Source organism: Lissotriton helveticus, chromosome 5_1 (genome assembly GCF_964261635.1).
Source record: "Lissotriton helveticus chromosome 5_1, aLisHel1.1, whole genome shotgun sequence".
In the NCBI taxonomy this organism is placed as follows: domain Eukaryota; kingdom Metazoa; phylum Chordata; class Amphibia; order Caudata; family Salamandridae; genus Lissotriton; species Lissotriton helveticus.
This window is the reverse complement of record NC_136065.1, coordinates 1,536,978,936-1,537,267,293: the sequence shown is the minus strand read 5'-3', so window position 1 is coordinate 1,537,267,293 and position 288,358 is coordinate 1,536,978,936. Positions and strand designations below refer to the sequence as shown.

The window sequence follows — 288,358 nt, the reverse complement described above, 5'->3', positions numbered from 1 at the left end:
TCCTCGACCTCTCAGCAGCCTTCGACACCGTATCCCACAACACACTGATCGAAAGACTCCACCACATTGGCATCCAAGGGGACACCCTCAGATGGATCACCTTCTTCCTAAACGGAAGAAGCCAAAGGATCCACTGCCCACCTTTCACCTCTGAACCCAAGGAGATCACCTGTGGTGTCCCCCAGAGCTCATCCCTCTGCCCCACACTCTTCAATGCATATATGACCCCGATGGCCAGCATAGTCAGATCCCACTGTCCCAACATCATTTCCTAGACAGACGACCCCCAACTCTTCCTCTAACCGACGACCCCACCACCACCAGAACCACCTTCTATAGATGCATGACAAACATCGCCGGCTGGATGTAGAACAACTGCCTGCAGCTGAACACAGACAAGACAGAAGTACTGATCTTTGGCAACAGCAGCAACACATGAAACTACTCCTGGTGGCCATCAGACCTAGGACCTGCACCCACTCCCTCAGACAACGCCAGAAACCTTGGAATCATCATTGACAACAAGCTCACCATGAACTCATGAATCAACATCATCTCCTCCGCCTGCTTTCTCACTCTGCAAATGATACGTTAGGTCTTCAAGTGGCTACCCCTACACACATGATGCCTGGAAATCTGCTTTTATTCTCCCACTGCTTAAGAAAGCTAACTTGAACACTCTTGACCCAAATAGCTTTAGACCAATATCCAGGCTGCCCTTCCCAGATCAGATATTGGAGAAAGAAATTAATCTTCAATTATCAGCCTTCCTGGATAGCAATCAGCTGCTGGATGATTCTCAATTTGGGTTTTGCAGGGGGCACTCTACGGAATCAGCTCTTATTGTAGCTACAGATATGGTCAGGGCCACAGTTGATAGTGGGGGCAATGTTGCCCTCATCCTCCTTGATTTGATCGCAGCCATCGACACTGTCAATCATGATCTATTGATACACCGGCTGCTAGAATTGAGTTTAGAAGGGGCAGAGCTGACCCTCTTCAGATCCCTGCTGTCAGAACGAACCCAAACAGTAGCCATGGGTGATTTCACCTCTAAACCATTTCCTTGCCATGTGGTGTACCGCCAGCCCATCATTGAGTCCAACTCATTTTAATATTTATGTAACACCGCTGGCTGCCCTGGTGAAAATATTTGGTCTCTGGATTGTTATATATTCGGACGACACTCAAATTGCCATGTCATTTCCAGAAATGGTCCTGACATGGTCGTTCAGGGTGTGCATGCGAGAGGTTGGTGCCTGGATGGATGTGAACTCTCTAAAAATGGAGGTCATCCTTTTTGGGAATAACACTTCCTTTTGGAATTCTTACTGGTGGCCAGATGAATTGGGTTCTCTTCCGGTTCCTTCGAAAAGGATGAACAACTTGGGAATCCTGGTAGATGATAAACGTACATACAAAGAACCAGTTAATAAGGTAATTTCTACATCCTTCTTTGTGCTACGCACAATTAGGTGAATAGTACCATTTCTTCCAGCTAATTTACTGAAAACAGTGGTCCTTTGCCTTGTAATTGTCAGGGTGGATTATTGTAATTGCTACCCAAATGCTGTTCTGAAACAATTGCAGATTAAAAAAAAATACAGCAGCAAGATTGCTGATGAAAATCCAGACGTTCCAGTCGGCCTCACAGGCTATGGTGAGGCTTCCCTCGCTCCCTGTCCATCAATGGGTTTTCTTTAAAGCGCTCTGCATCACCTATAAAGCACTTCAGGGACAAGGTCCAGCCTTCTTAAGAGAAAAACGTAGAAGGTACGGTGCTAACAGGACCCTTAGGTCAAGTTCCCCTATGAATTTGGCGGGGACCTCTCCAAGCTCTCCTCTTGGGGAGGTAGGAGCCTTTTGGCCTGTACTACTCAAAACTGTAACAGTCTACTTTTGGAAATTAAATCAGCCCCCTCTCCCTGAAGTTTCCGCAAGCTTTTAAAAAGTTGGCTTTTCACAAAATCCTAACTCTGTTTTCTATGTTTCTTCATCTCTTAGTGCCAAGAAACCTCCTGGTATTTATTCATGCTCTGCAAATTCAAATCAAATCAAATCAACATGACACAGATTCACATCACAGGCCAACTGGACCATGGCAACACCCTCTACATAGGATTCGCCGCACACCACCTACAGAGATTTCTGACTATACAGAACGCCGCAGCCAGACTCACCTTCTGCCTTCCCTGACGAACCCACAGCACACCACACCTCAGGCAACTCCAAAGGCTCCCTGTACAGAAGAGATACCAATTCAAGCTGCTGACCAACGTACACAAGGCTCATCGCAAGCAAGGACCCGCCTACATTAACTAACACCTGAACTTCCGCCAACTATCGAGAAGACTACAATCTGCCTCCCTTTCACTTGCCTATACTCCCCGCATCTACCGAAGCAGAAGTGGAGGACGCTCCTTCTCCCACATCGTAGCAGAGACCTGGAACAGCCTCCCCACGCACCTCCAGACCATCACCTTACTTCCTGTAAGAAACTTCCCCCGACCCAGAGGAACCCCCCCAAATTACCTTATATTCCTTTGACGTCTTCTCCGTCCTCCTCCCATCTTCAACACTTGACCTAAAACCATAACAAAGAGACTCAGTGGGGAAAAGGAAAATCAATGTTAAGGAAGGACTACTATTATCCCCAACAAAAGGGAGGAGTCCAAAACCCACCCAACCAATCCTAGGCCGTCCTTGATGTAGAAAACAACCACATCACCGGGAAATGGACCATTGGAAGATGCAGCACGAGGAGAGAGGAGCTAGAGACTAGAAAGCAGCCCGCTGGGAGGCCACACTACGCAAACAAGAAGAGAAGGAGGAAGACCCCAATTCGGACAAAGCTCCAGAGGTTTGGAGTGAAGTGTGATGGTCCCCGACGGAGGAAACTAACAAGCGGCTGCAACTCATGAGAGTTGCGTCAGACGCTGGTACGTAAACCTAGAAGGGGTTGGAGAAGTAGTATACCAGTATTCAGGTAGCTAGGGAACGCAGGAGGTTGCTCACAGCTGGGTGTGGATATTGGGAGTATTTTTTGGTTTCAATAACCATGGACCTTTATTTTCCCTAAAAATTTCACTAAGAACTCTGGGCCAGAAAAGATCCGTTTCCCTCTACCATTAATGGACTCCGAGAGTTAGAGGAACCCTTTTCCCTTCTCCTTAATCTGCATATCGATGTTGCCTTTATTATGAGGATAGCATTATTAGGATAAAAGAATCTCCCTCATAAAGAGAATCAAAGAAGAACACACCCTTACCTGTATTTTCTCAGCTTTCCCTATACCTAAGAATACCCCAGTAAGACTCCCTGGGGAACTGAATTATATATCCCATTTTATTTATGTTTTCACTATGTGTGAAACCTTTGGCCCACTAGATCACTAACATTGGGTGTGGTGATGGTTTAAGGATAAGCCATGCTTCAAGAATTTTTAATGGCCCTTAAGACCTGGATGGTCGAATAAACCTCTTGAATCTGCAAGTGACTGGACACCCTATCGGGTGATTAGCCTCACTTTATACATTCAGGTTGGTTGACTACCTCTTTAGGCCCTCATTATAAGTGGCACAGGAGGGGCGGAGCTTGCCGGCAACCAAGATGGCCGAATAAGCCCTGAGCTCCGTCCGGTGGTTATACACAATCCTTAAATAATCCTGCATACAGCGCCAAAAATCTGGTCCTCTGTTTGGAAGGGAGTTGCGACGTGCTGTGGGCGATTTCTGGCATCGTACCGACACTGGGACCCGGCGAACGCTAGCGAGGCGGTGTGGAGTCGCGGTAGGCCAGAAAGCCGCGACCTCGAGTGGAGAATTGGCCCGCGTGACTTAACAGCGCGTGCGGCCAGGGCGAGACGCACCTCCGGGAGAGATACAGGCAGGCCCGAGCTGACCCGAATAGGTACTGGCCATCAGCCTGGGACTGCCGGCGGGACTACTTCTCACAGCCACCCCTCCACTGCGGCCCCCTGAGCCCGGGGGTACGATCCAGCCCACGCAACCTCGCTGCGGCAGAGAGACGGTCGCCACACAAGGCGGCCACCACCATTGAAGACACGAAAGGTCCCTGGATGTGAGGGGCGTGCTTGGAGGGGCTTGTCACTGGATAGTGGGTGCCGGACTGGTCGCGTGGTGTCGCCTTAAGAGGTGCGTGTCTGCGGGAGCAAAGCGGCGACATAGGCGTCCAGCTAAGGTGCGATACGCGCGCACATTGGATCAACTGCCGGCGCTGGGGGCCCATTTGTTTCTCAATCACGGACGGGAGGAGGCAGTGTAATGGTCCTGCCGGGGCAGCACAGCGGGGGACTGCGTGGGAGTCCACGCTGGCGCGCTTTGGCACACATTGGAGGGAGCGCGACTGCTAAGGGCGCCATAGCGGAGGCCCACGCACAATGAAGCCGGTAGGGAATACCCGGAGTGTAGTGCCAACAGAGACATAAGCTCCCCTGTTGTGGGCCAGTGAGGACAGACTCGCTCCACTCCCCGCACAACCACAAGCATAGCTGGAGTGCAAGCCCCCACTGAGAGTGCGATCCAAACTACACCCTGGAGCAATAGTCGAAACTGGATAACGCAGGTCATTTAGCTGGCGCGATCGCTGCAGCCTCAGGGAGTTCTGCAGAGGAGTGAACCACCCTGGAGTTACTTGGACGAATTAAGCACTACTGTGATTGCGCAGAGGCACTGCCCAACTAACAACCGGTGATAAAGGAGATCTGCACGGCTTGGGGCTTGCCTGGACTCCGAGTACATTGTGCGCCGTGGAGTTGGGAGCTCCCGCCAACACTTCACACGATGGGCCGAGGTGAAAAGACGCAAACTAAACTTTCATTTGAGCAAAGGCGCTCCAAGTCGCAGGACGCCGCGCACTCTGACAAGAGCGCCACGCAAGAAGACGAAGGCGCCGCAGACGACACCGATATAAAAACCATGCTACTAGCGATGGATAAGGGCCTTCAGAACAGCATGGCGACCTTGGGTTCGAAAATAGACGCCCTCACCTACAGAATGGACAGGATGGCTGAGAGGATCGATAAGCACGCCGAAAGACTGGATATGTCCGAGAGGAGGTTGACGGAGGTGGAGGAGGCACAAACGGAACTTGACACTGGTCACAAAAAACTTGAGAAATTGATGCAGGCCCTGCAGGACAAGACTGAGGACTTGGAGGCACGGTCTCGTCGCTGTAACCTGAGGATTACGGGCCTCCCGGAGACGACTCAGACGGGAAACATGGAGAGATTCATAGAAAAATTGCTGGTCTCCCTACTAGGTGAAGAAACTTTTTCCCCGATGTTTGTGGTTGAGCGAGCTCACCGCTCCCTGGGACCGCGTCCGAGACCGGGTGCCCCCCGCGCCCATTCATAGCCAAATTGCTCAACTACAGGGACAGAGACGCAGCTCTACACCAAGCCAGAGACAAGAAACGCTACACTATGAGGGTTCGGAGATCTCCCTATACCCTGATTTCACCGCCAGAGTGCAGGAGGCTCGCAAGCACTTTGCCCCATTCAAGAGACAGCTTAGAGATCTAGGCTTGGACTACGCGATGCTGTACCCGGCAAAAATGAGAGTTAATCGACAGGGACAATCTCACCTATTTACGGACCCTCGAGCCTTGCAGCAGGCCCTGAAAGGCTGGTCGAGGGACAGTCACAGAAATGCAGGTGGACCAACAAACGAAGCAGGTGGGAGCAGCCACCTCGACGAACATGAGTGACCGAATATTCGTTGCTGCCTCCAGATTGTGGTGAGGTACAAGGGCTGGGACACATAGAGAGACTTATTCTGACTGTCAGTGATGGGGTGGTTTTCCTGGTGGGATGTGAGGTCCCACGCGAACAGTAAAGATAACAATGCTAGACGTGGGATTGCTTCAGGAGCTGCCTGTGACAAATGGTCTCAAGGGCACTCCATACTCACTGGCGCAGAGCTATTGCAATGGGGACTAGATTTCAGTATAGCGCTGTAGAATAGTTATATCATTCATGTGCTAAGGGGATATTTAGATTTACACGCTGTTCTTTGCAATAATTAACTTGCAGTATAGGTGGTTCACATCCCCAGGCTTGCTGATGCATACTATAAACCACAACGGGTAGTAAGTGGCACGGCTCCGGCATAGTGCGTATAGGCACTGTTTGCTGACGGCATGGCAACCTCGGCCCCACGCACAATGCTCCAGTTTGACTGGAGTTCATGAAGTTAGGGGAGGGTAAGAGAGGGAGGGGGGGCGGGATTGGGTTCGGCAAGGCCAGGTTGGGGGAGGTCTGCTGTGGGAGGGGGTGGGAACATTTTTGTTGTTGTTATCATAAGACAGGAGGGGGGATTGTTGACTCTTTGTTCGCACACACTGCCCACCCTGGGCCTACGAGATACCCTGGCACCCAAGCTACAAAAATTTTGCAAAGATGGTGAGCACAGCTGACACCACCACACAAGATATGTCAGTGCAGATGCATGCCCTCACATGGAATGTACGTAGTCTTAATGACTACCGCAAACCTAAGAGGGTGCTGAATTACCTGCAACGACAAAGGGTTGATTTGGCCCTCATACAAGAGACCCATCTCCCACTCCCAAGCAAGATACTGCATAGTAGGGGTCCGGAAGGCAACGTCACAGCGGCAGGCTTTACAAACCACTCCAGGGGAGTGCTGACCTGGGTTAACCCTAAGTCGAAACTAACTCAGACACTTTTACAGGCAGACCCTGGAGGCAGGTTTGTGACATCGAATTGTAAAGGTCTAGGGCTGGACCTGATAGTCATTTATGTTTACGGTCCGAACTACGACTCATCAGACTTCTATCACAACCTGGCGAATGTAGTTCGATCCTATCCCACTTCGCAGATACTGTGGGGGGGACTTCAATTTAGTCTTGAACCCGGCTCTGGATAGATCAGCAGGCCCTCCGCGTAGACCCTCAACAGCTGCACAAGCACTACTAGCGGTGCTCACTAGTTTAGATCTGGAGGATGTGTGGAGATACAGACATACTGAACAGGGTGGTTACACACACTATTCGGCATACCATTATATTCACACCAGAATTGATTATTGGCTGGCGTCCTCGTCCATGATGGCTCGCATTAAGGCCTGCACAGTCCTGACACGCACCCTTTCAGACCACTCTTCCCTATTGATGGAACTGGAGGCTCCCGCGAGATCGATCCCTCCGTTCACATGGCGCTTTCCCCCATATTCTTTGCTCGACCTGCTGTTTAGGGGAGAGTTGGCGGAAGAGATTGATTTCTTTTTTTAAGCCAACATAGGCTCTGTAGACGATTTTCAAACGGTGTGGGAGGCCTTTAAAGTTTATATACGGGGCATAGCTATCTCCAAGCACTCGAGTGTTCTCAAAGACATTCGACAGAGGCTGTCGTTGTTAGAAAAGCAGTTGGCGTCACTTGAGAGGCGGCAACAGAGCGCCCCAGATCCTGCTGTGGTGGAAGAAATAAAATCCCTGATCACTGAATATAATGAGGAAGCGGACAGGGAAGTCCAGCATATGAGGAAATACGCGACTGCGAGAACATATGGTGAGGGGGAGCGACCTAGCTCACTCCTTGCTAGAATACTGAAAGGTAGTCTGCCGATGGCCAGGTGCTCTCTAATGAAATTGAGATAGCGAACAGATTTAGGAGCTAAAAAAAAAAAAAGTGGCACAGAAAATTGGCTTGATTTACCCCACCAACCTAAGTTTCTGATATGGGTACCAGTAACTTTGGGGATAGTGAAAATGCAGCCTTTTACAAGTTGAATCCTAATGTACGAGTAGAGTCAGTAATTCTGGGTCTGATTCCTCTGGTAATTCCTTATTTTCCTCTGTACTACCACACATAGAATTTGACTGAATTTAGCAGCCAAAATCTCTGGATAAAAGTAGTATTTAATTTGAGCCCGTGGTTCCCGATGGTTGGCACCAGCACTTAATCATCAACACCTGCACTTATGACAGTCTGCTACATGGCGGCGCTGTTGTCTAGTATAGAGACGAGCACAAAAACAGTTGGTTATTTATTCAGTATACCTTAAAATGGCTATTACCTGCCTTCCAAGCCATTCCTACATCTCTGTAGGACTGAAATAGTCGGAATTGTCACACTTGTAGGGTTTCATGGTTAGTTGTTGTGTTGGTTCTGTCAAAGGTGGCGCTGACAGGAGCAGTGGTCTGGTGCAAGCTGCAGTGGACTGCTGACGAGAGACCCGGCACTTATGTTTTCACAAATTAACCACTGGGTATAAGTAAAGTGATGCAGGGTATTCCCACAGACCTCATAATTCCAATGGACCCGGAAATGTGGGTTATCATGCCCACTGGTATTAAGAGGCCCCTCATAATGAGGGCCTAGTGTGTTAGTTGCCTGTGTTGTACCAGTTTTGTAAGTGTGAGAGAATTGTGTGATGTTCCTCCTGCTACTGCCACTTAACTTTATTACTTAAATGAAGGAGGACCTTGCAAGCCCCACGACCATAACCAGTCACAAACAGAAAACAACCTGATACAAAGCACTACTTTTCTGTTAATGAAAAAATGTTTCAGGACATTTTTATTAAAAAAACTTTACATTGGGGCAAACTAGGCAAACATATTTGTTGAAGGCACCATTACAAATCTGTACATCTCCTTTGAACCAAATACAAAGTATCCAAGGCAAGGAAATTCCTGACCATCCATCCCTCCTATGCATATTTACATTTTTGTGAGCTTGAGGTCTGACTCCTCCTATGGTTCCTCCTGTATTTTCCAAACCCTTCGGTGGTCCCAACACAGTTCTGAAAGAAGGCCCAGCTAAAGTTTGGGTTTCTGTAAAAGCCCCCCAACATTGGGAGCAAAGACCCGCTCAGATTAAGCCTGGTTATTTCCATGCAAGAGCCAATCCCACCAAACCATCCCTGAGAGGCCTGAGCCCTGATGGAAAGCTGGACTGGGCAACTGGGCCATAACGTTATACCCCACAGCAGGCCTCAGCTCACACCACCCCAAGGAGCCACCAAAGAGGAGCAACCAGGTAAATGGAAGGCCAGTAACAGGCGCTGCAGGGCCTATTCCCAAGCCCTTATAAACACCTTAAAGCTCCAAACGTCCCCCCTTTGTGGTCCAAATGAAACAGTCAATTATGTTCCTTGTTATATAAAAGATGCAGAGGTGACCATAATTATCAATGTCAACAATGAGCCCACCCTGCATCATGCAGGTATGCGTTACCAACTTTGCGGCCTCCCCCCACTCTGAGCAATGTATTTTAAAGCAAATAAGTGTTAAGTGCACAAAAAGATCCTTACTCTCGGGTAAAAGTGTATCCCATCTGAGGAAAAAAATGACATCCCTGAGATACCCTTGTTGGACAGATTTAAGGTGAGATGTTTTCAGTAACGTCAGCATTTTTCGGCTCAGGCGAATGACAGATTCATTAAGCATTAAACCCCTGGAACCAGGGATCAGGAACCTAGCTGTTAAGTGACCAGTATTCACAACGCTCACTGGGGTTGGAATAGTTGTGTTGGATGTCCAGAAAAGAGGCTGATTTCCTCGAGAACAAAGATCCCACCATCCCCTTCTTTTATACGATCCCGAAGATCCACAAGACCATGGAAAATCCACCGGGCAGACCAATTGTCTCGGGGATAGGTTCTATCCTAGAACCATTGTCTAAATTTGCAGATGCATTTTTAAGACCATTAATACAACAAACAGACACATACCTTCAGGATACAAAAGCTGACCTCTGTCTCATTAAAGATCTACAATTCAACCCTATGACCCACGTACTTGTGGGGCTAGATGTTGAAGGTCTTTCTACCAGTCTCCCCATAAAGAGACTCTAGAGATCTTAGAGGAGGTCCTGTTCCATGAAGCATGGCAATACCATACCCCTAGACACGTGGTACTAGAATGCTGCCATCTAGCACTGGCAGAGAATTGCTTCCAATTTAACCACACCCTGTACCGTGTGAAGCATGGCACGAGCATGGGTAGTACCTTCGCGCCGAGTGTGGCAGGACTGTACGTCCACCACCTAGAGAAGCAGAAAATCTTACACCCTAACAACCCCCATCTGAGCCACATCCACCTATGGAAAAGATACATAGAGGGGAACGTCCATGACAACGCAGTCAAAACACCGCGCTGCCATTACCACGCGTCTTTTACAACGAAAGTCGTTACCACGACTTGCTCTGGAGGGCGCTCTAGACTAAGGAATAGTAGATTTACTATTCCAACACCTTCCCTACTGTACGTAGGCTGGAGTTGGAATAGTAAATCTTACTTTTCCTAAGTCCAGCACCCTACAGCGCATGCGTTGTGATGTAGTTGTAACATCATACAACCTACATAGATGACGTGTTACTCATTTGGGAAGGAGATGAAAATGGAGTCACTCATTTCTTACATTAGCTAAACTTACAAGACCCCTTTCTAAACTTTACATCAACAATGAGCAGATCAAACCTCATGTTTCTGGACCTCAACATACAAGCTCATGATGGTAAACTAATTACAACTACTCACTTTAAGCCCACAGCTAGGAACTGTCTTCTGAGATTCGACAGTTTTCATCCCAGACAATTGAGGGAGAACCTTCCCTTTGGGCAGTTTTTACGTCTCAGACGGAATTGTTCAGAGAAAAGGGATTTCAACATACAAGCGAAGGATTTGAGTACCAAACTCCTTCAGAGAAACTACCCTCAACATGTTGTATCACAAGCCAGAAAAAGGGCTTCAAATAACAACAGAGAAGCCCTTCTTGAACACAAAACAACTGACCAGACTACTAAAAGCAAAAGACCCATTTGCATAACTACTTACAACGTAGCCTCAGACAAAGTAGTAAAAAACGTAAAAAAAACACTGGAGAACACTGAATAGTGGAGGTTTGAACTTTGAACAGCTAATGTTCAGCCACCAAAAAGGCAAAAATCCCAGGAACTTTTTGGTCCACCCACGACCCAAAGACGTACACAGCGCTGAAGGCACAGTACGCCTATTACACCCCCTGCCAGAAGGGCACTACCCGTGCACAAACTGTAGAGTCTGCCATTTGACCACAGCTACGAAACAAGTCATTTGTAACAATGGGGTAGTTTGGGACCTGAGATCATTTTCCAACTGTAATACGACAGGAGTGGTGTACCTGATCACCTGTACGTGTAATTTGCACTATATGGGAATGACCACCAGGAAGGTCAGCACACGCATAGTAGAGCACCGTAGCAGCATCAGGTACAAACAATCCAATGCAAAAATGACTACACATTTCTTGGAGAAACAGCATACCCCGAATGACATGAGGTGGGTGGTCCTTGAAACCATGCAGAATCACACACACATGGACAAAAAATTGTTTGAAAAGGAACAACGCTGGGTTTTCACATTACATTCTGACACCCATGGTCTGAATGATGTCATACCATGGGGACAATTCACATAATGATCAGAATTTTAGAATATCTTTGACTCCCTGCCGCTAGTAATCCAGCATTTATGATTTTGTGTCCACTACATCGACCCAGGAAGTTATGAATAAGCCTGTGGTCTTTTTCCAACATTAATGGCCTTGAATTTAGCCTTTCTCTTACCCTAGTGGAATTCCCCTACGTGAATCTCTGCTTTCCAAATATTTTGGCAAAATATTCTAAATTCACTTTTAAGAAAGCTTGTACTCCAGACATCTCTTAAAAATAATTCTTTTGAAAAAACGAGCACTTTTTACTAAGTTAACGCTATTAGAAGTGGGCAACATACTGCCAAGATGGCCGCCACTAATTCTCTATTTCTAATGGAATTTCCCCGCGTGAATCGCTGTTTTCCAAATGCTTTGACTAAAAATTCTAAATTCACTGTTTAGGAAGTTTTTACTACAGCCACCTCCCTAAAATATTGTTTTTTGAAAAATCGAGCATTTTTTACTGAGTTAGCGCTAATAGAAGGGGGCGACATACCCCCAAGATGGCCGGCGCTATTTCCATTTGAAGAAATCCACCGCGAGCGCTCTACACCTTCCGCAATGACAATGCGGAAATGCGAGCACAAAAGCAGCAACCGGACACACACTCTCTAATATGCGGTCCGGAAGTTGCAGAGTAGGTGATTCAGCCAGTGTATCTCTATACTAAGTTGGTGCCCGTTTTTAACTCCCACAGGTGCCGAGAAACGGCGGACTGCAGGCAGAACCAACCATTACCGCTTGCTTTTTTGTAGCATAACCGGCCTTTAACACAGCATTATTTTCCTTCATTTTCTTTCCTAATTACTAGATTGAAGGGATACCATCAACTCTCCGCATCCATGGGGCAAAGCTAGGTCCCCAATTATGTATGTAACTGTCTGTCGTTTTACATATAATGTGTGTGTGTTATATCACTGAGTGCTATGTTTCACGGTTCTCAACCATTGACACCTGTTTTAAATACACGCCAGTTGCCTCTTTTTTTTCCCAGCATGGACAAAGGCGCAGACAACCTCACATTCTGTGTCTTGTGTGTGTAGAAACATTGTAAATACTTTGAGGGCCATGTAACCCCTTTACCATATTACGTGTGTTTTCTTTCCTACAGATACTACGTGACTATCAATTTACGTATGCACTAATGCATGCCTTATTATTGCAGCATTTAACTAATTTTTAAACCTCACTTGAGCACAACTAGGAGTGGCGAACACAGGGCTGGTCCTGTGTAGTCCTGACGAAGAGCTTGGGGAATGTTCGAAACATGTTGACTCGAATTACTAGGTACACCTAACTCATTGCAACCAGGACCCCTAGTATTCTACCCCGTTTTTAATTTACCTCCTAGGAGCAAGAATAAATTATTGTAGCCCACTAGGTAGGTCGTTTTAACCTACTTAAAATAATTCCACTCCACTTCACGACACTGATTGCACTACACATAGTCCATCACTTAAGTGCTCCTGCGTAGTTCGCAAGTCGCAGCACGCCTCAGTCCGTAGAGGACTGGGATGGTCCCAATTATGAAACATGTCACAGTGGAGAAACCCTGGTGAGTGAAGGGACTCAAGAAACGAAAATGTTTTTCTTTCTACAAAACATAGCTATTCCAACCCCAGTGAGCGTTGTGAATACTGGTTACTTAACAGCTAGGTTCCTGATCCCTGGTTCCAGGGGTTTAATGTCTACGTTAATTTTGGAGGGTGAGCCTAGCCTTTTTCCCCTCTTTCTCCCCCTTACTTTGAATAGATTCATTAAGCACCCTGACAGAAATCATCCCCCCACCCCCACCAAACCTACCTGGGAACCATATGTGACCACACTACCACCACCTCAGGGAAATGCTTTGTTAACCAAGACAATGCAGCCACCAACATATCAAGCAAATCATGTTGGCCACGCAGAGCCGAATCGTTGCCCCTAATATGCAGACTACCAAAGCCAGGCAGCGGAACCTCCTTGCCTGGATCCTTTCTCCGATTATTGACACACAGACCCCCTACACGAACAATCCCATCCTGAACACAGCCTTTCTCGCTTGGCTCACAAAACCACTGCCAGTGTCTGACAGACGTCAATACTTACCTGGGAGCAGAATGTGATTTATCGGCGCCCTTACCTTCAAGTGGTAGCCACGAGTTACACACATAGGCCACCATGGGAAGATGTAGGGGAGGGGATCAGGAACGTGACTTTGGGGAATAGATCCTGTGACAAGGAGGTTTTCGCTTACTAAGACTCAACAGAATGCAATGTCTGCAATCCACAATATTTCGCAAAAAGAATTGTAAATTATCCTTCCTGCCTTGGTAGATGGATGAAAAGGAATACAAACTATTAAAGGGAGGAAACATCAATGATAATAAACCAAGAAGACAGTAATTCATCCCAAACTGTGGTTTAAGATTTCTGATCTAGAAACATTGGATTGTTTCTGCAAGCTGATGCAAACCTGATGTGCACAGCGTATTTTAAACATTGTTTGGAGAGAGGTCAGTGTGAAGAATCCCTTGTTCAGTGAGGGCTTTTTAATTGTCTGTTTTTTCATCTTAAGCTCAAATGATGTTAATCAGTTGAATAATGGATACTATTTTTGCAGCCAAGACAATGTTTGCAGTTGGTTTTCAATTGTTCCCTTTTTTGGCTCAATGAAAATCAATGTTTCAATTCTTGCCTTCCACTCTACTGTTGCATCAAATTCAGCTTGATGTTTAAAAGGTAACATTTTTACTCACAAGTTTTTATCAGTGCTTAATTTGCAAAATGTTAAGTGCCAGGGCTCTGACCAGGAGGCCACTGCGACTTGCACCACCCATCACCCTTGTCATTGCTGCCAAAACAACTACTAACCATCTCTCTTGCATGTAAATTCAACAGTTCAGATTATTCCAGGTCCCCAAAGCTAAGGGAATGGCTGAGAAGCCAGGTATTAGCAATTGTTTAATGTATATTGTTTTCCTAAACAACTGTTAAACTGCTCATCTCTAAATTACATGAGCAGCGCCACCTAGTGGCAGACTGCCCTATGGGTGGTGTTGACAATTAGGTGCCTGTGGCCAGCACCGGAAACCAATTCAGTGGCGATGCCCAGCACCAGAAAGCACCGGCTCAAGTTAAGCACTGGTTTTTATACTTCTGAAAGTCAAAATGTCCTCTACATCGCAGCCGGGAGGGTTTTGCTGAAAAAGGAGACTTGCCCTCCATCGCTTCTCCTGCTTGTTTGATTTCTCAGGAAGACCCTTCTGAAAGGTTCCAAAAGGATAATTACAACACACGACTACCGCGAGTGACGATCCTCATTGATTGGCAGTTGGTCTTGAGTACAGTCTCTTTTTTAAGTCAGGGTCCACCCCAAAATGGCAGCTATGCAAGAAGTCTAATGTATTTTCACAAGACTTCGGCCTCATAGGCCTCCTTGATAACAATAAAAAGGAGTCAGTAAATCTCTCCTTTGTTTAGTGCAATTGTCTCTTCTGGTAAATATTACCATATGTTGTTGGGCACTTCTTCGTATTACTAAATGACCATGTTTAAGGCCACATGAATTCAAGAAGACGTGCACCCTAAATATCGAATCCACAATATCTGTGGGAAAAACTATCGAGAAAAAAATATTTAAAAAAATCTTGGCAGGTAAGGCTAGATTTTCTATACCTAACTTCACATATACGTACCTACTTGGTACATATATTTTCAAGGTACGTAGATACGGTGGTAAGAATAGGAAATCTATACTTATTACGATATTGTTGGTGTTGGTATTCAGTAGTACAATCGTTCGAATACCATGAAGCTGCAAATGTTGCTCCCAATCAGTACCCAAAATCCATCACGCACACCCTTGTCACAAGCAAGATTGACTTTGGGAACACCACCCATGCCAGGATCAACAAAAAACTCATCAGAAGGCTGTGGACCTTTCAGAACTCGCTGTCCAGAGTCACTCTCAACCTCCAACGACGCACTCACATCACACCACACCTGAAGAAGCTCTACTGAATCCCCATACCAAATGAGCACAATTGTAACTCCTTACACACACTTTTAAGGCATTGCATAACACTGGCCAAGCAAAAATCAAAATTTGCACCTGCTTTCACAAACATTCAAGACACCCTCGCTCATCTGGACTCCAGCTTACACACATCCCTTGCATACGGAAAACCAGATCCAGTGATCGAAACTGCTTCTACATTGTGCCTAAGCATGGGGCGACATTCTGCTACACATATTTATTTTAAGAGTTTTCTATAGCGCTAGCTGGACCCGAGGGTATCAGAGCGCTTCACACATGTACATTTAAGAGCAGAGAGCGGTACATATAATTGGAATAACAAGAGGGTTGGGGATGAATAACAAACGCACATAGAAGGGAGAGGGAGAATAAATCGAACGAGTCTCTGAGCGGATTCACTGTTCAGAAGGGTTACTTGGTTCGGGGCAGTGACGTCTGCTATCTGTTCCTTTGATATTGTTCGAGGAAGAGGGCTTAGAGTAAGATCTTGGATTTTGGAAACAAAGGGGTCGTCCGGATGTGAGGGGGAATGGAGTTCCAGATTTTTGGGGCGTTCCAGCGAATGATTTGGATGAGGTTTTTTTCTTCCGTGATTTCAGCGGGATGAGTAGCATGGTGTTGGAGCTCCTGAGGCTTCTGGACTGGCCGGCCCTTTTGAGTTTGGTGGCTAAGTATTCAGGTTTGCCTGTGTGCAGGGCTTTGTGTGTGAGGCAGGCTGTTCTGAAGCTGGCTCTTAGCTCAATAGGGAGCATTTAAGTTCTTTGGTGGCGGGAGTGATGTGTTCGAATTTCCTGGTTCCGATGACCATCCTCACTGCTGCGTTGAAGGTTGTCTTCAGGGGGGCAAGGTGTATTGCTGCTGTCCCGGTCAGGGTTGCAATCCCATAGTCAATTCTAGAGAGTACCAGCGCTTGGGTTGCTTGTTGCAGGTCCTTGGGGGTAAGGAAGGGTTTGATTTTGTAAAGTAGTTTCAAGTTGAGAAAGGCGCTTTTGGCAGATCATGAACTATGATTTTTCATGTCCAGTTTCGGATCTAGGGTGATGCCAAGGGATTTTACTGATTCCGCCAGGGCGAGGTTGGCGTTGAGGGCATCAATTGCTTTGAGCCATTCTTCAATTTGGGGGTTGTCGTTTTTGTTGGAGATGAGGAGCACTTCCGTTTTCTCTTGGTTGATTTTCAGGTGATTGTTTGTGAGCCAGAGTTGCACCTCTTTGAGCATATTATTAAGTCTTTGGATGTCATCAATGGAAGAGGTTTCCAGATAAAGTTGCGTATCATCAGCATATATGTGAAAGGGTATGTTGGATTTCCTGAGTAGAGAGTTGAGGGGTTCCATGTAAATGTTGAAAAGCTGCGGGGAAAGTACAGCTCCTAGGGGGACACCTCTGATGACAGGGTGGAGATCGGACTCAAAGTTTTTAATTTTGATTTTTTGTGAACGGTTGTGGAGAAAGGAGGAGAACCTGTGTAGGACCGTCTCCTGAAGGCCAGCCCTCTCTTGCAGAGCTTTGATGAGCAATTTATGGTCAACTGTTTCAAACGCGGCCGATAGGTCTAGAAGGATGAGAAGACAGCAGTTGTCCCAGTCCAATGATTTGAGGATGTTATCAATGACATTGAGGATTGCCGTTTCGGTGCTACAGCCTTTTCTGAAGCCGGATTGATGAGGGTCAAGGAGATTGATATTATCGAGGTGTTGGGTCAGCTGAGGGAGTACACATCTTTCCAAGATTTTGGAAAGGAGGGGTAGATTGGAGACGGGTCTGAAGTTATTCAAGTCCTCGGTGTCTAACCCCTGCTTTTTCAACAGAGGAGTGACTTGGCCTACTTTGAGGCAATCTGGAACGCATCCAGAGCTCAGAGAACTGTTAATACTCTTGCACCATACTGGCGCTAGGACAAGCTTCAGGTCTTTGATCAGGTGCATGGGAAGCTGATCGAGGGCGTGTGAAGAGGGTTTAGCATTGGAGATTAATTTAACTATCTCTTCTTCCTGGATGGGGATGAAGGAGGACCAGTATTTAGTGGGCATCAAGGCTTCGCTCTCATGATTTTTAGACACTGAGTTCACCGTGGGGGTGGAGAGCTTTGAACCAAGCGAGAGATCTATCCTGGCAATTTTCTCATTGAAAAAGTTGGCAAAGTTGTCGCAGCGTTCTTTGGATGCTAGTGTTGAGGATGTCATAGGTTTTGAGGTTTGGTTCCTGATGATGTTGAAAAGCTCTTTGGGTCGATTTTTCCCATTGTCTAGAGCTGCGCGGAAGAAAGCTGATTTTTTATTTTTAATGTGGATTTTGTAAGACCTGCGGGCTTCAAGGAGTTGCTCACGATGGAGGGTGGAAGGGTTATACCTCCATGTTCTTTCTGCCATTCTTAGAAGTCTTCTTTCTTCATTGATGTCGGAAGTGAACCAGGATCTGGAAGGAGTCACCCTGTTTTTTTTTAGTTTCAATGGGGCAAGCTGGTCCAAGGTTAGTGTCAGATTGGAGTGGTAAAGAGAGGTGAGTTCAGTGGTTGATAGGTGATCGGTGGGGATTGAGAGTAGTGAGCTGAATTGATCTTTAAGGTCAGCTCGGGGAATTTGTGCTGTGTTTCTGATCCATTTGGGGGCTCACACTTGGGGTGTTGGGATAGACCCACTTGATTGATATGAAATAGAATTAGGTGGTGGTCGGACCAATCTAAAGGGAGGATGTGTTCGACGGAGATAGCATTAGTTTCGGCGATAATTGCGTCAAGGATTGCTCCCCTTTGGTGAGTTTCTTCTAGGCAGTGTTGGGTTAGATTATTTTCTGTAAGGAAGGTTGTTTAGGGATTGTATGAGCGGGTTTTGTGTTTCGTTCCATCTGAGATTGAGGTCATCCAGGATTATGTTGTACGAGTTGCCTAGAGCGCAATGGGCAATTAGGTCGGAAAGGTGCATCACAAATTCCGCGGAGTTGCCTGGGGGGTGATACAGAAGATGGGCCAGGGTGGGCCTATATCGTGGGTTTTAATGGTGACTGACAGACATTCAAAGGATCTGTAAGAGCATGAGGAATTTTCCGAGATAGTGAAGTTGCTCTTGTGGATGATTGCTATACCCCGCCTCTGTCCCCTATTCTGTCTTTATTGATCAATGAGAAACCAGGAGGCACCAACATGTCGAAACTGGGGTGAGAGAGATTGTTAAGCCAGGTCTCTGTGATGAAGGCAATGTCAATATCGTGGGAGAGGAAGGTTTCTGCGAGTTCTGTTGCATGTTTGATGGCAGATCTGCAATTAGGTCACATCTTGGACCAAATTTTTTCAACGATTCCCATCATTTCTTCTCCCCCTCTACCTCTGGTGTGGTCTGATCACTATTTATTAAATTTTTATTTCCTGCGTGTGACCAAAGCGGCCATTACTGGCTCTGGCTCGCAGTCAACTGCCACTCGCTCTTATCATCGCGTTTCTTCCGACATGCTAGCCCATTCTCTTGCCATGCACCCATGCCAGCTAACAGGTGATCTGGCCAGCGACTTAGCTCTCTTTCAGTCCTGGCTCACGCAACGTCTTGATGAGCTAGCGCCTCTTTCTATCCGCTCCAAAAGAAATTCTCGTGCCTCTGCGCCTTGGTTTACCCTGCGCTGCATGATAGTAGAAGGCTGTGTAGGAAAGCAGAGAGAGCCTGGCGTATAAAGATGCTTCATCAAAAGCGTATATAGGGAACTTATCAAAACTTACCACAAAGACATTGTTACCGAGAAAAAAATCTCATTTTTCTAAAAGAGTTGAATCAGCGGCTAATATTAGCAAGGACATTTTCACAATAGTCAAGGAATTCACTTCCCCCACTACTCTAATATCTAAATTTTCACCCTCGGAACTCTGGATTAAACAACTGGCCAGTTTTTTTGCTAACAAAATTAAATGCATTCAGGCCTCATTCACGCCAATCTGTTCAATACGTGATTCTGACTTAAACCTTCCCGCACCTCCTTCTCTCCCTGAGAGCCATATGCTCTCGACTTTTCCTCCCCTTTCCTCACAAGCATCATTGGAGCTATTATTAAAATTAAAGTCCGCCTTCCCGTCTGATCCGTGTCCTGCGAAGTTCCTTGTCAAGATAGCACATATTATCAATCCTATCATTAATCCTGTCCTCAATTCCTCTCTTAAAACTGGTACTGTCCCCAGTACTTGGAAAAAGGCTCATATCCTTCCCTTCCTTAAAAAACCTAATTTGGATCCCCTCGCCCATTCTAATTATAGACCTATCTCGTTACTCCCTGCTTTTGCTAAGATTGTGGAAAAACATGTCCATACTTCCCTCTCGAATTTTCTTGAAACCCATGATATCCTCCATAACACTCAATCCGGGTTTCGCTCTAACTTGAGCACTGAGACGACTGTGCTGTAGGTTACTGAGTCTATTAAGGAGGTTTTGGACAACTGAGGGAAGGCGATGCTGGTTTTACTCTACCTCTCAGCGGCATTTGATACCGTCCCTCACAACCGTCTTCTTTTAAGATTCCAGGAGATTGGTTTGAGAGGGATGGTATTCAGTTGGTTCGAGTCCTTTTTATCTGGCCGCCAACAATCAATCTGGGCTCCCCCATTCACAGCTTCAGTTCCACCGCTGGAGGTCCCACAGGGATCGATTTTGAGTCCTACTCTTTTTACTATATATACGTCCCCCTGGTTGCTTTGGTCGAGTCTTATGGAGCCCAGATTGTCTCCTACGCCGATGAAACGCAGCTTTTATTTACTTGCAATAAGAACACAGACTTCACCGGCGACAACATTATGAGCTGCCTCGTGGCTTTTTTTTCGTGGTTCCAACTGAATCAACTTAGGTGCAACTCTGATAAATCAGAGGTCCTCTTTTTCGGCTGCCCCCCGACGCCAACTGGAAATCTTGGTGGCCCTCTGATATGTATCCTCCATCGTCTGCTACTTCTATGGCGAAAAATCTGGGTGTTAAAATTGACAATGGTCTGACCTTCAAACCCCAGATTCTCAGTGTAGTTGGCCAATGCTTTGGCCTTCTTAAAACTCTTAGGAAATGTCTTCCCTTTTTGTCACATGCCCACAGGAGGATCACTGTACAGGCCTTGATTGGCTCACGGCTGGACTATGCCAACATACTCTATCTAGGCCTCCCAGAATATCTTCTCACCCGTCTACAATCCGTTCAAAATTCGGCAGCAGGGCCATCTTTGGCCTTAGCCGAAGGTCCAATACCTCTGCTCTTCTAACCTCGCTCCATTGGCTCCCGGTGCGTAAACGCATTTACTTTAAGACTCTCATCACTGCGTTTAAATCTCTTCACGGCACCGGGGCCTTCTATTTAACGAGAAGAGTGCGTTTCTATTTTCCTTCTCGATTCTTGTGTTCCGCTTCTCAAGCGTTGGCTATGGTCCCTGCAACCAAACGAGCTCGCATTGGGGGATGTTCATACAGACTTTTGGCGCCTCAATTGTGGAACAAACTGCCACTATCCCTCAGGAAGCTAGACAACCTGCTCTCCTTTAGGAAGGAGCTCAAGACCTGGCTGTTTGGACAGTAGTTTTTTGTGTTCTCCTTGCCCAGCCCCAGCAGGTGTGTTTAGCGCCGGGACACTCTGCCCGAGTAGCTGAGCACTTTATAAGACCACTCATAACATAACATAACATAACAAGGAGCATGCAGTTGATGGGGGGCCCTTCTTTGATCCTGATCTCCGTGGGATGTGCTCTCGGAAAGCTGGCTAGGTGAGCTGGGGGTCTGGGTATATTCGGGGGAGGGTGGTTAATTTTAAATCCCGTGATTACTGCTATCTTGGATTTGGGGGAGGGATTTGCACCGTGGTTGTAGGATGTGACTAGGTGTGTCACTTCCTGAGCGGAAAGTGGGGATGTTGATCTTCTGGGTCTTTCGGAGTGCTTGTTAATCACCTTCGTGATGGACCGAGGTTCTGGGAACTGGGATCTGGGAGGGATGAGAGGTTCGAAGGTGAGTGGAACCTTTTCATGCATGTACTGGGAGGTAGAAAATTGCGCGATGGGGGTCATGGAGGGCTTTTGCGTCCTGGTCAGGATTGCTAGGGTTTCATTCAGGCCTCGGATCAGGGATTCCAGCTGCGTAACTAGGAGGTGGAGGCTTTGTGACGTGTAATCCGGGGAGGGTGGGATAGTATCTGAGGCAACATTACCCTTGGGGGAGGGGGCGAGTCGCAAAGGAGAGGGAGGGAGTTAGGGGCAGTATTGCTCTTGGGGGATGAGGGTGGGGCTAGGACAGTGTTGCCCAGGGGTGCTAGGGGGGGGGTTCCCAGTCTTTGACCATTATTGTGTGCGGGGAGGGAGACCCTGTCCTGATGTTTAATGAGGGAGGAATTGTCAATAATGATAGAGGGGGGGCTTGCAGGCCGGCTTAGTACCTGCTCCTGTCGGGCGCTGTCTCTCATGTGGTGGGGGGGCGCCGCCTGGTTGGGTGGAGGCTAATCTTGCGGGCCGTGTTCTGACCCAGATTTCAGGGAGTGGTGTGGGATAAGGGGGGTGCGTTGACTCCATGAGTGAGTATGAACGTTGTTCACTGTTGGAGAAGTGTAATGGGTGTCGCTATGTGGTGAAGAGGCGGGTATCGATGCGGAGGAGATAGGGGACCCGAGCCTCCTTGACTAGGAAGGCTCATCGGGGGAGGGAGGGTGTCTCTCCAGTTAGCGTGGAGTTCTTGGGGGCATTTTTAAGGTAGAGGAAGAGGGAGTCGAAGCCCTCAAGGTTAACGCTCTTGGCCTGAATCAAGACAGTGCCATTGGCGTAGATGGTTATGGAGATGTGGCTGCTCCTCGTCACTAGGTTCGAGAGAGAAGTCGTCAGTTTGCGACTATAGGGGGTGATGGTAGTTTTGGAGATGGAGAGATGTGTGTTAAGGATGCTGAACCAATTGTCCGGTCTATCAGTGTGGAAGATGAGGTCCATTTCTATCTGTCCTCTAGAGGTGCAGTGGTAAGTGTCTATGAAGAGTGTCTCCTGGTGTTGTCTAATCAGTCTATGTTTGAAGTTTTTCTTCGCTTTGCTTGAGAGGTAGGGGGGAAAGCTATTGCATAAGAGTTCGGTCCAAGGGGAGTCAAGTAATTAGTTGATTGCGGGGCGGCAATTAGTTGCTTGACCGATGTCATTATGTCGCTGGGTGAGCGGGAGGTGGGGACTCTCCGCGCGGTAGTAGGGAGGGATGTCATGCGGTGGCGAGAGTGTTGACAGGTCAGGAGGGAGCGAGGTGGGGGAGAGAGGAAAGGTGGCTCTAGGAGGGGTAGAGAGGGAGCCGTGAGAGGGGGGATGTGTGAGGGAGAGTTCCTTAGGGCTAGGGTATTAGGGTCGATGCCATTCTGATCTCCTCATGCTAGGGTCTATAACGTCAAATCACCTGAAGATGTTGAGGGCAGTGAGGGTGGCAAGGGCTCCTCTGGCTGGGTATATGAGTCGGGAGGTTAAATCTCAGGTGGTGGGAGGGTACGCCTTAAGGACGCGAGGAAGGGGTAGTAACTCAGGCCTTCCTTTTACTGACCCTGCCTCTGCTGAAGGGATCCAGTCTGGCTTAAGGAGATCCAGAAAGCTGCACCCTATGCACTCTTGTTTACAGCGGCCATTGCTGCGACAGGCAACCGGGGCTGATCTTGTTGCTTCGACTCCCCGGGTCCTATCGTCAGTCACTGGGTTACTGGGGGTGTTACAGGACGAGGATGTTGTGGTCAGAGACAATGGTGTGGGCCACCAGAAAGCAGAAGTCAGAGAGTAAGCCCTTTCAGTCTCTGCATATTGTGCTGCTTATTCAGGCTGACTGCTTTAGGACTCATTTAGGGAGGCCATTTTGGGTAGGGCAAAGGGGGCAGCGCTCGAAATGCCTATTAATATATGAGGGATCTGGGCCTCAGACTTGGGCTTAGCATGTAAGGGCTAGAAGTCCCTCGTTACTGGGGTGTGCATTCCTTATCAGGCAGGGTTGGGAAATCACAGAGTGCTGACCTGTGCTGGAAACTCAGTAGTTTTCCTCTTCTGGAAAGCACTCTGTGATTTCCCAACCCTGCCTGATAAGGAATGCACACCCCCTCTTTAAATATTCCTCCACTCCACAGTTTGTAGGGAAAGAGTATATGGAAAGTTTGTTGTAAACAGGGTTCATCACCGGAGACAGACAGCTCTGAAGGCCATTCTTTACTTTCTTTTCCTTTCCATTCGATTAAATGCTAGATTTGTCCATTCCACAACCAAGAAGCTACAATTGTCTTCATTTTTGGACTTGCACACCCCTCAATAATAAATAATGAGGTTGAGTGCAATGGAACAAGTAAAGTAGAAGCCTTCTTGAGAAGGGAAACATGAAAGACTGGATGTAATTGATTTGTTGGTATGAGTTTCAATGTAAATTCTGAGGATCCAATTGGGCTTGAGCCAAATGTTGGGGTACACAACATAACTAAGTCAGCTTTTCTAAAGACTGGAGCTTCTTGACTGTGTTTATCTGCTTGTTTCTTGTAAGCATTTTGGACTTTTGTAAGTTATGATGTAGTTGTACCAAAGTATGCCTTTCATGTACCACAGGATAGAAAGGCTCAGAAGGTAAGATTTCAGGGCAAACTCTCAGGTGAACGCCAGTTAGTGCAAAAAAGGAAAAATTCCTGTGGATGAATGTTGGGCATTATTATATATGAATTCAATGACATAACTACAATCTAACCAGTTTCCACCGTGTTGCAGAGTAGGACATCGAATATATTGCTGTATTGATTTATTAATTCGTTCTGACTGAGCAACTGTTTGAGGATACCAACTGGTGGATAGTTGGATTTTAATTCCCTTTATTTCACAAAAGGCTTTCCAAAACTGGCAGGTGAATTGGGAAACTCTGTCAGAGATCACACGAAGGGAAAAAACACGAAGGACCACAATGTGAGTGAGTAAAAGATTTGAGAAAAAGGGATGAGTTGTGCCATCTTGTATAGATAATCTGTGATTACCAATATGGTATTATAACACTGAACAGCATGTTGCTCAACTACAAAATCCAGTGACAAATGTTCCCATGGCTTCTATGGAATTGGCTTAGGTTTTAATAACCAGTGATTCTGATGTTTGAATTTCCTTGGACTCAAACAATGTATAGGACTATGTGATCAAAACTGTCAGAGTTCTTGGAATCTCACCAAAAATTCATGCCTAATAGCCTTTATAGTCTTAGTGAGCCCGGGATGCCTTGCTAGAATATAATTGGGGTACCAAAACAGAATCTAATCTTATAACAATTTTTTCAGAATAAAAATTAAGTCTCCGTCTCAGGGAATTCCCTGTTTTATGCTTCTGTTCTCTTTCTTGAATACCCAATGTTCTAGATCTACTTTGTTTATCTGCTGGGCTAGGAAATTATCAGATTCTTCCTTGATTGCCAGGCCTGCAAAGTGCCTCACACTTGCTTCGGATCTTCCTTTGTAATATTCTGACTTCCTAATCGAGACAAATAGTCTGCCTTTGGATTGCTTCTTCCAGGTCTAAACGCGATAGGAAAAGGATACTCAGCAAAAGCTAGTGACCATCATAACTGTCTTGGTGCAAGTCTTAGCAGATTTCAATTATTTCAATCAATCAAAATATTTATAAAGCGCACTACATACCCGCTAGGGTTTCAAGGTGCTGAGGGGAGGGTGTGGGGGGTGCTGCTACTGGTCAAAGAGCCAGGTCTTGAGGAGTCTTCTGAAGGTGAGTAGGTCTTGGGTCTGTCGTAGGTTAGTGGGGAGAGTGTTCCAGGTGTTGGCGGCGAGGCAGGAGAAGGATCTGCCGCCGGATGTCTTTCGTTGGATGCGGGAGACGACAGAGAGGGCGAGGCTTGCGGAGCGGAGCTGTCGGGTGGGGGTGTAGAAGCTGAGTCTGTTGTTCAGGTAGGCAGGTCCGGTGTTGTGGAGTGCTTTGTGTGCGTAGGTGAGGAGCTTGAATGTGATCCTCTTGTCTACGGGGAGCCAGTGAAGGTCTCTCAGGTGGGGGGAGATGTGGCTGCGGCGGGGTACGTTGAGGATCAGTCCGGCGGAGGTGTTTTGGATGCGTTAGAGGCGTCGTAGGTGTTTGGCCAGGATACCTGTGTAGATTGCCTTGCCGTAGTCTAGCCTGCTGCTGACGAGGGCCTGTGTAACTTTTTGTCTTGTTTCTGTCGGGATACACTTGTAGATCCTGCGGAGCATGCGGAGGGTGTTGTAGCAGGAGGAGGAGATTGCGTTGACCTGTTTTGACATGGAGAGGGAGGAGTCGAGGATGAAGCCCAGATTGCGGGCGTGGTCGGTCGGTGTTGGCGGGGTACCCAGTGAGGTTGGCCACCATGAGTCGCCCCAGGCGGAGGGGGTGGGTCCGAGGATGAGGACCTCCGTCTTGTCCGAGTTCAGTTTCAGACGGCTGCTTCTCATACATTTGGCGACGGCTTTCATTCCGAGCTGGGTGTCGTCGGCGTAGGAGATGAGGTTGAGGTCGTGTTGGCGGGCCACTTGTGCGAGTGGGGCCATGTAAATATTGAATAGCGTTGGGCTCAGGGATGAGCCCTGGGGTACGCCGCAGATGATGTTGGTGGCTTCAGATCGGAAGGGAGGGAGGCGGACTCTCTGGGTTCTGCCAGAGAGGAAGGATGTGGTCCATTCGAGGGCCTTTTCTTGTATTCCGGCTTCGAGGAGGCATGCTCTTAGAGTGCGATGGCAGACCGTGTCGAAGGGGGCTGACAGGTCCATGAGGATGAGGGCTGATGTTTCGCCGTTGTCCAGTTGGCGTCTGATGTCGTCTGTGGCGGCGAGGAGGGCGGTCTCTGTGCTTTGGTTTCGTCTGAAACCAGACTGGGAGGGGTCCAGGATGTCATTGTCTTCAAGGTGGCAGTTCAGTTGTGTGTTGACGATTTTCTCGATGACCTTCGCCGGGAACGGGAGTAAGGAGATGGGTCGGAAATTCTTGAGGTCCTGTGGGTCTCGCTTGGGCTTCTTGAGGAGGGCGTTGATTTCGGCACGCTTCCAGCTTTCCGGGAATGTTGCTGTTTCGAAGGAGATGACCTTCCGTAATTGGGGGGGATGGCTGCGTCTGCTTTGTTGTACACGTGGTGAGGGCACGGGTCTGACGGTGATCCTGAGTGGATGGAGTTCATGATCTTGCGTGTCTCGGTGTCGTTAACGTTGGTCCAGGAGGTCAGGTGGTTGGCGCGAGTGGTGTTTGCGGGGGTGGGGTCTGGCGTGGTCGGGCGGTCGTGGTGTTTCAGGTTCTGATGGTCCTTGTATACTTTAGTGCTGTGTGGCGTTCCCGTTAAGTATTGCCTCCATTTTGTAAAAACGTTCAATAACCAATAATTCTTTTAAGGTAAGAGTGTACTTCTTTTCATAAGATCTTAATTTACAAGAATGGTAAGCCATGGGATGTAATTCTCCTGATGGAGGGTCCCTTTGTGATAAGCTGGCCCCATTGGCAGAGTTAGAAGCATCAGCCCCTACCACGAATGGTAAATGCATTTGTGGATGTCGTAGGATTGGTGAAGTAATGAAGGTCTCTTAAAGTCTTGAAGGTGTCAGCTGCCTTTTTGGTCTAATGATGAAATCCACTGGATCCTACTGTCACAAAAATAAAACCTGTTTTACAATGATGGAATTATAGACCATGACATAGGAGGTCATATGAGGATGATCACCTCCTGGCCTGATAACCATTTACTAGAGCTGCCTGCTGTATTCTTTCCCCACATGGGTCACATTAGGTTATGAAAGGTCATTTTCACAGTTCAGGATTTAAGGTCAGAAGAACCACATAAACAAATGCCATGAAAGAAATTTTACTTATTTAGAAAGTCTGCCAACTATGAAACAAAACAGTTTCCCTTGGTAGAGCTACTGAGAAAATACACCCAAATGCTGGTCTTGGACACAAAGCTTAATTAAGCATAAACATAAACAAAAACAATTTTATATATAAAATATATGAAATTTATTAAAACAAAGCCTTTAAAACATATAAAAATACATTTTCATTTCATGAAAAGATTTTTCAAACAGGAAAACACAGTCACAGTTCATATAAGCATCAACAAATTCTCATACTGTAATCACTAATCCAAATTAAAAAAGTCACCTAATTTAAAACAGGTTATGCAATTTAGAAAGGGGGAGAGAGACAAACATAGACATCAACGATTTGTCATAGAAATTTGCACATCAGATCCCTCATTTAGGCTCAATCCTAGACCTGTCTCGTTTTGTTGTTCCTAGGGTGAGCTAGATTGTTTGATTGTGAGATAATGGGCGCCGACGCGTTTCGATGGACTCTTTCAGTATATGCCATCTTTTTCAAGACTAGTAAATATGTCTCCTATTATATGGCACTGTATGGTTGCCTCATACAGGGAAATCCTGTTGATAAACACATTGAAATCAGTGTATTGCATCAAACCACAGGTAATCATTTCTACGTTACATCTTAATGATAATTAGAGCTTTACAAATTTCATACTTTGTACTTGCGGCTAAGAGTACTACTGCTTTTTGCCACCTGCCAACTTCTACTTGTTTTACATCTATTGACATTTTTCAAATTTGCATGCATTGATTGCAACATTGCTCTTATTTTCATCATAGTCCTACCAGTATGTGGGCTTCTGTTGGGGAACAAGCCTCCCACCCAAGATACTCAATTTCGGCATCTCTACCCATGAGTAGCAACAAGATACTATAGTGGGGAATTCTATTAAAGAAACCAGACACCCCCACGTTCAATAACCAATAATTCTGTAAGAGTGTACTTCTTTTCATAAGATCTTAATTTACAAGAATGGTAAGCCATGGGATGTAATTCTCCTGACGGAGGGTCCCTTTGTGATAAGCTGGCCCCATTGGCAGAGTTAGAAGCATCAGCCCCTACCACGAATGGTAAATGCATTTGTGGATGTCGTAGGATTGGTGAAGTAATGAAGGTCTCTTAAAGTCTTGAAGGTGTCAGCTGCCTTTTTAGTCTAATGATGAAATCCACTGGATCCTATTGTCACAAAAATAAAACCTGTTTTACAATGATGGAATTATAGACCATGACATAGGAGGTCATATGAGGATGATCACCTCCTGGCCTGATGACCATTTACTAGAGCTGCCTGCTGTATTCTTTCCCCACATGGGTCACATTAGGTTATGAAAGGTCATTTTCACAGTTCAGGATTTAAGGTCAGAAGAACCACATAAACAAATACCATGAAAGAAATTTGACTTATTTAGAAAGTCTGCCAACTATGCCACTAGAAAAACTGTAAATAGTTAGCTTTTGGTTTGATTCCTTAATTTAAGATGGCAGCTGAACAAACCATGTATAACTTTACAGCATTTTTTTAAACAAAAAAAGTCTTCCACAAATACAGCACCTGTGTCTATCTTACTTTTCACTTACAACAAGGTGCCTGCATACATCGATTGATGTGATAGCAGTCCACCCCACTGCATGGAGTCAGACACACATGCAATGATGCAACATGTCACATTCACCGTCTTGATCCACTGATTTAATACTGACGGCTCCACAGAAACCCACTTTTGGGATCGTGGATGCTGGTAGGCTTATAGCAGAATTGCCAGAACCAATAGGTAAGTGAGAATGGGTCTTTGTTGAGGTTTGCTTTCTTGAATGCCACAAGAATATTGTCTCTATTCGGATACCTATATGAATATCGCAATTTATTCCCAGACAGCCAACGTGGATTCTCTCCTGCATGATTACCCAAGGAGTCAGACCAACAAGGGATTTGGAAAGTGAAATAATCTGTAAAGTCATGCCAGCACGCTCTACAAGCAGGAGGTCACATTAATCACTGTATGTTGTGTTATGTTGTGCACACATTGACACTAAGTATGTGCATGCATGTTGTTTTTACTGGTGTACTTCATTTGTTTATTATCAATGGATACAAAAAGAAAAAATGCTTTTTGTTTTTATTTGTATTTGTCAATTTTCTCTTGCAGGTCACAAACATATAAAGAAGTAAACACTAATAAGATAATTTACTTCACATATAATATTTCATGAATAGGACACCTAAGGTTTTTGGCATATATTGCCAAGGGAGAGCTCATGAAAGTAGGTTAGGAGTATTGTTGCTTGCCCCTGATAAACTGCCACAGACTCTTGGGTGGGGCATCAAGGCAAGAAACATGTTGACCTCAAAGTACACCCAAGGACCATTTGTTCCCTAAGAATTCCATCAATTTGATTGTTTTTAAATCTGACTAGGACATGCACCCAGAATAATATTAATGTAGATGTTTTTAGTTAATTTAAAACGAGTAAAACGTCCTTACAATCTTTCCTGTTTTGCCCACATAGGATGTTTGGGCAAACATCTTGTGTCTCAGGATTATCAGATTAGAGATAAGAAAATATCTCCGGTATAAAGCTCCCTCGTGGGGACCATTGGGCACTACACTGCCCGGCCAACAAGGAGCACAACCCGATGATGAAGCATGTTTGTTGTTGAGGGTCTGTGCATTGTAAAAAGGATGCTCCGTCTGATCTGTAGGGATCAGATGACCAGAATGTGGTTTTTCGGAGCAGCTTCACGGAACAGCACACATTTTTGAAAAAAAACTATTAAATGGAGCAGCCTTTCACATCATTCTCGTAATATGAGTAAAAGTCTCATAGAAGGAACGGATAAGTCTCCTGTAGAAATTAACAAAATCTACAAAGTCTTGTATATCCTTGATTCATTTTGGAGTGAGACAATTTATTACTGCATCAACCTTTTTCATGTCCATAGTAATGCCTTGAAGTGATCCAAGGAACTCCGCTAAGAAAACATGAAAGGCCTATTTGATTAATTTGACATATAAACAGTCATACAATTGATGTCTTTTACTCATCCTCCACTAATGAGAATCAAGATATAAGCCCCATGTAAATCTAGTTCGCTTGATTTTTTTTATGGTTGCTGTGTTCATGGTCCTGTACTCAGTATAGTGCCTTAGCTCACCACTGGATTTGGGTACATGAAATGGTGGGTACGCAGCAGAGGAAAGCAATGGCTAAATTAAATTATTTGCAAGATTTTCTTTAAGGAATCTTTTAACATAAACCCTGCTACAGGGAATTTGCACCCCTTCTACCAAATCTATTCGACAGTCTAATGGCCTATGAGGCAGAAATGTTTCAGCTTTTTTTTAAATCAAAGACATCCTTGGACGTGACATTGCACAATGGTAATTCAGTCAATGTGTCTTCAATACTGAAGTGTTCCACGATGACAACTACGTTTCTGCCTGGAGGTACCACAGTTTTCTCAGATCCAGTAAGTTGATGTTTTGGAAAGCAATGTTCTGCACAAAACTCAGATCGGAAAGATAAAGCTCGAGAACTCTAATGAATGTAGTGATCATGAAGGTTCAATCAAGGAATTCCTACCAGAATCCAAATTTGGGAAGCATCGATAATAGTGAACACTATAATCACTTCATGAGGATAGTCTAAATAACTCTATATTAATTCTAGAGTCTGGAACATGGTGGGGCCTGAAGATAGTTCTGTCCCATCAAAGGCCTAAACCATGTCAGGTCGCTCTTTGGGACTAATAGGACAACCTATGGAATGCACAAACTGTACATCTTTGAAATTTTTGGTTGCTACAGAGTCCACCAATATTTCAACCTTGACTTCTTTCTGTAAAAATTTTAACAACCCAGATAGTATGACATGGGGCATGACGGACTGTAATGTATTAGCTAAGCTATGATTTTAGCAGAGGGTAATATCTGATATTTCTCAACCTGACTCTCCTTCTATGGCTGGGAGTTGGGGTTTCCCACATGTCCACACATGTGGGAAACCCCAACTCCCAGCCATAGAAGGAGAGTCGGCTTGGATGGACATTTTTGGGCAAAATGGCCCCATTTTCTACAGTATAGAAAGAGCTTTTCTTTTCTCTGCCTTTCACTTCAGCTGTAATTTGCATTGGTTCCTCCTTGTTTTTTCACTCAGCCTTAGGATTGGGAAAGGAGAAATCGTCACACCCAAGTTCCCCTTTTCTCTCTGAAATCCTGTGATCCAGTCTTAACATAAGATCTGTTAATTCAGAACAAGTTTGTGTGCGGGGTTTCACATGTGAAAAGAGCATGATTCAAATCATTATGTAGACCTTTAGAGAACACTGAAGCTCTCTTCTGTTCCAGTCAACTGGATTCAACTACTTATAGGTTTAAGTATGTCAAGTAGGATAAATATCCTGGTTTCTCTGTTTCAGGTTCATACATTCAATATCAACTGATTGCATAACCAAATGAGGATCAACCATGAGGCTAAATCCCACAAAGAAATTGGGTCAACTATAGTTAGATTTGCTCATAAGTGTGTACGAAGGGTATGACCCAGGATGAGGAATCCCCTGAAAGGTAGTATATCAAAAAGGCCACTTGGGTATGGTCATCTGGGAAAGATAGAGGATGACAGAGGAAAAGTAATTGGATTTGCATAATAAACTGTTGAAATGTTTTAGCATCCCCTGACTAGTGTTCCAGAGTAGCCAGTGGTAAAGTAGACATACCCACTACCAACAGTCTATTTGGGACCAAGGTTCCGGCACCCCTGTAGTTGTTGCAGATATCTTCGATGAGGCACCAAATCATAAATTACTTGGAAGAAATGGTCCGGCAGGAACCTCAGAGGGTAAAGGGGTAAGCTTGGACTGGAGCAAATCAAATCTGTTTTGTAAGGCTGCATTATCTGAACTTGAGACGGCTAGATCAGCCTGAAATTCATCTAGGGTTTGGGTAATGGCGGTTAAGGATGCAACAAGTCTTTCCATTGGGTTTAGGTACAATATTTGTAATAGGTCTGTCAATCTGTCAGACTTTGATATTTATGCAAGAGCAGAATGGTATCCATTGCTGCCCTTACCTTGATGTGGTAGCCATAAGTTACAAATGTAGGCAACCACTTCAAGATGAAGGGGGCGGGTTAAGGGAGGGGACCTAGAGGGATAGATTCTATAAAAAGTGGTTCTTCCTTCACTCACACTTCATAAAATGCAATATCTGCCATCCACATATTTTGCAAAAGGAATTGTAAATTATGCTACCTGCCTTGGTAGATGGATGAAGAGGAATGCAGAATATTACTGGCAATATGCTTTCCTTGAAGTAGGAAGCTGAGCTGTTATGCCAGAGGTTGGAAATTAGACTATTGGCTGAGTTGGCACTGTTTAAGGAATTTACAATGTTACAAAACCAAGAGGAAATGAATTCATCCCAAACTGTGTTTCAAGATTTCTCATATAGTAAAATTGAATGGTTTCTGAAAGCTAATGCATATCTGATGTGTTCAGATCATTTTGCAATTTAGAAAGAGGTCTGTATGATGAATACCTAGTTGAGGCTGAGCTCTTTATTTGGCTGATGTTTACTCTTAAGCTCAAATGATGTTCATCAGTTGAAAATAAATGGAAACTGAAATATCCTTCCAGCCACACCATTGTTTCAGCTTGTTTGAAATTGTACCCTTTTTGGCTCAAAGAAAAGGAAAGGTTAAAGTTCTCGCCTTGCACGCAGTTGTTCTGTCAATTTGCGCTCGGCTAAATGGTAAAGTTTTAATTCACCGGTAACTTCACTCCTGAAAGTCGAAATTTCCTCTCCACCCCAACCTGAATGACTTTGCTGAAAGAGCAGATTTGCTCTCCACCACATGTATTGCTTGTTTGATTCCCCGGGATGATGATTCCGGACGTTCCAACAATTTAGCTAAAATCACATTACATTTTAAAACCCCATTCCAGGAAGGTACTGAAATTCTCAAAATAGGAACATGGCACAACGCAACCCACAGGCATGCATTAGTCAAAATGGTATGTGCCATCAAACTGGAAACACAACAAGTGGAAATAGTCAGGATGGACTGGCAAAAGCCTGAGCGCAGATTCAATGTTCACCATCGCAAGGATGGCTTGGGGCACCAAAATTCAAAGCATAGTAATTGCCTCGTCCAAGGTTGTGTATTGCTTCACCAATCACATCCTGTGCCGGGATCCTGAAATCAAAGCCATTGGCCAGCTTGAAAATCGGAATAAATATTCAACCACAGGACCATAGCCTGTAATTCTACTGAGGAAGGTGCTTTTACAGACAATTGGTCGGTTTCACCTTAAGGGGATCTTATCCCTTGGCTTTCTTGAAGCACTTGAACTCAGGGTTCTCTTGCATTCTGCAAAAAGAGCTGCAATTATGCTTAACTTTACAGAGTCCTGCTTGGTAGGTGCAGAATTTCTTATTATGGGCCCAAAATCCTCATTGTCCTCTTTGTGTGACTGAAAGGACTTGTTGAAGATCCTTCAGCCTTCTTCAGCATCATGTGTCTCAATCAGGCAATAACCCCAGTCTGTTTCGAAGGCAAGCCAGAGCCATTAGCCTTCTTTCTCCTATCATATTCCTTCCAGCAGTTCACACCAAACTGCTTTTATGCACACACTATTTGGATAGCAAGCTAACTGAGGACATAGCTAAGAGTATTTTCTACAGGATGCCTGGTAGACAGTGAAACCATTTATCCTGTTTGTAAGGATTTCTTCAAACTTGGGCGTACGTAGCTAATATGAGAACTCTTTACTACGTTTGGATACATTAACTGCCGGTGTCTCAATAAGCAAGTCAAACATTTCTACAAACACACTCTTATGAATTTTCCCTTCAATGTCCTCTGATAAATGCGCAAGCGATTGATCTCTTGGAGACATGACAGAGCCCAGGCTCATCCCCATCAAGGGTCTGTCCACGCTTTTGGCCATTACTTTCTTTGTCCCTGGGTTCTTGCTCCACAGATGGCACAGTTGACACCTGCATTGGTGGTCAGCAGCCCCATTAACCAAGGGGGCCTGTACACCAGACTGTTTTCCTATTAGGTGAGCCTGTTGGTTTTCCTAATAGGGCAGCCTGCAGGCCACCCCCAGAGGTCACCATGGGCAATGAGCTAGTACCCTGTGCTACCACCCTCTGAGTTGCTGCCGTCCCCTGGGGTGTACCTTGAAAAAGGAGCTGCTGTGATGTACTGTGAACTTGCTCACCAACCCCAGGAATAGTTACCAACCACCTGTCATTTGCTCAGCTATCCTTCTCAGACCCTGCAGCTGATAAACTGCTAGAACATGAAGCAGACAATCTCCCGACTTTAAACAACCATGACACATACAATTACTAAGCTTGCAAACAAGTCACGCTTGTTTGCCTACAACCGTACTCCTGATTGGGACCCCACTAATGAGTGAACCACTACTACCCCCAAATGCTGTTGACAAAATTGTTGCACAACCATTAACAGTCATGCAATTGGTACTGTGCTGCATGATACTGTGATTCAGGACCAGCCTGCGTGCCTTATCACCAGCAGTAGAAATAGTGGCAGACAGCGTTTCCACACTAGAAGGATGTCCATTGGGCACGATTGAGAAGCCATCCACCTTCCACCCAGATGGGCAGTACCAAAGTCCTGCGCAGCCGCTGCTTTCCTTGGTCTTTTAGAGAGGGTCGCAAAAGCGGGCCGGGGGGTAGGGGTGGTGGTCAGACTATGTAAGCCATTCCTTGTCCACTTCTGGAGAAACCATCCGATTACCCCACCTCCCATCACTACCAAGAATTGATAAGCAGTAATACCAGCAGAAGCTCCTCACTAAAATCTAACCTACTGTAACGGGGCGCCCGTGGCATGGGACCCCGTTCAGAGGTCAAAACTGATGCGAGTACGAGAGCCTCTACAAAATGCTTGCAGTAACCTCTCTTCTATCCCTCAGCAGACGGACTATCAAGGGTCAGGGGAAGACTTTGCTGTTATACAGGAGGAAGAACGGGACTGGCCCTTTAACCATCAAGCAGCCGATGAGTGGGCGGAGTCACGGAGCGACGGTGCAACGTCAAAAGAGGAAGACCGGAACAACGAGGTGTGCTTGTACACCTGGAGCGAGGCAGAGGAGAGAGGACGGAGAGAGGGAGAATCGGAGGAGACGGAAGACGCGCTAGGAGGAGGACGAGGAGCCAGGACGGGAGGAAAGACGCCAGGAGGCCAACGACCCCACGTGTCGCCCAGCCACTCACCCAGGGGAGGTGCGTGGCTCGTGCAGGTGCGTAATCGTCTCAGGGGCTGGGTGGGACGAAGGGGAGGTTCTACTGTAACCTAAGAGACTTCCCTGGGTCCCGGTTATCCCTGTCCCGAGCACACAAACCCCCATCACGCCCCTTCACTGGATCAGAAGAGTGGGAGCACGCGTGGTTTGAATCCTCACTCCCTTTCCCTGTTACGCCTGGCTTTGCCGGACATCGCTCTCACGAGTGCCTTTGTCTTTTGTTTTCCTACTGGTCCCTGGGAGGAGGCGAGGTCAAGACGGACCCCGGAGACACCACAGCCCGACGTAGCCTGATCGGCTATCGGAGGACGTCTCGGCTCGACACCCGTCGAAGAAGAAGGTCCCGAAGTAGATCCCCCAGGCGAACACCAATACTGAGAAAGACTTGTTCGGACCATTTACTAAGTACAATAAAACCCGTTATCACCAAGACTCGCCTCTTGCCCTTCACTGTTAACCCCGCAAACACCGAAAAGCTCACACCTACCCATTAACCTTTCAAAGTCCTGGTCCCTGCTGCAAAGGCGAGCTGCACTTTCTGGTGCTTAAGGAGGCATGCATATATCTGAACAAGCACCCGCTCACCTGGACTATGGTATGGTGGAAATCACCATCATATACAAAGGTAACTCCCTACACAAATACTTCTAGGTCTGGGGAAAAGGGGGAGAAAAATCCACTATATTGGAGAAAGTTCCCACTTGACCTGTATTTCTTCTCATGTATCTTACAAATGCCGTTGGTTCTGATCCCCAGATACATGTATACTACTTATGCAGTATCTTTTATCAGACCATGTTCATTCATTTTTCTTATATTTTATCATATTCATTGGTCTCAGTAAACATGTCTCATAAAAAAGGCGCATGTACATTTGAACATTTCCTTCCATGTACTGAGACAGACATCTGTATTTCACAATAAAGAAAATAATGTTATATTTTACATAAAACCAGAATAGCCCCCCAAAACACTCCACTCACTCATACATGAATACATCCAAAGGCACTCCCTATCATACACTACATTCATAGTATGACCCAGCATTCCACACATACCCTGGACAAACAACGGAAAAGCAGTTTTGATTTTAACTGTTGCAGCATTATGGGCTGGAATCAATTTTTCAAAAATGGTCAAAGCCCGTTTCAGTGTGGGCATTGATTACATCCAACCACCTTGTTCAGGACCACATAACAATACAGATACTTTAGAGGGTGGTCAGTTGGGGGGAACTGATCTTTACAGCGCACTGCTGCTTATAGCCGACGGCCGGTCACACCTATATCTTGTAGTATGACACCTCCACACTACTCCTTAGGAGATGATCTAATCATTACCAACTCCTGACAGAATTCCTCAGGCCAAGGTCCTTCTAATTCTTCTTCTGGATGCGCTTATGTTGCATGTGATCTCCCGTGTTGCAGCTGTAGACAATTGTCACCTTCACCATACAACCTATGGGTCACACAGGCCATTTGAGGTAACCAACCAAGTCCTCAACAAAATGGCACTAAACAACACCAGCTTCTATCACAGTCAGGCAACAAGGCAACACAATCAAATTAAGAGTAGACAAAGGCCTTGACCATCAAATTGACTTTAACGCAAAGTGACTTATAAAAAAATCACCTACACAGCGGACTCTTGCTCCCGCACCAACAGACCAAACATACCAGGAAAGACGAAACAGTTAAACTATTTCTAAAGCAGGCCCAAATCAATTTAATAACCCCGGTGCCAGCCAAAACACAAGCACCAAAACATGACAAAATCTATCTCACACCGTCTGGGAAATCCTCCTTAGCTCACATTCGCTTGGGCAGCACTTGAAGGTCAACACCAAAAAGATGCCAAACTGAGGCCTCCTCCAGAGTGAGCAGAGAAAAACAGAACAACAGGCAGGCATACACAGACACCAGCTCCCAGCACTACCCAAGCTGTGGAGGCGAATGGTAGGAGATTGCCAAAGCTACAGCAGCAAGCATTGGCAAAGCCAATAGGTCTTGCCTATGTAAGAGCTATTGGCTTTGCCAATATGTTTTTGTCATGTTGCACACCAGCGTGGCTGCTGTTCAGCATGGCTAAAGGTTAGTGGGGTAAAGTAGACTGGCATGTTGTGCCGTTAATTGGAGTAGAGTGGAATGTTATGGAGTGGTCTGGAGTGGAGTAGTGTTGAGTGGTGTGGACTGAAGTGAAGTGTCATGGAGGGAGTAGAGCATCGTACAGTGGAAGGGCGTAAAGTGGGGTAGACTTGATTGGCGCAGAGTGTCAGAGTGGAGTAGTGTTGTGGAGTGGCATTGAGTTTCATGGAGGGGTGTAAAGTGGAGTGGCGTAGAGGGTGTTGCATAGAGTGGAGAAGAGAGTTGTAAAGTAGAGTGGCGTAGAGGAAAGTAGATCGTCGTAGAGTGGAATAGAGTAAAGTAGTGTAGGAGAGTGGAATTGCATAGAGTGGAGTAGAGTGTTGTAGAGTCGAGTGACGTAGAGAGGAGTGTCAGAGTGAAGTGGCGTAGAGTGGGTTTGTGTGTCGTACAACAGCGTTGAGTAAAGTGGCAGGGCGTGGCATGGAGGGAATTGCATAAAGCATCATAGAGTGGAGTCATGATGTAGAGTGGCATAGAGTGGAGTAGAGTAGAGCGGAGTAGAAGGCATGGAGTGGATTAGAGTTCGATGGAGTAGATCATTATAGACTGGAGTGTGATAGAGTGAAATAGAGACACCTAGTGTGACGTGTCGTAAAGTACTGTGGTGCAGAGTAGATTGGCGTACAGTGCATTGGTTTTGAGTATAGTGGTATAGAGTGGATTGATGTAGAGTGCAGTAGCATAGAGTAGAGTTGTGCAGAGTAGAGTGCAGTGGCATAAAGTAGAGTGGTGCAGAGAGAAGTGGTGTAGATTGTTTCAGAGTAGAGTGAATATATTATAGAGAGGAGTGATGCACGGTAGAGTGCAGAGGTGTACAGTAAAGTGGCGTAGAGAACAGTGACTTGGAGTCCTGAATAGAGTGGTGTGGAACGATGCAGAGTGTAGTGGCGTAGAGTGCAGTAAAGTGACAAAGAGTTGAGTGGTGCAGAGTAGAGTGCAGATGCATAAAGTAGAGTGGCGCAGAGTAGTGTAGAGTACAGTGATGTAGTGTAGAATAGAGTGGCATAAAGTGCAGTGACTTACAACGTAATGGTGTAGAGTGGCAGACTATGCAGCGGCGCAGAGTAGAGTGGTGTTGAGCTCAGTGGCAGAGACCGCAGTGGTACGGTGTAGGAGGGGGCAGAGTAGAGTGACGCAGATAGCAGTGGCGCAAAGTAGAACAGTGCAGTGACCGAGAGCGCAACAGTGCAGAGTGGCGTAGGTTACAGTGGTATAACTTGCAGAGTTCAATGGTGCAGATTAGAGTGGTGTTGAGTTTAGTGGCCGAGAGTGCAGTCTTGCAGACTACAGTGGTGTAGAGTAGAGTAAGAGAGATGTAAAGAAGTGCAGAGTAGATTGGCGTAGAGTAGAGTGGCATAGAAGGGTGCACAGTAATGTAGAGCAGAGTACAGTGGTGCAGAGTAGAATAGAGTGGCATCGTGTGCAGTGGTGTAGAGTGTTACAGAGTAGAATATAGTGGTATATTCTGCAGTGAAGTTGGTGTAGAGTGCATTGTTTTTGAGTAAGGGGATTCTGAGTGCATTGGCTACAGTGCATTAGTTGAAAGTAGAGTGGCGCAGAGGGCAGCGGTGAAGATTAGAGTGGAACAGAGCAGAGAGCAGTGGCATAGAGTAGATTGTTTCAGTGTAAAGTGACATGGTGTAGAGTGGAGTGGTGCAGTATAGAGTGAAGTGTAGAGTGAAGTAGTATAGAGTTGTGGCATAGAGTAAAGCGGCATTAAGAGAAGGGGCGCAGAGTGGAGTAGAGTGGCATAGAGGGCGATGGCATAGAGTAGATTGTAGAGTGAAGTGGCATGGAATGGAGTGGTGCAGGATAGAGTTCAATGGCATAGAGTAGTGGCATAGAGTGCACTGGCGTAGAGTGCAGTGTTGCAGAGTGTACTGCCATAGAATAAAGCAGAGTAGAGAGGCACAGAGTAGAGTGGAATAGAGTGTCGCACCAGATGCCAGCAGTGCTAGAGCCTGCCCTGATGGCCGTTGTTTCAGTGGAACATGTTCACCCGTTTCATTGTTGACAACACATGCATCCACCAAATAGTATAAAAAGCTATGTTGAGCTATTAGTAAAAGGGTTTGGTACTCAGACTCACTGACTGTAAAGAGAAGGATCATTAGATATTCACCAGAGGGTCACATTAAGCAAAGGCTAACAGTGCTTTGATAGAAGAACCTCAACATGAATATTTGTTTAGTGCGTGCACCTCCTCCCTGCAGGCCTGTTAAAAGGTTTGTTAAAGCCTCGTAAACTGCAGCATAGGAGGGGCACGAGCGGGCTCCATGGGAGAATAATCTGCATTTCTATAAACGTTCTCAGTATTAACTCACAGAAAGAAAAGTAAAGTCCAAGCTCCCTCGAAGACGGACCTGACATTTGACCTTGCACAGCAAATGTGACAAGATAAGAACAAGATTTAAAAGTCTTTTTTATAGAAAAAGAGATCTAGGAAGTATAAAGTAAACAAGGTTTGGGCACGGGAAGGGACAAGTTAAGCTGGACAGCCTACAAACAAATAGAGCCAGCAAATGGAAAGCTAGGAAATCGGAGATTCAAAACACAAAGCCAATGGTGAGTAACGTGCTGAAGCACTCCTAGGGATGCTTTCTGAACGTTCTCAAGATGTCTTCAGCAAACCGGCCTAAAAGGATCCGCAGCTTGCAGATACCACAGCAGGCAGAGCCAAAAGGAAAGACAGTTGCACCAGAACCAGGAATGTTGGCTGTTGTCCTGGTGGGCTATTCAGTGGATGAGTTGGTGGCAGCAGTGAGGGCCAGAAGCGATAGAGGCAGCAAAACTCTACGCCCATACTTTTAAAGTGGATGGGCTATGTCCTGCTACTGCCACTGCCGCTAGGACACGCTAAGCACACTTTGACATACTTTTCTAGTATCAAAGGAGTCCGACACCCCCAGGCTGGCCATTTTGTAGACTCAGTATATTTAGGTGACGTCAGGACCCTGCTAAAATGCCTGTACGCCCCATAGCATTTTGTGTGTTAAGGAAGATTTCACTACTGTTGTCCTCTTTGTACCTTTGTTGTGTTGTGAAGCTTGTTCTAAAACCTTCCACTACACAAAATACAAAACATTTCACATTGGCAATGCTTGTTTTAATGCACGATGTGAATAAAAGACTGAACCCTCACAAAATATGTGAGCAGAGTTTACTTTTGGCTTTCGGTGTGAGACAAGCACGTTTTAAATGGACTAGACAACTTTGTAAAATGTTTGGAGCATAACTGACAAACGGCTCTATATCATGTAGAACACTTTCGGCCAATTCTGTAATTTTAGCCAACAGTAGTTTGCGTGCTTGCGTATTAAGCCCACAATGACAGCGTTAAAAGTGAAACTACAAGCCCCACAATGTAACAATGTTCGCTCTGAAGGCAGGAATGGCTGTCGGAGTCATATGTGGGACTTGTGAAATGAAAAATAAAATGAATTTCTTGACTTTATGCATTTTTTTATTGTAAGCAATCAAGGGTTAACCAGCCCATAGCATCTTTTCCTTTCTATTACGCCTAAGCGAACACATGATATCCATGTACATCTATTCACTTCCTCAGGACGGCCCACACTTGCCCGAGCGACCTGTTCGATGTTACATTGTTGTCACTCCTCCTTGGCCACGGTTGTGCACTTCATTTTAACACAAAAATGTATCTGGAAAATGCAGGCAAAGTCGTGTCCACATGACTTGGAAACTTATCTCTCATCCCTTGCCACCCACAGGTCCAGCCAGCGACTTACCTGCCAGCACCAGTTCATCCACTCAAACTCTTTCAGAAAATAGACAAGGGAATAAAAAGCACATCTGAATCTACCCACGTCTTCTTGAACCTCTTCAGTGAGAATAGACACATGTATGAAATGACAAAGGTTCTTGTAGGGTCTTTGGATACAGATACTATGGGGGCATTAGTGTGTGCTTCTAAATGTTTTGAAGACCATTTTGAAGCCAGGCGTGCATGTTGATTTTATGGCACAGTGTTTGAGGTGGTGCTGTCTAGTGTAGGGCCTGAGAGTCAACTGGTTTGGAGCAGTGGTTGCTGCTGGTATTGGTTAGCTCTTAGATTTTTGAGGTGGTGGGGCTGATGGACAGTCAGAGGTGCAATCTGAAGTCAATCATCTTCCTTGGTTGCTTGGTCACTTAAGGCCAATGAGTGTCTGGGTGAGCCCTCCAAACAGGGTCTCTACGCTCCACTGGGCTGCTTGGTATAAGCGTCACTGCTTTCTTGCACATGACCCCCCGAAATGGACCTGATGGACCCTCTATGAATAGCTGTATTTGTAACAAGCTGGTGGTAGGAAGGCAGGTGAAGATTCCTTCAGGAATTGTCTTTTTAATGCTGGCTGACATTTGATGCAGGACTCTTTTGACATGGTTAGCTCCCACTTTTTTCCTGGTATTCAATGTGGTTTTGGTTGTAGTTGCTAACCAGGTCCCCTGTGTCAGTGCTTCTTCCCTAAAGCATAAACACAATTGGTACTTCTGCCCCCTGTCAGTCCCTAGTAAGTAGTGCCATGGGCACTTAGGGCCTGGAAGCTGAAGAGGGTCCCCCTAAGGCTCCCCTCACTAGGACCATGCAACTGCCCTTGCAGCTTACATTCCCTTGTGAGGTGAAAAGGACAAAGTAGACATGGCACCCTGCCTGGGTGCCGTGACAGCCAGAACTGCCTGTAGGTATAGGTTAGCCACCCCTCTTGCAGACCTTACAGCCCTAAGGCAGTGTGCACTATACCACAGCTGAGGGCATATCTGCATGAGTAGATATGTCCCACAATACTTAAGTCAATTAATAAATATTGTAAGTGCCAGGGAAGCCATAAGGAGTACATGGGCTGGAAACCAGAGATCCCCAGCACCGTGATGGCATCACCGAAACCAGGAGTGTTCAGTACCAAACAGCTCCTTGTAAGACATCCACACTGATGTCAATGTGAGATTTATTGTAACATGTACTCAGAGGGCACCTCAGAGGTGCTCCCTGAAAACCCACCGACCCTGGTGTGGGCACTGACTGGCTTTAGGCTCCTTGAGTGGATAGACTCTGCCCTCTGGGATCAGAAACAACGCACATCCTGGGCTGAAGTGTCACACCTCCTCCCCCAGAATGACCCAGTGCTCTAAAGGGAAGCTTCAACGGCCTGCCACCTTTGTAATGATTCAGTAAAGGGGGTGGTGATGGACAGAGCATCTGAATTAAACAGAACACTCATACCCAGTCAAAAGATCAGGGCTTGATCCATCACCGTTTTTTAGCTCACTGCACCATCCCAGTTCAGAACCTGGCTGTATGCAAATTAGTCTGACCCTGGCCCAGTACATCATGGGAACAGGGCAGACCAAACTACCAAGCCAATTCTTTACTGGAAAGGAAACAAGCTTCCGGGGACCGGTTTCTGGCATTGCAGCCGTCTTCGGCCCGGCTTGCTTGAATCCTGATGGAGCAGTGAGCAAGGGACTCATGTCTGAGCATACCCTCACACTCCTATAGTGGCCAAAACGATTCAGAAAAGGGGGTGGTGATGGACAGAGCATCTGAATTAAACAGAACACTCATACCCAGTCAAAAGATCAGGGCTTGATCCATCACCGTTTTTTAGCTCACTGCACCATCCCAGTTCAGAACCTGGCTATATGCAAATTAGTCTGACCCTGGCCCAGTGCATCATGGGAACAGGGCAGACCAAACTACCAAGCCAATTCTTTACTGGAAAGGAAACAAGCTTCCGGGGACCGGTTTTCTGAATCGTTTTGGCCACTATAGGAGTGGCAGGGTATGCTCAGATGTGAGTCCCTTGCTCACTGCACCATCAGGATTCAAGCAAGCCGGGCCGAAGACGGCTGTAATGCCAGAAACCGGTCCCCGGAAGCTTGTTTCCTTTCCAGTAAAGAATTGGCTTGGTAGTTTGGTCTCCCTGTTCCCATGATGCACTGGGCCAGGGTCAGACTAATTTGCATATAGCCAGGTTCTGAGCTGGGATGGAGCAGTGAGCTAAAAAACGGTGATGGATCAAGCCCTGATCTTTTGACTGGGTATGAGTGTTCTGTTTAACTCAGATGCTCTGTCCATCACCACCCCCTTTTCTGAATCGTTTTGGCCACTATAGGAGTGGCAGGGTATGCTCAGATGTGAGTCCCTTGCTCACTGCACCATCAGGATTCAAGCAAGCCGGGCCGAAGACGGCTGTAATGCCAGAAACCGGTCCCCGGAAGCTTGTTTCCTTTCCAGTAAAGAATTGGCTTGGTAGTTTGGTCTGCCCTGTTCCCATGATGCACTGGGCCAGGGTCAGACTAATTTGCATATAGCCAGGTTCTGAGCTGGGATGGTGCAGTGAGCTAAAAAACGGTGATGTATCAAGCCCTGATCTTTTGACTGGGTATGAGTGTTCTGTTTAACTCAGATGCTCTGTCCATCACCACCCCCTTTTCTGAATCGTTTTGGCCACTATAGGAGTGGCAGGGTATGCTCAGATGTGAGTCCCTTGCTCACTGCACCATCAGGATTCAAGCAAGCCGGGCCGAAGACGGCTGTAATGCCAGAAACCGGTCCCCGGAAGCTTGTTTCCTTTCCAGTAAAGAATTGGCTTGGTAGTTTGGTCTGCCCTGTTCACATGATGCACTGGGCCAGGGTCAGACTAATTTGCATATAGCCAGGTTCTGAGCTGGGATGGTGCAGTGAGCTAAAAAACGGTGATGGATGAAGCCCTGATCATTTGACTGGGTATGAGTGTTCTGTTTAACTCAGATGCTCTGTCCATCACCACCCCTTTTCTGTATCGTTTTGGCCACTATAGGAGTGGCAGGGTATGCTCAGATGTGAGTCCCTTGCTCACTGCACCATCAGGATTCAAGCAAGCTGGGCCGAAGATGGTTGTAATACCAGAAACCGGTCCCCGGAAGCTTGTTTCCTTTCCAGTAAAGAATTGGCTTGGTAGTTTGGTCTGCCCTGTTCCCATGATGCACTGGGCCAGGGTCAGACTAATTTGCATATAGCCAGGTTCTGAGCTGGGATGGTGCAGTGAGCTAAAAAACGGTGATGGATCAAGCCCTGATCTTTTGACTGGGTATGAGTGTTCTGTTTAACTCAGATGCTCTGTCCATCACCACCCCCTTTTCTGAACCTTTGTAATGAGACCTCCAGCTTCCGCTGCTAGCAGCGGATGGCAGCCCACAGTTTACACCCCCACTTTGGGCAGGAAAACTCAGAAAGACTAAGAAGGGTGCTCACCTTTGCTAACTCCACCATTCAGGTGGAGGGGGTGAAGTTAAGCACACTTTTCAGTCGCCTCCATCCTGAAGATGAGGAGAATCTTCCAATCAGAGCTAGGTCTTTGACGCCCCACCTCCCACAGGAGGGTGGCATAATAGTGAGCATAGTCACCCCAGGTAAGGTGCCCATTGGCCCTACCTACTACTCCCCTAAAATGCCACCTAAATTTAGTATTTAGGTGGCTTCCGCAGACCTAGAAACCAGAGTCATGCAACCTATGTATACGAAGGATGAAGAAGATGCAACGCAGCACAGCCTGAAGATGATTAGTGACTTAGCCCTTGCCCTACTGGCCTTTCTCCAGCTTTAAAGACTCTGCAAAGAAGACTACGGCTGTCCTGTGGCCAGCGACTTCCAGAATCCTGAGGAAGGCAGTCTGCTCTTCCACAAAGACCAGGTCTCCCAAGGACAGCGGCCCTGTCCAGAAGAATCCAACTCCAAGGGCTCCGGATCCAGCTGGAACTGTGACTCTTGCCCACTCTGCACCTGATGCCTGAGTCTGAGTGGCTCACCTGTCCAGTGAAGTCACCCCAGCGATCCTGACCTCAAATCCAGCATTATCTGACCTTTCCTGAATCCACAACGGCTCCTGCAGACTGAATCCAGAGGCTCCCCCTGACCGCAACCTGCTCCGGACAATGAAAGGCATCCCTGCACCCGAAGCCCCTGGGCCTTGGTGAGCTGAACCAACGGTCCCTCTACATCCCCCATATTTTTCTACTTACCTCTGCTGTTGTTGGTCTCCCTCCTGAAACCTCTGGTGCAACACCTTCAGCCTGTTTGTCGAAAGCAGAATCCTCAGTGAAAAGCATTGGGATTCTGATGCTAATGCACACAGCCGCCCCTGTGCTGCTAGTGGTGTATGTTGGTGCTGCTTTGTGGCACCCCATGCTTACCTGACACTCAAAGCTTGGCCCCTACAACCAATCTACTTACCTGCAAGCAGTGTGGCTCCAAGCACTCCCTGTGTAAATACTTACCCGTATAATCGCATTTGTGCTTTCCTCCACAGGATAACATTGAACTGCTTCAAAATTGTTATAAATGTCGATTTTTGAAAGTGAAGTATTTTCATTTTAAAACGTACTTACCTTATTGCAAAGATCTTGGTCTTAAAATAAAGTTCAAACAAAGCTTATTTTTCTAAAGTTGGTGTGAATCTCCTTTTTGAGTCATGTGCCCATTATTGATCAATGTTGTGCAATAAATATCTTACACTCCCCTGTGTTAGACCTAAGGCTGCTCGCCCACACTACCACTAATCGAGCAGTTTGGGTTTTACATTGAGCCCTGTACTCTTTTGGGAAACCCCTGAACTCCTAGTTGCATACCATATACAAAGCCAGCTTCCTACAACAAGCAAGCACCAAATCCTTTAATCTCACTCTTAAATTTTAAGGCTAAATTTCTAGGAGGTCTCCAAAAACATTCAACAGGAGTGGCTTAGAGTTCTTCTCCCTACAGAGCAGCTTTGGACATTTGATTTTCACTTATATGTGTTTTCCTCAACAAATTAAATTTGACCGTCATCCACTATTGCATGCCAGCCAAAAAGTCCTTGGTTCTACAGAATCCACAGCCCCTTCACCCATGGTCCACCAGGATTTATCAAACTCTTCGCAATAGGCACATCAGATGTGAGCAACCTGTTGATCCCATGGAATGCACCACACCCATTTTAATTTCCTATATCATTGCATGGCCACCGGAAGGTCTATCATAACATTTGTTTGGTCATGTCTTCACCTCAACTTACTTTTTGCGATTCTTTCAGTATACCTTCACTCAACCTCCTTCAATCTGTCGGCAGGTTTTTATCTTACTAGAGTATTTATCTGAGCAACCAGGTTTTAAGTAGGCAGCTTTTTATTTCAACACACATCCTTTTAAATGTTTTCCTTCCATCCCTAGGCCACCTTGTTAAAGATACATTACTTACCTAGCAAATAAGATACTTTACTTCTGGTAATATGCCATTAACTACTACCTCCATGTGTCTCTCCATTTGAATCAGCCTATGTGACAATATGTCTGCTGTCAAGTTTAAGAAATGTGTAGTATAGTACATTTATGTGGGAAATATCCTTTGGAACGAAGCCTGAACCACGCTGTGCCTTCACAGCGCCGGCAATAGAACTAAAGAATCTTTAGCACACATTCGTTCTCACGCAAGTCGTTACAACGACTTGCTTTAAGGGGGCACATTGGTGGAATGGAATTAAAGTCCAACATCTTTTTTACTGTTGCACAGACTGGAGTTGGAATAGTAAATAAAACTATTCCAAAATACAGCAACCCCTAAGGCAAGTTGTTATACCGACTTGCGTGCTGAACGAATGCATGCTAAAGCCACGTTCTAATGACGGTGTTCAAAAGGCATGCGTGCGTAACGCATGCGGAATACCGTCCTACATTTCATTTAAGTTCTACAACCGTAGTTTTGCAGCCAATCCTGCTAACTTCAATAAGACTTTGCTTATGTCAAAATGAGCTGAAACGTTCAAGAGAGGTACATTGTCTGTCTTTAGCTCAAACCTAGTACATGACACAAACAACCTATTTTTTTCTACAAACAAAAGATGCATGCCTTCTTAAAGCATATTTTTTTCTGAAGGCCTTAGGGTTCTTAATGTCTTTGCAATTATTCACTTAATAGCCTGTTTGCTGAGGAAGCATTGCACCCAGCCCTAAAGCACTTGTTTTCACCGAGTTGATGCTATCCCAGCTAATGTCAACCAGAGCAGTGCCTCCCCTTTAATGTCCTGAAAAGCAGACTCCTGTCCCTTCCCCCGTTTGCTATCTGCCTACTTCATCATTAGTGTATGCAAGTTTACTAACTTTGCGGAAGGTTTTTCATAAGGTTTGAGTGGTACTTAGTTTAGCGTTATCCTTTCACCAAATTCTATCTTTGCTTCAGTCTGTGTTTAGCTTCGACAGGACCAAGGTAACCAGTCTCGTCTTGCTGTGCATTTCAATGCTTTTTATCCCTTGAAAATATGCAGAAAGTAAACAATTTCCTTGTCATTCCAAAATACGGGATGAGTGATTCTCTGAAAAAGGCAGAGACAAGTTTGCATTGTTCGATATAACCTTGATTCTGTCATGAATGCTTTTATTTGTCAGGATTCAACATGGCGGCTCATCATCTGGTATGATGACCACAGGTATAATGTACATAGCTTCATATCTCTAGCAGTGACAACAAATTAGAAATGCTCGGTAGTTGGCAGGGAAGCTCTAGGATCAAATATGGCCATTTAGGGGTCTAATATTGACCCACACCATTGCTCACTCTTACCTCTACGTGTTCCAAAGAAAAGCCTAACTTGGGCCCTGAATTAGTTTGACAGAAGGGTCCTTGGTATATAATGGGGTTGTCATAGGGAGAACGGTATATCTGCCACGTTTGTGATGGAGTAACTCATTCATCAAACTATAAATCAGTCCCTTGGTTTTCTTTATTATTCCATGGTAACTCGGATTGCGCAAAATATGTTGCACTTCCATTTCAATCCACACAGGAGATCTACTTAATTTGTGCTTGACAGTGCCAGCTCCTCCGCTAAGGCAGAGGAGCGTCGCCCAACTGCTTGCAGCAGTGAAATAAAGAAAACATAAAATGACAATAACTCAATGTTATCATATTATGTATTCCTGCTGTGGCAGCTTTGCGGGCAGGGCTGGGCTGCTCACAAAGGAGCACGGGAAGAGAATATTTGCTCACTCAAAGTGCGCATGAATGTTTGGCTGGCCGTCTTTGGCACTCATGCGCACTTTGCATGTTCTCTTGGGTGGATAACATGCCCAGGGTCCCACTTCCTGTCTGAGTGCCAAACCACGGCACTCAGACCAATCACAATGCTGCATTGCAGCATTGCAATTGGCTATGGGGAGCCTGGTGATTCCTGTTCTGCCTGAGAGAGATGCCAGATGGTTGATGAATGAGAGACGCGGCAATCAGGTATGTTTTTTCTTCTTTTTTTGACACCCCTCTCACACTCTACCCATACCACCTGCCACTGAAAGGTGCCAGCTGCCACTGGTGCTTGATGAGTCTTTCAACATGTTCCACATAGTCTTGTGACTGAAGTTCATTAACTTCTCTATCACCTTGGAAAATACATTTTTAAATACCTTCAACATCTATTCTTTCTTCTCTTTACTGCCTCTATTCTCAAGGTGTAGCACAATCCTAAGTGCTCTATGATCCTCTCTATTTAATCAGTATTTCCCATTGTTTAATGATAGAAATTCGACTGTGCTCCTTTAATTATATCTCACCCACACCACCTGGCCTTCCATATGTTCCTGAGAATAAGGGCCTGATTTAGGGTTTGGCGGACAGGTTACTCCATCACAAATGTGATGGATTTCCCGACCGCCATATTCCAAGTGTCATTGGATATAATGCACTTGTAATATGGTGGACGGGATATCCATCATATTTGTGACGGAGTAACCCGCCCACCGAACTCCAAATCAGGCCCCAAGTCTGATTTGCTCGACCTATGCATCAAAGGTATTTTCCATTCCTCTTCTAGATGTGGTTTTACACTGGGAGTACAACACAGTAAAATCACATCACCAAGTCAAACAAGCATTGGCATAGCCAATGGGTCTCGCCTTTGGGACCTTACATATATTTAGCCATGCAACAGTTGATGTTGTTGCACCAAGGATATTGTGCTGCATAACTAAATATTTATAAGGTCCCAAAGGCGATACCTATTGGCTATACCAATGCTTGTTATTTTTTTACTCTGTGTCAGCTACTGGTTAGTAAGAAAAGCATTGGATGCTTTTACTTTGGCTTTACTGCAGTGGACAACAACAACATTTCAAGATGGCCGCCATCCCAGCGCAACTGCAGAGAGGACGGTCCTGCTTGAGACAATTTAGAAGCATTTACCAGCCTGCGGAGTGACGTACCAGGTCTTTTTTGTATTTGCAATGGCGGCGTCCATGCTGAGGATTTCCAGATGGGCATGTAAAGTGATCTGCCGAAACGTTATCAATGGACGACTACAGAAGCAGGTACAAACAGTGTCTGTCTCTCGAGCTGTCGGGTTGAACAGTAGTGATCAGCTCGTGGAACGAGAGAGCAAGAGGTCATGCGTTTTGAAAATAGGGATGCTGTTAGCCTTACAGTAGCCGTGCCTTTCATCTGTTATCGTTAACCTCGTGCACAGAAATCTAAACCGCATAAATGACATTATAGGGAAAAGTTGGACAAAGGGGATTTTATTTTTTCCTTATTGGTCTCAATTAAAGTGGCGGAAGTTTTAAGTGTTAAAAAGTTCAATTGCAGTAATTTTATTCAGTACAGCAAGCTGACCCCTACCTCCTGCATCTATCGTAAACAAGCGGTCTTCACTTTTCAAGCACTCACACTCGTGCTTGTGGTGGCATCCACCTTACAGGAGCGAGCAGCCGCACGCAGGGGACATCTGTTTGTAAATAACGTGCCCGCATCGCTGCTCGCTCCCGCAAGGTGGATGCCGCCACAAGCACGAGTGCTTGAAAAGTGAAGACAGATTGCCAAAGGCCCTCTCCTAGAGCAGCGCATTCGAGCTGCCTAGGTAAGACCTAAAAAGCACATGTATGTATCTCCAGCAAAAGGATAATGGTAATTGTGTGGGAAGAAAAACACAAAAAGGTGCAGCTATAGTCTTACTATGCTTGATATAGAAGATGTACCCGCTGAATGCTAAATCGCTGGGTAAGGCTAGCAGGAATGTTATTTCAACCTTCCCATGTAGTGAGAGGCTTACAATGAGCCCCATAGTCTTGTAGTCTTATTGGTGTGTTGAATTTGTTTCTTGATCATAATTTCAATTGTGGTTCATCTTCAACATCTGGAGAATGGGCACAGGTTTCAAGTTAAGCTCCAGGGTTATAGCAATTCAATTTTCAATTTCTTATTTATTATGATTTAGAATTCCGCAGAATTCCACATAAAAATACATTTTTAAAACACAATTCATTCCCAAAAAAATTCAATATAGGGTTATAGCATGTTCTGTGTTCCTCATTTAGACCGTTCAGTGTGACTTCCCCATTCTCACCACTTTGCTTCTTTCCCCAATACTAACCCTCCCACCAGCTATTTCCTTAACTTCCTTTCTGCTACTTAATGACTCTGGGGTTCCATTTTGTCAGCCTAACCACTCTATAAATGTACCCAAAATTCCTGTGCTGATCTTGTATTTGACCACTAGAACAGTCATAGGTGCCAGGCACCTAAATTCCTATTTTAACTGCTGAATCATGACCTGGAATCAAAGGAATTAGCCGGTCTGGTGGTATAGTGGACTAATGCGTTCACTGCAGGGGCCTGTGTCTGACCTTAGGGTTACAAGTTCAAATCCCGCCAGCTCTAATAAGCCTTTCATCCATTCGAGGTCGATAAAATGAGTACCATTGAGTTGGGTAACAATAAACATCTTTCTTTCAGTGCCAAGAAGTTAAGGGTGAACATGCGCTTTACAAATACACGTTATGGTATTTGTCTTTGTAACTAACATCTTCCTTCAGTTGGTAATTTTGTGAGTTTAAGTGACTTAAGGCTTTATTTAAGACGTTGGCGCATAGGATACTCTGTTCCAAATATGACGGCTAACCTACCCGCCGTATTACAAGTGCCATTGAATATAATGCACTTGTAATACGGCAGATTTAATCTCATCACCAAACTCTAAATCAGGACCTTTGTCTCTCGCATGGTCTATATTGTTTGTCACGTTCGCTCATAGACCAATTAGGATTTAACTTTAATATAGGTTTTTGCCTAATCAGAAACATACATAAGGGTTGCCCATTCTTCTTCTGCACTGCTAAAACATTTCTTTGATGGCCTTTCTCGAATGAATCTTATAAGGTAATACCAGTTTAATACTCTCCTCACTAGTCTGTTAGAGCACACCACTAATCTGTTAACCCGTGAGAAATATAAGACAGTGTGTCAATGGTAGATCCCAAATGTTTTCAATTGAAGTCTGCATTTTAACTTAATTTAACAGGTGCGGGACCGTCACGAGACAGGTGTGCCTCCCAAACCAGGACAACAAGGATAAAAATAATTTACAGCTGCATCCATCATATGGAACCACAACAGTAAACCATCTTTGCATTTGAGAAAGTAACCATTCTCAGGCCGTATTTATTACACCTCATAATCACAATATTAAAATTCAACTGTTGTCTACATATTGCATTACATTTCTATAAATATACAAAAAGTTCATATCAATTCAATAAACGTTTTCTAATACAACTAATCTCCTGCCCGCATATTCTCACATTCACTTAGGAGTCATGATTCACCACCTCCCGGTTCCTAATGGCATCGTTTACAGGTCGACCTTCCACTCCCTCAAGATAGATGGAGCTAGGGCCAGCAAGGCAGCGGGCCCCCCCAAAAAGAATCATGCCAGAGCAACCCAGTAAAGGGACAACCCCTGGCACCCAATCGGGGGGATGAGCCTGGGCAACCGGGCCATACCTTTGTCCCCTGGAGGAGCCACCAACCCCCCCTCACTCCCACGGGGTGTATCACGGGGTACCCTCTAGAACCAGGGACAATTCGGCAGCGGATGCCCCCAGCCCTTCACCTGTGACCGTGTCACCCCTGCCCCGGGTTATTGACAAACCACCAACACCTTGAATACGCCTGCGCTTAGATCTGTGATGCCCCACGTTGGTAACCCGTTTTGTGGTCAAAACATGACTCCTTAACCGCCACAGGAATGGTTGGTTCCCCGACCAACCATGACTCCCCACAAATATGACCACCTAGCGATGTGAGAAATACTGCAAAGCGAAGGCTACCAAATTTTCTACAAAAAGGTTGTTACCCCAAGCAGACAAATGGACCCCGTCTCTGTCAAAAATTCCCCCCCCCCCCCAAGGCAACCATGAGGAATTGTTTTCAGCCATGCTGCATTGAGTAATCGTTTCAATCTGCTGTTCAAACGCCTGGCAGATTTGTTAAGGCCCTTCACAGACTGCTCAAATTTCCATACTCTCCTCGGAATTATATGAGACCATGCTATGGTTGCCTGGGAGAATCTCTTAGCCAACCAGGCGATTTCAATCAACACGTCCTCAAACAGGGCCCTTCTGCACCTTGCCGCCAAATCGTTGCCGCCGATACGGCGAATGAGGAGTTCCGGAGGCGGTACCCCCAGGTTGCGACCTCCTCAACGACCGCGCATAGGCCCTCCAGACGAAGACCACCCCTACCGGCCCAGTGAAATTGAAGACCTGCTTCTGCCGCCTGTTTGGACAAACGACTCTGATTGAACGTTGACCTTGCACGACGCACAAAGGAATGACCAATGACCCACAGGAAGTAAAAAACATAATTGTTCATTTAATGGCCCAGTGAAAGCCCCTGTGTCTATAACAGATTTAGCCGTACATAACGTTTTTAGCAATCTGACTTCCACCTGCCAATCCTCTATACTGCCTCTATGTTAAGCCCAGCTCCTACTGCAGATGTTGCGGCACCTATCCTAAAGGAATGTGTGCTGAAGGTACCCTTGATATCTGCTGCCGCGAGGGTTTTTTGCATATGTGAAAACTGGTACTTTGTCAAGGGGACACCTGTAGCATGAACCAATAGTGAAGCCGATGCCACCTTAGGTCGCTTTTGCAGGTATGCATGAGTCGACCTAACTGGACACCCTAAAACACTGCCCGCTCTCCTCAAAATCACCTGATCCCCTTTCCCACGTTGGTCTGTTTTCGAGCGCGGAATGGTGACTACCAAATTGTCCCCCAACCATGAAATATTACTGAGCAAAAGACCGCGTGGATGTCTTGCTTGGATCTCGCCACTATTTCTGAGACCCTGAAGGCTCTGTAGAGTGCCAGCGAGAAGGCAGCTGTAAACAGTCACCTCATACCCAGATACACACACCTTGTCCAAAACCCCTAAAATCCTTTCTAGTTTATCAACATCTATGGGGCACCTCTTGTCCGGGGTGTACCCTTCTAGCTCTCCCATTCCTTTAAGGCCCTCTTAATCAAAAAGGATTCAGAATGATCCATGCCCCCCCCTCCCCACCCCCCAGTTTGGCGAAGAAGGCGAGCGCTGCTAAGAGCCGCCTAGCTGAGGATGCGGAACTACCCTGAGCTCTCATGTGTTCAACAAAACACAGCCAGTTATCTAAGCAAAAAAGCTGCGCTTACGGATTGGCATCACTGTAAGCAACATAATGCCTCAAAGCCCTTTTGTAGGCTCCTAGGATCTTAGGAGCAAGAATGGCCGTGATTAGACCAGGAATAGTTGCGTTCCAAGGCTCCAGAGATGTGCTGGGAAGTGTGTGGGTTTTGCCTCTGGATGGAAGAGCCGAAATTCCTGCAGCTTAAGACTAGATAATACATCAGCAGCGTTACTTCACCTCATCGCTGCTAGAGAGTTTCCCCTGCTGTGCTGGACAGCAATAAAAACGGGTGTGGTCATGACGAGCTCAGCTCGTCATGAGCACCTGAGAGGTATATGCCATGGAAGGGGTTAAAACTCCGGGCACGTTGCCTTGCTTTAAACAAGATGTTATTCTTTAAACAAATCAAGACCAACTCTTTTAACAGCATGAGCTCTTTCTTGCATTTCTTATGCTGGCAGTTAATACTTTCCCTTACCACCATGTTATCGGACCAAAATGTGACTGATTGGTTGTGAAACTGGTCAGTCCAGATATGTAATGCCACTAAGATAGGAAAAAGTTCTAAAAAGGTGATGTTCCTTTCCAAACCTGTCTCGGGCCAGGCCTGTGCACACCACTTGTTGCACAGTACAGACCCGAATCCAATGCTGCTTGCTGCATCTGTGAACAACCCAAAATCATGACTGGACCGCAGGGGAGCTGGCCGTACCCTAGAACCATTGAAACTTGAGAGAAATGACCACCAGATCCTCAAATTATGTTTTTGATCTCCAGACAGGCGTGTTTAATGGTGGTTCCCCCTCCAGTCAGACATAGCCTGGGCTATGGAACGCGAGAAGGGATGGCCCATTGATATTATACGCAAGGCAAAATTGAGCTGACCTACTAGAACCTGTAGCTAATGTAAGGAGACCTTCCGCGCTACCAAACAGGATTCAAGTGAGGCTCAGAAGGCCTGCACTTTTTCTGCTCGCAGTCTATATTCCCCTTTTAGAGAATCAATCTCTATTCCTAGGAAAGTCAGTGTCGATGTTCGCCCAGCAGTTTTCTCATGAGCCAGAGGCTCACCAAAGTTAGACATCCAACGCTTAAACAGTGCTAAGGACGTGGCACAGTGTTCAGTATTCCTTGGCCTAAGAATAGAAAGTCATCTAAATAATAAATGACATAACTAGAACCAACCATCTGTGTAAAGACCCATTCCAGGAAGGTGCTGAATTGCTCAAAATAAGCACAGGATACTGAGCAGCCATTGGGCATGCATCTGTCGCAATAAAACTTCCCTTGGAACTGGAAACCCAACAAATGGTAGTCGTCTGGGTGGACTGTAACAGTCTGAATGCTGACTCTATATCTGCTTTAGCTAAAAGGGCTCATGGACCTGGCTGCCTTAACAGCTCCAGAGCACCATCCAGGGATGCGTACTTGACTGAGGACAAAGCAGGGTCAATGACATCATTAACGGAAGCCCATTTAGGGGTGACGAATTGTGAATCAACCTAAATTCCCCTAGTTTTTTTTGGGGACCAAACCAAGGGGAGAGCAATCAAAACCAGCCAATGGAGACCTATCGAATGGCACAGCCACCCTCCCTAATCTTGCTTCTTTGAAAATCTTCTTCTGTGCCACCTCCATTCCCTGGACTAAAGACTGTTGGTTTTTGCAAAATGTTGGGCCCTGCTGTCCTACAGCAGGAATCCTAAAACCAAATCGAAAACCAGAATACAATTGGAAAGCCTGTTCCTGATGAGGGTACCTATTTAACCAAGGGTTCATAGCCAGTAAGGAGACCGGTGAGGGATTAGCTTGTCCATGGGTGAGGGACCCTTCATCTTGAGCCACTCTTTTCCTTGGATTTTTTAAAGCTTTTAAACTCTGGGTGCCCTGTTGTCCTACAAAAGGAAGAGTTGTGCTTAAATTTACAAGAACCTTGCGGCTTTGAACACGCTTTCTTATTATATGACCAACACACCCCTTTCCGCTCTCCCCCTCCTGAAACCTGATGAAAGGGTGCCTGCCCACCACCCTCTGTTATTTCAACATCATGCGCCACAACCAAGCATTCACATCAGTCAGATCCCAAAACATCCCAGGGTTCGTGGCTTCCTTCAGCCTGAATTCTTTATCGTATTCTTTTCAGCAGGACCCTCCGAACTCCTCGTAAGCACCCACTACTTTGTTCATTTAAAAGGAAATCTGAGGACCCAACTCTGGATAATTTTCAAGAAGAACTGACTGATAAATAGTAAAACCCTTAATCCAGTTCATAATTGTTTCCTCAACTTTAGGCTATTTCAATTTATGTGAACAGTCCTTGGACTCTCTGTTATCCTACTCAGGAGGTTTGACCACAGTCCGTTCAAAAACATCAAAATATGCACCCTTTTTAGGTCTCGACCTGCCAATGCGCTTGCGCATTGCAGCTGTTGAGACATATAGAGGTGCACCAGGAAAGCTTACCAAGAGGGCTTTGGCAGGCGGATTACGCACAGTGCATGTGCTCCGTGCGCGCGCTTGCCATTTGCTCCCCGAGCCTCTGCATCAGACTTCAAAGGAATCCCTTCCGCTCCCCCGCCCTCCCCCGCCACGTCACAAACCACCATTTGTCTGTGCCTCGCATCATCGCATCAGACCCGCCACAGCAATGCCGAGAGCTTCAGACTTCAAAGGAATGCTCTCCTCCGCCCCCCTCTGCGCAATGCCAGAGCTTGTTTTGCTATCGCATTTATCAGCCCACATTGTTATTTCAAAAGTAGCAACTACTTAGCTTTGGCTGTGCTTTTCATTCGGTTTTCGCTACCCCATTTCGCAACCCGCATTATTCATGTTTTTTCATTTTTCGGGCCGCATTATTAGTGCTATTGATCACAATGTAACAACTACTTTGTTTTTGGCGTGTTTTTATGTCGGACTTCGCTAAGCCATTTCTCAAACTGCATTATTACTGTCCTATTGCTAAAGTTAAATATGTTTATGCACAGAATATTAGTGTTTCAATTACACTTTTTGTGGGTTATCTAGTGTTTTGCTGCTTAGCGCACAATGTTTATAAATGTAAAATCATTTTTGCGTACAGCTATCAAGTGACTCCTCGGGACACTACATTTTTTTTTGTTTTAAACTACGTTAGTGTCTGCCATAACATCCGTTTCGTTGGAGCCCCAGCCTTCAAATTAACAGGCCTTATTTTAATGCTGTGTTTCTGTTTACAATACATACACACCATTGCACCCCTGCTGTTTGGCTTGGTGTTAAAGCTGCACCCAAGTACTTCTTCAGTCTTCTTCACATTGTCTGCTTTAGCGCCATAGCAGACACAAATACCTTCAAAGTAGCTGCAAAGCTTGGCGTCCGTCTTCTTGGAGCCGAAAGTAACTACTTCACACGATTATAAAACACCATGTATATGTTAACAAGGTGTGTCTTCTGTGGTTTTCGTTTTCGATTCCGTTTCTATCACATGTACCAGCCCGCATTATTAGTGCTTTTTTTGTTACAATGTACAAACTGCTTTGCTTTGGGCGTACTTTTGCTTCGGCTTTCGCTACAACATTTCGCAACCCGCATTTGTAGTACTTTGTTATTTATCAACCCGAATTATTGGTATTTTTTGTTACAATATACCAAGTTCTTTGCTTTTAGCGTGTTTTGGCTTTGGTTTTCGCTACACCATTTCTCAACCCCATTGTTAAGGTTTTTACATTTATCAGCCCACATCTTGTGCCATAGTAGTGCTCCGTGCCTCTTTTGCGTGTGTCTTGTGCGGATTTGGTTTTCTATTACGTTTCTACTATCGCATGTACCATCCCGCATTATTAGTGCTTTTGGTTACAATGTACAAACTGCTTTGCTTTATGCGTGCTTTTGCTTCGGTTTTCTCTAAAAGATTTCTCAAGCCACATTAGTAGTGTATTATCATTTATCAGCCCGCATTATTAGTGTTTTTTGATACAATGTATAAACTGCTTTGCTTTTGCCGTTTTTTTTCTTGGCTTTGGTTTTCGCTACAACATTTCTCAACCTGCATTAGTAGTGTTTTGACATTTATCAGGCCACAATATTGGTCTTTTTTTTTACAGTGTACCAAATGCTTTGGTTTTGCCGGGTTTTGTCTTCGGGTTTCACTACGCCATTTCTCAACCAGCATTATTAAGATTTTAACATTTATCAGCCCGCATCTTGTGCCATAGTAGTGCTCCGTGCCTCTTTTGCGGGTACCTTTGGCGGTTTTGGTTTTCGAGTGTTTTGTCATTTATCAGCCCACATTATTGGTCTTTTGTGTTATAATGTACCAAATGCTATGCTATTCGCGTGTTTTGGGTTCAGCTTTCGCTACAGCATTTCTCAACCCGCATTATTACGTTTTTCACATTTATCAGCCCGCATCTCGTGCCATAGTAGTGCCTCTCTTGCGGGTGTCTTGTGCGGTTTTAGTTTTAGATTCCGTTTCTACTATCGCATTTACCAGCCCGCATTATTAGTGCTTTTGGTTCCAATGTATAAACTGCTTTGCTTTATACATGTTTTTCCTTCAGTTTTCCCTACAACATTTCTCAACCCGCAATAGTAGTGTTTTCTCATTTATCAGCCCGCATTATTAGTATTTTTTGTTACAATGTACCAAATGCTTTGCTTTTGGCGTGTTTTGGCTTCGTTTTTCGCTACGCTAGTTCTCAACCCGCATTGTTACGTTTTTCATATTTATTAGCCTGCATTCTTATTGATATTTGCACTGCTGTAGCAACTAATTTGCTTTTTGCGTGTTTTTCATTCAGTTTCTGCTCCGTTCTTTCGCAAACCATTTTTTAAATTGTTTTCTCATTTATTAGTCTGCATGAATCGTGCCTTTTGTACCGCTGATGTTTGCTTTTGCCGTGTTTTACAGCTTACATTAGGCAAGTTAACAGCGGGATTCCAAACAAAATTCTACTACAAAAACAAATGTTTCAACAATTTGTCTGAGCCTCGGCAACACCATTTGTCTGAGCCTCGGCATCAGACTACAAAGGAATCCGCTCTTCCTCCACCCCCGCCACGCAATGCCGAGAGTTTTTATTGCTACTGTCTCATTTGTTGTTTTTTATATACGAACCGTGTGGCCCATTTCGAGGAAAAAAGCAGAATGAACTTTAACCTACTATATTTGCACACTATCACTACTTTTTCCTTGCTTTGCACCAAATAATTGTTAAATGCTGGAACTGATTTCTGTTGTCTCCAGGATGAAAGGACAAACATTGTTACATTGCTGTCATTGTCTTTTAGTTGTTTTGCAAATATGATAAACTGAGCTTACTTTCATGAAGGAAACGGAATGTATTTTTATACATTTGTTCTTAATGGTACTAAGTGGAATTTTAAACTTTTCTGTGTGTTGGTTTTGCTATGTTATGGCTATAAGGTGAAGCATTTAATACAATGAATGAATAATGCTAAATAGGCGTACCATCTGTCCACGTAGCTAACACTTTTTTGCCTCCATCCTCTGATTCTGTTGGCTGCTTCATTGGCTACACAATGCTTCTGATCGGTTTATATGTGTATTTGATGCTGTAAAGCAACAATAGCTCTTGGAGCTGTATCACATCTACATATAAATGTAATTGAGAGTCAGTCAATACTCCACATAATTACACGCCACATAATTACATTCTACTGAATACAACAAACACTCCAGACAATACCACTCAGTGCCACATAATTATATACTACATAATTACACTGCGCTCAACGCAACATACACTCCAAATACCACTCAGTGCCACACAATTACACGCCACATAATTACACTGCACTCAATGCAACATTCACTCCAAATACCACTCAGTGCCACATAATTACACGCCACATAATTACACTGCACTTAATGCAACATACACTCCAAATACCACTCAGTGCCACATAATAATATGCTACATATTTACACTGCGCTCAACGCAACATACACTCCAAATACCACTCAGTGCCACATAATTACACGTTACCTAATTACTCTATCCATCTATCTATCTATCTATCGCCCTCACTCTATCTATCGCCCTCACTCTATCTATCCCCCTCACTCTATCTATTGCCCTCACTCTATCTATCGCCCTCACTCTATCAATCTATCTATCTATCGCCCTCACTCTATCTATCGCCCTCACTCTATCTGTCTATCTAACGCACTCACTCTATCTATCGCCATCACTCTATCTATCAATTGCCCTCACTCTATCTGTCTATCTATCTATCGCCCTCACTCTATCTATCGCCCTCACTCTATCTATCGCCCTCACTCTATCTATCTATCTATCTATCTATCGCCCTCACTCTATCTATCGCCCTCACTATCTATCGCATCACCAAAGCATCATTCAGGGGCACCACAGCATCACTCAGGGGCACCACAGCATCACTATGTGTGTCCCACAGCATCAATCTATGCAACCATTCAACAACAACTGGTTCAAATATGTTCTATCAATGTTTCAAGCTTTATTACAAATGTCACAAAAATGTTAATATTTCACTTCTCTTCTTGGGCCCCCATTAGGATGGCGGGCGGGCTTTGCCCGCCTGCCACGCTTGCGAAAATCAGGACCGCCCGCCTTAAGGGTGGGGGTCCCGATGTGTGCATTAGAATGCGCCCGCCACAGTGGCGGGCGCATCCCCCATTTTTAACATTGTGGCGGGCGGTGCTCACTGCACCGCCCGCCACAATGTTAAAAATGCATGCGTGCATTTGCATAAACAAAGCGTCAGGCACCGTGCGGTGTCTGCCGCTTTGTTTATGCAAATGGTGGGGGGTACCACAGGTACCTCCTGTGTGCACCCCCACCCCTCCTTCACTCCGGGGGCCCTTTCCATGGCGGCAACGCCGCCACAGAAAGACATCTGATTTGGCACATCATAATATGCTGGCGGTGTCTATTAGACACCGCCACTATATTAATCCTTTTCCGCCCGGGCGCAAGGCGACCAGGGCAGAAAAGCGGCGGACGGTCTTTCCGTCCGCCGCGGTCCCCCCGCCATACTAATATGGCGGGGGGCATTCTGCCTGGTGGGGGCAATCCGCCCGACATCCTAATGGGCCCCTTGGATTCTCGTCACAATAAAATACACTGTACATAATCAAAGTTATTTACAAAAGTTTATGCTATTGCCATTATAAATTACAATAACTTTTATTTAAGTATTAATTAAAAAAAATTAAAAGCCTTTGTTATTTGTAATATCAATATATCTAAGTCACGTAAATACAACACATATTGCATTACAAATGCTATAGGTGTCACATATTCAAAAGTTATAACTATTGGCATTGTAAATGACAAAGCTATTAATTTATTGTCAAAACCAACACATAAATAAAAAATGTGTCATTTACAATACCAATAGCTCAAACTTTCCTAATGCGAGACCTATTGCATTGCAAATGCTTGTTTATTTTTGCCCTCATATCCTTAGATAAATGCAAACCTAACTGATCCCTAGGAGAAAGGACTGGATCATGTGCATGACTGGCAATATGTGTCTGTTCACCTTTAGTCCCAACCGCAGACCCCACAACAGTGCTGGATGCCCCGGGTGATGGTAGCGTAGGGGGAGGGACACCGCGGCTGACGTAAGTAGTGCAACCACTAGTCCAAGTTGCTGGGTAGAAGCACTGGGAGGCTCTGGGTGCTTGCTCTAATCCCAAGTGGCCCTTTTGGTTGCCCTTCCAAAGGGTTGAGTGAGGCTGCCAAAGCAGCCTCACTTAAATCTCCTCCGTGGAGAAGGGCAGCAAGCTCAGTCAATCAATCCTCAGGGGCAGGTAGGCAGCAAAGGTGCTCATCAAGCTGAACTACAGCCTTTTAAGCTGTCCTGCTGCCCCTGCAAGTCGCCCACATGGCCCCTCTCCCCCACTCTTCCCCCAGGCAACCAATCATTTGTAAATGCGGGAAAACTGCCTGCAAAACATTTGAATTTGCGGCACCGTCTGGCCGCCGCCAACTGGTCCATACCGGCCCTCACCTGTCTCCGGGGCCCGGCGGGGGGAGGGGGGTGCGGCCCCTTTGTCCATAAAAATCAGTTTTCTGCAAAAAAAATTCCTTTTTCATATATGAATACAGAAATTAATACAGTCTGTTTTAATTGTTAGAGGACTAGCTCTTTTAGCTTATTCCAAAGCATGCCTTCAAACAATGTTGAATGGTAAGTGATCAGCACTAGAACATACTTACACTTTTTACCCAGGATGTCCTTCAGTCGCACGTTACACTTTTTACACAGGATGTCCTTCAGTCGCATGATCTAGATTGCTACTTTCTTCAAGGACTTCATGGGCCATGCCTCAGTGAATAGTGCTACACGACAGTCTCCTCAGACTTAGCACTAGATGTGCCAAACAATCTTTCACAATCACCTCCATCTACATCATGGCCCATTCCAGGCCATAAGTAATGTTCCCTTAGTGTCATTTCAATGGCACTCTTCAGGTGTCCATCATGTGGCTGCCACTATTTTGTGATGTGGGAAGGAGTGCCTTAAAACCCCTTCTGGCCTAAGCGCATGTAGTGCTTGCACACACCTGCCACGCCTTGTGCTACACAAACCATAGCTTGTGACCTCACCCTGCAAACCATTACCCTCTCTCCAAATGCAGTGTTCATGACCTCACACATGATGTAACAGATGGTATAAAAAATAACACTGATTACATTACTGGTTACATTGCACACCACTGTGATATTGATATTATTGAATACATCACTATGGATACACAACCAGTTCTTTGCTGAGATGTGTGTTATGTAATGGTGCTGCATTAAATTATTTAATATGACTTAGTTATGTATCAATTTATCAGTATAAATATTGTTGTGAGGTCAATAGCTTCTCAGGAGCGAGTTACAGTTTACTTGCTGTGTATGTATACATAGATATACACACACATACATATATCTAAAGTATAGTCCATTGCACGATCTATGAATGGGGCATCTTTGTAGCTCACATTCTTAGAACTCAATTACTTCTGCTCCCAATGTTGTCGGATAAGGAAAATGAGGCACACTGACCTAATGGGATCTGCCCATGGTTCCTTAGAAAATGGAGGAGCGAAATTGCACCGGGTTTTGTGCCTATTGTACTTAAGTCAAGAAGAACGTAATGCTAATGAGTCAACTAACACTACATTTTATTTTTTTTATATTTTTTTATTTATATTTTGATATTTTATTCATTCTCAATCATCTTATTTGTAGAAAATATTTTTGTTGTTTTGGTTCATACATAAAAATTATAATCTATATGACAAGAATACCGTACATGAAATAACAAAAGATACAACAAACAATCCAATTGAATTTATAAAATACAGAAATACATTCCCATTTCTACGCGTTTCGGCGTGAGCCTTCTTCAGGAAGTCTGTATTTATACACAAATATGTTGACTTGGCGATGGAAGTATGAGAAGGGTAACTTGAGTCCGTGGGAGAGTCGGAATTAAATATTAACTCGACTGTGGTACGTGTTGCATCTCATCTTGTATGGAGAGTTTCCTCTTCACGTAAATCAAACGGTTTGTAATTGCAAGGGTTTATGGAGAGAGGGAAACCATATCACCCGTTGATGACCCACTTAATACGCCGGTAAATTCCAAACGACCAATGGGTTCTGATTCTAAATGGAATATCTCTGGTCCGATATGATTACTGCATCGGCATCATTATTAGACTAGTGGCCGGGTACATGGAGCAGGCGGTTTGCCTCAGATCCCTGCCCATGGTTCCACCAGGATCTAGACTGCTCTTGGTGCCAGTGCTTAAGGTGTGCTAATGGTTGCGAGTGGTGGCCCTCTGTTGCGGGAACAATGGCTTATTTTTCAACACCAGACTCTGACACGGAAAAAAAGGACCAAGGAAGAAAATAGGAAAAAAAGAACATGCAAGAGTGAACTAAAGAGACTGACAGCATAGGGAGGTTGCAGAGAGGAATAATGTTAAATCAAGACTAGGCAGTGTTGGTATTCAGCAGCTCTGGCATTTAATAACAGTGACATAGGACTACTAAGAAAATCTTTGAGCCCCTATACTTTTTAACACACTAAGCACAGCTTTCAACTTGATCAAATTCACTCACAAAACAACGCCAACTTGAGGGCAAAATAGAGGCGGTGTAAGGGCGGGGAGGAGGGTCTCTTGCAAGTCTTTTAGTTTAAGGAGCAGGGCCCTATTTCTTTAGGGGCAAGAGCAAAAGATAATTGGAAGTAATAAGTAGGCACAGTGGGATGATGGGAAAGGTTCCCAAGGAAGGCAAAGATTCCCAGAAAACAGACAGGTTTGATTTTGGCAAAACGAGAATTCACTATGCACTGGAAATCAGCGCATGGTCCTCAAATTACTAGGTGGCATAAAGAAATGGTTAAATGGGCAAGTTTGGAAAGTGCTGTGTTGTTTTGTGAGATAAAAAGAGGACAAGGGAAAATAGAGAGGGTTAAAGTGTGGGAACAACTGGTGGATATTTTGTTGGCCACAGAAGCAGATACAGATTTGTCAAATAGCTCCCCGAGTTCTTGCAGGTATGGGAAGGGAAATCTAGTTTAATACTGATAAATTGGGTGATATTAGGTACCACTGTGATATACTTGTCCATGTGGAATATTTTGACACTTTATTTAGGATTACTTTTCTTGATGAGGGGTAACTATAGGTGGGGGGGATTGATGTTATAGTTTTATTGTACTAATTTCAGTAGACCTAAGATATGTTTGAAATGTACAGTAGTTGGAATATGTTTGAATGCTTGTAGATGCATGCCATATGAGATCTATTGATTAGCACTTTTAATCTGTAAATTACAGTTATCTGGGTATTTCTTCCTGTTAACCTTTATTTGAATCTATTTATTATAATTATATGTCTACCTTTTTAAAGAAAATTACCGTATATGTGGTGCGCATAATTTATGATCTGTATTAAATGCCTGTCACCATTGCACTAAGGTCTAATTAATGAAACGTATAAAAATACTTTTAAACTAACCGTGTGCTGATGGGAAAAGAAGGCTAAGATCCCCAGGAAAGTCTCTTGATGGAAAATCCTCCTGCTGTGTTTTGAAGGGCAAAAAGGCTTAGGAATAGTGACTGGCGCAGAGCACGCACTAGACTGGCTGTCAGAAACTAATAATGTTGGCAAACGTGCACCCACATTTCCATTTTTTTTTAAATTTGATTATTTTTCTCACATTTTGAGCCTCCACTTAACTTAGTTACCGGGTGCCAAAGAAAATTCTGTACCAACAATAGTCATGGTTTTCATCTTAGGAAGCGTTGATTCTAGAACTCATGCATTTGGTGCAACAGAACAAAGTGTCTAGCTTTTGGAGACAAGTGCATCCGGTAAAACAAAGTAGAAACACATGCCTTCCACAAGTTATGGCTATAGTTCACTAACATCAAGCAACACTAATTTAATTTCACAGAAGCGACTGCCTACTTATTATATGTAGTGGACATACACACTCTTGGGGTTGGACACATACTACTGGTGAGTGAAGTGGGAGAAGGGCAGGAAGTTAACCGGGGTTAGTGTACAGGTCTCAGATCCCACATTCATATCTTTTTTCATTGATCTGTATCAAGGACAACAAGGATCGCTCTGCCTTAATTGGATTGCCCTCCCTCAGAGAATTTATCCGCATGCGTGCGGCGGCTCTTTTCGCGCTGCGCGGCTTTTTTTAAAAAGCAGCGTTACATGACGAGCTCAGCTCATCATCAGCGTGCGAGCGGCGCAACTGATGACGAGCTGAGCTAGTCATCAGCGCCCAAGTGGTTAAGGGACTCATTTTGAGTTGAGCAGATGCAGACCTTTTGCCAAAATGTGGTGGGTATGCCGTCAGCTTCACTTAAGAGTGCAGTGATGTTAATAATGACACTATAGATGATACATATGTTTCTTTTAGGAGACTATCCTGCTCTGCCAAACTCTAACCGCCTGATTCATCAAGCTAAATTGCACTCGCAAAGGGCAAGATTCTCAGAATCTTGCCTTTTGCGAGTGCAATTTTTGCATTTGGGATTCATCATCCCAAATGCAAAATTCGCTATTTAAGAATTCGCACATTTGCGAAGAATTGAATTTAAGGAATCTCTATTTGAGATTCTTTAAATGCAATTTTGGGCCGCTATTTACCGAGAGGTCAGACCTCTTGGTAAAAAGCAAAAACTTAGAAAAATGCTTTTAAAAGCATTTTTCTAAGTTGCATGTTGCACACACACATGTCCTTTGGACATGTGTGTGCGCAACACCTGTTTCAATTTGCATTTAAGGGGTGCTACAGGGTGTCCTTTGGACACCCCTGGCACCCTTTAAATCGCTATCTTATTTGCTAATTGCTAATCGCAAATAAGGAATACTCCCCATTCATTCCTATGGGCCTTTTGACCCATAGGAATGAATGGGGAGTTATTCCTTATTTGCGATTAGCAATTTGCTACTCGCAAATCAGGAATGTGTAGGAATCGCTATTTATTTAGCAATTCCTACATGAATACCGTTTTGCGAGTCCTTAATAGCGATTCGCTATGAATCGCTATTAGGGGGTCGCAAAACGGCCCGTTGATGAATAAGGCTGTAAATAAGGAGAGGGTCATAGTCCTACATGATGTGGAAATGATGGCCTTAGCCCTGCTTTCTTCGTGGCTGATGTGCAAGTTAGATCTGGGTCTTTCTTATTGCATCAGCAGTATCATAAGGTGAATACTGAGAGTGTTTTAATACGTTGCGGTTATTCTGTAATATGTTTATGTTTTACTGGTGTCTAGTAGGTTATTTGTTGGCAAGGAACTCTTGTTTTCAAGATGTCTAGGTCTTATTTAGTGGAATGTTTCAGCAAGAGGTTTCTACTCACATTAGTGAACATAGTTCATGCCTCATCATTTCTGAATGATGGGAGCCTATAAGCCTGCTGATGATGTACTGTGGTGTCCCTGCAAGTGATTGAAGAGCCTTTAAGGTACTTCTGTACATGTATGTCTATTGGTAACACTGCCTTCAACAGGTAAATGTTTCTGGGAACACAAATAATAGGTCATACTGGCTGTTTTTCATAGCCATTAACTTGACAATTTATTGGGGTGGGCGGAACTCACAGTTTCACTCTGCGGTATTCCGTGGAGTTACATGAAAACTGGAAGATTCCAAAGAATATCACAAGCAGGTGGAATCAGCCCATCACACTGATTTTTTTTAGCACTGGGTGCTTGTTCTGAGCTGCAAAATCAGCATGATTGGCACCCTGCAGCGTGCCACGGGCTGCTGCTTCTTTGCTGCTGCTTAAGTAGATTTTCTACTCGAGCTGCAGCTTGCTCACCGCGAAAACTTGCAACCGCTTGCATTGAGAAATCTCGTTGGGTGCAGTCTCAGTGCCTCAAAATCAAGCTAGGGGACACAATTCCTGCTCCACAACTTACCGTTGGTGAGCCGCGTGCGGGAAAAAACTCTGCTGTGCAGCTGTTTGATTAGTTTTGCTGGAACTCCGTGATACAAACGTAACACCTAGTGGGAAAACTCTGCGATCGGAGCAGGATTGATTGTTCACCCCTAAAATGTATTAGACAGACCCATTCCTTCCTAAGTGGTGTTTTAAAGGCTCAAGAGCGGCAACAGTGTGCAAGATGTGCTTGGCAAGAGTTACTAATCAAAGACTTGCACTGCTCGGTATCTCCTCATAATATAAGAAATGACTTGAGGAATAAGGTAGCAATGATACTGGGGACCTTCATTAGAAGTAGTTCTATGTGTCACAGCCTTTCTACCCTCCCTCCCACCACCCTTAATAGTCTCTCTTTGACATTGTATGGCTTCTTAACACTTAAAAACAGGCTATAAGGTCAGTTATTATCCTCATAGTAAGCGGGCGGGAAGTTGTGTTTTGTTAAATTTGGACTAGCACAGTTGTTTGATTCTCTGACATGACTCACCTGCACAATGTAATTACAGTGACGAGGAAGAGAAGACCTCACTGAATTGCAGATTACTAGTAATTAATCACAAAAGTAGCACAGACCTTTTTGTGTGTCTGCCACATAAAAGTAAATGTGTACTTAGTGCAGTCTGTTAGTTGGGATGTGAGAGAATCAACAGAGTTGCTTTCTGAGTAACGTTGACTGAGCTGAAATACTCATTATGCAGGTGGTTAATGCTCACTGCAGCTTGCAAATCAGGCAAACCACAGTCCTAGTTAAGCTATGCTATTTTCAGTGTTTAAGTTAGGTGGATTCAAGTGTCTTCCTAATTTTTGGAAATCAAAAATGATAGAACATGGCTTCAAATATACACACAATGTATGCCTTCCCAGTGCTTATGAGACTTATTACTTTTACTTCAGTGCACATAAAATGAGAATATTTTAGTAAAAATAGCAATAGTGGGGGATGTATACTGCTCTCTAATAAAAGTGTATTGAATCGAGTTCTATAACAGTGAACCTAGTCTTTCTGTTTTTGCATGAATCAACCTCACTCATTTAAACTGCTTTTCACTCTCAGTCACTGCCTCTCACCCGCTCAAACATGCTCACTGCCTTTCACTCTATCAGGACTTTTGTTTACATGACTAGTAATTGCTCCACACTTTATTTTCTAATTTTGTTAAAGAAGTAGGTGCCTCCACACAGCTGTAGACATTCCCTTAACCCATCCTAAATACTGTAAAATGTTTAAGGATACCCAACCCTGCCCACAGGATAAAATTTAGACTTATGAACCACACTTTGTGTCCCTTCTTCTTTATTAAAATTACACTGCATTCTTTAATCACAAACTAGGAGCGTTCTCTGCACTCTTTCGATGATCAGATGGAAGTGATGCTGTGGTTTGTGTGGCTAGAGGCAGCATTTAATTGTGTGGTGCACCATGGTATGGATAGTTCTGAGCTTGAGGGGCTTTGTTTTTGGTGCTGAATTTTTTTTGTTTTTGTTGAAAAATGCTGTCAGGCTGTTTGTAGTCACACCTGTTTAATAGAGAAGGACTAGGTACTTATCTTAAGGCTAATGTTTAACATCATAATCCAGCAATCTCCCAGCTGGACACGTCTCTCAACTTACTATCGTGGAATGTTGCCGGGTTACGAACCAAACACAGTGATCCTGTATGGGATACATTTATTGAGCGTATCATCAATTGGTGGAGGGAGAGAGAGTAGAGATCCTTTCAATCTCCTTTCAATAATTATAAATCAATGTGGAAAGGATCACTGGTCCTGCATAACCAAGGTCTGCAGGTGGATCGGTAGGTGTCTCCCAAATAAAAGACCCTCATACACGTGTTTTTTCAGAGTCGTGTAGCGGTATATGATGTGTCCCCGCTTCTTGTAACACGTGTCCGTGCGTAATCCTTGGGTCAGTTTTTGTTTGCACCCTCCGCCAGGAGGTTGTACCATTGGTTAAAACAGTAGTGATGGTGAATAGGTGAAATAGTGCTATAAAGGTGTTCTAAAATACCCGGACAGCCAGAGGTTCAACTTTAATATTTCTGGATTCGGGTAGAAGATTAAGGCGTGTCGCTATGGAATTATTTAGGAATTCTAGCGCATTAAACTTGTGAGGTTAAAAGTGGTCGACATGTTTCAGCCTTATCTGCCTGTTGGTCAGTCGGCTTTCCTCAGGACCATAAAGTGATTAAGTGAAAAAAAGAAAAGAAAAAGGTAAATTTGTAACCTGATTCGTTTTGTGGTAGTAGGTCACATTGTACCTGTAATAAGAGAAAAGGGAGATAGTGCAACCACATTTGTAGCGAATAAGTGGGAAAAGATACTTCAGCAATGTACAATGACATAGAGACACAGTTGAGAATTATGAAGCATATTATTAAAAAAACATATAATTAAAAGCGAGTTGTGCAATACTAGACTCAGAGTCACATTCATATTAAGCGTCAACTTACTCATTCTCAAAATTCTATGCGGAATATTGTGATGTATAAATCCCAAAGTCGTATTTAGGCGTCATGAAATCATTTCTTTATAGTGCCCTGATATTAAAAGCGCTATTTACTTTAGGGCGCAATTTCATTGTTACATTACCATGACGTCAAAGGTGCTAATCAATTTTACTGTGTCATCACGATTATCTTAGACATTGGTATAACGATGTAATACCTGTTCGAGTATAGACTCTTACTATTATTTCAAAGTACATGCATTAGACTGTACCAAGCACTCGTTCTACATGTATTCTGAAAATCGAACATGTGCATACTGCCGCTATAGTATCTTTAAATGCGCACTCTGGAAAGCCTATTCAGAAAGAGATTCTATTAGAAAAGTAGGCACTTCTAACAAAAGTCTAAAACTAAGCAAAACTCAGTACAGAGCAGGGTCTTCACATGCGCTTATGCGTAACTGGACTTTATGGAATGTACCTCTACATTATGTAAGACTTGTCTCCTCAGGAACCAAGGCAGTTAGGGGGAGGCTTCACTGTTGTGGAGTGAGGAAAAAAGGAGTTTAGTAAAGGGGTTTTAATACTTGCGGTTTACTCCATAACGAAAAGGGCAATGCTCCTCAATACCTCTAGCCTTCAAACACCCGTCTAGCAGCTTGTGCTGTCTCTGCCCTTGGTGACCCGGAATCAATCGCCAGTGTGTAACCTGTCTTCTTTTATTGCATAGTGATGGAAACTGAAGAGTTACTCGAGTGTTTGTACTTATTAGTTGTACTAAATTGTTATACCTAATTTACAGATAAGAATTGTAATCATTTCTAGCTTAGAAATAGATGACAGATGGAATTTATGAAAATGTACTCTTTTGGCGCTCATTCTGAATTTTCTCATAGTTAAAGAACGTTAGAAAATTCGTAATTCAGACAAAATATCAATTATTTGTTAAGACATAACCACGGAACGGCATCATTCAGGCCCTCACTGTCTGTCTTAAGTCTGTGCACCCAACGTTGCTCTTTTTCAAATAAAATTTTAGCTGCATTCCTGTCCACAGTTTCAAGGGTTTCCAGGATAACCCACTGTAGGTCATTCACAGAGTGCCCAGATTCTTTGTAGTGAGTTGACATTTTTGTGGTTGTTTTTTTACAGTTCACATTGCTGCGGTGTTCGCAAAGTCTTTGTTTTGCTTTACGACAGGTCATGCCAATATATCTCATTTGACACGGGCAAGTTATCATGTAAATGACATGGCTTGTGTTGCAGTTCGTATGTCTTTTTAATTTCCAATTGAAGTTGGGAAGCAGCTGTAATTCCTTTGTGGGTTTTGTAGTGTCACAAACTGTGCAGTTTCCACATGGGTAATGGCCTGTTACTGGGCTGTTATTCCACAGTCCAGGTGTGTCTTTCTTTTTCTTAGGTGGGGGTCTCGTGTGCACCAGCAAGTCCTTGAGGTTGCGGCTTCTCTTGTTGGCAAACATCGGTTTAGGCCAATTCAGATTGTGAGATGTTACTATTCTAGTTATGATAGTTGGACAGCACCCTTCAAAAGTTATACATTGTTGCAAGACAGTAATTAAAAACATATAAATGAACAGAGTTATTAGTTTTCCCAAATATTCAGATAAGACACACAAAAGTTGTAACTTGGATTTTCTTTCTTTTATTCAGTTTTTATTCTTTATTTTCTTTTTTTTGATAGGTGCTTACCAGAAGACCACAACTTGATGCTCGTGTATGTTCCAGCCCCTTGACTTTTCTGTGGGCCTACTCTTGCTTCTTTGTTGACAACGACTGTGACTAGGATCTGTGACCCTGCTTACAACTCTCCAAGCAATAAAAGAAACTCCATGAAAGCCTGACAAAGACGGATGTGAAACTCGATATCTGACAGTTTGTTTCAAGCCCTGAAGAAGTCCGGCAACGGACGAAACGCGCCGGCTATTCGCAACTATCAAAAAAAAGAAAATACTGCTGCTATAGTATCACTCCACAACAGTGAAGCCTCCCCCTAACTGCCTTGGTTCCTGAGGAGACAAGTCTTACATAATGTAGAGGTACATTCCATAAGGTCCAGTTACGCATAAGCGCATGTGAAGACCCTGCTCTGTACTGAGTTTTGCTTAGTTTTAGACTTTTGTTAGAAGTGCCTACTTTTCGAATAGAATCTCTTTCTGAATAGGCTTTCCAGAGTGCGCATTTAAAGATACTATAGCGGCAGTATGCACATGTTCGATTTTCAGAATACATGTAGAACGAGTGCTTGGTACCGTCTACTGCATGTACTTTGAAATAATAGTAAGAGTCTATACTCGAACAGGTATTACATCGTTATACCAATGTCTAAGATAATCGTGATGACACAGTAAAATTGATTAGCACCTTTGACGTCATGATAATGTAACAATAAAATTGCGCCCTAAAGTAAATAGCGCTTTTAATATCAGGGCACTATAAAGAAATGATTTCATGACGCCTAAATACGACTTTGGGATTTATACATCACAATATTCCGCATAGAATTTTGAGAATGAGTAAGTTGACGCTTAATATGAATGTGACTCTGAGTCTAGTATTGCACAACTCGCTTTTAATTATGTTTTTTTAATAATATGCTTCATAATTCTCAACTGTGTCTCTATGTCATTGTACATTGCTGAAGTGTCTTTTCCCACTTATTCGCTACAAATGTGGTTGCACTATCTCCCTTTTCTCTTATTACAGGTACAATGTGACCTACTACCACAAAACGAATCAGGTTACAAATTTACCTTTTTCTTTTCTTTTTTTCACTTAATCACTTTATGGTCCTGAGGAAAGCCGACTGACCAACAGGCAGATAAGGCTGAAACATGTCGACCACTTTTAACCTCACAAGTTTAGTGCGCTAGAATTCCTAAATAATTCCATAGCGACACGCCTTAATCTTCTACCCGAATCCAGAAATATTAAAGTTGAACCTCTGGCTGTCCGGGTATTTTAGAACACCTTTATAGCACTATTTCACCTATTCACCATCACTACTGTTTTAACCAATGGTACAACCTCCTGGCGGAGGGTGCAAACAAAAACTGACCCAAGGATTACGCACGGACACGTGTTACAAGAAGCGGGGACACATCATATACCGCTACACGACTCTGAAAAAACACGTGTATGAGGGCCTTTTATTTGGGAGACACCTACCGATCCACCTGCAGACCTTGGTTATGCAGGACCAGTGATCCTTTCCACATTGATTTATAAATACATTTATTGAGCAGCAGGAGATTATCCTTCTCCAGTAAACCTGGGCGATGGAACTGGTCTTTCAACCAGGCTATCTATCTTTTCAAGTGAATGCTACACCCTCCAGGGCAAGTAGAGCCTATCCGACAGTAAAGATATATTAGGTATTATTATTAAGTGTGGTAGCTCCATTGAGATCAAGTGGATTGCAAATATTAATTTCTATATCCGCCCTAGCCCAGACACTGCCAAGACTGGCTCTATACGTTATCTGTTCACATCGATCGAACAACGACATCCTGCTTGACTTAAAATAGTCACTGGTGATTGCAATACATCTATTTTGTTCGAAAAACCGCTACTTAATTAACTAAGGATTAGGCAAACAGAGTGACTCTTTTAACAGCGGGTTCTAACCACATGCACTCATGGGTAGCTGAGCGAATCACTGACATCTTGATAACACATGGTCTCAGAGCTTTGAATGGTCATGCACCCTCTGATAGTTCAAGTAAAACGACTTTTTAAAGAAGGTTGCACGTAAGCAAAATTGACTATATAGTTTTTGATATTAGGCAGTGGTCTTTAGTGGTTAATTATGGTGGTCACACCAAGAGCAGATAGTGATCACGATGCCTTTTGTGCTCAGCTTCAGCTGGGGATCTCGGTCTTAAACACTCCAAATGAACTAGGCATGCTCGCAGATTCCGTCGCCGTGACCAACAATCGGCGACATGTAAAATGGGAAAGGTTATCTAATAACAATAAAGCCCTACGCTCCTTGTATTTGATCTTTTTACAATTAATTAGCTATTTTGATCAAAGGGCAAATTACTTTCATGGGTTTACTGACTTCCATTGTGAGCTGGTGAACCTCCTGAAAATACAGCTACTAAAGACAAAAGTAGATATCGGCTGGTTAACTCTCAAACAAGATGGTTTTCCCCTCAGTGTAGATAGGCTATGCTGGAGCTCCTGGGGGTCCTAATGTCAGGGGAGACAAAGGAGATTAGAAGAGCAAGGAAAGCCTACAAATCAATTTCCAAACTTGCAAGAAATCATGGAAGGATGTGCAATGGGAAGATCTAACTTACGCAATAACAACACTAGCTTTTTGAAGATCTTTGCCAATGGGAGCAGTACTCTAGATGCCATCCCTGATGCTTTAGTCCAGACGGATCTTTGGGTGACGCACTTCACGGAGCTATATATGGAGTAACCATCAAATTCCTTGTTGCCTGACAGTGGGCAGGAAATCCCTCAGACAGCTTGCCCTAACAGGACTAGATCTATGTTCTCTGTAGAATTTAGTCTGGGAGAAACTGAGTGGGCCTTGTGCCAGCTGAAAAAGGAAAAGCCACTGGGCCAGATTGCATTCCAGGGGACCTGTATCTCTCTGAACCAACTGTCTGTGTGCTGCATATGAATATTCAGAGTAATGGCATTCTGGGATGTTTAGACATTGCCTCCACTTGGAAGGGAGCATTGATGATCCCTATATTCAAAAAGGGCTGTTGGAATCGTCCTGCAAATTATTGCCCGATCAGTCTGATCAATGGAATCCAAAAGAACTTTTGCAGACAGGTCCAAGCTAGATTGTTGGAATGAATGTCTGAACATCATATTCTTTCCAACTTTCAGGAAGGGTTCAGAAGTAAGGTTAGTGACCTAGATCAGGTGCTTTGTTTCAAGATAATAAACTGGAAGGAAAATGCTACTTACCAGTATGCATCTGTTCTTGGCATGTATGGCTGCTGACATTCATATCTTAGCATAGATCGCCCCCTAGTGTTGGGTCCGGATGTTTGCACCCTGTTGTCCTGGAAAAGTCTTAGAAGTATCACGAGGTAGGTGACTCCTCCCCTGGACTACAGTGCGCATGAGCATCTTCAGAGCAGTACGTTTTCCCTCATTGACCGAAGTGATTCAATAATGATATACTTCTATTTTTTTATAATCCATTACAGAAGTACATTAGTGAAAACCACAGAAAAATTTCATTTTTATTTTTTCCACAAATATTTCCTTTAAAAAAAAAAAATTTCATCACTCTTTTTCTTAAAGACAACACATTTTATCTTGTGTATGTACCAAAAAAGTTATATTGCTTTTTCGCATCATTTCATAGTTTGCACATGTCGATACATCATAGAAAAATCACCATACAATATATACATGATAAAAAACACAAAATTATAGAAAACGATCAATTCATAAAGAATATGAACCCCTGGATACACAACACTCTCACAACAATCATACTATCACAACCTCACTCTCACTGAATTCACTCAAGCAATATCTGTACATGGACGAGATCTTACAAAGAAAATCTTTGCCAAAGGGTAAATCTCAAATGCCAAGCATGAGATTCCGCACTAGTGCGGAATCTCATGCTTGGCATTTGGTGATTTTTCTATGATGTATCGACATGTGCAAACTATGAAATGATGCGAAAAAGCAATGAAAACCAATATAACTTTTTTGGTACATACACAAGATAAAATGAGTTGTCTTTAAGAAAAAGAGTGATACATTTAAAAAAAAAAAAAGGAAATATCTTGTGGAAATAATAAAAAATAAAAATGAAATTTTTTTGTGGTTGTCACTAATGTACTTCTGTAATGGATTATAAAAAAAGTAGAAGTATATCATTATTGAATCACTTCGGTCAATGAGGGGAAACTTACTGCTCTGTGTTTTTTCATTCCCCTCTTTCCCTGACCTACTTTAATTTAGAGGGAGTCCCATTAATTCTGCTATGAGCATCTTCTCCATCCTCAGATTGTTTTTCGCCATTGTGGCAAAGATGGAGTTTAGAAAAGTAAGAGATGACCATGTAAATGTATGTAGAAATAACTTACTGCAGCTGTGACAGGCACCGGGGAGGAGGGTGGGCGACATGAATGTCAGCAGCCCTACATGCCAAGAACAGATCCATACTGGTAAGTAGCATTTTCCGTTCGAGGCATGTGGGCTGCTGAATTCATACCTTAGCACAGACTGTATAGCAGAATCTCCTCTAGTGGTGGTCACCTATACCAGCTGCAGCAGTTTGAAAAAGAGTTTTGAGGACAGCCTGGCCTACAGCAGCTTGCTGCTTAGCTTGCACGTCCACACAGTAGTGTTTCGTGAAAGTGTGTATGGTAGACCACGTAGCTGCCCTACATATGTCTTCTAATGAAATATTTCCTAGGAAAGCCATGGATGCCCCCATTTTGGGCATTGAGTGGTCTTTTGGGGGAACTGTTAGAGTGCGCTTAGCCTTTTGATAGCATATTTGAATGCACTTAACTATCCATCTGGCTACTCCTGCTTTTGAAATAGGGTTACCCTCATGTTATGGAGCAAAAGCAACAAATAGTTGTTTTGTCTTTCTGAACGCTTTAGTTCTGTCAACGTAATATAACAGAGCTCTCTTTACATCTAGTGTGTGTAGGGTTCTTTCAGCCACTGACTGCGGGTTTTGGAAGAAAACTGGCAAATCTATTGACTGATTGATATGGAACGTTGATATAACTTTTGGCATGAACTTAGGGTTAGTACGGAGCACTACCTTATTGTGATGTATTTGCATGAAATGTTCTTGAATGGTTAGTGCCTGTAGCTCACATACTCGCCTGAGGGCGGTAATGGCAACAAAAAATGCCACCTTCCATGTTAAGAATTGTAATTCGCACGAATGGAGTGGTTCGAAAGGTGGCCCCATAAGTCTGGTTAGTACTACTTTTAAGTTCCAGACTGGTGAAGGTGGATGTCTTGGAGGGATAATTCTTTTAAGTCCTTCCATAAAAGCTTTGATAGGTGGTATTCTAAACAGGGACATGTGTTGTCTGTTTTGGAGATATGCTGCTATAGCAGCAAGGCGTAGCCTTATAGAAGAGTATGCTAGATTGCATCTTTGCAGATGTAACAAGTAACAGATTATGTTCTGGATGGAGGCATCCAATGGATTGATTTGGTTATTATTGCAGTAAATTACAAATTTTTCATTTAGCTGCGTAGAATGTTCTAGTAGTTGGCCGCCTTGCTTCCTTGATAATGTTCATACAGTCTGGAGGCAAGTTAAGATATCCGAATTCTAAGACTTCAGGAACCAGACCGAGAGGCACAGTCTTTGGTGGGGAACTACTGAGAGTTCTAGGAGCGTCGTGTACAATGGCTGTCTTGCCCATGTGTGAGAAACCAGGATCATTGTGAGTGATTGTTGCTTTAGTTTGCGTGCCACTAATGGAATCAGTGGGGTTGGCGGAAAAGCGTAAGCAAATCTGCCTGACCAGTTCATCCATATTGCATTTCCCTGTGACAACGAGTGTGGGAACCTGGCGGCAAAGGACTGGCATTTTGAGTTTTCTTTTGTGGCAAGCAGATCTATCTCTGGATGCCCCCACTATCGGAAGAATGGTTCGAGGATTTGAGGGTGAATTCCCCATTCGTGTATCTGATGGCTGTGTCTGCTTAGTAGATCTGCCATCAGATTGTCTATTCCTGGGAGGTGTTCTGCTAGGAGAAAGATGTTTTTTGGAATTGCCCACCTCCATATGCTCTGTGCTAGGTGAGACAGCTGCGGAGAGTGTGTCCCTCCCTGTTTCTGGATGTAGTACATGGCTGTCATGTTGTCTGTCCGGATTAACACAGCCTTGTTGTACAAGTATTTCTGGAAGGCTTTTATTGCTAGAAATACTGCTAGCAACTCTAAGTGGTTTATATGCAGTGTATTTTGCTTGACTGTCCAGAGCCCTTGGACTTTGTATTGAAGTAGGTGGGCTCCCCAACCTGTCAGTGATGCGCACGCTGTTAGTACTGCCTGTGGAACCGACTCTTGTCACAGTCGCCCCCTGGAAAGGTTTGGTGGGTTCCACTACTGCAGAGAGTTGTAAGTGCGACTGTCTACCAACACTTAGGGGCCGATTAGGATGGCGGACGGATCGCCACCGCCATGCAGGTAGTGGCGATCCGTCCGCCATCTGTGCCCGTCCGCCACCAATTTCCCCCTCGACATATTACAATGGCGGGGGGGGGGGGGTTTTGGACCGCGGCGGACAGAAACACCGTCCGTCGCTTTTCCGCCCCGGTCGCCTTGCGGCCGGGGTGGAAAAGTGTTCATATGGCTGGCGGTGTCTCCCAGACACCGCCAGCCATATTACGATGGCCGGATGCCTTTCCGTGGTGGCAATGCCGCCACGGAAAGGCATACGGGCTTTGCTTTGGGGGCCCGTTGCGGGCCCCCAGGGTGAAGGGGGATGCACATGGGGGGTCCTATGGTACCCCCCTGCATTTCACAGTACAACATGGCAGGCACCGCGTGGTGCCTGTCATGTTGTGCTGTGAAATGCACAACATGCATTTTTGACATTGCGGCGGACGGTGCTTTCAGCACCGTCGTCCGCAATGTTAAAAATGCGGGATGCACCCGCCACTGTGGCGGGTGCATCCTAATGCGGGGCATGGTACCTCCGCCCTTGTGGCGGATGGTCCCTGCCCCAGACAGGATGGCGGACGGACTTTGTCCGTCCGCCATCCTAATCGACCCTTCGGTCTTTTAGTTGCCCTTGAGCTTGGTTCCACTGCTGTTCTAAGCATTCCTGCAATGGACGCATTTGAAGTCGGGTATGAGGGACAATGAATATGCAGGAGGCCATCATGCCTATAAGCTGCATGAACACTCGAGCTGGCAATGATTGTTGTGGGTGAAATCTTTGAATCAGAGACTGCATGGTGGCTATCCTGGCTGGATTTGGATATGCCTTTGCCACTGAGGTATCTATTGTTGCTCCCAGATATTGTTGCATGTGGGAGGGCTGCAGATGTGATTTTGGGTAATTTATTGAAAATCCTAGACTGTGTAGCAGCTGGATTGTCTGAGACGTGTGGTTTGCACACTGTGCGTATGAGTTGGCTTTTATGAGCCAATCGTCCAGGTAGGGGAACACATGGATGTGTTGCCTTCTGAGGTGTGCTGCTACTACTGCTAGGCATTTTGTGAAAACCCTTGGTGCTGTAGTAACCCCGAAGGGGAGAACTTTGAATTGATAGTGGTGACCTTCTATTATGAACCTGAGGTGTTTCCTGTGAGCTGGATGTATAGGTATGTGAAAATATGCATCTTTGAGGTCTAATGTAGCGAGGAAGTCGCCTTGCTGGAGTAACGGGAGTACTTGTTGTAGAGTGACCATATGGAAATGCTCTGAGAGTATGTATTGGTTCAGAGGTCTGAGGTCCAATATTGGTCTGAGGGACCCGTCTTTTTTGGGAATAAGGAAGTATAGGGAGTATACTCCTGTCCCCTGGTGTTGAAAAGGGACTGGCTCTATGGCTCCCTTTTCTAGCATGGATGTCACCTCTGGTTGTAACAGCGTGATGTGTTCTTTGGACATTGGATGGTTTTTGGGTGGTATGTTGGGTGGTGTAGAAGTGAGTTCCAGGCAATAACCATACTGGATAATTTGTCTCACCCACCTGTCTGTGGTAACAGCGGTGTTAAGTGGTCTGGAGGAAGTGTGAGGAAGTCACTGTTTGGTGGCGGTGGAGGCTCTGGTGTTGTTGCCGCCACGTCCTCTGCATTTGTTATTATTGCCTCTATAACCTCCTCTGTTGGAGCCTTTATTAAAAGTGCTCTGGGTATTACTCTTGAATGTAGAGAAAGTTTGGGATGTGTTGCCTCTACCTGAGCCTCGAAAGGAGGAGCGGCGAAAGGAACTTCTAGATTGTTGAAACTGAAGTGCGCCCATTGACTTAGCAGTATCAGTATCTTTTTTCATCTTTTCTAAGATGGTATCTACTGCAGGGCCAAACAAAAAATCTTGGTTAACTGGCTGGTTGAGGATGGTCGATTGCACTTCATTCTTAAATCCGGAAATGCGTAGCCACGCATGCCAGCGTAGTAATACACTAGTGTTGATTGATCTGGCTGCTGTGTCAGCTGCGTCAAGTGCACATTTAATGGAAGCATTTGTGATAAATTTGCCTTCTTGTATAAGGTTGTCAGCTTTAGCTTTAAAAGGTTCTGGCAGGTGTTGTAGTAAACCCTCCAGCTGATCATAATGTGCTCTATCGTATCGTGCTAATAGAGCCTGTGTGTTTGCAATTCTCCAAGTATTTGCTGCTTGGGATGCCACTCTTTTGCCTGATGCTTCCAATATCTTTGACTCCTTGTCAGGAGGGGGAGCATCTCCTGTTGTTTGTGAATTAGCTCGCTTTCGAGCGTTTGCTACAACTAATAAGTCTAAAGGCAATTGTGACTTAATATAAGCAGGGTCTGTAGGGGCTGCTTTATACTTTTTCTCAATTCTGGGATGGAGTACACGCGCTCTGGCTGGGTCTTTAAATATGTCTGGTGCGTGTTTTAGTACCCCTTTTAACATAGGAAGTGTACGTACACTTTTTTCTGAAGTTGGAAAAGTGTCAAATAGGAAATCCTCCTCTATTGGGTCAGTGTGTATGTCTACATTATGATATTTAGCTGCCCTGTCCACTAGTTGGTTAAAGACAATGGTGTCGTCAGTAGGCGATGGCTTTGTAGGATATGTAGAGGTGTCAGGGATGGGTTGTTGCTCGTATGTATCATAAGGATCATTCTGGTCATCCCATGTTTTATCTTGTATATCCTGATCCTTAGGTTCTACAAAATTATCTTGAGGATCTTCCTCTGTTTTCTGTTACATCATAACGTGATGCAGGAGAGTAAGGCACAAAAGGCATGTCCGGAAAGAAAGGAGGAGTGAAAGGCCTTGAAGGGGATGTTTCAAAGTCTTTCTTTTTTGGAGGAACAGGGGAAGAAGTGTCAGTGTCCAAAGGTCTCTTCTTCCTGTGGTAAACTGTTACCCGTGCTGTTTCTGGGTCAATATACAGTTTAGGCTGTTCTTCACTCACTGGATTAGGATGGAAAAGTTCTTCCTCAACTGTCCGTGGTTTTGGCGCCGATGTTTTTGGCTCAGTGGCTTGTTTGTGGGGAGTCTTTGGCTCGAGAGCCTTTGGCTGTGGAGCTTTTTTCGGCTCGATTACCTTTTTCGGGTCGGCGACTGTCTTTGGTTCGACGTCTTTTGTTGGCTGTACTGCCTTTTTTGGTTCGGTGACCGTCTTTGGTTCGACCTCTTTTGTTGGCTGTACTGCCTTTTTTGGTTCGGCGACCTTCTTTGGTTCGACGACTTTTTCGGATCGACCTGTTTTTTTTCGGCTCGATAACCTTTTTCGGATTGACTGGTGTTTTCGGGTTGATAACCTTTTTCGGATCAACCGCTTTTTTAGTCGAATCGACCGCTTTCTTAGGGTCGACAGGATTTTTAGTGCAACCTGTTTTTTGTCGGTCAACACCATTTTTTGGCTCGGCGGCCGTTGTCGGGCCGACTATTCTTTTGGGATCGACTACCTTTTTTGTTTCGGCGCCCTTTTTTGAATAAACCAGTTTCTTCGGCTCGAGAACCTTCTTTGGTTCTGCGGCCTTTTTGGGAAGAGTGCCGCTCGTTCACGGGGTATCTGAAGGCTTGGGTTTGTTCTTCGGAGCCGAGCCGGAAGGCGGGGTCTCTGAAGAAGTTTGTCGATCTCGGCTAAGGCCTATAGGCGATGCTTCGACCGGAGCCTTGTCTTGAGATGGAAGTGGGGTTGGGGGTGTGGTACTCACGGTCTGCCCCGGTGTGATCTGGTCATTGGAGTCCGACTGGTCTTCTACGGTGACAATTTCTAGGTCGGAGTCCGCCGCTTCTGGGAGGTCATGTTCGTCTTCGAAGATGTTCTCCGGTTCCGGTGCCTGCCGCTGCATCTCTTGTCTAGCGGCCCTTCGGTTCCGGATAGTTTTCTTCGACCGGAACGGAGCACAAGCTGGACAGTTTTCCTCGTTGTGCTCCGGAGAGAGGCACTTGTTGCATACTGTATATTTATCAGTATGTGGGAATTTGGAGTGACATTGTGGGCACCTTTTAAACGGGGTCCTTTCCATCAGCAGCAGGCCCACGTGGCGTCGAAAAGGCCCAACGGCCCGCGCCGACGACCGGATCGGGATGGAAAGTTTTATCGAGTCAAGGTGTACCGAACAAGAACAGTACAGTCGAGGTAGAAGGCCTTTTGGCCATAGAAAGTTGAAAAGTTTTGGTTCAGAAGTTGGAGTTGAGGAATAGCATCCGAACCCAATGGCGGAAAAAAACAATCTGCGGATGGAGAAGATGCCCATGCGCACTGTAGTCCAGGGGAGGAGTCACCTACCTCGTGATACTTCGAAGACTCTTCCAGGACAACAAGGTGCAAACATCCGGACCCAACACTAGGCGGCGATCTATGCTAAGATATTCATTCAGCAGCCCACATGCCTCGAACATATATTGACCTGAGGCAGGGACATCTATTTGTGGCATTTATTGATCTGAGGGCTGCCTTCGACCTCGTCCCCAGGGAAAGTCTATGGTGAATCTTAAGGGAGTACGGGATCCCGGAAGACCGTTTAGGAATCTTGATTACTCTCCTCCCCCATATCTATGCCCAGGTGAGATGGCATAATGAGGAAGATCTCACATCCAGAATTCCTATTAGAAAAGGCGTAAAACAGTTTGTGTCTGAGCCCCTGCCCTTTTTAGTTTATACATTAATGGGTCGTTGACTGGCTAGCAAACTGTTATCATGACACCCCGAAATCTGCGGGTGTCAGCACCCCGGTACTCATGTTTGCAGATGATATGCTTTCGCTTTCTAGAACTCCCATGGGTTTGTAGGCCCTCTTGGATAAATTTGCCTCCTTTTGTGTGGGCAGAGGGCTTGAGATAAACACTGTCAAATCTAACTTAATGGTGATCAGACCCCCATCGCTCCATTGGGGGAAGATGCTGATTAAGGGATTGCCCATAGAGCAAGTCAAATATTTCGACTACTTAGGCGTTAGACTGACTGAGAATGGCTCTTGGGGGGTCGCAAATTGTGAAAAGTGAAAACATACACAAGCACATACTGTTGGCTATATAAAGGAAATTTAAAGCTACATCATGCAGTGGAACCTCTCCTGTGATCGAAGTTTACAGGGATACAGCCATAAATGGGGCCATCTATGGAGTAGAGCTTTGGTGAAGCGCTGACATCTCTCCCCTTGTGCGTGCCAAAAATAAGTTTATTACATTCATTCTTAATATGCCCCCCAGCTCCCCCTATTCGTTTTGATATAACACTGCAAAAGATTGATGCTGTTGCCTCTCTAAAGATGTTGAAGTTCTGGCTACACATCAGGTCAGTACCAGAGCTACTTATCTATCTGGATGCTCTAGCAGAGCTTTTAAAGCTTAATGGAAAGGCCCAGACGCCATTGCTCAGCGAGATGAAGTCCCTTTGTAGTTTCATTAAAATGGAAGGAGTCTGGTCTACTCCATTGGCATTATCTAGGGAAACAGCAGTCAAGGTAAAAAAATGTTTTTATTGCATAAGTGTTTACCGAGCTTTGAATTCTATCTAGACAGGATTAGGCCTAGTCTTGCTAGATCTTTGTACATTAAGTTCAGAATTGGTAATCTTCCATTGAAATCCCTCACAGTAAAATGGGATGGATTTCTGAACAAGACTGCCGATTGTACCTTTTGGCAGTTAATAGTTGAGACAGAGGACAATTTCTTGTTCTTTTGCCCAGGCTATGTGACTCAAAGGAAGCGCTGTATCGTTACGGTGTGTAGGCTGTTGGGCACAATGCATTACTGGGAGGCCAGAAGGGTCTTGAGATGTGTCACTCCAGAGCATCTTACTTTTGCCATGTCAAGATACCTTCTCTTTGCCTGGTCAGTGAGTCTTGGCAAGGCTGCCAGTTAATTACCCGAAAAACAACAAGTTGGCATGACTCAAATTACTTACGTTAGAACATCGTATCAAGTTTGTAATTAAAATGCAGGTGCAAATGGCAGCGACCGGCCTTGCCGGTTAATTATTCGAAAGGCACAAAGTTCCACTGCTTTTGGTCGCTTTTGTCTGGGCTTAACGTCCCACTGTTATTTGGTGTATTATTTTTATGCAGCTTCCATCTGTGTTAATCTTTTCTGTTTTACTTTTATGGTTTTTAGCTTTTTAAAAGTTTTTATTGCTTATAATGTTGCTGCCATTTGCACCTGCATTTTAATTACAAACCTGATACGATGTTCCAACTTAACTACCTTGAGTCATGCCAACGTGCTGTTTCTACCAGAAGATACAGCGGCTTCTCGTCAACTATTTTCTGCAAGACGTGCATCCTGGTTTATCCTATTTTATGCAAATTTTAAAGCTTGAGTCATTAAGTGTAATGTGATGTGAATCAATGAAGACATTGTATTTTATTTTGTATACTGCCAAACGTTTATGGCCTATGGCATATAAAGTATTTATAAAGAAATTGTATTTTTTTAGCACGAACTACGAACTACGAACATTTTCATCACTCTCTCCATGCTCAGATGGTAGTGGTACTGTGCTTTGTGTGGCTAGAGGCGGCATTTAATTTAGTGGTGCACCATGGTATGGATGGTTCGGAGTTTGAGGTTTTTGTTGAAAAATGCTGTCAGGCTATTTACAAGTAAGTAGAAGATAGCAGATTGGCTTATTGGTTGAAAGAGATGCCAATCCCACAAAGATGTTCGAATGGGATCTCCAATGACTTGGTGCCTGGATGGCAGGGCTGTGGACTGCTGTTGGGCTCACAGGTTGTGTTAGTGCTTTGCACTGCTAGCCCCCTTCCAAAACATCTCCATCGTGCCAAGGCTCATTGACCGTACTGTACCCCTGGCTCTCTGACTTCCCCAGCTGATTATCACATCAGATGAGCTGGTAAGGAAGATCTTTGGAAGACTCGCCGAGGCCAAAGATCAAAAGCTGCAATACTGGCTCAGTACGGAGAGCGCCTAAACCTACCGATCTTGCACCCTGAGTGTAGCAGCAAACACTCCTTCCAGCATGGAACCTTGATTCCAATGCTCTCATTTATCGTGCCACCGTAAACTGTTTTTAAAAGAAATATTTCCTGCAACCTGTGAACTGCACATTTTTCACTTTTGCCTGCATATACAGTTCAGTGGTAATGGTGTACTGAGTGAAATGGCTCTAGTATATCAGTGAATACCTAAAACGACATCACTCATGCAGAAAATAATCGGGATTCCCAAAAGCAAGACAATGGTGGCAATTATATGGAAAAATATATGGTAGTATTGTTGCTGCAGTTTATTCTACAACGTATCCTAAAATCTCTAAATCAAGAGTTAACTGTGGTAATAAAAGTGCAACAGTAAGACGTAGTAGTCCAAAAGAGTATTTATCACAGTAAGCAGTGAGTAAAAAAACCCCAACATGAAAGAGGAGAGCACCTTTCAATTACCCAGCTCAGTACAAACCCCTCAAAGATTTCACCTAACATTCCGCATACAGCATTCCTCAAGACTATACCGGTCATGGACTCCCAAACCCGCACATTATTATCCTCTGGTAACTAGTACTACAAGATTTAACGTGGCGCCCTAAATGAGGCTGAAGGCGTGAGAGTAAGAGAGGGGGCATCTTTATATGGGCGTGCAGAACTGGTCGTTTTGCAAGTCTTAAGACGACATTGTCCATTACTGAAAGTGCGGACGATACACCGCCAGTCACATGAATCCCCTAGTTTTGTGGTAAGGAGTGTATCCTATACTAGACTATATGTGGGTGTACACACACAACCCGCACACAACCACACTCCCTCCCCTAAAATCATTCCACTCTGTACAATGGTACTTGTACATCAGACACAATTTAAACCCCACAAAACCAGAGGAGTCTGCCTGATTCTTCAGCAGTCCTGCTGATGCCAGTTTTCTTATAAATTAATATAAAATTACATTAAATCTATCCACAGCTGGGGCACAATAAGAAATGTATTCTAGGATAAATAAATTAGCTAAGTATCATTCTTTAGAACAGTCTTCCTGAAATCAGTTTAATTAATTTGGACTATTTGATACACCGCTCCTTCGCCTGTTTCATTCCTGGTTTTCCATTCTTATGGTACAAGCTGTTATAGAGAATCCCTTGCCATTCCCTGCAATCTGTTACAGAGAATTTCAGAGTCAAATCTTTTCTTTGGTTCATTCATTTAGTCAAGGCTGCCACTTGTCTCCTGTAGACCCTGTCCCCGAGTGTACCCCTCTCCGGTTCTCCTCTGATAAGTTGACTAAATGGCGCCCTGTATTTGAGACGCCTTGTTTCACAGTCTCAGGCAGTCACCCAACAAACGTATGCATTTTTGTAATCTTGGATTGCTTGACCTGAGGCAGACCACTAGAATCACAATGGTTGTTAAGGAAGCTGGAATACAGAGTTGTTGGTCCCACTGAGACAGAAGGTCAGACTTTAGGTGTAAACAATAAATATCCTCAAATAGGACTCAAATTTAGTTAGTCTACCGTGTACAACACACCCAACTTTAAGCTCAACTTTCTATTTGCCAAAACGGGCATGCTTAGCAGGTGTTGAGACTGATTTTCCATCTGAAAAACAATCGGGCTTCACATCAACATTTCCAGGTAAATATGCACGACCAGGAAACAGGATTTCATTCCGATGACTGAATCGCAGAGTGTTGGGTTCGCTTGGTGCCTGTCGGGTGGTTCAGAGCTCATGTGATTCAAGATGTGGCGTAGGCAGCACCTCAGTGTCAGCGTTTTGGATGAGCTGCAGGTAGAACTGCACCAGTAATTCATAGTTCTGCACCGAGATCCTCTCATTCAGGCCGTGAATCCTGCACCAGAAAGGACATGTTAGCGCTACATGTAATATTCTGCGAACACAACAGAGAAGCGTTAAACCGAGTCAGCACCAAGCAGAGTCCAGAACAGCATAACGAATAGCCTTCAGCAGAACAATGTGCCAAACAGGGCCCGTGTACAACAACCTCAGACAGGACATTAGTCTAGAGCATCACAGTCAAAGAACAGGTCTTCGAGGGACTGCAAAGCTGTTAAAAATACCTTAGTCACAATCTCCAACCACATAGCAGGCTGAAAAGATCTCGAGTCATTGAGCATTAAGCAACACACAGCCCCTTTCAAAGCCAAAACTGCCTAAATAAATCAGCAGTTCTAAGACAGAGACAACGAAAGATTCCTCTATTCGTTCATTATACTGGCATAGTCTGCAGACACTCTATTTACTGAAAATCATTTTTGTATTTTTAAATGTGTCAATATCATTGGAGTTATCAACTATACCTTCAATATACCACATTGATTGATGTAAAGGGAAATAACTTCTCTATAATGTTTAGCACATGTATAAATGGCTTACTTAGTTTCTGGCTCTTTTATGCACTTGAGATATTGTGGCAGCATCAGACCAAAGGGAGATTAAGATCAAATGTTCAAAAAGACAACGCGAGTGGATGGTGCAGACAATATCAAAATACCAATCCCTCCATAAGACCACACTATACTCACCGACTAATGTCTTCAGGTTTCAACCAGATTGGGCTGAACCGGTATATATGTTGAGTCAAGCGCACATAGTGGCGGCTATCTGTGTTCCCAACACACACTCCTACATGGAAATAAAAAAATAAACATGAAATAATGACTGATGTGGAGGCAAAAGGAAAATACGACTGATGTGGAGGCAAAAAAGAAACTGCATAAATGGCGAAACAAAGCAAATTTAAAATCAAATAAACCCAATTTTGCATCTCTGCAAACATACTCGTTCTAAATGAATGACCCACAGCACATGGCCGAACTCGGTGATAAATACAATCTAACTCCAAGTCTATTAAGCCTCCCTGCACGGGTACTCTTTCTCTGATCCAATCACTGCATTGTTACTTTACCTTCTAGCCAATGACTGCGTGCATTGGTATTCTATTTCTCATCCAGTCACGTTTAGCCTGTTCCCATCACCTGAAACACTGCTACTCTGTCTCCAAGACAACCCACCTGGTATGTTGCTATCCGACCCTCCAGTTAGTACAATAAGGACTTAGCTGCCAACAGAAGCATACCAATCATTCTCTCTTGCCAGTCACAGTTTTGGACTGCTCCTTTCTGACCAAACCAGAAAGCCTAGCAAGCCGCCAAGCCCAGCATGGTCACGTGACTTCCAGATAATATCAACCTATCTACATGGCTTTCTGGCAAACGGAAGCAACGCTATGGTGCTTTTCAGACAATTGCGGCATGGTTAACTGCCTCTAACCCTCCAAAATGTACGTAGACTGCCTCCAACTGCAGTATGCCTGCCCTGACACCATTTGCAGCAGTGGAGATATACCTTCCAGCTACTCACCATAGTTACCAAGCTGCAAAGTCAGCTACTGATGGTTGCATCGACTCAGACTTTTAGATCTTAGTCACTCCGCCCCCGTTCATTAATGCAGGAACTCTCTTCCCACTTTGAACGCGAGCATGTTTACAGTGCTCACAGTCCACTAACGCATGGCTATCCTACGTCTAGTCCATTACACCATTGCGACTTGCACGGCAATAAAGCAAAGTCGCCCTACTCCCAGGCCATTTAGGCTCGATTACCCTCTTCAAAAAAAGCATGGTAACTCGACCACCGACCCAGACAAGCATGGTTAATCTGCCCACCAGCTAATTGAAATATGGTTACCGGTCTACTCCAGTTGAGAGCAGGATTGATACCCATGGTTGGCTTGAGAATCGTCTGGTGTTTTCGGCATGGCTGATGCCAAGTCACTTTAGAGAATCAGACCAATCGTGCGAAGCAGTCAATGTGGGCAAGCTAGCAGGTATACAAAATAGAGTCAAAGGCAGAAGCAACACCTAGGCCTAGTATCAAGGAAGCATTTTTAGAGTGGAAAACTTACTGCACATACCTGGCCAGCTGCTTCCACACAAAAGGAAGACCTGGCATGTTTATTCATTACCTTAAGCGGGAGTGTGGGAAAACTGATCCTGCTGCATGCATAATAAATTATTGGGGCTTCTTTTGTTGACACTGCATACATACTGTGCGCTGCAAGTGCACAATATGCTCTGTCAATAAAAGGAAGTTTTTAGCGGCCCCCAAAGTAGGCAAGGGTTTTACTTGGTGTTTGAACTAAGAAGAATATTTTTTCTTCACTGAATATATTTCATTTATTGCGAATAATGATGTTGCTAATCACTGAGAGCAAACACATATGAATGGGGTTCTTTCAAACTGCACTTTGTCTTGTCAGAGTTCACAAACCACAAGTAGAGTCCGCTCTTCTGCACCGTCGGGCACATTATTGTAATCAGTCACTAACAGAAGAAGCCAACGCAAGCTCTGAATATCAACATAACATTTTATTTAGAAGTGTTATTCCTGTAACTTTAGCAGCACTGCAGTGACTACAAGTTACATTACTTAGTTGTAAAGCGTTTGCTTGAATGTACGTCCAAAGATGTTTCTGCACAATGACACATCAGCATCTTTTGGAGTTCTGACACTTATTTCTGTTTTTTATATTTTATTGTTGACACGGTCTACAAATGACAGTTGACAGACCAGGATAAGGCTGGGTTTTTTGCTGCACAGGTAGATCTGCTGCATTCGCAGCTAGCACAGGATAGTCCCCGCTTGAGTTCGGAATATATGAAAAAGAAAACAAAGGTTTTTTTTTTTCTGGTTACATGTTTATTAGGAATGTACGTACAGGCATATCCAGATCTGTGGTTTGTATTTCCAATAAGAACAGTTTGAACTCAAGGTTTGCTGGCCTGGTACAGATGGATGGCCGTCCTTGGGCGCAAGATCTCTGATATATACATGGATTTGTAAAACTCAAAAGTCTCATCTACGTGAAAACATCTTGTCCACTTGACTGAAGAGCCTCTTTGGCCCAGCTGCATTGTGCCATCTTAAACCGTCCCAGTAGAAGTCTTCATGCACTTGGAGCATACTGGAGAACCAATCGGTCAAATTCATTTTCCTTGGCCAGGTATTCCTTTATGAAGGGGTGGTTCCTGTGGGCATCTTTAAGCTGGAATAAGTACCGGTTTGTCACCTCTGGTGCTTTGCTGAAAAACATGTTATGAAGATCTCCAAAAATCCTGCTGGAGAGGGACACACTTCAGATAAGAGCCCGTTACTGAACATTTTACGCAGTTGCTTTTAGCTCCGAGTCCTACCGTGACTGACAGACTGAGGACACACATACACAGAGTGATACATGACTGTCAGACAGGGCAGCGCGGGGAGCTTGGGCCACAGGCGGACAACTGTGTGAGGAACCTCTACGATAGTGGATGGCAATATATGGCCCAGGGCTACATGGAGACATTTGGTGACAAGCTGGGAACACTGCTGAGGTTCATGGGGCACAGTCAGACTCCGTGAAGAGCTGGTTCAGTGCTTTTCAGTGTGATGGACAGTATGAGGAAGGTGGGACGCTGGGCTGAAAGAGCGGGAATCTTGCATCACTGGCATTCAGTGTGAAGGTCAGCAGTGTAAAGATGGGGCCCTAGGCCCTCATGCTAGTGCTAATGAGGTGACACGGACACATAGTGAGGGTGATGATATTGGCTGCGAGCACGTGCGCTCGGCCTCTTTTATTGACCGCGTCACCTGACCCAGTGACGTTGGTGGTGGGTGGGTGTACGGTGTAGTACAGAACATATGAACACTAGAACGTGTCCATGCATGGATCACTACATCCCTCCCAATTTTTAATAACAAAAACCCACAGTCAAAATTCAACCTGGGGAAAAACACAAATATATATCCGGATGCAGTACAGTGTTCAATTTCTGCAGAGTCTCTTTATCCGCCGCTGCTTGAAGTCACAGACGATGTTCAGTCTACTGCGGGGAGCACTAGTTCACGGTGGCACCGGCCATGGGTGCTCGATGGATCCAGTCTGCTGACGACTCTGCCACAAAGTTGTCCTCACAGTCTTTCTTTGGTTTACTTCCTTGGCGACGGAGGCAGTTAGAGTTCTTGTAGTTCGCCAGTGGATGTTGTTCACTTTCCAGTCCTGGCCTTTCCTTCACCTGTGGTCTGCGTCATACTTGGCAAGAGACGGATCTGTTGCAAAGCATCCCTCTCACCAGGATTGCCCCTCTCGAAGGTGTTTCCCTGCCACGGGATATCCTTAAGGCCCTCTCTTCAGATTTGCACTGGGCTGGGTGTACCGCACCATGTTGCTCCAACGCCGCCGTCAGTGGGGGTATGGAGGAGACGATGGGTCTCACCTCACAGTCCGCAGCCTCATCCAGAGGGTAGCTGTTGGCTCCAGTCTTTGCTTGCGATGTCTTCGTCCTCCCCGGATCTTTGCGGAAGGGCGGCTGATGACCATCTCTCGTCGTGGGGACTGTCGTCCCTGAGGCCTCTGCCCCTGGGTCACCACGGCTGGCATTGTCCAGTGTCCGAGTAACCCCAAAGGTGGATGTTACAAACGGTCTCGCCTGCTCATCTCCGCAGATCCTGGGTGTGCTGAAGCATCGTGGATCAGCTGGTCTTCTTACTACGCCACGGGTGTTCTCCAGGACTCGTGCTCCTCGTGCTCCAGTGTCCTGGCATTTGTCGCCTTGCTTATCTCCTGGGTGTGGGTTGTCTTGCTACACTCCTCTCTCTTTTATTCGTGGGGACGATGTACCTCACTGACTTCTCCTTCTTACTCTTAACAATTGCAATGTGCCACCTGATTCTATTCCTTTTCCACTTTTGCAGTGGCAAACGTGTCACTTCGAACTCTCCTTCTGTTCTTCTGTCAGTGGCAGACATGACACTCGGATCTCTCCTTTTCTGCTTGTCTTCTGGCAGTGGCAGACGTGCCACTCAGATCTCTCCTTTTATTCTTTCTTTCTGGCAGTGGCAAACGTGCCACACAGATCTCTTTACCCTTTTCTTCTTTTCCGCTTCGCGACATAACTTGGATCGATCTGGTTTCCTCTTGTCTGGCCAGGCTTCTCCATGCAGCGCGCGCACTCTGCATGTATCTCCCTGGTCTTGTCCTCATCGGGGGACACTCGCTCCTTTTCCTTCAGCAGCCAGAGTTAGGGTCGCAAACCTTCATTCATGTGCATCTTCTCATGGGTGACGTTCGTGGGTCCACGTCCGTAGACCTCTTCGAAGGTTGAATGTCCTGGACCATTTGCCGGTCCACTTCTGCCGATCTTTGGCAGGTTACCTTCAGTCCTCCTGTCGGACCTTGTGCTGCAGCTTTTCTTGTGGACCCCTGCATCGGTCCCCTCCTGTCGTGACCCCCTCGTGGGTCGGTTTTTGGGTGGGCGATCCTCCTGCTGATTGGCTTCTGGGATGCGTCACGTCGTGTGACCGTCCCGGATACCTGTCCTGCGCGATGGCACTCCATGCTCTCTTCTACCACCTTGCGGTGGCGTCGTGTCGCCACGTGGCGCGTGGTACGCGCACTTACTCTTCGGTGTTCTTGGATACCTGCTGCGCACATCCTTCGGTTTCTTGGGTGCGGCTTCTTCGCTCTCTGGTGCCGACTTGTACCTTCGTAGAGCTTCTTCAGCGCCGTCACTCCGTGCGCTCTTTCACTTGGTTGCGGTGGCGTCAAACAGCCACTGGGCGCGCTTTCAGCGCCTTTATTCGTCCGTGTCGTCGGGTCCTTGCTGCTTTGGATCGTTGGCGGGAGCTGTTGATGCTGTGGTGAGTGCCTGTGGCCACAAGGCGTCACTGCTCTCTCCGTCGTTTGATCATGGCAGTCTTTTCCCTGGAAGTTCTTCCAGTGCTTGATTGCTGACTGGAGCACTCGTGCCTCTCTTTGCCTCACTGTCCTCCTTGCGTTGCTCTTCATTTGCACGTCGCGCTGGAAGTGGCAGCCGCAGGCTCCTTACTGGTGTGGTTGACTCCTGCACTGCTGCGCACTCGCTTGCTGCGTGTGGCGGTCCTTGCTGTGCTCTTGCAGTGTTTCCCTTGGGTTGTCACAGGCTTGTTTGAATCATGAGCTGTAATACCAAAAGAGTCCACTAGATGGGAGTGTTGCATTAGGCTTGGTCTGGCAGCAGTCTTCTTTGTTGGTAGACTCCCTCCTCGTGTATCTTCTTGTCTCACTGGGTGTACCGGCACATTCCGCTTTCTTCTGTTTGGGAGCGCACTGGCAGCCGGTGCCCTTAGGCACACAGTTGGAGTTCATTTTGGCGGCGCTGGCCGCTTACAGGCGCTTCATTCCTCTGCCGGGGAGCCCAGGAGGTGGGGGCATACTTCTGTTGCCGGCAGCCGTTCTGCTTTTACTTCTCTTTGCCCTCTCTGCCCGCGGCAGCGTTCTGCAGTCCGCGGGCAGGGGGTGGGGGTGTGTGCTGGGCGATGTGTGGTCGTGCGGGGTTGGCACCCGCCGGCTATTCATAGTTCCGGTTGCACGGAGGGCAGGGCATGTCCTGTGCTGAGCAGGTGGGCTCCGCTTCAGCAATTTCTTGGAGGGTGTGTAGTGCTCGACTGGGGGCACCGAGAGGCGGTGCAGGCGGCAGTTTCTTTTCTTCTCGCTCTGCACGGGCGCTGTAGCCGTGCGGGGTGGCACCCGCCGGCTATTTTAACTTGCGGCAGTGGTCACTTATCTCTCCCTGCCCGCGGCAGCCTCACAGTTCACGCGCGGGCAGGAGGGGGGGTTGCTCCATGCTGGTATGCAGGGTAGTCACCCGCCTTAGGGGATGGTGATGCGTGCGGTCCGCTGCAGGTCGCGTCACACCCGTCATGGCACCATTACCTTGCGGGTGGGCTCTGCTTTTAGTCACGGCCGTGGTCTCGTCGCGAGGGGGGGCGGGAGGTGGCTAGCTACTCCACTCCCTCCCCCTCATTGTTCATGACCAACGCGGAGGCGGGGTGAGCTTCCGCGGACCTCCGGTCACCCTGGTAGTTTTTTTATCGGGCAGCCTGCGGGCTCACCTTCGGTCCTACGTCCCGCTGCTTCTCTGCTGGGCAGTAGCGGTGGCCGGCGAATCAGCAGTCCGGCCCCGCACCTTGATTCCTCGGCCAGGCGGCAGGCGTTCACGGGGTGGGCACCCGGTCGCCGTAGCTTCTCCCCGGGGCTCGTCCAGGCAAGGGGGGGGCTCACAGTAGCGGTCGATGGAGTGCGGGCTCCCGGTCACCGGCGGCGCTGCGGCTCTGTGACGCCCGCAGGACTTCTCGGCGCTTTGCGCCTTCCCCCAGGGGATGCCATTCAGGCGGCCGGTTCTCTCCCCCTTTTTATCGAATTTGGGCAGTGCCACGCATGGGCGCACGTACCGACCTCGTCGCCAGTGTAAAGATCGGGCCCTAGGCCCTCATGCTAGTGCTAATGAGGTGACACGGACACATAGTGAGGGTGATGAAAATGGCCGCGAGCACGTGCGCTCGGCCTCTTTTATTGACCGCGTCACCTGACCCAGTGACGTCGGTGGTGGGTGGGTGTACGGTGTAGTACAGAACATAGGAACACTAGAACGTGTCCATGCATGGATCACTACAAGCAGGTCACTGCGGACAGGCACGTGCAGTGCTAGTGGAAAGAGCTGCATCACAGGGACAGACAGAGCGAGGAGCCGGGCCAGCAGGATAACAGCGCGAGAAGCTTGCACTGCTATAGAGAATCTACCTTTTAGGATGAAAGTTATGCACATTACCTGCACGTCTAGACCAAGGGCCGTATTACAATAAGTGCCACGGGGTGAACGTGCATTGGTGCCTGTGCATCCCCTTCAGTGATACCAATAGCACAGGCGCACTTAAAGCGCCAGCGCTACCTTCAGGAAGCGTTCCCTCTTTTGCAGAGGGGCGTGCCCCAAGCAAATGAGGGAATTCCTTTGCCTGTGCCCGCACCATATTACAGACGCGGGCGCAGAGGCAAAGAAGCTCTCAGGGGCGCACCTAGAAGGTGGCACCCTGTGAGTGCGCCCCCTGAGAGCAGCCCTTTGGAGGGGAGAAAGGGGGTCCTAAGGATCCCCCAGACAACCCCTTGCAGGCGGGTGCAGTCACTGACTGCACCCGCCCTCAAGGGGGTCTCTAATCCCCTTTAAAAGTCAGCACACGGAGAGGCTGCCAGCAGCCGCTCCGTCTTTTCACATGAAGGCAATGCCCTGGGGGCAGCGGGAGTTATCAGCTGCCCTGGGGGCAGCGTATACATCGTAATAGGGTGTACTGTCATTGTTTGGGCCCGGCGCAAACAATGACAATGAGTAATAAAGCCCCTGATGTTAATGAACACAGAGTCAATTGTCAGAAATGCACATGAAGGAATTGAGAGTGCTTCAGTGAACATTCGTTTTTTTTGTATGTTAACTGGAATGATAAGACCCTAGCAAAGAAGTATAATGTGCCAATTAAGTCGCATGTTGAAACAAGTGTCTCTCTCAGTGTATACCGCTGCATTAGAGCGTAAGGAATAACCACATGTAAAGTGAGTCTGCCTGGGAGTCAGAGAGAGCTCTGGACCTCATTCACTAAAAATACGAAAGAACAAAACCTACTGAAGTTTATTGCAGCTGCGAGATGTGCCAATACCTGTGCTCGTATTGCTCCTTCTAAACAGTATTGTATCTCTAGCATCCAAGTAGTCCCTTTGGGTGTAACCCACGATCTGAGAAATCCAGAACCGTGTGTGGTGCATGCGAACGAACTGGAAATGTGAAGGTGACAAACACAGCAGCAAGAGTCGGAAGCAGAGGGGATGCCACAGATAGGGAAGGAAAATGTGCTCTGCCAATGACAGGGAAGGGTACGTGCTCGTCTGAGGTGCTGGTGGAAGCAGACATCTGCAAATGTGTTTGGCCAGCTCTCACACACTCTACCATGGCAAATCAGTGAGGAAATGTATTTATTTATTTATTTATTCAATTTATATAGCGCATTATCACCTATAGGTCTCTAAGCGCTTGTACTTGGAAACACTGGACATTACAGAAACAGGCAACCAGTTTATAACATGCCCCATGCATCTTGAAACAACACCGTTTTTAACATCTGACGAAACGGCAGTAGATTAGGCTCCTTCCGAAGGCAAAATGGCAATTTGTTCCAGACTGCCGGAAGAATGGTCGAGAAGGCACGTCTGCCCAGGGTAGACAGGCGGAAACGAGGGCTGACCAAAAGAATATCCTCGGACGAACGCAATGTCCTCCTAGGGGTATACCGCAACAGTCTGGCTTTGATGTAGCTAGGCGCATTGCCATATACTGCCTTGTGCGAGATGCATAGACCTTTAAACATTACCCTCTGCTTAATGGGGAGCCAATGTAGTTGACGCAGGAGAGGCGAAACATGCGTACTCCTGGATTTTTTAAAAATCAGTCTAGCGGCATCGTTCATGACTATTTGCAGTCTTGAAAGTTGTTGCTGGGGGAGCCCGACATAAAGGGCATTGCCGTAATCCAACCGTCCTAAGATCATTGCGGACACCACACTCCTTAAGGTAGAAAAAGACAGTAGTTGGGAAATTTTTCGAAGTTGCCTAAGGAGGTCGACGCATGTGCCCTTATGTGAAATAAGAGGGATATACATACATGCTAGGAGCAGCAAGGAGGAACAAGCGAGAAGAGACTACGCATGTGCCGGTATTCAACTCTGGGGACTTCCTCGCCTCCTTCCATCACCAGGATGCATTTGATACTTTTTCCGACTTGAGGTACCTTCCTTTCTGTGTGCATTGCAATCACTGGAAGTTCAGCACCCTCGTGCTCGCCCTCAAGTGCTCCCGTTAAGTTTCCACAAAGTTGCTTGCCTCTTTAGTATGCAGCTTCAAAATACTGGGCTGAATGGTCATCCCTACATTGACTGGCTCGTACATGCACCATCAGGGGCCAAGTTGTCACTCTAGGCCTTCTATCTGCTGGTACCACGGGCCGGAATGTTACGGTGATCGCTGGTTCTGCTCCTGCCCTAACTCAGAGGGCTTCAACAGAGCGTTTCCTGTCCCAGCCATGAACAAGAGTGTAAAGCAGGGGTGGATGATTCATCAGAGCTCACCACTGGAGACATTCCATGCCCCTAGGCACAACTGGAACAGGATGTATCAAAATGCCTTTGTAGTGGGTCAAACTTCTGAACGATGCCTCTGCACGGAGTTGACTGCAACTGAGAGGTCTCTGTTGTACTTTGGAACACTACTACGAGGTCCAGCAGTTTTGGAGTCAGATAGACAATACGGTTGCTAAAGTGCAGAAGAGTGTGTTATTATTATAGATATTGTGTTACAATATCTGTGCTCCCGTTAGCAATGAGAAGGCACATAGTCTAGCCAATCTCCCCGGATGTCTGCCTGTATCCTGATGTATGTGTATATGGTTTGTATGAATGTGGTATTTCTACAGCACAAACCTAGATAAAAGGCACAGCAGCGCTGTACAGTGTCAAAGACAAGCATACAGTCAAGGACTGATGGGAGAGGTAGCTGGTTTGTGGACGGTTAATGTATTGTGATGTAGTGCTCTTTTGAGAGGTGCATCTTCAACTGTCCTAAATTAGAGCAACGTTTGGGTTGGGGCGCTGATGAATACGTATGTTGTATCATATAGTTGGTACAAAGATGGGAAAAGCCAGCAGCCTTGTGATCTCCTGGCTGCAGGTGTGCGGAGAACCAGCAGAGATGGTCAGCTGATCCTCAAGATAAGCAGGGGTGCTAATGGTGGTGGTTGTGTAAACGAAGCAGCTTGTTTTGAAGATGCTGCAGATCAGTGAGGGTAGCCAGCGGAGTGCAATCAGGATAGGGGGGGACGTCATTTTGATGAGATGAGCTGTATCATATAGAATTACCCAAAGGTCGGATGATTTGGAGTCTGGGAGACCCTTAAGGAGAGCTTTACCACCCACCCAGAGCAAACATAAGAATGCTTGAACAACGGGCTTAAACAGAGGTTCTGAAGTAGCTTTCTGATGCAAATGATTTACCTTTTTTTAGAAGACAAATCTGGTAACAAACGGTCTTTGGTTTTTTTGGCCGTATGTTCGTGCGGTCGGTGTCCACGTTAATCCAATTGACTTGTCATTCAGTGACAGTTGAGGTTCCATCAGCATAGTTTTTGATGGCCAAGAAATCGAACTCCTTCCCATAATTCCCAGGTTCACGCCTGTGCTTCAGGCGAGGGGACCTTGAAGAATAAATGGTTTTCTAGCTCCTAGCTCCCCAGTGTACTGTGTGCATTTTGTCCATTTCCTCAGCTGCTCTTGATATTTTCAGGGGAAATGTAAAGCTCGAATTGTTCTCGAAGAAGATGGGCTGGTTTCTACTTGGTTCTGAAACTAACAGGGACTCAAGAGTGGATGTATACAAGTGACTTACTTAAATACAACTGACTAAAATGCGTTTTGGCCCAATATTTGGAAATTAATGCAAATGACTGAAAAATAACAGAACCTATGTAACATGCACATTGATTCAGGGGAAACAATTCTGCTCAGCCAATAAAGTAAACTGTCGCTTCAAATTCCTATTATGTCATTTACAACGTGCAACATCTGCTTTTTCGTTTTTAATCTTCAGAGTGGGACATAATCCTTCAGCGGTGAAGTGTTGTTTCTTGTGCTACATCATATGTAGGACTTCCAGTTTTCTTACTTTATTTTCTTATGAATTCTACTGCTGTGTTTCCCAGTGGGGCATTTGCTCGTTGGGGGCTACCAGCAAACATCGTTCCTGCTTTCCCTGACCAACGGACGCTTTGTGGATCACCTCGACTCTCCCCCGCTGCCGCTCCCGACATCGCGGCCGCAGAGAGGGGGGAGTGAACTACACTACCCAGAGGCCCCTGTTGCTCACGGGGACGCAATTTGCTGCGTCAGGATCCCGCGCCCGGAGGTGCTTATCAGACGGCTGCTGCTCCCGCCTCGCGGGACGCGCGCAGGCGTCGCCGGGCTGAGCTCTGGCAGAGGGCGGGCCGTCTGTGGCCGTCCGGGGCAGACCGAGGCTGGGCTGGGCCACGGACCTTGGCTCTTGGTTCTTCTTCTTCCCCGGAACACTTCAAAACTGTGAGACTAACTATTCTGTACCTGTACTGTGGCCCATGTTGACGCTTGTGAAGTTAAGGCAATTGTTTTGCAAGTTATAATAATACCCGTGTTGCCAAACTAAAGTGCTTTGATCCATAACCTTGGTATATCAAAAATGTCGAAACTTAGATCATCCAAAACATCACTAGTGACCATGGATAATTACATGGTAAAGGTAGTCAGTAAAATCAATAAAGAAAGGCGCCTATCTCTAAACCTGGCAAGCCCTCCGGTCTCCCCAACAAGCCTGCATGCCCCTTTGGTCTCACCTGCTCTGGATCGTAGCTGTTATGACTCGATCACTATTAGTGCCAATGACATATCTTTACAACAGAGGCAGGAAGAGAGGGATAAATCCCTGGAAATTTCACCATCTTCCTCTCCGATACCCTCCCCGAGGCCTTCACCTACACCCTCACCTGTACGAAGAGTTTTAAGGGGCGGTAGGAAGGTACCAACTAGGCGGGGGGGAAATAGGAAACCAAAAAAAGCTGGAACTCATTCAACTAGTCAAGGGAGCATAGCTGAGACCATAAATAACGCGGAGACAAATAATCCGCTTCCTGCCCATATTGACCTGCTGGCTAGCCTAATTGAAGCAAAAATCGAACTCTTGCTCAAACCTCTTGTGGAAAAACTAGACCAGGTATCACAAGAGGTATCCAGACTGGGTGGTCTTTTGAACTCACACCTAACCCTGACTAATTCACAGAAGTCTATCAAGGTTGGAAATAATGCAAATATTGATAATAAGGATGCAGGCAGTCGTGGTAACGGGGGGAACAGGGCCACAACAAATAAACACACAAACTGTATTAACCTCCCAACCCCCATTGGTTTCAAACACTCTGCCACCCTCAGTATCAGTAAATCAACCACTCTCTACAACTTCTAGTAACCTGACAGCTGTAGGTGGGGGAATAATGAATGGAGGAGTGTGGCTAAGAGGAAAGCCTCAGTTAATCTTCCCCCGGAATGTGTACCATATACTGTTGTGCTAATTAATGTCCCTGATGTGGACTCTTATCTCACTGATTCTAGGTTAGAAACACATGAGGCTTTAAAAAACAAATCGCTATCGTGGTTAAGCCGGAATTGCAGTTTTCCACTTGCCTTTTCTAATGATATAATTTCTACCCTAAGAGTCAGTTGGATAGGTAACTCCAGAAAGAATACTAGGGGGGACTGCATTATTGTAAATTTTAAGCACCTACAGCACGTGGCCACAGTTTTACTGAGAGCAGCTTCCTTACCAGTTGGGGATAATATCGTATGTGCACGGCCCCTTGGTTTATTTTATAATTATCTTAGTAACCCTGCGCCCTCGCAGCCTGATCAGCCCAAGTTTCCAGTTGCTAGATCTAGGCTGGGTTCTGCTTGTCCTCCTCAAAATGTACATCAACCACCAAATAGACTTGACCCACACTGTTATCGGTTGGCTAGGCCGTGTAATCAATTTGATTTTGATCAAGTCTTTCCCCTGGCAAATCGTTACACCCCCCTATCATCATTGGAAGAAAACGATTGACAGTCAAATGAGTTAAGGACTAATTCCCTGCCACCACCTTCTAGCTTCAGAATTGCAACCTGGAACATTGCTGGTATCAAGGCTAAAGCGGGGAATGACATGTGGGTTAACATTTTAAAAACGTTTGATATTATTGCTCTTCAAGAGACATGGGACCAGATAAACAGTTTCTCACTGGATGGATATAGACACTTTTGCATCCCGGCAACCAGTAGTGCCGCAGGAAGAGCCAAGGGGGGCTTACTAAGTTTATTCAAACTCGATACAAAGGGCACACTATCTCAATGTATTTCAGGCTCTGAGAACTGTTTAATCGTGGAATTATCTATCCCCGATAAGAGAAAGATGTTATTTATTAATTTTTATAATTCAAGGCCAAATGAGTGTACCAGTTATAATTTGGATGTATTGGAAAAATTCTTGACAGTCTACAGTGTAAACGCGAATACTTTTGAAATAATTTTCTTTGGGGACTTTAATATACACCCCTGTAACCTACATGTGCCAATCTAGAAGATGAAGGCCCGCCTTTTTCCTTACCTACGCACCTAGAACATTCTAAACGGGGGGAGGCTCTTGAAATTTTTTTGGCCAGATGGAATTTATATGAGTCGAGTTGCGGGGATGGGGGGTGCAGGTCTTCTACATTTAAGGGAATAGATGATGGTACTATTATTGATTATATTTTTATGTCTTCTATTTTGTTGTGCAAAGTTTTAATATATAAAACGGAGGTCTCGGTCTTCAGTGATCATAACAGGGTGTTCATTGAGATAATATCTATGGATATATTCTCAATGAAAACGATGTTTTACAAGGGTGGTCTGAACGTGTCTGTAAAAGAATAAGGACGCAGGCTTAAATGGTCAAATATAGTCCCTGAAACCTTCTTAGTAGAGGTACTGGACAAAGTTGAGGACGAGGTGGCTGTATGTTTAGCAAATGAGACGCAAAATCAAGAGGTGGTTTTTGTTTTTGATAATATCTGCAAGGAAATAAATAAAAGTTTACTTATAGGTTTAAGACAGAAGTCGCATCATGGCAAAAGATGGTTCAATAAAACATGCTCTAAGGCACATGGGGACCTACTTAGGGCCCTGAAGACCATCCCCAAAGATCAAGCCCAAATAGTTAGCCTAAGAGCGGCGTATAAGAAAGCTGTTTTAGATAGAAAAAAGGAAGTAAAAGATGAGGCATGGGACCAACTACTTGCCCCTGATACTTTAAAAGATAGCGGCCTGTTTTGGAAAATAGTAAACCAACCGTTATTTTCGGGTGAGGAGAATTCCCCACTTGAAGCTAACATTCCAGATGAGGGATGGATAAAACATTTTGGAAAAATATATACCGACCCTAGCAATGATACACAAAGGGGTGACATCCCTCTTAGAACCGAGGGTCCAACCATAACCTTTGAGGTTTCGGAAGTGGAAAAAGCGATAGACCTGACCCTAAAAAATAAGGCTCCTGGCCCGACGGGGTCCCTGCAGATGTATTTAAATGCGCACCGAAATTTTGGTCAAAGATTTTGTGCAAAGTTTTTAATGTTTTAAATCAGGATAACATACCGGCATCGTGGAAAAAATCGATCATCATCCCTGTCTTTAAGAAAGGAAATAGGCAGGACCCCTCTTGTTATAGACCCATCTCATTAATTGACTCCTCGGTAAAAATTCTGGGGCGGGCCATTTTGCTTAAATTGAATGAATGGGTGTACGAAAAAGGGGTCCTGTCAAATGTGCAATACCGGTTTAGACCAAAGAGTACTTTAGACCAATGTCTTAACTTACACCTGCTCCTGAATAAATACACCACGGCGAAGGAGGGGTCCATGTACCTGGGGTTCATGGACCTCTCCTCAGCTTTTGACCTTGTAAATCGGTCAAAGCTGTGGGAAATATTACTTAATATTGGTCTCGATAGGGCCCTGGTTAACCTTCTGGCTGACTTACATTCGGGATTGCTAGCCTCTGTCAGGGTCACCACGGAGGGCCGATGTACCACCAATTTTAAATCAGAAAGGGGGGTCAGGCAAGGGTGCATCCTGGCTCCCCTGCTTTTTATGATATATATAAATGCTTTGGAACCCGTACTAAAGGAGGCCACCCTTGACATCCCCCGTGTAGGAGAACTCGGAATACCGGTTCTCCTTTACGCGGATGATGCTGTTCTTCTTTCGCAGACTGGGGTTGGATTACAACGCCTGTTGGATGTTTTTGAGAATTTTATGGGCTCCTTGGACCTTAAAATTAATGTTAAGAAGTCCCAGATCATGATCATGGGAAAGTGTTCAAGGAAGAAGTACTCCAAAACATTCTCCTGTGGAAAAGAAGAACTTCGCAGAGTTACTACATTCCCTTACTTGGGGATAATATTTGATGAAAGAGGGAACTGGGGAACGCAGTTAAAAAATAGAAACATCTCCCTCGCAAGAACTACTTCTGCTCTTCAGGGTTTTTCTAAACGATTGGGGGCAAGGCCCATAGTCGCCCTAATGAAAATTTATAAAGCTAAATGCCTTGCAGAGGTCACTTATGGCAGTTCAATCTGGGGATACCGTTCCCCGGACTGTCTGCAGACTACTGAAAATAAATTTTTAAGATCTGTCCTCTCAGTGCCACAGTCTACTCCCTCATATATTATCCATTCCGAACTTGGGAAGGTTTTATTTCAGACAGGATTAAAATGGCCCCTCTAATATCTTGGATGAAGACCTGGTTAAATCAGGAGATTCCCCTGAACCATATTATCCTGAAAGACTGTCTACTCTTAGACAATAATAATAAGATTCAGTGGTTGACATATATTAAAAACAGTTTTGTCAAACTAGGGAGACCAGAGCTCTTTTTTTCTCCGGAGACTATAACATTAAAGGACATTGCACTAATCAAGGGTGCAATGGGAGACATGCTAAGTTTGGAAAGGGAAGAACTGGAACTGAAAAAACCCACTGTGAGGGCTAATCTTATCATCTCAATATCATAGGTTTCTTTTAACCCGATTCCGTTTCAATATGATCCATTTGAACCTTGGACATTTCCCTAACTGGAGTACTCCAGAAAATGCAACTCCGTGTTCCTGTGACGATTTCTCTACCCAGAACACAATGCATTTCCTGATGTTCTGTGGTCATTATACGGAACTTAGGTTAACATTTTGGTCCCTATTTTAAAGGAGGCTGGGTTTCAGCAGGTTAAGCCTGCCCTTTTGTATTTGCAATTACTACAAACCCCCAGGATTATTTTCCATGTTGCTAGTTTTTTAGTGGGGGCAGTCAGGATTAGAAACAAGAATATGAACGAAAATGCGTAAATGTAGGGAAATGAACTGAGCTGAAATCTGGGTTTACTATTCACAATATGATATAGCATTTAAGGATAACCACTATGAAAGATCCATTCAATTGGAAGAGTTTTTTAAATTTTTTATATTATGATCTCATTGTAGGAATTTTTATGAAATGAAATTTTTTATGAATTTATGGAGATTTTAAATGTTTGATATTCTTTTTGTGTAAAATCAACTTTGTATAAATTAATTCTGATTTTAGCATGCACAATTATTGTAACTGTATTTTATGTTAATTTTGTACGGCACCATTGTCTTTTTGTCTTTTTATGATATTAATTTATCGAAATAAAGTATTCTGACTGACTGACTGACAGTGTTTCCCAATTTGCGAACTTAGCCCAAGCTTACAAATTGACTTGATATGGAGTAATACACCTCTACACGCCTACTTAGCATCCTGCCATCCTGCATGTATTTGATCTGCAATGCACTCTAGCATGTCGACAACGCCTTTTCACATACCATGTAGAATTGGTGTAGAAAGAATAGACAAACTTCAGGCTTAACTTGTCAAAACAGCACACGCCTGACCTTCAAATTGTAGATAGTCATAGGTGGAGCTTGAAGGACACTTGTGTATAGCGAGAGCCCAGCTGGGAGGGTGGGGGTTTTCAATGCAGTCTGCTTATGAGTCATAGGTTTCTTTAAATAGCATTTATGCTACAAACACACGCGCATATTAGTTGCCTTCTGAGAGGTGCTGGAACTCCCCAAACAAAAGTATATTAGCACTGCAGAGGATCTGTCACCAGCACCAAACCAGTGGAATGCATCTCTACACCCAGTGCGGATCAAAACCAACAAATGCGTAGTGGTACATAAGCGCCTTCGAAGACTCGTTGTCCTAAGTAGCCTGGAGCTGTGCGTTGGTTAATATGAAATATATTGTTTTTTGTATATCATAATTTGTAATGGATCGCCTCTTGGAACTCCGAAAACGTGACAATTCACCACTGACAAGCAGTCACATCAGTATTCTGGCGAGGTGTACATGTTTTTATTATAGCATAGTTGTACACCGCTGCTGCACACAATAGGGGAATCGTAAATCCTGCGCAAGGGGCAGGGAACAGAAGAATCAAGTAAGGCTTGCCTTAAAAGTTTGTGGATGCCCACAGACTTCTGAGAAACTCATCTTCGATCTCTTTCCCCGCTGGAAAAGGTCGAAGATTTCCTCAAACCAAGGTCTGAAGTAACATGCCTTCCAGGGCAGGAAGGGGAATGGAACCGCAAAGTTTGTGGGGTTGTGACGGAGGGGTACCTCCACATGAAACACTCAATTCACGTTGGAGAAAAACTGCATTTTCCAAAGGCATAGTTATACCCTGTATCTAACGCTACATTGGTAACAATGGAGGTGTCACATGACTGACATTTGTACAGGCATGCTACTGGGACTATTCATAAAATTGCCAAAGGGTGTACATATACACCGGTGAATGTCAAAATGTGAACAGGCTTAAATATGACTTGTCAATCAGGCCAAAAGTGCCTTGCTCCAGAATCGTACAATCTGATAATGCGAAGAACTGCTCCAGAATCATACAATTTGATAATGTGAAACCAAGTTTCCATTATGGGGCAAACATAATTTTTTTGACATTTACAGCTGTAACACTGTTTGAACTGCTATTATTTATCTTTTACACCCCTTTCACCTTTCTCTTCTTACAGCACAGCAAAAATGCCATCCCAATGGCAACAGAGCTCTTCCAACAACACTCATGCCCAACCCACCATGACACCACAGTACTGCATGAACATTGCCCACCCTCCCATTCCCTAAGCAGGTGATCTACAACCTGTGGAATGAGCAATATCTTTATTTTCAATCAAAAATATATTTAAAAAAAATAGTCTTTAAACCAAAGTGCATTTCTAGCCTTCGTAATTCTTCAAGGTGTCATTCTACCCTCAGATCTAACATTTCTGTGACTCTCCTGCCTATCGAACTCACTGAGGAGTCCTGTCAACTAAGGTGGGTTAGAAGCTCCACCTGTTAGTGTACAGACCGATGGACTGGGATTCACAGTCTAGGATTCTCAAAAATGGCGGCTGCATACAGCACGCTTCGCAGATACATCTACAAGGAAGGCTTTGTATCGAACATCACTGGGTTGCTAGTTGTGTTAGGGAAGCAGCTACACCACTAGGAAAAAAATGGCACATGGGTGCCTTTGCAGACTTATGGCCCAGACGCTGAGAGGATTTTCTCTACTTCGTTGTAAGCTTAAACATCTTGCCACAGAATGGGATCTTGCCTTGGTTCTAGGCATCAGATGGGGCATTGTCCATAAAGGCTTTATTCTTGACTTCAAGCCAACAGGCTGAGTGAATTAGTGGCTTTGTCATTCATGTAAGGCATCCTAGTTAAAAAATCCACTAGACCTTTGTTTAGCCCCACAGTGAGCTCCACCCTTCCACGGGAGGAAGACATACTTTTTCACGGCATTCTGTTCATTGCCTACTTCAGGCACCTGTTGGATATCTCAGGAGAAGTTGCTGTATTCGGTTCCGGTGTTTCCCATTCCATAACAGTAAAGCGCTCATCATATATTTTGTGCCTGACAAGGCGAGATGAAAATCTCCTGTTTTACAATAAATAGTCCCATTTTTGCCACAACTAAAAAATAAGCAAGCAGCGGCATGGCGGGTTTCAGGACATAGAGGTTGAAGTTCCTCTTGGTTATATTTACCGGGATGCTATACGACCCACCTCCATCTACCTTTTTTCTTCCTTATAGACTTAATGCAGGGTCTAAAGAGTCACTAGATTTTGGGAACGTTGTTCTCTTTTGTGATACGTTTGCAGCATTTTTGGACCAGCATGTGTTTTGTTGATGGAAAAAGTCAGAATGCTACAGCTCGCACAGTAAAGACTAGGAAACTAAAGGAATCAGGAGGTAATGCTCCAATTACTAACCTCCAAACTTCCTCAGTTTGATTCTCTCTCCCTCATCCCCTTGGAGAATTGGTCTTACTGAATCTTGTAGCATGGGTAGATTAAACAGAAGGGGAATATTCCTTTTTATGGTATGTGTAGATAAAGGTTTACAGCATCAAATGGAATGAAGGCTGCCTCTCATACTGAGGGCTTAAAGCAGTAAGGTGATAGCAGAGAAATAAGGTGGTTTCAGAGCAATAAGGTTTACCAGAAAGAAATCCATTATTAACATACTGTGTAGTTTTACATCGAGTGAAGTGAAGAAAAAGGTTTCCATAAGACATTATCCATATTATGATGTTAAGAACTATTGACATTCGAAAGTGTCAGAAAGAAAATTGAGAAAAAAGCTTCCCATTATGGAGCACAAAAACGGATTTCCAAAGCTCGGTGCCACTGCAATCCATCACCGCCCCTCCACATAACGATATTCATCAAGGCTCCACTCCCAGAATGACAAACATTAAACATGAAGTTTTCACAATTATCCTATGGAATTAGCAGCGCTAAAGAATTTGAATTTTTCAAACATTGACGTTATGCAGCATTAACCAATTAAAGGAATGTTTACCAACATCCTTTGGTCAGCCTGGTCTCCCTAAATAGTAAAGGGATCCACAGTGTGTTTCTTTATCAGAAAAGAGGCATTGGGGAGAGTTTAAGGGTCGTACGAGCCCCCTGCCCTCTTTAACATCTACTAGGAAAAGCACGGGGCACCCTGAATTCCAAGGAACATGGGTAAAGCGATTATATGGTAAAACATTATTACCCAAATAATCATTCATTGGTTATCTTTAACATCAGCAAGGATCCCCACCATATGTTATCAAAACAGTCCCAACACAATAATGTGATGTAAACAGGAGAGCTAGATATCTACTTCTGGATTGTCATATTTAACATTTTCAATACATTTAGACAGTTCAAAACATGAAAGGTGCTCCTGGTGATGGCGCAGTGCAAGTGAAAAAAACCTGTGAACAAATGAAAAATAAAAACAGTGAACAATGTACACAATCAGCCCAACCATACGGGCCTATTCTCTTTAGAATCCACACAATTTTGAAGTTCAGGATTGCAAAAAGTTTAGCATTGTATGAAGGGTTGGGATCCGAAATTCAACGTTTCAACCCCTAGGAAGGATTTTTATGGGATCTTCCGAATTCCTCTGACAACACTGCCCATTGCACAGGATTGGGTATCGAGTATAGTGAATCACTAGAGAGTGGTTGGAAACTGAAATCAACTTTTACCCCCCAAAAATGACATGATAATGATGCCAAATATACACTACGAGTTGAGAACCAGGTGCAGTTTAACCATAAAATTACCAATTTGTTGTTCTCTAAAGACTGTTAGGCTCATCTCAGTCGCCTACACAAAGAGATAATAATCACGAATGGAGACAAGGGAGGAGCAGTAGTGGTGATGGATTATTTTAACTACGACAAAGAAGCTCATAGACAGCAATATGATAACTCCTGTTATAAAACTTGACAATATCATGATGGTTATGAGAGCAGAGAAAAATCTGGAAGTAATGTTGACTAATTGGAAATTGTCAGATTAGGAGCATGACTGTATACATATTTACTCTCCCAGAATTCCAGTGATATACTTTCTCCCCAAGGTTCATACGTCATTGGATAACCCACAAGGAAGACCTATTGTCTCTAGTAACGGTTCTCTGACAGAAAGGGTGTCGGAATTTATCAATATCTTTATAGTCACTTTGGTGGAAGATCGTCTCTCATTTATAAGAGAACACACTGCTTTTCAGAAAAGTATATATAAAACACCATGAGAGAATGATTTACTTCTGGTGACAATAATGCTAAATCGTTGTACACGAGTATTAAGCATTAAGATGGCCTTTTAAGTACTAATTATTTTATAAACAACAGAGCAGCTAATCATCTGACTCCCAGTAATATGTTGAAAATGGCTGAATTTGTACTAGGTAAAAAAAATAATCTATTATGAGATTGATTCGTTCCATCAAACCAGCGCGATTGCAATGGGTTCTCTTTTTGTACCATCGTAGGCCTCATTGCTAATGGGTTATTTTCAGAAAGAGCATTTGAAATTGGAAGACCTTCTTGTTTTGTAATACCAAAGTTCTTTTATGGCTACAGTTCATGGATTATATTTTTCTAATTTGGAAAGGGAATTAAGATGAATTGTATACATTTCAAGAGTGTTTGAACCAGAATTCAATGAATGCGGAATTATGCTTCGAATACAGCATGGTGAAGATTTGCTTCTTAGACTATGAGATTTTTATCAGTGAAATGAGTATCAATAGTGGGCTTCACAGGAAGCCCACATTAATTAACAGCATACTGCATTATACCTCGGCTCATCCCATTCATCAAAAAACGAATATTCCATATGTTGAGCTTTTAGATGACGATTATAAAAAAGACGCAACAAATACCAGAAAACCATTTCAAGAAATAGGTTATCAGGAGAACGATTTGAAAAACGCCTTGCATAGGGACAGTGATACCTCGAGAAATAACTTGCTGTACAAACCCAAGTTGCCTCGGAAATCTAAAATTAAATCCGGTAAAAGCTCAGAGAGATTTGCCACTCACTTTAATAGTGAAAGCACTAGAGTTATTGACATATGTTTAAGGAAAACCTGAAGTGACTTTCAAACTTGATAAATCTTGACAGAAGGAGTACTCTATAAACATGGATTCCACAGATGTTGAAATTGCATCTATTGTCCACACACAGAAAGGGAAACAAACTGTCCTTTGGGACTGTGAAGGGTTAAGAGTTACCAGATTAAGGAAAGTTTAAATTGCAATAGTACTTACTGCACATATGTAAGAACTTGTGCATGTTAAACAAATTAAGTGGGGGTCACAACGAGACCGGTGAAAGAAAGATGGAAGGAGCACCTAGGGACTTTGAAACACCCCAAGGAAAAATACCCAATTTCTCTGCATCTCAAGTTTTCCGACTGTAGGGGTAAACTGGATGGCAAATGATTTGTAGCTATTGAAAGCATTCATTCGCATAGAAAAGAAGAGAATAAAAGAGCAGAAATTGAGAGAGCGGGAAAGCTTTTAGATTTTTATACTGAGATCTTTTACTCATGGTTTTAACAGAGATGAAGAGCTGCATTATTTTTTAAAGGCACATTGACTCTGTAATACTAGCTTTTTTGTTTGTGCAGCTGTCTACACTAACTCACATTTCCATGGATCCCGTGTCTGGGAAGCTGATGGAGTGTGGACTTTGCATTTACAGAATCACATCTTGTTCCCTATGATCCTCCCTTTTGATTACATTTTTGGGTTGACTGTTTTGATAGGAGCATTTATGATTTTAAGAATGAAATGGAGAGGGCAAAATATGCCATTTTGTACTAATTTGCTTTTCTTCTAAGATGCTGAATATGCATATTAAGAACTGGTTATTGTGCTAAAGACCCATTGAACGCATGTTGCAGGTAACACCTGCGGTCTATTGTTCCCTTTTGGTTAAATATATAGGGTTGGTAAAGAAAGCAGGGAATCCAGAGGAGGAGCAGGTTAGGATTAAAGTCTATTGCTCTTGAAAGGTAGCACGAGCTGGCCCAGAATTGCTCTGTGAATGGCAATATGAGAGAAGGGCTATACTGTCATCTGAGGAACCTGCACATGTACGTACACCACTTTATCGGAAGGCATTTATGATGCCCGTGAGTTTCTTACACTCAATTGAGGAGTTGTACATTTTAATACAATCAGCTGGATCTAACTGGGAAGACTTTGAATATCTATATGCTTGTTGTTCTGTGATATGGGATACAGAATGCACATGAATACACCAACATACCGTTTATAGGGTCATATGCGTTTAAAAGTGGTGAGGTTCTGTTTTTTCTCAGTGCTTTAAATGTGTTTGTATGGGTTTTCAGGATAAGGCACCTTAGAAAATTGTTAATGATTTGTTTGTGTGGAACTAGAGTATACATTGAGAATGTTGATTTGTCATAACACCAGAGACAACATTCTCCGCAACATCCTGATTTAATAAAAAATGTAAAAATTAAGTGGCCAAAGTGAGCAGTTCAAGGGACCTCTGATTCAGATCTCCTCACATTTGGTTTAATGTTGATTAGACACAGATCTTCCTAGTTGCTTATTAGTTTTGTACATATATGAAGAATAGTGGATTTAATAGAGGTTCTTTTTATTTCTTCAGGTTGGCGATAAAGCTACATGTATTATTTTTCTTTCACTGTTATATTGGCACGTGTTCCCTTTATAGGCCACTGTATTTTTCCCTATGCTAGACTAACTATGTAAATTGTACGCCGCCTTCGCTTTGCACATGTTACCAAATATTACTTTTATTTTTTTGCCACATTGTATTTTCACACATAGGCAGCACATGTTTTGTATTTTGTTCTCTTCCTGGTATTTAGTTGGAACAGCTCATGCAAGGCGAAACATTATTGCTCCTTGTTATTGTTTGTGGTCAAACACTAGCACATAAGACAAAATAGCGAAACCCAGGTGCTGTTTTTGAACACACATGTTTTATCATATAATCCGGGACCTGTTAGAAAACACAAAGAGTGGAGGACTTATAGGCAGAGACAAAGTCCTGAGACGAAAGGGCTTCATCAGCTGAGATGTAGAACATCCATCTATGTATGCCGAGGTGTGGGGTTCACCACTAATCCCAGATATCTATATCACTTTGCTTATATAGTGGTGGTGGGCTTAGGCAAATCTGTCAGCTCATATGACAGGGCTTTTTATTGAATATGGTCTTTCAGTCATGCTAATGACATTACTGACCTGCATATGTTTTCTAATTGTGGCACAGTTACTGCATATTTGAGCACAAAAGTTTCAATAAATATTGTAAGCTTCCTTTGTGTGTCTTTTCTATTTATAGTGAACAAAGGGGATGACCTGCTACTGCGATCCCTGAGAGGGTCAAGAGTGTTGTGTTCTGGGGTGCAAAATCACTTGTCTCTCTGGGAAGGTAAAGAGGGCAAGTGAGGAACTATAAGCTAGTCAGATTCGGGCCCATAGGTACTTATGTAGTATGGTGACTCAGTCCTTCCATACTAACGTTGTATGGTCCCATGCTTGGTTCTGTTCCTAAGCAGAGTCCCTGCAACAATATTAGATGGACAGGTAACCAAATATTTTTTTGAATTGGCTTGCACATAACGTTATTTGAGCACATTATTAGAAGCTCAGTATAGTGAAAATTGATCTGTTGAAACTTTTCAGAACTGGATGATGGGATTGAACCACTTTATGTATCCGCACTTTCCCACAAAATGAGGGTCATATAATCAAACTGTTTTAAGGAATCAGCTGAATAACCTTTCTAGGAAGTAAGATTATCCGGTCACAGATGCTTTACAGCAGTGGTTCTTAACCTTTCGACTGCTGTGGACACCCAATGAATCATAACTGAAATCAGGGGAATCGTGAGGCATTACTGGAAGCTGGGGGTCCTCTGGCCTAAGCAAAACAAAATTAACAAAGTCTCAAATATTGAAATATTTTGTTTAATTCACAATTAAATATAGAAATGGTATTCAAATGTTCACTTTAGCTTTTATATTTGTATAAACTGTGTTAACTTTAATTTATTACTTTTAATATTATTTAATTTTGTAAAACAGTCGCAGAACCCCTGAGTAGGCCTTCGCGGACCTCTTTGGGACCTCAGACCACAGGTTACAAGCCACTGCTTCAGAATAAAACAGTCATGCAGTTCTACTTTCTATTAACTATTCTTTTTCCACATGCTAATATTGGGTATTGTTCTTTAGCATGCCACGCAGTGACAGGGTTTGGTTCTTTTGCTTTTATCTCCTTTCTGACAAAACACGGGAGTGCTATCTTTCCCTGTTCTTAGATTAACTTGAGTATGGATCCGTTCCCACGTTTTTGGTTCCATCATTTTGATACATTTTATCTGATGGGTTTTTCACAAAGTTCCTTTTGTTTTCCAACACTTATTTATAACGAACCATTGATAAATTGGTACCTCTTATCTCTGGATTAGTAAAATTATTTTCTTGAAATTGTATCAAAAGTGTTGTTTGTTAAAGTATTTTTTGCTTACCTTTCTTTTACGTTGTTACTAATGTGACAATTTTGGTTCAGTATTTGTTGTTAATTCAAGCCCTGATGAAGGGAAATATGAATTTAAAATGTAAACAGAAACAGTTTAGTTTTGGAAGAATGAAGTAAAAATAAACTGAGCAATAATAAACAATCATAAATCTGACTGGATGTTTAAAGAACTCCATCTTTGAAATTAATTGATAGACCTCGAAACAACTGATCTTTTACTGTCCATTTCTCTGTAGCTTTCCTACCCGTGCAGACCCAATGCTACCCGCTTGTTTCCATCTGCATTCTGCCGCTTTCATCCCTCACTCCCGCTTATATTCAATCAAACAAGTGTGATCTGAGGTTCTAAATTAGAACTGTGTAGTGTTGCCCCTTCTGCATCACTTTCTGCGGCGTTGATGGACGGAATGCAGAATAAATCAAATATTCACCCAAGTCATTAGATCTGGATTAAATCCATCGTTCTTTTGCTCACTACACTACCCCAGTTTGGACCCAGCCATATTCAAATCAGTCTTGACCCTGCTCCTCATGGGAACAGTCCAGTCCAAACTGCCAAGCCGGGTCCTCCCTGAACTGGAAACAAGCATCCTGGAACCAGTTCAGGGTATCACCCCATATCAGCCAGTATAGCTTGAATTCAGCGGCAAAGTGAGCGAGGGACCCATGTCTGGATTTACCTTGCCAACTTAGGGTGAACAAAGCACAAACAAAGAGATGATGGACGGAGCGCTGAAACTTTTCAGACACTCACCCCAGACTCAGATCTGGGTTGAATCCATCATTATTCTTTAGTTCACTTTGTCAACCCAGTTCAGACCTGGCCATATACAAATCAGTCTTGACCCTGTGCATCTTGGGAACAGTCCAGCCCGAACGGCCAAGCCAGGTCTTCCCTGGAACGGAAACGAGCATCCTGGGACCGGTTTCAGGGTAACACCCCTTATCAGCCAGGCTAGCTTGAATCCAGTGGCAAAGTGAGCAAGGGACCCATGTCTGGGCATTACCTGACAACTTAGGACGAACAAAGCAAATACAAGGAGATGATGGACGGAGCGCTGAAACTTTTCAGACACTCACCCCCAGACAGAGATCTAGGTTGAATCCATCATCATTCTTTAGCTCACTTGCTCACTCCAGTTCAGACCCAGCCATATGCAAAGGGTTCCACATCTGGGCATATCCATCCCACTTAGGGCGAGAAATGCTGCTGCAACAAATGATGGACGGAATGCTAAATAAATCAAACATTCTGCATCACAGCCCTGTCAACTCACACAGTATATCTGTGTGACACACTTTCTTGTTTTAATCATCACATGGGCACCCAATGAGGAGACACTACCACACATTGAGGTGGAAACCCAGGCACATAAAAGGTCTCCAGCTTAGTTGTGAATGTTCTGCACAGCCGGGCTCCAATTAAAACTTTGCCAAGAAATGAAAGTCATTCTAGATGAGTTGCTTATTACTGTGGGAGAAGGCAGGTGTGACTGTTTGGGCTATGCTGGGAGGCCAAAAACCACACTCTCCAGGGGCCCCGTCCCATCTCTCTATTATGTGGAAATGTTTCTAAGGGGCAATTCAAATATAATAGCATAGCTCACACAAGGCAGTAGATGGTTAGTAAAAAAAACCCTGTTCTGACAAAGCACATTTTGCAGTCAGTTTAACTACAAAGTCGCCACAAATAAAAATGGAACAGGGTTAAGATGGCAAGCTTGTAAGGGGTATAATTCTCCCCCAAGACCAAAAGGTGCATCAGAGATACATAAGCTTTACCGAGAGCTAAATGAAAAAAAAAACATCCAAGTGCAGGTTGAACAAGTTTATCATAGAAGCCTGCCTCTGGATGCCAGTGTTGCCAAATACCAAGGAAATGTAGTCTTGATTCAATCTCTTGCCTCTTCACTTACCACTCTACACTTCCTGTCTCATTATCTAACTCTTGTGGGTTGCTTTCATCCATGCATTTTCTTTTTGACAGTATCTTCCTTTCAACACCAAGAAAAAAAGTAAATAGCAGACAGCACTTACAATATTTTAACAGTTGGGCCAGCTTGCGCTTCTCCACAGAGGTGTCGGTCACATTTGTTTGATTTTCGTACACAGGTTTTATCAATGTTCTCTTATGAATGATAAAGTATGGGTTAGCCCCCTCTAAAGGCAGCACTACTTTAAAGATGGCCACTAGTGTTTTGTGTGCATTCAGCAAAGTCACACCCATCTTTCTTTTGATTTTGTTGGTGTAATGTAGAGTGACACAGCACAAAGTGGGAGGGAGGGAGAGATAATTGGTCAAGTGACACTGTTCCTGGTGCTTTCAGCTAAAATCCTACCTTGGCTCCTGACTACCCGCTGGACTCTGGGGCTTAAGTCCGTCAAAGTCATGGCAAGACAAAAAAGAAAAACAAACAAGGCACTGAATTGCATCACCAAACTCATGACTTGGTAGTGACATGACCCTTCTCATCCAGTGTACTGAGTAATGTTTACGGACCCTGTGGTGAATATTACTGTGTAGACCCTGCATGTGTAAGCCTTCTGTGCTACATTTGAACAGTTCAGCAGAACCTCGCTGTCAAACTAACCCAAATCACCTCGTGCAACATACACTATAACCTTATCTCAATCTCACTTCCAAACCAATTTCACTCCGCCTCCTCCTTAACTCTTCTCACCTCACTACAACCTCACTTCCTCACCACCTCTCCCTCACACACTCATTCACATGAGCCTTGCCACATAAGAACTTGCCCCTCTTCTCATCTCACCCTCTCCCATCCCATCTTGGGAACACAGTGTGAGGACAAGACATGCAAAGGACTATACATGTACCATTGTTGTTTTTTTAAGTTCAAGTTCAAGTTTAGCATTTGTATAGCGCACTACTCACCCAGAGGGTCTCAAGGCGCTTGAGGGAGGGGGGTACTTTACTTATCGAATATCCAAGTTTTTAGTTGTTTTCTGAAGGAGAGGTGGTTCTGTGTAAGGCGGAGGTGGGTGGGGAGAGAATTCCAGGTTTTGGCCGCTAAGTGGGAGAAGGATCTTCCCCCCCATGGTGGATCTATGGATGCGTGGAATTGCGGCGAGGGCTTGATTGGACGATCGTAGTTGGTGGGTGGGGGTGTAAAAGGACAGGCGCGTGTTGAGGCATTCGGGTCCTAAGTCATAGAGGGTTTTGTGTCCGTGGGTGAGGAGACGGAACGTTATTCTCTTGTTAACGGGGAGCCAGTGGAGGTCTTTCAGGTGATTGGAAATATGAGCTTGGCGGGGGATGTCTAGTATGATTCTGGCTGAGGCGTTTTGGATGCGTTGGAGTTTTTTCTGTAGTTTGGTTGTGGTTCCGGCGTAAAGGGTGTTTCCGTAGTCCAGTCGGCTTGTGACCAGTGCGTGGGTGGCCGTTTTTCTTGTTTCGGTGGGGATCCAACGGAAGATTTTTTTGAGCATACGTAGGATGTTGAAGCATGATGATGAGACGGCGTTGACTTGTCTGGTCATCTAGAGGGAGGAGTCCAGGATGAAGCCCAGGTTACGTGCGTGGTCCGTGGGTATGGGTGCGTTTCCTAGGGCCGGTGGCCACCATGAGTCGTCCCAAGCGGAGGGGGATGAACCTAAGATGAGGACTTCCGTTTTGTCCGAGTTCAGTTTTAAACGGCTGTTCTTCATCCACTCGGCTACTTCTTTCATCCCTTCGTGTAGGTTGGTTTTGGCGGTGTTTGGGTCTTTGGTGAGGGAGAGGATCAACTGGGTGTCGTCTGCGTAGGAGATGATGTTAAGGTTGTGTTGGCACGCGATGGATGCGAGGTGACTCATGTATACGTTGAAGAGGGTGGGACTGAGTGAAGATCCTTGTGGAACGCCGCAGATGACTTCGGTGGCCTCTGATCTAAAAGGGGGAAGGCGGACTCTCTGGGTTCTTCTGGCGAGGAACGAGATGATCCAGTCCAGTGCTTTTCCTTGTATTCCTACGTTGCTGAGGCGTTGTATAAGGGTGCTGTGACAGACTTGTGTCGAAGGCTGCTGAGAGGTCAAGTAGGATGAGGGCAGCTGTTTCTCCGTTGTACAGTAGAGTTCGAATGTCTTCTGTTGCAGCGATGAGGGCGGTCTCGGTGCTGTGTTTGGCTCGGAAGCCGGACTGTGAAGGGTCGAGGGATTTGTTGGATTTGAGGAAGGCGGCGGGCTGACTGTTGACGGCTTTCTCAATGACTTTGGCAGGGAATGGGAGGAGCGAGATGGGGCGGTAGATCTTAAGTTCAGTGGGGTCTGCTGTGGGTTTCTTCAGGAGGGCGCTGAGTTCGGCATGTTTCCAGCTTTCCGGGAAGGTAGCGGAGTTGAGGGAGCAGTTGATGACGTCTCGGAGATGGGGTGCGATAATGGAGTCTGCTTTGTTGAAAATGTGGTGGGGACAAGGGTCGGTAGGCGATCCAGAATGGATGGAGTTCATCAGTCGGACGGTGTCTTCAGTGGTGATTGGGTTCCAGGCGCAAAGGTTGTTGGAGGGGGGATTTAATTCGAAGGTGGGTGGGGTGGACTGGTCTCCGGACTGGTTTTCAAAGCTGTTATGTATGTCAGCGATTTTGTTGTGGAAAAATGAGGCTAGGGAATCGCAGAGGTCTTGGGAGGGAGTGATGTCGTTGGTGCCGGCGGTGGGGTTGGTAAATTCTTTGACGATGTTGAATAGTTCCTTGCGTAGTGGGCGTTGTTGTCGAGTCGATCCTTGAATGCTGATTTCTTGGTGGAACGGATCAGTTGGTGGTGTTTGCGGGTGGCGTTCTTGAAGGTGATCAGGTTGTCAGTGGTTGGGTTTTTTCTCCAGTTTTTCTCGAGGGTGCGACAGAACTTCTTAGATTTCTTAAGGTCGTCGTTGAACCAGGGGGCTTTTTTGATACCTTGTTTGATTTGATGTTTTTTCAAGGGTGCTAAATCGTCAGCGCTGTGGGTGATCCAATGTGTGAGGTTGGTGGCTGCGAGGTTTGGGTTCGATGATTTTGCAGGAGGGTTTTGGAGAAGCGATGTGAAGAGTTGGTCGGTGGTAATTTTGTTCCAGTTTCTGCGGGGAATTGGTTGAGGGTGGTTGTGGGTCGTAGTCTTTTTGTAGTTGAAGTGGACGCAGCTGTGGTCTGTCCAGTGGAGAGCTGTGGTGTGATTGAAGGAGATGTGCTTGCTGAGGGTGAAGATTGGGTCGAGCGTGTGCCCGGCATAATGGGTGGGGGTGTTAACAAGTTGTCTGAGTCCGAGATTGGCGAGGTTGTCCAGAAGGGTGGTAGTGTTGCTGTCGTTGTTCTTTTCCAGGTGGGAAGTTGAGGTCTCCCAGTAGAATGTAGTCCTCGGAGGGGAGGGCATGTGGGCTGATGAAGTCAGTGATGTCTTCGCTAAATTGTGAGCGGGGTCCTGGTGGCCTATAGATGAGGGTGCCTCTGAGTGTGGTCTTGGGGTCGGTGTGGATCTGGAAGTGGCGGTGTTCGGCGGCAGCGAGGTTTTTGTCGGAACTGGTCGTGATGCGGATGGTGTTCTTGTGGACGATGGCGATGCCTCCTCCAGTCTGGTTGATGCGGTCCTTTCGGATGATCTTGTAGCCGTCCGGGATGGCTATGGCGATGTCAGGTGCCGATGAGGCGTTCATCCAGGTTTCTGTTAGAAAGGCGACGTCCGGCGATGTGGTGTCGAGTAGGTTCCAAAGGTCAATGGCGTGTCTGTGGACCGAACGGGTGTTGAGCAGGATGCACTTCAGGTGGTTAGTGTCGGAGATCTGTTTGGAGTTTGTGAATTTGGTGTGGGTCCTGATGCAGTCGAACTTGCAGGAGTGGCAGGTGAAGGGTCCATGGGTGTGTCCTGGGGCGGCTTGGAAGCAGATAGGGAGTCGGCCGGGGTTAAGTGCTGAGAGGGTTGAGGCGTCGTACGTTATGCGGGTGGAGTGGATTTTGCGAGGACCAGGGGGTTTGGCGCTGGGCGCGGTCCAGGCGCGGACGGGCGTAGACGGGCTTACCTTTGGCGCGCATGGGGCGCGACCGCTGCGCGTAGGTTGTTCTGACATAAATGGATAGTGGGGGGGGTGGATCGAGGGAGGGTCAGCTGGGAGGCGGGAGCGGGGTGGAGAGAGGGGCTGGGAGGCAGAACAACAAAATGGTGGCAGCAAAAACAAAAGTTAAACAGCACAAGCAGGGCTTTGGTAATGTAAACAATGCGAGCTTTGCAGTAAGCGCTACGAGATAGTCAATCACCAATCAAAATATGCAAAGTGGGCTATGCGCTATAGCGCTACGCTACTACTCAGGCACTATTAGATTTTTAATGATTAAGAACGCTATCAGAGGGAGCAGAGCACAATAACGTAATGGCAGCCAAGAGCAGTGATGCGCTACGATATCAGCAGAGCAAATAACGTGATGGCAGCCAAGAGCAGTGAAGCGCTACGATACCGGTGCCAGGGAGCGTGGGGAGCGACCGCTTCTGAGCCAGTCAGGACGGTCACAGCGCAGGATCAGGCGGGTCAGTCCTGTACTTTCAGTGGGAGGGAGGGTCAGCTGGGAGGCGGGAGCGGGGTGGAGAGAGGGGCTGGGAGGCAGAATAACAAAATGGTGGCAGCAAAAACAAAAGCTAAACAGCACAAGCAGGGCTCTGGTAATGTAAACAATGCGAGCTTTGCAGTAAGCGCTACGAGATAGTCAATCACCAATCAAAATATGCAAAGTGGGCTATGCGCTATAGCGCTACACTACTACTCAGGCACTATTAGATTTTTAATGATTAAGAACTGTAGTGTAGTTCCTATTATCCCAATAGGCTCTGCGCATTGGAATAATACCTCCAATAGTATAGACCTAGACCAGACGTTAACTAGGTCTTCTATTGTCGATATTAGACTTAAAGTTTTGGGTTTGCCAGCTAGCTCAGAGTTCACTAGAAACTTTCTCGAATAGGCAAGGAGGAGTTGAACCTCCCTGGATAGACAAGAAGGGATTTAGTTTCTGACAACCATAGAACATGACAACTTTGCTCTCCCCTAATCAAGAGTGTATCTCTAGAGTCGTGTGAAAACAAAAGACAACTTATTTTACTCAGTCAGTACGTGCATTCTTAGTTTCACCAGATTGTAGAGAAAAGGAAGAGACGGGCATGTTCAATAAAAGATGTTATTTATTGATCAGTCTCTTTTCTCGTACAAGAGAAATGGATCGATATTATCGCAATACTTATGGTTAAGTAAAGTGCATACAATAAAAGCAGAATTATAAAATAATACTGTAAAAACATTGATATGGTTTCTAAGCCATACGTTATTTAAAATGGATAGAATATATACATACACATATACATTTAACTAATCGTACTCAACTGGTGCTTCTAACTACGCCTACCCCAGTGTACCTGACCTAAGCCTAATACGTGGGCGGGGATAGAAAGTAACAGTTTAAGTTAAGTTTGTTTTGCCAAGTGACTGACTCAAGAATTCTCTGCAAGGGGTTATTCAGCTCCGTACCCGAGGTCTAGGATGGTTGAGGGATAGTATCTCTCGTCTGAGGTCTCGATATTCCAAGCTGCCTGCGAGGGCTGCTCGGAAGCGCCGGAGCTGGATTTCTCGGCAGGAGAAAGGCAGCGTCTCGTTCTCAGCGCGTCAGGAAGGCGGGGCAGCTAGTGGGCTTCGCTCTCTGCTGGGCTTCGGCAAGTCTCGCTGCTCCGATCTCGTCACCACCGCGTGTGTTTGCTTAAGGCAATGTCGGTAATATTTATACCTGTAAGGTGCCGAGATTGACGTAATGATGGACATAGATACGTCAATAAGGATGTCATACGAGCTGGTCGTTAGCACATTCTTTTACTGAAGTTCTCGGTGAAATCAAAACAATGGCCGCAGGGTTTTTCCCAGGTTGTCATAGGTTTGATTTGTTTTGAGGACTCCGTATGCCTTATCAGGGGCTGGAGGAATATTGCTTTGCCTAATTAGATGGCAAGCGTTATGACCTAATCAGATAACGCGCTCCTGTGCCGTGGTCTGGCGTAATCAGATAACGGTTTCTGCATCATGGGATGGCTGCTAGTTAACGTGTTAACCAGAATAGGGTCAGGAATAGGGGGATCGATACAGAACCTATAGGAATACATCACACCCACTCCACGCTAACTATGGCCATATTTACGAATCTAGGCATAGTAAAACATACTGTAGAGTATCGTGTATACCTTACCACCCCAAAATACATATAATGCATTTCGAAATTATGTAATGTACGGGAAAAATAAAATAGCCATATGTACTATATGCACTTAAGCAGTAGACTAATGCTAAATTAATCACGCATGTATACATTATTAGTAATCGAATATGAGAATTACACATGAAATGGCTCTTAATACAGAAGAAAAGTTCGAGACCACTTCATCACAGTTCAAGAGAAAAAAATATTTATGAACATACCAGCGGGCAGCTAATGTCTATGAAGTTTCTAAAAACAGAAATTAGTTCTCTAAGAATAGTTCTTACTTTAAGCAGTAGAAAAGTGTCCCGTAGAATTAAAAAAATTTGGGGCTGCTAAAAAAATTGCTGTCCGTGGACTGGAGGAGAAGTTGATCTTGCTACTTTATTATTAAAGTTGAAGGCCAAATTCAAGGTGTCTGGAACGCCGCGTGCTAGCTTGTTCAAGAGTCATTATTTCTGCTCTGGTGAGAACATCATATCATTGAGACTGCTGAAAAAGCTGTCAACAGCTTCCTGTGAGAGTTCCACTAACTCGGAAAAGGATGTAACCATGCATTCATGTGCATGATTGTCTCCATTGACGTTTTGAGTAGTATTGCTGACAGAAGGTTGTACCTGATCGATGCTGCTTTCATCTTGATCTTCACTACCCCTTAATCGTAGTGGTGAAGTTTCCACGAATGCCGTCATCAGGATTGGCAGCCGTTGAGGGCAGCACAATGCATGAGCCTTTACCGGACCCAACAGTGTTTCTGCATCCATTGGCGCATCCGATTGTAGCGTCAGACAGGTGTCCAACACGCATTCTTCTCCGCATAGCATGCACCTTAATACAGGTAGAACACATCTTTGCCATATCGGCCGAAATGAAAGAAACCAAGTCATGTTCAGGTCTCTAAGCCGGGTTAGTCCCAGGATTTTTGATATCCGGTCCCGGTATCCAATGGCTCGGATTGTTTCTTCCCTTGTCGTGGGTGTTTTGTCTGTGACATGGTTTGCCATAACGAAATATAAGGACTAAGAATAGGATTCCTGCAATTAGTCCCAAAATGAGGGGAACTCCTCCAAAAATCGAATGGACGAAGTCTGGAAAAATACCCAGTATGGCTTTGAATGGTGTTAATGCCATCGAAAATACTCTCTTAAATACATTTGAGACTCCACTGGTATCAGAAATATTTAAGATTTCATTCAGGATTTCTGCGAAATGTATGGGGGAATTAGTTGATAATAAGGAGTGAATCTCTGCAGTCGTCCTTGCGACTAGGAGATCATACGTTTCTTTTGATGACGTGAGCCTGGTCGGCGTCTGAAGAAGCACTGTTTTCATTCTGCTTAAAGTATCAACTCGAATAGAAGTAATTTTCAAGTTAGGCCATGCCCTTGCCTCCCTGTCTGGAAAGGAGCTGGTGAACAATAAGCGTCCACAGCACATGACCTTCGCAGTCGTACTAACGAGATAAGGAACCCCGGGCAGTAGACTACAACATCTGCGATCCACAATTAGAATGTAACTCCCGTTATAGAGTCTTTTAAAGAATGGTTCTATCTCTGTTGCAGGTGTGCCTAGCTGGTGACATGAAAGGTTATTTGAGTTCCCTTCACAGGCTCCATGCAAACTAATTCCATTACACAGAAGTGTACCGCTTAGTGACATTGCACAATTATTGCCACTAAGAAACACTTTCTGTCCTTTATTACTGACACATGCATGTGAATAGGGCAAGTTCCATGTTGTCTTAATGTACCCTTTTCCCAATTTTTCGTACATGCCAGCCTGTATATATTTTTGGCAGTATTGAAACCTGAAAGTAGATATCGGAATATTAATTATCCCATGTATTATCCATTCAATGACAGGTCGTTCTGACATTGTCAATGGTAATCTCTCGAGTTTCTCAATGCTCAGGATTGTATAATCAGCACCCTTCTGAGCCATACTGATCTGTTTATCAGTAAGGTTAAAGATATTGAATAGTGACGTTGTGTTGATTAGACGCCAAGGCACATAGCCTGAACGCAGATTTTGTAACGTCCAGCCAAGCTGTACAATAGAACGCAATTGAGACTGACCGTGTTGTATCAACAGTAAGTCTTGGGATATTATGTCGATTGCTGATGACACAATGCTGTCCAATGAAAAGATTCTGGAGGACAGAGTCATTAACCCATTGTCCACTACAGAAAGTGATTTTTCCAAATTAATACGGTCAATTTCCCGTTTACTTTCTGCTGTCTCAATTTGAGTTATCTTCCAGGCCTCGTTGTAAGCTGCATATATAGAGGCTGCTATGAAGCGTTTTTGACGCTGTTTGCGCGGTCCCATAATGAAATCACGCAAGTCAGCACCATCAGTAAGTAAAGTTAGGTGTTGCTTAATTTCTGTCACTGTGGAAGTTTTTAGCCGTTGAAGGCAGAGTTTGCCCACACTGTAGGTGGTGATTATCCCTGGTTGGTGTCTTTGGGAATATCTAGGGTCTGGCCTGGTCAATGTGAACCCCTGTGTTTTGTTCAGGAATCTGTCTTGACAGTTATTAGTATCTGTGGGCCAGATTAACCATTGTTTCCAATCGGGATTTGTTCTGTTTTGGTTTAATACATAGTTTACGTCTATCTCTTCATCTGCAGAGTTATTGCTGTTCATTGTTGGTTTTGGAATAGATGGTTTATTTAAGTCTTTGATTTTGGCTAATCCAAGACAGGTAGTTTGTTGAATAGTGTCATTCAAGAATATAATTTGTTCTGGGATCATGCAGGCTCTAAACAATGATTCTATACCCTGAACTTGCCATTCTCTTGTACCCCAAACACTTTTTACTTCAACATTTTTGTCCCAATAATCAAAACCAAATGTATTCATTTGTTCAAAAAATTAGTCCGAATATATCAATTTCGTGTTTGTAAGCATGGTTTTTGTTCCTGTCTTATTTGACAATTTGAAATAAAATGTTTCAGCATTACTTGTGTTGAACCCTGAAAAGTATGAAAATTTGTCATAAAAGGTTCTTGAGCTTCCTTTTGGAGGGGTTGCACAATGTTCCCATTGATTATAATTTAAAACATTTCTAGGTTGTGCAGATTTATGTAGAAAATGGTTACCATAGTGGTTGTAGCAGTACATACTATCATAATTAGATGAACCCTGCAAATAATCATGTTTGGTAAATTTAGCAGACATCACTAGATCAGACATCATGTTATTAATACTTTCAAAGTCCCAATCATCAGGAAATGAGTTTGGTTTTACAAAGTCACTCAACGAGATCTTGATTTGGTGTGGATATTTGAGGATCTCAACCGGACCATAAATTTCATAGTCAGTATTGTCCCATGCTACCCCACCCGGTATTGGATTGGCTGTGAAATTGACTGAAGAAAGTTCTCTTTTCTTGACGTGTGAAGACGTGTGTGGCTTGAGGATCAAGTTGATTTTCTGGCTTGCTGTGTCCATTTTTGCATATTTTCCCTCAATGAAGCGTCCCAAGCATAGTACCATGATGAGCCAAAGTATGAGGATAAATACACCAAAGGACACCCAAAATTCAATCCATGGAGAAATCAGATAGGTTTCTTTCAGTTGTTTCAAAAGTTCCTTAGTTTTGTCTTTAAGGGTTTTTGTTGATGGCTGTGTCTTTGATTCACTGAGGTCTTCAGAGGAATCATTGAAGTTTATGAAGTAGCCGGATGCTGTTCTATCAATTGTTCCAATTGCTTCAGGATTACTGTTTCTTGCATATTCATTTGTTACTTCATTGTAGGTTGGTGTGTCTCTACTAAACGTTTTTATTTGGGTTTTCAGAGGTGTGAGTTCTATTGCATTGTTGCATAGTCCTTGTTGTTGTTCTGTAGGCGTTTCGAATGTGATTAGCCTTTTAGATAGCACCTCTGTACTTGTAGCAAACCTCGGTGTTCTACTACTTATCGGGAGTCCACTTGGCCTACTGTTTGTTATCGGCCACATGATTGTGGTTTTACCAGGTCGATGGATACAACTCGGTTCTCCTTTTTACCAGCAAGCGGCGGTAGTACAACTGATCTTGTCCCGTTGATGGACAAGACAGGAACTGCTTTTCTGTAAGAAGGCCCAAATTCCTTCTTTACCGCGATCTTTTCTCTGACTAGATCCCCGATTTTTGGAATCCAGACAGGTCTTGCTGGGACAGGTGGTGGTTCTTCAGTGGTTGTTGGCTGCTGTTTCAACTTTATGTTGCTCAGGTCTTTTCTTGTTTCGTTTAAGTCCTGTAAAATAGCCAAACGATCTTTGATATCAAAGTTTTTTTCTTTCACCACTGAAGTCTGACTGTCAAGATCTAAGACTAGCATCCTAGTCCCAAACAGTAATTCGTACGGACTGAATCCCCTCAGAGAATTTCTTGGCAAGTTGTTTAGACTACGTTGGACACTTATTAGATGTTTGACCCACCCAGCTCCCGAACCTAATACCTTTGCTGTTATAGATTGCTTTATGTCACGGTTTTTTCTTTCAACAATTCCCTTTCCCTCGGGAAGAAATGGACAAGAATACCGCAATGCAATGCCCATGCTGGCCATGGCCTCCTTATAAGCTCTAGAGCTAAAAGCAGGACCGTGGTCCGAATGCAGCATGCCAATTGCGTATGTGCCGATAAAGACTCGCAAATCTTTTATAACAGTTCTGGCGTCAGCCGTTCGCTGGGGCCACATCCATATGAATCTCGTGCATGAATCCACTGCGACCAAGATATATTTATAGGTACCATCCCTTTGTAAGGGACCACAGTGGTCCAGGTAAACACAGGCTAATGGTTTATCCGAGATTAGAAGGGGCGTCTGTGCTGGTCGTCTCACTGTTGATACTTTCATTTTTTGACATATTTCACATTCTAGAACATAGTTCCTGGTTTGTCTTCTCATTTGTGGCCACCAGTATCTCTGTTTTAATAACGATACTGAGGCTGAGACGCCAGCATGTACAGAAGCAAGTCCTTCGTGTGCCGCTATGATGAGTCCTAACCTATGTTCCATGTTTGGAATTACTCTATCCCCCACTCCAGGGATTCGAGCAAATGGAACATTATTTGCATCAGTTATGTATGAGTACTTTACTGGAAAGCCTTTCGGGAGTGTTTCTATCGCATCTTTTACTGTAGCGCTGACAGCTTGTAATATATCGCTGTCTATTTTTGTTTTTGACCGAGTGATGGCAGCTACGGAAGCCGTTTGCACAGCTGCCTTCGCGGCCTCATCAGCCAATGAATTCCCTGCAACGTGAACGCCATCACGTTGATGACTCAGTGTATGTATCACGTGAGTCTTTGGTAGTTCTTTTTGTAAAAGAACTACTTGTTCCCAAAGCATTTTATGCTTGATTGTGCCTCCTTTTGCATCCTTAAAACCATTCTGAAGCCAGATCTGTAAGTATTCATTGTAAGACTGAACGCAATAATACGAATCACACACTATGAGTGTGGGGAATTCTCGATCGGTATTTTCAAGCGCCATCTTGAATGCTAGTAGTTCTGCTCGCTGAGCTGTACAATCTCCTAGAGATTGTGTTTTAGTGACCGCTGGTTTGAATTTCCCATCGTGCCAGCGACCTTTTACAATCGCACACGCAGCACTGTAAGCTTGTTTACCTCCTAGTGCGGGTTGTGCTGATCCGTCTGTATATATTATACAGCCGTAATGTTCTAGAGGCAGAATTTCGGTTGGTGGCAGACATTCGAATTCGTATTGGAGAAACTCTTGTGTTTTTAAGTTAGGATCAAATTCGTATGCCACGTCTGTTGCAGCAAGAGAATTAGCCCATTGTATCCATCTCGGATGAAGCGCTTTAGCATTCGGTATGCTTGCTTTTGTTACAGCCTCTAGGGCTGGTATCGGTGTAACGATTATTATTCGTTTACCTTGTGAAAGGGCTCGTTCTTTTGCTATAGCTGTCTGTGTTGCAGTAAGAATTTTTTCCGTTGGGCTAAATTTCATTTCAGCTTTAGTGTACAAGTGCGATTTGAATGCAATTGGTACCTTTTCTCCCTCATTAGAGGTCAGGTATGTGAATCCGCATCTTCCTGGGATGACTCGAATCACAAGGTTGCGTGTGTTATCACGTGTTTCTAATTTTGTTTTAATTAACATATCTGTTTGTAAGGATCTCAGAATTTCTGTGTGTTTTTGAGTCCAATTGTTTTTTTTTAAATCTGGTTTTATTAGATCATAAAGGGGTTTGACCCTTTCTGCGTAATTTGCAATGTATGTTCTTCCGAAATTTAGGAAGCCTAGAATTGACTGTAGGTTTTTTAGTGTTCTAGGTGCTTGGAGTACGGCACATTTCTCTAGGAAATTGTCAGCCAGGCTTTTGCCTTCACTTGATAATTCATATCCTAAGAACAGGACTGTTAGATGGGCAATTCTATATTTTTTAAAGTTGAATTTGTAACCCTCTGCCGCGAACCCAAGTATTATGGTGTTCACTCTCTTCAAGTGAGTATCCAAGTCATCATCTGTTAGGTATATGTCATCGACATAAGATAATGCTTCGTCATCACATGTTTGTAGTAACTCCATTACCCTCGCTGAGAATACTCCTGGGCTGTTTCTTGTACCCCTGGGGTAACCGACAGAATTCTTTTTGAGCGCCATTTATTGAGAACGCTGATAAGTATCTGCTCTCTGGTGCTATATTTTGACAAAAGAATCCATTAGAGATGTCTAAAGTTGTTTTGTATTTTTTGCGCACTATGTTATTCATTAGTGCAGCACTATGCGAGTTTTGTACTACAAAAGTTTTGCAACATGAGTTAAGGTGTCTGTAATCCAAAACTAGACGATATGAATTGTCTGGTTTGGAGACAGGAAACAAAGGGTTGTTCATTTGTGAGGTGCAAGTTTCAATCACCCCCTGGTATTCTAGTTGATCTAGAATGTCTTTTACCTGTTTTTTAGCTTCTTGCTTGATTGGATACTGCCTTTGAGCAGTAGGTTGTGATTTTAACTAGATTTTGTGAGGAGGAGAGTCCTCATCCCATCCTACATGATTTTTATATAAAGGAGGAGCTTGAGCTACTGCCCACTTTCTTGCAAGTGTATATTTTTTATGAATTGGAATATGATTTGAGAAGGCAGGCATAATTATTTCTTCGCCATGTGGGCACTCCCTGACAAACTCTGGTGGCCAATCTTTTTCAGCTAGAAGGATGTCATAGCCCTTGGAGAGATTATCCCAAAAAAGGCCCCTTATTTTCCTAGTCTTATCCCCTTCTATACGTAAAGTTATTTCATATATTTTGTGAGGTTTGCTAACTCTGGTGTCTGCAGTTTCCACCTGAATGTATTAATTCGTGTCCACTGTCTCCAGATGATTCATAAGGACTTTGCGTGCTATGCTCACTTCTGCTGCGCTGTCTAGCATTGTCTGAGCCCACTCTCCGTTTTTCAGCTGTGTCCTCAGTATTCTCGGCATTGTTGAATACTTTAATACTGGCTACCTTCTTTTTTGGAAACTGTAATTTTTTATTTGGATGAGCAGGTTCCTTGTCTTTGGACTTGACGTGCCCTTCCCTGGGTTCCGATCGTCCTCTTCTTTCCGATTTCTGCGAGGAAGTCTGAAAAGATTGAGAGGGACGTGTATCAAAATCTTGATATCTATCCGGTTTCTTTATGTTATCCCTATTTCTAAGGTTGTATTTTTTCACAGAGGGCTCCCTTTGGGGAGACTTGGGTCCTTGGTCCGGAGATCTTTCTCTCCGCCGAGGAGACCTTCCTCTGGACTGGAATCTCTTTTCTTTTGGATTGGATTGTTTGTTTCCATCCCAGTTCTTCTTTTGACTGTTTAGATTATTTTTAATAAATATTTTTTCAGGACTTTCAATTAGTTGGGGCTTTACTGGTATTCCACCCAAACTATCTCTACCTAGTTCTTCATAGGATTTTTCTATAATTCTGGCAATTTCAGCTGGTTGGTCTGCTATATCTGTCTCTTTTAACCTCTGGCGGATCGCCACATTCGCTGCTTCTCCTTTTATGTTGGCTAGTAATATTGCCGAGACCTGCTTGAAGTCTTTTAGTAATTTCATACCAAGAGTTAAAGCGGGTTCTGGACCGTATTCGTCTTGAATTTGTTTTAGCACATCTGGTATTACCGACATGGATGGTACACCATGTGTTTTTGTGTAAATGGAAGCAAAGACTGTACCCCAAGTGTCACAGTCCTCCACGTGTGGTGCGATTCCCATTGGAAGACAGATAGTCAGAATCCTGTGTTTATCCACAGGGGTGGTGTCTGGAAACACCGCCTCTATTTGGGTGATTTTTTGTGCTAACCAGAATGGTATTTGTTCCCGTTTAGCTGGTACTTTACCTAGGCAGTACTGTATGTTCTGTGGTGTAATTTTATTTGTGTTCCCCTGATGTGGGGTCAGCTGTGGAATTTTAACTACAGGTTGGATGGTTGAAGTCCGCATTACATATTGGACTAGTTGTCTATATATTTTAATTAATTGTTTTAGTTGTACTAAAACATCTGCTGCAGACATCCTTTCGATGTCTGGATGTGGTGTGTATCCGGCTAGGACCGGCCACGTTGCTCCTGGTCTACCTAGTGGACCGAGCCTGGTGATGTGATTATTATGTTTTAGGGCGCCATTAAACAAGAGCAGGTGCTCTTGGAATTTGAATGGTACTTCCACTTCCTCGAAAGGAGTGTACTCATTAGGAGGTTCCTCTATTTTATAATAGTGGAACTCCTTTGTTACAGCATTTGCTGCTGGAAAGTTTATCCATGAATAGAATACCTCTGTCTGCCGATATTCGTGTGCCTCAATTACGAATATGACTGTACCACCTCTTGGTGTCAGTCCATTGTCTATAAGTTTTAACGTTATAGATCTTCTTATGTTGACCGGGATGAGTTTTATATCCGGGTCTGCTTCTTGCATAGTATTATCAGCTTCTATTATTTCAGCTGCTAATCTAGCTCTCTCTCTTTCATCATCACTGTCTACCATTTTACCGACAGGAAGGTTTTTCTGTTTGTTTGCAGATCAGGTTTCTTACGGAAACAAAGATTAGATGCACAATATTTTGGAACAGTGTATCCTTCAACGTTGATTGAACCAAGAACCATACATAGGAGTTCCCTCCTGCGAGGTTTGGTGGATTTTACCTCTCACCCACTCCAGACGTCTTTGGAGTATTATGGGAAAAAGGGGTCTGAGTGAAAAAGCACGACTGAGTTACTCTAAAGTCTTGCGTTAGTTTTATCGCCTATCCAAACACGTTGGGCGCCATGTAGTGTAGTTCCTATTATCCCAATAGGCTCTGCGCATTGGAATAATACCTCCAATAGTATAGACCTAGACCAGACGTTAACTAGGTCTTCTATTGTCGATATTAGACTTAAAGTTTTGGGTTTGCCAGCTAGCTCAGAGTTCACTAGAAACTTTCTCGAATAGGCAAGGAGGAGTTGAACCTCCCTGGACAGACAAGAAGGGATTTAGTTTCTGACAACCATAGAACATGACAACTTTGCTCTCCCCTAATCAAGAGTGTATCTCTAGAGTCGTGTGAAAACAAAAGACAACTTATTTTACTCAGTCAGTACGTCCATTCTTAGTTTCACCAGATTGTAGAGAAAAGGAAGAGACGGGCGTGTTCAATAAAAGATGTTATTTATTGATCAGTCTCTTTTCTCGTACAAGAGAAATGGATCGATATTATCGCAATACTTATGGTTAAGTAAAGTGCATACAATAAAAGCAGAATTATAAAATAATACTGTAAAAACATTGATATGGTTTCTAAGCCATACGTTATTTAAAATGGATAGAATATATACATACACATATACATTTAACTAATCGTACTCAACTGGTGCTTCTAACTACGCCTACCCCAGTGTACCTGACCTAAGCCTAATATGTGGGCGGGGATAGAAAGTAACAGTTTAAGTTAAGTTTGTTTTGCCAAGTGACTGACTCAAGAATTCTCTGCAAGGGGTTATTCAGCTCCGTATCTGAGGTCTAGGATGGTTGAGGGATAGTATCTCTCGTCTGAGGTCTCGATATTCCAAGCTGCCTGCGAGGGCTGCTCGGAAGCGCCGGAGCTGGGTTTCTCGGCAGGAGAAAGGCAGCGTCTCGTTCTCAGCGCGTCAGGAAGGCGGGGCAGCTAGTGGGCTTCGCTCTCTGCTGGGCTTCGGCAAGTCTCGCTGCTCCGATCTCGTCACCACCGCGTGTGTTTGCTTAAGGCAATGTCGGTAATATTTATACCTGTAAGGTGCCGAGATTGACGTAAGGATGGACATAGATACGTCAATAAGGATGTCATATGAGCTGGTCGTTAGCACATTCTTTTACTGAAGTTCTCGGTGAAATCAAAACAATGGCCGCAGGGTTTTTCCCAGGTTGTCATAGGTTTGATTTGTTTTGAGGACTCCGTATGCCTTATCAGGGGCTGGAGGAATATTGCTTTGCCTAATTAGATGGCAAGCGTTATGACCTAATCAGATAACGCGCTCCTGTGCCGTGGTCTGGCGTAATCAGATAACGGTTTCTGCATCATGGGATGGCTGCTAGTTAACGTGTTAACCAGAATAGGGTCAGGAATAGGGGGATCGATACAGAACCTATAGGAATACATCACAGAACGCTATCAGAGGGAGCAGAGCACAATAACGTAATGGCAGCCAAGAGCAGTGATGCGCTACGATATCAGCAGAGCAAATAACGCGATGGCAGCCAAGAGCAGTGAAGCGCTACGATACCGGTGCCAGGGAGCGTGGGGAGCGTCCGCTTCTGAGCCAGTCAGGACGGTCCAAATGTGTGTTTGGGTACAGACCCAAACACATATTTCAAGATCTTAAAAGATCGTTTGTCCCCGTCTACGTTCTTGGGGGATGCTCTGAAAGCCATCAGCTGAAATTACTCTTTATCCATATTGCAGGACCTGGGCAACTGTAGGTACGCCTGTAGAAGATTGCAGGATTTAGTTGTGCAGTGGTATGTGCTATCTTGTGTAATAATTTAATTTTACTGTCTTTGCGGGAAATAATCATTTTGGCTTCTGGTTCCAGGTTACAAGGAGTCTGGACTCATGTTTGACAGGCACTGCTGTCAACATAGCATACCAGTAAACCAGAGTGGATCCTATAACAGCTCTGGCGATGGTTGTGTGATGCTCTAGGGCCAGGAAAGTGTGGATACTCCAGAATATATGAATGGGGGAAACCACTGACCCGAGTATTGTGTTAATATAAGTCTCCACAATCATTATACAACCCAGAGTTTTTATGTTTGATGGAGTCTGTAACGCGAAACGATAAGTAAACTGGTCTTCTTCAACTGAAACTCAAATAAGCTGCCCTTTAGGATGGTGTAAACTTTGGATTTTTTGGGCATCCAGTTTTTACTTTTGAGCAAGTGTTGTGCTCCCAATTTCCAGTATTCCAAGGATTGGCGATTGTGCTGGTCAAGGGTTGAACCCTGCTAAGCATGTAGAGTTTGCCTTCTTTGCCTTGCACGGCACACTTTAAAGATTGTGATTGTAGTTTGCGTTGGGTAGGAAAAAGGTTTTACTGCTCATTTAGCTTTAATCTGGTACCCCTTCGCATGTCCCCTTTAGAAGGCCTCCATCTACTGTACGGTAATTACATTCATATAGTTTACTTATCATGATGTGGCGTTAAAGCACTTTATGGCAGATAGAACGCTACTCCTAAATTCCAGTGGTTAATTTAGTGGTTCATGTTTATTGATAGTTAATGACATTAGTCATTTTCTCAAGGAAATGATTGCATGCATTTATCTTCTTTGTGGAATATTACGTTAATAGGTGTTGGGTGTGAATATTAGAGCGAATTCGTGCAAATCGTTGGTGGAAAGCATAGAATGGTTAGAGGAGGTGAGCTATTGTTAGAATGCAGAGATGTGTTTTCCAGGAAGGAGAGGTTATGAACTAGTGGATGAGGTGTGGGCTGGTTGTATAAATACAATAATTGAGTGTAAGGCAGACAAGCATGCACCATAGTAGGTAACACTTAGAGAGAGTAAGGGATGCAGAGAATGGAGGATGGGTAAGAAAAGAGGAGAGGGAACAATCAAACGTTTTAATGCAAGGTCAGCTCTTCAAGCGAGGCTTTAGGAGTATAGGGAGGGCTTGTCTTTGTGAATGAGATCATACAGATTTTCTGATAGACATTAGGAATAACCAACTCTTACCTATTCTTCTGAACTCCAAGTGATTCTCAGTGGCTCTACTTTTTGCAGGTCGGAAGTGCTATAGTTTTGCAGTCTGAATGTAGTGCCAGAAATGGTTTTCTTCCTATTTACTGGATTTATCAGACGGGGAGCCAGTCTAAAACATAATCTCCGTAATTGGAAATATTTGTTTGAATAATATTGGTCCTTTGCATTTGAGTTAAACATATATATGTCAGAGGGGAGAGGTCCCATGACCCTTCATCTAAGGCTGGAGGCTGTCAGGGCAGTTTTGTCAGTCAGCCTGACTGTGACTGCAAAATATTTTACGTTTTTTTGTTTTGAATTTATTCGAAACTAAATTTCCAGAGTAATGCCTAAACACCGATTCTTAACTTGCTTCATTGGATGCTGTGTGACAGCAGTTCGCAAACATTTATCAGACTGCTGCATTAGGACATCAGGGAGAGCAGAGCGAAAGAGAATGGCAAAGTCCTGACATAGCTTTGTCCTTGCTCATCTTCAGACATTACCTATAGATTAGCCAAAATCAAATATCTGGCTAGATCCGAATTCCAGCGTTCTTTTCCTCAGTCACCTACAATGCCTGGGTTAATCTGGACTGATGGTCAGCAGCAACTGCAGGGTTGGGGGCTAGAAGTAAGAGGGAAGAGATGATGGATGTGATCTTGAGTGATAATAAGAAGGGGTGATAGGCCTGATATCAGATGCGGCAACTAATTGTGAGCAAAGTAATAAGTGGAATGTGTCTGAACTTACCTGGAGCGAAGGTGATGCCAGAGAATACATCACGAATGGTCCGCCCTACAATTTGATATCCAAAAGACTTTTCATCATAGGGGCTGACGGGAAGAGGTTCGAAGGCATTCTTAATAGTGATTTTCACTCTGTCATCACTGATGGCGTGTTTCACAATGTCAATCACCTAGAGAAAGAACACAAGGTGAATAGGTTTTCCTGCTTTCAATATCTATTTTGTTGTGAATTCCAGGGGAGTTTTTTCATTGCTTTCAAACCTATATAAAAAATTAAAATAAATATTTAAAAGTTCAATGCTTATCAGGGTTTATTCTTTTTGATCCAAACAAAATTGCTGATACTATGGTCTTTTCAATGCTTATAACGAAATTTCCTTTTATTTCCTTTTTTCCTCTGTTCATTCCTTTTGTAAATTATTACTAGTTCTTCCTTCTCCAAACTCACTACTTCATATCCTCTACTTAAATTTGCTCTTTCAAGTCCCTTTCATTATCTCACCTCTCTGCCTGTCTAAATTGTCAGTAATCAGATACCTCTTTCCAGCCGTTCAGTTCCACCTCACGCTCAGTATACGCATGAATGGAGATAGGTTTGCATTTAATTAAAATAGCAAAGATCTACTTAATAAACAAAATTCAACTCTGACATTAAATGTATGTAAACTGTGGTGTACTCACTACTAGGTAATTGCAAGCCAGTTTCACAATGTCCTGTTCTGTTCAACATAACAAGAAAAAGCTGCACTAATAAATATATTATTACTGTCTGATCTGGGTCTATTTTTGCTGTAGCTGGTCAGAAGGTAGAAACCGGCTAGGATATTACTACTGTTAGCTATAGGGACTTTGGTAACAACAAACTGTAGTAGGGATTCTGCTCCTACACAGAACTGTGCATAGAGACTTGGAACCTCAGTGAATTAGGGTGTGCCAAAACTCACCTTAGTACCCAACATCCCCTACCAGACTAGCATCAGTGTCTCATTGGCTCTTCCATAACACCAATGATTAGACAACCCAGAACATGGAACTTAGATTACCTCAGGCAATGTGGAACACATGAACACTCTTTCGTTATACTATCATACCAGTCCAAACCAGGGAGTAAAAGAAGACACGTGCAAGTTTGAAATATTTATTTCTAATGCCGTGTTCTCATGCGCTGTATCTTAGCTAATACAAGTAGACATATTATCAGCAACAAGATTATCAGCATAGTTACTATTCCATAAAATACAAAGGGAAAAAGCATGCTTGAATGCTAAATGGAAACCGGTTTAAAATATACCTATATTTCACCCTCCCTTGCTAGTAGGTTATTTTATATCTACAGAAGGTCTCTTGGGATTACAAAGGCGGACCCATTCATCTGGTACTAGCAGAAATGGATCACATCAGATTCTGCACCAGCTCTCATCATGCGAATGTTCTCCAAGTGTGTGTGTGATCATGCCTACCCAGTGCATTATTAAACGCATTATTAAACACGCCAAAATCAGAGGTGGCCACAGCTGCATATATGTTGTGTCTAGAACGTGCGCTGATCAGTCCGTACAACAACCACTGTGTTGAAATAACCTTGAAGGCCTCGGCACTCACTGTTCAGACAAAGCTTACCAAGTAAGACTGCTAATATAGAAAGATATATTATTCTCGTGTGAAGCAAAACACTCTGCTAGACTCTAAACATTTATTATAATGTGTGCCGTGTGCAAAAGGTAGCAGAAAGGAAAAATGGCGTTTAAACTTCTAATAAGCTCATGTCAACTTAACACAGTGTGAATGCAAGGCTCAGTCCCATGACACCCTCCCTTGATCTGAGCACGGATAAGAAAGGGGCAAATTTGGAAAGCAGAGTTCAAGAACAATAGTCAGAACAGAGTTTGAATTGCCACATGTGAAAAAACGGCATCAAACTCCAAAAATAGAAAGTACTTAAAATCAAGTAATTGTATCCACGGGCATAGGGAAGGCAATAGGCCGGGGTGCAAAAAAATGAAGACGAGAGAATTTTTTTTTTAATAATCCGATGTCCAACATGTGACCTCGGCCATGGAAGAGAGAGAAGCGATAACATATCTCACTCCAGCAATGTATATGCAAAATATGTCGCAACAGCCTCCAATAGGAAGTCTTTGTTCTCATCGGAAAACCTTTCATCCATCCAATTTAGCAATGGGCAGGAACATACATGTTCCCCAATAACCGGAGCCTCTAGCACCATCAGAGGACAACTCGGGTCTTCTTCAATGTAACTGCATGCCAAGAAATCATGCGCCGCTGCAAACACATTCCAACGTCCCAGGACTCCATGCATCGCTGCAAAGGCCATAATCCCTCCGCCAGAACAAAGCAATTCATGAGCAACTAAGGGGCTCATCAGTTGATCATAATCCGCGTTGGGAGACACCATATTGCAGAGACACAAATCCAGGGCCCAGTCGAAATCGCAACTCAGGCAATGAAAGACAGGCTGGATACATGCGAAAAAGGAAAATCGAAACGATAATCCTTAAACTGGACTCAATGTAGCAAGAGGCAGCGCTCCATAATATTCAAGCATTCGGTTGCGGAGCAGCAACAGCCTTGACAGATCTTTTCGCAACACAGGACGTGCATCAATTTTGAAGTAAACAAAACAACAGAAGTACGCCTGCAACCAGAGCGAGCATTAAGGGAAATCCACCAAAGAGGCTGGAAAAAAATCAAATGAAAAAATGACGGGAACACACTAAATATAGTTTGAAAAGAAGTCACAAGGCCACTGCTAACAACTTTAAAAAAAAGTGAGCCGACCCTGAGGTGGACGACGCATTAAAGATAGTGTGAATTAATTCACCGAAATGCAAGGGCAAATCCGTTTTTAATAAAGCGTGCACTTCTGTGCGGGTGTTTGCCACTTGAAGGAAAAATGTTTCACGAGCAGATGTGAGGGCGACTTCTTTTCGAGCAATAGAGCTCTTATGCGACTCATCTTGTTGAACTCTGCTTTCAAGGTCGGAATCGACGGCCAGATGGAAACATCGAGCTTCCCATGCGGAGGAGGAAACATTATGTTTTTACAGCAGACTACACGTTCACTGACTGTAACCACGTAAGGAATGCCGGCTACCATTGCACAACAATCCTCATTATTTAAAAGTAAATAACTACCATTTGCTAGTAATGTGAATGTGGGTATGATAGCAGATGGCAGTGTACCTTTTAAAATACAGGCAAAATTTGGCTCATTCTGATTACAAGAGCCATGCAATTGGATATTCCTACACATTAATGAGTGATCTGGTGTTGTAGTGCAATCCTCTCCATTCAAATAAACCTCTTTTCCCTCCCTAAGGCACCTATAGGTAAATGGTAGTGACCAAGTTTCATGGAGATAAGCGGTGCCTAGAGGCTCATATCTGCCAATTACGTAGTACTTCATGCAGGCCTCGAACTTGAACAGAGGAAAAGGTAAAGTTATCAACCCATGGATATGCTACACAGCAGAATTTGTATCGGCCACAGAAAACGGCAAAGGTTTTAACTTCTCAATATGTAACATGGAAAAAGTTGCATCTTTCATAGACATAAAACGTTGCTTTTCAGTCAAATTAAAAGGGGCAAACAGAGATGATGTATTCATGTAGTGCCAGGGCACTTTTCCTGACGTCAATGTCTGCAAAGTCCAGGCAAATTGCATAATAGAACGCAATTGATTTTGACCATGGTACAAAACAGACACATCCTCTTGCACAGTATCAACAACAGACAAAACGATATTATCTAATGTGTAAATGCAGGAAGAAAGCGTGTTAATGCTGTTATCTACAACTGCTAGCACTTTTTCTAAATTTGCTTCATCTATTGCTCTAATGTGAGAAGCAGCCTCAATCTGGGACAGTTTCCAAACCTCGTTGTAAATAGCATATATCCACCTTTTGGATCAGCCGGAAGCCGGGCCCTTGACAAAATGATTCAGATCAACATAGTCAGCCAATTTAGATAAATGCAGCTTAACTAACGCTAAAGTGGAATGTTTGAGCCAACTCTGACATAATTTGCCTACTGAATAGGTAGTCACAGAATGGCCACTTTCAAAACGGGGATCCACCCTAACCTGTGTGTAGTCTTGAGCTAAACCCAGAAAGCGATGTTAGCAAGAATCTGCACTTTTGTGCCACAGAAACCAACCCTTAGGATCCAAACTGGATATGTTAAAACTAGAATTCAATAACAGCGTCTGCAAATCTGTATTTGAAAAGTTGGTATTATTATCCCAACCGGAGTATTCCTCTAATTCAGGAAAAGAAGGAGCATTTAATTTTTTAGTAGTAGCCAATCCAAAGCAAGTCGTTTGTGAAATTGTAGAATTCAAAAACAACATATGGTTCGGGATGAGACATGCACGATGCAAAGCCTCAGTGTCTTGCACTTGCCAACTTTTAGAACCCCAAACAGATTTACGCTCAATAGTATCCTTCCACAGTTCATAGCCCCCAACAGCCAATTGATCTAGAAAGGACTTCGAATATAATAATTTTGTGTGGGTAAGTCTAACCTTGGAAGTGGACTTTTCGGTCATTTTAAAATAAAATGCATTGGGATTTGACTGATTAAAATCAGTAAAGTAGGTGAATCACTTTAAAAGAGAATTGGAGCTGCCTTCAACTGGAGTGGGACAATGTTCCCATTGTGATGATTAACCATATTCCTCCTGGTGTTAGCCTTATGCAGGTAGTAATTGCCAAAGTGTTGATAACAAAACAAATCACCATAATTTGCTGAATCTAAATACAAATCTTCAGCATCAAAGGCAGCATAATATTTCAAATCAGAAAACAAAGCTTCTACGGTCTGAACATCCCAATCATCAGAATGTATATTTTGTTTAATCGCATCACCCATAGAAACCCTTAGAACATTTGGGACATTAATAACCTCTGTGGGTCCGTGTATTTGAAATCTAATAGCATCCCACACAATCCCATCTAAGACGTGCCAAGCAGTAATTTTAACAAAAGCCAGGTCCCTCTTCAATCTGTGGGATGAGGTGTGGGGTGCCAATGTTCCATTAATATGTCGAATAGATGTTCTCTCTTCAACATAGTGTCCGTTGACAAGGCGGAAAAAATACACCACAAATCCAATTGACATGAACAAGTAAATTGAAAAAAGCACCAACCAAATGTAGGTGCAAAATTTTTTTTTAAACCATGTTGCAAAAACAGAAAGTTTTGAAGGGGTCTTCGATGTGTGAGAGTCAGTGTCAAATGAAAGTCTGGACTCTACCAAACAAGTTTTCACATCAAGCATCGATAAGTCTGTGGGGTAAGTATATTCAATCTCATCAATATGAGCATCAGGTGGAGAACTCAATAAAGGACTGGAAACTGCAGGCATCTCAAGGGCATCGTCAGGCCTGGTATTAGGAGCCGGGGCTAAAACTGAATATCTCAAAAAAGATGGACAGAAGACCACTGGTTTCATACTAAGAAGAATCGGCCACTCTGTGTAGTTTGACATTGTCAATTGAGATGTACCTTTTTTCCCTTACGACCTGGAAGTGGTGGTAAAATGACTATCCTTGTGCCCTGCACACCAAGTACAGGAACTGGAGCTCGATATGAGGAACCAAATTCTTTCTTGTTTTCGATCTTCTCTCGAACCAGTTCTCCAACTCGGGGTAGCCAGCCAACTACCGGAATCTGTAACGCAGCATCAGACGTGGAGGGCAAGTGTTCCTTTGCAAGACTGTCTCTCGTAGATTCTGTAAAACATGACAATGTTCATCTACGTCAAAGGAGGCAGCAACCGCCTAGTCTAGGCCTTCAATCAATCAATCAATCAATCACAGCACTTGTATAGTGCGCTACTCACCCGGGAGGGTCTCAAGGCGCTTGGGGGAAGGGGTTCGCTACTGCTCGAACAGCCAGGTCTTGAGTTGCCTCCTGAAGGCGAGGTGGTCCTGGGTCAGCCGAAGGTGGATGGGGAGGGAGTTCCATGTCTTGGCCGCCAGGTAGGAGAAGGATCTGCCTCCGGCGGTGGCTCTTCGGATGCGTGGTACGGCGGCGAGGGCGAGGCTAGCAGACCGTAGCTGGCGGGTGGGCATGTGGAAGGTCAGGCGGTCGTTGAGGTACTTAGGGCCCAGGTCGTGGAGAGACTTGTGTGTGTGGGTGAGGAGCCTGAACGTGATCCTCTTGTTAACGGGGAGCCAGTGTAGGTCCCTCAGGTGGCCGGAGATGTGGCTGCGTCGGGGGATGTCCAGGATGAGTCGGGCGGAGGCGTTCTGGATGCGTTGGAGTCTTTTCTGTAGCTTGGCTGTGGTTCTGGCGTAGAGGGTGTTTCCGTAGTCCAGTCGGCTGGTGACGAGGGCCTGGGTGACCGTCTTCCTGGTTTCGGTCGGGATCCAACGGAAGATCTTGCGGAGCATGCGGAGGGTGTGAAAGCATTAAGAGGAGACGGCGTTGACTTGTCTGGTCATCGAGAGGGAGGAGTCCAGGATGAAGCCCAGGTTGCGTGCGTGGTCCGTTGGCTTGGGAGTGGTGCCCAGGGCAGGGGGCCACCAGGAGTCGTCCCAGGCGGAGGCTGATGGTCCCAGGATGAGGACTTCCGTCTTGTCTGAGTTCAGTTTCAGGCGGCTGTTCTTCATCCACTCAGCGACGTCTTTCATCCCTTCGTGGAGGCTGGTTCTGGCGGTGTCGGGGTCTCTGGTGAGGGAGAGGATCAGCTGGGTGTCGTCGGCGTAGGAGATGATGTTGAGGTTGTGTTGGCGTGCGATGGCAGCAAGAGGTCTCATGTAGACGTTGAAGAGGGTGGGGCTGAGTGATGATCCTTGCGGGACGCCGCAGATGACTTCAGTGGCCTCGGATCGAAACGGGGGGAGGCGGACTCTCTGTGTTCTTCCGGCGAGGTGCCTTCTCTTGGATGCCGGTGTTGCTGAGGCGTTGGACTAGGGTGCGGTGGCAGACCGTGTCGAACGCTGCTGAGAGGTCCAGGAGGATGAGTGCCGCTGTTTCCCCGTTGTCGAGAAGGGCTCGGATGACGTCGGTGGCTGCGATGAGGGCGGTCTCGGTGCTGTGGTTGGCTCTGAAACCGGACTGCGAGGGGTCGAGGCATCCATTCGTCTCGAGGAAGGCGGCAAGTTGTCTGTTGGCGATCTTCTCGATGACTTTGGCAGGAAAAGGGAGGAGCGAGATGGGGCGGAAGTTCTTGAGGTCGGTGGGGTCGGCTGTTGATTTCTTCAGTAGGGCGCTGAGCTCGGCGTGCTTCCAGCTCTCCGGGAAGGTGGCGATGTCGAAGGAGGTGTTGATGACGTCTCAGAGTTGTGGTGCGATGGTGGAGTCGGCCTTGTTGAAGACGTGGTGGGGGCAGGGGTCAGTCGGAGATCCGGAGTGGCTGGTGTTCATCGTGCGGGCTGTGTCTTCGGTGGTCACCGTGGTCCAGGTGCAGAGGGTGGCGGTGGGGTGCGTTGGTTCTGCGGTTGAGTGCGTGGATGGTGCACCAAAGCTGTTGTGGATGTCGGCAATCTTGCGGTGGAAGAACGAGGCGAGGGAGTTGCAGAGATCTTGTGAAGGGGTGATGTCGTTGTTGCCGGTGCTGGGGTTGGAGAACTCCTTGACGATGCTGAAGAGTTCCTTGCTGTCGTGTGCGTTGTTGTCCTGTCGATCCTTCAGTGATTTCTTCTTGGTGGTGCGGATGAGCTGGTGGTGCTTGGGGGTGGCGTGTTTGAGGGCGGTCATGTTGTCAGTGGTCCGGTTGAGGAGCCAGGCTTTCTCGAGGGTGCGGCAGGTCTTCTTGGAGTCCTTGAGTTAGTCGGTGAACCAGGGCGCCTTCTCGCTTCTGGGGTTGCTGGGAGGGTTCTTCAGTGGTGCGAGGACGTCGGCGCAGGCGGTCAGCCAGTGCGTGAAGTTGCGGGCTGCTTCGTTGGGGTCCGGTGTGCTGGCGGGTGGGTTCTGGCCGAGGGAAGTGGTGAGCTGGTCGGCGGTGATCTTGCTCCAGTTTCTGTGAGGAACCGGTTGTGGGTGGTGGTTTTTCTGAAGCTGAAGTGGACGCAGCTGTGGTCGGTCCAGTGAAGTCCGGTGAAGTGGCTGAAGGCGATGTGCTTGCTGGATGAGAAGACAGGATCAAGCGTGTGGCCGGCGTAGTGGGTGGGGGTGTTGACCAGTTGCTTGAGTCCGAGGTTGGCGAGGTTGTCCAGCAGGGTGACGGTGTTGCGGTCCTTGTTGTTCTCCAGGTGGAAGTTGAGGTCCCCTAGGAGGATGTAGTCGGCGGAGGGGAGGGCGTGCGGGCTGATGAAGTCAGCAATGTCTTCGCTGAATTGGGTGCGTGGTCCCGGGGGTCTGTAGATGAGGGTGCCTCGGAGGGTCGTCTTTGGGTCGGTGTGAATCTGGAAGTGTAGGTGTTCGGCGGCGGCGTAGGTGTTGTCGGCGTCGGTCGTGATGCGGATGGTGTTCTTGTGGACGATGGCGATGCCTCTTCCAGTCTGGTTCACACGGTCCCTCCGGACGATCTTGTATCCATCCGGAATGGCAATGGCGATGTCGGGCGCTGAGGAGGCGTTCATCCAGGTTTCCGTGAGGAAGGCGACGTCTGGTGATGTGGTGTCCAGCAGGTTCCAGAGTTCGACGGCGTGTCTGTGGACAGAGCGGGTGTTGAGCAGGATGCACTTGAGGTGGTTGTTGCTGGCGCTCTGCTTGGCGGGAGCGGTGCAAGTCCGGAGGCAGGTGAATTTGCAGGCATGGCAGGTGAAGGGTCTGTGGGTGCGTTTCGGAGTGGCTCGGCAGCAGGCGGGGGTTGGACCGGCGTTGAGGGTGGCGGCGTCGTAGGTCCGTCGTGTTGTCTGGCGTCGGCCGGGGCCAGGGGTCCTGGCGCTGGGCGCGGTCCAGGCGCGGACGGGCTCGCCTTCGGCACACAATCGGCGCGTCCGCTGCGCGTGACCGCTGCACGTCTGCGCGGTCGCCATATATGGCTAAGTGGGAGGGAGGAGCAGCTGGGAGGCGGGAGCGGGGAGGATACAAAACGAAAAGGGGGCGTGGCCGCGTGAACGGCGGCGGGGAGCGGGGCGGGCAGGGCACAGGGGGACTGCAGAAGAATTAACAACAAGGCTATATCTACAACGCGCACAGGGGGACAACAGAAGAAATTACAACAGGGCTATATCTAAAACACGCACAGTAGTGAAATACAAAAAGGCAATGCAACAACAACACGCAAACACGGCGGAGGGGCGGGGAACAGCGAGGCAGGCAGCTAGGGCGGAGAGGCAGGCACAACGAGGCTACGAGCAGCAGCGAGGCGAGGGGCACACACACAGCTGGTGGCCGTGCGGCATGGGGGTGTCCTGAGAACAGGTCACCTTCAAGGTCCGGGACGAACATTTTGATACCAAAGAGCATTTCGTATGGGGTCCGCCCACCCAGAAACCTTCTAGGGAGATTATTATGTGCACGTTGTACGCTATTGAGATGGGCCAGCCAGTTCCTGCCAGTACCTATAACCCTAGCTGTCAAAGACTGCTTTAAATCTCGGTTCATTCGTGCCACAACACTATTACCCTCAGGTCTGTATGGAAACGAAAACTTGACTTGGACCCCCAACTAACTCATGGCATCCTTATACGCCTTAGAGGCGAACGCTGGACCCTGATCCGAATGGAAGGTAGCACAGGCAAAAATTCCTACAAAGATACGCAAGTCTCTTATGACAGTTCGCGAATCAGCGCTGCGGTGTGGCCACACCCAAACAAAGCGTGTTCAAGAATCAACTGCAACTCAGATGTACTTATACGCAGTATCAGAGGAAAAAGGACTGCAGTGATCTAAATAAACACAACCAAGTGGTCTATTAGAAATGTACAACTGTTTCTGAGGCGGACGCGCAGCAGTTGAAGGCTAATCTGCTGACAAATGTCACATTGAAGGACATAATCACGTGAATGTTTGTACAGTCCCCGCAACCAGAAACGTTGTTGTAACTGAGATACAGTAGCCGAAACGCCCGCATGCGCAGATGCAACACCCTTGTGGGCAGCTGTAATCAGGGTGGGTCTGCGGTCCGTGTTGGGAATCAATCTTTCACCAACGTCCGGTATTTTCACCTAAGGAACTTTATCAGGACTTAAATGATAAGAATACTTCGAAGGAAACCCCTTAGGATATTTACTTCCCTTCTCAGTAGCAGCAACTGCCGCCAAGATGTCATCATCAATCTTACTTTTGGAACTATGACTGCTGCAATCCAATATGTTGATACTGCTGTTTTTGCGGCCTCATCGGCCAAACCATTGCCAACAGCGTGAGCTCCCACACGTTGATGACCAAGAGTATGAATTACATACACGAGTGGCAGCTGCTCTTTAAGTTCAGCCACTCGAACCTAGATAATTTTATGTTTTATTGTGCTACCTTTGGAATCACGAAAATCATTCTGAATCCAAAAGAATAGGTTTTCATTGTAAGACTGGACACAGTAGTAAGAATCACTCACAATAAGAGTAGTCACACTAGGATCAGCGTACTCCAAAGCAAGCATCAGAGCACGGAGCTCTGCCAATTGTGCGGTATAGTCCCCTATGTACGACATCGGACTTGAACTCATCATTCACCATGGTACCTACCACAATGGCGCAAGCTGAGACGTATGCGTGCTTAGACCCATGTGCAACTTGCGCTGAACCATCAGTGTAAATGATACAATGGAAATCCTCCAAAGGCCACATAGTCAATGGTGCAGGATGAACAAACTCATCTGCAAAAACTCTTGTGACTGCAAGGAGGTATCCAAGATAAAAGTGACATCCGGAGACGTCAATGATTCAGCCCATTGTATCCACCGTGGGTGCAAAGCTTTAGAATTTGGTACACTGGCTTTCGTCACTGCCTCTCGTGCAGGATAAGGGGTAACAACCAACATGCGTTTTCCCTGCGACAGTGCACGTTCCTTAAGAATCGCCATTTGCGCTGCTGTCAAAACTTATTCCACAGTGGAAAACCGCATTTCAGCCGAAGTGTACAAGTGTGACTTGTAAGCGATAGGTACTGTGTCAACTTCGTTAAATGTAAGGTATGTGAAACCCACCGCCCCAGGGATGATTCTTATCACCAGGTTGGTGTAGTTATCATGAGTCAGTAAGAATTTAGTTTTTAGAAGATCAGCCTGCAAAGATTTTAAAATGGCTGAATGTTCAGGCAGCCAGCACGATTTGGTAAAAGTAGGTTGTATCAAAGCATACAAAGGCTTGATACGCTGGGCATATTCGGGAATATATGTATGCCCAAAATTTAAAAATCCCAGCATGGACTGTAATTTTTTCAGTGTTGTAGGAGCACGCAGCTGTGCGCATTTCTCCAAGAAGTGAGGAGCTAAACATCGACCTTCATTTTTGAGCTCATAGCCCAAGAACAACACTGTGTACTCTGCAATGTGAGACTTTGCAAAGTTGAATTTGTAACCGAAGTCCGCAAAGTTACAAATAATGCGGTCAACGCGACACAGATGCGCCCAAATTTCGTCTGTGAGATAGATGTCATCCACATACGAACACGCATCTGGGTCTACTCTCTCCAAAAGAGAGACAATGCGAGCAGCAAACACACCTGGACTATTCTTATAGCCCATGGCCAGGCGTTTAAATTGGCGTTGTTTGCCGCCACTGGTAAAACTGGTCCATTGAGAACTCAGGCCAGACAAATTGTGGGCAAAAAAAACGTTGGATATATCAATTGTGGTCTTAAACCTTTTGCGCACAAGACCATCCACTAAAGCAGAGCTGTGGGTATTCTGTACTGCACAGGTACGGCAATGCGAGTTTAAATGCCAGTAATCCAATACCAAACGGTACGAACCGTCAGGTTTGGTCACAGTAAAAAGTGGGTTATTCATCGAAGCGAAGTACCGACGGTCAGAGCGGTGCTTCCCCTTCATCCTGAGCCATGGCCAGGTGGGGTGAAGTCTAGACATCCTCCAATTGGGCAATATCCTCATTGGAACGGTGAAACTACCGATACAGACATCTAGTGGATTCAGGTGACTCTAGTATCGAGTTTGAATTATTCATAATTCATTTATAATTTTGAGCACTTTCTGTTTTTTCGTTGAGAGCACTAATTCGAAGTAGCATGCTTGTATGATGGTCCTGATGAAAGCAATGACAACTATTGTCGCACATTGCAGAAACATGTTGACCCCAGAATACATGAAATGACCCAAGAATCATTGGATTATTCTGGTCTACTTCTTTTAACATTGGCAGAGTGGGTAGCGACAGAATAAAGTTACATTCAGCACCCCCTCATCCAATTTTAATTCACACACACTTAGTTTTTCTTTACTACTTTTGCACTACGATATCAGTCCCCTCCCCCTTTTTTACAACATCATCTCCGTCTGAGATAAGAGACCACGTTAATCTAATTGATCATGAGAGGGTATCTTGTTACCAGACCCCTCCATGTGAAATAGAATAGATAACATCAGCAGTGGTCTCAACAGGAACCCAAGTGATGAAGGGCGGTTCCGTGTGGTGACTGATGGGAATCCTCACATGATCACTGAATAGGCTCCCTGTGAGGGTGACCCTTACATCATTGGTATGTTGATCAAGGTAGTCGTGGTTAGTCTTCTCAAGATATATACATAGCGCTCCCTGTCTTGGTACTTTAGACCCTCTGATATTCTATTCTGGTTATTCATCGGTGACAAACAAGTTTCTATCACCCCTTGATATTCTAATTGTTCAAGGATTTCCGCCACGGAAGCATTTGCTTCACACCGTATGGGATATTGAGGTTGAGGCTGTGGCATAGACCGTAAGGAAATCTCATGGTGTGGGGAAAATGTATCCCATCCACAGTGCGTACGGTACAAAGCCGGCGCAAGGGCCTTAGCCCACTCTTCTGCAAAATTCAGCGCATGCTCCTTAGACACTGTGTGCGCGAAACTAGGGAGGATTATCTCCTCCCCTCTCGGAGCCGCGAGAACAAAAGGTGGGGGCCAGTCAGCCTCCGCTAACAAACTGTCATAGGCAGTTTTAAGATTTTCCCAAAATGCCCCTTTTATTGTACGTTGTATGTCACCTTCAATTAAAAGGACAATTTCAAAAAGCCTATCAGGGGGAGCTACTCTAGTAGCAGCTGTCTCTACAACAACCTATTGGTCAGTCGCTGTCACCTTCAGTGGTGGACGAGGGGCTTCTCGTACTATGGTAATCTCCGCCGCGCTGTCCAACAACGTCAGCGCCCATGTCTGATTCCGAAGCGGCGTTCTCACTATCTGTGGCATATCTCGCTGTTAAAACGGCAACTTTCTTTTTCTGAAACTGGGGTCTTTTCTGTGAAGAATCATTCTGCTTGCCTTTTCCGTCTTTCGGGCGGGGCTTGTCGCAACTGTGCTGGCCACCCCGATCTCGGCCGCCGCTTCCTCCACCGGACGAAGAGGCCGATGTGTCCTGTAAAGAACGAGGAGAGCGTTGATCAGGAACCTGAAATCTATCAGGCGACTTAATCGTAGCGCGGTCGCGCAAAACATAAACGTGCTCAGTAGACGCGTGCACTGGTGATGGGGGACGGGACTCATGTTTCTGTTGCTGCTTCCCCTGTTTTTTTATTTCTGTTCCAATTTTTCTTTGGAGCTGTGGGTTGAACGTCCCTTTCAGACTTCGCACCCTGAGTTTTTTTTTTATCTTTAGCAGAAAAGGGCTTGACACCTAAACTATTGCGGCCAATGGTTTTATAAGCCGCCATAATTATTTTCGGTAACTGTCGGGGTTTGTCGGCATCGGGGACCTCGCGTAAGGCGTTAGCCACTTGAAAGTTCACCGCATCTCCCTTTATATTAGAAAGGACCAGATCGGAAACTACATCAAATGAGCCCACGAGTCTCAATCCCAACTCAAAAGCAGCCTCCGGTCCATGTTCGTCCTGAACACGCTTAATGACCTTTGGAAGGACAGTCATTGACGGAGTGCCGAAGCACTTCATGTACACTGCCGTAAAAATCTTACCCCATGACTTGCAGTCACCGGCTTCTGGTACCAAGTCCTTGGGCAAACTAATTGTAAAAATCCTGTGTTTTTCTACGGGAGTCGAATTAGAAAATACTGCTTCCAGCAGGTCAAACTTCTCGGCAAGCCAAAAAGGCATATCATCCTTATCCTGGGGACGCTTGCCCATAAAAGCATTGACCATCACGGGACTAAGCTTCATTCCGCTCGGTTCAGCAGGAAGGACCGTAACACCAGGGGCCCGCCATGGAAATTGCGGGTAATATATTGAACTAGGGCCTGAATAACACTGATAGCAGAGTTATAAAGGGTCCGTAATTCAGCAATGGCGACTTGCCCCGCACGAGGATGCGGGGTGAATCCAGCCAAAACCGGCCAAGAAGCGCCTGGAATGGACAAAGGACCCAATCTAATCGCCGTTACACTGTGGGGAAGGGCGCCATCAAACCAAACGCGGTGCTGCCATGCAGAAATCGGAATCTCCTGCATCCTATAAGGGACATATTCCACGGGCACGGCAGTATGAGTGTAAGTGTTAGGCACCTGAGTAGCTGCATCTGCTGCAGGATACGTCACCCATGAGTAGAAAATCTCAAACGGGTAGGCAACCTCAGCACTCACCACCAAAATAACTGCCATGCCCTCCAAACCAACTTTATAAGTCTGCAAATGATTGCGGACCGCAATGCGACTATGCTGCGGTATGTCAACGTTAGCCATAGTGACACAGAGAAGAAGAGGTACAATGTAAAACAATCTAGCACAACTGGGTAGTAATTCAAAAGGAAACCATTTTAAAAGATTCAAGCTTGAAAAGACCTATGTAACTATAGGTAGGTTTTTTCCGACACCACTGTTATCCGGAAACAATAGTGAAGGGGCTAAGGAATGATAGAAGTACTACTCAAGCGTCATGTAATAAGACCACCACGTTGGGTGCCATGTAGCAGGGATTCTGCTCCTACACAGAACTGTGCATAGAGACTCGGAACCTCAGTGAATTAGGGTGTGCTAAAACTCACCTTAGTACCCAACATCCCCTAACAGACTAGCATCTGTGTCGCATTGGCTCTTCCATAACACCAATGATTAGACAACCCAGAACATGGAACTTAGATTACCTCAGGCAATGTGGAAAACAAGAACACTCTTTTGTTATACTATCATACCAGTCCAAAACAGGGAGTAAAAGAAGACACGTGCAAGTTTGAAATATTTATTTCTAATGCCGTGTTCTGAGGCGGAAAGCCGGGAGCTAGGCACCTGATCTTCTGTTTTATCCTCGCTCATTTGCACAAAAACTGATTTTAAAAATTGTTGTACTGTATTAATTTGCACTGTGTCACTTACCTGCCTGGGACAGTTGGGGCGCGCAATTGTACCCGTGTTGGGCATACCGAGGGCCGAGTTAGGGCTCCACTCGAACACAGACAGCCTACCCGGAGGGCGACGACTTTGGCCGCCATCTTAGGGAAAAGGCACGGTTGGCGCTCTAGCGGTCGGGCGAATCACGGCCCGGTCGCTATAAAATTGGCAAGCGCTAGGAGAACTGCAAAGCCTTTTCTTACTCGCAACAGAACACTCCTGAGGCGGAAAGCCGGGAGCTAGGCCCCTGATCTTCTGTTTTATCCTCGCTCATTTGCACAAAAACTGATTTTAAAAATTGTTGTACTGTATTAATTTGCACTGTGTCACTTACCTGCCTGGGACAGTTGGGGCGCGCAATTGTACCAGTGTTGGGCATACCGAGGGCCGAGTTAGGGCTCCACTCGAAAACAGACAGCCTACCCGGAGGGCGACGACTTTGGCCGCCATCTTAGGGGAAAGGCACGGTTGGCGCTCTAGCGGTCGGGCGAATCACGGCCCGGTCGCTATAAAATGAAGTCCATTTCCCGTCCGCGCCGATGGCGCGCCGGAGGCGCGCCAGAGGCAAGCCCGTCTGGGCCCGTCCGGGCCAAGGGCCTGTCACTATGCCCGTGGATCTTTCGGGACCTACAGGATACTCGAGGGAAGAACTCTTGGCGCTATGAGACAATAGTGGTCAGTGGTGCCATCAGCTGGACTGGACCGACACTCTACTCTGTCGTTGCCAATTCTGTTCTGACCCTATCCCTGTGGAGACTAACGGTAAGGAGGCCGGTAGTGTTCTGAGGATGGCGTTACTAAATTGCAGATCACTACCAAAGCATGCGGTGGAGATCAATTTGTTGATCGAAGAATGCAATCTTGACCTGCTCTTCCTTACGGAGACATGGTTATCTCCCAATGCAGAGTTTGACATCATTTCCGCCCTCCCAAGTGGTTTTCTTATTCAGAGTCAGAATAGGGACCAAGGGAAAGGAGGTGGTCTCGCTATAATCCACAAAGACTCCTTGATATGTAGACTAGAGGACGGCGGGATTTCAGACTCAGAAAGTGCCTGTTTTAGCATCCAGCTAACCCCCACCTACTCCCTTTCAGGATTCCTTATTTACCGCCCACCGGGCTGCATAAAACATTTTGCAGATTCTCTGCTAGAAGCCACCTTAGCAGCGGCAGCCCGGGCACCCAACTTTTTGGTTCTTGGAGACCTGAACCTGCATTTTGATGACCTTAATGATAAAGTAGCTGTAGATCTCATCCTAAATCTTAAAGTCTTTGAACTAAATCTTTTAAATAAGGAAGCCACTCATAACAAGGGACATCTGTTGGACCCGGTCTTTTCAAATAACAACCAGCTCCTAGTCGAACCCCCTCTGCCCCTACCATGGTCGGACCACTTCGTAGTTCCTTTTTCCTGGGAAATTCGATCGGAAGAGAAAAGTGCCCCTCGCCCCCGCATATTACAGAGAGCCTGGCCAAAGTTATCGGTGGAAAACTTGAAACGAGCTCTTGAACAATTGGCTCCTGATGCAGAATCAGATGTCCTGCTAGCAGACATAAATTTCCAGAACTGGCTTAACAGTTCCTTGAACACGGTTTTGCCCCTCAAAATGGTGACAAAAAAGAGCAGCACTACTGAACTAAGAGACCTCAGAAAAGCCTGCAAAAAGTCAGAACGCATCTGGAGGAGAGATTGGGCACTTAACAGCAAAACCTCCTACCAGGCTGCCCTGAGACTCTATAAAGCTGCACGGCAGAAAACTAAGGCATCCTTCTTTGAGGAGAAAATTAAACTTTCGGCTAACTCCTCTAAGGAAACGTTTAAAATTGTTAATCAACTTCTTAAAATCCCAGTCCCAACAACCTTACAAGAGGATACCAAACCAAGATGCGACCAGCTAGCAGAGTTCTTCGATGATAAAATACAGAGAATTCTTGATAGCCTACCACAAACTGCCGCAACACTAGTCACTGAAATCCCCCCCCCCCCCCAACAACCAGCCTCCGACTTGAGGTGTTTAGATGCATCACCAGGGAGGACTTTTGTAATACTCTTTCCACCGTAAAAAGCGGCTCTCCCTCCGATCCAGCTCCTATGCACATCCTCAAGCAAATTGTGAGCACTATTGCCCCCCTTGCCACAGATTTGTTAAACACCTCATTCATCAATGGCATAGTCCCCCCGAGCTGGAAACAGGCCAAAATTAAAACGCTCCTAAAGAAACCGGGACTAGACACCACCGATTTGGCCAATTTTAGCCCGATCTCTTTGCTACCTGGACTGGGCAAAATCGCCGAAAAGCTAGTGAACCATCAGCTCTCAGGTTTCTTGGAGAGTAATGGCCTACTGAGCGATTCCCAAACGGGCTTTCGCCCAGGACAGGGCACGGACACAGCCCTCATAGTAGTGACGGAAGAAGCAAGATGCATCTTAGATTCAGGGGGATCAGCGGCCCTGATCCTCCTGGATCTGAGCGCTGCATTCGATACTGTCGACCACGTAACTTTGGTCCACCGTCTTGCTAAATTGGGCATTGTAGGGTCAGCCCTTAGATGGCTGGAATCCTTCCTGAACAAACGATCCTTTAGGATCTGGGAAAATGGTGTCATGTCAAAGTCTACACCCCTCCAGTGTGGGGTCCCTCAGGGATCTTCCCTGAGTCCTACATTGTTCAATGTTTATATGGCCCCGCTGGAGGAGGTAGTGGCCCCTTTTGGGATCAAATTCATCAGCTACGCAGACGACACACAGCTTGTCGTCTCGCTGACTCAACAAGGGGGATGCCCAGACAACCTCTCGAGCTGCCTAACCGCAATTTTCTCCTGGATGACTGACTCAAAGCTCAAATTGAACGGAGCTAAAACCGAGATTATGGTCTTGGGCAATCAATTTACATTCGTGCCCTCTGAGTACTGGTCGCCTTGCATGGGTGATTTACCTCCATCAAAGGAAAAAATCAAAAGCCTTGGGGTCTGGTTTGAACCCCAACTATCTTTCAGGACCCATGCACAGAAAGTGGCAGGAGGATGCTTCGGCCTGCTGCGTGCAGTACGGAAAGTTCTCCCCCTCCTGCCTTTTCAATCCCGGAAGCTACTAATCCAGGGCCTAATTCTATCTAGACTGGATTACGGCAATGCTCTCCTCTTGGCTGCACCAAAGGCCACAATTAATATCTTGCAGCGGGTACAGAACGCCGCAGCCAGGTTGCTTATGGGGGCACCAAGAAGAGCCTCTGCTAAACCATTGCTGAGAGCCCTCCATTGGCTCCCTATTCAGGAACGAATTGCCTTTAAGTCACTCTGCATCACTCACAAGACACTGCAAGGTAAAGGCCCACCGGCCTTGAGAAAACTGATTTGTCCCTACAGACCGGCTCGGGCCCTACGGTCTGATGGAGACAATCTGGCTATTGTCGCTAGAGTAAGGAAGGCCCGCACTGGAGGCCGCCGTTTTGCAATGAACGCGGCAAAAAACTGGAACGCTCTCCCCAGGGATATCCGGATGGAACCCTCTTACCTGAAATTCAGAAAATCCCTTAAAACCTTTCTTTTCCCTAAAATTTTATAATACCCTATATCCTCAGAGTCTTCTGTTATTAGTCAGTTAGCGCTGGGACGCTCCAGGGCAGCCATGCGCTTTATAAATCAAATTTCATTTCATTTAATGCGCAGTATCTTAGCTAATACAAGTAGACATATTATCAGCAACAAGATTATCAGCATAGATACTATTCCATAAAATACAAAGGGAGAAAGCATGTTATAATGCTAAATGGAAACAGGTTTAAAATATACCTATATTTGACCCTCCCTTGCTAGTAGGTTATTTTATATCTACAGAAGGTCTCTTGGGATTACAAAGGCAGCCCCATACCTCTGGTACTAGCAGAAATGGATCACATCAGATTCTGCACCAGCTCTCAGCATGCGAATGTTCTCCAAGTGTGTGTGATCATGCCTACACAGTGCATTATTAAACGCGCCAAAATCAGAGGTGGCCACAGCTGCATATATGTTATGTCTAGAACGTGCGCTGATCAGTCCGAACAACAACCACTGTGTTGAAATAACCTTGAAGGCCTCGGCACTCACTGTCCAGACAAAGCTTACCAAGTAAGACTGCTAATATAGAAAAACATATTATTCTCGTGTGAAGCAAAACACTCTGCTAGACTCTAAACATTTATTATAATGTGTGCCGTGTGCAAAAGGTAGCAGAAAGGAAAAATGTCGTTTACATTTCTAATAAGCTCATGTCAACTTAAGACAGTGTGAAGGCAAGGCTCAGCCCCGCGACAAATCTGTGCTGTAGTTTGAAGCAGCTGGCGTAGTAAAGAAACTTCATGAACTGCAGGATGTTTACAGCTGCTCTCAAGTGCAGTTCACACTGTGTTTGAAGTCTATTGTACACTATTGGGTAGTGTCTGTGGATTTTAGGTTAATTTGAAAGCCAGGACCTCTAAGCACTGGTTTTTACCACTAATATGGGTGGGCTTGGTTTCTTTGAAGGCAGTGCTGGGACTGTCTAGCTGCCAGCTATGTGTGAGAACGGCACAAAGCACTTTAACTTTGTGTTCTGAGGAGTGTGTACTGTTCCAGGGCATTTTCAATTGCACAGGAAAGAATTAATGAGCACCGTGCAATAGGTTTCCATTAATTGTAGTCAGTGTGTTCTGTACTGGTGACGTTGCCAAGTGGCAAGCCGTGCTTTGCCATCATACATTTCAAGCTTCATTTTGATACTGAAGATTGAAAGTAGGTTGAGTAGGAATAAAAGTTGACCTCAGTGATTATCTGGCTGTATCATGCACACATCCTACTTTAGAGCACAGACTCAGAACACATTTGTACACCTGTTTTTGCTTAAACTGCACTGACATTTTTCTGATATTGCACATACTACTAAACATGGAGCAGTAGGTGCTTCTTCATTTTCTGAGTGAATACACCAACTCATAGATTTTTAGCCTTAATGTATCCCCAAAAACCAAGGCCCCTGATCATTTTGTATAAAGGCTGCGGCTGTTGTGGACATGCTCATCACACCACCACGATCGACACCTAACAACTGGAGCGATGGGTGGACATTAATTCAGTAAGTACCCACATGCATTATGATTTTTTTTTTCCACAATCCTGATATATGAGCTTTTAGAACTAAACCCTTGTCCTGCTCTCAATGAAGGAGGATAGCATCCTTTTGACTTGGCTTTGGTCGTACCAAAACAATAGCAATGCATTGGAAACTCAAGCGGGCCCCTGTTGCGAGTAGATGGATCCAGGATGTTCTGAAATTGGTCATGGGCGGAGCTGACCACACAAATGGCCCTACGCTGCAGACATAATAAGGGCTCCCCGTTGGACACATGGGACAACAATCTTACTGCCCTTTGGGGGTAAATCTGATATTCGACCCCCTTGGATGACTGCTTCATATACTGTGGGTTACTTCATAAAACAAATATTAAGTGTTGTCAGTGATACCCAATGGTTTACCGCAGACTTTTGATTACATGCAATGCTTGCTTGCTGGGGTGTGGGGGAAGTGGAGAGGATACTGTTTTTGTTAACTTTTAGTTTTTCTTCATTTTCACTGGTTAGTGGAACTAGGACGAATACTCGTGCACATTTAATGTATGCTGGATTCATGCTACTAGCAGCCATGATTCTAATGGCATACACTGCTTTTGTTAATGCAGATTACCGTGGTCAAAGAAAAAAAATAATAGCATCCTCGAGGTGACACATGTCCTGAACGGAGTAACTATTCAAAGTTCAGCTGCAAATCTTCTGGTCACTACACAGCAACATGCAGTAATAGTGAGGAGCAGCCATGTGAGGAGAGCACTGCTTTAGAAACAGGGGTGGAGGTAGTTCCTGGGGGTCCTGAGACCATGTGGATGGTCACTAGCACATACAAATTACCTGTGTGTGTCATTGGAGAAGCCCCAATCACTGGAAAGCTCTTGGAGGCAAGTGCTGAACTTATACTCATTGATATGAGGGACGCAAAAGTTCAGCAAACTCCTGTGTTTTCCAGTTTCTACTGATAAACTAATGGATGTGCATCCCTACACTGAGTGCCCCAACTGTACTGATGTGTGGATCCCAAATGCTGATTTTTGCTGTCATGTGCAAACACAGATCATGGGTGTGCGCCGTGACATAGCTTGTGTCTCACAGACTGAGGTCTTTTTGGACCGGGAGGGTGTCCAGCATAGTGGTGAAAGGCTGCTGGCTTTACCAGGAGTTAGGCAGAACGGTGGTGGCATCATATCATGTAGTGATCAGTATTTCTTTTTCTTCAGAGTTGTATATAGCGCAAACTAGACCCGAACCGAATCGGGTATCAGAGCGCTTTACATAGCACCAGTTACGTTACATGACGACGGACACGCATTCATTTTAGGCACGGGGAGATTAAGTGATTTGCCCAGAATCACAGGAGTTTTTTTTATTTTTTATTGAACATGTCCTTTTTACCTGTGTTACTGAAGTGAATCCTACAGGCTCTCTTATTTAAAATATTTGGGTACTGTGTGCTTAACTCACCCTTGGCCTTTGTTGGTTTGGTGTACAGTGCTGTGCAGTGCGTGAGTGGTATATATGTGCTGGGTGTATGTGTGCCTGTGTAAGGTACACTACAGGGATAATGCAATACTGTGCAGTGCGTGTATGCTATGTGCATGTGCTGGGTGTACATGTGCTTGTGACTGGTACAATATATACAAGATGTAGTGCTGTGCAGTGCATGCATGCTATATGCATGTGCTGGGTGTAGCTGTACCTGTGAATGGTGAAGTACTTGAAGAATGTAGTGCTATGCATTGTGTGTTTGCTAAATGCATGTGCTGGGTGTACCTGTGAAAGGTGAAGCACAAAGATGTAGTGCTGTGCAGTGTGTTTGCTATATGCATGTGCTGAGTGTCTGTGTGCCTGTGAAGGGCACAATACATGGAAGACTATGCTCACAGTCCAGCTGAAGATCCAAGGAGCACTCTGCCTAAATTCAACAAGCTGCTACCCTGGACTCTGTGTGCACAATTCTCTGGCCCACAGATACTCCGATTACAATTGGAGCACTGTTCCTAGTTCAAGAGCGAACTCTTGGTCGTGACTGGAAAATAATTTTACATTTCAATTGCAAATTTCTCCCTGTGGGTTTGCTTTCAGAAATTTTACAAGGTTACATCTGTTGCAAATCTGGGAGTGGCAGGGGTCAAACAGCACTAACAGTCGGCTTACACAGACATGATTCGGTGAAAACATGTTACGGTGGCATTTTTCACCATTCTGATAACTTCCATGCTAATAGCAGTTATTGGAGTACGATCAGCATCCATATTTGCACTTGATTTGTAATTGGGTCCATCACTCTCCTTCCGGTTTCATTCAGGAACAAGCATTTACAATGCAATGGTTTTGCCTTTGACAAAATTAGAGCCATTGGCATTGTAAATGTCAAAATTTTCACCTATGTTTTTTTTTGTAAAACAAACAAATGGCTTTGTCGTTTACTAGTAAATAGCTTTATGGTTACGAAATGTGAGACCTATTGCATTTGCACTTCTACACACATAGGTATATGTACACAGAGCTATACACATGTACACAGAGCTATACACACACACACAGAGCTCCTCCTCTACACACATTGACAGGCTTTGTATACACAGCTACATACACACACAGCTACAGACATGCACAGTTACACACACACACACACAGTATTATACATACATAGCATCACACATACATAGCATTACACACCGACAGCATCACTCAGCTCCTGGACACATCTGCACACATACACAGCTACAGACCCACACATACACATAGCATAATACACATATAGCATCACACACACATACACAGCATCACTTAGCTCTTGTACACATAGCTGCACACATACACAGGTATGCACAGTCCGTCAGCCTGCACTCACAGCCTGCACTCACAGCCTGCACTCACAGCCTGCACTCAGTCTCACAGGCACGAAAACGGAGGCACAAGCAGGCAACAGAGTCACGGCACGAAAACGGAGGCACAAGCAGGCAACAGGGAGACACGAAAACGGAGGCACAAGCAGGCAACAGGGAGACACGAATTTTAACTCTCTACCTTCCTGTTATTATCTTTAAGAGGTGACATTGCCCTCTTACTCGAATGACGTTTCCACTCCGTGGGGCCGCCACCAAGACCTCTGCCGGCAGCTCTTGCATACCCATCCCGATTCCTTGAAACTGCACTTACAGTCCAGCCGTAGACCCTCCCGCCACCCCTGACTTTCGTCCACCGCTCCGTCCTTCCAACCCGCCCCCCAGCATTCCTTCCTTTGAACCCCCGCAGTCCGGGGTCCCACCGCCGCCCGCCCTGCGCCCATCCACCTTTTGGTCTCCTACTGAGCCCTCCCTCAGTCATTGAGAGGCAGACGTCTGTCACGAACAATCCCCCCCTGAGCCCCCTATCTACCCACTTGTTCTGTATCCCCGTAGGGCTGACCCATGCCTCCTTATTTGACTACGGGGGGGGGTGGGGGGTGGGTGATGTCCCGAACTCCTTGCCGGCACTTCTCGAGCTCCCTGCACCCCTGCCCCCCCCAACCCCCGCCACCCTTATCTACCGCTCACTGCCATGCCTTGTTGAGCCGGCTCCGCCCCGCCTCCCCACTAATTCGCCCGCCCTTAGTACCATAAGCGGCCCTCCCTGTTGTCCTCGCCTTACAAATTCCTTTCCTGTGATGACTCCCCCTTTCCTGTCCCTACCCCCTCCGCTGTATCTTCCTTAGCTGCCTGCGTTGGTGCCCCCTCTTGCTCCCGACCAGAACCACGCATTCCCGAACCTCCCCTGCGCGCCCCAACTCTTCACAAGCAGGCACCCTTTCCCCGGCGCCCTTCCCTGCGCACCTTTCCCGAGGCCCACTTCTCCCATCCTTCACACCTACTCTCATGTGCTCGGCCTCGCCCCTCTGCTGTTATTCTTGTTACCCGAGCACCATGGTAACCCTGCACAATTCCGACGTGCGCAACTGCCCACCTGACATCGAGCCGACCCTCTCTTGGGCACGATGCCTTTGTCACCATACTTGCAAACTCTGCAATGTCCTCGCCTGCGCGCGGAACTAGCCCCTCAGACCCCACCGTATCCCCACTGCCAAGAGCCTTGTATCTGCCCGCCCAGAGCCCTACCCCCCAGCCTCCCTCCATCCTCTGCCACCCCCTGCGCCGTTATTATACTTTCGCTCCTTTGCCACTTACACACCTGCCGCCTCCCCCCCATCATGTACCGTTCGCTGCCATCAACTACCCAGCCCCCATCTCCGTAACCTGCAAGCCAGCCTCCTACCTTTCAACTCCGTCCTCCTGGGGGGGGGGCCCTCCCCAAGACTTAGCGCCTGACCTGCTCGTGCTCGACCTTCACGGGCAAAACGGCTGTGCACACGACGGCCGGAGAAGGAAGGCGGGCATCAGGAAACAAGCGGGAGGGGGCGGGAAAGGGGGAGGAGAGACGCAGCGCCATCAGGCAACAAGCGGGAGGGGGCGGGAAAGGGGGGTGGAGAGACGCAGAAGTGCCGGCAATGCCGGACCAGATTCGGGGGCGTTCCCGGCTTTCGGCTGACGTCGCGTGACGTCGGCAAAAGCCAAAGAATCTCGGGAACGCCCCCGAATCTGGTCCGGCATTGACGGACAGGCCCCTCGTCCAATGGCTAGGCTCCATTTATGGAGCCAGCCAATGAATGACGAGGGCCGACCCAAAGCCACACTACAGTTCTCATCAGGATTTCGCCTGCGCGAAAAAGATGCGCAGAGCGCATCTTTTCGCCAGGCAAAACCTAAAAATCTGGCATAGGTTCATCCAACAGCACTTGCTAATGTCAGGTACCTCCCACACTTGAGAAACGGCCACCTCCATACCAAGTGAGGAAATATATAAGCAATTAGGTATAGACTTTACAGTGCTGACCGTACACCTACCGAAACTGAATCAGACTCTGGTTGAGATGAAGACATAACCAGGATTACCAAAATGAGCTGCAAAGCTATCCTAATGTCAGATTGCATGCAATACAATTGACAACAACAACTAGCTTATACACCCTGCCCCTCTGAAATATTTAAGAAAAACAACTTGCGAATACAGAGGGTGTTGGCCATCACTGAAAAGATATACAATAAATTCTAACCCGTCCTCCACACTAGCTAAGAACAGTTTTTAAATGGCAAAATAATCTAACCTAGTCATGGTTTGGTTGAAAAAGTGAATGGTTTTGTTTTAAATAATCAATAGTTTTGGAAAGCATGTCCAAGGCCCAGATGACTTGAAAATGCTTTTCTTGGAGAAAAAAAATGTGAGTACAAATATAAAATATTTTAAAAACAAAGATAGAATTTGGAGGAACAGTACAGGGGGAAAATCAACTACAAAATGTAGGGAGAGAAACAAAAATATATATATGCAGTATTTACAAAGTAATCAGGCTAGGAGTGCACATTTTATTATGATGCATATAATGAATGGGCTTACAAAATACTGTATTGGGGTTTCATTGCACACATCCCAGATAAACAGAATATATGTGGAAAAAGAAGTTGTTTCAGACATGGTAAAGTGCAGTGATGTCAAAATGCATCATAAAAACCTCTTGCGCATGTAGTCCAGAAATCCTGCACTCATGTACACAGCTGGACCATATCCACAAGTTCCTCAGTTTATTTTAATCGGTAATCTATTAGGAGACGAAGACAAGCCCTGTCAGCTGTAAAAAAGATCACCATATTGCACACGCAGAAGAGCTCGTCTTTTATGTTGCTTTCATGCCGTCTATTGATTCTCTATAGGTCCTATTTTACGCCTTGGCAAATAAAGACTTCTGCTCTGACTCAGCAACTAAAACCTTTTTAATGCGTGCTCTTGAAAGACCTATGCTCGGAGTTAAAGGACATTAAGTGCGTCCATCCAGGCGAGCACCTTGGAGGAAACTGATCCAGTGTGGCTAAAAGGAGGCAACAAGCTGCAAGAGGCCTTTCCCTGGAAGTAAACAGCTGACCAGTGGCAGTAACTTAGTGTGGATCCGTCACTGGACTCGGCCTGACACCCTGTGAGTCTAAGTGCCTCCCCGAAGGTCCAGGGGCTTTTAAAAGCATACTCCTATGGGGGATTTGTTCTTAGAGGACTACGTCGGAAGGTACAATCTTTGACAAAGACATACCTGATTAGCGAATCTGACCCGCGCTCCATCGAGGTCAGCCTCAAGTTGCACCTATGTATTGTTCTACAGTGACCAGTGACTATCATTGGCACTTTATGGTTTTTGGTGCCATTTCTACTTCAAACAAACATTCACATCTCGGTTTGCCTTTATTGGATTTTTGTCATTGTAGATAGCTGGCTATTTATATGATATACCAAAAAGAGGTGTATCGTGCAAAGAGTCCAGGGGGTCCCTTATGATTGGACAGGGGCTTCTGGCATGAATCTTTTCCCAAGCAGTCCTACCACTGAAAGTTTCAGCAAATCCCACAGCCAAAATAACTTCTGAAACTCAAGATCGAGGTAGTATAGCAGCACGGTTATCTCCGCAATTAGGATGAAAGAGAGCAAATTAAAGAGAGCAAACCACCATATTACCAGCAGCCCTTGCAGTCGAGAAATGTAACAGATTCCTCTCTGCCCAGATATCCTTATAATGCACTCTACCTTACAGAACAGGTCAGGCCTATCTCAAGTCACCCTAAAGTGAACAACGAGGACCAAAGTCAAAGTTTTTTATATCAATAACACCTGGATGTTGAATTGTTTAAAATATCTCCTTGTCCAAGGGACGGATTGGTTCCCTGTAAACAACTACTTTCCCGGTAAAGAAAGAGCTTCTGGTGCCTTTTGGTGTGATGCAGTAAGGTGACAAATTAAGGCAGCATCTCATCATATCCAAGCTCTGATAATAGCCTCTCTGATTATGGTAGAGCTCATATTTGATCAGGCCTTGGGTTCTAGCAAGGCTCTGATTTTGCCTTTCTGCAAATATATATATACAGTGGCAGTAGTTCAAGGATTAGAATACCCCGCAAGCCTGTGCTCAACCACAAACTGACATATTTAAGAGTATTCACTAACTCCTCTCCAATCTCTTCCCATAGTGGAAAAGCTTACTAATTTACTCAACAAAGGCACGACAAAACTAAGCGGATTCAGTGAAAGACTTCAGATCCCGTGTGTACCAGACATTTATATGCTAAAAACGTCTGTTTCACTCTGGTTATTAATGTATCTGTTTGAGATATCTGTATTTTTACTCATTATAAAGTAGGGGTGCGGGACAGTGCACCTCCAGTGAAGCACAACGTGTAAAATGCAGATCAAAGAATTGTTTTGTTTATGTAGACAGCTCAGTGGATTGTTGTTTACAAAAATCTCTAACATTGCAGTCAAAGACACAATAGTACAGTGGACTATTTGACAGTCTTATTGTGGTGGTACAGGGTGTGTGAAAAAAAAGGCTGTAAGTTGTCAGATTTTGTGTAACACACAAACTTGTAAATACCTGTAAATGAACCGTGCAAAGGTTTCAAAACAAATCAGAAGTTAGGAAACCACAAATGGACCACTTGTTTGTAATTCAGACGTGTGCTGGAAACAGAGTTTTAATAGGATCAAAACAATCAAGACACTTGGTGATGTTCAAATTAAACATATTTGCTGAAACCACATTTCCACACATTAATAATTGTGCGCTACATAATTTTATCAGTAAAATTGCATGTTGGCATTTTGCTTCCATTTCAATGGAAAATGTTCTTTATGTAAAGGACTGTGCCTCCTTCTGACCTACAATAATGCTTCAACAATGTATACAGTGTCTACTCTGTAGCACACTTCTGTGAATGTATGTATGTATGTATGGATGTATGTGATTTGTAGAGCACATGAATAACAACCGCAGGGGGGCATCTATGGGAATCTGCAGTTTACACCGCACAGAAATGAAACAGCCCAATCAGCATACTATTTCCCATAAACAAGTAGAATAAGGAGGGCTGATATATGGCTAGCCAGGGCATTATATAGTAATGTCAACTCCTATCTAACCGTTCTGGCCCACAATAATACCATAACACTCAACAGTGAGCAGTCAATTATACCTCATGCAGGCTGGTTAATAACTCGTGTTTTCCTGCTTAATGCTCTTACCCTTAAACATGACCTGTCCGCTATGGGTCTTACCCATCACTCAGTACTGTATCAGCCCCTAACCCAGTCATCATCAGCTGAACAGACATGGAATACCTGAAGCGATCTGACACAAAACTGGCCACTCGGAGGACTGAACTCTAGTCTAGTACTGCAGGTCCCAATTAGCTACATTCTATGCATGCTGCTTTACATCTCACGGTGGCACTCAGATATGAGATGCTAATAACAAAGTCCATCCGAGCAGATCTTCCCGACCACTTCTCTCACAAAACATGCCTCCTCAGGACCATGAACTGCAAACAAAATATCAGACTGGACAACCCAGTGAAGTAACCATATAAGTAGCTCATGATCATATGAAATACCACAAAAAGACCTGCACAGTTGCTCGCATACTGAAAAAACATGAAGTAAACGATTGCCTCAAGCTAATATAAACCTATTTTGACTAGTACTTATGTTGATTGTCGATTTACTAATTATACACTATTGCGCGACCTCCTCTGAGGTGTCTGTAACGTACCATTTGTCCAGAATTTTTGTCCAGAATTTTGTCCTTCTGTCCTTAGTTTTTGTCCTGCATTTTGACCTTTGTCCTGAATTTTTACACTCACTATCCTGAATTTTCACCCATGCCAGTTGGCCACCCTAATGCACCCAACTCAATAAGCAGATCCACACCAATTTATAAAAATAACATGTATCTTTATATGTGTTTATGCACCAGAATCAATATGATCAGGTAAGTCCATTTTGCAAGAGAAATACTTAGCATTTTAAATTTAACACTGCATATTTCAGAAGCTGCAATGTTATCCTATGGAAGGAAAAACAAGTATGGTATCCAGGTACAGTACAGCGACTTACAAGACCAATCTCCGGGACTTAAGGTGAGTATCGGGCAAGGACCAAGGCATCACCAGCAGGTCACCTCCAGCGGCACTAGGGCAGCCGGGTGCAGTGGTGCAATACAGCGTCGGGTGCCCAACATGAACGAATGGGGATCGGTCCTCGTGAAAGGGAGGCCAGTTGGTTTGACCCAACAGAAGTGTTCAAGTCTCGCGATGCTAGGAGACGTGGGGACACCGGGGGTCCTCTTCTCCGCATGCCGGAACAGCCGGGTGCAGAGGTGTTTGAGATGTTGGGTTTCTTAGTCCAGGAGCACTTGCAGCTGAGGGGGCCTGCAAACAGAGGCTGCAGGCGACGTCAGGGAGTTCACAAGGGGTGAACCCAAAGTGGACTCGGCCTCCTGAGGGCTTGGGGACCAATTGTACAGTTATGGTAAAGAGATCTGGTAGGGGGGACCTGGTTAGCAGGAACAAAGTACACTTCCAGTTGAAATCACATCAAAACCCGGCAAGAGTGGGGGTGAACATGTCAAAAAGGGGCACTTTGCTAGGGTAATTTTATTACCAGTATTAGGCTACTACAGTGATCTGAATATAACTTGTGGGCATGGGTCTAAATTCCAGCAGGTATATCTGACCCGTTGGTCTTTTTGCGATTGATTAGAAAGGTGTCACTGAGTTCACTATGGAACACTTGCTGTTTATAGAGCTGAAAATGGGAACAACTCCTTCTGGGAGAGCTGCACAGAAAACAAGTTACTGATTACATAATACAACAATGAAACTGAGGGTTACAATAAACAGGTAATATGATAGTTGGTTACTGTGCCTTAGTGGGTTAAAGTGCCCACTCCAGGGATCTGTGTTTGACAGCAATCAATCAATCGTCAGATTTATATAGCATGGCTAATCACCCGTGAGGGTATCCAGGTGCTAGCAACAGGTTCAAATCGTGGCAGATGCACTTAACATCTCATCCTTTTTAGGTTGATAAAATGAAAACTACTGAGTTGGGTAACAGCAGACATCCATTATCTGTCAGAAAAGTCAAGAGACATACTCTGGCGAACAAACACTCTACAAATATACCTGCTGTGTTTATGTTAACGAGGAAACAGCAAAAAGTACTGAAACACAAGCTTTCTCCACAAAAAACAACCAAAGCAATGGTGCTATGTTACATTACACAGATGAAGCAGACATGTAACAAGGCATCAAGTTTTGCACCGTGGCATTATCATGCACAAGCCTGGACTGTGCTAGATTAACAGGTTAGCTGGAACAGGAAAAACCTGGACTGTGCTAGAATAACATGTTAGCTGTAACAGGAAAAACATAAGGATCCTATTTCTGCATGCAGTCGGGTCACCCAGGGCAAGGGTATACACACTTATACCATGCAGGGGACATTTATGTCCAAAAAGCACTACATTGCAAAATCTGGTACTAGAGAGACTCCATCATCTGGAACAGCATTATCACAGAGGTACAGGGGAGGCACCAAAGAACCTGAGGTTCATGCCAGAAATCCAGCCAGCTATGAACAGGCTGATGGCAGTTGGCATCCTGAGCCTTTAACGCCTTAACCGCGGCGGCAATTCCGCCAATGTGGGGGCGTTCTGATGAGTGGGCGGGGGTGAGTCGGCCGTCGGCAGCACTGGGGAGGGAGTGCTCCCGTTGGCCAATGGCCGACAGGAGCACAGAAGGGGTTAAAGCCTACTCAGACACCTAAAACGCTCTGTGCTGAGTGCTGGAAGGGAGCACCCTGGGCCTTGAAACCCAGCGAGAGAGTCATGCAGCTCTGAACGTACCTCTATCACTGGGTACCCGGAGTATGCAGCAGTGAGCGGTGTGCTCTCAAGGAGCACAATGGATCCTTAGCCTCCAGCAAGAGAGTCATAAATGTGTTCAAAAGTAACCCAACCTGTGCTCATGTAAAGTACTCTGATACCTTCGGGTCTAGTTCGTGCTAAATAAAACTGCAATTTTCTTTTTTTTTTTTAAACTATGAACTGGTTGCTAGCAGTGAACATGGTGACCATCTCGCAAACTGCACTTCTAGTTAGGTTGGTCAAATTTCTGACTTTGTGCCCATGAACATCTGAACTGCAATTAATAGGATTGGAAATATAGATGTGTTACACAAGGAGTACCAAATCTTTTCTGTAAGTGAGAGCTACTTCTGCTCAAGAAAAGTACTCCTGGGCTACTAGCAAATTTTGTCACTGTAAAATAGAGACAACATAATTAACATGACATAATGACCACACTAAGGAGGATTATCAGTCGAGGTTACCAGCAGAAATACCAGGAAACAGTTATCAATATTAAATGCCTTCAAGTGACTAATGAAGTAACATTCAAATCATCACATGCCTTCTGGCACAAAAGAAACCACAGCCTTTTGTCTCACCAATTCAGGTTGGATTATTATTCTACTTTCAACTTTAAATGCTTATGAATTGCAACGTTTTGTTTTTGTCACATATCATTTCCTGAACATACACATAATTTTCTATCAAATACCACTTTCCATTTTGGGCAAACAAACTGAATATTCCAGAAGAAAAGCCTTTTCTGAACAAAACACGTTTTGCCTTCAAAATATCAGTCTTCATTTTTAGGAAATACACAGTTCCCAAACATCAGCGTGTCATTTTCATGGAGTGCATACATGTACAAATGCCTCACATGGACAGATTCTCCTTTGAATGGCCAGATATTACAGTCATAGGCCATATATGCTATCATACGTCACGTTTGCCTGTATTACTCCAATAATGCCTATTATTACACCAGGGCCTCAATTGTGACAAAGCTGACCACAATACCAGCCAGGATGCCCACCATAAATCAGTCAGGGGCATTAATATGAGAGGGGTGGCCCCCACCATGTCAAAGGTGGCTAAAAGTAGGCCAGTCATACTCGTATGTCAATGATGCCTGCCAGTAGACCACGACTAGATCATGAGTGTCTAAAATAATCAAGGAAGACCAATAGTATGCCATTGGCACTTTTATGACCAGAACAGCACTATTGTGCCAGAGATAAAACCTTTTTGATGGAGTCAAGCATACTCATTTGGGGGTTCTTAGCACCAGGCATAGCTTCCAGGAAGTTATATTGTTTATTAGGAAGGGGCACAACGTCAAGCAGACACACACAAATGAATGCAGGAGGCGGCTTTAAAATGTCTCTGGTCTGAATCCAAAGCCTGTTCTCCTCACTTGGGCTGAGCTTGTACCCAACTAACACATTTTCACGCTGGCTCCTGCAGTCCCACTTCAGTGGGTCAGCACTAGTTACTGCTCATACTACTGTTGCCACTCTTATTTCATGGTTCGTTATTTACACACATGGTGCGACTGAAAGAGCTGGGTCTACAACATGGCCAATGTCCTTGTGATTTAGGTAGATGGAGGGTGGATACAGATGGTCCATACCTCAAAGACTGACACAGTATGTGTTTAAGTGTTATCATAAGGCCATGCCACCGGTGTGGCTGGCTGTCTTTCTAAGGGTCTTGAGATGAGCAGTGCTGTTTTCTTAATGTGCACAGATCTTCTGGAAAAATACCGGGCTTGGCTTCACCTCTGAGAGCTACTTTGTGGTTGCTGGAGAGCTACCAATAGCTGACAAGGAGCAGTTTCTGTCCTGTAACTCCAGTTCTGTAGTAGGGGTATCTCTGTTATAGTCATAATCTAGTGAATAGTCCCGCCCATGTGCGAGGACCCCGGCAATCAAAAATAATTTCTTAAGTTGTCGGAAAATTGCAGAACTGCAAAGACACTTAAGAGAGAATTTAAAGACAAATAATGCAGCTTATATCCACAGGCTACACTTGAGAACGTTCTCGGCGCAGACTTCAGTCCGAATGGCAGTACTGTGTATTGATAGTGATTGGCGCCGACTTGGAACCACAGGAACTTCCTGTGTTTGTGTGCAATGGGCACATCGAAGTAAGCATCCTGGAGGTCTATGGCACACAGCCAGTCTCCCCGTTGCAGCGGAGGATAAATCTGATGCAACGACAGCATGCAAAACTTTTCTCTGCGAATCCACTTGTTTGCTTGTCGCAAATCCAGAATGGGCCTGAACTCGTTCTTGGGAGTACAGACCTCTTCCTCTTTGAGACAGAGGTACGTCTTCTATCGCCCTTTTCCTTAACAGGATATCGGCCTCCGCCTGGAGCTCGCGCAGTTGATACTGCGAGCTGACCGGAGGAATTGATGGAGGCGGGCTGGTGAACCGAAGACTGTATCCATTGCAAACAATATTCAGCACCCACTTGTCCTGAGTAATTTTTCTCCACTCTGCCAGAAAAGATTGAATGCTTCCCCCCACCGGAGCGGGTAACAGTTGCAGGGGAAGTAAGTGCTCAGGGCCTAGACCCGGCCTTGCCCTTAGTCGCTGGGGCCGACTGATGGCCGCCTCTGCCTCTCTGGCGCTTCTGGAACGATCTTCTGAACTGCTGCTGTTGTTGTTGCTGCTGTTGTCCAGAAGACTGGCCACGCCCTCTGCCTTGACCACCGAACCGACGTTGGAACGGACGGTACGACTTCTTGGTCTCCTTGGGCTTCTCCAAACCCACCGCCGTGAGCGTTTCGGCCTCCGCCTTCATGCGGGCCATTTCATCATCAGCGTGCTTCCCGAACAGGGTTTCGCCAGAGAATGGCAGATTGGCAACCCTTTGCTGAGCGTCCGGTTTCAGAGACGTAAGGCGGAGCCATGCATGTCGTCGCTGGTTAATTCCGTGGCAGAAACTATGCGCCGCCAGCAGAGAAGAGTCGGCTGCAGCGCTGATGACTTGATTCGCCACCAACATCCCTTCGTTCAGCACCTCTTGGAAGTCTTCCCGCTTGTCCCGCGGTAGGAGCTCCACAAACTGTTGAAGGGATTCCCAGAGGGCTCTGTCATACCGACCCAACAAGGCAGTGGCACTAGCTGCCTTCATTGAGGTCGCCGAGGTCCCACAAACTCTTCTCCCAGACGAATCCAACCACCTAGATTCCTTATCTGGCGGAACTGTGGAGGAAGGTGTGGTGGCAGGCTGTTTGCGCGCCGCCGTCACAATCACCGAATCTGGAGGGGGCTCCATCCTTAGAAAAGCTGGGTCCGAGTCCGGAGCCCGGTACTTCTTCTGTAGTCTGGAGGGTGCCACCTTAGTCACTGCTGGGGTGAGGAAAAGATCCATGGCCGGTTCTTCCAGACCCGGCACCAGTGGCAGTAACGGCCGAGACAAATGCTTCTGGTGGAGCGTCTCGAAAATGACTGATGTCTTGGGAGTGGGCACCGTCAAAGTAATGCCCAATTTCGCCGCACCACGTAACAGTACGTCCTGGAAGGATACCAGATCATCGATCGGCGAAACTCTCGTGTCTGGCGAGTCCGACAAGATCGGGGAGTAGTCCCTGGTCCCAGACGACCGGGTCCGGGAACGAGACCTGTGTCTCCTGTGGCGCCGTCTAGATCGTGTGGAAGACCTGGGACGTGAACGTTCCCTTCTCCTGGAGTGGGAGCGTGACCTCCCAGCACGTGGGCGCTCCACCGGTTTCCGAGGAGGCGTCTTCCGCGGCCTATCCTGAGGCTTCGGAGTAGGCGTACCCTTAGGAGGTGTCGGAAGCAGAGGCAGCGACACCGACCTCGGTGGCCTATGAGGTGGGACCGGCGGCAGAGGTTGCCCCACAGGGGGTAGCGGAGGAATCGAAGGTAGCGGAGGATTAGCTGGAGGAGCCTCCTTCGGTAGAGGTGGAGGAGTCGCAGGCCTTGGCGGTGTATATACCACCGAGTACACCGAGCCCGGTGACTTCTTTGGGGGAGGAGCCTGTGACCAAGACCCTCCAGAGCGCGAGCGACGCCTCCGACGTCCTTCCCCAGATCCAGCGTGACTTTTCGCGCCAGAATCCCTTCTGCGCCGCTTAGGGGAGGCGGAGATCCTCAGGGACGCTGACCTCTTCCTGCTCGACGTCGAGCGTCGTTTTTCAGGTGTGGAACGGCGACCCCTCGACTCCGGCGTCGAACGCCGTCTCCTCGACGCCGAGTGCTTCTTCCTCGACGACGACCGTCGCCCCCCCGACGACGAACGGTCAGACCTCGACGGCGAGCGTCGACTCTTCCTCCTCGTCGACCGTTTCCTCACAGTCCTCGACGTCGAGGAGCCCCTCGACGGCGAACTGCGTGACGGCGACCGGCGGTGTCGCTTCGACGGCAATGCCTCGACTCCGACGTCGACGACGATGACGAAAACGCCGTCGGCGGTGACTTCGACGGCGGCCTACACAGGCCTCTCGACGTCGACCGTCCACGCTGTCTCGACCCAGAGCCCTGGGGAGAAGGGGAACACACCGTCGTCATCCCTCTCAACGTCGTCGTCGATGCAATCGACGTCGACGGAGACCGGGACCGTTTGCTGGTCTTCCTGCCTCTGGGGAGCCCCCAAGAGGCCTCAGCAGGGGCAGAGGGAGCCTTCCCAGCCTGCCCAGACCCACCTGCAGCCGCCTCTCTTCCAGGCCTTTGAGCCTAATCCTTAGCCTTTCCCTCAGAGTCCTTGTAGAAAAGGTCTGGCAGATGTCACAATCTTCAGGGACATGCTCTTCAGGGAGGCAAAGAATGCAGACGTCGTGTGGATCAGTCTTGGCCGTCTTCCTTCCACATGCTGGGCACTTGTCGAATAAAGCAGGCATTTTAGATCCCTAAAAAGCCTGAACAAACACACAGAAGTGAAAGGAAACACCAAGAAGCAACTGAAAACACTTTTAAAGCCAGAAAGTGTACAAAAACTCCAATAAACCCTTGAAAAAGGGAGAGCTCAATGCACCAGGGTCCTGTAAGCAGGAGCCGGAAAAAAGAACTGAAAGTGAGAGGGACCTGCTATGCATTCTGGGATACTGGGAGAAGTTCTGGAAAGTTCTCTTAAAGGCACAGTACCCTATTTAAGCCACATAATGGCAGCCTATGGGGCTTGTCTGTCCATGCCTTCCTCTCTATCATTCCAGAAGGGTTTTGCTGTTAAAGCAAGGGAAATCTGGACAGGCTTTGCTGTTTGTGGATTTTTGGTGGAATTTCTAGTTGAAGTACTGGACAGTGTAGCCTGTGGATATAGGCTGCATTATTTGTCTTTAAATTCTCTCTTAAGTGTCTTTGCAGTTCTGCAATTTTCCGACAACTTAAGAAATTATTTTTGATTGCCGGGGTCCTCGCACATGGGCGGGACTATTCACTAGATTATGACTATACACAGAGATCCCCTACTACAGAAGCTACCTAGTGGTGACCCCTGTATTGCACAATTAACGTTTTGGTTCTTTGCAGATTTCGCAAACATGATGTTATCTAAGCAGATCAATAATACAGCTCTTTAAGCAATCTATGCTCTTGGACAACGGTGGGGAGGGAGACATGGGGCCAGGAGAAATCGGGAAGAGCCAAGGGGAGAGGAAAGAGGAAAGGGGACGGCAAAATAGAGCAAATGGACAATATGTCTTGAGAATGAAATGGATTGTTCTTCCCTGTGGCATAAGAATCAGTACTCCATGGGTAGACAGATCTATGCATTTGACCAACAGGTAGGAAGGGAGGGAAGAAGTAATCGTGGGAAACAGCAGAAGCCAGAAGGGAAAATTAGAGAGAAAGAAGTAGATATGTGGGTTGAAAATGGGAGAAACTGGGATAGAGTTAGAAATACATGCACTGCTCCAAAAATATTACCTGAGGAAAAGTGACCCCGAGAGAGCCAGGAGGCCGCTTACCAGGTCCACAGTGGAGTCCGCCCATCGACTCCACTGTCTCAACAGTGAGTCCTCATGTGATCCTATCACTAGGACTCATTTTGCTGTGTGCCCCCAGCTGAAGAAGGACATGTTGGAATGGAGCCAGAATAGAGCTGATGGGAGAATGTAGACCAATGGGTAGGAAAAAATCAGGTATCTGACCGTCTTAAGATAGAGAAGGTAATGTTGGCTGACAGATAGTGCTAGAATAGAAAATACTAAGTGATGGCATTTACTGTCTTAGAATAGCTGCATCCAGATGAAAATAGACAGTCCCCTATTTCTGAAAAGCAAATTATTTTGAGATTGTGATTGCTGTGCTAATTTAATGCCTCCACTTCTGTGCTTGCTGTAACACAGTAGTCCCTACATAGTCTTAGCATTTCACAATAGTTCAGCAAAAACTCAGTTGTTTCACAGGCTTAAACTGTACTTCATTTATTCTTCAGGCAAGGCTGGCATGTATTTTCAGAGTGGCACTATCTTATATTCTGCTGCTGCCAGTGTCCGGGGGTTTGTTGCAAGTTTGGGTATCTGTCTGAGCAGAAAGACACTATGGATATTGACACTGTGTGCTGTTTTATGTAGTTTTACAACCAATATCTGCCCAAACTTTGTCTATAGTTCAGGCTTAATCATAACACACTCGACAATATTTGTTTCGTGCCAACACGTGGGGTTACCACGTACTGCCAGGAAGTAGAAAGTCAGCATTTTTGGTTATACGGTGTCTGTACATAGGGTGTCCTCTCCATGACATCATGAGGTATCTCATGTGCTGATATCCTGTACCACAGTTTAAAGGTCCTGTCTGCTTTTAAATATGGTATGAAGAGAGAATAACTAAAGAAATGTGCTTAAGCTGCACCACTTGCCACTAATTTTCTAAAATAGTTACCACACATATCTTGTAAAATATAAGTAATTCTCTTGACAACTGGCCCCAGTGTTTTTTAGAAAACACCATTTGTCACTCTCACAGAAAGAGTGAAGAATTATATCTTTCCAGGTATTACTGAGTATTAAAAAGACACTTCTACCAATTAACAGATAGCTCACAAGCAGTGCCGGAAAGTAGCGGTGTCGCCCTGGATCCCAGTTCCCCAGCTTGTTCACCTAGAGGTCAGTGAAAGGGAAGGAAATGAAGATGCTTAGCTTATCACTTCACAAGTACCTTAGAGACACTAGGACTTAGAGGCAGGGGTTTTACTTTGTTGAACCACTCCCCCCATGTAAGATATGTACAAGCAGTGCTAGAATGCAAGATGTATCTGTGAATCTATGAGTAATTACACAAATAGTGATTTAAATGACATCTAGCAACTTACTTTTGATTTAATTGTTTTATAATGCTGCTCATCCCGGTGTAGGGTGTCCGAGCGTTTTACTTCAAAAGAGACACCGTAAATCATACAAGTGTGTAAATCCATAGACACAAAATGTTGCATAAAACAATGAGGTTTATATGGTTTTAGAAATCACATAGTGTCCATACTTGTGGACATTATATGTTAAGACTGAATGGTCAGAAGAAAGACATGGTCTGGTTAGGATTTAAAACTACCTGTAAGCATTTTTAATTCCTAACAGATCCCTCCTTTGGAACCTTAGAATAAAAACAGACTGAAAAAAACCACACAAAAGGATCTAAACCCATGTACTAAAGTTTTCAGGCTCCTCCCTGATTCTGATAAATAAACCACTGTGCTATAATAGAAGGACCGCAACTTATGAATTGGGAGTAACAAAATTATCTCAGTGTCAAAAGCAGTAACCCAGACACCTTTCTACATGCAATACAAACCTGTGATAGGCATGTTACACAATGAGCTTTGTTGCAGACACATTAACCAGTTATGCTATTTTTAGGAATCAAAACTACGACCAGACAAAACACAAAACTTTCCCAAAAATGCATTAAGTACCAGAATTATTTTACCGCTAATATAGTCCCCTCAAAATTGCTGAGCACACAAAGCACTCTACAATAGATGTCTCAACGCATTATTATTTTAAAATGAATCTTTTTTGTGACCAATTAAGTAATCTATAACAGATTTACAGTCATACTTGTTCTTGTTTACAATTTCTATGCAGCATATTTTTTTCTAACAAAAACTGCATAAGGTGCAGTTCAAAATCCATCTCTCGTAACACCCCCTCTTTTTCAATGCCACAACTTGACCCCCAATTTATAGGTTCCCAGAGAAAATATTTTTGAGTTCTAGCACTGCTCATGAGAAATTGTGAGTCAGGCTTTTGTACATGGCTCTACCCCGTGCATTCAAAAAAACGTAAGCGACCCCCTCCCATCACAAGTTTGGGTCCGGTTGTTCTCCCTGGCACTATCCTGCAAACTGCATAATTGCCCGCTGTAAATTTGGCTGGTGTTTCAGAGTTAGCCTTTGACTCAATAGCAGAACAATGACAATGAAAAGACACAATGTAGGAAAGGAGCAAAATAATTGTGCTAAATTGAATGTTACCTCCTGCACAGTCTGGGCGGGATGAATCCGGAAGTTCACTGTGGCACTCGCGGAAGGCGGGATTATGTTAGACTGCGGGAAGGAAGTAAATAATCATGGTTGTACTTCAATAACATTAAACATTTCTCTGCCCTCAACTGAATTGCCTATTGTTATTTAAATATTCGTACACATTAACACCCTCTGAACAACAAAAGCCCATGGCCCATTTTACGAAACTTGAAAGAATGGGAAACCTCGGATTGGTAGGGCTGGGGCACAGTCGAGTACGCTTGTGCATCTGAAAGGCGACAATGGGGCTGGTGGGGGAGGGGCGACCGCTGGTGGGGTGGCTGACCGCCAGGGGGGCTTGCCCCCCCAGGTTTTTTTGGACCATGGTGCAGCCCAGACCCTAATTGGGCTCACGGGGCTTCATTTGGGCTAGGGAGCTGTAGGGGGGTGGGGGGGGGTTTAAAACCGGATATTCTGTCGACCGTGTCACTATTTTAGTAAGGTGGCACGGCAGCCGTTTGGGTACTGGGTAACAGGGCAGAGGGTTTTGGAAATTTTTGATCTAAGTTTCGTGTAGAAGTAAGGAATGGTGCTGCCATCAGAGCCAGAGGTGCCGCCTGCGCGGTGGGCAGCAGGCGTGGTAGCCACGGCGGTGTGGGCCTGTTCATGGCTACGGACCCGGAAGGGAAGAGGCAACCAGCTGGTAGGTGCGGGCAGCTACCAAGTAAAAGTAGACGCATGCATTAGATCACTATGAGGGAAGGGACAGGGCGCCGCACGGCATCCCGCGCTCCCTTATGTAAAGGGAGTGGCCGGGGCCGGCATTGTGGCAATGAATGAGGTCATGATGGCCACCGAGGCCACACGCGACACAGAGGGTATGCAGGAGCCAGTCAGTGGAGCACCCACAAATGAGTGGGAGGGGCCAGCAGGGGCCGGGAAACAGGAAGTCAGCACCTGGAGGAGTGGAAGGGAGGGGGCAGGAAAGAGGGCAGGCAGAGGGAAAGTAGGTGGGGAACATAGTGGAATGAGGGAAGGGGTAAAAGAAGGAGGGGAAAGCAGCAGGTCTGTGGGGGACAGAGGAATGAAGGACGCTGGGAAGGGAGGCGGTGGTGTGGGGGGGCCCTGGCACCAAGGAAGAGCAGGCGGGGCCAAGGTAGGGACGAACTCCATCTTTGGAGTTGGAAGGGTGGTTAGAGAGGGCCTCCCACAGGGCTACGGTCATGTTGGTCGGAGGAGGGGAGATTGGTGTGTGTAGTGGGGTGGGGGACAGCCTCTGGCCCACGGGCTGGGAAATGGGGAACAAGAGGGGAAGGGTAGTGGGCAGGGAGGAAGGATAGGAAAGGGGACCAGCGTCTGCCATGTTGGCAGCACTGCTGGAGTGGAGTGATGGGGAGGAGCAGGAAGAGGGCGATGGTGGGGGTCTCTGGGCGGGTTGAACACCACCGACCAAAGTATATACACCTCAGGGGGATGGACCCGGTGGGGATGCAGGGCTCCAGCGCGGCAGGGGTGGGGCTTTCTGGGGGGGTGGGCAGGAAATGGGCGAGACAGTCGGAGCAGGGGGACGATGAAGGGGCATATGGGGGCAGCTCAGAGGTGGGGCAAGGGAGGGGTATTGGCAGTGGTGTCCGGTCAGCAGGAGTAGGTGGGGTCATTAACGCCGGCTCGCTGGACCTCACTTCTCAACTGCAGGGTCAGCAATCACAGGAGGTAACTGACTCGGGTGAGTCACATGACTCGGGTGAGTCACTCCGTGTTAACGAGGAGAAGGGATGGCACTGTCAAAGGCGGACAGCTGGAGCACGTCGAGGGAATGACGGAGCAGACGGAGGTGCGAGCGGTGGTACAGCAACCCTGTTGGGTCGATGCAGCCCCGGGGGCAGCAGCACCAGTGTCAGGGCAAGAACCCAGGAGTGGGTCAAAAGGCTGGTTTGCAGCCCAGCCCAGGTTTAGATCTGGAGGACTTAATTCGCAGTTGGTGGGAAAGGTCTGAGTCACAGGTGCATAAGATAAATTGGAGAAGAGCCTCTGCAGTTGGATTAGGATGAGGATAGTATTGAAGAGGTGGAGATTGTTGAGGACGAGGAGGGAGACCAGGAAGGATGGAGGTGGGGACGTAGTAACGATATGCGTAGTGTGTTACAGATTGAAAAGAAAAGACAGCGTCTGGCCCAGGACAGAGTGATGCAACCCCCTTCATGACTGGTTAGGCAGCTGGATCCAGGGAGGACGCCGACCTTGACGCCAGGTAGGCAGTTAAGGGCGAAAAAGGGCAAGGCCTGGTAAGGTCCCTCAAACTTAAGGGGTCAGTGGGGACGGATGCGCATAGAAGTGAGACTGAAGGGGAGGGGGGTAGGCCTGCTGAAAGATTTAGATGTAAAGGATACGGGGTGGGTCCAGAAACACAAGAATTGGACAGGGATAAGAAGAAAGGGGAAGCAGTAGGTAGTCGACAGGGTGAAGGGCAGGAGACAGTGTCAGGCAAGGACGAGATAACAGGGGGAGACAAGAACGGCATTGGGGTGCAGGCAGACGAGGCAACAGAGAGCCACAAGATAAAACTCAAGAGGCTGCCGTACATGGGGGTGACAAAACCACAAGGAGCGCACCTCATTTTGTCTTTGAGAGAAAATATCTGGAAGGGCAAAAGAGGGTTCGAAAGAAGAATAATTCAGGGCACGCCTCACGTGGGATCCAGGGGCGAAGTGGGGAGAGATAGATGCAGACTTGTATCAGCAAACAATGGGGCAGTTAAGTTTGTGAAAACCACTTATACGGCCAGTGGGCTTCGCTTCCGTTGGTTTACCGCCCCTTTCAGAACCCTCCCACTAGAGGGGGGTTGAGATCCGCAGCCAAAAACCTAGGGGCGTGCAAGGGGCTTTTTGGGACTTTAATAAAGGATCATGCACAAGGGAGTACTGCAAATTCAGGCATGAGTGCTCCAAGTGTGCAGGTAGACACCCATTGGTGAAATGCTATGGGTCAGAGGAGTACAAGGCAATATGGGGAAAGGCTCATACGCCCATTAAACAACAATGCTTAAGAGCATCACGTTTAAAGAAGAATTTAGGCTCGGTTATGAGGCGCTACGGTTCGCCAGGTGGGCAGAAAATTTAAAATCAGTGAATCCACACGAGACAATAGTAAGGGACAAACTGTTTAAAGAAGTCACAGAAGGGCGTATGGAAGGCCCATTCACAGATTGGTCTATGAGCGACTTGATAAATTAACCAATCGCAGTGGTACCCAAGAAAGATCCTGGACAATTTAGATCGATACAACACCTCTCATGGCTGGAAGGGGCTTCAGTTAACGATTTTATAGCTGAGAACTTTACATCAGTTTCATATTTGTCAGTAGACGTAACCAGAAAACTGGTGGAGAGGGTAGGTGCTGGGTCACTGATGGCCAAAATGTGACAAAGTCTGCTTTCCGTTTTATTACCGGTACACCCCGATGATTTTCAGTTGCTTGGTATACATGTTTAAAGGGCAAATATTTGTGGACAAAGAGCTACCAATGAGCTGTTCCATATCCTGTACATTGTTCCAGCGTTTCAGTTCCTTTTTGCAATGAGTTGCCTCGTGGTAGACAAGCAAAGAGATGGTGACACACTACCTTGACGACTTCTTCCTGGTGGGCCAACCCGGTTCAACAGACTGTCAGCAACAGCTGACAAGTTTTCAAGAGCTCATGGGGCAATTGGGGGTGCCTCTGGCACCAGAGAAGACACAAGGTCCAAGTTTCTGGCCATTGAATTGGACTCGGGGCAATGGATGCACGCCTACCGATGGAGAACAAGCTGCATTTGATGATCCTGATAGATGACATGCTGGCTAGACGAAAAGTGTTGTTAGGGGGGGGTACAGGTGCCGCTAGGACAACTCATCTTCGCATGTAGAGTAGCACGGACAGGAAGGACATTTTGTAGGAGACTGGGAAGGTTATTGGATGGCTTTACGTTGCCACATAATCACATGCACTTGTCTGCAGGTATGAAGGAGGATTTACGCATGTGGCGCAGTTTTTTGGAGGATTTCAATGGCATCCCAATGGCGACATCCAAAGAGTGGGAGTGGAATGTACACATATACTCAGATGGAGCAGGAGCGAGGGGTTTTGCATTGCATTGGCAGGGTAGATGGTGCACCGAAGAGTGACCATGACAGTGGAAGACAGGGGAAGGAGCATCAGATTTTTGGAGTGATTTCCTCTAGTGGTCTCAGTTACAGTGTGGGTGCAGGATTTGGCACACAGGAAGGTGATTTTTCGGGTGGACAACATGGCAGTGGTGCAGGTGGTGAATAAGCAACCGTGAGGGATGCCCAGGTTCTCAAGCTGATGCAGGTTTTTGTACTCAGTTGTCTGAAACGACATTTTGTTTCAAGCCAGACATGCCAGGGAGCGACAATGACATTGAGGACGCTTTGTCTCGTTCACAGTGGGAGAGGTACCATGGTTTAGCCAGTGAGGTGGACAACTGCAAGACACCAGTGCCGGCAGGGATGTGGTCTATAGGAGACGAAGGGTGTTCCAACTGGTAGGGTCGATGGCAGTAGCCACTCGGAGGGCGTATAAACAGGCTTGGCGGGAGTTTTTAGACGGGGGCTTAGAGGAGGACAGCTAGGTGGGCAGGGGAAGAGGAAGCTGTACAGTTTATTCTATCTATGATTGATAGAGGATTGTCAAGGTACATTTTTGCAGGCAAGCTGGCTGGTACTGCTTTCATGGGGAAGCTGTGGTGAGGCTATGCCACCTCTGCAGGCGAACTCAGCAGATGTATTTTAGAGGGCTGGGTCAGAGAGAAGGGGGCTAGGCCGTGGGGGTGGAGACCGGTGTCTAATGTTTTATTGGTAGGTCTGCTAGACCTCATTCTGAGGATTTGCAGGAATTATGAGAAGATAATTTTTTTCACAGGAATGTCTGGGATGTATTTTGGGGCTTTTCGGGTTTCAGAACTGCTGGGTAGGAAGGGCATGCCAGGTTTACAATGGGGTGAGGTGGACTTTCGGGAATGGAAGATTACAGTGCAGATTAAACAATCGAAAATAGACCAAAGGGGAGCGGGTAAGTGGGTAGTGATGTTAGCCACCTGTGACTGTAAGGCATCCCCAGTGCAATGGGGGTGTACATTGAGAGAATGGGCCGCTCCAGGCAGTGGGCAGAGTTTTTGCATGGTTTCCAGCCAAACGGTGTCAGCGGCGCAGTTACAGCGGGTGATGCAGAGAGCGTTGTTGTTTTTAGTGGAGGCCCTGGGTGAATATGGTACGCACTCATTTCAGATCGAGGTAACATCGGACGCAGCAAAGTAGGGCTGGGAGAAGGACAGGATAATGTGCTTGTGGCAATGGACATCTGATTGTTTTAGAACTTATATGGGGGAGGCATAGTTTTCCATGTTCCTATGCACGTGTCTCTATTCGGGTGCTGTGGCGGGGCCAGCAACAACGGAGCTGTCCATCTGGTTAGTTGGGCATTCCTTTGTTAAATGGGCTAAGCACCACAAATTGAACAAAGGGAAAGGTTTGAGCCTTGGATTGGACACATCGTTGTTTAAGGTTTCTTGACAGGGGAAGGGGGGCATGCGCTGGCATGAATTGATCCTGGGTTTAACAAGTTAATCAGGGGCAACATTTGTCCGGATGTTTTGATTGTACACCTGGGGGGAAATGACCTAGTGGTGTGTAAGGGTTTGGCTCTGTTGAAACAAATGAAAAGGAGATTAAACAGCAATGGTCAGGGTGTTATATCATCTGGTCAGAGTTCATTCCTAGTAGACAGTGGAGGGGGTCCGAGAGACCCACAGCAATAGAGAAGGCTAGGAGGAAAATCAATAGGGATATGTTTTGTGATAAGGAAGGTATTGGGAGAGTTGAGCACCCTGTGCTAAGGTACGCAGCGGTTTATATTTTCGGGGATGTTGGGATGTATTTGTATCGCTTTGGTCTGAAGCTATAACTCATACAGTTTAAGGAGGTCCTGGATAGGTCATTGGACATAAAAAGTACCATAAGTAGTCCTAGGTTGGGGGGGGTCAGAAAAGTCTGGGGCAGGCAGGGACATTTCTGAGTGGCTTTTGGAAACTAGTTCTTATATGTTTACAGGTTAAGTTTATGGCTGGGAACAAGTTACTCTGGGAGCAGGCAATAAGGGGAAGTTAACATAGGAAATGCTTAGTTAGGTAGATGTTTTAGGTAGTAGGTAAGAGCTTACAGGCTTAAAGTGTCAACAGTTAATGACAGAGTGCGGGCTTTGTGATTAGTTGCAAGGAAAGGAAAAAGGGGAAACCTTAGGGGTGGGGGGCAGGGGGCAAGATAGGTGAACAAATGTATGGCAAGGCTTAGTTTTGTACGACAAAGGCCAAGGGAAATGTTTGTGAGGTGCACCTGTCGTCAATAAAGCGGCATTTTTCAGACACATAGGGCATTTTTGTGGACTGTGCGGTGTCTCTCCCCTCTTTGGCCCAAAGGCTGGGCCTAGCATGCCACCAGTGTCGCTACAGTCCAACAATCCCCTCCCTCAGAATGATTTGAAGGGCATCACCCTATTTTTCAGACCCGCATGTTGAAATACTATTTCTGCAAAGTTAACCACTCCTCCCTATAGTTTTGCTCGTGCCATTTCAAACACCGAAATATAAAATAATCCTCCTAACTAAATTACGATATTATGTAATAGATTACAGCAACATAAACAAACATCTCTCCCACAGCTCCCTCCATTGGTCAGACGTGGTCACTGCACTTGTGATAATTAAACTGGAAAGCAGTTATGACTTTCGGGCCTTTCTTTATAAATGTGAAACTTGGTTTCTTTCATGGCTCTTAATCCTGTATTTCAGACCACTTTTTAACATGAAGGACCTGAACCACTGTGAACGCCAAGATATGTCCATGATCACGCCGTACAGTGAAGTGAAGAAGCCAGAATTACAAGTTGGGCTTCCAGTCTGGTTGCACACAAGGCAGTTTTGCCACCAACCCAGCCCGCAGCTCATCCATATGCGCCGGTGTTTTGGGAAGTAAATACAACAGGACTATACAAGCAGTACGAAGCCACCAAAATAGACTTTACAAACAGACTAACCTTGACTCCAGCATGGAACATGGTGACTGCAGTAGTAGTGCGAACCAGGGCATTGCTGGACGATTTCCCTTCAAGAATCCTGCAAGCGCGGCACAGGAGGCACAAAAGGAACAAAGCACAACTATTATTCATCTGTGCAATATATATTTCAAATTCGGGCAAGATGCCATATGGCAGGAAGAGATGGTATGTGTTTCAGAGCAATAGAGAGAGCCCCGGGACAGATACTGAGCGTTTCGGGCAGGGCTAGATTGGAAGCCAAAATCAGGCCTGGCAGAACTGTGTAAACAAGGTCTACATTGCAGGAGGTCTCAACTAGGAAGGAGGCTTGGGCCATGGCAGCCCCCTTAGGTCGCAGACTACTGGTAAAATGCCAGAGTCGTACAACGACCACTCCAGCCCTGGTCTCAGGGATGGGAATCAGTCCTCAGAAGTTGAGTAGTGAACATCCATCTCCGGAAACCAGAGTCCCAGAAGGCGAAACGATGGGGCAGGTTCTTAAGGCAGTTCTAGGGGGGGGAGGATGCTAAGACCCAGGAATATCTGTAACATGCACACTGTATGTTATGTACAATTTACAAAACTGATACAAAAAATGGATAAGCCCACATGTTATGTGTGTAACTTATATTTGGCATTATTCTATTGTACAAACAAATTCAGACTAGGGCTGGAAAGACCGCGTACTTTGAAAGTAAAATAAAACGGTGCTGGGTGAATTGGTTGAACAAACATCAGCCACTGGTAATTGCCATGGGCGTCACTTCTGTGCTTTTCGCAGTGAAATGCCCTAAATGGAGGTCCTATGCCGCTGCCCAAAGGCCAGGCTGTACCTCACTGATGTCCAATAAGGGCGAAATAGACTGACTATGCTCCCATTCAGAGAAGACAGACAAAACATGGCGGTTTAGGCTGGGATGTTCTTAGTGAGCAGGGCCAGGGCAGAATTGCATAGGTTTTGTTCCCGTCTGTAATGGCAGTGAGCAAAAACGCGATTTCTTGGAACGGGACACAGAGTAAGTACTCGGGCACAATTCAAGCATTCCATACATCACTTTTTTGCCAGTGAGACACCCTGGGTGTGAAGGGTATGCCAAAATGTGGGTCTGGTGCTTACTGACCTACAAGACTCCAGCTGCAGGTCACTGATGAGGCCAAACTAGTCCAAAACTGATTTGGGCTTACCTGTGTTTCTTTTCGAGGTGGGTGTGGCCTAAAGTTCAGGGTGGTTTGTTCTTATTGGGACAGGACCAAGCCTGATTTGCATATGATCCCAGGTCTTTAGTGACACAGTGAGCAAATAAAAATACACCGGAATGTGACCCGTTGCAGTTATCAATGACGGAGAGTGCCACAGAGTGGGCAAAAAACTTGAAGCATGCATTTCCCATGCCTATTTTAGCACAAAACTTACAGAGCATAACATCTGGCTTATATAGAGAAGACTGTGGAATTTCAATAACTAGTTAGTTTTTACCGGATGCATACATCAAAGCAGTTTTGATACACAATAAGCTGTGCAATACAAATTACCCCCTCCCTTCACACACACAGTTTGGGAAATGGGTGTGCCTCTTTCTACATAAATGAATACATATGCCAGTATATTAGAACATGCATACGTTAGGCAGGAGTTGCAAGACAATATATGCGAATAGGCAATAGTTGCAAAATACACATATGCAAGCACAGTTCATGTATTGTGTACTTTTCATATATAATTCTACAATATTGTGAATCACTCTGTAGGTCCCTCTGGATTCTCAGGAGATGATACATTGTGATTCAAGAACCAACAAATTTAGGGACATTTAGACTGTTAGACTTGGGGACTCACAGATGAGGAGAGCTCACTTTGTATCAGCAACCTTTAGATGCAGAGGTAGCTACTCTTTGTATCTCATGAATCTAAACACTACAAGTAGATGACAGAAGGTCTCATGACTTCATGTAGGAGTAGAAGCAATGCTTCCGAGCTTTACGAGGCAGTGCGTAAAGGTGATCGGAGACAGCGCTCTCTTACCTGCTCACAAGGGGGGTGAAGAACCATAGGTTACTCATTATGACGTTGACGGGGAAGCTGAACTGAGGGAAAAACAGAAAAGGACAGTGTATTAACAGTGCCATTGACGGCAAGAACTCGACCTGCAAATGCCATTCCACACAATTTTTTATACTACCAGAATCCTATATTCAGCTCTTCATTTATGAACCTTACAATAAATACATGTTCCTTCTTCAAAAAAGCACACTGGTCTAAAGGGAAGCCTACAGTGTTGCCCAGCTGCTATTTCAGCAGTGCAAAAAAGAAAAACAAAATAATAATAACTCCTATGTGCACATTATAGTTTGGCCGGGCCTAACCGTCATGCGCACTTGGCATGTTCTCCATTGGGCTGTGTTGCACAGCCCCATGGAGAACATACCCAGCTTCCCCAGGCACTGCCTGAGCGCTCAAACAGGACGCGCAGACCAATCACAAAGCATAGGCTGGGAAAGTCCAGAAGCCTGAGTGCTTCCGGTGCTTCCAGCAGACGAAGGAGTGGCGAGCAGCGGACAAGGTATGTTAATTTTTTCAATATTTTTTTTTAAACTCCCCCGCCTCACCTAACCACCCCTGTTCCGAGCAAGCCGCTATTGAAAGCCTGCCTATACTTCGGGAATGCTGGTAGGACTTCGAAGCCCTAGCTTGGGATGGCCAAAGTAGGCCACAAGGGCCAAATCCAACGCAGATATTAAGAATTATCACTAGGTAAATAGAGTCCAATCAGATTTACTGCATGTAAATGAATCTTCTGTGGATCTCATGAAAATCAGTTATGAATCTGGCACTCCTGGACATACGTGGGTCAACCCAGCCTGGGAATCGGACAACATTTCTGATTTCCCCAAAAGTAAGTCCGGCCTGCCTCTCTCTGCGTGAAGAGCACCTAAATATCCTTTTCTTTAGTCCTTGAGCTGACTGCCTGGTTGATGGCACTTTACCTAGGAGGTACATCCAATGTAAAAAAAAAAGTATGGAAACCGTAATCCTGAATACAATGAGGGTGTGGTCAGCGAGCGTGGGGGCGGGGTCAGTGATGTGCCTAAAATTAACAAAATATTATAACTATTTTGTTGACCTTTCACCTACACGTAAAATATAATGGACACACCTTAATGAAAACTAAATGCAACTTAAATTTATCTGTGGGAGATGCATTTGTCGGGCAGGAACATTTAGATGATTAATGTGATCACTTCATATTCTGTAGGAGTAGCTGGGAAGTCACTGATTTGACTCCTGTTAGTGCAATAGGGAAATATTTAAGTGTGTTATAGTACTAAGAAGTCCGAGCCTGTTCGAGAAAGCACTGCAAATATATATGCCATTTGTTTGAAAAATGTACTATACACATTATAAGAAAGGCAGCACACGGTGTAAATAGGGTGTTGCAAAAAGAATGTTTAAATGTTTACAGTGCTTTCAAAAGTTACGTTTTTACTAATATGCGGACTGTGTCTAGAGTAAATCTTTTTCTATACGCTTCCATTAAAGGGACAAATTTCAGATTCTATATGTTCAAGTCTATTCTGCCTTCCAAGCAGTCTCAAGGTTTGCCGATTAACCAATTGCACACATTTACATTTCCTTTAGGAGTAGGGACACTGGACCTGCTTCTTCTTTAGAAGCTTCACCCTTCTCTCACTATAGCCTTAGAGCCCACTGCCAAGGGCTAAGCTGGTTGTTAAAGGCCCTGAACCTGTATTATAGGCACGAACCACAGGTGAGGGCCTATAATGAGGGTGAGGACCTTTAACAACCGGTATAGTCCAAGGCAGAAGGGCTTTGTGGCCATTGGAACATTCCACCCACTGAGGGTAGAATGCTCTACATTAAAAAGGGAGAAACAGAAAGACAAACATTGGGATGTTGGAACTCCAGGCTTATTCCAGCCATTATAAGCCCAGAGCCACTCGATAGGAATGTTGAAAACTCCAATGAAGACAATGTTGTAATTCACAGTAGAGACCCTTCTTATCTCCTTTCAACCTGCCACAACGTAACCATCCAGGATCGGTTCATTTTTTAAATAAAAAAATATACAACCTGTTTTGATCAAATTAATAAAGTTTATGAAACGTCTTTCTCCTGTTCCCCTGCCCACTTCACCCTCTGGCTGTGTCCTGGGCAATATCATCAGTTTTGTGAGGTGCAACTACTGCCCCGCCTTTCTCTCTTCACCTTCAGGCAAAATAAATCAATGATTAAAATCTTCAAAACAATCGAAAAACCCGAGGTGATAATGTAGGAGGGGGTCCCTGGCTGATCTGAGTGCTCTGAAGAAAGGGACATTTGTTACATGCATCCTAAGTCCGCCTCACTTTCTCCATCTCCCTTCCTCACCTTCTCCACCAGCGAGGACCAAAACCACTGAAAAGCAACCAAGGCCAGGCACAGGCTGTCCATCAGACAGTGGCTCTCGTCATGCCTTCACACCAGCTGTTGGACGATGTGGTGGCTCCTGGCTCACAGCTGCAGACCCTCATATTCGTAGGTCCACCATCCCCAAGATCAGACACCATCCATCATGGTGTATACTAAGCAACACTACTCTAGGGAGTGCAACACCAGGATGTGTTTGATGGCACTACACATCTCTTTTACAGTCTTTAATGGGGGTAGATTCCCTTCTTAAGGGATGCTTGTCCTATTCTTTGCATTTCTCGCTGTTTCAGACTAAAAGGTGTGTGTTTCTTATTCTAACCGTAACATTTAGACATTAAATCTCCTGCTTGGAATACCACTGCACGGATGCAGTGCGTGCGCCTCACCCTGCAGCTTATGTTAATCTTTCCCCCCCCCCCATCATAGCAGTGACCCAGGAGCTGGCATTAGAACCTCAAACATGTGCCTTACTAGTTACTAACTTACTAAGCCATAACCCAAGCATCCATACCTCGTCTGGTGTGGTCGCAAAACCACAGGGATGCAAGTGACAATTACAACTGATTTATAGAGAAACATAAAATATCAATTTTCAGGCCCTAAATTCTAACAGTAGAATTGGCAAGATGACCAAAATCTGAATGATTGACTTTTCGGGCTGCAAGGACCCACTTCCAATTTCTTTCTCGTTCTCTAGAATACACATTTCGTACCAGGATTCCAAAAAGCACTTTCTTCCACCTATCAACAGGGCCCTGTATCGCTTCGACCATCCCTCCCAATTTGCATTCTCGCTAATAACGTGGCATTGAATAGTCAACAAACCGAGCAGCTTACGTTTTTTGGAATGTGTGTTTATACGTTCTGAGTGTGTGGTCTCCTCTCATCACATGTTCTGTTCTACAAGGATTTGCCGGTATTCACTCTGAGACTTACAGCTATAATGTCTAGTGAGTATACTTGCTTCAAAGACCGAAGCAGACATTTTTTACCTGGTTTTAGTAGAATATTAAATACAAGAACTGTTTGAATACTGGCCGCACAGAACACATTTCACTGTGCGGTTTTGCTTCTAGCAAGATGTGAGTTTTACAATGATTTTCGAGAGTTCTGCTAAGAGTTGTGAACAACATAACATGTACGTTTGTTGAAGTGCACGTTCACCCAAGGGTATCTTGGCGCTGAATAACAGATGTTAATTGTTACCCAACTCAATGGTACTCATTTTATCGACCTCAGAAGGATGAAAGGCTGAGTGGACCTGCTGGGATTTGAATCTGTGACCATGAGGTCAAACATAGGCCCTTACACTGGATGCCTTAGTCCACAAAGCCACCAGCCCCGGCTTCGTCCATCCGCGATGAGTTGCAGTTCAGAGGCATTTTATGCAGAACTTTAGAGCTAGAATCACTAGACAGGATGTTTGCCTACTCAATTTTCCTACTAGAAGATACTGATAGTAATTTCACTCAGTATTCACACAGCACCTTTTCTTTCTGATCTGGCTACAGATAGCTTTAATTGTCTATCGAAGTGGTTCAAGTCACCCTCCTTTAGAAATTGCTTGTGTCCTGCTTGCTGGCTTTACAAGCGCCCACCCAACAGCTTTGTTATTGCTGCTCGTACCTTTAACCTCACTTCACTGAACAAGAAAACTAACTATGTATTTCAGTACGTCCAATGAGTCAATCTATTTTTGAACCACTACTCTGGCTTGAATATAATGGAACTGTTCGGCATATCTTTCAGACATTAGGTATTTGGATGGAAAAGTTCCTCACCTGATGATAGATGTTTACCCCTGCTCTGAGTGTCCCAGCTGTGGTGATGTCTGGATCCTTGGTAAAGATTTTTGGTCATGAGCGAACACGGACCAAAAATGTGTGCTATGACCTAGGCCTCTCTCATGAGCTGCAGTCTTCTTAGACCAAGAGGGGCACCACAAATGTAACCCTCAAAGGTGGAAGGCTACTCCCTTCGCACAAGTGCAGTTGCGGCAGCATACTTTTTAGAGATCAGCAGAATGGACAGGCCTTTTTACCGGTCTCATGGGAGTGGTGTCTACTGGCCAACTCTGTTACAGTTCTGTTGCTTAACTCACCGTTGGCCTGCTATGGATTGGGTTCAGCTCTCGGATGTTCGTGTGACTGTGGGAAGGTACCGTGCATCAGGAAATAGCATGTGTAGTGTGTATGTATGTTGGTATACAGATGTGCTCCTACGAAGATACAATGCACCAGGAAACAGCATGCGTAGTTACATGTACATGTGGGCCTCTGAGCGTGCACTGCATGTCGGAGATAGTGACAGTGTTGCATGAGCGCACTGGGATGAAGTGCTGCCCAAGCAAGGGTACAGTACCTTTGAGGCGGCCGCATGCTTATGTGGTTGTGCAGTTTGCATGTATGCTTGTAATAGACAACACATGGAAGACACTGAGCTCCATTTTGAGAGACACAGGGATCGCTGGAGGAGCTGGTAGAGGTTTCCCCCAGACAGGTTTGTGGATTGCTGTATTCTTGAGAGCTGGGTAGGACACACACTGAAGGAAGGAAGAGCCAGGCTCTTCGGTGCCTTTTAATAGGGGCTCTTTGATTATGAAAAGAGGTCACTGACCAAAGCGTCTGGAGGAAGAAGATGGACCTGATGAGGGAATCATAAAGAGGCTGACATCTAGGTGCAAACCTCTCGTCACTCTTTTGAGCAGTATTTGGGGTTATCAAGATGGGAGACTGTCCTGCTGTGATAGAATGTACTCTTCCTCCAGAGGGCAACAAAGGAGTGGGTAACCCCAGAACACAAACTTCAAAGCTAAATCAGAAGTGTGTCTGGAAACAAATTACAAAAAGAGGAGCTTGACACTCTCAAATTGTCAAACTGAAGCTGCACAACAGCTTTGAAAATCTCAGCATGAGTTCTGCCTGTTCTAACCAGCACTCAGGAGTAAGGGTCTCCCAGTCTCCCATGCTGGGTGAGGGGACATCACCCAGGACGATCAAGAACACTCGTCTGGAGCATGTAGCACCGGCTTTTGTCTGACCCAAGACCAGTGCTCCTTACGAGGTGGAGTGAGGTCCAGTGGGGATCCTGTGCGTGGATCCTGGGAGCAGAGTGTGAGATTCTAGTCTGTCGAGACTGCCGCAACAATGGGTGTCAGCTCATATGCCAAAGCCTGCAGCTCGGTGAGAGCCACTGTGAAGAAGAAGGTGTATCTCCCTTGATACTGCATTGTGAGAGGAGGGACATCGCCCAATACAGCTCTGTGACCCAAAGAGGGCAGTCACCGCATTCATGCTGTCCGTGGCTGGCTCTGCCAGGTGCGGACCACTGTGAAGACTGAGGGAAAATCGCCCTTTGCGTGCTGCTGGTACCCTGCCTGGGTGTCAGGAGGAAGTGTCCAGAAAGGAAGAAGAGAGCTGTATCTATGTGCAGCCCAGAAGACACTGCGGGCCCCAGGCCATTACCTGTGGAAAGTGAGAGCAATTACTTCAACTCCCCGTCCGGAGCATCGGAGACCTGTCCCTGGAATCTGGGAGAGGCTTATCACATCAGTTGAGTTCCAAAGATGTCGGCCGCCGTGACCACAGCTTCCTGCCCTCTGGGATCAGTCCAGCTGCCCAGGTGCACCTGGGGACCTTAAACCACAACCCCGTGAGTAAGATTCACAATCGGACTACCAGGCCCTTAAGAACTTGCTCTGATTGACACGCTTCAGTGTGGGACTCCGATCTTTGCAACTGAGCCCCCGTAGAACTTCTGAGACCTGAATGCCTTAGCAGAGCCTAGAATGGATGGCGCCACATGTAAACAGGGAATAAAAAAGAGGAAGGTAGCCAGGTGATATTCAGGCGCACAGCAACAGTATGGCGATAGTAAAACACACAAAGTAACAGAGTTCTCAAAGCAAGAAAGGGAAGGTCACCCACTTCCCCACAATCCCAAAACTAAGTTCAACGGTAAACACGCTTAATAATTCATTGCTGAGCTCTCCAACTTCATAGTAATGTGTCATAAACAGTATCACTCCAAATCTCCAGTGATTCAAGTCGTCTACAGTATCAGGCAATCCAAATTATAGTCAATAATGTCAAAATAATGTTCATTGGCCACTTCAGCTAAGACACCAAGGTTTGTCGTAGTTCACAAATCCAATTTATTAAGATTCCTTCCAATCAGTATACGATACTTATAGCAGCCAACACGTGTTTCATCAGGCATCAATATCATGCCATACCGACTTCTTCAGGGCTGCAAGCCAAGAAGATATATTAGCAACATAGCAAACCATATAAATGACTATTCAAACTCTGGAAAATTTACACTTAATCAAGTCACCCTCTGAGTGGAAAGACATAGTCCATAAGTGATCGTATTAAAATGAAAAAAGAAAAAACACCAAAATAAACAGTGCTACCCGAGGTGTCTCTAAGAAGCATTACTGTACCCAAAGCCCAAAAAAAGTAGAATTGAAACGTATTTAAAATTTACCTTTACCAAAGATAAGGTTGTATCCTTGATAAACAAGTCACTCCTCAGTATATACAACAGGAAAGGAATCTGAAATGATATGAACCCATCCTTATTCCTGCATCCCTCGCGGGCCCACAGTGTACAAGTATATCTAACGTAGTAAGTTTTACTCACTCTATAATTCCAAGAAGAGTCTATGTAAATATGGGTCATTCAAATAATTAATCCATTGTCAAGTCCAAAAAAGCTGCTGTCAAAAGTCGTATCTTGAATCAAAATATCCCCTGAAATAAACATAACCAAAATAAGGCTGTATAAGCTGCAGTAACTAGATCAAGGAGTCATAATATAATACAAAATTCCACTCACCTAAATTAAGGTGATTCTCATGCCAATATCAATGTCCAGTAATTCTACAGTATTCTATGAGCTTCGATTCGACTGCCACGGGTACGCGCCAGTCTGCTGGAGTATAAATGACCCAAGTCAATAAACTGTTCAGAAATCAAATTATAATGACTGTTCGAATACCCCTTATAAGTTATTTACCTTACTCTCACTGCGTGTACACTATCCCCGATATCCACCACGAAAACTGGCGTGTTCCACAAGTGCCATATTGTTTAAGTAACCACATTCAGGACGATTTAATTGGAGAAACGGTCACCATCTTACAACGGTTAAGTATCCATTAATATCTACACACTTGTAAGTCCACATCAACTGAAAACCACATTTCTAATAACTATAAGCAAGAGTTAATATAGTAAAATAAACATACGCTAGAAACCGTAATATCCTTCGTTTAATCTACTACTTAGGAATAATATATAGCGTTCAAGATCCAAATTGGTGATACCATCATCTGAGTATCGTGGTCGATAGTAGTATTTAGAGCGCGTCTTGATTTAAAAATTATATGAAGAAACCCCGAGTTAATATTCATAATATCCTCCGTTTTGGTTAGCACTCAAAAATATATAAACCAAAATTAAACTAAGTAAGATCTTATGAAAGCACGTCCCTAATAGTCATTACGGGTATTCGAACCCTGCCTATTCCGAGCCGCGAAAGCCTTTAATGTATAGTACCATCTGTACCGTCGGTAATTCAGAGTAGATACTTAAATACATACACAAAAACGACCCTTTGTACACTGCGAGGTCCGCACAGGTAGCAGGCAGCAGGACGACTCCACATACCGCAGAGACCCAACCTTTGTTTCAAATATCATCGACTCTTACGGGGCAAAGTAGAATATAATTATTGAGTAGGGATAAATAAGGACAAACTTAAAGAGGATATAATGTACCATAAATTCGGCAAAACATATATATTACGAGATAGGCGATAATCTACAAAGATTAGCAAAGATATTTACACGTTATCATGTATATTAACATGTTTGGTGTAACATCAGAGTAGCAAATATACATTTCACTTAGAGGTTAAATCGGTCTAAACTATACCGTCTTTCAACTTTTATACAGAGTTAACATGTGTTGTTCACTTTCAAGTTACCCTATATATCAAGTTATAACATTCTTGATTCATAGGCACGGTTTAGTCACCTAGAAAAAATTGCAGTTCAGAATCTAAATTCAAACCCTCTTCAACGGCACGCAGAATCATAATACATTTCGATTCTTTTCTTCTTAATTTCAAGATTCTGTTGCCACCACGACGGTCCATAGTAACATGTTCAATACCATGGTATGTAAATTTGTGATTAGCAGAATCATTACCAGTTTGGATGGCATGTGAGGAAATAGGATATCTTGTATCCCCATTCTTTAAGGCACGAAAGTGCTCCACCATTCGATCTCTCAACCGTCTAACCGTACTCCCAACATAAATTTTACCACATGAACATGCTATTATATAAATAAACAACAAAAGTAGTCTCACAATTGATAAATGAATTTCTCAAATTTGCCTGTATTATTGTACTCAAAGGATTTTATCTTCTTAGTAGCCCATCTGCATGAGCTACAATTCCCACAATAATAAAAGCCCATTGGCCGTATACGTAACCAGTCTTGTGTCTGCTGTGATTTTACAGGTTTGGGATAAGTAGGACTCACCAAGTTAGCTATTGTCGTTCCCTTGCGAAATGTGAGACTAGGTCTGTTAGTTAAGAATGGAGTAATATCATTGTCTGTACGTAATAAGTGCCAGTGTTTGTTCAAGATTGAAAACAGTTTATCACTCCCTGCTCCAAAGTTGGTAATCATCCTGACTTTGACAGTTTGTCACCGTCAGAACATGATATACATGATAATGTGTAAATATCTTGGCTAATCTTTGTAGATTATCGCCTATCTGGTAATATATATGTTTTGCCCAATTTATGGTACATTATATCCTCTTTAAGTTTGTCCTTATTTATCCCTACTCAATAATTATATTCTACTTTGCCTCGTAAGAGTCGATGATATTTGAAACAAAGGTTGGGTCTCTGCGGTATGTGGAGTCGTCCTGCTGCCTGCTACCTGTGCGGACCTCGCAGTGTACAAAGGGTTGTTTTTGTTGATGTATTTAAGTATCTACTCGCAATTACCGACGGTACAGATGGTACTATATAAAGGCTTTCGTGGCTCGAATAGGCAGGGTTCGAATATCCGTAATGACTATTAAGGACGTGCTTTCATAAGATCTTACTTAGTTTAATTTTGGTTTATATATTTTTGAGTGCTAACCAAAACGGAGGATATCATGAATATTAACTCAGGTTTTCTTCATATAATTTTTAAATCAAGACGCGCTCTAAATACTACTATCGACCACGATACTCAGATGATGGTATCACCAATTTGGATCTTGAACGCTATATATTATTCCTAGGGAGTAGATTAAACGAAGGATATTCCGGTTTCTGGCGTATATTTATTTTACTATATTAACTCTTGCTTATAGTTATTAGAAATGTGGTTGTCAGTTGATTTGGACTTACAAGTGTGTAGATATTAATGGATACTTAACCGTTGTAAGATGGCGACCGTTTCTCCAATTATATCGTCCTGAATGTGGTTACTTAAACAATATGGCGCCTGTGGAACACGCCAGTTTTCGTGGTGGATATCGGAGATAGCGTACACGCAGTGAGAGTAAGGTAAATAACTTATAAGGGGTATTCGAACAGTCATTATAAATTTGATTTCTGAACAGTTTATTGACTTGGGTCATTTATACTCCAGCAGACTGGCGCGTACCGTGGCAGTCGGATCGAAGCTCATAGAATACCGTAGAATTACTGGACATTGATATTGGCATGAGAATCACCTTAATTTAGGTGAGTGGAATTTTGTATTATATTATGACTCCTTGATCTAGTTACTGCAGCTTATACAGCCTTATTTTGGTTATGTTTATTTCAGGGGATATTTTGATTCAAGATACGACTTTTGACAGCAGCTTTTTTGGACTTGACAATGGATTAATTATTTGAATGACCCATATTTACATAGACTCTTCTTGGAATTATAGAGTGAGTAAAACTTACTACGTTAGATATACTTGTACACTGTGGGCCCGCGAGGGATGCAGGAATAAGGATGGGTTCATATCATTTCAGATTCCTTTCCTGTTGTATATACTGAGGAGTGACTTGTTTATCAAGGATACAACCTTATCTTTGGTAAAGGTAAATTTTAAATACGTTTCAATTCTACTTTTTTTGGGCTTTGGGTACAGTAATGCTTCTTAGAGACACCTCGGGTAGCACTGTTTATTTTGGTGTTTTTTTCTTTTTTCATTTTAATACGATCACTTATGGACTATGTCTTTCCACTCAGAGGGTGACTTGATTAAGTGTAAATTTTCCAGACTTTGAACAGTCATTTATATGGTTTGCTATGTTGCTAATATATCTTCTTGGCTTGCAGCCCTGAAGAAGTCGGTATGGCATGATATTAATGCCTGACGAAACACGTGTTGGCTGCTATAAGTATCGTATACTGATTGGAAGGAATCTTAATAAATTGGATTTGTGAACTACGACGAACCTTGGTGTCTTAGCTGAAGTGGCCAATGAACATTATTTTGACATTATGGACTATAATTTGGATTGCCAGATACTGTGGACGACTTGAATCACTGGAGATTTGGAGTGATACTGTTTATGACACATTACTATGAAGTTGGAGAGCTCAGCAAGGAATTATTAAGTGAACAGGGAATAACCATAAGCAGGAAATTGGGACTGGAAAGCTGATCCGGGTAACACTAGTGAGCTTGACTCAAAAAGGCTATGTCTATTACATGTAGTGCATTGTATTGTAATTTGTATTAGTAGATAAATTCTCCAATTTACATGAAAACAAGGATTTGACTTAATTATTTATTAGGAATGCTGAATGTATTCAGAGTTGTGAGCCTTTGCGCACCTTGCACCTATCTCGTTCCAGAGAAGCCTTGGACTGCTCAACCCACGCTATCATGACATGTCAAGTGCTGAATGGGTTATCGACCCAGTTGCTCAGAGCCCATAGTAGGCTGGGTCCCGGGATATCAGGAGTAAAAACCCTCAACCCCCACAGTTGGGCACATTATCTCTGCTTGCCATGTGGCCCTCTGAAAGGGCCTGCGATGTTACAACATAGATGTCACAGTGGATTTTTGCTAATGTTTCCATTCATAACGTTGACAGAGGTCTGTTAGGGATAAGAATGGCCTAGTTGGTTGACCTGCTTACAAAGTATTTTTTTTAGAGGGAGCTTTGTTTACTTGACATAGTCTAGAAGGCTTCTAATCAACAAACCAAACAGTAAATGTTAGTGATTCGAATAATAATTTACTTCAGGCCCAACATACCACAACAGCAGTAACATCACTTGTTTCACAAAACCTTGGTCTAGGCTTGTGTAGCTAACCATCAGAGACAGACAACATGCTTTTAAACAAAATAGTGATTTCCTGAAATCTGAAGCAGGGGCATCTCAAAGTCAACACACTGAAAGCTGACAAATAAGCAGAAAGCCTGTCCAGTGAGTAACTGGGCACAATCAAACCATAAGGTTGCTGTGTATTATGGAAAGCCCATTAGGAGCCATATCATGGAAACATGCCTGCTAGGCATTTCTGGTTTCCAGTTGTCTCGTTGTAACTGAGCTATCTGTCTAACTATAGATTAACTACGTATCCCCTTTAAGGAGACACCTTTGATTTGACATCGACGTGTAATACCTTTAGTGCTGTATTGGACCTGAAAACAAATGTCAGCCTTTATGTGATACCACAGCTACCACTCAAGGGGAAAGAAAAGTAAGGGAATGTTGGGGAGCCACTGCAAGGAATAGTGTCTAGTATCGTGCGCTGCTGAGGAGAGTGAGCAATTCATGCTGCTTGCACACATGGACCTGGAGAAAGAGGTTACCCACAGTTTACCATTATGTTGTTAGGTGTAGAAGCAGTGTCCTGACCTCTGGAGCCAACTGCTCGAAGGTGGCCTTCTCTGGCCCGCTGCCAAACAGATTGGGCATCGGATTCTGCTCCAGCCTGGAACAAAATACAACACAAGATGGAAGGTTGAGATCTTGGTTGGGCAACAGATTTCAAACTCACTGGGGACAAAAATGAGTAATGCTGAATGGAGAACACAACATCTTAAGCTTTCTTCTGCACAGCTACCCGGGTCTGGAACTCGGTACCCACTCAGAACCAGGAAGCGCCCTCATTCCTGCTCTTCGGGAAGAAACTGAAGGCCCTCATCTTGAAGCTATGCCTCACCAACATGTAAACATCTGGGGGATGGGCCGCAATGGAATTGTCGTCTGTCTAACCTGCATCCACCCCCTCTCCTCGACCCCCTCTCTACCTAGTGACTTTTAAAGTGCCACATTAAAGTTATAGCTAAAATGGCACTGCATAATTTCCCATGCATACATTAAAGATGTAGAACCATAAACTGTATTAAAGAGAGTCCGTTCAGTACAGTAAACGAAGTGGAATAAAAGGTGGAATAATGAAAGAAATGAGCAGAGGGAAGCAGGTGAAAGCAGGATACCCTTGTAAGATGTAATGATCAATTGAATAGTGTTGTATTCTTCTGTTCCTCGTTGACACATCCCTCAAAGGGTAAAGGAATTGTTGATTTTCAAAACAGCTGTAGATTCAGGGAGCCAAATATGTCATTTGTCGTAAAAGAACTACAACAAAATAGGTCTCCTTACATTTGTATGAATGGGTACATCGATTAAAATGTGCTTCCGTTGGGAAACTAGTGTGGCTCTCTTCATCTCAGACCCATAGTGCTCTCGTGTGGCCACTGAGGGAAATGCATCTCAGCCAAACAGCATGGGCATTCAGGCAAACGGAGAGAGAACTATAGCTCCCCCTTGTGAAGAGATATTTCTCGCAATACTTTCTCAAATGTGGGGTAGGACCGTAGGAGGAGGATATGGAGTAATCGGTACACTCCTTGCATCGTTACAGCTGATCGAGACAGCTAGGTCATGAGGAATTGAGCTGCCGCCGACAGTCAGAGGTGCAAACAAACTGCAATCGCGTGGACGGCTGCTGATTCGTGTGGAAAGTCAGCCCAGAAGAGACGAGGACCTGCAGCCCCGAAAACCAACAACCCACACGCGGGTCCGCAGCACTAAGATGGAGACATTGGTGAGCAAGCTTGCAAGGCAGAATCCTCAGTGCACCACCCTGCCTGTAAGTGACAGGCTGCAGTCGGCCCTTGACAAAGAGTGTTCTGGATGTGAGACGGTCATGCCTCGCCCGGTGGGGAGTGAACATATTTTGACTCTTTGTGGCAACCATTCCATGCCAGAGAATAAAACGGAGTTCACCCCAGCACCCACCCCTTTGAGTGCAGTCCTCGAAGTGGACTTGGGCTGTAAACTTGAGAGTATTTGGACCAGCTCGATTCCGATGTCACAGTGAGTGCCCCTTGATCGCTGGCAGGCCCGGCTCCAGGAATTTTTATTTGGGTGGGCCAAGGGTGCATTTGGGTGGGCCACTGGGGCTCGATTTTGCACATATATTTCTAGGCAGGCCTGCTTCAGGGCCCTCCTTTATCTCTTTTTAGTCTTACAAGGCCCAGTAAAACGCACTCTTTTCCAAATCTCTTTCTAAATGTCATCACTCTCAAAAAGTGTTTTTTTCATGTAATGTTCCTTTGATGGGAAGAGGAGGTTTCTGAGGAGAGAGTATCAGGCAAGTGACACTTCTCGAGCTCCCTCTGTGCGAGCCTTCAGGGAGAATCCCTCTTCACTACTACCTCCACCTGACCACGGGACTCTGCAACGCACTCCCTTACAGGCTTGATTATCCACTGCTCTCCAGTGCACCTTATCTCATTGCTGACTTTGGGCCCCAGCCCCATATCAGGCACCATCGGGCTCCACTTTCATTTTGCCCGGTGAAAACATTAGAAAAATCACCTTCAAACTAAAACATTGAATATAGCAGTAAATATAATTAGCACGCACTTTAAAGTATGTACCACAGTAGCCCTTATGACCCAACAAAAACAGAAAGGCCATGACGGCCAACTTTAGCGCTGATGCGAAAATCTTTTTTGGCGACGCACCAATAACCTCTTTCTCCATAAATACCTTTACTACCACCTTCCAACAGTGCCCCTCATCCCTCCATTACCCCCCCCTATTGACCCCCTCCTCGGATTTCCTCACTGCCTCACGCCACAAGTTCCCCTCATATCCCCATAGCCCCTCCCCCTCATGACCTCCTCCTCGAAGACCAGTACCCCTTATCTCTGTAGCCCCTCCCCCTCATGACCTCCTCGTCTGACTCCCTCACTACCACCCTCCACCAATGCTCCTCATCTCTCCCTAGCTCCCTCCACCCCATGACCTCTTCCTCGGATTCCCACACTGTCATCCTCCACCAGTGCCCCTCATCGCTCCATAGCCCCTCCCACTACCTCCTCCTCGGATTCCCTCACTGCCACCCTCCACCAGCGCCCCTCCTCTTTACGTAGCCCCTCTATCATATGCATTTCATTTGTTGTATCGCGCTACTCATATCAGTGTAGGGTGTCACAGTATCTTACACCACGCACACATTATACAGAGACAATGAATCAAACAAGTATGTAAATCAGTCTACAGGGAATGTCACATAAGCCACTGAGGATTACAAGGTGTAGGAATCACATGTCATCCATACTGGTGAGCAGGATATTTTAAGAGGGTTTGGTCTTGTGAAACATAACATTAGGATTTAAAGAGTATTCCATGGGGCTCAGATTTACTGATAAAAATGTATATCTGCCCAAACATACTCATTTTAGCAACATTAGAATAATGAAAGACTGAGGGAGTTCTAACTATATCACAAAACAAAAAAAGTGAAGTTCTAACTATACCATTCATGTTTGTATGCAGCTCTTTGGTGATAGTTCATTGGTTACTGTCCTATGTTAGGATTGTTACTTCTGAACTACAAGTAACAGAAGGATCTCTGTGACAAAGGCAGGAACCCACTGAGCTATCCACATAAAATACAGTCCATCCGCATTTAAAAACTACTAACAGACAAATGATTGCCCTCCAGCAGGATCATTAATCACCAGCGTTATCGTCTTATTGTTGTCCTGCATTGGCCACAATATTGATAAAAAATTGTTTAAATGAAGCCCACACGAAGTATGTGTCCTGCTCCGCCTGTGTAGATTTTAAAAAGTAAAAAATGTAGTAACACATTCTCTTACCTACTCCATTAGTCAAACTTTGTGTCACAGCCTGACGTGATAAGCAGCTGCAGGGGTTAGGAAAGGTGACTAAGAATAAACAAACTTCTTTTCTCCTGAGCTGCATAGAAAAAGAAATATCAACGCAGCAGGATAGTAGGCAAAGGTTACCAAAGGTTACCGACATCAAAGAAAGGATTTGTCACCTTGCCCCATACAGAGATGAAGGGGTGAAAAAATAAACAAAGCCTCATTAACATTTAAATGGTCTTTAAAGACCTGTGAAGTACTCGGGTGTGGCTGCGATCATCTCTAAAACTGTCTCTGTGTGTGTGCCCGCCCAGGAATCTGTCTCTGCCGGGCTGAGCCAGCCTTCAGTGCTGAGGGCCAAGGCTCCTGTTTGGGTGGGCCAGGGTCATGTTTGGGTGGGCCTGGCCCACCCGGCCCACCCGCTAGAACCGGGCCTGATCGCTGGGTGCCCCGATACTCAAAATACTGGACTATGAACAACCTCTGATGTTTGCGTCCACCCTGTGGCACCGTAAGCACTGACGGCGCATCACCAGCAATCACCTGCGCACAAATCAGACCCAGAAGACACCTGTGAAAAAATCTGTATCCACAGACCCGAGGCAAATAATACGGAATTACTGGAACACTGGAGTCATTTTCCATCAACCTTCACCAGAACAGCCCCTTTTGGAAAGGGCACATTTCTGGTTTTGCTGTTTGAGAACACCATGGAGGGCTACACGTGCCGAGCTCTTGCTAGGATTCTCTTGGCAGCAAGTTAAGGGAAATGTCAGCAGACAGAGACAGATACCAATGCTGCCAGAGTCCTTTCTCACCTAGGATTTATTAACTGCCCTTTTCCTTGGTAAAGACTTGCGTGTAGGACCCCTTTGACATAGTAAACCCATCCAGTCTCAAGGTCGAGCCCATAAAGCTGTTTGGGGTCCTGCCTTGGCACCAGAAGTTGCTAGACCCCTCAATTTTTCTTCTTTTTAAACTCCTGACATTTCTGTTCTATCTTGTACGAGTTACCTCAGACTGATCATTGACGTTCGAGTGGGACTGCTGTATCAAGCTGTGTCCCGGGTTCAGATCTATGCTACAAGCCCCTAGGGTGTGGCCATGCTACCTTCTGAGTGAAATATGCGAAGAGGAACAGAACCATGGGCCAGGGGAACCCAGCAGTGCACAAAAGCTACCCCTACGGATACAGCCTCATTATCACTGGCAACTTCAGGACCTGGGGAAATGGGCCCCTAAGGGAAAATTCCAAAATGATAACCCTAGAGGGAGGACAGCAGTGACCAGAAAGAGAAGGCTGTCCTTCTCGGACATACACCCGAAGAACCTAAAGTTCTAGGAAAGTTGGATCCCCCTCCAAAAGGGTCCGCATGCTCCCTCCCGCTTCCTCTATTCAGATGACCAGAGATAGAGAGAAGTGGAAGAACAGGAAAAGGAAAATAAAGGTTTAACAGCATGTGGTGCAGATACCCAGAGAGGAGCAGATGGTTTCAAGCATGGGCCCCATAAAGAGAGAGCCAAGAACCCAAACAGGGCAGTGCTGGAGCAAAGAATGGATGTTTGATAGGAGAAAGCACACGAAACAAGAGGCTGAGTTTCAAGTCTAAACAGGGACTTTATAGAGCGGGACGAACCATCACCTGGACACTGCCGCAGCAAGGATGCCGATGCTGGTCTCGCGAGGGGGCATGGACGAGTGGCCCGGCTGCATCTCCGCACTCAGGTCCATGGTTATGTAGCCTTTCTCCGTAGCACCGATCCTGGGGCAGGCAGAGCGAAACCCGGGTTATGGGGTGGTCGATATAGCAACAGACAATACAAACGGCTGCCTCAATCAAAGACCTTAATGTCCACAGACAAAAACTTGCAATTACTTGGGAACACGCACACTCTACCACGTGCGAAACGTCAAAATAACTGTTTAGGCAACACGGGGTGTGACTCAAACTCTCTGTGATCAACAACATTGACAACATCCTTTGATGCACAATTATTAATACACTCAACAACAACAAAAAAACTCTGGGCGTCTTTGCTAACTTTACTCTTGCTTGAAAGAAACGCTCACAGACAAAGGCACACCGTTTCTACTCCCTTTATTGAAATCCAGTTGGAAGCTCTAGCCATGCAATGCTGTGAGTGAAAAAGGCTTTATTTCGATACGTAAATATCTTAAAAGCAATACATTACAAAATGCAATTTCAAGAATTAAAAAAAATGACATACAGATATAATTTCATAAAACAGTCAGATAAAAATACAATAAATAATTAAAATAAGATTAAATTGAGATGGAAAGCCTTTTTGCTCGAATCATCCAAGCCCATTTTAGGAATTTGGAGACAGCGCAGACAATAAAAGGGGAAGTATCAGTTAGTAAAATGCGGAGAGCCACCAAATGTTGTCTAGTGCCAAGGAGCCTGCATAGAGGTACCAGCCAGCGCTTCCTTGGGGCACGGTAGTCGGGACATTCAAAAAGGAAGTGTGCCACTGTCTCAACCCTTGTAAGACACACCGCACAGAAAGCGGAGGGCTGAGCCGTTGGGGATCTCCACCTAGACACCAAGTCAGCCAGAGGTAAGGTGCCCACTCTGAGTTTTGAAATCCAGTTGGAAGCTCTAGCCATGCAATGCTTCAACCTCAACATCCTCTCCTAAGGCGCACAGATATGGCATCGAAAAAGTCTTTAACAGAGCATTAATGTTTTTCTGTAAATTGATTGTTCAAGATCAAGTAGCTGCTTTATCAGTTCAGGATACAAGGAGAGTGTGCGCCCAAGATAATTCCCAAAATTGTAACTTACACTCGAGGGGCAGCAGGTACCCAGCTGTGTCTGTGTGTACCGGGGGAAATAACACTTTCCTTCCCTTCTGAAGATGCAAAGTAGTGTAGGTGGCTCTTTCAGATACATAATCGGGAAAATGTTGCTTGCATCTCTCCCCCAGAACTCCTCCTTTTAACCAGAATCATTCTTCTTTTGTAGCATCAATAATAACTAAACATTTGTGACATATGGCACCATCTTGAAGTTATTTGCGGTGGTGTCATAAGGCAGTTCCAGCAGTGGCCTTTGTGTAGCAAGGTCCCTAACCTTTGGGTGTCTGATATTAATGAAGCAGAATAGGGTCCGATGCCTTTTAATCTTTACATGCATCCGCTGGTGGAGACTGTCCTTGAATTCGGGCTGTCAGTTGTTTCCTACGCAGTCGACACAGCTGGTTTTCACCCTCTCACCAGGGCAGGGTCCACAATCTCAACAATTTAGCCCTAGTTTGGAAAATGTAGCCAATTGGATGGCTGGCTGTTACCTCAAGCTCAATGGGAACAAGATGGAGATCAAGTTGCTGGGCAACAATCTGAATTTCCAGACGCTAGGATGGCCTGACTGTCTAGGTACAGCACTATCCCAAAAAAAACCATAAAAAGCAGAGGATGTGGCCTGACAAGTCACTCACAATGGAAGCACAAGCAAAGCAACTTGCCGCCAGCTGCTATGGTCGTCTTAGAACACTCAGGAGAATTATAGATCTGCTCCCCCTTCTCTCTAAAAGGATTGTTGTACAGGCTTTAGTACTTTCCCTCCTGGACTACAGAACCCTCTGTACCTGGGGGCTCCACGATATATGATCAGAAGGTTATAAGTAGAGCTCCTGGTTTTATGGTATTTATTTTTTAACATTTCCGTCTGTATTCATCCATATTTATTTTTCGGCCACTTTATTGGCATTGATCCATATTTATTTTATGTTTTGAGAATAAATGGAGTCGTAAAATGGGATATTTCCACAATTATTGAACTGATTAACATGCACTTATACTTTGATGCCTGTCACATTTTAGCAAATTAAGCAGTCAAATATATTAAAACACTACACTGACAGGTAAATATTAGCATTACATACAAATATATGTTAACATATGCGTGTATCCAAGGGAATCTGATTCTGTTTTTTAATTCCCCATGGTGTCTATCTGCTTAAGAGTTGGTCTCGAATTCATGAAAGACAACAAGGGGAGTCACTTATAAGAAGGAAAATTTTCTGTATTTTTCCAATTTTAAAAATAAATACAGACAGGAAATAGATTGTTTTCCGTCTGTATTTATCAGTAAAAATGGAAAACAGGAAGCCTTAGTTATAGGCAATATTACCTCTAATTTAGTTGCTCTGTGTGGCAGTGTAAGGCCTCGATGCACTTCAGCCAAGGGTACGTGCGCCAAGAAACTGACGAGGCATGCGAGTGCAGCTACCATAAGCAGTAGTGTTTGCCACCTGCATAATTTTGTTTACTACCAGAGCAAAAAAAAAAAAAAGGAGTATTCACCCTACCAAGGCAGTATGGGGAACAGCATTAATCTTTATAGAAAGCTGTGGTGTCTTAGGAACCTTCTTCATGGATGTCATGCGAGAGTCAGCGCGGGTGCGGAATTGTGTATGTCTGTGTAACCTGATAATTGCTCAGTTCTCTCAGCTGTTATCCAATTAGGACTCAGAGTTATATATAAAAAAAGCTACATCATCTAGAAGGCTACAATAATATGGGGGTCACTGTGCAGGCACAAATCGGAGTCAATGTGATCTGCATAACTTTTGCAGTCTTTTAAAGTGTCTGATTACATCACACTTTATGTACAAGAAGATTAGGTAATTTGCCCACAATCATACAATGTTGAATCAAGACTGGAACTTGAGCCTCATCCCTCAGGTTCACAGTGACTTGCCATTAGGCCACATCACACCCCAGTTAGATTAAACCTTTCTATCTGAAAAAGGAAGACAAAAACACAGTTACAAAAAAAAGGGAAGGAGACAGTTAACACGTCTCGCTGTAGAGTTTGGCTGCAGTGCACACAATTAAAAGCTTGTCTTTGAGCGAGAAATGGAGAGAGCTCCAAGGGGTACGAACACAGAGCAGGCAGATCTGTATCTAAATTGCTCCATTTATGAGCCTTTACTTAGTAAGGATTGTGAGCCATAAACAAATTCTATGTTATAGAGAAGGCCACGGTGATGCGAGCATCACCAAGGCAGCAGGGAAGCCTTGCAATCTCAGTAACCAGTTAGATTGAGCATTTCAGAAATGTGTTGCCTTTTAAACAGGGAAAATGAAAACACGTGACTGACAAAGAGGAGGGAGACAGTTAACACAGCTGCTGTAGAGCTTTTTATGAGCTGCAGAGCCTAAATTAAAAGTTTGTTTTTATGCTAGAATTGCTGGGGCAGCCCCATTAGGCATGAAGACAGGAGGCAGGTCCTTATCTAACTTAAATGACCCAAGGAATGGAAGACAGTATGTGCCTTGACCCGCACGAGCATCTGCTGATAACTCATATCAGCATGGTAGAGTTCAAATTCTGCCATCTGCCCCTGCAAGCCGCTGCCACTTTACCTCAATACTAAGGGAGCAGGCGGCATATGTGGGAGTTGCCTGCTCGAACTCAGTGTCCTGTTGCAACTCCCACAGATGCTTCTCCTCCTGCTCTACGACACTCCAGATGGCAACCAGCGACACCCCTGTTAAGGAAACTGCACTGGCTCCCCATCCCTCAACGCTGCGCGTTTAAAACAGGATGCCTGATCTTCAAATTCTTGCATGGTCAGAGCCCCAAATTCATCGACAACCTGATACTCCGGCACACACCCTCTCGCAACTTGTGCTCAGCTCACCTCTCGCTCCTTTTTACCCCCACGTTCAAGCGGAAATGTCTAAGACGCTGCAGATTTGCAACTCTCACCCCTAGACTGTGGAACTCCTTCGCCCTGGAGATCCGGGCATGCATTGACCATCTGAAGTTTAGGATGTCCCTGTGGAAGGGGAGCGCCACTCACCTCGACGGGGCGGCGTCAGAGCAGGGATTCCATGCCCACTAACCCCCTGCGTCCCTGACGACCAGGACTCCTCCTCTCTTTCTCTCCCTGCAGGATACGGACCAACCTGCGGGGTCGCGCAATGACCCGGAAGTGACCTCCTGTGACCCCGGAAGTCTAGACCCGGAAGCGACCTCCTGTGACCCCGGAGACACCGGAAATACCGCCCCCAACAGCAGCTGGAGACACAGAAAAGCCGGCGACGAAGAGAGGAGAGCGTTCCAGGCAGCGGACTCGTGGCAGGAGACAGCACGTAGAGAACCAGAGAAGGAGAGTGGACGGAGTGCGAGGAGAGACGACGAGGAAGCGGAGGACGTCTGGACCGAGGAGTGGTGGAGTCTTCAGGAGGTTGCTGGAGAGCGGCCGCGACCCACTGGAGAGTTGCGGCGGGGCACATGAGTACACTGTTACATTTTTTTCCGTGCCCCTCTGTAGATAGATGTAAATACCTGTATATAAGTCTTTCAACTGATAGAACACCAAAACACTGTATTATACGTAGTTGTGCCACTTATCACTTTGTACCATAGTCCCTGCACTCCTCCCTCACCTTGGCACGCTCTCCCCATTCCTAATACTCCTACTTCCCTCTGAGACCTCCCTTACCGTCCCCTTCCTCACGTTCTTCGTTGTCCCCTCACAACCCGGGTGCTGGCGTTAGTACTCCGACGGTCCGATCCAAAAAGGACTAGCTGCCCTGTTTCTCTCTATTCCCTCCGAGGCGAAACCGGATCCACCTGACAACCAGAAGACGCCCCGAAGACCCCACTGTCCAGCTGACGCCCGGGAAGGACTTTACAGTTTCCAGGCTCAACCCCTTTTCACTGCCCTGATAACGAACAGTAAATAAAACAGCTACAATAGCGAAATACATACGTCCTCCACGCCTGTTATTCCGGTCCACCCCAACCCCTAGTCCACACTTGGTGTCAGAAGTGGGATATACCGGAAGCATGGAGGCCGCGGTGAAACAGCTGGCAGAAAGCCAGGAGCTGCTAGGGAAGATGATGGAACGCTTCCTGAAAACGGCCGAAGACGATCGAGGACAGCTTCACAACGTCTTAAAGGACCAGGGCTCCGTTCAAGATCAGGCCCTTGGGAGGCTAGCTGACGTCATGGGACAGCAGAGACCAGCGACCTCCCTGCCCTCTGTGGTCCTGCAGAAGTATGTACCGGGAGAAGACCCGGATTTCTTCTTTACAAACTTCGAGCGTCTGGCACAAGCCGCTGCATGGCCGGCCGATCGCTGGGGACACTATTTGGGGCCTCTGCTGACAGGGGAACTGCAAGCAGCCTACCAACAGGCCAACGTCCAGGGGCAAACACCTTACCAAGACATAAAGACCTGTATCCTGGAGCAGCTTGGGATTGACGAGGAGACCTACAGGGTACGACTGCGGCAGGCTCGCGAAGGACCCCAGGAAACACCCCGGGCTTTATCATTTCGCATCCAGGATCTGACCAACTGCTGGCTGAAGCCTGCCACGACCTCAAAGGAGAAGATACTGTCCAAAATCTATTTGGAGCAGTTCCTGGCCTCACTCCACCCAGCCACCCAGAAATGGGTGCGACAACATGCCCGCCTAACCCTAGACAGCGCCGTGGAGATCGCAAGTGCCTATAGCCGAGCACAGGACTTCCAGAAGAAAGACGAACACCCTTCCCGGATGCCCCATGGAAGTCACCCTCGGCCCCAAAGGCCTGCCGTGCCTCGAAAACCTGAACCCGTCCCCTTGTTCCCGTTCCCTGTATCGCCGAGACTCAGTCCTCCCGGACCTCAATGCTACCACTGTGGAGGGCATGGACACATCGCCCGCTTTTGTCCACAGAAGGAAGAGCCCATAGAGGTTGGGCTTGCCAGGAACTATGTTTGTCTTACCACAGATGCCAGCCCTCCTCCTTTCCGGTGTCCGGTGAAGATCGACGGCCACCCCATGATGGCCCTCGCTGATTCCGATTGCAGGCAAAGCGTTCTAAGGCCCCAGGAGATGCCCACCCCTATAGGGCCTGTGACCGGCATAGTGGACATTCAATGCGTACACCGTGATACAAAGAGGTATCCCACCACCCGCGTCCGAGTACAGCACACCTCGGAAGAAGGAAGCCCTCTTACAGTAGGACTGGTGCCAAACCTACCGAAACAAGTGATCCTGGGTAGTGACTACAGCGGTCTTCTGCGTCTGCTACAAGACGCTACGGACTCCTTGGAAAGGTGGTGGACCAAGGCTCCCTTTTCTTGAAACCCTCCCCCCCTAGAGCCAACAACCAAAACCTTGAAATCAAGAAACCAAAAGAAGAAAGAAAAGAGGACCCACACCACAGCCTATCCTGTCCAGGCGGACAACCATCCTTGGGAATCCGATCGTGAATATCGAGCTGCACAACAAGAAGACCCGGTGCTACAGGACGCCTGGGGGCGTGTCCTGGAAAACGAAGACCCATTACACGTATGTCCTTACTTCTTCAAAAAGAACGGTCTGTTGTACAGGAAAGGTGGACCCCAACAAAACCCTCAACTACTCGTTCCCGGTCCCTTTCGCGACAAAGTACTGTTCCTGGCTCACAGCCATTTGTTAGGGGGTCATTTCGGGGATGATAAAACCGGACAGACCGTTCTGGAAAATTTCTACTGGCCCGGGGTGTACAAACAAGTGAGCCAATATTGCCGTGAGTGCCCGGTATGTCAGAAGAACAGTCGGTACCGGCCCCCAAAAGTACCCCTCCAACCCCTCCCTCTCATCGATGTCCCTTTCAGTAGGGTGGGGATGGACCTTATAGGCCCCTTGTTACCCTCAAGGAGCGGGTGCAGATATGCTCTTGTCCTCGTGGACTACGCCACCCGGTTTCCTGAGGCCATTCCTTTACGCCACCCAACCACCCAGAACATAGCAAAAGCCCTCGTCACCATCTTCGCCCGGGTGGGTTTTCCCCGTGAGATATTGACAGACCAAGGCACCCCGTTTGTCTCCGCCCTTATGCGCCAGGTGTGTTCCCAGCTGGGCATTAAACAGATAAGGACCTCTGCCTACCACCCCCAGACCGACGGGCTGGTGGAGCGGTATAACGCCACCCTGAAAACCACCCTCAAGAAGCTGTTGGGATTAGAGAGCCTTTGCTGGGAAGAAATGTTGCCCTTAGCCTTATTTGCGATAAGATGCAAAGTCCAGAGCAGTACCGGATACTCCCCCTACGAACTCTTATATGGGAGGGCCCCCAGGACCCTCTTGGACATGGCCCGGGAGACCGAACCTGATCGCACCCGACCTCTACCGGAATATGTCGCAAACCTTAAAACCCACCTAGGCCAAATTAGAGAAATAGTGAGGCAAAACATGATGACCGCACAGGCCACCCAAAAACGCAAGTACGACCGGGGAGCCAAGGCGAGGTCCTTTGTTCCTGGTGACCTAGTGCTACTCCTCATTCCCTCCTCCGACCACAAGTTGCTAGGCCAGTGGCAAGGGCCGTATCAGGTAACGAGACAAGTGACTCCTGTCACATACGAAATTGAATTGGACCACACCCGCAACCAGACACAAATATACCACGTAAACCTTCTGAAGAAGTGGGAGGGCCCACAGCCGGTACTAGCCAGTGTACATTGCGGAGAAACCCTGCAGTTTGAGTGTTGTTTGGACCCTGATCTGCCCGAAACGAAGCGACAAGATCTAAGAAACACACCATCACCGATACAGGCGGTCTTTTCCTCCCTGCCAGGGCACACTACTGTCATTGAACATGCCATCCACACAGAACCCGGGAAAACCGTGAGACAACGGCCCTACCGGGTCCCTGAAGCACGCCGAAACGTCATCAGGGAAGAGACCAAGCAGATGTTACAAATGGGCATCATAGAGCCGTCAATCAGTAGCTGGAACTCGCCCATAGTCCTCGTCCCCAAACCCGATGGCTCCACGAGGTTTTGCATAGACTTTCGAGAGGTCAATAAAGTCTCGAGTTTTGATACCTATCCGTTACCAAGAGTAGACGAGATGATAGAACGTATAGGCAGAGCCAGATACATTAGCACCTTGGACCTCTGCAAGGGTTACTGGCAAATCCCCCTGAAAAAGGAAGATAAGAAGAAAACGGCGTTCTCTACGCCGGATGGCCTGTTCCAATTCAGAGTCATGCCCTTCGGGCTTCATGGGGCCCCTGCGACGTTTCAGAGGGCCATGAACATTGTCCTACAACCCCATGCCCGATACGCAGGAGCGTACCTTGACGACATCGTCATTTATAGCAATGACTGGCAAGAGCACCTATCCCACCTGAGACGAGTGATCACATCCCTGGGGAAATACGGGTTCACTATCAATCCCGCTAAAACCACTCTAGCTGCCCAATCCGTAAAATACCTAGGGTATCTGCTTGGGGAGGGCGTTATCAGACCTCAGGACAACAAAATAAAGGCAATCCAGGCCATCCCCTTCACACAAACAAAAAAAGACCTCCGTGCCTTCCTCGGGCTGTTAGGGTACTATAGGAGGTTCATCCCCAACTTTTCCCAAACCGCAGTCCCCTTGACTGACCTACTGTAGAAAAACACCCGAACAGAGGCTGTGCTAAAACACCCCACTCCCCAGATGTCACAAGCCTTTCACGAACTCAAACGATCCCTGGTTTCTGAGCCAGTCCTGATCAGCCCCAACTACACACAACCCTTTATCCTGCAAACTGACGCCTCAGACCAGGGATTGGGAGCCGTTCTATCCCAGAAAGACCAGACAGGGGTGGAGAGACCTATCCTCTACCTCAGCAGAAAGCTCTTCCCTCGGGAAATGAATTACACTGTGGTGGAAAAGGAGGCCCTGGCCATTAAGTGGGCAATCGAGAGCCTTCGATATTATCTGGAGGGACGTGAGTTTCTTCTCTATACAGATCACGCCCCACTAGAGTGGATGGCACGAAACCGGGGTCAAAATGACCGTGTGCTTCGGTGGTTCCTATCCCTGCAACAGTACCGATTCAAGACGTTACACAGGAAAGGGACAGAACAGGGCAACGCTGACTATCTTTCTCGATATCCCCCACCTACCTCCCCCACAGGAAAGACAGCTAGGGAAAGGGTATGTGGAAGGGGAGCGCCACTCACCTCGACGGGGCGGCGTCAGAGCAGGGATTCCATGACCACTAACCCCCCTGCGTCCCTGACGACCAGGACTCCTCCTCTCTTTCTCTCCTTGCAGGATACGGACCAACCTGCGGGGTCCCGCAATGACCCAGAAGTGACCTCCTGTGACCCCGGAAGTCCTGACCCGGAAGCGATCTCCCGTGACCCCGGAGACACCGGAAATCCCGCCCCCAACAGCAGCTGGAGACACAGAAAAGCCGGCGACGAAGAGAGGAGAGCGTTCCAGGCAGCGGACTCGTGGCAGGAGACAGCGCGTAGAGAACCAGAGAAGGAGAGTGGACGGAGTGCGAGGAGCGACGACGAGGAAACGGAGGACGTCTGGACCGAGGAGTGGTGGAGTCCTCAGGAGGTTGCTGGAGAGCGGCCGCGACTCACTGGAGAGTTGCGGCGGGGCACGTGAGTAGACTGTTACCTTTTTTTCCGGGCCCCTCTGTAGATAGATGTAAATACCTGTATATAAGTCTTTCCACTGATAGAACACCAAAACACTGTATTATACGTAGTTGTGCCACTTATCACTTTGTACCATAGTCCCTGCACTCCTCCCTCACCTTGGCACGCTCTCCCCATTCCTAATACTCCTCCTTTCCTCTGAGACCTCCCTTACCGTCCCCTTCCTCACGTTCTTCGTTGTCCCCTCACAACCCGGGTGCTGGCGTTAGGACTCCGACGGTCCGATCCAAAAAGGACTAACTGCCCTGTTTCTCTCTATTCCCTCAGAGGCGAAACCGGATCCACCTGACGACCAGAAGACGCCCCGAAGACCCCACTGTCCAGCTGACGCCCGGGAAGGACTTTACAGTTTCCAGGCTCAACCCCTTTTCACTGCCCTGATAACGAACAGTAAATAAAACAGCTACCATAGCGAAATACATACGGCCTCCACGCCTGTTATTCCGGTCCGCCCCAACCCCTAGTCCACAGTCCCTCAAAACCTGGCTATTTACGCAAGCCTCCAACTGACTTCCCCATAGGTAATGGTTAGAGCCTACTACAGCGCCATGAAACCACCCGGTGTCCGTGCGCTTTACAGGTCATTGTTAACATTACTGTGACTGGTTTTTTTTTGCCCTGCTTGCGATTTAAAGCCAACGCTCGAGAACGGTCTCTCACTCTTGGGATGCCAGCAGTGACTTAGGCAGTGAAGTGCACGCTTCATAATAGGTGTTGGTACTTGACGAAGAAGGTGGGCAGCGCGCACCCTACCGGGAACACTGGCTACAAGTCATCCAAAATTCAGCGGCTTAGCTTCTGCTTAACGTTCCAAGACATCTCTCTGCTAAGAATGCCCTGGTTTCTCTTAGCTGGCTTCCCACCGATCAGCGGGTGAAGTTCAAGGCTCTAAGCCCGGCTCATTGAGGACTTCATGAGAAAGGCCCTCCTCTGCTAAGGACCCTTACGGTGCCTTACATACCTAGCAGGGCACTGAGGTCAACCAATGCACGACTCATGAAAGTGCCTCAATTATGCAGGACACGATGGTGGGCTTTCTTTTTCTTAAGTTGTTCCTAAACTTTGGAACTCTATGCCCATTAGCCCGCGTCTGATGGAGAATGGACTCCCGTGTAGAAAGCATTTAATAGCATGGCTCCATGTAGCTTAATCCTTTTCTTGAGAGGGTCCTCTGATGAGCACAGGCGCCAGTAATGATGTGGATGCTAGCTCTGGAGAGCCTTTTGGTAGCCATGCACTCTATACATCATGATAGAACAGAATAGAATAGAGTAAGTCCTCTCCATTCCGAGGGGCTCGTTTTCAAAGAATTCTATTTTCAGGTTTAAAAAAAAATACAAACTACCACTGTTTGTGTTGATTTTCTAAGTGTATGCTGAAGTGCAAAGCGCTCCAGCATCTATAGCCCCAGAGTCCCTGGTGTCTCCCCATATCTATCCATCAAGAGGACTTATCTGTGTTCAAGACTGCAAAACATGTACAAGCTTGAAAAGGGCACCTAGATTTACTAGAACTGAATAACAAAACTCAGTAACAATTAGAGCACATGTGCCTTTTCCTGGTGCATCATGGTCCCCACCTGCTGCTGTAAAATATCAGCAGACTTTCAGCCAGGCTCTGGTATTTATTACAGCAAAGCAAATCTCCCTGATAACTGAAGGCCTATCCATGCTGACTGCAGGGTAACATCTACACCAACATGAAGACAGCAGTACTGTGCTATGGCCATGGTGATAACTGAGCAATGCTCATCTTGCTCTTGCACTAAGATAGTAACATTCAGGCTTTCCCACGCGTATCAGATTCCAACAGCTCTCATCGGTTCAACACTCAAGTATTACCTAGCTAATTTCACCTGGGAACCTCTACCCTACAAAAATGGTTTCCCTACAGGGTCTCTATCAACTCACTATAGTTGAGAAAATGGCAGCAGGGAGCCTGCTGACATTGTGAGAAAGTGTGAGGGAGATGACCTGCCTGAACCCCATGAGGGCACTCCAACAACTCTACAAACCCATGCCACTGATTGTCATATGTATACAAAACCATATCACTGTGTGCTGTTGTATGACGTTACAACGTTACAACACATACTTTTACCACACATACAATTACAACGAAACTTATACAACGCAGGATCCATTACAACGCATGCCATTACAACGTAAGTATGGGTAAGTATTATTTATTGTAAGTGTTGGATAGTGTAGGGGTTTAATTTTCTATTCTAACTCCAGGGAGGCGTAACAGTAGGGAAAGTGTTGGATAGTGTAGGGGTTAAAATTAAATTAAATACTTACCCATACTTACGTTGTAATGGCATGCGTTGTAATGGATCCTGCGTTGTAAAAGTTTTGTTGCAATGGTAGTGCGTAGTAATAGTTGCGTTATAAAGGACGTTCCCCCTGTGTGCTATGCACCATGCCTGGCCATACCCATGGACTCGGAACAAGGACCCACATAGGACCTTCTCACCCCCTCCGTTGTCCTAAACGGATAATTTGTCATATGATGGCCACCAACTGCTTCTTAAGAGGCTAGTTGATCTAGGTCCCACAATCTCTTGTAGCCTAGTTTCTGTTCTCGAGACAGTGTGTCTTGCACTTATTGGGCGCGCTAAGGTGTCCTGGCATGAGATCTGCACCTGATGTAGCTTCAAACAGAGGCGTCACTAGGGTTGGTGTCACCCAGTGCGGGTAACTCATGGTGTCACCCCCTCACGACTGTCTGAGACAGGTAACTGTATTTGCCCAAGATCACACAATGGGGAGAGGCAGTGGTTACACGCCAGAAGTTATAGAGTAATGGTTTCCTTGGTTTTAAGTTCATCCTAAGAACACTTGCTGCTGTTATAAAATGAATAGAAGGAGTTCAGGAAGACAACACAAAATATTTGGTGTAAGGTAAAATTTTTAAAAAGGTGGTTCTTTTCTCTTGAATGCAACTAAATTGATCTGACCAATGTGTGTAAGTGAATGTGATTGAGGGCTGAGTTAGTGACAAATGGCAGTGCACATTGTCATGCGTGCGCTTGTTCGTGTTCAGACGACGTATTTCTTCTTCTATGCAAAATGTGATGTCTGTCGTGCATCGTTTGCCGCCTTTTCAGTTGCACGTCTCTAAAGGTGAATACACTGTGTTTAGTTGCCAATCGTAACATACTAAGCCATTCCTGGATGTCCCTTCCCTGTGCAGCGCCTTGCATTATAGACATCGTAGTTACCAATAAAGGCGTGTCTAAAAACGCTGCATTTAAAGCAATGGGGCTCACATGCCTGGAGTGACAAGCGGGATCACATGACGTGGATCCTCTTGCCAATCCTGAACTCTCAGTTTTACTCAGGAGGCGCGCAGTACTGCCAAGTATCACGCATCAGGCGTGATACCAATGCATTCAGTGTGGTACTCCGCATTACCGCACTGTAATGCATTGTTACGCATTTCTGTTGTGTCTACGTCACTGATAGAAAGCAGCTCAAGTCAGCAGCTGACAGCGCACCACCCGTGGTGTGCACCACCCGCGCTCTGCTCCCACAGGCTATGGGGATCTCACTGTGAATGAAGGCAGTGCTGGCAGGCATGCTCACACTCAGCTGCAGACGGTTGGCCCTGTACCAGCAACACTGCCTGCTGCACTGTGTCACACATAAGTCCCTTTCCGTGGAGCCAGGCACTTGAACCCACTCCCTGTCACCCTGCTGAACCCTCGCATAGCCACCTTCAGCAGCTGCCAATGTACCGGAGAGTGTCATTGCAGAGGGCGAATCAGGATAATTAAAGAAGAGCGTCACTCCTCCTGAGGAGACTGGAGGTAAGGACGGCTTGCTTTGTTGGAAAGAACTTAAGAAGGCACGCTTTACTGTCTGCAAGCAGCAATGCACTCCGCTGCACATATCAACTGTGTTACTGTGGTCTCAGACTGCATTAGCAGCTGAGACCTCACCTAGTCGGCTGTCTCAGTCTGTGACTGCCCTAGTGACGTGGCCTGCCAGCCGTCCATAACACTGCTTATCCGGGAGTGGCATCTTCCCTGACTTTTGCTACTTTCCGGCAAGGAACTGGTGCCAACCCCAGCCGCTCAAATAGAGACTTACAATCTACAAGCCATAGAGGCACATTGTTGGAGTATGTCAAGATGCATTGTCACATGCCATTAACATAGGCTTTGAGGACTACAAAGAATTTGAGATTTATACATTTATGTGTTATTGTAGCACCAACATTGTGCCTTAAACGGGCAATCCAGAACACTTGGAGACATTGTAAACAAAGAATACTCTGATGCCAAAAAAATCAAAACAAATCAGACCTGGCACAGTCACAGCAAATAGTGATGCCATGTGACCAAGAACAGAGGCAAGGTGGAGAGTTTACAATGCATATTCCGAAGTTGTTGGATGCACTACCAATGGATAAAAATTAAAAGAAAAATAAGTCTGAAAAAGGCAAATAAGGCCCACCTAGTCTGCCCTATACATGGACACATGTTAAATTCAGCCAGTGGCGGCTGATGCTACCCTCAGCTTGCCCTTTGGTTTCCCTGAAATTGCTTTTGCTGCCATTGGTCCTATGGGTCACAAAGACGGCAGCGAGGACAACAAGTAAGCTTTGCTTTGCTAAGGTGTTTTTATGTTTTAAAGGGTGTGCAATGTCGCCTGAGCAACTGTTTTCATTTTGGTGGATTGATTTTCAATGCCTTAATCTGCATAACAGGCCAGTGCCTTTGAAAGTTTCATTTTCATGACGCATACCTATCAAGGAGCCAGACTGATCTGCCTTCATCTTGTGACATTTCTAACAAGCATTTGCAATGCAATAGGTCTCACATTTGCGAGAGTTTAAGCTATTGGAATTGCAAATGACAATGCCTTTTATCTGTTTTGATAATTAACATATACATGAAAGGCATTGTCATTAACAATGCCAATAGCTCAAACGCTTGTAAATGCAAGACCTATTTAATTTCCAAGAAGAGGCCGCCATTGTCCCGGGCTACTTGGAAAGTAAAAGCGCGCATGGCACATTGAATGTTGCAGCAAAGCATGCAGTGACTAAATAAGACATACCGTGTAACAACAGAAGTAAAAGGGCCAGTCCTCATGTGAGGTTACAAATGAAGACATTAAGGTACTAAGGAGGGACTAACAAGCCTATTAACGAATCAGAAGCAGCATTTACAAAGGACAATGACACAAGCCAATGGAAAATATGGGCGAAGAGTGGGCGGAGCTTCAAGTCCATACTTGAATACTCATGCGCTGCCAAGGCTCCACCTAAAAAGGTTACTGATTTCAAAAGCACGTAGTGCTGAAGTAAATTCCATTGTATGTCTTGCATACTTTTAGAGTGAAGGCAACAAATTTGGAAAGGCTGCGTTTAAAAAGCACAAGTCTTGATTCTAAAGGTGGGGCCGACAGTCCTGCAAAGGTTAGCTGAGAATTGTTTGTCCATAAACACACCTTCCTCAAACTAGAGCGCATGTAGGAGCTGATTAGACATATCAGCATATCTGCCCTCTTCTGGGTGCAGCCATATCTGGTATTCGCCAACAACTGGCAGACCGTACTTTGCACCCAATGCACATGAAGCAATTAAGGCAGCCTGCCCTGCCTGAGTGAGCGGTGTCTTGAAAAACAGAAGGCACAAAAGCAATAACTGCACTGGCACCGGGAATTGGATGCATATATGCCAATCTTCTCCACATCTACTGAACTCAGAACTAATGGTCAGATATACAAACTTTTTTTGAGGTCGTAATTGGCCTGATTTCTAGAATCAGCTGTTTGCGACCACAAAAAAAGCATTTTTTAATGCATAAAGCCCTTTTTTGTTATTTGGTAACCTATTATGTTGTGTGTTTGCGATTCAGTATTAAGAAGGGGCGTGTAAAGGGAGTCCCTTCCTTATACAGAATCCCAGTGGTATGTGTGACTGTTTTGCGACCTTTAAGTGTGGAAGAGGTGTGGCGCAGTGGCCAGGGTGCCCGACTGTGGACTCCGGGGTTCATAGTTCAATCCCCGGCGCCAGCGGCAGGTTAGATCAGCACCATGTGACTTTGGGCAATAGCTCGCTTAATCTTCCTGACGGCTCCCAGCCCTGGGACACTTCTCCGGAGGTAGCTGTGCGCTTTACAAATGCTGGTATTTATTTATTTTAGGTGGTAACCCATATGGGTAGGGGTCCCCAAGAGACTCCTTCCCCTTTGTGAATGTTTGTTGAAACATTTTTTAAGAACAGGCAGTGGTCCCACTGACTACTGCCTACTCTTAATATATTAAAAGGAAACGTTTCATTTTTCTTTTTGAAACACATCCCGGTTTCTTTAAGGAAAACGGGCTGCATTAAAAAAAAAAAGTGCTTTATTTAAAAGCAATCACAGACATTGGTGGTCTGCTGACCACAGCAGATCACCATCCCTGTGATTTTTCCGATTCCAATGGGTCACAAAGTGAGACGTACCTCATGAATATCAATGAGGGAAGTGTATTTGCGGGCCACTTGGAATCGCTAATAATTTGTGTTTGCGATTACCAAATAGTGAATCACAAAAGCCCGCTATTTGGTAATCACAAAGTCTTCCCTATGTATATCTAGCTCATAATGTAGAAACAAGTAAGGGGCTGCCTTCTAGGGTGCTCCTATCCCCGTTGCAAGTGGAGTATCTATTGTGGGTCCCTTCATTTTCGGAAAGCGCCCACTACATCTTAAGACTGCCACCCATTATTCAACCACTGGCAACAGAGCAAAAGTGGGTTCGTACTCTGCACCATACATGTAGAAAGTTCCTCTACCTTGCAGTTCCTTAGTTTTAGACTTTTTTGTTTACCTTTCACATAGACCACGGCTACGGCAACCCAGAGCACTTGAACATTATAGAGACCACACCGGTCTTCCTTTGTTCAGGATGAACATGGGGAACCAGAATCCAAGTTCACTGTGCATGAAACAGCCAAAAACAGATTAAACTTTCTTTTACATTCTTAAGTGTATAAATGATGGCAACAGCCGAGTGGGTTAAGAGATACCGATTCACTAACCTAGAAAGGTAGTTTAGGAGGTCGCTGGATGCAAATGGTGGAAGTGACACTGCACCAGATTACAAGAGTGACTTGCAGTTACTTACAGCGCTATGGGACGGTTCATTCCTTGGATCACTCCGTCCAAGATGCCAAGGCCTTCGTCCGTCAAGAAGGACAGACGAACACCTCGAGATTCCAGCCTGGCAGCTATTTGTAGAGCACCTTTATAACCAGACACCTATGGGCAGTCAAAGAACAGACTATAAGTAGGGGTAAACATGTTCAAGAAGAAGCTGTGGAGGAAACAACAAGGTCAACCTACATAACATGGACTGAATAAAGGAGGTGTTTAGATTTACATGGCCAGGTAAGAAATAGTAAAACATGAAATCATTTATGATCCTGCTGTGCAACCACAGCTACATTTTGTCTATTTAACATAATTAAATTGATTGGTGGCCTGAAAGCGCAGCAAAGACCATTTGCTTCAAGTAAAATGAAATGAAGGAGGCGCAAGACAGAGGGAAGTGAAAGAGACAAGAGAGAATGAGCAGAAGACGGTGAGAAACTGTGACGTGGAAGGGTAGGGAGCATGCTACGCATGAAGTGGAGTAAGAAAGAAAGATAGGGAGTCCCTAGGAAAAGAAGCAAAGGTAACAACAGACATAAGGATGATATAGGGGTACAAATTCAGAAAGGTACAGATTCAGAAAATTGAGAGTGCGCGACAGACACGCAGAATTACAGTGTGACAAAAACTGAAAAGAGATCGAGGGAGTGAGAGCGAAAGAACGTGAGAATTAGTGACATGGAATGGCAGAAAGAAATTTAAAAAAGGATTTTGTTAAAAAGAAAAAGGAGCTAAGAGGGAAATGCACATAGATAACAAGAACAAAGTGTAAAGGGCAAAACAAAGACATCTGGAGAGGTTTAAGTGAGTGGTCTCTAGAGCTACAGATCACAAGACAGTTTCAGATGAAATGAGGCAAAAAGGATCCAAAAAGATGGTGGAAGCAGAAAGGCAGAGCCACCAAAAATGTGGATGAGGTCCTCTACCTCTTCATCGTGCCCGATACCAACGTAGAAGGATCTCTGCGGTCTGTACTTTATCTTCAGTAGGAACTCCAGGGCCTGCAGAATGCCCTAAGTAGGAAACACAACATGTATCAAGTGAAGCACTACAGCATAGAGGGATCTCACGTGGCAAGGCCAACGTGATAATGCATTAAACGTAAGAGAGGATAAGGGAGTGAATGGCTTAGGAAAGAGCATTGAGAGGTCAGAGAACAGAAGCAAGGTGCTTCAAGGAGCCCATGGGAGGGAGCAGTGGAAAGTGTATAGGTAACGGTCTGAGGCGACTGGGAGTGCAGGTATGAGATGTGACATATCAGCGTGGAGGGTATGACAATGCACAGGGCTTGGAGGTGCACAGTGACCGGAAGGTGTAGGGCAAGTTGGAATGGGGCTGCACTGCATGGAGAATAATTGAGGCATGGGTAAGTGCAGGTATGCAGGATAAAGGGAGGCCTATGGTAGACCATGGCAGGAGAATCATGGGGGTGGAAGAGATCGTACAGTCAATCCTTGAAAAGAAGGCACAGGCTGAAGATAAGAGAGGTATGGAGTGTCAGGCATTATGCAGCTAAAGTACCAGATTCCATATAAGAAAACGAGAACTCGATCAAAAGATTAGAAGTGTAAGAATTTGAAATAAACACCGCAACATTGCATTTTTTACATTTCTTTTTCTGTTATTTTCACTAAGTGAAACATGACAAGGGGGAAAAACAAGTACATGAAAGGCAATGGCTTTGGACCACTTTTTTGATCCTCGAATAGGAGGTCTCTCCCTTCCCTTGCTCTGGAGAACAAGCTTGATAAGGATTGCTTAGCAGATGGGTCCACATCAAGTATTGCAGATCTTTCAGCATGTCAATGTTTAGTTGGATACAAAGATTCACTCTCCTCTTGTGAATCTGGAGCCTATAACAGTGTCAACCTTGGCTCTTTTAGGTGGAGGTGGCTGCGGTGCTTCATCAGTCCTCAAATGAACAGTGCCTTTTTGAAAGAGAATGTTGTTAGTCCACTTGCTACAGCAGCTCCAAGGGATGTAGAAGACCCTTGCATCCTTTTCCCTGGGAGATAGTCAGAATGCTGCATCTAAAGGCCCAGAAGATGGAGGTTTTGAAGAAGCAAGGCCTCAGCGGTCCAAGCCTCCTGGTGAGGTTCTACTTGGTGCATTTAATTGCCACTAGGCATACGTCCGGGGTTGACCTTGGGATAAGGGGGGTCTAACTGGAGCTGGAAAGGAAACCTCGTGTTGCAGTGCTTAGAGGAAGGGTGTTCACTGAGGTTAACCCTTTCAGGTCTGCAGGTTCAACTGCAATTCTTCACGGTTTAGGGGGAGGACGGAAGTGGCATTTGTGGGGGTTTCCGCTAGATTCCTGAATGCTTTTTCACTCTGGGAATGAACTTCATTTGGTGCTGACTGTACTGTCGAGTAGGCCCTTCGAATACATGATCCTTACAACAGATCTGCCTTAAAATGCTTTTTTAAAACTGGTTATGTTGGCTAGGCAACAAGGGAGAAAGGGGTTTCTGTGTGGGAAGAATCATATATATGATTGTTTTCTGAGAGCACGTGGCTTTGGCTTCGATTAGAGTGTGTTCCCAAGACACTTGCCAAATTTCAAAGGGAACCAGTTAATTGAAAGTGACCTCTTCTCACCTACCAAGGTCGCATCTTCAGATGTGTGCAGGATTATCTTAATCTACAGAGAAATTTAGCCTGTTATTGTCACCTTTGGCATGGCCTGAAGATGCGAGCGTCCTTCTAAACTCAGTTATACATAGCCCTGGTCTACTCCTCGTCTAGCGCAGACATAGGAAATCTACTGGTCTGCTACTATGTCCAGCCCAGCCCATCCACTTCCTTTTAATATTGGCTAGAGGTGGAGACCCCAGGTACAGGAAGTTCGGTAACCGGATTCTACAGCTGTTACACATTTGTAGTATGGTTGAGAGAAAACAACTGCAGTATTTTGCAACTCTCAAGACGTTTTTATATAGATCACATTGAAATTGATAATTTAGGAAGGTGTAGATAACTTAGCTAAGTAAGTCGTGCAACTAGAAATCTTTTTAAAAAACAAGCGATGGCATAATAGGTAAATAATCGAAGCATCCCTGGGCGTCAGTCTGCCAGCAAGAAGTAACTATTCAACACCCATAAAATCTTGAGGCATTTTTAAGCTTGCACTTGCACAAATCAAGTACATTTATCACACAACATAAAATGTAATGTTCCTAAATCGATACAGAACATGCCCTTTAATTCACAAAAGTCTTTTGTTAAAAAATCGAGGGGGGGGGGGATTTAGCCCCCTAAGAAAGGTTAATGAGTCTGTAAAATGAAGAGGAAAGTGCTTCCTGTTACTCTCTCTTGCCCCCTCAGGAACATGGAAAGCTACCTGTTACTGCCTAAAGGTGCAGGTGAGCCATTAACAGAGCGTAACAACTTAGAGGAGAAGGTTGGTGTTTGTGTCAGCTTCTTCTTCAGTCAGTTCCTATCCTGCTAACAATTGTAAAAGAAGTATACACTTACCCGCTTTTCCTGAAAAGCTGGGTTGTCTTCTCATTGGCTGTGACACATCATCAGTCCTCAGCCCCCTCAAGCCTCTAAAGGAGGGGCTGCTTAACGAAGCTAAATCCATAAGAGTTCTGCAAGTAAAGTGGTGTTCGTCCATGGTCCACGAGGGCTGCCTGCATGCCAGATTTCCAGAATATCCACAAGCTACTTTGCGTAGACTGAACCAAAGGAGAACCATTAATAGTAATTGGTTTCCCTAGAATTCTGGCATACCTGTGGCACACAAGGATCAACACCGGATTCCCCAAGGCTAAAACGTCCGAAAAAGCCTCCGACTAAGGAATGTCATTACTCCATCAACAGTATTCACTGACAGGTCATAGCCAGTATCTAGCGCATTGAGAATAGAACCGCTATCTCCTGACACTGTGGCGATATCCACCTTCCTTGTAGAACGAAGAGAAGCTATAAAGGACTGAAAAAGTAAGGCTGTATTGCGGTGAACACATATAATCAATGGTCTGCACTTGAAAGTTAGTAGGTATTTCGGTTGATCCTATAGTCTGATGAGGTGAGCAAACCTTGTGACCAGGGAGAATTGTGGACACAGAGTCCTCTTTACTGAAAACTGAAAATGCCACTGAAGGTTATGGACATTAACTAAAAGGGTATGACCTTGGTTTGCCTTCTGAATTAAATATATGGATTTAGATTTCGAATAAATAGGGATCATTGGCTAAATAAAATATTTCAGTACTGACGAGTCTGTCCCAGAATTATTATTTTTCTGTATAGGAATGGTAAAGGACTTACTCCTAATAATACAGGTATGTTTTTATTTTTAAATCCCCTTTTGCGTTTTAATTTTTATTTTGGGTGTTTACAAACAGGAGGTCTGGATTGAGGCAGACTCAAGTAGTGGTCTGCACACCCACAGCAAATATAAATATAGACCATAACCCCCTGAGCATTTGTGATCCTCTGCAAGAATCCGCTGTAGGTTTAGTCAATTGTGGATACTTTATTATGAATATTTTGCACCTTCACTCTGAAGGGAGTCTGGCTCAGTCACTAAAGGAAGAATATTTATGCAAAGGCTTATTCGTTTTCAGGTCTCGCCTGAATCAGCACATGCGCTGCTCTGCGAGACATTTAGTTAGGGCTTTTAAAAGTGCTGCCACACGGCCTAGCGCTTGCGTGCACGCGCACAGCCGCCAGCTCACTTCCTGCTCCCCCTCCCGCCACAGAGCGCGTCTCGCGGCCGCGCATCTTGTTTTTTTTTTGCCACAGAGCACGTCTTGTTTAATGTTGGGAGCACACTGATCCCGGCGTTTACTCTGGACCCTTCACGGCCATGGACTTTACGAGCGAGGTAACGGGCAATCGCATTTGATAATTGCTTTCCACCTGTGTAATCTCTTACACTAAGAATTCCTCGTTCATCAAAAAAACAGTAAACACTCACTGGGGTATCTTAAATTCTGTGAATTTGGACATCCCCCGCCCCCGCTTTGCCTTCAAAAGAACTACCAATTTCAAGGACCAATTAGTCCATACCCGACCAAAGAAGACAAATGTCTGCACTCAAAGCACTCTATGGGATCTGCCCCCAGTTGTGGGACATTTTCGCTTTGGTAACTGTGTTGTCTGTCCACAAACAACACAAACAAAAGTAATCCAACTATCTGACAACTTTACGTGGCATCTGAACAGACACACGAATTGCAATAGCAATAAATGCATCTATATGCTGACCTGCCCATGTGGGCTGAAGTACGTCGGAATGACGATGCGCATAGTTCGCATTATGGAACATAACAGCAATATCCGCTGCACCAAGACTCACACCCGCCTATATGAACATTGCAAACAACGAGGCCACACCGCGGAAAGCATGCAATGGGTGATTCTGGAATGGCATCCCTCATCAAACCAACAGGCCCTATATAGAATAGAACAGAGATGGGTGCACCGATTGCAACTAGACACCCAGGGACTGAATGATTCTGTTCCCTGGAATATGCTAGCCAAATAAACTAATGCCAACGAGACAGATTCCCTGGTTGAAGCCAACCATATCCACATGCATCAACCCATCATGGCATGACATGGATTTCAAACCCTGACAGCCTCCACAGAGTTCACCATCCTTCTAGACTGGGCTAAGGTTCCTTGTCACCTCACTCTCAGCTCACCATGACAGCTATTAACCCTTCATTGAGGGTGTTGTCATTTACCAGAACGACGTCTATGCAGCCCCCACCTTCCATCACAAAGATCATTGTGGCCGATCCCCCCGCCGCAAGGGACAACATAGAGATCACTAGCTCACTTTGCGCACCTACCCCACTCCAAGATGGCGCGCTAATCGAAAATACTGACGCATACACGTCATAACACGGCACCGTGTCCGCGTAGCTGTGTTGCTAAGCAACCAACGGCAGGACACGCCTATAGACAACCTATCTTAATGGCGCCAGGCACCGTTGAACCTTGCCAGCTGTTCTACGGGCCGAGCGACACGCCGGTGTGCGGATCTAGGTGCCGAGAGGAAAAGTCCTCGCGCTGCCAAGGTAAGGGGGGACTATGCGGCAAAAGGGTTTGTCGGGCAGTAAGCCCCGGACCCAAGAAAACCCTGTCGGGCGTTTCGGACCACCGAACGAAACCCTTATATCTTTCGACTCCGCCACCCAGGGGTGCTCGTGAACTGCCCTCACCCGGGTGTGTGATGGGGACGCGGCCTGCGCGGCGCCCCCGGCCACTGTGGAGGCCACTACCAGAGACTTGTCGCGAAAAGAGACAAAAAAAGAAAAAGAAAACGCCCCCCATCCGTTTCGGAGACATGGACTCCGTGGGGATGCGCCGGGTTTTGGGTCCTGGGCTGGCGCGGTGGTTGGCCTGGGGGCCTGGCCGGTTACCGGGAGTCTCCCGCCCCCGTTATAGCCTGCGCTGAGTGGCATACTTTGACGAGCACCATCTGCTGGGGTGCGAGACCAGGAGATGGTTTCGGGGTCGGACGAGTCAACCTTTACACATTCCTACCCCCCGGGTTATTCACCTGCCACTTTGAACCCGTCTTTCTTCCCCAAAATTCCCCCGTTTTTCTTTGGCAGATACTGACCTGACAGTGCAGATCCCACGAGAACAGACTGTGTGGACCAACATCAAAATATTGAGGGTAAGAACGTCAGTGAATACCCTTTCTGTGTCCGCTTTATGTGTACCTATTTGCTGCCCCACACTGCTGAATTTTTGAGCTTACTTGACAGCACATTCCTCACAACACAAACAACTATTACCCGATATACACATGAGTTACGGAATGGCTGTTAGACACCCAATGTGGACATAACTGACCGCCTTTAAATACTAAAGGTATGGATGACCTCTCAAAACACTCTCTCCTAGCACATTCACATGACCCCATTGGATGATAATTAACGCCTCACTCTAGGGGTCTTGTGCTTCGCTTTCTTTATATATACAACATTGACCTTCAACATGTATGCGTCTTTGGAGATTACTGATCTACTCATTTCTTTTCCCTCCATTTCAGGGTGGATTCCTGTGCAGGATACCTACCGGCTCCTGTGTGTGACCCCCCAGGTTGTATACCACGCACTTCCTAGCCCCCCGCGGGCTGAATACGAGTTTATGAGCACGACTAAGGTCCTGAAGAATTGCCGATAGGGCATGAAACATGTTGACCTGACCCAAGGCGAGGGTGGAACGAGACCAACTTCAATGGTTTTTGAGTCCCGGTACCCCTCCCTTCACTTCTTTTAACAAGGTAGTTAGCTACATGAATAAAGGTGTCTTAGTAGACTACACTGACCTTTTTTAATACACTCACACCCCCTCACGCTCACCACTCCATCAAGACGGCCCCTCACACACACTCGATCAACGGCCAGGAACAAAAGAACTCCACAACAGCGTAGCACTGTGTGCTACCCGTCAGGCATTACAGCGCCGGCCTGACGACGGAGCAGGAAGCTGATGATGAGACGAGACAACCTTCTGGCAAAATGACAGCGGTCATGTAGCTAGTAAGTTGTGTGAGGCATCCCCAGTTCCGACAAGGGACTACTCTTCCCTGACGCTTTTATACACCTTCACTCTAGAGAGAGAGAGAGAGACCCTCCAGCAACACTAATCCCTAGGGGAACTTTGTACACCTCTTGGTTACTGCTTAAGATAGGACACGTACACTGGACCCCTCTAAATATTGTCCTCTCCGAAATCCCTCCCTGTTGTTCAATTGCTTTTCTTTTACCTGACATTTCTTGCTGTGTGGACGTTTCAACATATGGCAACCCCAGCGCTAACTTCAGCGATTATTAGATCTGTTTTTTGTAGGCTTAGCACTGCCTGTATTTACAACTGTGGTATCTTGCCGGACTTGGCTACAGTGTGTTACGGTGCTTGGGAAGCAACTTTACATGAAAGGTAAGACGGTTTGCATTTCAATCGGCAGGCACAGTCATCTACGTATCCTGAGTTTGCATTGGATTTATAGTTGGACTCAATAATAATCAATGTCCCTTCCAGGTATTATGTGCAATCCTTTATCACTTGGAGAATTACATACAGACTCAGGCCATAGGGAGGAGTAGACTATTTGTTAAACACTACAGCTCTCGGTGTGCCACAAGATGGTCATAGACTCTTTGTATTTTATTTCAGGTGCAACACTTTCTTTTTGGCACCCAGAGATTACGGATGGTCCTTTGTCAAGTTGCTTGACATCCACAGGAGTCGAAGATGATCCCAATGCTCCACCACCTCAGACGCCACCCGAGATTTATCAAGGGGTGCGCCTCAAGCAGGGGGCAAAGGGGAAGTGGAAAGAAAAGAGAGACAGCCTCTTGATGAAAGCGTGGCATCTGCCTTCACTTGGTATATTATTCCTGTCCTAATATCTGTCTCTAAAAATCTTATATGTCTTGTAAATGCTTGGTATTAAATTCTAATCACCTTAATGCTGTTCTTTTATGTTTTTGACAAGTCTCACGTTAAATGGATTTAGGCATTTACTTCCGTAGTTCCTATTTGTAACCGAGTTATCGTACCTTGTCAGTTCATAAGGATATAGTAAAGGTTACCGCGTGACTGGAACGTCAATTTCTCTCACTGACTGCTGAAGTATAGATGGCGTCTTCAAATTCAAGTTGCTTCCGTAAATATTATCTTGTCTTAAACTCCCACGTTGCGCATGCGTTTGCCGAAAATGCTGACGTGAAGTTAGACCCTGACTAACACTTCGCTGAAAAGAGTCTCGCAACAAACTTATCTGACAAAACCCATGCGCGAAGGAAAGACACTTCTTCGTGTTGGGCTACAGTTGAAGTGCGCAGTTCCTTCTTGGAACGCGCACATCATACTTGGTGCCGGTCACGCGTGATCTGAGACACTAGACAGCGAACCTGTGTTTTGACAATCTCCTTTTGTACTGCCATTTTCCTCACTCGAGTTTTGAATACATTTCAAACATTGCTTCAAGAAAAGTCTTGTCACAGGAATTCTTTTGTGTCAACGTGGATATTTAATTCCGTTCTTCAATTGTTTATTTTTACAACTATGCCCACAGAGTGCGAGGTTGCAACAGTGGTCTTGACAGTACCTCCCTCCAAAATGGGTCCCCCCAATTTGGGTTTGGTTGGAGAAGCATCATGAAATTCTTTAACTAATCTGGGGGCGTGTACATTGGAGATAGGCTCTCTTCTGGCCCAAACCCTTTCCACTCGACTAAATAATGCAACATTTTCTTGTAGATTTTAGGATCTAAAATTCTGCTGACTTCGAACTCTTCACCTGATTTTACTTTAATGGGCATCGGAGTTTGTTTTAGTCACACATTGGAAGGATTTTTTTTAGAAGTGAATTGTTGAAGGCTGGATGAATCTTTAACGATTTTGGGAGCTGCAATGTTACCACGACAGGATTTATAGTTTTTAATACTTTTAAAGGGCCAATGAATCGAGGTTGGAATTTCCTATTTCCTTTTAAATTTAGATGTTTAGTGGAAAGCCAAACTTGAACATCTACCTCAAAATTAATGCCAACCCACCTTTTTTATCAGCTTGTTTCTTGTAGGATGCCTTAGCCTTGAGTACATTTTCATGAGCCTTTTTATGTGTATTCTTCATCTCGGTGACCATGTCTGAGACTGCGGGCACCGTTTCATCATGTTTTCCTATCATTACACTAGGGTGTCATCCTGAATTGAGGTAGAATGGGGAGTATCCAGTAGAATCATGTATAGCATTATTATAGGCAAACTCCGCTGTCCACAGAAGATCCGACCAGTTCCCCTCCTTGTCAACAAATAGAGTCTTAAGTACTGTTTCAACTCCTGATTGACTCCCTCAGTTTGTCCGTCAGTTTCTGGGTGGTAACTGGTCGAATACCGAGAATCAATGCCCAAATTATGCATACATTTTTTCCAAAATGTTGATAGGAATTGGGTTCCTCTGTCTGAGATGATTATTTGTGGGACCCCATGAGCTCTGACTATGTGTTGGTCTAAACATTTGAACTAACTGTGGAGCGGTAGGCACTGACTTTAATGGAACAAAATGACTCATTTTAGAAAACGAGTCGACTAATACCAATATGGCTGTGTACCCTTGACTAGATGGAAGATCTACAATTAGATCCATAGACACTGTATGCCAGGGATAGGGTGCATTGGTTAGAGGTTGGAACAACCCCGGAGGAACCCGTCTGCTAGGTTTTCCTTTTATGCACAACTCGCAAGTCAAAACATACTGTCCCACCTGAGCCACCATGCCAGACCGCCAAAAATATCTCTTTATCATTTCCAAGGTCTTCTTCAACCCCTTATGACCAGCCATCCGATCAACGTGACACCCTTTCATGGCCTTTTCCTGCATTTCCTTGGTAGGTAGATACAATTTCCCTTCATAGTACGGCAAACCTTCAACAATAGTTTTCCTTCTATCATCGCCGACCCAGTGTTTCCAATTCTTGTTTGCACAATTCTTTTGGATGTCCTTAGTGAACTTTTCTAAGTAAACAGCTCCAATAATTTTATCCAACGGAATGATGGTTTCTTCAGGAGGTACTCTTAGTTTAATGGGTGTATTCATTCCAGAAAGAGCATCAGCTTTGCCGTTTTTCACTCCTGGCTTGTATGTGATCACAAAATCAAATTCGGAAAAGCATAAAGACCATCTTAACTGTCAAGGGGTGAGCGTTTTAGCTGATTTTAAAAACTGCAAGTTTCAATGATCTGTAAACACAGTCACACAATGTTTTGCTCCCAATAAATAATGTCGCCAATCCTGGAAAGCTTCTTTTACAGCCAATAATTCTTTGTCGGCTACAGAATAATTCATTTCGGGTTCTGACAATTTTCTTGATCTAAAAGCTACTGGGTGAAATTGTCCTGTTACTTTGTCTCTCTGAGACAGGATTTCTCTTGTAGCAAAATCGGACGCATCAGTTTCCACAAAAAAGGCCTGTTCTGGGTCTGGATACATCAAAATGAGAGCCGTGATGAATGCCTTCTTTAGGAACTGGAAGACTTCTTCAGCTTCGTCGGACCAATCAAATTTCTTCCCTTTCTTCAAAAGTTGAGTGATGGGCGACACCTTGGCTGAGAAATTAGGAACAAATCTCTTGTAAAAATTGGCAAAACCAAGAAAACTTTGTATTTCTTTTACATTTTTTGGTGAAGACCAGTCTTGTATCACCTGGACCTTTGGTGGATCCATAGCTACTCCTTCAGCGGATATCACGAACCCAAGAAATTCTACCTGTTCAACATGGAAAGAACACTTCAAGTTTGACGTATAGTTGATTTTCCCATAACTTCTGCAGAATTGATCTCATGTTTCAAATGGTTTTCTATGCAATCTGAAAAGATCAATATATCGTCAATGTAGACGACAGCTACACGATCCAGAAACTCTTGCAGAATGTCATTGACTAGGTGTTGAAAAGCCACTGGAGCATTGCTTAATCCATAGGGCATCACTTGGTACTCAAAAAGGCCATATTTTGTTCTAAAAGCTGTTTCCATTCGTCACCTTCGGCGACTCTCACCAAGTGATAAGCACCTCTTAGATCCAGCTTGGTAAATACTCTAGCTCCTTTGATCTGATCCAACAATTGCGATATCAATGGTAATGGATATTGATTTTTTACGGTTACCTGATTTAAGGCTCTGTAACCGATGCAGGTACAAAGAGTTCCATCCTTCTTCGGTCGATAAAACAACCGCGATGACACTGGGGATTGAGATGGTCTTATGAATTCGATGTTTAAATACTCATTAAGATATTCCTTTAGGTAAATATTTTCTGCTTCAGTAAGGCGTGCATACAACTGCATGGCAAGGTGGCCCCAGGCTCCAACTCAATTTTGCAGTCATATTCTCGATGCGGGGGAAGTTTTTCGGCATTTCTCTTATCAAAAACGCTGGCTAGATCTTGATATTTTTCCGGAATTTCTTGCGTCTTCATAACACATATACTTTGGGTGAGGTGAGCTAATTCAGTGGCTGGCGATCCTTCAGACTTGGAACTGCTTCGAGTAAAACAACTTTCTTTACAATGTTCGGAGTCCATTTTCACGGTTCTTCTTTCCCAATCGATAGTCGGGTTATGCAGAGTTAACCAAGGCAGCCCCGAAATTAACTGAAATTGCGGGGCATCAATGAGGTTGAATCTTATATATTCATGATGACCTAGCAATCCAATCAATTCTAAAGTTTCGGTTTCTTCAGTAATGGGAATGGAGGTAAGGTTGGTGCCGTCCACCGCCTTGACCACCTCACAATGTTTCTTTTTGATGGCATTGATTCAGATTTCCCGAGCATATCCAAGGTCACAGACATTGTCTGTAGCGCCCATATCTATCATGACTGACACCCCTTCAACCTCTTTTAGTCCAAACTTAACTGTGAATGAAACTATCAAATGTGGAGCCACCGATTGCAGAGTATTGACTAATTGTTAATGCTTTGGAGTTGACTCTTTTTCATGTTCCACCAGGGCAACTCCCTTTACTGATGGGATCTGTCTTTTAAACCCAAATTAGTCTTGTGTTTCTTTGCACAATCTTTCATGAAGTGTCCTGCTTCACCACAATACATGCATAGATTTTTTGTGCGTGTTTTTTCACGTTCTTCTTTGGTAAGTGGACCTCTTATAGATCCTATCTGCATGGGCTCCTCGCCATTTGTGGCATCTGTCTTGCTGCCTTCCGATCTGGTTCGGTCTAATCGAGGAACGAAAGAACGAAACTCCTTTTCTGATCGTCTTTCAAAAAGTCGATGCTCTATTTGAAGAACCAGGTCAATCAGTTCAGAAATTTCCTGGGGTCTCTTTGGTATCTGCGCGAGGGCATCTTTTAATTCATCCTTGAGGCCACAATAAAAAATGGCCGAACATTTTGCCTTTGGCCAGTCAGTTTCTACAATTAATTTATTAAATTGAGCAATGGAGGCTACAAGATCTCGATTTCATTGTTTTAGGTCCAACAAATCGTTGTCAGTGGCTTGATTGGCAGTTCTTCTGTCAAAAATTCTTAAGAACTCCTTCTTAAATAAAGGCATCGACCAGGCAACGGCATCGCCACTCAAATAGGACGGCATGAATGTGACCTTGACTTGATCTTCCTTAAATACCACCGATCTACAAAGGAAATGCAATGAGCACTGGGTAAGAACAATCTGGGCCTTATGAGGGTCCCCACTAAATCTCTCTGGATTTGCTAAAGGTACAATGGGTGCAACTGAATGAATAACCTGAGTAGCAACTTCCGTCGCTGAACTGCGATTTGATTCAAACCCTGGTAAAGGAGTAGTACCAGCTAGGAATTCTTCCAATTTTAATTTAATTTGGTGAGTCTCTTGTTGGGACCTTCTAATGTCCTCCCTCAGACTTCTATTTTCCTCAGCTGTCTGAGTCAACTGATTCTGTAACCCTTCCAACACTCCCGTTAGGGCCTTAAGATCAAGACCCTCAGCCATATCGACTCAGGTGGACACACTGGCACTTCAACCTGTCAAGTTGCCTGACATCCACAGGAGTTGATGATCGTCCCAACGCCCCTCCACCTCAGACGCCACCATAGATTTATCAAGGGCTGCGCCTCAAGCAGGTAGGAAAGGGCAAGTGGAAAGAAAAGAGAGACAGCCTCTTGATGAAAGTGTGGAATCTGCCTTCACTTGGTCAATGTGTGTCTTCTCTCGATTTTGAAAATGCATAGGAAATACAATAAACAGACATGCAACTTGTCTATTTTATAATCAACAATCTGCTGTTAAATTCTATATAAAAAATATATAATTAACCTTTACCCTATTGACCCTAGGCTGTAGCTTCTCTCTTGTGTACGATATCTATTTATCTGTTCACTGCTTCTGTGAACATAACACAATTCTATATTATTCCTGTCCTAATATCGGTCTCTAAAAATCTTATATGTCTTGTAAATGCTTGGTATTAAATTCTAATCACCTTAATGCTGCTCTTTTATGTCTCACATTAAATGGATTTAGATTTGTAATCGAGTTATCGTACCTTGTCAGTTCATAAGGATATAATAAAGGTTACCGCGTGACTGGTACGTTAACTTCTCTCACTGACTGCTGAAGTATTGATGGTTTCTTCAAGTTCAAGTTGCTTCCGTAAATATTATCTTGTCTTAAACTCCCACGCTGCACATGCGTTTGACGAAACTGCGTGGTGAAGTTAGACGCTGACTAAAACTTCGCTGAAAAGCATCTCGCAACAAACTAATGACAAAAACCATGCGCGAAGGAAAGACACTTCTTCTTCGCGTTGGGCTACAGTTGAAGTGCGCAGTTCTTTCTTGGAACTCGCACATCGTACTTGGTGCCGGTCGCTTGATCTGAGACACTAGACCGCGAACCTGCGTTTGGACAATCTCCTTTTGTACTGCCATTTTCCTCACCCGAGTTTTGAATACATTTCAAACATCGCTTCAAGAAAAGTCTTGGTACAGGAATTCTTTTGTGTCGACGTGGATATTTAATTTCGTTCTTCAATTTTTATTTTTTTTATTTTTTTACAACTATGCCCACAGAGTGCGGGGTTGCAACAGTGGCCTTGACACCTTTAGCCAGACCACCAGATATTGGGGTGGCAGTGAATAGAGTTCACAAGATTACTTTAAAAGATACATACTATTATACCTATTGGAGTGGCGCTGGTGAGGATCCCATTTCTTTTCCCTGCGCTCGACTGGTCAAATAAAAGACACTACCAGTGTCACTGGAGTCAGACCTTTTGACCCTTTATCACCGAGACGGATTGACCAGCACATGCTGCATACTCTCACTCGTCCTTATTTTACTTACTATTTGTATACATTATTCCTCAGATTTTTTTTTCTCACCTAAATTTGAATGGCTATCACACGGATATCGGACCCGATAGTATTTACAGGTACATAATACACAGGCTGACAGATCAATTTCAAGGGTATGCACATAATATCCCTGTTATATTTCATCATATGGGCGTCTCTGGCTGCCTCACTTTCCAGAATGGCACTTAGGCTCTATCTCTACTCGGTGGTCACTGGCACCTTGTCATGATTTACACTCCTCATGATGTAGCTTCAGCGTGACTTTCCAGCTATGTGTTGTCCTTTTTTCAATGGTTTCAGAGAATCACTTTTTCACTCCTCCGTCCTCTGCTTCTTACCCCACGGGTGAGCCATCTTTTTGGCATCTAGAGAACAAGCATTGGCATAGCCAATAGGTCTCGCCTTTGGGAGCTTTAATGCCCTGGAAGTGGGTGGAAGGTTGGATTATGTATTGTGTTGGGCTGCGTACGCACATGTGGTGGAGATGTGGGGAGAGACTGTACAGAGGAGATTGCAGCTCCTGTTAATGAGACGGAGCTCCATTAGCTGTATAAAGATTAGATCAGTACAACAAGGGCCTAGCAGTGCCCTTTGACTTGCACTTATGTTGGGCATGGGCTTCTGTTGTTGGCTGTTAGAGGAGAGGACAACAGCACCATGTGTTTGGGACACAAGTTCCTATTGGCAGCATCAAAGGAGTGGCAGGCTTCCACAGGGAACAGTTTAGGACCCTTACTGCAGCATATGAGTTTGCCAGCAGTGACAGAAGATTTAGGACATAAGAACTGCAAGTAATAAGCAGCAGCCAGGCTATTGTCAGGAGGTGGAATGTGCGTGGCCTTACGAAGGGCGATTAGACTTACTTGTGCAACGAACACAGAAGCCTTTAAGAACAGAAGAGGCATTATGGTGAAGGGGCACAGATTTATGGTCAGTAAAAACACTAGTCCCTACTTTAAATTACTGAACAAATGAACAAAGTGGACAGATATAAAATGTAATTAGTAATTAATGAACGACCGCTTACAATAAATTAAAGACTTATATTTAGCCACCATTTAATGAAAAATATAAATGAAATGTATTTATTAAAACATACACGAGCCCCACCTTGGAGAGGTGGTTAAAAATCCCGAGGTGTGTCATAAAGTTATTGATCTTTCTCACACAATTGCATATTAAAATCAGCCATGAGAATGATGGAATAGTAAACATTGGTGGCACACTTAAAAGCCAGCAGAAAAGATCTCAACGAGTCAATAACACTAGAATTGTGTTTGTTAAAATTATTGTAAAAATTAACAACTAACATCCTCTTATGATGCTTAAAAAAATGCAGTAGAGTGGCAGAAAGATTAGACGAGAGTTGCAACAACCATTAAATCTCTATACCAGTCTTTGTGCGATAGGATGCTGCAAGGTGTAAGAAGAATACAGCTCCTTAGATATCTCCGAGGGTTAAGCACCTGCTGCGGGGGTCTGCTGGCAGTTTCTTTGCCGCATGCGCTGACCCGCTCAGCCCATCATGCTTCTCATGTTAGTAAAACTACACACAGTGCTCGCAGCTATTACAACTTGTCTAGATAGAAGTGTTCTGCCAACACCTCCTCTTTTGCTCGTGACATTTCGCGCTCTGTTAATTGTGGTTTTATATTTGCGTTATTAAATTGAACTACAAGTACCAGAATACAACTAAGAACCTGTGGCTGGTAGTGGGCTTGTGACTGAAAGCCAGCTACTAATAGTAAGTGTTATCTGTCAGGCAGGTGGTGTAGACAGATTTTATAAAGGGTAGTCATTTATGCAACACGTGGTGCAGACAAACGCAAATTGGTTTATTCTGAAGCAAAAGCCTGTAACTACATTCAAAACGATAAAAGCACTCAAGGTGGTGCAAGCAACCAGCACCAGACACAAAGACTCTGAAAAAGCCACAAAAATCTTTCACAATGTGGCAAACTCAGAGAGGAACCGCTCTCCCATGTCAAAATGTCACAGACTCCTGGTTATAAGGGGTACTGCTGCATGCAAATAAAGCGGTTGTTCTACAACACCCATATCACTCAAAAGTGACATAAGCCCCCTATGCTGCATGGATGCACTGCAAAGAGTGCCTAAAACCCAAACACACAAAGTGCCTCAAACGGGCAAAATCAAAAGTGCAGTCAAGTTTGAGCTGAGAACCCCCTTGTTACACTTGCTACTTTTTTTCCAGTCCGGGATTTTTCACAAACAGCTAGTTACGATTTTCCACAAAGGGACGGTTTCCCATGTTGCGATGATCTGCCCCATATTATCATGGGGTTAACTTGTAAATATGTAATCCTTTGACTATAAGACTTGCACTCCGTGTACGCTTGACTGAGGGTGTTTACTGTTTGCTTGAACCGCTTCCTTCTCAAAGTGATAATTGCAATCCATAAAGTCCTCCAGTCCGCGAATGAACAGCGCTTCTAGTTCAAGATTTTACAATGAATTCTGAGACTCCTGGTTTAACCGCATGCGCGCTAGCGGTTTTCCCGCTGTGCGCTGCGTTTTTTTAAAAGCCGCGTTACATGACGAGCTCAGCTCGTCATGAGCGTACGAGCGTCATAACTCATGACGAGCTGAGCTCGTCATGAGCGTGGAAGGGGTTAATAATGGGATTACAATGGATTAGAAATCCCAGAATGCACAGAATAACTCCTGGGCATGCCATGCATGCCTAGGACATTTGAGAGATCTGATGTTAAGGTACAGTTGTGAGTTCTGGAGGAGGTACAGCAGGGAGTGTTTGTGATTATCATCAAAAGCCTACTGTTCAAGATAGGAATGGTGGTCCTCAGTAATGACAGGAAATATCCCACCCTTTTCCAGTCCAAGGTCGCGGTGAGCAGGAGTTACTAGGATCCACTTTCCCATACTTTTTAATGTTTTCAAACTTGTTCTTAGACTTTATCAAAAAGAAAAAAAGTCACTCAGGCCTGGATGTAGCTTCCAACAGGGGCTGCTTGTGAGTTCAGCTTAGCACCAGCCTTTTTACACACACTAGGATGCTGCTAGTGCCTCTGTGGTTCTTCGCAAGTATGAGTTACTTTTGGTATAATTGCGGCACCCGCGCTTTACATTTAATGTTAGAAGTAAAGCGCGTGTGCCGCGATTAAACCAAAAGTAAAGAAAAAGAAAAAAAACATAAAAAGGGTGAGTGAAGTGGTTCTGTTTTTTGTATAGCGATTAACATTTTTTACCTGTGCTTCAGCACTCAAAATGAAAATGTGACATTTAAATAATGCACACCTTTTACTGATCACCACATTGTACAGTCAACATGAAGTAAGCTTGCCTGAGCACTTAAGATGTCAGAAATTAGGATGTGTCATACACAAAGGCTTCAAAGAAAAGCAACTTGCCTCCTTCACTGATTGTGCTCTATGTATATTACGCTGGATTGCCTTGTTGTTGAACAGGTATTTGACTTCTATATCTGCATATACTTGTTGCCAAGGGATTCCTTACTGCCGATACTGCCCTGTATAATGTAACATGTTTTAAAATGCCAATGAAGTAATACGACATAAAATACAAAAGGAACTTGCTTTTTGTTTTAGAAAAATAAACTGATGTATTTTCTTATTATTTTCTCATGCATAGATTCAACATCTCCATATTGTTAACAATTTAAAGCTCTGAAACTTACTTTCTTTAAACTGGCTTACCTAAACAGCACACAAACGTAAGGCTACTCGACGTAGTTCAGATGCTTCACTGAGCAACTGGGGATGTAGTGCTAGGTACCCCACTTAAATTAATTTCGTAATACTAGACAGAAAAAACTCACTGAGCCTATATTCCCTTAGAAACACAGTAACCAAAAACATTATGTTTGAGTTTAAAAAACCTGGACATTCACAATGATAAGTATAGCCCTCAAATTGTTGACGGCACACAAAAGAATGGCGCTAGACTGCACAAACATGATAATGATTGATTCATGTGTTAGTGAATGTATTAAGTACTATAAGCTACTTCACGAAAGATGTGTCCTGGAGCTAAAACAGGAAGAGAGACAACCGCGAACCATGGTCCATCAATAAAGACATCTGAAGTGAATGGCATGTTTTCGTGAAGACGAAAGTCTTTAAATGTCATCTGAATAAGGTAAGGTTACCTTGAACTTACAAGGGTGTCGTTAATGCATTCCAAATTTGGTAGTAACTAATGGTAGAAAGAGAGCTTTTATAAAACTTAGAGCTCTTTACCAAACGAGCAGACTGAGCTCGGAGTGTAAAAGCAGCAGGAAACTGAAGAATAACAAGGCCATGTAAGAACCCTCCCCACGACTGTAGATGGTTTTGTGGCATAAGCCCAGAGCTTTAAAAAACATCTATTCTGGACGGGGAGGAAACGTAGATTCTTCTTGAGCTTGTTGGAGATTAACGAGGATTTCTTCAGACCTAAGAACAGTCTGATGCTGCATTCTGAAGGAAGATCTTTAATTGTAGTTTAATTAAGATTGTGTTACCTTGAGCTCATAAGGGTAGCAGTAATGCATTTGAGGCTTTAGTCATAACCAGTGTTTGAGAGCACATCCCAATTATTACTTTTTTTTAACTTCGAGTTCTTTACCAGAGAAGCAGACTGGGATCAGAGTGTGCGAGGAGGCTTATACCAAGAGAATAATGAGCCCAGGTAAGAATCCTGCCCAAGATTGTATTTGTGGCATTGGCAAAGAGCTTTAAACAAACATCTTTTTCTGGACAGAGAGCTAATGTAGCTTATTGGAAATTAGCAAAGATTTCTTCAAGCACAAGATCATTCCGGTTGCAGCATTTTGAAGCATCTACATTTTACATAAAAGATATTTCCGCAATACCGCCAGCAGTCCTTCCTGATGAGGACAAGGGTTCGAATCATAACTTTTGTAGCCGAAGTAGGAAGGAAAGGGAGAATTTTTCTAATTATGCTCGAAAGACAGAACCCCGACGACACACGGTTTTAATAGGTTTCACAAAAGACAGATCAAAGGCCACAATCACTCCTAGATTTGGTGTCTGCAGTACAGGAGAGTGAAGTGAAGTGAAAGAAATTTATATAGCGCGCTACCACTCCAAGGAGTATCTTGGCGCTTGGATTCCAGAAAACCACAGGTAGTAGATGAAAAAGAGACTACCTTAGTAAAAAAAAGCACATCATATGAATCCCATGCATTCGGCGTTAGGCAAGGAATAGATCCATGTTTTTAAAAGCTTTCTGAATTTAAGTTCAGTGGAGGCTTGACGTAAGAAAAATGCTTTTTAAAAGACAGAATGTCAGAAATGCGGCGCAAAATAAAACACACTAAATCACAGAATTTTTTTTAATTCAGGCAAACTAACACCCGGCTTCCGCCTCAGGTGCAGGAACAATTATGTGCTATCAGCTACTAGCCGGAGCAGCCTAGTTGTAATCACCAGGTTTCCGACTCGAGGGTGAAAGGAATCTGAGAGGGTTATTTCCTTATTGTCTCGAGCTACAAGTCAAGTCAAGTCAAGTCAAAATTTGTATAGCGCACTACTCACCCAGAGGGTCTCAAGGCGCTTGGGGGAGGGGGTTTCGCTATTTATCAAACAGCCAGGTTTTGAGTTGTTTTCTGAAGGGGAGGTGGTTCTGTGTAAGGCGGAGGTGGATGGGGAGAGAATTCCAGGTCTTGGCCGCTAAGTAGGAGAATGATCTTCCTCCCATGGTGGCTCTTCGGATTCGTGGGATCGTGGCGAGGGCTTGATTGGACGATCGTAGCTGACGGGTAGGGGTGTAAAAGGTCAGACGCGTGTTGAGGTAACTGGGTCCTAGGTCGTAGAGGGCCTTGTGTGCATGGGTGAGGAGACGGAACTTGATTCTCTTCTTGACGGGGAGTCAGTGAAGGTCTCTCAGGTGATCGGAGATGTAATTGTGGCGGGGTATGTCTAGGATGAGTCGGGCGGAGGCGTTCTGAATGCGTTGGAGTTTTTTCTGCAGTTTGGCTGTGGTTCCGGCGTATAGGGTGTTTCCGTAGTCCAGTCGGCTTGTGACAAGTGCTTGGGTGACCGTCTTTGTTTCGGTGGGGATCCATCGGAAGATCTTTCGGAGCATGCGTAAGATGTTGAAGCATGATGACGAGACGGCGTTGACTTGTCTGGGGGGCATCAGCTTGTTGGGGGCAATTCCTGAAGACTGCAGGAGGTCTCAGTCCCTGATTCATGGCCCGATAATCATCATGGCTCTCCTCTGCCGCCGCTCCTGACACCACGGTCGCAGAGCGGGGAGAGTGGGGGCACATAAAACTACAATACCCAGCGTCCCTTGGTGTTCCCAGAGACGCGAATTGACGCGTCAGGATCCCGCGCCCGGAGGCGTTCATCAGACGGCTGCTGTTCCCGCCTCGCGGGACGCGCACGGGCGACGCCGGGCTAAGCCCGGGCAAAGGGCGGGCCCTCTGTGGCCCTCAGAGGACTGACAGGGACGGGACGGGGCAGCCCCCTTGACTCGGGGACAAGAGGAGGTACATTTGCTAGAGCTATATATTGACACTCTTTGGACAGTGTACTTTCTCCTGAAAGCCATCAGCACCATTTATATACTACTGTACTGAACTATGTCGCCCAAGGGGACCAATCAGAAATCTCCTTTTTTACCCGACTCAGGTCAGGGGGTCCTAAATTTTACCGTGACCAGTAGTACACCGCCCACTTCCAGTGAAGATATGAATGAGCTGCGCCAAACGTTAGTAGCTGGACTATCTCCCCCAGTGATTCCTGATAGTTCGCAGATTTTGCCTTTTTTGGAGGAAATAAATGCCTTATGCGGAACTAATTACGCCCCAGTGGAATCCCCATTTCCCGCTAAAAGCATCAGTACTATCACTCCAACTAGCAAACCCGGTGACTTAATTCCACCATCCCTAACAAACAATACACAAGGTATCGCTTCATTTCAGGGCCCAAATATTAAAAGGAAGCATGATGGGATAAATGAGAGTGGGAACTATTCTAAAACACCTAACATGTGCGTCGGTCCTACATCGCCAGTCTCTAACCCCATCTTAACTACGGTGGAGACCAGAAAATACGAAGACCAAGTACCTTCTCCCTATTTCCCTCTACTGTCTCAGTTAGAGCTACTGTTAAATTCTATCGTACTACCACTGGTAGAAAAAGTCAATTCCCTGGGTGATAGATTAACAGGTATTGAGAAAATCATTTTAGCTAACTCTTCATCACTCACTAAAGACTCTTCTAATGGGGGAAGAGCCCCGCCGGCTACTACTATAACAAAAGAGACAATCACTAAAGCCAACTTTCCATTCACTTCGAAGAGGGTAACCTTGAATGGTTCTGATCTACTTACTGCCCCCAATGCTCCTTTAACCATTAACATAAGTAAACATCCCAAAACTTCCTCACATCCTCCTAATAAAAATGCTACAACTGACCCTAAAGTCGCCCCTAAACTCGGGTTCACTAAGTATACTGCTGCTAGAGTGGATCCAAAAAGAGTAGCATCCATACACTTACCCCCAGAAGCCGCCCCATTTGTTCTTGTCCTCTCAGGAATACCGGCACCCTCCCACGGGAAACCCGAAAGTCGTCAGGAGCTTTTAAACAAGGTCATATTTTGGCTATCTAAAAATAGACCTCTTGCACCTAATCACGACGGCGGAATCCTCTGTGTTAGAAGGGTGGGCTGGCTAGGGAGTTTAACCAAAAACAGGGGGGACCTGATCCTTGTGAAATTTAGAAATAGGAACATTGTCCCCTATCTACGATCTAAACCGCCCCAAATAGGAGATGGCCCAATATCTGTATGGGACCTACATGATTTTTATCCAAAGCACCCCACATATCCTGTCAACAAGGTTCAAGGCGGACTATACCCATCTGTTGGGAAGGGGTCCCCATGTTATATATAATGACTATGATAATGTTTTTTAAAAAGTGTTTTAAAACGATGGAATTCATGATGAACTTTTAACTATTCGATTGAATCACTCTAATTGATTTAATACTTTTTAAAAATGTTATGTATGTTTGTATAGATATATTTCTTTTGTATGAACTGCTTTTATGATTTTTAATATGTGAAAATCGAATAAAGCTTTGAAATTGAAATGGACTTGTCTGGTCATTGAGAGGGAGGAGTCTAGAATGAATCCCAGGTTGCGAGCGTGGTCCGTTGGTTTGGGCGCGCTGCCAAGGGCTGGTGGCCACCATGAGTCGTCCCATGCAGAGGGGGATTATCCTAGGATGAGGACTTCTGTCTTGTCTGAATTCAGTTTTAGGCGGCTGTTCTTCATCCACTCGGCTACGTCTTTCATCCCTTCGTGTAGGTTGGTTTTGGCGGTGTTTGGGTCTTTTGTGAGGGAGAGGATCAGCTGTGTGTCGTCCGCGTAGGAGATGATGTTAAGGTTGTGCTGGCGTGCGATGGAAGTGAGGGGGCTCATGTAGACGTTGAAGAGGGTGGGGCTCAGGGATGATCCTTGTGGTACTTCACAGATGACTTCGGTGGCCTCTGATCTGAAGAGGGGGAGGCGGACTCTCTGGGTTCTTCCGGCGAGGAACGAGATGATCCAGTCCAATGCTTTTTCTTGTATCCAGACGTTGCTGAGGCGTTGTACAAGGGTGCTATGGCAGACCTTGTCAAATGCTGCGGAGAGGTCCTGGAGGATGAGGGCCGCTGTTTCCCCGTTGTCTAGTAGTGTTAGGAGGTCGTCTGTGGCTGCGATGAGGGCGGTCTCGGTGCTGTGTTTGGCTCGGAAGCCGGATTGTGAGGGGTCGAGGGAGCCGTTAGACTCGAGGAAGGCGGCGAGCTGGTTGTTGACAGTCTTCTCTATGACTTTGGCAGGGAATGGGAGGAGCGAGATGGGGCGGTAGTTCTTAAGTTCGGTGGGGTCTGCTGTAGGTTTCTTCAGGAGGGCACTGAGTTCGGCATGTTTCCAGCTTTCTGGGAAGGTAGCGTTGTAGAGGGAGCAGTTGATGATATCCCGGAGTTCGGGTGCGATGATGGAGTCGGCCTTGTTGAAGATGTGGTGGGGGCATGGGTCGGTTGGTGATCCGGAGTGGATGGAGTTCATCAAGCAGATGGTGTCTTCGGTGCTGATCGGGGTCCAGGCGCAAAGGGTGATTTATTTATTTATTGATTTTTATTGTGCGCACAGATACTCCAGCCAAGGAGCGTGGTGGTGGGGGGCTTCAGTTCGGTGGTGAGGGAAGTGAGTTGTTCGCCGAAGCTGTTATGTATGTTGGCGATCTTGCTGTGGAAGAACGAGGCTAGAGAGTCGCAGAGGTCTTGAGAGGGAGTGATGTCATTGGTGCCGGCGCTGGGGTTGGTAAGCTCTTTGACAATGCTGAAGAGTTCCTTGCTGTTGTGGGCGTTGTTGTCGAGTCGATCCTTGAATGCCGATTTCTTGGTGGATCGGATCAGCTGGTGATGTTTGCGGGTGGCGTCCTTGAGGGCGGTCATGTTGTCTGTGGTAGGGTTTTTTTGCCAGGCTTTCTCGAAGGTGCGGCATTTTTTGGGGGAGTTTTTGAGGTCGTCATTGAACCAGGTGGCTCTTTTGCTTCTTGGCTTGTTGTGGTTTTTCAAGGGTGCTAATTCGTCGGCGCAGCGGGTGATCCATTGTGCGAGATTGATGGCTGCATGGTTTGGGTCCGATACTCTGGCGGGGGGGTTTTGGTTTAGCGATGTGGTGAGCTGGTCGGTGGTAATTTTGTTCCAGTTTCTGCGGGGAACTTGTTGTGGGTGGTGGTGTGTCGTGGTTTATCTGAAGTTGAAGTGGACGCAGCTGTGGTCTGTCCAGTGGAGTCCTGTGGCATGGTTGAAGGAGATGTGTGTGCTGGAGGAGAAGATTGCGTCGAGCGTGTGTCCGGCGTAGTGGGTGGAGGTGTTTATCAGTTGTTTGAGTCCGAGATTGGCAAGGTTGTCCAGAAGGGTGGTGGTATTGCTATTGTTGTTCTTTTCCAGGTGGAAGTTGAGGTCCCCAAGGAGAATGTAGTCCTCAGAGGGGAGGGCGTGTGGGCTGATAAAGTCAGTGATGTCTTCGCAGAATTGTGTGCGGGATCCTGGGGGTCTGTAGACGAGGGTGCCTCTAAGTGTTGTCTTGGGGTCGGTGTGAATCTGGAAGTGAAGATGTTCAGCGGCTGTGAGGGTGTCGTCGGAGCTGGTCGTGATGCGGATGGAGTTCTTGTGGACGATGGCGATGCCTCCTCCTGTTTGGTTGATGCGGTCCCTTCGGATGATCTTGTATCCTTCCGGGATGGCTATGGCTATGTCGGGCGCTGATGAGGCGTTCATCCAGGTTTCCGTGAGAAAGGCGACGTCCGGAGTTGTGGTGTCGAGTAGGTTCCATAGTTCAATGGCGTGTCTGTGGACCGAGCGGGTGTTGAGCAGGATGCACCTCAGGTGGTTGTTGTTTGGGCTCTGTTTGGTGTTTGGTGTTTGTGGTTGCAGTGTGGGTTCTGATGCAGCAGAACTTGCAGGATTGGCAGGTGAAGAGTCCATGGGCGCGTCCTGGGGCGGCTTGGTGGCAGTCGAGGAGTCGGCCGTTGTTGAGTGCAGTGAGGGTAGCGGCGTCGTATGTAATGCGGGTGGAGTGGTGTTTGCGGGGTCCAGGGGGTCTGGCGCTGGGCGCGGTCCAGGCGCGGACGGGCGTAGACGGGCTTACATTTGGCGCGCATAGGGCGCGCCCGTTGCGCGTGAACGCTGCGCGTATGCCGTACTGCCATAAGTGGAGAGTGGAGGGGGGTGAGGGAGGAGCAGCTGGGAGGCAGGAGCGGGGTGGCGCGTGGGGAAGGGATTGCTTGAGGATGCTGTAGGGAGCGGGGGTGTGGCCGCGGGGGAGCTGCGGCAGGGAGCGGGGAGGAGAGATGGCCTGGGACACAAAATGGCACCAAACAACAACAAAAGGCTATGCAGGGCGAGATCGGGGCACAGGCTGGCACACATGCTTAATTAGTGCAGCAAATACGATATCAGCAACAGAAACCAAGGCAGCAACTCAATTAAGGCAGCAAATACTATATCAGCAGGAGAAAGCAATGCAAGGCGAGATCGGGGCTCAGGCTGTCACAGATGCTTAATTAGGCAGTAAATACGATACCAAACAGAGCGAGGTCGGGGCACAGGCTGGCAGGGCACGATGCTTAATTAGGCAGTAAATACGATGCCAAGCAAAGCGAGGTCGGGGCACAGGCTGGCAGGGCACAGAGTGGGGATGAGATGCGAGAACGGCCAGGAGCGGGTGGAGCGACCGGATCTGACTGGGTCAGGACGGTCACAGCTCTTCACCGCTCTGGTCAGTCCTTAAGTTCCAGTTGCAGGGAGGACCAGCTGGGAGGCGGGAGCGGGGTGGCGCGTGGGGAAGGGATTGCTTGAGGATGCTGTAGGGAGCGGGGGTGGGGCCGCGGGGGAGCAGCGGCACGGAGCGGGGAGGAGAGATGGGCTGGGACACAAAATGGCACCAAACAACAACAAAAGGCAATGCAGGGCGAGATCGGGGCACAGGCTGGCACAAATGCTTAATTAGTGCAGCAAATACGATATCAGCAACAGAAACCAAGGCAGCAACTCAATTAAGGCAGCAAATACGATATCATCAGCAGAAATTAAGGCAGCAACTTAACTAAGGCAGCAAATACGATATCAGCAGCAGAAAGCAATGCAAGGCGAGATCGGGGCTCAGGCTGTCACTGATGCTTAATTAGGCAGTAAATACGATACCAAACAGAGCGAGGTCGGGGCACAGGCTTGCAGGGCACGATGCTTAATTAGGCAGTAAATACGATACCAAGCAAAGCGAGGTCGGGGCACAGGCTGGCAGGGCACAGAGTGGGGATGAGATGCGAGGACGGCCAGGAGCGGGTGGAGCGACCGGATCTGACCAGTCCTTCGACAAGATGCTGACTGCACCAAAAACCTCAATTTCAGGTTTACTGTTTTTAAAGAGCAGTGCGTTAAAACTCATCCACATTGATTCTCCTTACAGGCCGTCATTGAGATTCAGTGCAGTCGGTTTTGGATTGTTGTTCAGTCTAACAACCCACTGAGTGCCATCAGAAGGACTCTATAGGTACGCAAAGGGTGCGATAGACAGATTAAAGAAAGTAAGACTCAAAACCGAGCCCTGTGGATCCCCAGTCAGAATAGGCTTAGGAGGAGATCAAAAGTTGGCCAGGGCCCCTGTTGGTGTTCAATCCTGTAAAAGCAGCCTTACCGAGAAGACGAAGGAGCACAGCTCACACTGGTGTGGTTTACTGTGAATTATCAAAGTATGCCACCGTCATTAAAAGGCTAAGTAAACTGATCTGCAACTTGCAGGCAGAAAATGCAGCTTGTTACAGCAAATGCCTGAATAATTTAAAATGAACAACCTGGAGCCATAGCTCACATGCCATAAAGTAAACATTTTATGACAGCCACTGAAAATGCTTAAGAAAATAAATCTGTGCAAACCTGAACAACGTGTGCGCCAAACACGGCGAGAAAAATGCAGATAATATGGGTCGGCAGTTTAAAGACTCAATAGAGGAAAACGTGGGTCTCCCTATTTTAAACTTACTGTGTCACTCTACGTCGCCTCTGTACAGAAGCCACGCAGATATTTCCACAAAGACCTTTAAACTCCAATACATGAGTGTGCGTTGGCGTTTCGCAACCAACCCGTCGTGCAGGTTTCTGACACAGTCTTGTCTACGCCAGCCCTTTTCACCATAATGCACAATTTGTGTAATTTTGTATTAAAATGAAAAAAGACAGTGCTTCACGGGAAACAGAAATAATATTACAAACTTACATTTCCACAAATGTAAACATATATAATATTTACATATGTGCAATGGCAGCACATTAACCAATTAGATTATATCTTTAATCTGCTACCTACACCGAATAAAAGAAAGAACATGATTCCATTTCATATACCTACACGCAGGTGAAGGTGACCGAAAAGGAAACGGGTCTTGACTGAAAATAATTCAACGGTCTTCAGATAATTACTACCTTCGAGTGTGAGTCGACCAATCATCTATTAGGCGTCGGAGTGTATGTGTATTACCTGGGGAACTTTGAGAAGGAAGGAAGGAAGGAAGGAAGGACAGGGGGTGGGGGGGGGGGAAGGGAGTGCTGAAAATGTCATGCAGCCTTACACATAAGATGGAGTCTCAGGCTGCTGGTATGTGAAGCGGCACTAATCGCCGACAAATAAGGGGTGGTTTAGTAGCTGGGGAGAAAAGCCTTCTGTCTAGAATGCGTACCAAGGGCATCTAAATAAAAAGAATGATCTAAAAAACACCCTTAAAGAGTAAACCTCACAGTTTGGTAGCTCACAGGCAAGGCATACAACAAGCAGCTGAGCTCGGCACTTTACGTGCGTACCTCTTTTATGTAGCTCCCTGAGAGGAATACCGTCTCCACCCTCATCGTAGGGCAAGTAGGGGTCAGAGGAGATATCCATAGGAACTGCAGAACAAGGACGGGAGGCAGCAGCTGCAAACTAATTACAGCAGATTGATTTTAGCATTAACCTGGATCCAAATTTGGAGCTTGGGGAAGATTAGAAAAAAAAAAAAGTTTCAGCAGCACTGGCTATAGACACTTGGGGAAGATTAGAAAACAAGCGTCGCCAGGCAGCCACGGTTTATTTTTGCATCTCGCTTTCACTTTGAAAGCCAAATGCAAAAATAAACAAGCCGCGGAGCTTGCCTTTATGGCGCCATGTGTTTAAAACACATGGCCCCATAAAGATAACAAAAGCTTTTACGACGGGAGGAAGTCAGATGAGCCCGTCCAAGTGGGCCGTCTGACAAAGAGAAAAGTCTACGTCAGACAAACCTCTTTCCCAATGGCTGGCCACCGTTTAGCATAAGCGGTGACGCCGGCCAATGGGAAAGACGGGCGGGGTTTAAGCCAGATACTATAGCTCCCTCCAAAACATAAAATCTCGCCAGCGAGACTGAGCATGTGCGCAGCCCACGCAGGCGCGGCCTAAAAATGGAAAGTCATAGAGGTTTCTTGGTCCTTCTCTGTTGTCACCTGTACTCACCGTAATGTGACCCTTCTATGTATATTATTTGCAGCCTTGAAAAAGTCTTGTAGACAAAACACTTGTCAGCTACCTTTTCGAAGATGTGTTGTATTCAATAAGGAGACTTAGAAAGAAAATGTGAAGAACATCAATAAAACAAACCATTTTCACCTCCTCTGCTTACACATTATTTGACTGTGTATGTAATAACATCTGCTGGGACTAAGTTGTGTGCTTCTGCACATTCTTTTTGCCCATTTTGTAATTTTGTTTGACATTTTTCATCATATTTAGGTTAAAATCTAATTCATCAGCTAATTCTTCCAATTATCACGCTTGACATTGGCACATTTAACTGCTTCTTTACTCAGATATCTTATTTCATCAGCATTATGTGTCAATAGTCTGTTCAAATCTGCATTGTCCTGAAGCATTTCACAAAATTCTATTTTTAGGATTCCAATGTAAACTTCCTTAGGTGGTGGCTCTATCACCACCTGGCTCAGCAGCCTTCTCTATACCACTTGTGCTAGGCACTGGCATGTTAGTTGAAATTTTCAATGGAGCACTCAGTAAAACTCCAGTAGGAGCTTGCACTACCACCACATCTCTCCCTCCACCAATCCCAACAGTAGTTTGGGTCAGTGCTCCCTGTTCATCTGCATACAATGGAGGTATCGAAATCAGCAACTCGCTAAAGAATTTGTCATCATCTGATTCTCCATTACCTTTCTTCTCTGGGTTTCGCAACTTATAGTAGATTTGTATGAACTTGGGGAAGGTGCTGGCTTTGTCTATGAAAAATTAAAATGGAGGTCTAGATGTTGGGCCTGCTCTTTTTCAGGATTTTTTAATGCAGATTTCCAGTGACACTGGATGGTGGTATGTATCAACAAGCATTGACATAGCCAATAGGTCTCGCCTTTGGGACCTTATAAGTGTTTAGTTATCCAGCACAATATCCTTGGTGCAACAACATCAAGTGTTGCATGGCTAAACACTTATAAGGTCCCAAAGGCGATAAATATTGTCTATGCCAATGCTTGTTCTACGGAGATCTTGCTTTCGTAGCCTGGTTGATCCCAAAGTGATCTGATCCTGTTATAGCCGGTAAAGAAGCAGAAACACCCTTTAATGAGTTTTAGAACCCTGTGAGGAATGATTCTATCATTTGATAAGGGAAGACCACAAGCTGTTTTCTCAACAAGATGTAGAGGTTATGGGATATGAGACGCAATGATCATACCAGTACCAATAGCAATTTACCAACCCATATGGAGTACAGGGTTAAAAATCAATCTTTCCAACTTTGAAGGCTTTGTAAATGATGATGCCTTTTATTTATCTATTTTGCTAATTAACACATGAATAAAAGGCATTGTCATTTACAATGCCAATAACTCAAACTCTTGTAAATGTGAGACCTATTCAAAGAAGCAGCTGCTATTATCCAGGGCTGCTCGGAAAGTGAAAGAACACGAATGTTGCAGGAAAGCATGTGGCGCCTGCAGTAGGAGAAACTCATTAAAGCAAACAGTGCTTTCAGACTAAAAACGAAGAACCGTGTAACACCCGAAGTAAAAGGGCCAGTCCTCATTGGAGAAGCCAAGCCGGCGTAGTGACTCTGCTCCGCCGAGTTCACTTCCCCGCGGCACTATCCTGCCATTCATCCTGTGCCCCAACCTCATTCCCGACATCCGGAGCAGTTCCGGTTCTGGTTGGTCCCGCTCCGAGCAGTCCAGGAGCCCTGGGGACCGAGCTGCATCGGAGGGCGCCTCGGGGCCTTGTCCAATGTGGAAAGCCGGGCCGCCGCCAGTGAGTGCGCACAGCGGGGGCCGAGATCCGGCTGTTGCCGGGCGGGCCCCGGAAATCGCAGCAGCATCGTGGAGTCTGGTCAAAATATAGGCTAGGTGGCACGGCAGAGGTGGGGGCGAGATGGCTGGCAAAAAACGTCAAGGGGCGGATCGAGGCCCCACACAGAAGAAACGCCAGGGGCCTGGAAAGACTGGTGGGGCCGCCCGGTGAGCAGCCACGGTGGGGGCAGTGGCGCGTCCAACGCCGACCTGAAGCAGGGGACTGTGGTCCCCCTGGGGCACACGGCAGCAGTTGTGGGAAGCTGCGGCACCGAAGAGCGAGACAGTGGGCCCCACAACTCGGGTACTTTGCTGGAGGTTGGGTCATCCGGGACCGAGCAGGGTAAAGAGAGGGCATAGACCGGCGCGTCGCCGCCAGCAAGTTGCTCACCCACAGAGGCATTCAAGGGCGGAGTGCGGTTCCCCAGCTGGCGAGTACAAGGCGGCAGGAGAAGAAGGTGAGGTGGGCAAAGTATTTATGGTCGCCCAGTCCTGGGATGCTCAGAGGCAGTGGTGGCAGGGGAAGAAGGGGGTATTTTCCCCACTGAGAGAAGGCCCGCCGGAGGACAGACTCCTATGAGTGGCGGCAGCGCTGGGAGGAAATAGACGGAGTCCTATGCGGTTCCCACACGCTGCTACAGCTTGAGGCCGGGAGAGCGGATTGGCAAGGGGGAGCCCCCTAAAATGGGTGCCACCAATGGGGACGCGATAATGTACAATCGCTAAAGGCGGACGTTGCCCTGTCAGACCAGCCGGAAGATCCAGAGGTGTGTATCCGCACGGCCGAAGATGACACTGGGAGGCCTTTGAGCGGTGCTAACGGGTGCTGCCCTTGGGAGTGGAATAGTTGGGGTGCGCTCTTGCCCGGGAGGCTGAGGAACAGACCAGTGGATACCCAGAGGCCGGAGACGCCACAACGGGACAAAAGACCGATCCCTGCCGAGGAGTGAGCGATAACTGGTGGGAGAGACCAAGTAGGTGAAATGGCGACAAAACCTGAATAGGAGAAACTCCTTACCCGGTCGTCCAAGAGATCCAGGGAGGGATCCCCGGTGGAAACGAGGAAGACCCTGTCAGGGGGAGAAGACACCACACAGCCCCTCGTGGAGCCAACCTTGGCAGATCTCATGGCGGCAATCACCGGGGCACAGACGTCACTGGGTCAGAAGATGCAGGCCCTAGATACCAAGCTGGACACTGTCACAATTGAGATGGGGCTGATGCGGGTGGATCTGGCAAAGACGAACGAAAAGGTCAAGTCCCTCGAGCTCAAGACAACCAGTCTAATTGATGATGTGAGCCTACTGCAACAAGAGGTGCGAGACCTCAAGACCTCCGGAACCCTCGCAAACCGCAAGCTGGATGAGTATGAGGATAGGGCCAGATGTAACAATGTCCGCATCCTTGGGATTCCGGAAAAGGCAGAGGGTCAAACACCGGACTTATTTGTAGAGAACATAGTCCTCCAACATCTGCAGCCCAAAGGTCTTAGCAACTTCTTTACTGTGGAAAGGGCACCCAGGGTCCCGGGGGGTAGGCCCAGGCTGGAGGCACCCCTCGCCCCATGATTGCAAGGGTCCTGAATTATCGGGACAGGGAGGTCATCCTTCAGGCGGCGCGTACCGGGGCTCCCCTGCGATATGAACACGCGACACTTTCCTTCTTCCCGGATTTCACCCAAATGGTTCAAAAACAGCATGAGGGCTTCATATCGGTGAAGAAGAAACTGAGAGACAAAGGACTAAAATATGCCATGATGTATCCGGCCCGCCTTCGCATGGAACTTAATGGAAAGGCCTGGTTCTTCGACAATCCGGAAGTGGCGACGGACTGGTTGGAAACCATGTACAATGCTGAGACGGAGGCCGGGGCCAGGGGCGAGGTGGACGAACAATAACATATCGTGAACCGACCGGAAAAGGAAAAGGGTTTGAACTGTGCTATTCTGTGTGCGGGGGGGGGGGGGATATGTAATGATTTATTGTTGACCGTACAGATCGGGGGCAGGGGCGATGAGGCGGGGAAGGAGGGGGTTGGCGGGATGGTCCGGGCCCTCCCTCTATTTTCTACTTTTAGTTAGTTAGTTGTAGATTGGTGTGGGGCGACAGGCACACTGCTAGTTGGGGATGAGTGCAAGCTGCATGCAGGGGTGCAGGGTGGGGGGAGGGAGTTTTGTTGTTTGTTGTTTTTTTTTCTATTTCAGACTCAATTTGACGCAGAACTATTGTCGATTTGTGTTTCTTTTGGTATAGCAACAGGTGACTTAGACAGGATCTATCGTTACAATGTCTATCGGTAGTGGGGGACTGGGGGTTGCCACACTTAGTTGGAATGTTAATGGCCTGGGAGACAAGATTAAACGGGGCATGGTGAGCCAGTTGATAAGGAGACACTCCCCAGACCTGGTGTTGCTACAAGAGACGCACTTGGTAGGTAATCGTTGTATGGCCCTCCATAGGGGTGGCTATAAACTAGTGGCACATGCCGGCTTCACCACCAGGTCTAGGGGAGTGGTAATATTAACGAAAAACTCCTTTCCACTGGCTATACAGGCCACGTGGGCTGATAATAGAGGCAGATATGTTGGTGTCTCGGGGCTGTGGGAGGGGAGAGTTGTCACGTTTTTGTCGGTCTATGTTCCACCGGGTCTCCAGACGGATACATATCGCGACCTCTGTGCGATCTTCTTGACACTACCTGTTGGGATATTGATTGTGGGTGGGGACTTTAATGCAGTGATAGACGGTGAAGTAGATAGATGCCCGGCTAGAACTCTGTTCAACACAGTGAGCGACCCAATAAACCCTTGGGGGCTTGGGTGTAAAGTAACAAAATGGATAGAGAGTGCCTCCAAGGGAGTTTATTCAGCAAAGATAATTGGTTATTTAAATACCACTTAAGTAGGATACTTAATAATCCTATGAGTTTAGTTCAAATAGTCTTGCATTAACCAACACAAATACATTCAACAATAGACATATAAACACACAAGACATGTGTATAGGCCAAAACTTGAATTTTATCAAAAAAGTCAGAAGGGGTTATGAAATGCAAATATATATATATATATATATATATATATATATATATATATATATATATATATATATATACATACAGGCGTACTGGAAAAACATAATACATTAGAATTTATTTCTCTGTGAAACCTGTATACACCTATCCAAAGAATCAATATTTTAAATTATTGTTGGACAAGGATAACTGTCGACGTTTCGGTCTCTTATGGGTGACTCCTTGAGACCATCATCAGGACTGGACAATAGATATTTGCAATGCCCTATTGTAAAATGAAATAAATATATTTACTGTACAATTGGGACCAAATCATGAAACACTATACACAGACAATCAACATTAAGCTTAGCTAGACTCATTACACAAGACATATAAAAAACCATAATAATACTGAACAGAACAAAACAGTTACATCTTAAACCTAGACATAGCATGTACTGACAAATGAATCATACAATTGAATTTGTTGCAATTGTTGCTCTTTAAGGTGTACCCAGTAACAAATGCGCATAGGTAGCATCATTCCTTGAACAGACATTTCCTAATGTCTTCAAAAAACAAAGTCTGTATACCTATATTTCTCAACAATTTAAATAAAGTTTGAGGCCTGGGATCACTCGAGGAAACAGTGGTGTTTGATACTGAAAGAAATTTTTATTTATGAATTATTACAGACCAATATATGGCGGCCATGTATAATCTTGGTATCGTTAGATACATTACTACCTTGTTATGTTGGTCGACCAAAGGTAGGGAAAATTGTTAAACGGCAGATGACTCGGCTGAACCAAACGGGTCTGTAGAAATAAAATTGTGGCTCAGTCTCTGACATGTAAGTCAAAATAGAACTAATTATTTAAATAAAAAGTCATACCTATATGCGGATTCTAGTCTCAAAAAGGACGAGGTTGATTGGAGCCTCTATCGAGAATTTGAACAAGAATCTGCGGACATAGGTTATGATATTATCATATTAGTCTAGATTCAGAATACAGGTGACGAATTCAATTGGAAAGGTTGTGGGGAAAATTACCTTAATTAAATCCACCGCACGGACGATATATAAAAATATCTCTGTATAAGGATCCTCAGAGTTAAGGGCACTTGGCGATCTGTAAGGAATAGTCTACCGTAAGATTAACTTAGAAACGGTAACCTAGTACTATTTAAAAGTAGTTTTTACCAGACCATTTACCTTGAAATAAATTCCGCCAACCTAAAAGATGTGATAATCTTTGGCTTTATTCAAATATCGGGATCGTCTGTGAATCGATCTAGGAAACAGACATCAGAGAGTCAATACAGAGCCAGTTAAATTAGGAAAAATGCTCTGCATCAGACCGGTAAGTGTGCGACAGTTTTTTACCTGGTAAAGGTCCTGCTCAATTCGAAAAGACTACACGCCACTGCAAAGCGGGGAGAGAACGTGCCGAGCACTCGTGAGCATATAAATAGGTATTGTTTGGATATCGAAAGAGGACTGGGTTTACAAGTAAACGGGCGCCGTACTGGAAAGGTTAACGATAAATAAATATGTAATGCAAGTGATTATACTAGATGCCAGTAAGTGGACTGACCAAAGTTTTTGGACAATCATTTACGATACATTTAGACGTAATAAAAATACCTAATTCTTTTTTGAAGTTTAGCCTTATAGGTTAATCAGGAGTTAAAGAGTACTAAGAGTTAAACTTGCCTATATCGCAATGCATTTCAGTTCAAATAATGAATACAAATCGAGTCGTGCCTAGAAGGTTATGTAATATAAGTGGTCAGTGTCAGCAAAAATCAAAGAAAAAATCTAAAAAACATATGGAATCCTGCCTATATACAAAACTAATTACAATTATAAACACCATACATACCAGATCAATTCAAATATAAAAGATTTGAAGAATATCGTACAATGGTTACATATAAATCTCTGGTTAATGCAGAGCTTCATGTCCTGATGTATATAAACAATGCTTATTATTTATCAAGGCACCGACCAGCAATACAGTAACATCATCAGGATTTTATGTCAAGCATGCCAACGCATGCCATTCAGTAGAGGAATTTAGTCCTCGACTGACTGTGTCTGTTAAACAGATAAGTTTCCCTTCCCTGAGGGACAAGATTTTGTCCAAATTGTTTTGTCTTTTATTTGGTTTGACAACTTCTAGAACCCACCATGTCATTTCTGTTTCTTTGTGTCCCATATGTAGATAATGTTCTACTAATGGTGCATTCTCTTTCTTGCACCTAATTCGGGATTGGTGCTGTAAAATTCTTTTTTGACTGGTTGGATTGTTTTGTCAATGTAATGTAATCGGCACGGACATTCAATGCAGTATATAACGTCCGTAGTGTTACAGTTGGAAAAGCTTTTTGCAATAAATGTTATGCCATTAATGTCACAGGTCTTGACAGTTAAGAGTTGTGGAACAGGCTGTACAATTGTTACATTTATAGTGGCCTGTAATGGGCACTATTTGTAGCATATTATTAACAGAATTTTTGGCCGATGAGTCTTCATAGTCATGAATGAGTCTGTCACGGATGTTAGTGCCCCTTTTAAAGGCGAACATCGGCTTTTGGGTGAACTCTGGGATAGATTGGAGTAGGTTCCAATTCTTTGCAATTATCTTCTTTATGCCATTTGAATGTGTGCCGAAAGTAGATACACATACTATGTTGTTTTTATTTTGACGTTCACGTGTGCTCAACAAAGCTTCCGGATTGTAATACCATGCCCGTTTCATTGATTTACGGAGTAGTCGCGATGGATAACCCCGTGCTAGCAGTTTACGTTTGAGTTTGTTTGCCTCACAGAAGTAATCATTCTTATAGGTACAATTTCTCCGAAGACGGAGAAATTGACCAAACGGGAGGCCATCTTTCAGTGCTTGAGGGTAGTGACTTTTATAACTGAGTAGGGTATTCCAAGCTGTCATCTTTGTAAAGAGAGTGGTATAAAGACAGTTGTTATCATCTATTTTGATTGTTATATCCAAAAATGGCATTTCCTGTGAGCTATGTTCCATGGTAAACTTTAGATTGGAATTTCTGGCATTAAGCCATGAATGAAATGTGTTAAGTTCTTCAATATTACCATGCCGTCTTCGGAGAAATTGTACCTATAAGAATGATTACTTCTGTGAGGCAAACAAACTCAAACTTAAACTGCTAGCACTGGGTTATCCATCGCGACTACTCCGTAAATCAATGAAACGGGCATGGTATTACAATCGTGAAGCTTTGTTGACCACACGTGAACGTCAAAATAAAAACAACATAGTATGTGTATCTACTTTCGGCACACATTCAAATGGCATAAAGAAGATAATTGCAAAGAATTGGGACCTACTCCAATCTATCCCAGAGTTCACCCAAAAGCCGATGTTCGCATTTAAAAGGGGCACTAACATCCGTGACAGACTCATTCATGCCTATGAAGACTCATCGGACAAATATTCTGTTAATAATATGCTACAAATAGTGGCCATTACAGGCCACTATAAATGTAACAATTGTACAGCCTGTTCCACAACTCTAACTGTCAAGACCTGTGACATTAATGGCATAAAATGTATTGCAAAAAGCTTTTCCAACTGTAACACTACGAACGTTATATACTGCATTGAATGTCCGTGCCGATTACATTACATTGGCAAAACAATCCAACCAGTCAAAAAAAGAATTTTACAGCACCAATCCCGAATTAGGTGCAAGAAAGAGAATGCATCATTAGTAGAACATTATCTACATATGGGACACAAAGAAACAGAAATGACATGGTGGGTTCTAGAAGTTGTCAAACCAAATAAAAGACAAAACAATTTGGACAAAATCTTGTCCCTCAGGGAAGGGAAACTTATCTGTTTAACAGACACAGTCAATCGAGGACTAAATTCCTCTACTGAATGGCATGCGTTGGCATGCTTGACATAAAATCCCGATGATGTTACTGTATTGCTGGTCGGTGCCTTGATAAATAATAAGCATTGTTTATATACATCAGGACATGAAGCTCTGCATTAACCAGAGATTTATATGTAACCATTGTACGATATTCTTCAAATCTTTTATATTTGAATTGATCTGGTATGTATGGTGTTTATAATTGTAATTAGTTTTGTATATAGGCAGGATTCCATGTTTTTTTGATTTTTTCTTTGATTTTTGTTGACACTGACCACTTATATTACATAACCTTCTAGGCACGACTCGATTTGTATTCATTATTTGAACTGAAATGCATTGCGATATAGGCAAGTTTAACTCTTAGGACTCTTTAACTTCTGATTAACCTATAAGGCTAAACTTCAAAAAAGAATTTTGTATTTTTATTACGTCTAAATGTATCGTAAATGATTGTCCAAAAACTTTGGTCAGTCCACTTACTGGCATCTAGTAAAATCACTTGCATTACATATTTATTTATCGTTAACCTTTCCAGTATGGCGCCCGTTTACTTGTAAACCCAGTCCTCTTTCGATATCCAAACAATACCTATTTATATGCTCACGAGTGCTCGGCACGTTCTCTCCCCGCTTTGCGGTGGCGTGTAGTCTTTTCGAATTGAGTAGGACCTTTACCAGGTAAAAAACTGTCGCACACTTACCGGTCTGATGCAGAGCATTTTTCCTAATTTAACTGGCTCTGTATTGACTCTCTGATGTCTGTTTCCTAGATCGATTCACAGACGATCCCGATATTTGAATAAAGCCAAAGATTATCACATCTTTTAGGTTGGCGGAATTTATTTCAAGGTAAATGGTCTGGTAAAAACTACTTTTAAATAGTACTAGGTTACCGTTTCTAAGTTAATCTTACGGTAGACTATTCCTTACAGATCGCCAAGTGCCCTTAACTCTGAGGATCCTTATACAGAGATATTTTTATATATCGTCCGTGCGGTGGATTTAATTAAGGTAATTTTCCCCACAACCTTTCCAATTGAATTCGTCACCTGTATTCTGAATCTAGACTAATATGATAATATCATAACCTATGTCCGCAGATTCTTGTTCAAATTCTCGATAGAAGCTCCAATCAACCTCGTCCTTTTTGAGACTAGAATTCGCATATAGGTATGACTTTTTATTTAAATAATTAGTTCTATTTTGACTTACATGTCAGAGACTGAGCCACAATTTTATTTCTACAGACCCGTTTGGTTCAGCAGAGTCATCTGCCGTTTAACAATTTTCCCTACCTTTGGTCGACCAACATAACAAGGTAGTAATGTATCTAACGATACCAAGATTATACATGGCCGCCATATATTAGTCTGTAATAATTCATAAATAAAAATTTCTTTCAGCATCAAAACCACTGTTTCCTCGAGTGATCCCAGGCCTCAAACTTTATTTAAATTGTTGAGAAATATAGGTATACAGACTTCGTTTTTTGAAGACATTAGGAAATGTCTGTTCAAGGAATGATGCTACCTATGCGCATTTGTTACTGGGTACACCTTAAGAGCAACAATTGCAACGAATTCAATTGTATGATTCATTTGTCAGTACATGCTATGTCTAGGTTTAAGATGTAACTGTTTTGTTCTGTTCAGTATTATTATGGTTTTTTATATGTCTTGTGTAATGAGTCTAGCTAAGCTTAATGTTGATTGTCTGTGTATAGTGTTTCATGATTTGGTCCCAATTGTACAGTAAATATATTTATTTCATTTTACAATAGGGCATTGCAAATATCTATTGTCCAGTCCTGATGATGGTCTCAAGGAGTTACCCATAAGAGACCGAAACGTCGACAGTTATCTTTGTCCAACAATAATTTAAAATATTGATTCTTTGGATAGGTGTATACAGGTTTCACAGAGAAATCAATTCTAATTTATTGTGTTTTTCCTGTACGCCTGTATGTATATATATATTTGCATTTTATAACCCCTTCTGACTGTTTTTTGATAAAATTCAAGTTTTGGCCTATACACAAGTCTTGTGTGTTTATATGTCTATTGTTGAATGTATTTGTGTTTGTTAATGCAAGACTATTTGAACTAAACTCAACCTAGGATTATTAAGTATCCTACTTAAGTGGTATTTAAATAACCAATTATTTTTGCTGAATAAACTCCCTTGGAGGCACTCTCTACCCATTTCGGCTAGAACTCTGGTGCCATCTTAGAGGTGGTTGCCGGACTTCGTGGCCACGACAGGCCTTATTGATGGGTGGAGATTAAGGAATCCCGATGGGGTACATTACAAACACACCTCTGCTGCACATAACACCCTATCGAGAATCGACTGTGTCCTGGTGCCGGCATCTCAGGCAGCTTGGGTGCGGGAGGCATGTCATTTAGGTAGGGGGATATCAGACCACTCACCAGTCTGGCTTTGAGTAGAGGTGGGGTAGCGGGATACGGGAAGGGTCGCGCCCATTAACGCATGGCAATTGAAAGATCCTGATATCAAAAAGGAAGTCCTACAAGCTGCGGAACAATATTTACAGGAGAATGTTGGCACAGTAGAGTTGGCTCAGTCATTGTGGGAGGCCTATAAGACGGTTATCAGAGGAGAGGTGCTATCCCTGGTCTCGGGGAAACGGAAGAAGGGGAGAGAAGGGGTGGCCAAAATCGGGGCAGACTTAGCAACTCTGGAGGGGGAGGTATCGAGAGACCCCACTCCCGAAGGAACGCACCGTCTGCGGCTACTCCAAGTCGAATGCAAAACGCTGGCAAGAGATAGGGCCAAAGTGCAGCATGCAGATGTCCAGAGTAGGGTGTATGTACATGGCGATAAAGCAGGAAAACGTATAGCTTGGTTAGAAAAAGGGGAGAGGGCGTAAAGACTTGTGCCAGAATTAAATATAAGAGAATCGGGCAAAGTGACAGATCCGCAAGTGATAGTCGAGGAATTCGCGGACTATTATTGTGCGGTATATATGTCCGCAAGCGACTACACTGAGGATGAAAATAGAGCAATGATACAAGACATCCAGTTGCCTACATTGTCTGAGGAGGACAGGAAATACCTAGACTCCCCCCTCACTAATGATGAAGTGGCGCAGGCCATTAGGGGTGTTCATTCCGGGAAGGCTACGGGCCCAAACGGTATTCCCATTGAATTATATAAACTCAACGCTAATAATGTGGCGCCGTTCCTTCGCGCAATGTTCGTGGAGAGCAGGGAAAAGGGCCAACTCCCCCACGACCAACGAGTGGCAAACATTGAAGCCATCCATAAGGTCGGTAAGCCTATGACACAATGCTCCTCCTATCGGCCGATCTCATTATTAAATGCTGAGCCCAAGGTGTTAGCAAAATTGCTGGCGACCAGGCTTATTATTTCGAATCTGATACACCCAGATCAGTCAGGCTTCATGCTGCGCCAGAACACGGCCCTCAACTTACGACGGTTGCACGGGATCCTAGGGTGGGGGGGGCATCAAAGATCCACGAACCAGCTGCACTGTTGTCCCTGGATGCGACCATGGCATTTGATAGAGTTGAGTAGCCCTATTTATTCGCCGTGTTAGGAAAGTTCGGTATCGGACAGGATTTTATCGGATGGGTCCGTCTTTTGTACACATGTCCCCTGGCCAGAGTAGTGGTGAATAACCACAGGTCAGCTGACTTTGCTCTATATAGAGGCACGCGGCAGGGGAGCCCATTGTCTCCATTGCTATTTGCTTTGGCCCTGGAGCCGTTGGTGGCGTGGCTCCGATGGGACTGATCGATTAGAGGGTTGCATTGGACCCCGGAGCGGGAGGATAAGATTTCACTGTATGCAGATGATATTTTGTTACATCTCACTACTCCTGGGGAGTCCTTGGTCAATTTTCTGGATGTTCTGGCAATCTTTGGGAGATATTCCGGATTCACCATTAATTGGACGAAGTTGGTACTCTTCGTCATCAGTGGTGATCCTCCCGCGGTCCCGGAGTCCTGCCCCCTACGGATTGAAGCAGTAGGATTTCTTTATTTGGGCATATATGTCACCATGGACCCGAAAATTAGATTGGATAATAATTTAGAGCCCCCACTGGCCAGATTTCGTAGAGACGTGGAGAGATGGAAACAGTTACCTCTTTCCCTTTTAGGTAGAGCTGTATTGTTCAAAATGATGGCCCTCCCTTGCTTTTTATATGTGTTAGAGAACTTAATGGATAAAGTACCCCCATCGTATTTCAAGGACATAGAGTCCTTCCAAAGGCAACTTCTGTGGGAGGGCAAGCCGCGTATTGCCTTTTCCAAGCTCACACTTCCATGGTATGACGGAGGAATTGGTCTGCCAGACCTCCCAAAGTACTATTGGGCTTCTCAGCTGGCAGCGATTAACCACGCAGTGTATGGGTCCCCTCTAGACCCTGGATTTGCGATGGACCGCGGTCAGGTGCCGGGGGAGATATCACAAGAGCCTTGTACGCCAGAAACTGTAGATTTCCCCTGGCTGGACCCACGGCACACGTGGTACAAGTGTGGCACACAGCCACTCCGAACCTCCAGTGGGAAGGGAAATTAACCCTGGCTACCCCGTTGTGGAGTTCGGAAAGATTAGGTAGCCTGTGGAAGACGAAGGGCTTTGACAAATGGGACCTCATCGGGATCTCGCAGATTAAAGATGTCTGGGGAAAAGATGGAATCCTCACATTCGAAGCCCTACGGGACAAATATCATCTACAGGAGAGTGAGCGATATCGCTACATTCAGGTTAGACACGCCTTGTTAACAAATGTCCATAGGGGAACAGTGCTCCCGGAGGCCTCCCCTATGGAGGACCGGATATTGGACACCCACCTCCCAGAGAAAACTATCTCATTAATCTACAAAAAAATTATAAATCATATGGGGGATCCATTGGCAACACTTAGAGAGCAGTGGGGAGCGGACGGACAAGTATTAGATGACGAAGATTGGAAGGACGCAGTTTCCTCCCCAAAGGTCGTGGCAGTACTCATGAGACTACAGTTGGCCCAGTTAAAGATCCTACACCGCTTCTATATCACGGGGCCTTGGCTGGTACAGATGGGTCTGGTGAATAGTGATGAATGTCGGAGAGGGTGCAGGGAGATTGGTACGTTTATGTACATCCTATGGCACTGCCCTGTAATACAAGATTATTGGGGTAAAGTTAACTAAAGGATCCGAGAGGTCATGGGAGTAGAGTTGGCGCTGGAGACCCGTAGATGTATCCTAAATATCTGGGAACCCACTGACCTGACTACTTCAGGGAAAGTGTGGGTAATGTTGGCATGCCTGATCGCTAAACGTAACATTGCTCAGTTGTGGGGTGCCAGTCAGGCACTCCAAATAGGGAAATGGATAGAAGATCTGGATTGGTGTATGTTCAGGGAAAGGTACCTCTATATTGCCAGGGGTTGCCCCGGAAAGTAGGGGAAGGTATGGAGAGCGTGGAATGGATACAGAGGGGATATATGCACACCTCCGTTTACGAGACAGGATATATTGGTGTCGGAAGCTTAATGATCCCTACTACATTATCCGATAACTGATTCTGATATTTGAACATGTCTAATTGCTTTATTTGAAAGTCAAGATTGTCACCTGATGCTATTGTTTTTTTTTGTTCCATTTCTTTGTGGAATGTGTTAATAAAAAGATTTTTTTTTAAAAAGGGCCAGTCCTCATGGGAGGTTACAAATGAAAACAAGGCGGTACTAAGGAGGGGGCTAACAAGCCTATTAGCGAATCAGAAGTCAACATTTTCAAAGGATAATGACACAAGTCAATGAGAAATATGGGCGGAGAGTGGACAGGGCTTCTATTCCATACTCCATTACAGCATGCCGCAGAGCAGCTCGACCTAAAAAAAACAGCTGGCCGAAAGGGGTTGCGGATGCAAAGTTTGGGCAGGGCCTGGTAACGTAAAAAGATGTTTAGGCAGAGCACCATTAAAACCCATAATGTTTTTCTTTTCAACAAGCTTGTTCTGGCCCTGCCCATTACTGCAGGCAATTTGCAACTACTTAAGAAGGTAAGTGTGCAGGAAGACAGAGTTGGTACTACAGAGGAAGGGCAGAAAGGATTTCAAGGTTATTGAGAATGGACTGAAGCAATGAAATAAAGCAATGTGTTCACTGTTTTAGAGTGACAAAGGGTACACATAAATCGTGGGGAGTTTTGAAGGTCATCTATTTCTCATGATGCAGCCTGGTGGCTCTCAATACGTACAATAGCTGAGCCTTTGTCATCCAGTGTTCCTCGCCCATAGATGAAGCCATCAACTTCCTTGGCTGAGAAGGGAGGATAATTCCAGCCCTCGTCAGATGCGGGCACCACGTCAGAGTGGGCCAGCATCATGTAAGGTTCAAGTTGGAGGTCCGAACCGTGAACGGTAAAGAGGTGGCTGTATCCTGCAATTATCTCATGCTGAATGAAGCTGCAGGAAAACAATCCAGGGAAAACTGAAAGAAAAAGAGAGCGAGTTAATTGTGGCAATAGAGAGACACTTAGGTTTAAAACAAATTAAACGTTCAGAAACTCCAAGATAAAAGACGTTATCAAACTAAGCGCATTTAGAAGTCTTCGGTGTTAATTCAGTTAAGGTTATCCACTATGTAAAGTTATAGCTACCAAAGGCCCCCCTAACATGAGGAACACATTCAGCCACTTCAGTCTTTGTAAGTATTGTGGGACTTTAAAATACATAATTGCAATGTGGAAAATGCAGGAATCCAAACTGCTTTTAGTAACATCTATGGCCTCCTTTGCTCAGAATGCTTGGATGTGTTGTAGGCTAGACTGAAGCGAACTCTGTACTTAAAATTCCGGCTGGGTATTCTTCTAACTAGGGACTATCTCAAAGGAATCGATATGCTCGATGGTAGACATAACCATAGTGATTGTAGCTTTGGTGGTTTGGACAATCTAACCCATTTGATTCTGTTCAGTAAGAAATATGATGCCGCAAGGCGGAGGTGGATCCTCCTTTTTAAACATCATTGGGTTAGAAGTGATAAACCAGCAATAGTGCTGTGCCTTACATCAGATGACATGTACGTGGTCATTTCTGTAGCGTCATTTGTATGGGTTACGTGGCCTTGTCCAAGAGAACTGCCTACCACATTAGTTATAAGCTTAAGGCGGATTTCTACGTATCCCATAATGAAACGTGCTTCTGGCTCTTGATCAAATTCGACGCTTCCCAATCATCTCCAAGCACAGGACTTTTTCCATCCTAGGTGTGTTATGTATATCCAGAAAGAATACAGCTCCAAAATGTGTTTCTTCTTTTTAACTGACAGTGATGTATACTTTTATTTCCTGGACGTTTGCTTTTGATGGTAATGCGCACATTTATTGTCTCACTGCACTTGCACTTTAAATGCATTTGATAAATGTATTTATGTTTTTCAGGTCGTATGCCTCTGATGGAAATGTGTACTTTTAGTGACTCACTGCACTTACAATCTAACGTATTTGATGATTGCGGTGACGGATTTTCCTATCTGTATGGAACGCAGTGTGCAAACAATGTGTCGTAGTTTAGTGGATTGCTGTGAACCTAATTTTATCTGATGTAGTGTTCTTTTATTGGTGGTTTTAAAATAGAACTTTTGCAATCTAACACAGAGCCTGATTACATCATACTTTTTTATGTATATGAAGGTTAAGTGATTTGCCCAGAGGGATAGGATGCTGAACCGAGGCCCTCTCAGGTTCAAAGTGACCTGCCGTTCCGCCACATCTCTTCCCAATTAGGTTAAACATTTCTATGTGTGTTGACTTTCGAGCCGAAAAAGGAAGACAAAAACGGAGTTAAAAAAAACAACAACAAAAAAAAAAGGAATGAGACAGTTAACACGTCTCGCTGTAGAGTTTGGCTGCAGTGCACACACTTAAAAGCTTGTCTTTGTTTCCCCTCTGCATGGAATGCAGTGTGCAAACCATACGTCGTATTTTAGCGTGTTGCTTCACTGAGGATACCTATGTCACCTAAGTCTACGGCTGCAGTCACATTGTGCATTTATCATGCTGCGCATCTTCCACAATGCTTCACTGAGGATACCTATGTCACCTAAATCTACGGCTGCAGTCACATTGTGCATTTATCATTCTGTGCACCTTCCACAATGCTTCACAGAGGATACCTAGGTTACCTAAGTCTACGGCAGCAGTCACATTGTGCATTTATCATGCTGCGCCTCTTCCACAATGCTTCACTGAGGATACCTATGTCACCTAAGTCTACGGCAGCAGTCACAATGTGCATTTATCATGCTGCGCATCTTCCACAATGCTTCACTGAGGATACCAGGTCACCCAAGTCTACGGCTGCAGTCACATTGTGCATTTATCATGCTGCGCATCTTCCACAATGCTTCACTGAGGATACCTATGTCACCCAAGTCTACGGCTGCAGTCACATTGTGCATTTATCATGCTGCGCATCTTCCACAATGCTTCACTGAGGATACCTATGTCAACCAAGTCTACGGCTGCAGTCACATTGTGCATTTATCATGCTGCGCCTCTTCCACAATGCTTCACTGAGAATACCTATGTCACCTAAGTCTACGGCTGCAGTCACATTGTGCATTTATCATGCTGCGCATCTTCCACAATGCTTCACTGAGGATACCTATGTCACCCAAGTCTACGGCTGCAGTCACATTGTGCATTTATCATGCTGCGCATCTTCCACAATGCTTCACTGAGGATACCTATGTCACCCAAGTCTACGGCTGCAGTCACATTGTGCATTTATCATGCTGCGCATCTTCCACAATGCTTCACTGAGGATATCTAGGTTACCTAAGTCTACGGCAGCAGTCACATTGTGCATTTATCATGCTGCGCATCTTCCACAATGCTTCACTGAGGATACCTGGGTTACCTAAGTCTACGGCAGCAGTCACATTGTGCATTTATCAAATTCAAATTTCAAATGCTTTATTCGGTGTATTGATATAACCATATAGCATACAAAAAGATACGTTTGATACATCATTAATTTGTTAAAAGCAATCCTTGTCATATTAGGTTTGATAAGATGCATCAATTGATAAGGCCTACATAGTTTCCTTTAGATAGAGCGACAAAGTGCTTATTCCCAAAGCTTATCGGGTAGGATCAGAATGATACATATAACGTTTAAGTGTAATTACAGAAATTAAAAACATCTTAGAATTCGTAATATATATTGAGTTCAACTGATTAATATAATTAATTAATTTAAAAGGATAGAGCCAATACACCAATGGTAAACAGATTATCACTGGAATCATGATGTCATAGTAATATAGATCATAAAATGATAGATTTCCTACTGGAAACACATTTTAAAATGTAGGAAGCTACATGGAAGCATACATCTGCGCTACTCAAGTCAAACATTAGCTGCAAAGCATCTTTGGTACTTCTTATATTGTATTTTAAAAATAAAGGCTTTAAATACAGTTTCCTATAAGGAATATAAAATTTGCAAAAAAGCATAAAGTGACAACAGCTCTGTTTAGATGTCCCGTCGCATGGGCAGGGCAAAGTGCTACTCCTTCTAATTTGAGGGAAAGACACTAAATGATACACAGTGCCCAATCTCAACCGAGTCAGGACAAAACGGTGAGAGCTTCTGGTAACAGTTGACAAATACTGTTGGAAACCTTCTATGATGATGTGTTTGTTGTAGAAGGCATATATATGTTGGGATGCATATCTAGCGGACCTAACCTTCTTAGCATTTTCTAGCAACAGATCTTTCAATTCCTTTTTTGAGACCTGGACGCCCAATTCTGGGTTCAAGAAAGGATCATAATCAAAGACTGTCTTAAACCAGAACCGAATGTGCCTAAACCAGGGAATACGCATATGGTTGTCTAAGTTTAAAAAATCCTTGATAACAGTTTGAGTAAACTCTGTTTCTGCTTTAGACCAAATGGATCTCCATAGAGATAGGGGACGTAATGCTGCCAGATCTCCTATGTAGGCTAAACCTACTTCCCTGTGTAAAATCTCTATGGAAGCAGATGCCGGGGTGCATAATAAACGATTAAGGAAAAGATTTTCCTGATGTTGAAGCAGCTTACAGCTACTTATATTATGTCCACAAACACCGGCCCCATACAATGCAGATGACAGACACCTCATGATGTAAATATGGATCATTTCTTTGATTCTGCGATTCTCCAGCTTAGTTGCGAATCTAAAGATGCTGTTGGTGTTCCTCGTCAGCTTTAATTGTACAGACTCCTGCTCACTGGTCCAGCCACCGTCCCCAGAGAAAGTTATCCCTAGATAACAACATTTCTTGACGGGTTTTAGCCTGACGTTATCTAAAAGGAAGGTCCTATTGTGTTTAGTCTTTTTCCCACATGCCATGGTGAACGTTTTACCCTTGTTAATTACCAGTTTCTGTGTGACTATAAAAGCAGAAAAACTATCAATAAGGTGCTGCAGACCATTTTGGGTTCGCGATAAGTGTACCGCATCATCTGCATAAAGCAGAATTGGAATGGGTTTTCCGTCCATGTGTGGTGCATCCACCGCGGTGGTTTTGAGTATCTTATCTACACCATTGATAAACAACGAAAACAAAAGTGGTGCTAAAACGCATCCTTGCCTTATACCTCTATTGACTTTAAAAAAAGGGGTGCATTCACCAGCCGTTCCATAGCGTACCTTGCATGTCAAAATTTCATATAATCTAGCCAGAAAATATATAATGTCTTTCGGTGCTCCCATGTCAATTAAAACGGGCCATAAAAGCGAGTGTTCGACCAGATCAAAGGCAGAGCTGAGATCGGCGAACAATAAAAAGAGATTTCCTTCCTTGACTATGGTGTATTTGTTAATTATAAGGTCAAGGTTAACACATTGCTCCATCGTACCAATCCCCCTCCTAAACCCATACTGTATTGGTGATAAAATGGATTCCTCTTCTGCCCAGGTTTCCAGTCTGGCCAGAAGGACCCTACTTAGTATTTTGATGGAGGAGTCAACGAGGGAGATGGGCCTGTAATTACAGGCCTCAGCCCTGGAACCCTTTTTAAGTAGTGGTATTATAATTGATTGACCCCATGTCTGTGGGAGTTCAAATTCAATGGCAGCATTAAAAAAACGTGTAAGGATGGGTGCCCATAGTAATTTCTCATGTTTATATAAATCTATTGGCACACCATCCGGGCCGGGGGCCTTGCCGCCACTGCTTTTTTCCAGTCCTGCCAAGACCTCGTTCAAGGTGATGGATAATGTGATAATCGGCCATTGGCCTGAACTTTGTAAAATCAATTCATCCGAGTTAAAAACCTTTGAAAAGTGCTCTATCCAATCTGTACAACTAAAGTTAGAAGTCACTACAGGGATTGTATCATTTTTTAGGAAAGGGCAATTAATTGTCTCCCATAAAAGTTTACTATTTTTTAGGGTTGCTGCCATATCTAATTTTTCCCATGCCTCATCTTGTAATTGTTTTTTCCTAATTGCAAGCCTAGTTTTATACACATGCCGTTTTTCCCTAATTAGTTCCATATCTCTTGGTTTGGCTGACATCACTTGTTTTAGTGAGGATAATGCCTCAGTGCAGTCTTTATCAAACCAACCAGATGGGTTAGGTCTTTTTTTATGCTTCTTGCCGGTCAGTAATCCCTCTATGGTGACGTGGATCTTATTTATCCTGGGTAACATATCTGCCGGGTGGTACTCGACTTTGAGGCAATAGATTAAGTCCTCGCCGCATATATCAGTTATCTCCACTAACAGTTTATGCGGGTTAATTTTCACCCACTTAATTCTAGGGCCATTTGGTCTAGAGGCCGTAATTTCTTGGATCGGCTTACTGTATATGTGAGTTTTGGGGCCCCAGCCAAGTAAAGTTAATAAAAATGCTGTTGTGATCACTCACAACTTGTTCCTCAATCCAGAGATCACGATAAGCAGTACCGCTCGATATTAAGATGTGATCAATGTTGGTATTATAATTCCTGCCCTTGAAAGTTGGGCATCTGATTTCTCCTCTCTTTTTGGAACAATCCAAAAGCTCTAAATCTAATTTGGCGGCCAGTCTATTCAAGGCCAACCCGTATTTATCGTGTGGGAAGTGGTTTAGGGTTTGAGTACTTCTATCCTCTATATCACGAATAGTTCCACAGATCCCCTTTTAGGCATCGGCACAGGCTTCTAGATTAAAATCCCCTGCCAGAGAATGACAGGGCAATCTCTATAATTAGTTAGGAGGTTATCTATTGCTATATCTATTTCTCGTACCACTAGGTCTCTGTTTGAATTAAAAATGTTATTATAGAAGTTAACAATCATCAAATCGTTGGTTTGGTGATGTTCAAGATAAATTATTAAGGCATGGGTACCGACTTCTATATGTTTACCTAGTTTAAATTCAGTAAGCCCAGTGAAAATCAGTGTTACTAGGCCTCCCTTTGCCCTACCAGCTACCGATTCCTCGGCGTGAATACAAATTGATATATAACCTTCGACAGTGATTGAATCTCTATACCATGTCTCTTGAAGACATATTATATCATGCCCTTGTAAAATAAAGTCATTCCAAAATGGGGTGTCTAATTTACTATTTATACCTGCTATATTCCAGGTTATAAAATTCAAACCTGCTCCCGTTACAAATAAGGATTGATGCAGTACGGACGACTCGTGACTGCCTATGGGTATTGTAGTGGTGGTAAGTATGTTATTAAGGATAGATGGGGCATGTGTCTCTAAACATAGGGTTTTTACAGGGTTACTTGGGTGTTGATCTTTCTCCAAGTTTGCGGAGGGATCCGCAACCAGGGCTGAATTATTTATAGTATTGGCTATTAATTCCACAACGGGGTGCATTTATCATGCTGCGCATCTTTCACAATGCTTCACTGAGGATACCTATGTTACCCAAGTCTACGGCTGCAGTCACAATGTGCATTTATCATGCTGCGCATCTTCCACAATGCTTCACTGAGGATACCTATGTTACCCAAGTCTACGGCTGCAGTCAGTTTTCACGAATCAAGCTATGCACCGCCCATGCTGCTTCACGGATGTTACCCACGTTTCCTGCTGCAAAGTCTGCACTTATCAAGCTTTGCAATTCCAACACTGCTTCACTGATGTTACCTACATACATCTCCGGCTACAGTCAAAGTCTGCATTAATAAAGCTATATACCACTCACATCGGTGCAGGTTGTTTGAAACGTACACTGCAACTCTCCAGACACACTGAATATCAGCATTTACCAAGCTATGCACCCCCCACCCCACCCACAGTGGAGGCAGTGTGTGTTCTTAATGTTATGCTCTTGCGCCTGCCCCGTAGCAGTCAGTACACCCTCACCAAACTCTGCATTAACAAGGTTACGTCTCCTCCGCCCATGAAAGTCAGTCTGAACCCTGTAATGCGAAGCCCTTAATAGAAAAGACAGACCAAAGGCCTCCCAGCATTGGTACCTTTTTTGATGTATGTGTTGAACTCCTCCAAGGCAGTCAGGTTCAGTTTGTCTTCTGAGAAGGAGACGGTGGGGATCCTGATGGCCCCTTGGAAAGAGAAACAGACCTGCATGTCAATACTAAACAATCACTTGAAAGTGGCAGCTGATTTGACTGCAAATTAAGCCTGCTCGCATCCCTAGCTCTCAAATTTCCATCCAGGAGTCCTCAAGGGGACAGCTGGATAAAAAAATAGCTACACATTTTTACTTTTACAAATACACTTTTCAGTGAGGAATCTGTCAACCTACCAACTCAGTCAGCATTTTTCAATTGCATGTTTTTTTTTGCTTTAATCAGAGAAGTTCTGATAAACTGAAGCTTCTGTAGTATTTTATATGGCTTTGCAGATTAGAGGAACAGACTTCGTCTGAACTTGCGGCAGTGGTGTGCATCCAGGCTGGAGAACCCACAAGAAAGACACAAAGAGCAGTGAACAGTTTGCACGTATCACAGCCAGCTCTGACAGTGATCAGAAAGTCAAGAGCTTAGCCCTTTCTAAAAGGACCATTAATTTCCTGACACAGCTGTCGAAGTCCTACCCTTCACCCCTGCCATCCACTAAATGGCAGACTCTGGGAGATTAATGAGAAGCCCTCTGTATCAGAAAGGACCTAATCAAATTTCGAAGAGGAAGACCGTCTCCTCTTTCCCTAGTTCAGTGCCTGGGCTCCCTCCCTTCAGTGTCAGGAATGTCAACAATATACTTCCACTGTCTGGGAAAGCAACCTCGCTTCCATCTTGTGTACATGAACAGGCTTGGGATATTCAAAATAGCACAAGTCAAGCACATACGATCTCAGCGCTAGGATTCTGGGCTCACCAGTTCCACCAGGACACGAAAAAATACACACACACACTCTACCAAACATGTCTCACACTCACTGCACATACAAGCAATTGACATGCTCACAGGGGTTCACATACCAGATGAACATTAAACATAGCGGTGAGTAGAACCATAAATGGTGAGTAGAACCATAAACTCTTTGACATAGATAATAAAAAGTGTGGTCACAGTAATGAGTGTTAGAAACTCCGCCATCACATCTTACTTGTCCTACACAAGGCATGGGCAGTAGTCTATGCTCACAATGAAGGAACAATTGGTGCGCCCCTCCAGGTCATGGACAGGTTCTGGATCTTGCATTACCATGCAAAAGCCTAAGGCTATTTAAACTTATTAATGAGTGTGACACCAGGCAGGGCCGGACTGGGAACCAAAACCGGCCCTGGCAAAGTGCTCGGACGGCCCCGCTCCCCCCCCCCCCCGGGAGTTGTGGGTGCCGCCGAGCTCTTTGCCAGGGCCGGTTTTCGGCCGATTTGGTTACAGGGCCGATTTTGCAGCTATGCTGCAAAAACGGCCCTGTAACAAAAACGGCCTCCAGGGGTTCCAAACCGTCCCCCCACCCGTGCGACGCACCGGGGAATTGCCCGGTGCCCGCTATGGCCAGTCCGGGCCTGACACCAGGGCTAAAAAAAAAAAAAGTAAGGATACCAGTTTGACTCGCAGGTCCACACTCTAGGTGCAAGAACCTGCTCATTCACCATGCAGGAAACATTCCTGTTCCAACACATAGTAATCACACTCAATAAATTCAATAAGTGGCAGAATTGCATCTTTTAACATGGCCTGACTGACACAAGGGGCTTATACTAAGAAGTCCCAAAAAGGTACTTTGCGACTAACACGTTGTTTTTCCACACATGGAGCGCCCCGTGAATTGCTGATGGAAAGTTAGGCACCCTAAACAAAATATTAGAAAATGATGTAGTTTGACAAGTATCACTTAATGCAATCTAATTGATTAGATTCAAACAGAAATACAATTTCCTTATTTTTACTTTCAAGAACCTCGTTTTTAGGTCTCGCCTAGGCAGCGCATGGGCGGTCTCTTCGAGACATGCTGTATCAACTGTATAAACTATCAGCATGCCTAGCGCTTTCCATTGGTTGTTTCGTCTACCTTTCAAAATGTACAATCTAGCCATATGTTGAGTTTCGGCACACTACTTTTTCTCTCCGCCCTCTTGCCGCTGCTCCGCTCGCTTGTTTTTTATGGTTTCCTCCTGCCTGCGTCTTTGGCGCTTGTTCAAATTCGGCGCCCTTTGCAGCTCCCAGCTGCTTGTGTCCTTTCCAAGTGTTCAGCTTCTGCACACGTCCCTCCAGCTTGCTTAATCTCCCCGTGGCACCCTCCCTCCCGTCATTTTGAGTGTATTTACAATAAGCGATTCCCATTGCCTCACGTTTTTATTGTTTCCTGTTTGTTAGTATATTTGCAAATGATAAGAGTACACACAAGTTTCCCTTCCGTAGCTGCTAGGTTCTTTTTTGCTTTCCCCCTCCTGCTTCGGGTTAGGAGCACTACATCATCCTCTGAGAACAAAAGCATGGGGTTCCGAAACAAATTTGTATGCTACAGAGTTTACCCGCCTGCTCGCCGTGGCCACAATTACCAGCAGCACCGCCCCTGTAATGTTAATGATTCTGTTGTGCTAATTTGACATAGTTATTGCCTTGATGACGATTCACATGCCTCCGGCTCTGTCACAGCAGTTTTTATGCTACCGTTTTATAAAAGTAGCCACCAGATACAAGCCCAATATAAATGCTATTTGATATAGATGGTATCAGAAAAGATCACTTAATTTATGGTTTCCTGCTTGTTATTATAGTTCCAAGCGATAAGAGTAGAAATGTAGTGTTTCCTTTCCATCGCTGCTTGTTTTTATTTTTTACTCTCCCCCTCCTGCTTTGCTTTAGGAGCTCTCCCCACCCTCCAAGAACAAACGCACAGGGTGTCTAAACAAATGTGTACGTTACTGCGTCTATCGGAGACCTAGCTTAATGGCCCACTCTGCATATTTATGACTAAATAGAGCTGGATGGCGCACAGCTGAATTTGTATTTTTTGAATTTTGAACGTGGTTTTGCTTTTAGAAGGTAAGCAGGTCGGGTGCTCCACCATGTGACGAGTCCGTCCTAGGCACGTCTCTAGTTAATTCTTGGTAATGTGGCACCGTGAGTATAAGGTGTCATCCCTGGATAATGGGCACTCCTTCGGTTCTGGTGAAACAAGACTCCAGTACAATTTAAATTGTTCGTTTATTTCATATCATCATTGTATTTCATGATCATTTTCATGGTGTCAAACGATGTTACAATCATTCATAAGCATATTTAAGTCCGGTTGCTCCAATGCATTTTGGGCTAAGCGTGCCCTTCATCTGGGAGCTTCTACAAACAAAACATAAAGACATAGCTCTAAGGATGTGTTACTATCACGGGGGTGAATAATTAATAACATGCAACAATATGGAGTGTAGTTCATTACACGAGTTGAAGTGAAGGTACGTTTCACGTGCGGGGAAGGAAGGGGGGTTGTGGAGGGTGGGGTGTTGTGGAAGGGAAAGGAAAGTGAGTGGTGGAGAAGGGAAGAGTGACTGGAGTCATGCGGGTGGAGTTCGTTATAGTCAAAGTTTATACGGGTGTAGGGTAATCAAGCATTAAAACCAGTGCGCGCGAGCGGCAATAAGCTTCGGCATTTAGTGGGTAGATGGAACTTACTCGGTGTGTTACTGGCTTCTGCCTCGGTCGTGGGTGTCGGTTTCTGTGCGGGAGCGTCGTTAAAGGAAGTGATGTTATGCGCATGCTCGTGGGGTAAACATAAACAACGGACTGTGAAGTCGGCCATGTTATGACGTGTGTGTAAACGCATCTCAGGAAAACAACGTATGCAGCTAGCAATATTTCATAGCGAGCGGTACATTATAAAAAACATGAAAATTCTAAACGGTCATTGAGACCCATAGCCTTCATGGATTGCATTTTATAAATCCAGGTCATCTCTCTTTGCAACAAGTATTTGCTGTTGTCGATTCCCTCAATTTTCTGGACCGGTTCCAAGATCAAAAACTTCAATTGGGACACGTTGTGTCTATTTTCATTGAAGTGTGTCGCGACGTTTGATTTGGTATTTTTTAGTCTTATATTGGATTTATGCTCGTTAATGCGAGTCTTTATTTTCCTCTCTGTTTTACCAACGTAACATTTCCCACATGGGCACTTGATAAGATATACGACATTAGACGTGTCGCATGTCGCATTTACATGTAACTTCATTGGGGTTCCTTTCATCGGGTGGTTCACCACAGTTCCGGTGATGACAATATTACAGTTACCACAGTTTTTGCATGGTCTAGTGCCTTTTATCGGAGATTTTGTGGAATGCTTTTTTGTGAGAATTTCTTTCAAGTTGGCACTGCGGGTGTGGGCAAATATTGGAGGTTCTTTGAAAGTGGTGCCAAAGTCTGGTTCAATGCTCATGATCGGCCAATGGCGTAAAATGATTCTTTTAAATGATGAGCTCATGTTAGAGAATTTAGACACTAGAACCATCCTATTCTTTTGTTCTTGCGGTGTCCTGCATAATAGTTTTTCTCTGGGTGTTTCAAGAGCTGTTTTTTTGGCATTCTCTATAAGAGACTTGGGATAGCCTCTTGTATGGAATCTTTCACCCATTTCTTGCAACCGGATTTCAGTCTGTGTAGGATTCGATGAAATTCTCTTAACTCTCAGCATTTGAGATAGCGGTAGATGTGTTTTTAAGGACCATTGGTGATGACTGGTAAAATGTAACGCATTGTTACGATCAGTTTTCTTCCGGAAGAGGTCTGTTTCGAAACCGGTGTCTGTGGTTGTGATTTTCACGTCTAGAAAGGTGATCGTGTTTTTATTGATCTCCCAAGTGAATTGGATACGTTCGTTGGCTTGATTCAATGCAGTTAACGCCTGTACCAGAGATTCTTCGGTGTTCCTCCAGATGATAAATATATCATCGATATATCTCGCATACATTTTCATGTTGTTTGTCCAGTTGGGGTCAGCATAAATGTTGGCTTGTTCAAAATATTTCATGTAAATATTCGCGTAGGTCGGCGCGGCACAATTCCCCATAGAGGTGCCAGACAGCTGAAGGTAGTACTCGTCGTTCAGTTGAAAGTAGCTTTGGTACAATGTAAAGATCATGAGTTCCATTAGTAATTGTTGCATACCTGGTTCAAGGGTGCTTTCAAGAATGGACTTTTCAATGGCTTCTATGCCCCCAGCATGGGGGATCGACGTGTAGAGCGATCGGATATCCGCTGTACATAGGATTATGTGTTCATCTTCAGAGATATCAATGCGAGCCAATTTTTTAAGAAAATCTGTTGTGTCTTCTATGTAGCTGTCCATTTGCTTTACTGTGGATTGTAAGTGGCGGTCTATGAATTTCCCCACTGGTTCATGAAGTGAACCCTTAGTGGAGACGATGGGTCTGAATGGTGGGTCTTCTAGACATTTATGGATTTTTGGTATCAGGTAAATGGTCGGACTCTTCGGAAATGGTTTCAATAAGTATTTCTTGGTTCTGTCATCTATGGTGCCGTTTTCGTACGCTTTCTGAACAATGTTAGTCAGAATCTCCTTGAATTGTGTAGTGGGGTTACTCATGAGCCTCATATAGGTCAGTTCATCTTGTATATGTTCTTGTACCTTTCGGTCATACATAGTGGAGTTCATCACTACAAGGGCTCCTCCCTTGTCAGCTTTAATGCATTTGATTCGTTCGTCGTTAGCTAGCTTTCTCAAGGTATCATAGTCCTTCTGGGTGATGTTTTTACGTCCTTTCTTGTTGTAGTTTAACTTGCCAATGTCTTGATTCACTAATTTCTCAAAAAGATCAATACTTTTGTGGCTTATGGGTGCTTCAAATGTACTCGACGGTTTGAGACCCATCAATTGGTCTGTTTTTTTTGGAAGAGGTGGTATTACATGGTCAAAGTAGTGTCGTAATTTTAATTTTCGTGTGAACTTGTAAGTACTAACTTGCAGTTCCAGATGGTTGGTTCTATAAGTGGGTATGAACGAAGTACCTTTAGATAACAAATTAATTTCATGTTTTGTGAGTGTCACATCGGAGATGTTAATGATCAAGTGTTCTTTTTCTTGTTTTCCTTCTTGGAGCTCCGAGTACTGGGGTGTGGGGTTTCTTTCTCCTTTTCTTTTTCGGAGACCCCTCCTGGGTCGCTTCCAGTGTCTTTGCCATCGACTAAAAAAGATACCGCAGTGGAAGATCCTGCCTGTTGGTTTTGAGGTTCAGTTCCTGTTGTTGATTCGCTCTGCATATTCACAATTACCAGCACCACCACCCTAGAAGTGCACTATTACCAATCCCCATTTACTGTGTAATGTTACTGACTGTGTTGTACTCATTTGTCTTGATGCTGATTCACACGTCTCCCATCAATTTCAAATGTTCATGGCTAATGTGCTGTGATGTGCAGGCCACACAGCCCGTCCTCGTCCTATTCTCTTTTCTTCTCATGGCTGCTTATTATTTCAACCCATTGTTTTGTGTCCCTGCTCCTCCATGACCCCCAATGCTCCTGTCTCTGGCTGTCTGTTGACTGCCATTTAGGGAGTAGGATATATAGCCTCAGCAGGCTTTAGCAGCCCATCCCCCCCATGTGTCTCAGCCCGGACTGATGCAGTTTCCAGGAAACACACACACAGTCCATGAGCTAGTGTTGACTCGGTGGGGAGTGTCTCAATGCCTTATCTCAACCTCACCAGAGTATTTCACAAGTCTTTAAAAGTCCATTTACATCCGAAAAGGAAGTGGTTAACAAGGCTTGGTGAATATCTGCAGCACTAGTTCATGCTTTGCAGACGCCCAAGCCTTTTAAAATTAGGATTCTTTTGCTAGACATATTCATGTTATTTATTTACTTTTTGCATGTCGCTGCAGTGCCTAATTCACACCTGCTGTTGCTGCACTGTCGCTTGTATTGGCTTCGTTTGGGTTCGTCCCATTTGTTTTTGCTTGCTTTCCCACCCCCTTCCACACCTCTGCTACTCCCACCCAACTTTAATTACAAACATTCCTCCCTCCTCCCTGTTGCTGCTTGTTGCAGCAGCCACTGTAGTAATAACGTGGGTGACTAACTGGCATGGGTGCAAATTCAGGACGGTGAGTGTAAAAGTTCAGGACAAAGGGTCACAATTCGGGACAAAAATTCAGGACAGGAGGTCAAAATTCAGGACAAAACTTAGGGACAAAAGGTAAGTTTTTTATAGACGCATCAGAGGAGGTCAATCAATACATCAATCAGAGGTTTATAAAGCGCGCTACTCACCCGTGAGGGTCTCAAGGCGCTGATGTCTCAAGGCGCTGAGGGGGTAGTAGGAGGGGGGAGTGCAGCTCCGGTTCAGGAGAAAAGCCAGGTCTTGAGGTTCCTCCTGAAGGTGTGCAGGGTTGGCGAGTGTCTGATGTTGGCTGGTAGCTCGATCCAGGCTTTGGCTGCTACGTAGGAGAAGTCTCTTCCTCCTGCTCTGGTTCTGCGGATGCGTGGGGTCTCTGCTAGGGCGAGGATGGCGGAGAGGAGATTCCTCTTAGGTACGTGGAAGGAGACTCTCTCGGTGAGGTACTTGGGCCTGAGGTCGTGGAGGGACTTATAGGCGTGGGTGAGCAGTTTGAAGGTCACTCTCTTCTCGACGGGGAGCCAGTGGAGGTCTCATAGGTGTCGCACAATAGTATGTAAGTAATTACACAACCACTTAAGTACAAGTCAAAATAAGTTTATATTAGGCTGATACATTTGTGCACTTCACTGTTTTTGGCAGATTTGATCAACTATGCAGGTCTTTTTGTGGTACTTCATACGATCAATCAATCAATCAATCAGTGACATTTATAGAGCGCGCTACATACCCGTAGGGTCTCAAGGCGCTGGGGGGGGGGGGGGGGGGTGCCGCTACTGCTCGAACAGCCAGGTCTTCAGCTTCTTTCTGAAGGAGAGGTGGTCTTGGGTCAGGCGCAGGTCGGACGGGAGGGAGTTCCAGGTCTTGGCGGCCAGGTAGGAGAATGACCTTCCTCCTGTAGTCGCTCTTCGGATGCGGGGGACGGCGGCGAGGGCGTGGTTGGCTGATCGGAGGTGGCGTCTGGGAGCGTAGAAGTTGACTCGGCTGTTGAGGTAGCTCGGGCCTTGGTCGTGCAGGGCTTTGTGTGCGTGGGTGAGGAGGCGGAAGGTGATTCTCTTGTTGACGGGGAGCCAGTGAAGGTCTCTCAGATGTCCGGAGATGTGGCTGGATCGTGGGATGTCGAGGATGAGTCTGGCTGAGGCGTTTTGGATCCGCTGGAGTCTCTTCTGGAGCTTGGCGGTGGTACCGGCGTAGAGGGCGTTACCGTAGTCCAGTCGGCTGGTGACGAGGGCCTGGGTGACGGTCTTCCTGGTCTCTGTGGGGATCCACCAGAAGATCTTCCGTAGCATGCGTAGGATGTTGAAGCACGCCGAGGAGACGGTGTTGACTTGTCTGGTCATGGAGAGGGAGGAGTCCAGGATGAAGCCCAGGTTTCGTGCATGGTCTGTCGGTTTGGGTGCGGTGCCCAGGGCGGGAGGCCACCAGGAGTCGTCCCAGGCGGAGGGTGAGGAGCCCAGGATGAGGACCTCCGTCTTGTCCGAGTTCAGTTTCAGGCGGCTGGTCGTCATCCACTCAGCTACCTCTTTCATCCCTTCGTGCAGGTTGGCTCTGGCGGCGGTGGGGTCGTTGGTCAGGGAGAGGATCAGCTGGGTGTCGTCGGCGTAGGAGATTATGCTGAGGTGGTGTTTGCGTACGATGGCCGCGAGGGGGCTCATGTAGACGTTGAAGAGGGTGGGGCTCACGGATGATCCTTGGGGGACGCCGCAGATGACTTCGGAGGCCTCTGACTTGTACGGTGGTAGGCGGACTCTCTGTGTTCTTCCGTCGAGGAAGGAGATGATCCATTCCAGCGCCTTGTCCTGGATTCCGATGTTGCTGAGGCGCCGAACTAGGGTGCGGTGGCAGACCGTGTCGAAGGCCGCGGAGAGGTCTAGGAGGATGAGGGCCGCTGTTTCTCCATTGTCCATCAGGGCTCGGATGTCATCGGTGGCGGCGATGAGGGCGGTCTCGGTGCTGTGTTTGGCTCGGAAGCCGGACTGTGAGGGGTCGAGGGATCCGTTCGTCTCGAGGAAGGCGGCCATCTGCTTGTTGACGGTCTTCTCGATGACTTTGGCTGGAAACGGGAGGAGCGAGATGGGGCGGTAATTCTTGAGGTCGGTGGGGTCCGCTGTTGGTTTCTTGAGTAGAGCGCTGAGTTCGGCGTGTTTCCAGCTCTCAGGGAAGATGGCGGTGTCGAAGGAGGTGTTGATGATGTCTTGCAGGTGGGGTGCGATGACAGCGTCGGCCCTGTTGAAGACGTGGTGAGGGCAGGGGTCGGTCGGTGATCCGGAGTGGATGGAGTTCATCGTGTGGATGGTGTCTTCGGTGCTGATCGGGGTCCAGGCGTGGAGGGTGGTGGTGGGGGGGGGTGGTTGGTCGGTCATGGTGTGCGTTGGTTGGTTGTTGAAACTGCTGTGTATGTCCGCGATCTTGTTGTGGAAGTATGAGGCGAGGGAGTTGCAGAGTTCTTGCGAAGGGGTGATGTCGTTGTTTCCTGCGCTGGGGTTGGAAAGCTCTTTCACGATGTTGAAGAGTTCCTTGCAGTTGTGTGCGTTGTTGTCCAACCGGTCCTTGAATGCTGTTTTCTTGGCGGCGCGGTTCAGCTGGTGGTGTTTCCGGGTGGCAAGTTTGTAGGAGGTCCTGTTGTCCGGTATCGGTTCCCTTTTCCAGACTTTCTCGAGGGCTCGGCAGTTCTTCTTGGAGCTCTTGAGTTCGTCGGTGAACCATGGGGCCTTCTTGCTGCCGGGTCTGCTAGGCGGGGTCCTCAGCGGGGCGAGTTCGTCCGCGCAGTTGCTGATCCACTTCGTGAGGTTGTCGGCGGCCTGGCTGGGGTTCGCTGAGCTGGCAGGAGGGTGCTGGCTCAGGGAGGTGGCGAGCTGGTCTGTTGTGATCTTGTTCCAGCTTCTGCGGGCGGCCTGTTGCTGGTGATGGTGGGACGTTGTTCTCTTGAAGGTGAAGTGGACGCAGCTGTGGTCCGTCCATTGAAGCTCTGTGGCGTGGCTGAAGTCGATGTCTGTGCTGGATGAGAAGACGGCGTCGAGTGTGTGTCCGGCGAGGTGGGTGGGGGTGGACACCAGTTGCTTGAGTCCCAGGTTGGCGAGGTTGTCGAGCAGGGTGCTGGTGTTGTGGTCGTTGTTGTTCTCCAGATGGAAGTTGAGGTCTCCCAGGAGGATGTAGTCGGCGGAGGGGAGGGCATGCGGGCTGATAAAGTCGGCGATGTCCTCGCTGAATTGCGTGCGTGGTCCAGGGGGTCGGTAGATCAGGGTGCCTCTGAGGGTGGTGTTCGGGTTGGTGTGGATCTGGAAATGTAGGTGTTCGGCGCTGGTCAGGGTGTTGTCGGTGCTGGTCGTGAGACGGATGGTGCTCCTGTGGATGATGGCGATGCCTCCTCCCATCTGGTTGGCGTTTCGGTCCCTCCGGACGATCTTGTAGCCCTCTGGGATGGCGATGGCGATGTCGGGAGCTGAAGAGGCGTTCATCCAGGTCTCCGTGAGGAAGGCAACGTCTGGAGCTGTGGTGTCGAGGAGGTTCCAGAGTTCGATGGCGTGTCTGTGGACGGAGCGGGTGTTGAGCAGGATGCACTTGAGGTGGGTGCTGCTGGTGTTCGGCTTGGCGGGTGCTGGTGCGCGGCAGGTCCGGATGCAGGTGAACTTGCAGGCGTGGCAGCTGAAGGGTCCGTGGGTGCGTCTTGGAGTGGCTTGGTGGCATTCTGAGAGTCGGCCGGTGTTGAGAGCGAGGAGGGTGGCGGCAGAGTACGTCAGGCGGGTAGGTCGGGGTCTTCGAGGTCGAGGTCCAGGGGTCCTGGCCCTGGGCGCGGTCCAGGCGCGGACGGGCGCAGACGGGCTTACCTTTGGCGCGCCTTCGGCACACAATCGGCGCGCCCGCTGCGCGTCAACGCTGCGCGTTCGCACGGTCGCCATTTAAGGCGAAGTGCGCGGGTGGGCGGGGCAGCTGGGAGGCGGGAGCGGGGAGGGTTACAGAAGACAAAGGGGCGGGGACAAGCGGCGGTGGCGGGAAGGGAGGGCGGGGGGCGACGAGGTAGGCGGACAACAAGGAAGGAGAGCACACGGAGAATACAATAAAACAGGCACAAAATAAGGCACAAAATAAGCGTAAAACAGGGGAAAAAGAAGGTTAAACTAAGCAAGCACAATATACCGTCAAAACAAGGCAAAAGACACTCGCAGCGGCGGCAGCCGGCAAACGAGGCAGCAGCGAGGCAGAGGGCAGGCAGGGGGCACACACAGCAGCTGGTGGCCGTGCGGCGCGGGGGTGTCCCACAAGTGGGTCACACTCACCTGCGTCGCACGGTCGCCATTTAAGGCCAAGTGCGCGGGTGGGCGGGGCAGCTGGGAGGCGGGAGCGGGGAGGGTTACAGAAGACAAAAGGGGCGGGGACAAGCGGCGGTGGCGGGAAGGGAGGGCGGGGGGCGACGAGGTAGGCGGACAACAAGGAAGGAGAGCACACGGAGAATACAATAAAACAGGCACAAAATAAGGCACAAAATAAGCGTAAAACAGGGGAAAAAGAAGGTTAAACTAAGCAAGCACAATATACCGTCAAAACAAGGCAAAAGACACTCGCAGCGGCGGCAGCCGGCAAACGAGGCAGCAGCGAGGCAGAGGGCAGGCAGGGGGCACACACAGCAGCTGGTGGCCGTGCGGCGCGGGGGTGTCCCACAAGATAATAATCTATTTATATGGTTACTGCACTTGGTTGTCCAGTCTGATATTTTGTTTAAAATTCATGGTCCTGAGCAGGCATGTTAGGTGAGAGAAATGGTCATGAAGAGCTGCTCGGATAGACATTGTGAGATGTAAAATGGCACGCATAGGATGCAGCTAATTGGAACCTGCAGTGCAGTCCTCCAAGTGACCAGCTTTATGCGTCAGACCGCTTCAAGCATTCCAATTCTGTTTAGCTGGTGATGACTGGTACAGGGGCTAGTATAGTATTAAGTGATGAATAAGACCCATAGCGGAAAGGTCTTGTATCAGGGTAAGAGCATTAAGCAGGAAAAGGGAGTTATTAACCAGACTGCATTAGCCACAATTGGCTGACACTGCTGAGTGTAATGGTATTATTGTGGGTTAGATAGGAGTTAACATTGCTATATCATGTCCTGGCCAGTGTTCCCAATAACGTGCGCGCCTGCGTGCACACGTCTGATCCCCCGTGCGCGCAGTGCTGCGTGTGGAACGCGTATCCACAGCCCATCTCACGCTTTTAGAATAGGAGCGGCGCAAATCCAGCTTGGGGTGGCTCCTGCACTTGCTGCTGTTTTTCCTTGTTAATGGAGCGCAGCTGGGGGCGGTTTGTGGACCATTGTGAAAATATTCCTGTTAATTGCAGCACCGTCGTGCACTGCAATTAACATAAATATTTTCCCAATGGACCACAATCAGCCCTCAGCCGCGCTCCTTTAAGAGAAGAAATGCAGAAAGTCCAAAAGCATGACGTGTGCTCTCAACTGCTGAAAGCCTTTGGTGTAACTTCAATGGACTTTTTATAAATCATTTCAGAACTGAGGCATTTTCAATAAATTCAACAAAGCTGTAGTTGTTGCTTATTTATCCTATGCAACAACCATTGAAAAAGTCAATAGTCCTGGATTGTTGTAGATATAATTTTAATTATTGTAATTTATATCTGGATGCAATGACAGAGGCAGCACAATAACGGTCGGGCGGCACACTATGCTATGCACAGATTTTCAGCTTGCGTGTTTTTACTCCACGCTCTTAATTACATCAGAAACGCCCCTTTGAGAGACCCCCAAGTTTTTTCATCCCACTTAAAGCCCTGAGCAAGCATAAAAGTACCACGTGTGCTTTCAGAATCACTAACATATATTAGTGACTTGGAATGCACACATGGTGGACTTCTATGCACATTCCCCCCAGCCTATCCAAGAAACCATCTTCAGAGCGGATAAGTGAACTCATGATTATCAGTTTTAAAGAGTGGAGTAACCCCCGCCTGGGTAGAGCCAGTTCTGTTCTGCAGAGAGTCTTGCCCTGATGACCTTGAATAATTCTTAAACAGATTATTGCAAATAGCTTTCTCCTTTCATTTATTTTTAATCTGGGTAATGTGTGAGATTATTAACTATAAACACATTTAGAATTTGAACCAGTGTGTCTGTGCACGGTTTGTGATCTGCCCAAAGAGGACACGAGAAAGTTGAAACTGGATCATAAATTAAAAGCTGATCCGCACAGAGGCCCCCACAATACGTTTGGCAGAGGGCGTTCAAAGTCCTTAAAATGTCCCTGAACCGCCACTGTGTAGTTAGTTAGTAAAGAAGAGGTTAACTGGCACAGTGGAATGAGGCCGGTTGCCCTGTTTTCTTAATATATATATTAGTGTAGCTTTGTCGTGGTTGCAGATGCTCTGAACTGCCTCATTTCAAACATGACACAACCATTGTACGCCAGTCACCAATACGAAGGCCACCCACCCCCCCTGGCTGGACCGGCCTTTGCAGGCATCACACGTTTGCAAGGAAGGCTGGGGATCAGTTTTGGAGTAGTGGGGGCCAGTTGTGTTACTGGGGGCAGTTTTGCAGCAATGCTGCAATATGGGGCCTCAGTAACAAAAAGCACCAGTGCTGGGGACTGGGTTTAAGCAGTGTGCTTGACACTTAGCTCCCCCATCCCATCTCTGGTGGGTGTGAGCCAGTGCGGCAAAATTGCCAGCGCTACTTTCGGTTCCCAGTCCGGCCCTGCCTGCCCAGTCAAACAGGCCTCCTCGGTTCCAGTACCTAGGTCATTTATCAGCACAATCAAGCAGGAACTCCAGTGTCAGAACCCCTGTTGCTGCACCCACACACGCGGTAGGGTGTTTGTGCAGCTCCCAGAGACCTCACACTGCCGCACACAGAGGAAAGAGGAAAAAAATTAGAGGGAACATTGTTATTATTATTATTATTATGTTTCTTATATAGCGCCTGAATCGACCCCCGAAGGGGTATCTCCGCGCTTGCCTTGGGAACCCGTCCTGGCTTTTCCCTGTGAGATAGCCCCTACAGGGCATCCCCAAGGTGAAAGCCAGGCATCCCGCCGCGGGGGGCCGTTGTGGAGATTAAGCAAGCTTAATGCCCAGAGTTGCAGAGTGTGAACCCATGATTAGGTCAGGCACCGAAGCGAGAATTATCGAGTCCATGAACATTTGAGCTCAAGACCCTGCCGCGTCGGGAATTGAACCCTGGTCCCGGGTCTGACCTCTGCTTCAGGGTCTGCCTGCTCTAACCAGTGAGCCACACTTCTCCACTTTGGTCCTGACTAGCCATATATCATCCCTCCCTATTTTAGCTGTATATTGGAAATAGTATACTGATTGGGCAGTTTTATTCCTGTGAGCTTTAAACTGCAGATACTCATTGATGCACAGAAGTGTGCTACAGACTAGAACCTGTATACGCTGTTGAGGCATTATTGTAGGACAGAAGGAGGCACTGTCTTTTACATACAAAACATTTTCTATTGAAAGGGAAGCAAAATGCCATCATGCAATTTCACTGATAAATCTATATAGCACACATATACTAATGTGTGGAAATGTGGTTTCAGCAAATATGTATTGTGTGAAGCTGCCCTGGTATATCATGTCCAGTAATGTAAGTGGGCACCTTACACCAGTCCAGACAACCCTTATGGTGATTTAAGAGGTCTCTGACAACCTTAGAAAGCTAACCAAGTAGTAGCTGTGGAGAGCAGCCTTCAGGCTTAGTCTTGAAGGAGTGTAAAGCAGCTTGTTTTACCAGAATGCAATCTTATAGTATTGATTAAATTAAATGAACCACACAAAATATTTATAAAAATGTATTATATAACACTCTCCAGTACGTTACAAGATCTCCTACATGGAGATAGACACAAAGCGCACACTACTTTAGCAAAGAAATTACAGTAAATAGCACTAATACACAGTGGGCCCCAGGGGGGAACCAAACCATTTACTAAGAAAGTGGTATAAGAACCACGACTCGAGTCAAGACAATGTCGAGAGTTCATAGAATTGCTGTGGACCTACAGAACCACCCATGGTAAGTAGATAGGGACCCCACGGAAAGTGTGTGCAGTGTGAGAACGCGACTGCGTGCTGCGTACAAGTCTACGTGTAAGGCGCTGTTGGAATTTTAAAGAATAGGGACCCTTCCCAGTGGACCCTGATGAAGCCCCATGGAAGATAGAAGGTTGAGGAGCCAACCCACCCGTGGATACTGTGGTACCCAAGTTACCTATCCCAGGAAAGCTAGGTGCATAGGTGTGAAGTGGCGTCAAAACCGCAGGAAAGTACCGCTCCTGCAAGAGGAGAAAGTGTACGGAGGAATCCAAACTTGGATTCTTGAAGAGGAGTACCTGAAAGCAGAGGGGACAGAGTCTATGTCACTCGGGAGTGACCAAGAGTCCTGGAAGATGAATGTCCTCCAATGTCGGGTGCTTCAGGAAAGATGGTGACCTTGACTCTGCAGCTGCGAGGACCAGGCTACGCTGAGGATGACCAGGACTCGGAAATGAGCTGTACCACGGTGGATTTCGAGTTCTGAGGGGGTCGGTGTCCGGCGGGAGCACGAACAAGTCTTGGCAAATGGAACCCACGCAGGAAGTTTAGGTGCACAGGTCCAGGAGACTCACTTCAAGCAGAGGAGTCAGGGCAGGTCACGAGCAATCATGGGAGCCTAAGGAAAACAAAGGTGACCCTCAAATGGACCCACAGGCCGAAGGCACAGGAGTCGCGAGAGGACCTCAAGCAGCTCACCAAAAGATGCTGCCCAAGATGCACACGATGCAGTGGGGTTGAAGATTCTAGTCACTGCAGGTGCTTGAGGTTAGGTCTACTTGGAACCCGAAGATCTTCTTGCAAAGATGTCAACAAGCCTTTGCAACTGCAAAGGGGACGTGGTCCCCAGGGATTCGGTTATTGCAACTACCACAAGGACTACTGTCCTCAAACTTGGTAAGAGGGTAGAGTAGGCCTCGGGAGTTGAGGAAAACGATCACCTGTGTTGTAGAGCTCACGGGGTACGGAGGAGCTCAGGATCTGCAGACCAGTTGTCTTTGTTGAGGTGCAGGGGAGTGACTCCTACACTCCAAGGGAGATTACTTTGGTGGTCCTTGATGCTTCACAGGCCTTGTAAGGTTTCTGTGTGATGCACAGAAGATGCAGCAGACTGGAAAAGAGACAAAGTTAGGCCCAAACAAAGTCCAGCGAAGTCCAGAGTGCCCAGACGGCAGAAGTGTAGTGGCTTCAGTACTGAATCTTATCCCACAACGAATCTAGGGACCTACACCCAGGTAATCCCTTAAGTCCCTTAAGGAAAGGGTTGGGCAGATTCAGGGGACCCTCCCATGGGAGACCAAACTTGCCCATCATGCAGACTTTCAGACGCTGGCAAGCGCACCCACCCAGCCCTAATACACAAAATTCTGTCTGGGAGGTGGTCACACCTCCCTGTGACAGGATGCCTATTGTTCTGCCTTCCCCTGCTCACGCTTGGCTCAGCAGCAGGAGGGCAGAAATGTGTATCTGGTCAGCAGTAACCATTTTGTGCTGTCCGGGACTTACGGAGGGCTCTTCCGGTGCTTGGAATCATACCTCCCACCCCATTTACGCTGTAGGGCTACAATTCCGACATGTTTTATACCAAACAGGATATGATTCATTGCAGCCATTTTTTAGATGGTTATCTCGCGATTAAGCGGTGCCCCTCTATATAGTATATGGCTGCTTTACTGACAACTCGGTAGAATGGACTTCGTAGGCTGCAGGGGTGTCCTGCTCATGCAGGGGACCCTCTCACTTATAACCAAGCACCCTGCCTTCAGGATTGTAAAGGCCTCCTATAGGGGTGACATAGGTATTATGTGCTGTGACCCTTAAATATAATAAACCTATATATTTAGTAAGGGGTGCATGCACCAACTTACACAGGCTGCAATGGCATGCCTGCTGTTCCATCTTGAATGGTCTCTCATGGGTGGCATAATATATGCCGCAGCCCATGGGAGACCTCTGGGATACCAATGTCCTGGGTGCATGGGTAAAATAATACTAGGGACTGACAAGGGTATACCAGTATCCAATCTGGGATGTACCCAAGTACTGAACACAACAATTTAGGGAGAAAGCAGATCGACTGGGGTCCCGATTAGCAGGAACCCAGTCAGACTAGTCAAAACACAGCTTAGTACCAGGCACAACGTGGGAGTACCCATGCAGAAGGATCCTACCTTCCTACATGTATCATTTGAACATCACCAAGTAAGGTGTCTTGATTGCTTTGATCCTATTAAAACTATGTTTCCAGCACACTTCTGAATTACAAACATTGTGGTTTCCTAACAGCTGATATGTTTTGAAACATTTTCGCAATTTATTTACATATATTTAAAAGTTATGTGTTACAAACAAACTGACAGCTCACAGGCTTTGTTTTCGCACCCCCAAGAAAATTCGGGAAAACATGGTGCATTCTACAACCCATTTGCCATTATATATCAATTGTATTGGCTTCTAAAGCATAGTAAATAATTACTTTACTGTGCACCAGGATATGACAATCTTCGACGGGGCTCTTTAACGATTCCCACACTATCACTTATCCATCCACCCATTCACTCACCCCTCATCGACCCTTTTACTCATCGATCCATCCTTTCACTCATCCATCCTTTTACACATCTATCCATCCTTTTACCCATCCATCTACCCTTCCACCCATACACCCATCTATTAACATTTTCTCTCATCCATTCTCCCACTCACTCATTAATCCATCCTTTCTCTCATTATCCATCCATTCACTAATCCATCCACCCATCCCTTCACTTACTTAACCACCTTTTCACATTAATTATGAGCTGAGCCTTTGTCTGCAGAATTACAGACAGAAGAGACCCATAAAGAACTCCACCCTCGCTGCAGTTCCTAAAGCAAGGGGTGGGGAAAGGGGGGTTCACTATGCCCCTGCACATAGGCAATCTGAAAAAGTGGAAGCAATGAGTCATGCATGATACAGTACCAGGGCGAGATGCAACTGTGTCATGGTGTTCTTTCCAGAGCTTTAAGTGGGATGAAAAAACTGGGGGATAGGGGGGATTCTCTCCAAAAGGGTTGTTCGATGTAATTAAGGGCATGGCTTAAAACACATAAGCTAAAAATCTGTGCTTAGCATAGTGGGCCATCTGACTGGTATTTTGCTGCTTCTATCATTGCAAACAGATATATAATACAAGTAATGTTACACCTACAACATGCCAGCACTATTGGGTTTGTGAATGGTCGTTAGTTGCATAAAATAAAAAAGCAGCAACCATGGCTTTGTTAAATATAAAATTGAAAATGCATATGTTCTAAAATGAAGAGACTGTGAAAGACTATAACCTCTTCTTTTTAACTTGATTAGCTGCCTTATTTTCATGAACTGGATTCTCACGTAGAAGCATTGCCGTTTTTGTACATTTCGTCCATCTGACAGAATGCCCTGCCCTAGACCGAGGCTAGAGAAGGCCACCACATGCTGTAACAGTCCAAACTGGCCCATTGGCATTCTGTATGTGACAATCAGCCACATACAGAATGACAATGGGCGAGGTGGGGCTGCTCTTGTGCTCAGAGGATGAGTAGGAGGCAGGCCCATCAGGGAGCGGAGGCTTCTTGCAGGGGAGCAGTGCTGCTCCCTGCAATGCCCAAAATTACGCAGGAAAGGCATCCGTAAAAGGGATCCTCACGGACAACAGACGTGAGGTCCAAATTACAGATAGTCTCTGAAATTTACGGGCGGTTGTTCACTCTAGTAATCACTGAAACAACATCGGGAGGATAAAATGCATTTTCAGGCACTCTTTCACACAAATATGTGTAGTAGGCAGACCAACCCATTAGTTGTTTCAACCTTTAATGAAAGAACATTTTAAAGATGAAAGCATCAAGCGGAAAATAATAGAAGGCATCTTTTTGTGAGGAACCGAGGAAGAGTGGAGTGGAGAGCGAGTGGGTCAAGTCTCTTAACACAAGCATCTTCCTCCAGCACAGGCAGCAACTTTATGTTGTGCTTGTTGTACATAGCCTTGGCACGTCACCAGTGGCACGTTAAGTAACAGTAGATGCTGTAGCACCCAGGAAAATGTGATGCATGGCTACGGTTCCCAAAGGCGAGACTTATTGGCTATGCCAATGCTTTATTTATCATGTGACCTGTTGGACAGAATTGCATAACGGGTCTTTCGATGGCTTGCGAGTACTCGGCCATCTGGGATGAGCAAAACCCTGGCAGCGTTCAGTCTGAATCTCCATACGAATGCTGTAGTTTGATAACACTGAAGCTTGGAAGGAACGATAATCCACTATAGAGCAGACCGAGCACTGAAAGATTGTCTGAGAAAAACGAATCAAATACTTACAGTAGGAAAGTTTAATTTCCAACATTTGTTTACAATATATTCAAGACGAAATCAAGTATACAATTAACTACTCATACCATGGAGTCCCTCTTTTAAATTTCCTCAGTGCTCCCGCACTCACCCTTGAGGTTTTCCTTCCAGATTCTCTTCTCATCAGTGCCCGGTTGCAAAGGTAGTTGCTTCCTGGGGCCCCAGGCAGGGCCTGCCGTGGGGCCCTGGGACCTATACGTTCGGAGCAGAAAGACAACCAGCAGCAACCCCAGTGCGCCGAGGGGCAGCGCCAGGAGGGCAGGGGAGCAGCGTGGGCAGCGGGGCATGTTGACCTGAGAGCAGACAGGTCAAGAAACAGACAGGTTGGAATGACACATGCAAACAGTAAGGGCACAGCAACCCCAGCAGATCACACGGAGACCACGCCCACTCACCATGTTATCACAGAGAGCAGCCACTCCCAGGCGATTACAGCAACATTTCTATTAGCGGAGACCACGCCCCCTCGATCTTAGTCTCCGCCTCAAGTCAGCTGCGTGCCCACGCCGTGCATCTGAAATGATCTACTCCTGGCCAATCGCAATCCGAGAGGCGACAGCCAGTCACTGAGCCGATAGGAATTCCCATAAAGAACTAGACTGCTAACTTCACTTTCAAAACTTTTTTTTTACCAGAGTTGGACCAGCCGTAGTGCGTACGAGGC

General features: G+C 45.4%; 1 protein-coding gene across 1 annotated transcript; it reads right to left on the bottom strand.

Annotated features, from left to right (window-relative positions):
* Positions 1–85,403: 85,403 nt before the first annotated feature.
* Positions 85,404–288,090, bottom strand: PM20D1 (peptidase M20 domain containing 1). Its single transcript, XM_078644591.1, has 13 exons — positions 287,786–288,090; positions 268,216–268,302; positions 260,993–261,225; positions 218,055–218,141; positions 217,103–217,236; positions 200,166–200,285; positions 195,251–195,326; positions 182,955–183,016; positions 180,932–181,010; positions 173,852–173,923; positions 134,215–134,380; positions 87,680–87,779; positions 85,404–86,985 (listed from the first exon to the last, which is right to left on the bottom strand). Exons 1-13 carry the CDS (start codon positions 287,979–287,981, stop codon positions 86,856–86,858), a joined length of 1,542 nt encoding a protein of 513 aa, XP_078500717.1. The 5' UTR covers positions 287,982–288,090; the 3' UTR covers positions 85,404–86,855.
* Positions 288,091–288,358: the final 268 nt, after the last annotated feature.

Excerpts from the sequence above, each read along its gene's own strand:
- PM20D1 (XM_078644591.1), bottom strand. The coding sequence starts at position 287,981 with ATGCCCCGCTGCCCACGCTGCTCCCCTGCCCTCCTGGCGCTGCCCCTC. Across the intron at positions 173,924-180,931 it reads TGTTCCATGCTGGAGTCAAG|TCTAACATAATCCCGCCTTC; the intron begins GTTAGTCTGTTT and ends TCCTTCCCGCAG. Across the intron at positions 86,986-87,679 it reads AAACCTGAAGACATTAGTCG|GATTCACGGCCTGAATGAGA; the intron begins GTGAGTATAGTG and ends TTTCTGGTGCAG.